Consider the following 239,417-nt stretch of genomic DNA (forward strand, 5'->3'; position numbering starts at 1 on the left):
CTCGGCTCCATCCCTCCCCCTCCTGTCTTCTCCTATCATTTTGCATCTCCCCCTCCCCCTCCAGCTTTCAAATCCCTTACTCACTCTTCCTTCAGTTAGTCCTGATGAAGGGTCTCGGCCTGAAACGTCGACTGCGCCTCTTCCTATAGATGCTGCTTGGCCTGCTGCGTTCACCAGCAACTTTGATGTATGTTGTTATAATTATGTGTTTTTTGTTAGTTTTTCAGTCTTGGTCTGTCCGGTCTTTCTGTGATATCACACCGGGGAAATATCGTATCATTTCTTAATGCATGCATTACTAAATGACAATAAAAGAGGACTGCATGTCCTCATAATCTAATGATAATAATCTAATATCCAGTCAGAATTATACAAGACCTATACCTTGTTATACAAATTGAAGCTAATCCTTTTTTGGTGTGTTGAACATGCACTGTGGCCATTGCAGCCTCCCAAAACAATCGCAAAATTGATTCAAAATACTTTAGATGTAGCATTATGACATATAATACACTGATTTAGCAATTTGAGACCATTATCAAGAGTTCAATGTAATATTCCTGAAGTTCATGAAATACGTTGAAACTTGTTCAGGATCTCGTAGCTCATGTAGCTTGATCGTCACCACGGACAGACTATTCTTCTCTTTTGTGTGATCAGTCATTATTGCAGGCAAGCTCAAAAGTTTCATGGAACTTGAAACATGACTGTGAAAGTACAGTAACTTCTGGCAAGAAACAGCTATTATTAGACCACGAAGGAAGACATGGGTACATTTTATTCAGGTTTTCATAAGTTTTCTAATAAGAACTGACTTTGGTATTTCACTCTCTGAGAAATAGCTATAATGTAGGGCAATCAAATACACTTGAGAGAAGAATATTTTTAAACTGTGGGTGCTAAACATTCGTTGCAACCTTTGAAGTACAAAAACACATTTTCAATCATGAGGCATCTGCAAAAAATAATTTTCCATAAATTTATATTGAATGTTATGAAATGAAATGTGTGGTGACATGGGTTCTCTTGTAGCCAAAAATTTGACATTGACTGGTTGCAGAAACTTTGGCTCCAATTGAGCAAAAAGATAAAAGTTGACAAAGTCAGCAATGAAGACAGTGAAAAGAATGTGAGAATGCTGGTGTGTACACAAATATTGAAGTATTAGCATACTATTTTTTGGCAATGGGAATAGAACTGCTGGGAAACAAAAGAACTGTGGGTACTGGAAATCTGGGGAAAAAACAGTAAATGTTGGAAAAACTCAACTCTATGAAAACTCATTTATTTAATGGTCTTTTCACCTTGGAGCTGGATGGAGGTCATTTCATTGTCTACAGTCTTTTTCTTCATAACTATACTTTCTCACCCTGAAATCATCCTGGTAAATCTAATAATGCAACTTCCATAACTTGGCAGAGTGTTCAAAACAGCAAATCATTATTTAATCAATAGTACAAGGGTTCCCAAACTTTTTGATGCCATGGACCCCTACCATTATCTGAGGGGTTCATGGACCCCCAGGTTGGGAACTCTTCCAGTAGTATTATTAATTCTTTAAACTTGTATTCCATTTTATTACATAATAAACCCTGAATGTTACTTTTTTGCTTGGTTTTATCTATCTTTACAGGAAATTAAGTAAAGAGCAGAAGAGTTGGTGCAGTTTCAACCCTGACCTTTGATGTGAAGTTTGTATGTTCATCTTGAGACCGTGTGGATTTACCTCAGATGCACTGGCTTTCCCTCACATCTCAAAAGATATGGTGATTGTTTAGTGAACTGGCTTTAGCAGGTTACCTGAGAGAACACTGGAGAACAGCTCCGAGAGAACACTGGAGAGCAGCACGAAGTGAAGATGGGAGCTCAGTACTGAGAAAACACTGGAGAGCAGCATGAAAGACGGTGGAGCTTAGTACTGAGAGAACACTGGAGAACAGAACTGATTGGTAAGTGAATCAAAGATGATGGGTGCATGACAGTGAACAGGTTACAGGAAATAAGTAAAGAGATGTGATTGATGAGGTTGCTCTGAGAGTCTAGACAAATATGAGAACACTGATCATCATACCTGAACCTTAAACATCTTCTCGTCACGTCATGAAAAATCCTAGCCCAACCCTTCTCCTTAACAGCCTGATTTCATTGCTCTACTAATCCAAACACTCTTTTCCCCACTTCTGGCCCAATCATCCTTCTCTACTGAGCTTGACCCATAGCCCCTCCCTACTAATCCTGTCCTGACCTGACCTTCTATCTATGATCCTGATACAATCTCTGCAAATATCATTTTGCATAAATACCCCTATTGAACCACACAATCTCCCCCCCCCCACCAAACTAATGATGTATGCACCAGGATGTTTGCAAAGGAAAATTCTTTGTTTGCCATTGATGAACCAATAGACTCTCTCATCTAAGTAAGTTTCTAGTCAAGAGGAGTACCAAAGGTAACGAGAGTATTTGATAACATTCCTAGTGCAAAAGGAATCATTGGAAAGCATGATGAACATTTAATTGTTTGCCATCACAAACCTTGTTTGGACCTAATTATCTTTGAAAAATGATTTGATTTGTTTAGCATGTGTCATAATTAATACATAAGTCAACCAGCACCCATAGCAAGGATTAGATACACCAGGTATTGTGATCAGTTGCAATTTATGGGGCAGTTTGTGTTGCTGTAAATTTGGGGTTGTTAAAACATCACTTAGCCACATAATTTTCAAAAAAGTTGCTGCGTTTTACGTTAATTGCCTATGAAACTTACCACAGATAGCCAAGCCTAGAAATTATTAGCATGTATCCTTTCAATATCATGATAATTGTCAGAGAAATGATCATTCTCTCTTGCCAGAAAATAATTAATTATTAAGTCTCACTCATTCAGGTTATGAATTGTTTCAGGAGACTTTACAAATTCTTACATGGTTTTCCTAACTGTCTTTTTCCACAGTCCTAACTGAATCTTTCTTTCTTTATCCATTTTTCATTTCCGACTAAATTTGGCACTGAATTTATTCGTACGAATAGAAGCTCCTTTCTAAACCAGCCTCTGAGTATTTTTTGGTTACAGAGATGCACTTCATTTCACCAACATTCCAGGGACAATGCAGGTTTCCCTCGCCATCCGAAGGTAGAGTATTCTTGTGAAACGGTTAGTAAGCCGAAATGTCGTAAAACAAAGAAGCAATTACCATTTATTTATATGGGAAAAATTTGTGAGCATTGGCAGACCCAAAAGTAATCTACCAAATCATGCCAAATAACACATAAAACCTAAAATAACAGTAACATATAGTAAAAGCAGGAATAGTATGATAAATACACAGCCTATATAAATTAGAAATGCTTAGAAACCATAGAAACCATAGAAACTACAGCACAGAAACAGGCCTTTTGGCCCTTCTTGGCTGTGCCGAACCATTTTCTGCCTAGTCCCACTGACCTGCACACGGACCATATCCCTCCATACACCTCCCATCCATGTATCTGTCCAATTTATTCTTAAATGTTAAAAAAGAACCTGCATTTATCACCTCGTCTGGCAGCTCATTCCATACTCCCACCACTCTCTGTGTGAAGAAGCCCCCCACCAATGTTCCCTTTAAACTTTTCCCCCCTCACCCTTAACCCACGTTCTCTGGTTTATTTCTCCCCTTGCCTCAGTGGAAAAAGCCTGCTTGGATTCACTCTATCTATACCCATCATAATTTTATATACCTCTATCAAATCTCCTCTCATTCTTCTACGCTCCAGGGAATAAAGTCCTAACCTATTCAACCTTTCTCCATAACTGAGTTTCTCAAGTCCTGGCAACATCCTTGTAAACCTTCTCTGCACTCTTTCAACCTTATTAATATCCTTCCTGTAATTTGGTGACTAAAACTGAACACAATACTCCAGATTCGGTCTCACCAATGCCTTATACAACCTCATCATAATATTCCTGCTCTTATACTCAATACTTTGATTAATAAAGGCCAATGTACCAAAAGTTCTCTTTACGACCCTATCTACCTGTGACGCCACTTTTAGGGAATTTTGTATCTGTATTCCCAGATCCCTCTGTTCCACTGCACTCCTCAGTGCCTTACCATTAACCCTATATGTTCTACCTTGGTTTGTCCTTCCAACGTGCAATACCTCACACTTGTCTGTATTAAACTCCATCTGTCATTTTTCAGCCCATTTTTCCAGCTGGTCCAAGTCCCTCTGCAGGCTCTGAAAACCTTCCTCACTGTCTACTACACCTCCAATCTTTGTATCATCAGCAAATTTGCTGATCCAATTTACCATATTGTCATCCAGATCATTGATATAGATGACAAATAACAATGGACCCAGCACTGATCCCTGTGGCACATCACTAGTCACAGGCCTCCACTTGGAGAAGCAATTCTCTACTACCACTCTTTGGCTTCTTCCATTGAGCCAATGTCTAATCCAATTTACCAGCTCTCCATGTATACCTAGTGACTGAATTTTCCTAACTAACCTCCCATGTGGGACCTTGTCAAAGGCCTTACTGAAGTCCATTTAGACAATATCCACTGCCTTCCCTTCATCCATTTTCCTGGTAACCTCCTCGAAAAACTCCAATAGATTGGTCAAACATGACCTACCACACACAAAGCCATGTTGACTCTCCCTAATAAGTCCCTGTCTATCCAAATGCTTGTAGATTCTGTCTCTTAGTACTCCCTCCAATAACTTACCTACTACCGACGTTAAACTTACTGGCGTATAATTTCCCGGATTACTTTTCGATCCTTTTTTAAACAACGGAACAACATGAGCCACTCTCCAATCCTCCGGCCCCTCACCTGTAGACAGCGAGATTTTAAATATTTCTGCCAGGGACCCTGCAATTTCAACACTAGTCTCCTTCAAGGTCTGAGGAAACACCCTGTCAGGTCCCGGGGATTTATCCACTTTAATTTTCCTCAAGACAGCAAGGACCTCCTCCTTTTCAATCTGTACGGTTTCTATGATCTCACTACTTGTTTCCCTTAATTCCATAGACTTCATGCCAGTTTCCTTAGTAAATACAAACGCAAAAAACCTATTTAAGATCTCCGCCATTTCCTTTGGTTCCGCACATGGCCAACCACTCTGATCTTCAAGAGGACCAATTTTATCCCTTACAATCCTTTTGCTCTTAATATACCTGTAAAAACTCTTTGGATTAGCCTTCACTTTGACTGCCAAGGCAACCTCATGTCTTCTTTTAGCCCTCCTGATTTCTTTCTTAAGTATTTTCTTGCACTTCTTATACTCCTCAAGCACTTTATTTACTCTATACTTCTCTACAACAATTGCCTGCACTGTTCTCCGTAGCAAAAATCTCACACAAGTGCTCTTGGCAAAACACTCTCTCCAGTAACCTTTAAGCTATGAAGCTGCCAAATCATACCAAGTAACACATAAAAATACACAGCCTATATAAAGTAGAAATAATGTATGTACAGTGTAAACAACAGGAATTCTGCAGATGCTGGAAATTCAAGCAACACACATCAAAGTTGCTGGTGAACGCAGCAGGGGGTCTCGGCCTGAAACGTCGACTGCGTCTCTTCCTATAGATGCTGCCTGGCCTGCTGCGTTCACCAGCAACTTTGATATGTACAGTGTAATATCACTTACTGCAGGGGTCCCCAACCTTTCTTGCACTGCGGACTGGTATAATATTGACAATATTCTTGCGGACCGGCCGACCCCGGGGGTGGGGGGGTGGGGGGGTGGGTAAGGTTGCCAACAGACAAGAGTAGCAGTCAGATACGTTGAGCTTCCCCCGAGAAAGACTACCATGACCATGAAGCCTTTCGCGGGCACCAGTGCACATGCGTGACTTGCGCTTGCATGTACGTGCCGATTTTTTCTACATATCATTTTTGGTGATTCTGTCCAGGCGGGGGAGGTGTTAATCACGACCGGAATATAGGTGATAAGTGGCTAATACACTCAATTTCTCAATTTCGTTTCTAAGAGAGATTATCTAATGAATTTAATATTAAACACACAGTGCATATTTTCCTCGCATGAATACAGTGATAAGTCAGTTATCAGGGGAGGACAGGGGAGCTTGAAGTAAGTGTTGAACGAACTTCCAGAAGAAGTGGTAGAGGCAGGTTCGATATTATCATTTAAAGTATAACTGGATAGGTATATGGACAGGAAAGGAATGGAGGGTTATGGGCTGAGTGCAGGTCGGTGGGATTAGGTGAGAGTAGCGTTCAGCATGGACTAGAAGAACCGACATCACCTGTTTCTGTGCTGTAATTGTTATATGGTTATATAAGTCACTTATAAGTCAATAGCATCATAACATTTTAAGTAACGTTTGCATATTAAACACTCAGGACATATTTTCCCTGTATGAACATATAAAATCATTGCAACACACCAATATCGCTGAATCAGTGGGAGCCCTGGGCTTGTTTCCCTGCAACAAGACGGTCCCATCGAGGGGTGATGGGAGACAGCGATACTCGAAAGGGGGTTCCTTATGTCCAGTCTATTCCACAATTTAGTTTTCGTTGCATCATTGCAGAGATATGTTAGAAATGGAAGCAATGTTTTCAGTGCTTTCGTGGCTATCTCAGGATATTTAGCCTTGACTTTGATCCAGAATGCCGGCAGAGATGTTATGCCAAACATACTTTTCAGCCCGTCTCATTTGCAAGCTCAAGGAGTTGATCTCCTTCCCGCACTGACATGGATGATGCACGGGTAATGACCTCACGTGCGTAATGACCTCGCGTGCGTTCAAGTTCAACAGAGCATGACGGAGTGAGGAAAGGTGCAGCTGACTCATGCTGCCAAATCATATTGTTTCCTAGCGGTCCACGGCCCGGTGGTTGGGGACCACTGACTTACTGGAATTAGGAAGTCAGCGTCGAGCACACTGATGATGGTGTGTTAGGCTGAGTCGTCAGAGGTTGGAGTGGTGCAGTGACCCCCACCCTCTGGTCAGCGACCCAATACCCATCCGCAAAGCATCCAGGGGTACAGCGGTAGCCGGGACTCATCCAGCACATCTTTAAGAAAAAAGCTGAAATAAACAAGCTAATTAATTAGATGCCGCCCGGCACGTAAATGTCGGCCCAGATCAGAGGCAATTGCCGATTATATAGAGCAAGTGAAATCGGGCAATTGCTTCTGATCTGGGCCGTCATTTACGTACCAGGCGGCACCTAATTAATTAGCTTGTTTATTTTGGCTTTTTTCTTAAAGATGTGCTGGGTGCTTCCCGGCTACCGCTGCATTCTCCGCGAATCGGTATCTGTCCGGGGCCCGGGGGTTGGGACCACTGGGGTGTCATCTCATCATCGATCAGGGCAGGCAGGTAATCTTCCTCTATGTCTGCCTGCCTCGATGTCGAAGGTCGAGGTTCGGCGTCTGCTGTGGCTGATGTGGAAGGCTGAAAAACGACAGTATGTTTGACTGCTAGCCTCGCGCATTTTCTACCATACAGTTCTTTGTAAACCATCTTGCAAATATGCCTTAAACTGATGTACCCTTTCAAAATTAAAGTCGTACTTTATCATCTATCAGTTCTTGGTCATAGGATGCCAAAACCTCTTCAACATCATCTTCGCCACCTTCCACAAGCCAGACTCACTTTGTCCTTACTTCGTTCACCACGATCGAAATGCTTAATTATGTCTAGTTTTACGCTAAGTGCAACACCCTTACGAGTTCTTTTAGGCTTTTCTGATACCTTAGAACTCATCTTGCAAACGGCTGCTCACAAGCACGTGTTTAAGCAATGCCAGCGAGAATACAGTTCCGAATCCGGGGAGTACGGCTGCTTGGGGCACGTGCTGCCTTTTATTGCGCGCTGCTTTTTTCGTAACAGTGAAAACACCTTCTGTTAGCGAAAACAGGTAACTAGTGTAGGTCTTTCGTAACAGTGAGGTTTCGTAAAGCGAACGTTCGAAAAGCGGGGGGACACCTGCTACCTTTCTGGCATCATTAATTACCATTTCCTGCAAATTTCAGAATCTTAGGCTTAATACCACTGACGTTTATCACGAAATTTGTTGTTTTGCAGCAGCAGTACAGTGCAATACATAGAAAATACTATAAATGACAATATATATAAATAATTAAATTAAATAAGTAGTGAAAAAATAGGGAGATATTGTTCATGGGTTCATTGTCTGTTCAGAAATCTGATGGTGGAGAGGAAGAAGCTGTTCCTAAAATACTGAGTGTGTGTCTTCAACCTCCTGTATCTCCTCTCTGATGATAGTAAGAATTAAAGAGCAAAAACTAAATATCATAAACATAAAACTGACTGAGCAAGCTCCTCTTCCACAAGGTCTAGTCTTGTATTTCATCTGGAGTCATAGAAAGAAAACGACGACCTTGGCTATCTGGGAATGAACGGGTTATCATATAAGGAAGGTTTGATGGTTCTGGGTCTACACTCACTAGAATTTAGATAATGAGGGGGATCTCATTGAAAACTTTCAAATGTTGAAAGGCCTAGACATAAAGTAGATGTGGAAAGAATGTTTCCCATGATGGGGGGATTTAGAACAAGAAGGCACTGCCTCAGAATAGAGGGGCATCCATATAAAACAGAGATGTGGGGAAATTTCTTTAGTCAGAGTGGCGAATTTGTGGAAGTTGTTACCACAGGCAGCTGTGGAGGCCAGGTTATTGGGTGTATTTAAGGCAGAGATTGATAGGTTCTTGATTGGACATGGTATAGAAACATAGAAACATAGAAAATAGGTGCAGGAGTAGGCCATTCGGCCCTTCGAGCCTGCACCGCCATTTATTATGATCATGGCTGATCATCCAACTCAGAACCCTGCCTTCCCTCCATACCCCCTGACCCCTGTAGCCACAAGGGCCATATCTAACTTCCTTTTAAACATAGCTAATGAACTGGCCTCAACAGTTTGCTGTGGCAGAGAATTCCACAGATTCACCACTCTCTGTGTGAAGAAGTTTTTCCTAACCTCGGTCCTAAAAGGCTTCCCCTCTATCCTCAAACTGTGACCCCTCGTTCTAGACCTCCCCAACATCGGGAACAATCTTCCCGCATCTAGCCTGTCCAATCCCTTTAGGATCTTATACGTTTCAATCAGATCCCCCCTCAATCTTCTAAATTCCAACGAGTACAAGCCCAGTTCATCCAGTCTTTCTTCATATGAAAGACCTGCCATCCCAGGAATCAATCTGGTGAACCTTCTTTGTACTCCCTCTATGGCAAGGATGTCTTTCCTCAGATTAGGGGACCAAAACTGCACACAATACTCCAGGTGTGGTCTCACCAAGGCCTTGTACAACTGCAGTAGTACCTCCCTGCTCCTGTATTCGAATCCTCTCGCTATAAATGCCAGCATACCATTCGCCTTTTTCACCGCCTGCTGTACCTGCATGCCCACTTTCAATGACTGGTGTATAATGACACCCAGGTCTCGTTGCACCTCCCCTTTTCCTAATCAGCCACCATTCAGATAATAATCTGTTTTCCTATTTTTGCCACCAAAATGGATAACTTCACATTTATCCACATTAAATTGCATCTGCCATGAGTTTGCCCACTCACCCAACCTATCCAAGTCACCCTGCATCCTCTTAGCATCCTCCTCACTGCTAACACTGCCACCCAGCTTTGTGTCATCCGCAAACTTGGAGATGCTGCATTTAATTCCCTCATCCAAGTCATTAATATATATTGTAAACAACTGGGGTCCCAGCACTGAGCCTTGCGGTACCCCACTAGTCACCGCCTGCCATTCTGAAAAGGTCCCGTTTATTCCCACTCTTTGCTTCCTGTCTGCCAACCAATTCTCTATCCACATCAATACCTTACCCCCAATACCGTGTGCTTTAAGTTTGCACACTAATCTCCTGTGTGGGACCTTGTCAAAAGCCTTTTGAAAATCCAAATATACCACATCCACTGGTTCTCCCCTATCCACTCTACTAGTTACATCCTCAAAAAATTCTATGAGATTCGTCAGACATGATTTTCCTTTCACAAATCCATGCTGACTTTGTCCGATCATTTCACCATATGAAAGGTTACAGGGAGAAGGCCGGGAACTCGGATTGCGGAGGAGGAAAAAAATGATCAGCCATCAATGAATGGCAGAGCAGACTCCTTGGGCCAAATGTTCTAATTCTGCTCCTATGTCTTATGGTTTTACGGTCTAATCTGCTCTGATCATTAACCATTTCTTACCCAAGAAGCTGAAGGAGCTCAGCAAAACACGCAGCACCTGCAGAAGGAAATGAAGTGTTGATGTTTCAGATCAGAACCGTTCATTTGGACAAAGGCATCGACCCAAGTCCTTGGCTGTCCATTTCTCACCACTGATTCACTGAGTACCTCCAGCTTTGTGTGTGTTGCTGCAGTTTTCAGCAAATGCAGTCCCTTGTGTCTCCACTTTATTTAAAACTCATCTCACAGTTAAATGTTAATCAACACCTTAAATGTAACTGAATATTGTCTGCCAACCTATGCAGTATGATTAAATCACAAATGATCACTTAATTAAACCTCCTTGGTACTCAAGAAAAAACAAAGGCATCCTTAAAAAAGCATTTTGGATCAACAGCGACTTCCTTACCCAAAACTGGATGATTGCTGTCATCTTCAATACAATGCATATTATTATAAGAATCTGTAAGGAACAAGCATTTGAACAATTTACTAATGAGAAAGAAGAGAATGCTTTGTAATTATTCTGAATGAAACCTAATGTGGTTAGAGAGAATTGTTTTTAAAAGAAACAAAATGCTTACCATTAATATCTCACAAGTTCCATTCAGAGTATATGATCTGTACAGCCCACACAATTTCAAATTACTTGGCTGAAACATTTTAGAAAATCTCAGGAGATTCTTGTATCTGTCAGTGATTTCAAAAAGGCCAGATTTATGAAGCACCTTTTACACCTCATTTGGGATCTTTCAGAGTGCCTCACAGTAAATTAAGTCATTTTATTAAGTGTGGTAGTATAGGAAATGTGGCAAGCCATCTACTCACAATAACCTCCCACAGTTTCCAAGGTAAACCTTAATTTAGATAAAAGCCTTTAAAATTATGTATCAGGTTTACGATTAAATCTCTCAATTGCATCTTCCATTCAACCATCAAATCTAAACTCTAAGGGCAAGACTGTGGAGAACAAGTGTTGCTGAGCAGCGAGAACTTGGGGTCCAAGGTCATAGCTCCATGAAAGTGGCTACACAGGTTGATAGGGTGGTTATGAAGATTTATGGAATGCTTGGTTTTAATTAGTCAAGGCAATGAGTTTAATAGTCAAGAGAATATGTTGCAACTTTTTAGAACTCTGGTTAGGCCACATCTGGAGCATTGCATAAAATTCTGGAAGGATGTTGTGCTTTGGAAAAGATGCAGAAGAGATTTACCAGGACACTGCCTGGTTTAGAGGGCATGTGCTATCATGAGAGGCCGGCAAACTTCAGTTGTTTTCTTTGGAGTGATGGAGGCTGAGGGGAGATCTGATAGAGGTTTATAAGATTATGAGAGACAGAGATGGAGGAAACAGGATGTATCTTTTTCCCAGGGTAGAAATGTCCAATACCAGAGGGCATACGTTGATGGTGGGGGGGGGGTGGTTAGGTTCAAAGGGGAATGTGACGGGTAAGTTTTTTACTCAGAGACTGGTGGATGCCTGGAATGCGCTGCCTGGTATAGTGGGAGAGGCAAATATATTAGAGGCCTTTAAAAGACATCTGGATAAGCACATGAATATGAGGAGGATGGAGGGGCATAGATGTTGTGCAGGTAGGAGTGACTAGTTTTCATGGGTTTTTTAAACTTACTTTTTAGCTGGTTTGGCACAACATTGTGGGCCAAAGCATCTGTTCCTGTGCTGTACTGCTCTATGTTCAGGCAATCTTCTAGCCAAACAACTGACACACAAAAACACTGACACACAATTCTTATAGCTTCACATCCTCCATTTTACTGACATCTATACAATGATACACTCAGTGGCAGATTTTAGGTTCACCTGTACACCTGCATGATAATGCAAATATCTCATCAGCCAGTCATGTGGCAACAATTCAATGCATCGAAGCATGTAGACATGGTCAAGAGGTTCACTTGTTGCTCAGACCAAACATCAGAATGAGGAAGAAATGTAATCTCAGTGACCTTAACCATGGAATGATTATTGTGCCAGACAGGGTGGTTTGAGTATCTCAGAAACTGCTAATCTACTGGGATTTTCACACACAATAGTTTCTACAGAGAATGGTGCAAAAAAAAACCAAAACATCCAATGTGTGGCAATTCTGTGGGCAAAAATGCCTTCTTAATGGGAGAGGTCAGAGGAGAATGGCCAGACTAGTTCAACCTGACAGGAAAGCAACAGTAACTCAAATAACCACATATTACAACAGCGGTGTACAGAAGAGCACCTCTAGAATGCACAACACTTTGAACCTTGAAATGGATGGGCTACAGCAGCAGACAACTGCGAACATGCACTTGATATAAGTACCTCCTGTACCTAATAAAGTGGCTACTGAGTGCATCGCTTCACCTTCACTCTTAAAATTGTCAGCAGGCAGCTGCACCAGTGTGGCAACTGCAACATGGTCATACACTCGCAATGATGCCTCCAAAAATTGGTCGCTTTAAATTAAAATCAAAAACATCCACAAAGTGTAATTCTGAGATTTACATCTCGTGTCCATGTGCATCAATAATGACATTGTGAAGTGGTAAATGTTGGTCGCCAGGAAATATTGGGGCTATTGTTATAGATTTGCATTAACAACTTGTAATCAGTTTTTTAAGAAAAAGCAGCATCTGGAAAAATTTGTACACATCACAAACTGTTAGGTGAGAAATTTTTTGGAATTGCATCAGCTTTGAGGTAAATTTCATGAGATGAGATACAGAATTGTAGGATTGAAATTTAAATCAGTAAAAAAAAAGCATCCCGTCTGAGGAGAACATACTTTACTTTACTTTATTGTCGCCAAACAATTGATACTATAGCGTACAATCATCACAGCGATATTTGATCCTGCTCTTTGCGCTCCCTGAAGTACAAATCAATAGTAAGTAGTAAAGATTTAAATTATAAATCATAAATAGAAAATAGAAAAGGGAAAGTAAGGTAGTGCAAAAAAAACCGAGAGGCAGCTCTGGATATTTGGAGGGTAAGGCCCAGATCCAGGTTAGGATCCGTTCAGCAGTCTTATCACAGTTGGAAAGAAGCTGTTCCCAAATCTGGCCATACGAGTCTTCAAGCTCCTGAGCCTTCTCCCCGAGGGAAAAGGGACAAAGAAGTGTGTTGGCTGGGTGGGTCATGTCCTTGATTATCCTGGCAGCACTGCTCCGACAGCCTGCTGTGTAAAGTGAGTCCAAGGACAGAAGATTGGTTTGTGTGATGTGCTGGGCTGTGTTCACGATCTTCTGCAGCTTCTTCCGGTCTTGGACAGGACAACTTCCATGTTGTGATGCACCCTAGAAGAATGCTTTCTACAGTGCTCTATAAAAATTAATGAGGGTTTTAGGGGACAGGCCAAATTTCTTTAGCTTTCTCAGGAAGTAAAGGTGCTGGTGGGCCTTCTTGGCAGTGGACTCTGCTTGGTTGGACCAAGTCAGGTCATTTGTGATATTGACCCCGAGGAACTTAAAGCTTTTGACCTGTTCCACTTGCTCACCACCGATGTAAACAGGGCAATGCATTCCGCTACTCCTTCTGAAGTCAACAACAAATTCCTTCGTCTTGCTGATGTTGAGGGATAGGTTATTGTCTTCACACCATGCCACCAGGTTCTTAATTTCCTCTCTGTATTCAAACTCATCATTACCCAAGATACAGCCTACAATTGTGGTATCATCTGCAAACTTATATATTGATATATTGAACATACAAAATACAGAATGTTCTTCTTATATAGAAATAATTACCAAGTGGTAATAAATCAGTTAATCTGTTTTAGTGATATTGGTCAAGCTTAAATAAAGAAATTCAAGATACCACATGGAATCTTTACAATTACTTGAGAGGGCAAGAAGGGCTCTGGTTTAACATGACATCTAAAAGACTCCACCTTCATCGATGGAAAACTCCTCCAGTACCAGATGGAGGCATCATCCCCAGTTCTGTGTGCAAGTTACTGGCGTGTAACTTAGCAAAGCTGATTACGTTGCGAGAAAAGGGGAAATAAATAATAAAACCAAATCTCCAGCCTGAGGTGTAAATTATCATGTCTGATACTAACAAACTCTGCTTTGTCCCTCATTAACACATTTTGCACTATAGCTACTCAGTTAGTGTTGTATGAAATTACATGAATAGTTTGCACCATCTATAAATAATGTGCATTCTACTGGGAGAAAAAGCATTTTTAATTTTTATTGCCCCAAAATTTAGTGATCCACAGCTTTTTGATAAAGCATTATAAACAAGTTCAGTGAGTTTTCAGGCAGGTTAAGGTCCTGTAAAGCCCAAATCATACTTGGAAACTATTGATATCATGGCGTTCACTGGAAAAGTAATACCATTTGCTGGAATTCATATTATTTTAATGTAATTTTTATTTTTTATTTTTATTCAACTATAGATAATAATTATTGTAATATCAGATGTGGTGGTAATGGAATCAATTCAAGTTGATAATCTTCTGCCTCTTCAGTGTATTAATAAATGCCAAGAACTATTTACTTGGTGACACACCCTCATTCAGGTTTAAGATCTGGAAAAAAATATTTTGTACAACCTTCTACCACGCAGAGTCTATCATTCATGCAGGCAAGATTATTCTGGACTGAATTTAATTACGTCCTTTCCTAGACTTGTTTAAACTTAAGCGCCTCAGTTTTCCAAATTTGATGGAAAACAAATGAAATTCAATGAAAGTGTTGTCAAGCCTATCACCCACCATTGACCCCTATCTTTCAATTTGAATTCAAGAATAAGCTTTACTTTCAAAATCACAGATGGAAACAATTCTCATGATGTTTGCATTAAAAACATTGTAATGCTCACAGTCTCACATCTGCGTCTTGTCAAAAAAAATTTGAATGATTTCATATTTGAATGCCAGCTACACATCAGGACATCCCAGTGTGGAAACATAGATTAATCTTTAAACATATCCCAGACAGAGGATAAAACTGGAAACATGATTGATATGAGTTTACCTATGGTACCTTCATTTAAAATAAAATCAATTTAGACTGGAAGATATGTTTTATATCACTTTAGACACAGCACAGTTTCAGGATCACAAAAGAAACATTCCTTCCTTTCGTTTAAACATTTTGAATAATAAAACACATGGTGATCTTTGTATGTTTTTACTCAGTTTTAAAATATCCTTAATTGTTTATCACTTTCTTCTGTGAAGTAGTGAAAAACAACACCGTGGATGATAAGTATTACAATCCATTTGAGCTGGACAAAATGCTGGCTTTGCATGTTGTCCACTGGACATAATGTCCATGGTATAATGAGTATGTTGCAGAAGAAGCTAGGTGTGGCCTCAAGAAGGGAAGAAATAGTGTTTGGTCCCAGTATTTTCTCAAGTAAATGTCTCATGGCATTATTTTAGTGAAAAGTAGGGGATTTCTGTCAGTGTGGTGGCCATCATAAATCCTACTGGATGATGTGAGAAGTTGCTGTATATAAATTACCGTATTGCAATAGTGAATTTACATCCAAAATTCTTAACTGGCTGCAAGCCATTCTGAGACACTGACATTATTAACAGTCTAATTATAATGTGTTTCTTTAATCTATTTGAATATGCTATATGATCATGTGCTACAGTTGTAGATTTTTAGAAACTCTGCCTAACAGCATTTGAAATATTAGCTTTATCAGTCATGTGTACATTGAAACGTACAGTGAAATGTGTCGTTTTACAGACTGTGGATTGTGCTGGGGGCAGCCTGCAAGTGTTGCTCCATTTCCAGTGCCAACATAACATACCGAGAGTACTGCATCCAGGACCTTAGCAGGGAAAAATTGGTGTCCAGCAGTGCCCTGGGAAGATGCAGCCTGCGAGGGGTATGAGCGGAAACTCGTAAGGTACGCTGAGCTGTCCACAGAGGCTAAGCAACGTGGATGGAAGGTGCAGATTTTCTCAGTAGAGGCTGGCTGCAGAGGGTTTGTGGCTATATGCATGGTCAGATTGCTGAAGGGATTGGGAGTCCGAGGCCAGGGCCAGCGGCAAGCAATTAAAGAACTCTCGGAGGCAGACAAGCAAACCAGCCACTTGTCATGAATGAAGAAGAGTGACAGCAGCTGGGCCCTAAAATGACCCTTGAGTGGACAGATGTGGAGTGGGGTGCACCTGGGATGCTGGGTCGCACTGTTGAGCCCTCTGGAGATGTGGTGGGTTTAAAATGACAAAACATCTAAGAAAGGGGGGGTGCCCACCTGATGACCCCGGGAAAAATCTGCCACCCACCAAGCCCCACCTCAAGATCTCTTTGCTATGACCCGAGTTAGGATCGATCTGCTTATCAAAGGGATTCAAACATTTAGTCCTATGAGCTCGAACCTACAACTCACTAAACCTAACCGTACATTTTTTGAATGTGGGAGGAAAACTGGAACATGTGGAGGAAATCCACTTGGAGACTCCTTACAGCCAGTAGTGAGAAATGAATCCTGGTCAGTGATCTCTGATGCTGTGATGTGATTGCACTAACCGTTATACCACTGTGCCACCAGTAGTAATTTCAATAATTTACATTTCTCTCCGTATTGTTATTCTAGCATCCTGTAAATGGTAGATTCCAGCAATAAGCACAGCACATTTGAGGTGTTAGTAGCTGAAGCTGATGTGTTCATGTTTCAGCTCGTCTTCTTTGTTCATTTTCGCTCTGAAGGTCACACGACAGAGTGAGCATTATCAAAAACACCCTAGGTAATTAGTTTCTTCTCTATGTTTTGGAGAAGCAATAGATTCTGCAATGTCTTTAGCCTGTGCAATAGGTCTGAGCATAGAATTAAGAGCGGTATAAACTTTAGGTTAAAAAAAACGGGCCCAGACATGTCTAGAACTTTGGTCATTCAAGATCTAAACTCACACAGAAGATAAACCAAAACATTGCAGTGAAATATTACTGTTCCACTTCCACAATTATTTTTAAATATATGCAGTGTTACATTATGATTAAAATGAATATTTAACTTCAAATGTCATTCCCTGTTCCACCAGTAATGTACTCTGAAGTGATACCAGTGATCTCTGGAGCTAAATTTGAAAGCCCTTGGTTTCTAAAATGAGGCCCTTTGTTGATCAGGGTTGACCATTGATATTGCATCCGAGCCCTCTGCTTGAGACTCAAGCCAGGGCAGTACGATATGGAGAACAAGCTCCCCCACTCCACTCCAAAGGAGTGACAGAGACCAATACAGTTTGGCACCAGTGTGTCACAGGAGTTGCCAGTCAGCATTGAACCCAGTGTTGGACTGCTCAGTGTTTGGCGAATCAAACTCCAGATTTTTCACGGGGTTTACTCCCAAAGCCTTCCCCATGAGTGGATATAGCCGCAAGGCAGTGGAGGTTTGAGATCAGAGCTTTCCTTCTCCTAGATGAGCTGTCAACCACAGCTGGAGAGCCCCATCTGCCTGAAGCGACTGGTTTTAAGGCACCAGTAACCCACCATTGCCCCTTCTCCTGTCTGTAGAAATTGTTCCCTTGGGCTTAATAGCTAAGTCACATGTGAAGGCCAGGAGCTGGACTTAATTGCCAGGAGGCTATTTAAGACACACACTATTGGGAGCATTTAATAGATGGTGGGAGCTTATCCTCATTACCACTTCTGGCTACGACAAACTTAGGAAACTTTTTAATAAGATGGTTCTTACTTGCTTAAAGAAAAAAAAAGACAAAGTTCTTCTTAATAAATCATTACATCATGTGCCAGTTAATAAGCCAGCTCTGTTAAGCAATCAAAAGCATTGGAGCCAATTAACACTGCAGATTTTTAAATTATGTATTACTTAAGGGGGCTGCTGAATTAATAGTTAAATACTGATCAAATGCACTAACCCTGGATCTATTGCAGTCCCTCTAAACAAAACAAAATGGCTTCTATTCTAGTACTCAAATGGAAATAACATAGTTTCTAGAATTTTATTTATCCTCATGTCTAAATATTTCAGCTTTAATTCACTTTGAAAGATACTTGAAAATGGTGGTGATAAATAAAAAAGCAACTGTGTTTTGGAAGTTTATCATTCAATGTGGATAATATAAAATAATAAGGAAAGATTATAAGGGAGTTTGTAAATGTAAGAGACATGCCTAGAAATTCAAATGTACACCATTGCCTTAGCCAAAATGGAAAACAGAAATTGAATATTCATTACAGTCCTGGAAGCTGCATCCTGTTACGTTATCCAATACACATTTCCATAGATGCTGTCCTGGCCTGCTGAGTTCCTCCAGCATTTTGTGTATGTTGCTTGGGTTTCCAGCATCTGCAGATTTTCTCTTGTTTGTGTTGGACTAGTACACTGCACAATAGATGCCGTCTGGCCTGCTGAGTTCCTCCAACATTTGTGTGTGCTTCCTGTTACATTATTATTTATTATATGGTTTTGTTTAATATCAGGGAATGTATGCAGTATACAGCATGAAATTCTTAGGACCAAATGGGATTTATCCCAGGGTGCTGCAGAAAGCAAGGGAGAGATTTTTAAACACTTGCTGGGTGCAAGTGATGTACCAGGAGGGCAGAAAAAAGCAGGGCAGTATAGACAAGACTATAGACCTGTGACCTATAGATCTGTAACTATAGATTTGTGAGCTCATCATCAATGATATTGGGAAAATATTTGAGGGAGAGGATATAGATAAGCTATCATAGAACTGTTAATTTGTGGTTTATTTACAAATTCTGATGCATACAGCAACCTAACCATATAGAGGATATACTGCACATACATACTGATGTGTTCTGTCTGTTACCCTTGCAAACTCAAAATATTATCATAGTTTTAGCTAACTATCAGGGGAGAAGCAGGTGGATAAACCAGACTTTAAGTTAACCAATGGTACATTTTGTCCAGAGAAGTTTGCTACTGGAGGACAAATTACTATGAATTGAATCTTTTTTTTCCTCTTCCTATAATGCCTCTTTTTACTTTAGGTTTTCAATTGTACATTAGTCAGAAATTCTGTTATCGTACGACTTGCAAAAAAAGTGACAGGTATGTACTTTTGAATGCCACATTCATTTTTTTCCCATAAAACCAAGAAGTTGTAGCTAGTGGAAATCGAACATTAACACACAAAATGTGTTTTGTGAAAAATACTAGGAATTTTCCTGGAAACACTCATTAGGTCAGGCAGCATCTATGCTGAAAAAGGGTCACAAACTCAAAACATTGACTGTTCCTCATTCCACAGAATTTGCCTCACCTATTTTTTTCCAGCATTTTCAGATTTTATACTTGTACTCTGCAATATTAATTCTGACTTACTCTGCATTTTGTATTCTATTTTAACATTCTCCAAATCTACATTAAGGTTGTTATAATCTATGACATCTATGATTTATCTTAAGCAAAAGATTTTAAAACAACATATGACCTGCTATTATTTATTTTGTTGAGCTGACTGGTTGAATGGATTCTAGTAGAAATTCTTGATTCTGTCTGCAACTCCCAACCTGCCCAGTGCAGGAGGCAGGGAAGGAAAGAATGACATTACTTTAGATTTAAAGGCAGGTTACCAAAATTAATTAGATTATGAAGACACGTAGTCCCCTTTTATTGTCATTTAGTAATGCATGCATTAAGAAATGATACATTATTTCCTTCGGTGTGATATCACAAAACACAGGACAAACCAAGACTGAAAAAACTGACAAAACCACATAATTATACATATAGTTACAAACAGTGTAACAATACTATATCTTGATGAAGAAGTCCGTGAGCACAGTAAAGTTCAAAGTTTCTCAAAAGTCCCACATCTCACGCAGACGGACAGAAGGAAGAAAAACTCTCCCTGCCATGCCAACCACAATCCGACTCTGAGTCATCCGAAAACTTCGAGCTCCGATCAGCTCTCCGAACACCGAGTACCAAGCAGCAACTCTGCCGAACGATTCGACCTCCTTCTCAATTGCCAAAAGCAGGCAAGGCCGGGGATTTTGAGGCCTACCCTCCGAAAGATTCCCGACCACACAGTAACAACAGCAGAGGACGAGCATTTCAGAAATTTCTCCAGATGTTCCTCTGTGCTTTCACGTCCATTCTCCATCAAATCAGAATTGTCCACGGCCCCTATTTAACAGATACGACATCATTTTTCACCGGAGAGCTGCGCACGCGTGGCACGCTGCCATCTTCTCCTCCTGCCTATAATTACACAATAAGCTCATGAGGAATGACATTTACACTGCTGACTTGCCTGATTACAGGAAGCTGTGCATTTTTCAAGCAACCCTAGGGTGGCATAGTGGCTCAGTTTGGCTGCTCCTGTGACCCAGGGTCAGTCCTGACTTCTAGTGTTGTCTGAGAGCAGTTTGCACATTCTACACAATTTCAAGTGAAGAGGCTTGAAGGACTGTTTTCTAATTCAATCCATATCAGGGCCACAGAGTTACAGCAGGGAAACAAGCTCATCCACATCAACTATGAAGCAAGTGCACAGGTTTCCACCCCTGCTTTCCTGCCACATCCCAACGATAACCGGTCTCTGTGAATTGCACTAGTGTACGAAAGTTGTAAAATCTCAGGAGTTATGGGAATAAAATGGGCTGATGTTGTATCAGTGTAAATGAGTGCTTGATGGTCATAGAATCCTACAGCATAGATTCCATTCCAACCAATGGGTACCCTTACGTATTTACTCCCATCGTGTAACACTCAGTGCCTAGCCCTCGAAGCCTGTGATTCAAATGTTCATCTTCTAGACTCTTCTAAAATGCTGTCAGTGACTCAGCTTCAAATGTACTTTCAAGCAGTGTATTCCAGGTATGTACTTCTCTGGATGAAGAAAGTCCCCCTCATGTTGCCTCTGAATCTTCTCCTACGTCCTCTGATTTTAATTACCTTTTACAGAGGGGAACATTTCCTTCTGTCTACCCTGTCTGCAGTGTATCCCATCATAAATTAATTCAATAATACCCTAACATGGGACAAAGTCATTATAAGCTACTCTGGATAAGTTTCTCATGCATTTTTGCAGTTTCAAAGCGTCCGATCAAAAGAAGATCTTTAAATCTACTGCATCTGTTAGGCCACCAATAGCAATTTTCCATACCTTTAGGAAGAACTTATGCAAGACAACTAACTAAAAATATAATTTCTATCACTCTTAAGGAGCTTGTTTAGGAGTGAGCTATCATTTGTTCAAATTGTAAATTGTAAATGAGCCACATATTTTGAATTTCTGTTTCTGGTTCGAGATTGTTTATTGCCATTCTTCAGTACACAAGTGTAAAGAAGAATGAAATGATTGTTACTCCGGGTCTGATGCAGTATAAACAAAACACAATATGTATAAAGAACATAATTTTAAAAATCCATTAAATCCTCTTAAATCATAGTTCTTTTATTTACATGTGTACTTTGAGCGTTTCTTTAACTAATCTCTCAAACGCTTTGTATGATAAAAATAAAGTCAGCAACTAGGTTGGAACTGTGGGCAGTATGAATAGACTGAGGAAAATCCTGGGCTTTACTTTGAATCTACAAAGGCATAACAATATGAGAAAGATAAACATCAAAATTACAATGGGCCATTCAAATATCATTTTCTGTTTCTACCAGGATGGGCATTCAACACAAACTATCAATACCTGAAGTAAATAATGGCAAAACTAAGAAACGTAAAACAAATTATTAGAATTCGCCTCTGTGGGACTTTGAAAACATGTAATTTGGTGATACCGATCAGACTGAAAATGTTCTAACATTGATATAGTAGCCACTGTAGAGAACTGATAAAAATATCACCTTAACAATATGGTTCTGAAAAAAAAACCTGGCTTTGTGCATAGCTTAAGCTGATTATCTGTGATGGCATTCAATAAAAAAGATACTTACAAGTTTTCATTACAAGGTCTGTGTATCTGTTTATGAGAAGTCAGAGGAAAGCCAAAGCAGGGAAAATGGCAAAAAAGATCAAAAGGAAACCTATCCTCCATTGCGGTATTTACTCCTGGTGGTATGTTATTTATAATGTATGAACAAGCTACTATTAATTTAACAAAATACTTGTTCCATTCTAGCAACATATTACCCCAAGCCCACCACCTGTTTATCCCCATCTTAACGGTCACAAATGTTCATATTACCTGGATTCCTGAAACTGATTAAGGAATAATGGCTCATACATTCAAATGAATAGCCATTCTACTCTGCACCTTTATCAGTGCCAACAATTCACTCTGCATATCTTCCTTATAATGAAGAATCTTCTTCTATTAATTTACAATACATTGGCATTCTCTTGCCCTTGAGAGGAAATTGCAAAGGATCTCTTTGAGCTATTACAGACCTTTCAGTAAAGGTACACCAACAATATCTTTTGGTAAGGAATTCCATGATTGTGATGGAAAGGAAGGTTATTACTAGGGACATTATGAGAGTTCAAGATGTATATCTTAATACGTTGCTCTAAAAAAATCCTTGAGACATATCCTGGGGCTGAGATGATTGGCATTCCACAACATTCTCCTGTTATACATAGTATGAACCTGGTCTCTAGTGATTTTTTCTTTTGATTCCATTTAACTTATATATCCTTCTTCAAGTATCTTTTATCTCCTGAACTCTCTTCCTGAAGGACATTGATGTGCATTTCCATTGTAGTTGGAATTTCTCAGCACTCTACAACAAGCATACTTAATCCTTCATGATATGAGCAGACTACTTGGCTGTGGGTAGTGAGCAGCAAAGGTAAACCTAATGAAGCTCACAAAATTGCCTTTCAAGAGTTGTATGCACAAAATTGTGGGTGGGCGTTTAAGAGTTACGGGAAGGGCTGAGGACTGGGAATGGAATCCGGCATATTACCTCAGGAAGATGGGACAAAGAGTGTATGGGCAAGAAAGGGACTGAAAACAATGAGAGGGAAGGTAGTCAAGGGCTCCTTTTCCTGACCCCACATATGTTTGAATGTGTGTTGGGCATATATACTGCAGAGCCAAGCCTTGGTTTCCTTTAGAGTCTGAGGTTTGGAATGTCACCAAAGGCTTTAGCAAATTTCTATAGATATATCATGATGAGCATTCTGACTGGTTTCATCACCTCCTGGTATGGAGGTCTCAATGCAAGTGATCAGCAAATGCTGCAGAGGGTTGCAGATTTAGCCACCTCCACCATGACACTCGACATTGCTTCAAGAAGTTGGCATCCATCTTAAGGACCCACATTACCCAGATCATGCCCTCTTTTCATTTCTACTATGTACAGGAGCCTGAAGATGCACATTCAAAATTTTAGGGACAGATTCTTCCCCTCCCTGACTTGATTTCAACAAGTCTACATCTCAAATGAAAAATAATAAGGTCTTAAAAGGTACTTCTGCTAAATTTCCAAAATGTATTAATGAAAAACTTCAGTCACAAGTCGACATCTTCATTGCCTACATCTAGGAAGAAAAGATTCTAGGAGACAGAAATACATTAATTGCGACCATATTCAAGAAATTAGACTAGTCCTTACTAGTAACCATATAGGGGTCTTTCTGGTGTTGCAAGGACCCTTCTCAAATGGCTGAAGATCTGTTCACTGAGTAAGGACTCAATCCGTTCAGAGATAGAGTGCATGTGGTTTCCACCATACGAGAACTCCAGGGAAAAATAGAATTCAGCACAAGCAACTATATTTGACCTTATCAACGTCAGCAAATCCTTTCTTTCCATCATTTGGGAAGCACTGTGGAACTGCCTCATGAGCTCTGTGATAACATGTATACCATGAGAATAACCAGTATGTGTATAACAGAACCTTTTGCAGTGAAGACCGGTATCAAACAAGACCGTAACATCATACAAACTCTTTTTTCTTCCAAATCTTTTGCTTCTCACATCCAAAAAATGTGCAAATAGTGTAGAATTAATCTTCGGCATTAGAGCAATATTAGTCAACCTATGGCAACTACACTCCAGAAGCAAGGTTACCCAAATGTCAGAAGTCAAAATGCAGTTTTTAGATGATCTCCAACCCATCACTGGGGTGTTTGGGGTGTCCAGGGAGGCGTTGCACCCCTGGGAAGGGGCTTGTCTTATCCACCCTGGGGCAGCTCACTCATCTTCAATCCCCACCGGATACTCAGCTCCCACCTGTGGCTCCAAGTAGCTGTTTGCATGTCACAGCGGCCACACCTCAGTACACCACTTTGACAGGTGTGCTAAACCAGGTGAGGATAGCTGGTGGCCTCATGCCCCAGTATGATGCTTGTTCATACCACTGGACCCAGACTTCTGAGGTCAAGAGAGTGGACCTGCCCCAGTGCAACTGCCTTTCTGCTTTAAAAACATTCCTGCACGTGTCCTGCCATTATCAGACATGATGGACAACCACCAAGCCATCATAATTTTTATAAAGCATGAGCTTACACTCAACATGCAGAAGGCCCAGCTCTCCGCCAACCTACCCTGCTTCACCACACTGTTCCCCAATATCCATAGGTGGCATCTCAAGGCACTGGAAAATTACCAACAATGCTGTTCCTGCAAAATCTTTAAAATTTGCTGCAAGGATAAGCAAACCAACATCAGTCACCAAGTTGCAGTATCCCATTACTGGTACACCTGTTCACGCTCAAAGGCCAAACTTCATGTGTTCAGTGTATCTTCCTGGGCCTACATCCTCAATACTGAGGTCCAAGTGACACTCCATCAGCAACATTTGGCAGAGCACATCAATCACTTGCCCAACATCAGACAATTGAAATGGACACTAATCTAAGCTGTCATGGGAAGAGACGACTAAACTGTCAGAGGGTAAGATTCAAGGATATGCTCAGATCTTTCTTGAAGAAGCACAACATCCGTAGTGACAGAACATCCCCAATGACACATCACAATCTCTGTTTCAGGGAGAACACCTATCTAACCACCCATGATACAAAAGGTTTGAGTGTTAGGTGGTGGGATCACCAGCCACTGACCTGATCACATTGCTACTGTACTAACATAGCCAGCCCAAATGAGTATTTGGTCAATGCTGATCCCCAGGATAATGATGATGATGGAGCTGCCAATGGTAATACCATTAAATTTCAAGGGAAGGTGTTTGGATTCCCTCTTGCTGAGCAACTCCTTTTTTTTCCTCTGGTGACGAATATATTACCTGCCACTTATCAGTGTATGCAGGGATTGTTGTCTTGGTCTGGATGATTGCTGGCATGAGCTGCAGTATTTTATATATTGTAAATGAAATCATACATCTGGCAGTCATCAGGAAACACATTCGCTGCATGCTTAATGATCAAAGGAAGGATATTTATGAAGAAGCTGAAGATAGTTGGGCCAGGAACAATGTCCTGAGGAACTCTGTAAGACCATAAGGCATGGAGCAGAATTGGGCCATTTAGCCTATTAAGTCTGCTTCACCATTTCATCATGACTAATATATTATCCCAAGAAACATACACAAAAGGCTGGAGGATCTCAGCAGACCAGGCAGCACCAACGGAAAAGAGTGAATAGTCAATGTCTCAGGCCGAGACCCCCCATTGAGGACTATTAAAAAAAGATGCAAAGAAAAAAAGATTTTCTCATGATTGTAACATATTATCCCTCTCAACCCCATTCTCCTACCTTCTTCTTATAATCTTTGATGCACTTATTAACCAAAAACTTCTCAAATTGTGCTTTCGATATACTCATTGATATGACATCCCCAGCCATCTGTGGCGATGAATTCCACAGATACACCACTCTCTGGCTAAAGAAATTCTTCCTCATCTCTGTTCTAAAAGGATGTCCTTCTATTCAGAGGCTGTGCCCTCTGGTTCCAGGTTCCTTCACGAGAGGAAACAACCTTGCTCTGTCCACTCTATCTAGAACTTTAGCTATTTGCTGGGGCTGGGGTGATTAATTTCTAACAATCAGAACCATATTCCTTGTTGTAGGTTTGTCTCCAGCCATTGCTATATTGTCCATTTGGTGTCCATTGACTTAGGTTTTTCCAGAGCTGTTTGATTCCACATTTGTTCAAATACATCCTTAATATCATAGGCAGTCACTCTAACTTCACCTCTAGAATTCAGGTCTTTGGCCTGAACACTAAGGGGTGAGATTTTGAGTGAAGTGTCCTGTTAAAAAAAACAAACTGGATATGAAAAAATAAGCGCCATGTGATGACACCATTGAAAGCAGTTCCCATCTCTTTGCTAATGGTTGAGAGGAGAATGAAATGGGCAATATTTCACAAGGTTAGATGACAGTATTGTAATTATACTGCAACAGTTTGGCTAAACACTTGCAAAGAGTTAGTGGTATTTATAACAAGCACAATAAAACCACATATTACTCAGTAGCAAGTTGTTTTAAATTGACACAGTACTTTCTAATATGCAATCATATCAAGACTTGCTCCTCAAATGGAGTTGAGGGAGAAGATGGAGAATCACAAATAGAATTAGTTTAGGATTCAGTCTTTATACCTGATTTCATATCAACATTGCAACACTGGGCATTTGTGATTGAAAAGTAAAATTGTTATACCCCTATTTACATCTCTACAATATTTACAATATCCTTCAATCTTAATTAAAATATATGAGACGAAAAATCATTTTCCATCATAGTGACAATCCGAATCTATATTCGTGTATTATTTATATGTCACAAATGGTTACCACGAAATTTGCATTTGTCTGCATTATCAACTACCGTTATTTCCTTTGGAGTTTTCAGGCAGATTGTTTCATATGACTATACATCAAACTGCAATATTTTCGTACCTAAAGGACCCGGTAATCAAAATTTAATTATGACCGTTTCACTAACCTAAATAAAGTTTTGATCGACCATTTGTTGATTTACATTTAACTGTCTGTTCACCTGTATCAAATAATAGAGCATGGTCGATAAGGATTTTCTCAAATCGAGTAGTTGCCTTTTTAATAAGGCAGACTTCCCTGACTCTGCTCTGGGAGGCGCCTGTGGACGTCAATTTCGCGTCACTCTCAAACTCTTCAGATGAAGCTGTCCACGGTGCTGAAACTCTCGGCTCGCTTAAACCTTTCGCAGTCAGCCAATTTTTGACTAAGGCTACGGGATCTGGAACCGAGACGGAAAACGCGGGAGATGACAATAATTAATTGAGTATTGTTCAGAGCCAGCAGTCAGTTTCCTTAGCAACATGACTCAAGACAAAGCCGAGAAAGCATCTTAGGTGACGAATATCACCCGCATCAAAAAGAGAGCAAAGCACGAACTGAAAAAAAAACACAGAAGAATGGGGGACAAAATGCTTCCGGCCCAAGAAGCTGCTAAGATCTATCACACTAATTATGTGAGAAATTCCAGAGCAATTGGTGTTCTTTGGGCGATTTTCACCATTTGTTTTGCCATTATAACTGTGGTCATTTTTATCCAACCCTACTGGATTGGGGACAGCATCAATACTCCCCAAGCTGGCTACTTCGGACTATTTCATTACTGCATCGGGAACGGACTGACCAGGGAGCTAATCTGCAAAGGGAGCGCCCTAGATTTCAGCTCTATTCCTTCAGGAGCTTTCAAAACTGCCATGTTCTTCGTTGGCATCTCCATGCTTCTGATTATCGGCTGCCTCGTCTGCTTCAGTCTCTTTTTCTTTTGTAACTCAGCCACTGTCTATAAAGTCTGCGCATGGATGCAACTTGCCTCAGGTAAGTTTCCATCTCTTGCCATGCGGATTGTCGTTCTGTTTTTCCACTATCACTCCCGCGTAATAAGCCTTGTTATAATCCAGGCAGTTATTTCCAATGTTTCGAAGATCCGATCTTGCTTCGGAAATTTCATTTACTTTTGCCACCTCTGCTTGGTTGTTAACAGAGATCTATATAGTTGGCGATTTTATTTACCATCCTGCCCATTCATCGCATCATTGCATGATAGATTTCTGAACCACCGCATATCCATCGCATGTGTGTTCAAAGTTATTTTGTGTTGTAGAGTTATGGATCCATGGCAGAAGATGATTTGCAATAAGAAATTCTTAGAAATGCATCATTTATGTTTGTGAAGGAAATCTTCAAAATCTGCCTACAGTTTTAAAGTCACTGGATAACAGCTGTTTTTCCTACTTTAGTTGATCAACAATTAATGTTACATTACTGGTTTGATATTGACCGGCAGATTGAAGCCTTCAATATATTACCGTTATTATTTTAACAACAGTTGCTCAATGTTGTTACTGACTTTTCCATTAAATATATATTCCAATAGAACTGGTAATAAGAAAACTACCATGAACATTTTCGGCCTGTAGTTGAGGTTAATGCGAACCCCTTCTTCAAAATTTATTACATTATTTGAACTTCAGAAGCTCAGATATGCATTTGAAGATCACAAATGCTTTGAATGCTATTATAGTGACAAGTGATCTGGCTACACCTTCATGCCCCCTATCGCTACCCCTTCCTCAAAGCAAAAGTAGAGCCCAATTATTGGAATAATTTTTCACATTTCCTCCATTGGTTGGTACGTGCATGGGCATACCAGACTTAAGTTCCCATAAAGCAATATTTTTAGTAGTTACAGCAACAGGTCACCACCATATCCAATTGCTAATTATGTGAACACATATCAGTGGGAACAACTAATAGATGACTCATTCACTACCTTACTGAAGGCTTGACAATTTACTAGAAGAATTACATATGATAGTAAAAATGTAGACAGTATTTAGTCTCAGAAGACTAAAATATATAGAAAATTCACTATGTAAAATAATAATAAGAATTGAATGGGTTGGAATAGTGAGTGATCAGTATAATATAATACTTAAAATTAAATAATTTGAAGAAAATCATTTTTCTTGAAATTCTGCCTTTAAAATACACACACACATAATCTGAAATTTTACTACTCCATTTTACTTACTATCAAAATTAAGATTTAGTGTTGCAATTATGAGGAGTTTAGGCAGAACAGACAACAAAGAATAAATCTTTAGTGAAATCACATGGGGCTTTATATGAAGTGCGTACATCCAATCGTTTGGCACGTGAATTGATGAGACAATTGATGAGAGTGATTGATGAGGCAATTGTATCAGAATGCCTCATTTCCCATAATAGTTTTGCAGCACCAATATTTAGTAACATTTGTCAGGGCTCTGCAAGTGATATGTAGGTATCTTGAGACATGCCTCATAAAGCTGAGCTTTCTCATTCGTAGTTTGAGTGTGCCATTGACTGCACAATGATCTGGGCACATCTTCTACCTGATGGTTCCTTCAGCCTACTTCATCTTTCAAAGCTAACCCAGAACGTATCTGAAAAAAGTGCTAGCAAAATGCAGCTGAACAGGCTTCAACTGTACAGGATTCAGCTGTCACCAGAAAAGTCCTCTTTACTGCAAATAATCACACATGGTGTTCAAATGGCTCTCTGAGCTTTTTGTATAAACCTCAAGTTTTTTATATAAAAAGAAAACAACTGTGTTGAGTAGTTAGGTAGTATGATCACAGAAACAGCATTATGCATGTCAGTCATGATGAACTAGCATGAAGTTATGAGATGTCTTTATTACACAATTGTCACAGGTGCTCCTATATTCAAAATACAATGAAAAAACACATAATCAGATGTTAGAGCCATCCATTGCCCCAGAAATAATGCCCGCAATGTACATTCCTTCTTTTAACAGTGGAGGACCATTTCATCATGGCTACCCCACAATCTCTTCATGATACTTATTCCAGTTTCATTGCCTTAAATGTTAACTGTTTTTCTAATCACAAATGCTTCCTGTGCTGCTGAGTAACTCCACTGTTTTCCAGTCTTATCTCTGTTTTTCAACTTCTGTAGTTTAAGTTTCCTTACCAACAAAATCTGACCTTGTAGCTTTGCCAGACATTAATTTATTAAAAATAATGGTTGCGTACAGTGCTCATTTGTGTGAAATATGTCATGAACCCTGTACAAAATGTAAATAAGGTGAACAACATGGTTATTTTTATCACACCACCATAATGTGTCCTTAACCCTAAGCCCAAGAGAGATCTGGAATGGCTTGTAGTCATCTTACAGCAAACTGGACCTGCCTAAAGAGAGGATGGGTCATTTGGTGTATCAGCTCTTCAATTTCAAAATGATCAATCTAATTTCTCCTCTCGGCCGGTGCATAAGACTGTAAGAATTCAGAGCAGTTACAATCCATTTGGTTCTTTGAGCTTGCTCTGTCATTCATCAAGACTGATCTTCTACCTCGGTACCTTTGATTTGCATGGTGCCATCCTTTGAATGCAATCAGTGACCAAGTCTCCACAATCCTTCAGAGCAAAGAATTTCAGGGAGATTTTCCACTTCTGGAGTGAAGAAATGACTTCTCCATCCCTGATGGTGCACAACTTATTCTGAGACTCTGCTACTTGGTTCTAGACTGCTCAGCCAGAGGGAAAATTCTCCCAGCATCCTACCTGTTGAGTTTGAAATAAGTTTGAACACTTCAATGAGATTTCTTCTACATTTTTAAATTCTAGGGAATACAGCCTGGTCTATTGAATTTCCTGTGGGAAATGCACATTCTCAGAACCAGACTAATGAATCTTCCCTGCACCCATTTTGATAAGCATGTCCTTTATTAATGAAGGAGATCAAAAACTGAATACAATGGTCTCGGTGCAAAAGTTCCCATTTAAGTGCAGTAATAGAGAGCATCATCCTGTTTGCTATTCTAATGTTTGCTGTTTCTGCTTGATGTCTTTCAGTGACCTCTGCCCCAGGTCACTTCAAACTTCAGTATTACTCAAACTCTAAATAGTAAAAATACTCTGTTTTTCTATTTTGTACATCAACATTAATAACTTCATATTTCTCATTATATTCCATCTGCCACATTTTCACCCACTTATTCAATCCTCTATGCTCTAATGAAGCCTAGAGTCATAGAGTCAAAGAGACGTACAACACAGGAACAGGCCCTTTGGCCCATCTTGGCCATGCCAAACCTATTTAAACTGTCTACTCCCATTGACCTGCACTGGGACCATAGTCCTCTATATCCCTACTATCCATGTACCTATTCAAACTTGTGCTGCCCACTTGTGCTGGCAGTTCATTCCAAACTCTCATGACCCCCTTGAGTGAATAAGTTTCCCCTCATGTTCCCCTTAAACTTCTTACCTTTCACCCTGAAGCCATAACCTTTAGCTGTAGTCCCACCCAACCTCTGTATATCTGTACAGCCTCTGTACATTTTCCTCCCTACTCAAAGATAAGATTATAAGCCAATATGGTGTTATGGTCTACTCAAATATCATGTAAATCTTAGATCAAGTATGACATTTACATTGGTTAATTTACTGATTAAGTGCTGGAATAGCTGAGACCTGAACAGCAATCCCAGTACTATTCACAGCCTGCCACCCAAAAATACAACATAGAAAGAACACAGAAAACCTACAGCACAATACAGGACCTTCAGCCCACAAAGCTGTACCGAACATATCCATACCATAGAACTACCTAGGCTTACCCATAGCCCTCTATTTTTCTAAGCTCCATGTATCCATCCAGGAGCCTCTTAAAAGACCCTATCATTTCCACCTCCACCACCACTGCTGGCAGCCCATTCCACGCACTCACCACTCTCTGCATAAAATACTTACCCCTGACATCTCCTCTGTACCTTCTTCCAAGCACCTTAAAACTAGGTCCTCTCGTGCTAGCCATTTCAGCCCTGGAAAAAGCCTCTGACTATCCACACAATTTTTTCAATATTTTTATTAGCTTCCACAGAAAGATGCAGAGTAAAAGAAAGTATATATAAAGGTTGAAGAAAAAAATTACCAATTACATTATATCCATTCATAATAACAATCTCATTGCCCCGTATTCATGTAGGTTAGTCAAAGTTATATTGAAATATACTAAATTATTACAAAAAAAAAAGAATCTAACCCCTACCAAGTTCGAAGCTGTTTATTAAGGAGGAAAAAAAACCTTCTCATATAATAAAAATTAATATTAGCCAACATCTAAATTTAAACAACAAATTGAGGGCTTTGAAAGTTTTGAAAATAATTCAGTTTTTATAATATCTGAGGTTATTCTAACATTGTATTTCCAAAAGACTTCCAGATGAGAGCAATTCCAAAGCATATGAAGTGAGTTTCCGTCAGAAGATTTACATCTCTGACAATTAGGAGAGGCATTATGATATATTTTGTGCAGTCTATGTGGAGTGTAGTAGGTCCTGTTAAAAATATTAAACTGTATTTGTCGATGTTTAGTTGAAATTAATACAGTTTGAGATATTTGAAGGATATTACACCAATCAGCATCATTGTAATTGCATTCAAGATCTGATCCCCACTTATTTTTGGTATCACTCTTAGTATAGATTGGCAAGTTACTGTTTAAAATAAAACAAATAAATAAATAAATAAGACCCTTTGTAGTGTACGGGGCTTCACTAAGCAAGTGCTTTTCAAAACGGGATTCTATTGGAATTTGTGGATAGCCTGTATAACTGTTAGGGACCCAGTGTCTAATCTGAAAATATTTAAATAAATTATGATTTGGTAGATTAAATTTACCAGACAATTTTTGAAAACTGGCAAAGTTAACTTGGCTATAACCACAGATATTATAAAAACCGAAATTTCATTTGATTTGGATTTTGGGAGATCTACAAGGTCTTAATGTGAACTACAATAAAAAATACTTTATATTGCTTGTGGCTGGGAAAAGTGTATCCTACAAAACTGGAAATCTGAATTTCCTCCCTCAGTCAGGCAGTGGTTAAATGAGTTAACATCCTGTAGTAAACCTGAAAAGATCTTGTATAGTGTGAGGAGGAAACCAGCAACATATGAAAAGATCTGGTGCTCATTTTTGGCCTTATTACCATCATTACACCCCCTCAGTTACTGAATTAGTATGGATACCCGCCTTCCCGTACTTCTACTATCTGCTTAGTGTAGTAATATATACTTCATTAATACACATTAGGACCTCATACCTTACTTGATTGAATTTTATTTTTGCTATTTTTCAATTGGGAACGAGGAAGAAATTTTTACCATACCAGGGTTATGGGTGGGTGGGGGGGGGGGGGAGGGAGTATTTTGTTTTTTGTTTGTTTTTTTTTTCTTATGTGTATCTGAAAAATAAAGCATTTTTTGTGCTTCAATAAAAAAAATCTATATAAAAAAAAGAAAATAATTCAGAAAGGGTCCCAAAATGTTTGAAAGTCTTGACGAGATTCAGAAATTGAACAACGAATCTTCACTAAATCTAAGCGTGATGTAACATCGCATAACCATTGAGCATGAGTAGGAGGAGAAACATCTTTTCATTTAAACAAAAGCACCCTCCTAGCTATAAGAGAGCTAAAGGCCAAAATGTGTCTTCAACTTGATATCTTGTCCTACAACAATACCGAATAGGGCCGTCAGAGGATTAGGCTTAAAATTGACTTTGAAAAGTAAAGGAAAAGTTTGAAAAACTTCTTCCAATATTTTTCAAGACATGGACAAGTCCAAAACATATGAATTAACAAAGCTTCTCAATTATTGCATCTGTCACAGTAGGGAGATATATCCGAATAAAAGCAAGATAGTTTATCTTTAGTCATATGGACTCTATGTACCACCTTAAATTGTATGAAGGAATGGCGAGCACATAGCGATGATGTATTAACCAGTTTAAAATTTTCATTCCAAGTTTCCTCAGATATTGATGTCTGTAAGTCTTGTTCCCAGAGATTCTTAACTTTGTCTAAAGGAACATTCCTCGTCTTCAGTAAAATACCATAAATATTAGATATTGAACCATTATAAAAAGGTGTCAAATTAAAAATTACATCTAGTAAGTTCTTATCTAAGCTTATAGGAAATGTGCATTATTGAGATCTTAGAAAGTCTCTAATGTGTAGATATCTAAAAAAGTGAGTTTTGGGTAGGTTATATTTAGCTGACAATTGCTCAAATAAAAAAAATTTCCTGCAACAAACTTATCCCTAACATTTCCTCTGGACCTACTTCCAAGCACCTTAGAATTATGCCCATTGTGCCAGCCATTTCAGCCCTGGGGAAAAGCCTCTGACTATCCACATGATCAATGCCTCTCATTATCTTGTACACTTCTATCAGGTCATCTCTCGTCCTCTGTCGTTCCAAGGAGAAAAGGCCGAGTTCACTCAACCTATTCTCATAAGGCATGCTCCTCAATCCAGACAAAATCTTTGCAAATCTCCTCTGCACCCTTTCTATGCTTCCACGCCCTTCCTGTAGTGAGGTGACCAGAATTGAGAACAGTACCCCAAGTGGGGTCTGACTAGGGTCCTATATAGCTGCAATATTACCTCTCGGTTCTTAAACTCAATCCCACAGTTGATGAAGGCCAATGTTCCGTATGCCTTCTTACCCACAGAGTCAACCAGCATGGCAGCTTTGAGTATCCTATGGACTCGTACCCCAAGATCCCTCTGATCCTCTACACTGCCAAGAGTCTTACCGTTAATGCTATATTCTGCCATCATATTTGACCCACCAAAATGAACCATCTCACACTTATCTGGGTTGAACTCCATCCGCCACTTCTCAGCCCAGTTTTGCATCCTATCAATGTCCCATTGTAACCTCTGACAGCCCTCCACACTATCCACAACACACCCAACCTTTGTGTCATCAGCAAATTTACTAACCTATCCCTCTACTTCCTCATCCAGGTCATTTATAAAAATCAGTAAGAGTAGGGGTCCCAAAACAGATCTTTGAGGCACACCACTGGTTACCAAACTCCATGCAGAATATGACCCATCTACAGCCACTCTTTGCCTTCTGTGGGCAAGCCATTTCTGGATCCACAAAGCAATGTCCCCTTGGATCCCATGCCTCCTTACTTTCTCAATAAGCCTTGCATGGGGTATTTTATCAAATGCCTTGCTGAAATCCATATACACTACGTCTACTGCTCTACCCTCATCAATGTGTTTAGTCACATCCTCAAAAATTTCAATCTGGCTCGTAAGGCACGACCTGCCTTTAGCAAAGCCATGCTGACTATTCCTAATCATATATTATGCCTTTCCAAATGTTTATAAATCCTGCCTTTCAGGATCTTCTCCATCAACTTACCAACCACTGAAATAAGACTCACTGGCCTATAATTTCCTGGGCTATCTCTACTCCCTTTCTTAAATAAGGGAACAACATCCGCAACCCTCCAATCCTCTGGAACCTCTCCCATCCTCATTGATGATGCAAAGGTCATCACCAGAGGCTCAGCAATCTTCTCCCTTGCTTTCCACAGTACTCTGAGGTACATCCTGTCCAGTCCTGGTGACTTATCCAACTTGATGTTTTCCAAAACCTGCAGCACATCCTCTTCCTTAATATTTACATGCTCAAGTTTTTTAGTCTGCTGCAAGTCATTCCTATAATCGCCAAGATCCTTTTCTGTAGTGAATACTGAAGCAAGATATTCATTAAGTACTTCTGCTATCTCCTCTGGTTCCACACTCACTTTTCCACTGTCACAGTTGATTGGTCCTATTCTCTCACGTCTTATCCTCTTGTTCTTCACATACTTGTAGAATGCCTTGGGGTCTTCCTTAATCCTGTCCACCAAGGCCTTCTCATGGCCCCTTCCGGCTCTCCTAATTTCATTCTTAAAAATAATTTATTTATTTCCACCATTTGTTTTCTGTTTGATAACCAAATCTCAGTATGTTACTGCCAACAGTATGTCACCAGGTGCTCTAATTTAATGATCTACAGTATCTTCTGTATGAGACCTTATCAAAGACAGTGTCAAAATCCAAAAACAAAACATACGATGGTTCCTTCTAATCTTCACTTGTCACGTGCTCAAAGAACTTCAGCAGAAATATTTTGTCATTACATCCTTCATTTCAGCATATAGCATTTTCTCTATTATTGGTGTTAAATCAACACACCAACAGCTTATTTTTTTTCTTATTGCTCCTTAAATAGTGGGCTCACATTTGCTGTCATCTGATCCACAAAAACTATTCCAGAACCTTTTGACATTTTGAAGACAGTGAAGTGTTCATCGCCTCTTTCCAAAGTCTAGGATGTTAATCATTAGATTCTTGCATTTGATCAACTTTTAGATTGACATTTAGTTAGTAATTTCTTTAACTTCCACTTTTTCATTATGTGTTTGCTCCGTGCAATTCTTGGCAGTTTCTGTGCACCCTCTTCCATGAATACAGACAGAAAGTAGTTGTTTAACTCAGTCAACATGTCCTTATTCTAGATATAAATTCTCTGTTTTCAGTCTGCATTTCATTTGTCACAGCTCGGGCTCTTGGTACAGGTTCTCCTTTAAAAACTACAAACTGACTAATCCAGCATTGTTCTCTTCAGATTTTGAATGTAAGTTACAAGATTTCGTTGCCGCATACCTTACCTTAGCACATCTCTGCCTGTAGTTCATCCTGCATGGTTTCCAATAAAATTTCTGTTGAAGAGTCTCTGACCAGAAATGTCAAGTCTGTTTTTCTTCCCACAGATACAGCAGGCCTGCTGAGTATTTACAGCATTTTCTGTTTTCATCCAAGTCCACATTCACCAGACAGTTTTATCTGTGCCTACTGCCTGTGCAACCAAAAGTGTAGGTCCTGGTAGTTTCAACGTCACCCACCACTGCTCATTTATTATTGCAAATTAACTTACGACCAACTACCATTTTATTTTAATTTGTTCTTTTCAAATATTCCCTTGTCATGCTGTTGCAACTTATACGTAGCAATATATTCTTTATTCCTGTCTTCTATTCTAATTTCCTTCACTCGTCTGCTTACATTCCTAACCATATATCCCCTTGCTATTGGTTCTCCAATTAGTAGTAGTTATTCTTAAATAAATGATTGAATATTTTAAAAGAAATTTTATTTGATTAGCTACAGAGAGACAACCAAATCATCAGACTTTATGATAATGCTATTTAAACATATTTATCGGGTTTTGCTGTATATCGAAAGTTCATGTGTGCAGATTTTATTCCAATAGAATGCAATTTATTATAAATCTGAGCAATCACAATCATAATGGCAATCTCAACATGTACGTATTAATAGTTATTTCTTGCCAAGGCAAATACCCACAATGGCTGTCCAGCTAGTTGCACACACAAGCAATAACATATCATCAGAATTGTTAGCACAATCACATGAATCACATATACGACAGCAGTAAGCAATGTCACCACACTTTACAGGTCACTCACTTGAGAAAGAAAGTTCGTTGCCTTTAATGATTATGATAACAAGAAATAAACTATAAAAATAATTTTGCTGATCCGTTACAATTCTTGACAAGTATCTTCTTCACGACAGTTCTCAGCACTTTAAATCTGATTGCCCTTGAAAGTCTTATGAATTTGTCTAGCAGTATGTTAGCAAATGAACTTCAATTTTGATAAGTGTGAAATAGAACATTTCAGAAGAGAGACAAGTAAGTTCAAGTAATTAAATAAAACTGAAATTTACCAAGTAATGTTTATTTATGAAATGAAAGACATAAAGAATTTTGGCAAAACTCATCTCACCTGTCATGTGCAGCTGGATCCTGGACTTCCTGTCAAATCGCCGGCGGGTGGTAAGAGCGGGCTTCCTCATGTCCACCCCTCTGACCCTCAACATGGGAGCCCCTCATGGCTGTGTACTAAGTCCCCTCCTTTACTCCCTGTATACCCATGACTGTGTCGCCATCCACAGCTCTAATCTTCTGCTAATTAAATTTGCCGACGACACTACCTTGATTGGACTTATCTCAAACAAAAACGAGGTGGCCTGTAGGGAAGAAGTCATCTCTCTGACACAGTGGTGTCAAGAAAACAACCTCTCCCTCAAAGTCGCAAAAACGAAGGAGCTGGTTGTGGATTACAAGAGGAATGGAGATGGGCTAACCCCTATTGACGTCAAAGCATCTGGGGTTGAAAGGGTAAACAGCTTTAAGTTCCTCGGCGTCCACATCACCGAGGACCTCACATGGTCTGTACATACCAGCTGTGTGGTGAAAAAGGCACAACAGTGACTCTTTCACCTCAGACAGTTGAGGAAGTTTGGTATGGGTCCCCAAATCCTAAGAACTTTCTACAGGGGCACAATTGAGAGCACCCTGACTGGCTGCATCACTGCCTGGTATGGGAACTGTACCTCCCTTAATTGCAGGACTCTGCAGAGAGTGGTGCGGACAGCCCAGCGCATCTGTAGTTGTGAACTTCCCATGATTCAGGACATTTACAAAGACAGATGTAAGAAAAGGGCCCAAAGGATCATCGGGGACCTGAGTAACCCCAACCAGAAACTATTCCAGCTGCTATGATCTGGGAAACGTTACTGCAGCATAAAAGCCAGGACCACAGGCTCCGGAACAGCTTCTTCCATCAGGCCATCAGACTGATTAACTCACGCTGATCTGAGTGCATTTCTATGTTGTATTGACTGTTCTATTTATTATAAATTATTATAAATTACTATGGTTGCACATTGCACATTTAGATGGAGACATAATGTAAAGACTCCTCATGTACATGAAGGACGTAAGAAATGAAGTCAATTCAATTCATTTCTAATGTTCTTTTGATCCTTGCTCAAACTGACATATGTATGATTCTACACACACCAAGGTGATTGACTCAATCTCCTCAGTTCAATGGGAAACCAAGTATGGACAATAAGTGCCAGCTTTGTCAGCAACATTCACATCTTGTGAGCAAGTAAATAAAACAATGCATTTCCTTGGAAAAGAATGATTACATTTAATCTACAAGAGCACATACACTGTAGGCTTAAGTATAATATGGAGTGGACAACCCCATCTGTCAGGATCAATTGCTCACTTCCATTTCAATCACAAGTTTAAATTGTTTTTGGAGTTTATTGGTTGAAGCAAGGTGAGAACAAAAAAAAAGACTGAGGAGAACCAGAGGAAAACACTCCAATAATTACTAATGCTTTCTTCCTTCTGCAAACATGTGGTTAGAGTTTAACGAGAAGAGGGAAGGCTTGTACTTAGGGGTGACCTTAGAGAATAATTTGACCAATGATTTTTGCATGTCTAATTTATCTCCTGTTCTGATCTACCAGAACTACAAAGTCTGCATGAATGAAGAGACCCAGAGCGTTGCATCAAATTATGTTAGTCTGGTAGTACAAGTGCCGCTTGAGACTGACAAAGTGAACACCTTCATCACCTGCATTCTCCCTGGTTCCTAAAAAACTTTTCCATAATCATTTACGTGATCTCCAATGCCAGTCAAACACAAATAGATAAGATAGTTGCTGCTGGCTATTTGCCAGAGCAATCCTTCACGGGCACTTTTCTGTTGTTGAGGCCAATCATGAGTGAGCGTTTGATTTTGTGGATTTGCACGTCTTTCCATAAGTGCAGGGTGTCATCAGCTAGACATCCAGGACCACTCATCAATGGCATAGACTCCATTTATTCAATGTGAATTGTAAATAGATGGATGCATAGATGTGTGTAAGATTTTTCGGAAGCCACTGTGATGAATTTTGCTAACAAAGCGACTTTCTGTCTGGCTCCTCCAAGACAATGGGTATCCAGTTTTGATTCGTTTACCCCATATATTTCCTTATGACATAGAAGGTCATTTTGGACTGATGGGCCTTTGCTGGCTTACAGAGCAATCCTATTTCCCGGTAATTTTCCTTGTGATCTATTGTCGCTTATGGGATGAGCTGATGGAAAGGTGGAAGAATAAAATAGGATTGCTGTAAATGGGCGATTGGATGACAAAGACTTCGGGACCAAATGGCTTGTTTCGGTGTTGTATGAATTAATAATTACTCCCATATTCTACCGCTCATCTATACAAAAGAGGCAAATACCATAATCAATTAACCTACCAAAATAAAATGAAATGTGAGTTTTGCTTTACATAGTTGAGGAACTGAACCAGCAAAGAATAGGAGAATTCTAATACGACATAGTCATAGTCATAGTCATACTTTTATTGATCCGGAGGGAAATTGGTTTTCATTACAGTTGCACCATAAATAATTAAATAGTATTAAAACCATAAATAATTAAATAGTAATATGTAAACTATGCCAGTAAATTATGAAATAAGTCTAGGACCAGCCTATTGGCTCAGGGTGTCTGACCCTCCAAGAGAGGAGTTGTAAAGTTTGATGGCCACAGGCAGGAATGACTTCCTATGACGCTTTGTGTTGCATCTCGGTGGAATGAGTCTCTGGCTGAATGTACTCCTGTGCCCACCCAGTACATTATGTAGTGGATGGGAGACATTGTCCAAGATGGCATGCAACTTGGACAGCATCCTCTTTTCAGACACCACCGTCAGAGAGTCCAGTTCCATCCCCACAACATCACTGGCCTTACAAATGAGTTTGTTGATTCTGTTGGTGTCTGCTACCCTCAGCCTGCTGCCCCAGCACACAACAGCAAACATGATAGCACTGGCCACCACAGACTCGTAGAACATCCTCAGCATCGTCCGACAGATGTTAAAGGATCTCAGTCTCCTCAGGAAATAGAGGCGGCTCTGACCCTTCTTAAAGGCCGCCTCAGTGTTCTTTGACTAGTCCAGTTTGTTGTCAATTCATACCCCCAGGTATTTGTAATCCTCCACCATGTCCACACTCACCCCCTGGATGGAAACAGGGGTCATCGGTACCTTAGCTCTCCTCAGGTCTACCACCAGCTCCTTAGTCTTTTTCACATTAAGCTGCAGATAATTCTGCTCACACCATGTGACAAAGTTTCCTACCGTAGCCCTGTACTCAGCCTCATCTCCCTTGCTGATGCATCCAGCTATGACAGAGTCATCAGAAAACTTCTGAAGATGGCAAGACTCTGTACAGTAGTTGAAGTCCGAGGTGTAAATGGTGAAGAGAAAGGGAGACCAGACAGTCCCCTGTGGAGCCCCAATGCTGCTGATCACTCTGATCATAATTGAGCAAGTTAGCAAATCCAGTATCAAATTGGTTATTTTGATTAAAAGATACAAAATGCTGGAGGAACTCAGTAGGTCTGGCAGGCCTGGTAGCATTTAAAGAGGGAAATAACAATTGATGTTTCAATCCCAGATTCTTCTTTGGGACCAAAATGTTGACTGTTTGTTCCCTTCTATAGATGCTGTCCGATTTGCTGAGTTTCTCCAGCAGTTTGTATGTGTTGCTCAAGATCTCCAGCATCTGCAGGATATATTTTGTGGTAATGGATATTTGGAGTGGGGTATTACTTTATTCACTGGAGTTAAAATTGACTCATTCAGGTTCTCATCAGAATCATGGTCATAATTGACCAGGAAGAAAGAAATCATACTGGTAGCACAACAACTGATAGTCACCATACGTCTACTTCTGGATTTTATGTGCTCCACTGGACAGCTAATGGCTTGGCAGATTGAATTTGAGGTCTGAGTCTAACAATGATAAAGGAAGACAGATTTGATAACACTGATATCATGGTAGATTTAATGATTAGTGTAGGCAAGTCAATCCACAGAGAGCAAGCAAAGAACCTAGGTCCATGAGAAAATTAAAAAATAGAGAAATGTTAAACTTGTGTGAACCTTGGTACATTATAATCTGCTGTAGTTTCTATGTTATGTTAAAATGACAAATGACTAGATTTTACCAGAAATGATATGAAAATCAAGAGGTCAAGCTGTCAGAAAAGCTTGGAGTTCTAGAAAGGACTAGTTTGATAGGCTAATCACAAGGAGAATACTTCACTTCCAGTGAAGACTAGAGCTGTGATCTTTAACTAAGATATTAAATGCAATGAGGACTTCAGGAAAAATCTTATTTTCCTTGTGAAAGGTTAGAATGTGTGGCTTGTTTCCACAGGGAATAGCAGAGTTGGGTGGATATCTGGAGAAACACCAGGAGCAGAGAGGAACGGAAGGAAACATTAACGAGGGTAGATGAGGTTAGTTGAGAAATATTCAAGTGGAGCATTAAAAACTGATACTGTTACTTATTACTATGCAATGCTGTAAATATAAAAGTGCTGACCTAGAAGTTCATCCTTGTTTTGTACAACAAGATGTACTAATGTCATTTCTTTTGATTTCATTGCTACATTGCTATTCATTGAATAGTACAAGTAATAGTGGGAGGAAGAGTTCAATGAAAAAGGTGCATTCAGACTCGAGCTGAACATCATGACAGGATGATTGTGCTAGAAATATATGAGTGCTGTGACTTCAGGTATTGTAAGGTCACACGGAGAGTGATGAGTGAAGAGTAAGAAAGAAAAACCTTCTGTCTTTGGTCAGGTCCTAAACGTTTCCTTGCAATGGATTAATATTGTCAATGTGCACATGACTACCAGGTAGCTTGTTGACACAGCATCCTACGTCATGGTGAGAGAAGAATATTCTTCCCCACTTACCACCGTCAACAAGTTCTTAAATTTGCATCCAATGAGTTTTCAGTGAAGCATCTTCCTTTTTCAGAAATTGCCATCCAGTTGCCTGCAATCAAAGTATAGCCCCTCTAAAAAAAAGTAGCTGCCTTTTGATAGCATCCGTATCTCCTATAATTCTACTGGATTACACTTTTCACTGTATGCTTTGATATACATATAATGGATAAAGATAATAATCATCTTTATCTTTACTGTCACTACTAGGAAATCAGAGGCTTGTGTTACCTGCTTAGCAATGATCGAGGCTCCTTGAACATTTTCACTCAAGAGGTACGCATGAAAAATGTGTACGGTCTACATAGAACTGATCATCCATTGAACTTTCTCAATTAGTTACAGGTTGGAGGATGGATGTTCAACACTACATCAAATCAATTCAATTTATCCCTTTCCTTGGCTTGATCCCAGTGGTCCTGCAAATTCTCTCTGTTCAGATACCCAATGAACTCATCTTTGGATCTGCCTGTGTATTCCAGACAATGTACACCTCTATTCTTATGTGCTCTTCTAGCCCTTTTAGAATTATGCCCTCCAGGTAATATCGCTTCTTATCATTCTTCATTCCAAATTTTAAGATTCATTGTCCTCCCATCCTTCCATTCCACCAGATTCTCTGTTCTTCACTCTGCTATTCCTCTCAGTTCACTATACCCCCTAATAACTATTGACAATTGAAACATTGTCAGTAACAGATGAGCTATCATTTTTACCTCCTCATGGATCAAAATATGCTCAAAAATTCAATGATTTAGACAAGGCTAAATGTATGTTTATTTTATATATTAGGAGAATTCCCTTTATCTTTGTTTTTTTTTAAATCAGGAACTAAAAACCTTTATGCAAGTTCATAGATCTTTTTCTATTGATGATATGAAGGACTTAATGGCCTTCCGTGTCATAAACTTCCCAACACAGCCAGAAAACTAGCATTGAGAGTTATATTTATATGTTGAATGTGGCAAGATGTTTTCAACCATGGTGCCTTTATAAAACACTTAAATGTAAATGGTAGCAATTCTAATTATACTTTCCAATAATAATTTTGCAACTGCAATATCAAATTGTAGATAGATTTTAGACTATGTTGTATCTAATTAGATCCCTGGTGAGTAAACTTAGAACTGACTAGTTAAACCTTAATTCAGAATGGAAAATATATGCATATTTGGCAATCTTTTGCTGAGTACATTCACTTTAAAAAAGAACGTTTGTATTTTTAGGTTGTTTCAGTATCATTTTAGCTCAGCGATGCTTCTCTTGCATTTTAATTGGAAGGTTTTACTTAATGTTTTACTTAGGCTACGGTTGATCATCTGGGCTGAAAAACATTATTGCAGTGCAGATGGATCTTTGTGTCTTTAGTGGTAGCATGTTTCTGATAGGATGTTAAGATACCAACCTTCCAGATCCTCTGACACCATTTATAGAAGAGTGTTCGTAATGTCCTGGCTAACAGTGATCCTTCAAAGACCACCAACATAGCAGAGAAGCTGGCCATTTATTTTTGTTCTACATGGATCTGGTTGTTCGAATCGAATGGTACAATTTAATATCAGAGAACAAAATGTTGGTTTCAGTGCCCATTTAAACATTGCACCATACTTGCATACTTTGTGATTTTTCCCACTTTGAAGTGATTGCCTTGAACGTGCGAACTACCCAGTCATTGGTACATTATCCTCAGATTATGATAAATGGGAAAGATCTTATATGAATATGAAATATATTTAATAAGCAACAGCAACTTTCCAAAAAAAGATGTATTTAGTAGGACTATTAGTAGGACCTTAATAGATACATTTTAAACATATTTGTTGCAATTATTTGTTCCTTCATATGTGTGCTGACTATCAATTAGAGGTACGTTTGTGAATCAATTACAATTTTAAACAAATGATTTATTTGAAAACCCCAGTAATAACTGGTTGAAGAAATCAGCATCTGCATGAAGAAATACAGGGATTCAATCACTTATAATTCTTGAAGAAACAACTGAAACACATAAATAAATGTACTGTTACTTCTGTGAACCCCTTACAAATATCTTTATTGTACTGATCAATAGGGAGGAATTAGTGATAAGATAAATTGCCAAAGAATACGCAAGCTAAAGGTAACTTACATACATACACTTTATAGTTAAAACTTATATTATGAAATTGTGCCTCAGAAATTTGAAGACAAAGCAAAAATGTTTCTAGATGCTGTATGATAGGTCAATCAATAGTGTAGCTCTTGAGTTTGTGGAGAGCTTTTAAAAGTATCAAACAAATAAGTTTTTAATCTGAAGGGTAAGAGGTAGAAAAAACTATAGCCTGCTTAATTTGTACATATAGAGTGATGGACAAAAATTAACCTTAAAAACCAAGTTTCCATATTGTGGATTCTGCATGCTTTTAACATGACAGGTAACATGCAGCAGTTTGAGTGTGGTGATAAACATTTAATATTTAGCAGTAAGATCGGAAATCAAATAAGAAAACGCTAAGGGCTAAAGAAAAATCTCTGTCCATCCAATTTTCCTATGCAATAGGAACATTATATTAACTTTAATTTACAGGGCTATAAAAAGAAATTCAATTATTTCATAGCAATTAAACTAGTTTAAAACAGTTTAAGATATGATTGGATTTGTGCATTTCTGGTCATACACTACACCTTATTACTGCACTTCGCTTTCAGTAATATGAAGCAGGACAGGAATGTTCATTCTTTATTAAACCAACATTTTAACCAATACATCTAATGAAACTATATCTGAATTGAGAGTGAGTGAGGCTGACACTGAGGGCCCAGAATGGAAAATGCTTTATGTTACTCTTAATGTCCTTTACCTCATTAAGCAAAAAACTGTAAAAAAAAAATGGATCTGCAGTATGTTCTGACACCATTCTACCTAAATGTTAAACCAATAAAATAAAATCTTAAGGATTTCTTTTATCTCTTTGTTCCTTTTATCTTCCCCCACCCATGGCAATTTTGCCTGATAATTTAGTTCCTAATAACTCAAATGCCGGGATTAAGAGGCTGCTGTATTCCTGCACAGTGCCTTGGGGATATAATTACAGGTATAAATATATCAATACTTGCTTCAAACATGACAGAAGGCAACTCTTTGCTTGCATTCAGCCAAACTGGTACTGCTGTAGTTCAAGCCTCCTCATAGTTGGCCATGCCTGAAATGCACTAAGTGGAAATTGTCTTCCTGTTTTATGCTGTAATGCAGAACATGTTGAAACCTGCTTCTCAAAGTAGATTAGATTAGATTATGAGGACACTCAGTCCTCATTTATTGTCATTTAGTAATGCATGCATTAAGAAATGATACAATGTTCCTCCAGTATGATATCGCAGAAACACAAGACAGACCAAAACTAAAACTGACAAAAACCACATAATTATAACATATAGTTACAACAGTGCAAAGCAATACCGTAATTTGATTAAAAAAACAGACCATAAACACGATAAAAAAAAGTCTCAAAGTCCCGATACCCCTTCATCTCACGCAGACGGTAGAAGGAAGAAAAACTCTCCATCATGAACCTCCAGCACCACAAGCTTGCCGATGCAGCATCTTGGAAGCACCCGTCCGCAGCCGACTCTGAGTCCGTCCGAAAACTTCGAGCCTCCGACCAGCCCTCCGACACCGAGCACCGAGCACCATCCTCTACCAAGCGCTTCGGCCCCCGCCCCAGCCACCGAGCAGCAGGCAAAGCCAAGGATTCGGGACCTTCTCCTCCGGAGATTCTGGATCACACAGTAGCAGCGGCAATGAAACAGGCATTTCAGAAGTTTCTCCAGATGTTCCTCCGTGTTTCTCACGTCCATCTCCATCAAATCAGGATTGCGCACGGCACCCTACTTGACAGATTACAGATATTCATTGCGGAGTGGCCGCTGCAGATGAAATAAACAGTGCAGATGAAATAGAACGAAGTACCAAAAGAAGACAGCAGATCAGACAGCATTATGAACAGAGAAACAGAATTAACACTTCAGGACAATGACCTTTCATCAGCTTCTGAGATTCACCCATTAAGATCAGAGAAGATGAGGCGTATAGGAGGGAAATTAAAAATCTAGTTGAACGGTGCCACGACAACAACCTATCACTTAACATCAGCAAAGCTGAAGAGTTAGAAAGCTAAAAAGATGAAGAGTTGATTATCAGCTGCAGGAGGGAGAAGCCCATGGAATTTCCATAAGACATTCCTCATAGGGGATCAGAGTTAGAGAGGCTCAGTAACTTTAAATTCCTTGGCATAATCATATCAAAGGATATGTCTTTGAACCAGCATGTAAGTGCCATCACAAAGAAGCACATCACTGCCTCTACTTTCATGTGATTCAGCATGTCATCTAAAACTTTGACAAGCTTCTATAAATGCACAGTGGAGAGAATCCTGCCTGGTTGCATCAAGGCCTGGTAACATCAATGCCCAAGAATGGTAAAGCCTACAGAAAGTAGTGGATGTAGCCCAGTTCATGACAGGAAAAACCCTCCCAACCATTGAGCACATTTACATGGAACATTACCACGAGAAAGCAGCATCCATTGTCAAGGACCCCCACCGTCCATGCTGTCTTCTTGCTACTACTATCAGACAGAAGATAAAAGAGCCTTAAGTCCCACAGCACTAGGTTCAAAAACAATTACTACCTTACAACTATCAGAACCAGCATGGATAACTTGGTAATGTATATGCACTTTGATAATAAATTTAATTAGAGTTTGAAACTGGCATGAAAAGTGCTCAGTATAAAATCTGAACATCTCCTCTAGTCAAAACCTATTCTTTCAGAAATATAAAAATTGGTTTAGTAGCGAGACTGTATGATGTAAATAGCAATACCCCAGCATAATCATGATACTACAATCAACCACATCCAGTCTTTATTGTTTTAGACAATTATTATTGTACACCCTGTTAATTCTCACCGGTGGTTAATTCTCACTGAGCCAAACATTAACTGATAAATGGAATAAAATGATGGGAAGGTCAAAGGGCTGCCTTAACAAGAAAACCAGCTTGTGTGACTTGATGACTTTTCTTCATTATCTCCACTACAAAATGTTTCTAATGTTAATTTCCCGATCATAGAGTGAAGCAAACCCATCAGTTTCAAATGTGCATGGTTGTGAATGCAGAAGAAGTTCTCTTTTCTTCCATCTGGATGATTTCATTACATGCTAAATGAGGAAGTTAAGTTGACCTTTTCTTTCCCTTCAGATGTAATTTTGATTGATTTTGGTGGTACTTCCAAAACCTTTCTAATATGAAAGCTTATTTCATGTTTGGCACTGAATCAGCAGATCACATTATGCAGATACAGAAAAGGAGATTCTTGTTTTTTCTGTAGATGTGGCATTTGTTCAGATGGAGATGTTAGAGGAAGAGAAGCAAATGAACTAAGCTCCTTGCTAGCTCTATATTATTAAAATGTAAAGGAGTCATTATTTTTACAGTTACAGTTTTGATATATTGCATAATTTACTTAAAAACAAATAGCATGGCAAATGATTGTTTTATATTGCCACAAGATCCTCAAGTTTCCACATCCCTGCATTAATATCCAATCAAACCTTAGCAGAAATAATCAAATTATATTATAAAATACTGATTTATAGAGAATCAATTACAAGGAAACCTTCAAGAGAAAAAAAACTGAGAAGATGAAATGGACCAACTTTTTTTCTTTCACTTAGCAGACATCAACTGCCACAATGTGTCAATTTGCTTTTGTTTCTAAGCATTACACTGAAAATGTCTTATTGATTAATTACAGCTATATCATGTTTGTGTTTAACATATCTAGAAAAAATATGTAGTAATGCAAGTTACTTCTGTGTAGTTGCCAACTATGGAAGTTTTCAACATTACACAAAAACGGGCCCTATGGTTGTGATAATGCAGCTAAACAAATCTATCTAATCTATTGCATTGAAATTACAACCACATGCTCACACCTGTTATATAATCTGTATAGTCTAGATGTCACAAAGAATTGCCACCATCAGTATTCATTGTGGTGTATTTGCTTGCTGCCATTTTCAAATCATCAGCTATTATTCGCTTATGACAAGCATCCCCATATCTTTCCAAGTAATTTAAAATGAAAACAGAAAATTGTATACATAAGGAAGTCCAAAGCTACACACACCAAATGCTGGAGGAATTCAGCTGGTCAGGCAGCATCTATGGAAATGAATAAACTGTCAACATTTTGGGCTGAGACTCTTCTTCAGGACTGAAAAGGACAGGGAAAGACTCCAGAATAATAAGCTGGGGGGAGGGAAAGGGGGCTAGCTATAGGTAAGAGGTGAAGCCAGGTGGGTAAGAAAGGTAAAGGGCTAGAGATAAAGGAATCTGACAGGAGAGGAGAGTGGACCATAGGAGGAAGAGAAGGAGGAGGGGACCCGGGGGACATGATAAGTGAGAAGAGGTAAGATGTTGGAGAGAAGCTTCTGCTCTTTATAAATTCATATTCGCAGTATCTGCAGTGTTTTTCTTTGAACTAATTTAAGGGTTGCAATTAATAATGTCTAACTCTGTCTTTTTGGTGAGGCATGAAGGCAAATATTATTGCTTGAAGCCTTTAAGTGCAGATCCAAGTTAAAAGAAATCTCACTGGGCAGAGGTTTGATTCTGTGGAATCAATTGCCTACTTCTCCACCTAAAAAAAGTCAACTAAAGATTCAATCTGTCACTGTGAGTGGGATGGAAAATGGTTGCTGGTTTTGCATCAACAGTCAATATTTATGAAAATAATTAACTGCACATGCATCCTGTGTACAGTTTTGCAAAAGAACTGAAAAGTGATGTCAGAAAGCAAATCCTTTTTCCTTTCCCTAGTGGCATGTGTTATCTCATCTGGAATGTATAAATGACTTGGTTGGGTACATTTGTGAAACACCTGCTATAACACAGTACTTCTTTGTTTCTTGTAAGTGCTATATAAGTTGAAGGCAAAATTAATATATTTTTATGAAGGTAGTTCCATCATCCTAGTGGGAAAAAAATTGCAAAAATAACGCAGTGCTAAGTCAGTATGGGCTTTGGTAAGTAGCTTTATTCCCAAACCAAGTAAGTTACTGGGAAAACCTAAGCCATCTTCTGGAATACTGCTTTGATAGGATGTCCCTTTAGAAAAGAGATAAGGAGGAATTTCTTTAGCCAGGGGCTGCTGTACCTTGGGAATTCATTGCCACAGGCAGCAGTGGAGACCAAGTCATCAGGTACACTTAAAGCAGAGGTTGATAGGTTCTTGATTAATAAGGGTGTTAAAGATAATGGGGAGGAGGCAGGAAAATGCGGTCGAGCCATGATAGAACTGCAGAACAGACTTGATGGGCCAAATGGCTTTATTCTGCTTCTATATCATATGGTCACTATTTCTATTGCAAGTTTTCAGTCTAAGTGATTCAAATAGTTACCTGTTCACTTTTGCTAAGGTTGTCAAGTCAGAAATACAGATTACTTTCAAAGCTCCTGTCCTGTCACACCTGATTTTATCAGATTCAAGGTGCTTTATTCAACTTGAATCAATGTTAAAGATGCTGCAGATAAGCTGCTATAAATATCTGTATCTATCATCCATTGCTAGCATGCAACATTCTACACAATATTCAACTTAGCCATGACAAATTACGGGCTGGAGATTGAATCAGTCCACGACATTGAATTGCATACACTGGACCTCTTTGGAGATAAAGTAAAGGAACAATGTACATACGTACAGTATATAAACATACACTAAGTGGCCACTTTATTAGATACACCCTGTGGGTAATAAAGTGGCCACTGAATGTATGTTCATGGTCTTCTGCTACAAGGTTTGATGTGTTATGCATTCAGAGAAACTCTTCTGCACAACGCTGCTGTCTCGCGTATTTACTTGAGTTACTATCACCTTACTATCAATTTGAACCAGTTTGGCCATTTCCCTCTGACTTCTCCCATTAACAAGGCATTTTCGCCCACAGTACTGCCATTCACTAGATGTTTTTTGTTTTATGTGCCATTCTCTGTAGAGACTGTGGTGTGTGAACATCTTAGGAGATCAGTTGTTTCTGAGGTACTCACACCTCCCTATCCAGTACCAACAATCATTCCATGGTCAAAGTCATTTGGATCACATTTCTATCCCCATTCTGTTATTTGGAACGAACAGCAATTGAACTTTTTGATCATATCTGCCTGCGTTTCTGCATTGAGTTGCTGCTACATTATTGGCTGATTAGGTATTTGCATTAATGAGCAGGTGCACAGGTGTACCTAATAAAGTAGCCACTGAGTGTATTTTTATCAATTCTCAAGTTAAAATGATCACCTATTCCTGGAGTCTGCAAAAAATTTTTTATAACTATATGGGAATTATATCTGACATAGAAGGCGCCTAATGATCCTGGATCTCCCTGTCAGTGTCTTAGAAGTTCTGACTGAAGCATATCCGTATGATCTTGAGAGTTGCCGAGCTCTCTTGATACCCTGGTTCAAGACAATCAGGAGATGGAGGGAAGCAGGATAGGTGGCAAGCATTGAGCATTAAAGAATAGCCACCTTTTTTATATATATTTTGCTGTAGATTCAAAGTGGGTGGCAAAATCAAATACTATCCCCTTCATGTGGAAAGTGGATCCATCTTCCAGATCGTTTGGAAAAGTAAACTTATTTGAGGTAATTTTAACTTTCATTGCTAACATAAGAGAAATACTGGATAGACTGGCTACATTTTTATTTCTTCCATTTAACAACCAGCAGGGCTGTAGCTGAGGCAGCAGAGACATGATCAGCATGGGTGTGGACCAAGTATGTCCAGAGGGGCAGGTAGTCAGACAGTGTGTACATCTTTTGCAAACCCTTCAGTAGTTGCATAGACACCTGAAGAGTAGACTATCCGTTGGATGGAAGTGACCAACAACTCTGATAGGAGCAGATGCCAAGTTTTTAAGCTTACCAGTGGGAGGTGGTGCTTTAGCACTACTGGCCCACCACCTCGAGGGAGTCTTGATCGTAAGTGGGCCGAAACTCCTGAAGACAGGTGGCAGATCAACTGATGATCCCACTGGTGATAGCACAGGACGGTTAACAGCTTAGTCCACGTGTATTTTCAATTCTTAATTCTTTTGCATTAACGCTGAGAAGTGTAGAACAGGCAGTGTGTTCAAAGTTGCTCATTTGATAATGAAGTGAAAATTGTCCCTCATATTCTAAGAGAATTTAGATAATTATTTGCTGCTTATTTCATTGGAAGACTTGACACTACATCACTGGAACAAACTAGGTTCCATATGAATCATAATCAGAATCAGGTTTAGTATCTCTGGCATATGACATGAAACTTGTTAACTTTGCAGCAGCAGTATAATGCAATGCATAATAATAGAAAAGAAAAAAGCATGAATTACAGTCAATATATATAATAAATAGTTAAATTAAATAAGTAATGCAAAAAATAGGTAATAAAAAGGTAGTAAAGTCATGAACTCAATGTCCGTTCAGAAATTGGATGGCAGGAAGGGAGAAGCTGTTCCTGAATCATTGAGTGTGTGCCTTCAGGCTTCTGCACCTCTTTCCCGGTGGTAGCAATGAGAAGAGGGCGTGTCCTGGGTGCTGGAGGATCCTAGTGATGGATGCTGCCTTCCTGAGGCACCGCTCTTTGAAGTTGACCTGAATACAACATTTTTGCTGACTAAAGTTATAAAATCTTTTTCTACTCATGTACCATTAAATAGATCATTTCTTATTTATAAATGATCCTACAGATTAATAAAATATGGTTGGAGATTCATGAGCAGAACATTCATGAGAGTTTACCTCTATATCCTACATTTTTCTAATTCATATTTAAGGACCAAGATGTCACTGGCAAGATCAGTATTTATTGCCCACCCCTAAATGACCTGGAGAATGTGATGGTAAAACTCTTTTACAAATCAGTTGAACTTTTCTTGTGAACATTCACAGTGATGTTGGGTAGGGAATTCCAGGATTAAATACAGAGATAATGAAGAACAATGATACTTTTTTTAGATTATAAGCAACTGGGCATGCACTTACAGGTGGTGGCATTGTCACCTGTATGTACATACTGTCCTTGCCCTTCTTGACAGTAAATGCCAAGGATTTTGGAAGATACTCGAGAGTAGCCTTGGCAGGAAGGGCACACCAACAGTGCACCAATGACAGAGGGGATGATTGTTCAGAATGGTAGGGCAGCCAATCACAAAGATCACATTGCCTGAACTATTGTTGAGTTTCTTGAGTACAGTTAAGGTTCACAATCCTCAGGAGCTGCTGATTCAATTCTATTCAGAAATAATCCAGTCTGTTCTCTGTTCCTCCATCACTGTCTGGTTTGGATCAGCTACCAGACAAGACAAGAATAGACTCCAAAGAACCATCAGGGCTGTGGAAAGGATTATTGGTGTGAAGCTGCCCTCGATCCAGGACTTATATGCATCTAGAGTCAGGAAGTGAGCAAGCAGCATCATTGTAGACCCATCACACCCTGGACATCACCTGTTCTAACTCCTTCCTTCTGGTAAGTGCTTTAGATCACTGTATTCCAGGACAAATAGAAACAGTTTCTTTCCGTATACCATCAGTCTTATGAACACTTGAATTTTAGTCTATTATAAACCAAGTCCACCTGTACATACACAGGTATACCTCATTGTATATAGTTCACAATTATTTGCACTATTGTTTTGTTTGCTTTTTGATTCTTTACAGCAAGAGCTCAGGGAAACCAGCATCAAATTCCCTGTATGTGTCCACATATTTGGCGATAATAAAGGATTCTGATTCTAATGAGAAGTGTTACAATCTGCTCCCGACCTGTCTGTCTTTTGGAGATGGGGCTGAGGGTTCAGAATCAGAATCAGTTTAATATCGTTTGCATATGTCATGAAATTTGTTGTTTTTCCACAGCAATGTATTGCAATACATAAAAATAAAAGCTATAGATTACAACAAGAAGTATATATAAAATAATAAATTAAATAAGAAGTGCAAAAAGAGAGGGGAAAATACTGAGATAGTGTTCATAGGTTCATTGTCCAGTCAAAAATCTGATGACTGAAAGGAAGAAGCTGTTCTTGAAACATTGTGTGTGTGTGTCTTCAGGCTCCTATACCTCCTCCTTGATAGTAGCAATGAGAAGAGGACTGTCCTGAGTGATGGGGGTCTTTAACAATGGATGCCGCCTTTTGACGGTGTCCTGGGTGCGGGGGAGGCTAGTGCAAATGATGGAGCTGGCTGGGTTTACAACTTTCTGGAACTTTTTCCGGTCCTATGCAGCAGTCCCTCCATGCCAGAGAGTGAAGCAGCCAGTTAGAATCTGGATCAGAATCAGGTTTATTATCACCGGCATGTGTTGTGAAATGTGTTAACTTAGGTTCAATGCAATACATAATATAGAAGAAGAAGAAAAAAATGCTCTGCGTGATACATCTGTAGTAATTTGCGAGTGTCTTTCGTGACATACCAAGTTTCTTCAAACTCCTAATGAAATATAGCTGCCATTATGCCTTCTTTGTAGTTGCATCAATATGTTGGGCCAAGGATAGATCCTCAAAGATGTTGACACCTTGGAACTTGAAACCGCTCATCCTTTCCACTTCTGATCTCTCGATGAGCACCGGTGTGTGTTCCCTTGACTTACCCTTCCTGAAGTCCACATTCAATTCCTTAGTACTACTGACGTTGAGTGTATGGCTGTTGCTGCGACATCACTCAACCAGCTGATTTAAGTCATTCCTGTATGCCCCCTCGTCACCATCTGAAAGACCATTGGAGAGTCAGGTCTGAGTAATTCACTACAGGCTGCTCATGCTTTGGTCCAGATGATTTTTGACAAATGGAATCCTTAAGATGTCTGTGGTAGGGTATCCAGCACTGATAAATGCCCCTGATTTTGGAGATGGTCTTTGCCTGGCAATTCCACAAGACTTCAATTAATAGTGGAAGATTAATCAGGATGAACCATCATGGATGACTTCATTTACCTCAAGTCTAAACTGATTCTTCAACCTGTGGATAAACCTTCATGGACTCTGCAGCTCACGTTCTCAGTATTATTTATTTGCAGATTGCAATTTTTTGCTTATCGGTTGCTTGTCAGTCTGTACTTGTGTGTAGTTTTCATTCATTCCACTGTATTTCTTTGTTCTATTGTGAATCCCCACAAGAAGAAATGAATCTCAGGGTAGTATATGGTGATAATAAATTTATTGTGAACTTTGTACTTGGAAGTCTAAGTCTTTGCATAAATGGTCCACTGCAGTTTCAGAAAAAGAACATCGAAGTTGCACAATATTCCACAATGAAAGCTGGGGTCTACCTTTTCTTCCTGCTCTTTAAATAAAACGAAATACAGATTTCATTATTCTGATCTATAGATCCTATTTCTCTGCAAGAACTAAGTTGTTTTTAGTCTACGTTGCAATTAGTTCCCAAATACAGCGATGAAGTCCTTCAAGTTAGAATGCTGTTGAATTTAAACTGCCTGAGCATACAGAATCTAGAAGTTTTCATTTATGAGACAGCTCTTGTTTCTTTTATAATGGGCCAAGAACTATCTAATTGTAAAAACATGTCAGTCAATTATTCCTGTCACATTTGTTTTTGATTCTGTTCTTTAAGCACTTGAATAGTTTGATGACTAACCTTGGAGATCAAACTGCATACATTTTCCAAATCAGATTAATGAGTTACTGAGATCTAGGAGAACTAAGGTTATTCATCATATTGATGTGAGAAGATTATTGCTAATCTACATCTTCAATACTCCTTGTCAGTTTCTAGTAAGTAAAATCTATTTTCCTCTAAAATATGTTGGTGCACAAATTAATAAAATTTAACGCACATGCATGGAAACAGCAGAGGGAAGCCATTACAAATTGGGTGCTATCTGGATTGTTTTATCTGCTGAAGAGGATTTTTTTGTATCTTCAGCTTTTGTTAGTTATCTTCTGTTTAGTTAACACACTGAAAATGGAAAAAAAGGCTTATTACTAAATTCCAGCTAAGAGAGATTTAATCTTAATTTTCTCCTGAAATCTAATTATTAAGATCATTTACCTGCTGCTCCAGAACCGATTACTCAGAAACACTCAACACTGCTGAAAGAGGAAGTCATAGTCTCTTACACTATAGCACGTAGCCGTGAAGTACATAACCATAATGCTGCTCCCAGAGCAATGCCATCAATCTTATGCTCCACGTTGTCCCTGTAATTTCCCATTCTGATTAACTCTAGCCCAATTCTCCTACAGTCCACCTATGCCAAAGGAACTTTACAACAACCAACAAATCTAACAGCCAACATATCCTTGAGATGTGAGACACACGAGAGAGGCTGGAAATCTGGAGCAACACACAAAATGCTTGAGGAGCTCAGTGGATCAGGGAGAATCTATGGAGGGAAATGGATATTCGGCATTTTGGGTAGAGACTCCTCATCAGGACTGGAAAGAAAGGAGATAGCCAGTATAAAAAGGTAGGGATATTGCAGTGGAACATGAGCTGATGGGTGAAAAGAGCTGTCACATCTGCCCTGGGTGTGGCACAGCATCCAGACTGGAATCAGTGCTCTCTCCACCCCTCACAGTGTTTGCTTGGCAGAAGACAAGCTCTGTTGTGGTTGTCTGTAGATTTTGGTGGCGTTGGATGGCTTGAGTTTGGACTCTTTTATTGAGTGGCTGTGTTTTCCTATCTTATACATGCTATGTGTGCTTTGTGCTGTGTGTGACCATTGGTACTATGTTTTTTACCTTGACCCTGGAGTAACGCTGTATTCATTTGGCTGTATTCATGAGTATTCATGTATGGTTGAATGACAATTGAATTTGAATTGAATTGAAAGGTTTGTCCAGGTGAGGGGGAAGGAGTGATAGAAAGATGAGGGAGGGGGAGAGTGAAAATGATGTAAGAAGCTGAGAGGTGATTAATGGAAGTGATTGTAGGATGTAAGAGAAACGTATGCAGTAACAGGATGAAGGTAGAACTTCACACTCACAGCAACGTAGTATTTTCAGCTTTTATTTAAGATTTCCAGCAGATTTTTTTCTACCTCACGTGAACCATTAACTGCTTCCCATCCTACAGTTGTTGCCTGACTTGCTTGGTTTTCCACCATTTCCCATTTTCGTTTTTTATTTCAATGTTTATGAAAGCATTGTCAATTAGTCACCACCTTCAGATAGGGGGAAATGACGAGCAAAAGTATTTCCAGGCCATTGAGGGGCACTGCATCTCAGTATTGCTACTAATCAGATCGAGGCAGAAAGCAGTTCCACGTTAATTATTTCTTATAAAAATGGAAGACATCCAACGTACAAGGGTGCTACACTGAACCTCCCTAAAATGTATGTACAGATCTGTAATAAGTCACTTAAAAGCTCCCTTTCCATTCACTATCAGTGTGCAGTATTTAGCATAGCACTCAAATATCAGTATCAGGACAAATCACAGTAGTCAAATAGATCAGCCACTATTAAACCTTACCTTTCATCAAGAAACATCTTATGCTCTGTTCCATATTACTGTATTGACCTCATTACTAACTTGGGGCCAGAAGAATGCTGGTAACAGAGCCACAATATTATTGAACAGTGATGGTGGGGAAATACCCACAGTGAACAAGGTGACACTTTGTTTTTACTGATGGCTCTCGTAGCACAGCCTGAGCAGACTGAGGGCAAGATTTGATAAAAGAACCTCCTCATGAAATTATGGGAATTTTTATGTAAGAAATAAATCACATAGTCAGGACAAGTAGATCCTGTGGCACCACAAGGCATTGCTCAAGATCTAGAAACAGCAACTCTGGAAGCAGTGGGGAGAATATTAGGAGCATACTGTGTAGATAAATTGAACTGACAACACGACAAAGAAGGAACACCTGTACTGGAATAAAAAGGATGTTTCTAAAGATCATTTCTGCCAGTCGTACAGAAGTCATGCAGGCAATGCAGCAAAATACAGTCAGGTGGTTTGCATAAGGATACACTTCACACTTCAACCACTTAATAAGAAGTCAGGAATTTGTATAAAGATAGTTAAGACACCACTCTTTATTTTGTCAGTATCTCAAGGCCATAAGTAAGAGCCAAATAATCTCCTCACTTTGAGGAATGTTTCCTAATTTCTTTTAAGAAACAGTTGGTTACTCTAACAAATTAAATTTATTTCTATTGAATAAATGCATTTTTGGTACAATGGTGCAAAATCTCCACCCCTCACTCATTTCATTCTGGATAAAGTCACCTAATTTAAACCACATGTGAAATATAACTGTGTCTTTTTCTCCAGGATACAAGAAGTAAGAATTTGACTTAAAAAATGTTACAGCAAATGAGGTGACCATTTATTATCAGTGTGTAGAGAATCCAAGGTCAAAGAGTTAATTTGCTGAAGTTCTGCATTGGTCTGGAAACTGTCCTTATCAGGGATGGATCATTAAGTTGCAAATGCTAATACCCTTGTTAAATTATTCAAGTTTTATGGAACAGGTTGAATGAACCAGAATTCTCAAACCATTTCTCCCAAGGTGAATGGCACACATCATTTTGCAGCCAAGTGTTAAGATTCCTTTAGATTCCATCCCTCGTATAATAAAATCATTGACATATGTGTTGTCCTTACTTTCACTCCTATCTGTCTCTTTTGCTGAAGTTGGTGACTGATACAAAGATGGAATTTCCAATGGGCCATAGTAACATGCAAGTAGCAATTACAGTTCGGCTCCATGGAAGAATGATTATAATTAACTGCAACAAAATGAGGATCAGTGAAATTAAACAACTTTTCCCCTTAATTAGTCCAGGAAGACGAACTTCAGCATCTGCTCTACCAACTAGTACAAGATTACCTAACTAGGCAGAAACTTCTGATCAAAACCGGGACCATCTGCCCTGTGCAAAATGGACACCTCTCTTACACAATGTAATCAAACTTTGAAACATGACAAATTACAAAAGCAACAGTTAAAATTTAAAGACTAGGTAAAGGATGGTTTGAAGCAAATATGTCTTCAATTTTAAGGATAAACTTTATTTCACACTGTTACTACGTAGTCCTTTGCATATTACATGCAGATGCTGAAGGGTCAACTATAGAACTACATTTTATTCCTTTCCGATATTTTATAACAAATTTGTTTGAAAATTCATTTGTCTATTTATCATTTAAGATGCTTGAAATACAATTTTCCATGATGTATATTATAAACACTTAAATTAATACAAATACTCTATGAGTATGCGTATTATTAATATTGAGCAATTAAAGCTATTCAGAATGGCAGTTCACCATTATCCTCTTTTTAGAGTGACTTAGCTTGAAAGGTGAGGATACAAACTAGTGGCATCATAAGAGGAATTGGGCTGGAAGGAGTTTGGAAACCAAACAGTATTGTTAAGATCAGTTAATGGTCATATGAAGTCAGTATCTCCATACATTTGAGGCTCCCCTTGCTCACGTCAAGAGTAATTTATCATGGATAATCTATTAGAAAGTATCAAAACATAAATAACTCTCAATATATTTTTAAGAAGCAATTGCTTGTTGAGATACGAAATGAATTAATTTGTGACATTAACATACAGTTTTCCTGTGAGAAAACCCCTTCTTCACTTATTTACAATGCCTCTTTACTTTGTACTGCGATTCTTACTTGGATACATAATGGCTTAGATATTTGAAAGCACTGTTGCCACTTTTCCAGCACAAAATGAGAATCCGTGCATCCACTATAGTGAAGGGGTGTTGATATTGGTTTATTGCTGTAAATGTACCAAGATACAGGGAAAAGCTTCTGTTGCATGTTGTGCATACAGATCAAATCATTAAAATTCAAAGAATATTTAATTATCAAAGTATGTACTATATACAACTTTGAGATTCATCTCCTTACAGGTAGCCATGAAACAAAGAAACCAAATATGACCCATTAAAAAAGATTGTCAAACACCCAAGGTGCAGGGAAAAAATCAAGTCATGCAAACAATAAAAGTAAGCAAACAGCATTCAGAACTGAAGTTCCCAAAAGTGAGTCCACAGCTATGAACCCAGTTCATCACTTTAACAGTACCAAGAGTTTGGCTGCTGCAGGCCACAGCCTCAGTTCAGAGCAAAGACCGACTCTTCTTTCTCCTCCAGCCCCGACTCCCTGATCTTTTCAATCAGGTCCAGCCAAACAACAGGTTGCTGCTCGCTCTCAGATCCAGGCCCTGCTGTTTCGATATGCTCCTGGGCCTGGGCCCCGCCAGCTCAATTTGGTCTATATATGACCTTTCCAATATGGCCTAGCAGTTATCTCTGTCAAGCCTCGGCTTGTTCCATGCTCTCAGGCCCAGGCTCCACTGCCTTGACTCTGCCTTGCCTTGATTCTGTCGCTTCAAATCATCTCCAAGTCCACTCCAGCAATGGCCATACATTGTCTCGATACTCCCTCTTGGGCACACACCACGCCACCTCGATTTGGCTCATGCACACCATGCTGCACATTCGAGGTTTCAGTTCACATGGCAAAATGCCAAGTAGTACTGGCAGTTCAAAAGCACAACTCCAATAAGGAGAGGTGGGAACGTCGACTCAGACCGTGAGAGACCTGCATCGGGCATTTTCATACCTTCCAAAAGGGAAGTTGCAGGCAATTGATTGCAATGATCATTTTTGAGAAAAAGTGTGTTTAATAAATTAGCTCATAGTTTTGTTTGCTTCCAGCAAGTCGTCACTGTGTTTCACCAGACCATCTTAAACCACCTTAAATCAATAGACAGTGCCTTGAGATAGAGTAAGGTAAAAGAAAAACAATGCAGAAGATGTGTAAAAGTTACTGAAAACGTGCAATGCAGGTCAACAATGAAGTGCAAGATCATGAAGGCCAAGGATCCATCTTATCATCCAAGAGGCTTGTTCAAGTGTCTGCGGGCAGTGGGATAGAAGCTATGGTGTATATGTCTTTGGGTTTTTATATCTTTTGCCTGATGAACTGAATTAAACTTGTATTTATTTAAATCTTACATCTATCCCACAATGTGAAGGAGTAAAAATCTTTGCATTATGACTCCATTGCGATATACAGACATGTGAATTTATAACTCTGATGGCTCGTAGAAAGAAGCTGTCCCATAGCCTGTTGGTCCCGGCTTTAATGCTGCGGTACTGTTTGCCAGGCGGAAGCAGCTGAAACAGTTTATGGTTGGGGTGACTGGCGTCCTCGATGATATTCCAGGCCTTCTTTCTGCATCTGCTGCTGTAAGTGTCCTCAGCTGAGGGAAGTCCACATCCACAGATACGCAGGGCTGTCCGTACCACTCTCGGCAGTGCCCAGCGATCAAGGTTGGTGCAGTTCCTGTACCAGGTGCTGATACAGCCAGTCAGGTTGCCCTCAATGACGCCACTGTAGAAGGTCTTGATGAGAGAGGAGAAAAGAGAAGATGTCCATGGTAGATGGGGCCTTTGATAATGCTGACTGCTTTACTGACGCAGCAGGAAGTATGTAGGTTCATCACAAGGTTGATAAGCCATATTGCTAAAATTGGTGCTGGAACCATGCCTGAAAGTGATGTAACCCCTACAGATACAAGGGCAATGACTAATGCCTGTTTCAAACCCCTTTATCATTTGGATTGCATTGGGCCAGCTGAGTTCAGGATCATACTCTCTGTATGCTGCCTGATCAGCAGTTCTTAAAAGAGACTACTGCCAAAAAGGTACGATTCTGTCAAGAAGCTTTGCTGAGTGGAGCCTTGATAAAAAGGTCAAAGGAGGTCTTTAGTAAAAGGAGCAATAGTGCGGACTATTATCTAATTGGGGAGAAGGTTCAAACATCAGAGGTGCAGAGAAACTTAGAAGTCCTCGTGCAAGACTGCCAGAAGGGTAACTTACAGGTTGAGTCTGTGGTAAAGAAGGCAAATGCAATGTTGGCATTTATTTCAAGGGGAATAGATTATAAAAGGAAAGAGATATGCTGAGCCTTTATAAGACACTTGTCAGGGCATTTAGAGTATTGTCAACAGTACTCTGGCAATATCTCAGAAAGGGTGTGGTGTCATTGGAGAAAGTCAGAGGAGGTTCACAAGGATGATTCTGGGAATGAAGGGGTTAACATATGAGGAACATTTGGCAGCTTTGGGTCTGTACTCACTGGAATTTTGAAGATTTCGGCCGGGGGGTGGGGTGGGGTTGTTCTCATTGAAATCTACCGAATGTTGAAAGGACTAGATAGGGTGCCTGCGGAGAGGATGTTTCCTATGGTAGGGGTATCCAGAATTAAAGGGCACAGTCACAAAATTGAGGGGTGACCCTTTAGAACAGAGTTAAGGAAGAATTTTTTTAGCCAGAGAGTAGTAAATCTGCGGAATGTTCTGCCACAGACTGTTGGTGGTGGCCGAGTCCGTGCACATATTTAACGCAGAAGTTGATTATTTCCTGATCAGTCAGGGCATCAAAGGATATGGCGAGAAGGCAGGTATGTAGGGTTGAGTGGGATCCGAGATCAGCCATGATGGAATGATGGAGTAGACTCGATGGGCTGAATAGCCTAATTCTGCTCCTATCTCTTATGGTCTTATGGTCACTTCTGGATTCAAAACATTATCATAGACTCCAATTGCCTGCTCACCCTATCAACTTCCCACTTCAAATTCAAGTTCAAGTTTATTGTCATTCAACCATACACATGTATACAGCTAGAAAAAAGGTGCAAAACACCGTCTATATAGTCACAAACACAAGAGATCCTGGAGACTGAAAAGGTTGGAGTGTTTGGGCCCGAGGCGAGGAATGAGCCAGTGTTCAGCTCACTGTTCCACGAGGTTTACTCATCTTTGCACTGAACTGAGGCTTTGGCCTGCGACTAATAAGTATTTGATGGCCTTTTTTAATGGGTTCATTTTGGTTTCTTTGTTTTTGTGGCTGCCTGTAAGGAGAAAAATGTCAAGGTTGTATATAGGATACATACTTTAATAATAAGTGTACAGGTGACCCCGCTTTTCGAAAGTTCGCTTTACGAAACCTCACTGTTACGAAAGACGTACATTAGTACCCTGTTTTCGCTTTCAGAAGGTGTTTTCACTGTTACGAAGAAAGGCAGCGCACACCCCGAGCAGCCGCTGTTCCCCAGATTCGGAATGGCATTGCTTAAACACGAGCCTGTGAGCAGCCGTTTGCAAGATGAGGTCTAAGGTGTCGGAAAAGCCTGAAAGAGCTCTTAAGGGTGTTACACTTAGCGTAAAACTAGACATAATTAAGCGTTTCGATCGTGGTGAACGAAGCAAGGACAAAGTGAGTTTGGCTTGTGGAAGCTGACGAAGATGATGTTGAAGAGGTTTTGGCATCCCATGACCAAGAACTGATAGATGAAGAGCTGATGCAATTGGAAGAGGAAAGGATAACAATCGAAACCAAATGCAGTAGTGAAAGTGAAGTCGTCCAGGAACTGAACGTATAGCAACTGCGTGAGATTTTCACTGCAATGATAAAGAACCACTTTAATTTTGAAAGGGTACGTAGGTTTAGGGGATATTTGCAGGATGTTTTGAGTCCTTACAAACAACTGTATGATAGAAAAATGCACGAGGCTCAGCAGTCAAGCAAGCCTTCCACATCAGCCACAGCAAATGATGAACCTCAACCTTCGACATCGAGGCGGGCAGTCATAGGAGAAGATGAGCTGCCTGCCCTGATCAACCATGAGATGACACCCCCGTGTCCCACCACCCCAACACCCGGGCCCCGGACAGATACTGTACCGATTTGCGGAGAATGCAGCGGTAGCCGGGAGGCACACAGCACATCGTTAAGAAAAAAGCCGAAATAAACATGCTAATTAATTAGGTGCCGCCTAGCACATAATTGTTGGCCCAGATCAGTGCCAACGCAATCGGCAATCGCCTCTGATCTGCGCTGACATTTACGTGCCAGGCAGCACCTAATTAATTAGCATGTTTATTTCGGCTTTTTTCTTAACGATGTGCTGTGTGCCTCCCGGCTACCCCTGCGTGCTTCGCGGCAATGTATCAGTCGGCGGCCTGGAGGGTGGGGGCCACTGCACCACCCCAGCCTGCGACGACTCAGTCTAACACGCCATCATCAATGTGCTCGATGTTTTCCCGATTCCCGTAAGTGATACTACACTGTACATACATTATTTCTACTTTATATGGGCTGAATATTTTTACGTGTTATCTGGTAGATTTGGTAGCTTCATAATTTTAAGATTACTGGAGAGCACGTTTATGCCAACAGCGCTTGCTTGAGATTTTCTGCTGAGAGCGCTTGTGTGAGATTTTCGCTACGGAGATCTGTGCAGGCAATCGTTGTAGAGAAGTATTTCTACTTTATATAGGCCGTGTATTTATCATATCATTCCTGTTTTTACTATATGTTACTGTTATTTTAGGTTTTATGTGTTATTTGGCTTGATTTGGTAGGCTATTTTTGGGTCTGCGAACGCTCACGGAATTTTCCCATATCAATAAATGGTAATTGCTTCTTCGCTTTACGACATTTCGGCTTACGAACCGTTTCATAGGAACGCTCTACCTTTGGATGGCAGGGGAAACCTGTACTGTATTTTGAACTTTGAGATGCCAGAGTAACACACACAAAATGCTGGAGGAACTCAGCAGATCAGACAGCATCTATAGACATGAATAAACAGTCAACATTTTGGGCTGTAACGTTCATCATGACTGCTACCAAAAGTGGAAACTTCACACGTATTTACAATACAGCACATACAATTATGATAAAGCATAGTACAGTCACCAAAGTAATATTAGCACTAGTGCATGAGTGGCATGGCCTGGAGAGATATTTTCAGACATCCCACCTCTCCCGGAAGTTCCGGGAGTCTCCCGCATATTGACTGTGGCTCCCCAACGTTCGCAAATTATATATAATATCTCAGAAATCGATTTTTTTGAAAGCGAGTGAGCGAGAGAGAGAGAAGGGGAGGGAGGGAGGGAAGGAGAGAGGGAGAGAGGGGAGGAGAGAGAGAGAGCGCGCGAGTGACAGAGAGACAGAAAAAGCGAGTGACAGAGAAAGCATCCTGATTGGTCTCTCTTTGTGCTAAGTAGACCTATCAGTTTTCTCTATGGGCAGGCTTTACAGTCGACTTAAAGGGGAGCAGGGTTTAAATTGGAGCGAAATTCCAAAATTGTCCACAAAGACATCTTTAAAAACGTGCTCGCAGCAAGCAAATTCTTTGGGTTTTTTTTTCCCTGAAACACTTCCACTTACAGGTACATTGAAGCCCGTGATGGGCTGGGGTTAAGCACAGCTGATTTCAGAAGAAAAACCGATTTTAATAAATACCCGGCCACCACCGAGGTCTCGTCATTCGGACAGTGAACTGTTTACCTGTGCTGTGCACTTTATATGCATTTTGAATTACACTTTATTAAATAATGTAGTAATATATTGTTTTATGTGGTGTGCATGATATATGTATTGTGGCTACACCGTGGTAATCCAGACAGAGGTTGTTTCATTTGTGGACAATCAGCCAGATGATGATAAATTTGAACCTGAAGATACAGAACTTCTAAATCACTCATTTAAAATCCCCCATTTCGATGTAAAAAAGTAAGTTCTGATCCCGACTATTGCAGGCAATATGTTTGTGTGTGACTACAAACGTATATGCGATCGGGCGTTAAAAGCAGTGCACATCTGTAATAAGGATACACCTTATGCTTTTATTTCTTTTAGGGACCACAACATATTAGAGAGGTTAAGCGCAGGGAAAGCTGATCAAGCATTTCACAGTTCTTTTCAGCAGAAAACCAAAGTCTGACAGAGAAGGTCACTAGAGCTGAGGTGTACTTTACATCTTTCATCGTTGAGCATAACCTGCCATTCCAGGTGTCTAAGAACACAGGAAAGCTAGTCAGGAAAATGTTTCCTGATTCAAAAATAGCAAAAAACTATGCCTTCTCATCAACCAAGACAGCAGCTATTGTGAACATGGCACATTAAGACAGAATTCAGAGGTCAGCTGTCTCTGTGAATCTGATGTCTTGCAAAATTAACAAATTCATTGACACAGTCTGCTATGAGGTTGAGACCTCCCTGAAATGAGGTTGAGACCTCCCTGAAATGAGTTTTTGCAGGGCGGGATGTCTGTATTTTTGTAAGAAACTTGGGAACACCTCTCCCTTCCCAGTGTTTCTCGTCTTATCCTCACTGAATTACCTTATCATTTTGAAACACTTCTAACGTCCTGCGAGAGATTCTTTCGCTCCAAATTCAAATTGTTCTTGCCAATTTGTGATTTAGGATTACAATGGAGACCTGCAGTCCACTTGTGTAAATGAGTTTTGAGGCCCAATTTAGACAACCATTAAGCTCCTATTCCACAAGTGAGCTGGAAATCTTGCATTTTTTGTATAAATAAAGCAGTTTTCTGATAAATGTTAGTAGTTTGCCTGAGAGGCATTTAATTAGACCCCAGCAACCTTGTGAGCACGCTGTGACAAAGCCCCTATAATGAATGCACACTCATGATCCCTGTTGTAAACCAGATGGCAAGAGGAAAACAAAAGCATGATATCACATCCTTGATTAGGTGCTGGAATCCAATTCATTACTCTAATTGCTTAAGGGAGCAGCAGGCATGCAGGGCAACAGAGCAGTTCATAAAATATTCATTCACGCTTTTGTTGGCGCAGAAAAACAAAGAGGTGTTCCGAGTGAGTGGAACGCTGTTCGGGACAGAAGTAGTTACCCTGTATTAACAGGGCTTTGCCAGTCTTCCCTCAGTGAAGCATTGATGGCATTTAGCAATCATTTAATAGACAGGTCTAAATTAGATCAAACAGCAAAGCATAACTATTCTGATGAAAGATCAGTTGGGAAACTGTTAACAAACAGATAACGTGACTAGATGCATTGCTTGCTTCATGGATCCTGCTTGAGCTAATGGATACTTCCAGTGGTGCTTCTGAAGCAGATGTTTAAATTGAATCTATATGTCAGCTGCATTCTCATTCGAATGGCATTTCACTGAGTATGCTGTATATGTTGATATTGCATGTAAAGATTTTGCATACTAAAGAGATTACGCATTTTTCTCTACATAAGGCGGGAGGAGAAGATGGCGGTGCGACGCAGTGCGCGCAGCTCTCCAGTGAAATGATATTGTATTTGTAAGTAGGATGCCGTGCACAATTCTGATTTGATGGAGACAGACGTGAGAAGCAGAGGAACATCCGGAGAAACTTCTGAAATGCCTGGTTCGCTGCCGCTGCTACTGTACAATCAAGAATCTCCGGAGGGAAGGCCCCAAAATCCCCGGCTTTGCCTGCTGCTGGAGACCGAGGCTGAGGTCGAAGCGTTCGGCAGAGATGGTGCTCAGTACTTGGTGTCGGAAGGCTGATCGGAGCTCGAAGTTTTCGGACGACTCAGAGTCGGACTGTGGTCGGGCATGGCAGGGAGAGTTTTCTTCCTTCTCCCGTCTGCGTGAGATATGGGACATTTGAGAGACTTTGAACTGTTTTATTGTGCTATGGCCTGTACTTCATCAAGTTATGGTATTGTTGCACTGTTGTAACTATTGTTACGTACCCCGTAACTGGGTTGCCAAACCAGCAGAAATGGAGTCTGGATTACTAGGACCTAATAAAGTTTTATTAAAGAAATAAGTAACACAGTACTCTAATCGTAAGGATATAAATGCAACAGGTTAGCAATGATAATACACACATGTACACAGAACTAGGGTAATAGGGATCAACCAAGCTCTATCGCAGTCTAGGGTTAAAATGATCAGTCTTAAGTGACACAGAGTTCAGTTCAGCTTAGAACAGTTCGCAGTAATCTCTGTTGTGCCGTTGGAGAGAGAGAGAGAGAGAGGGAGGGGGATGCAATTTGATTCAGGCAGACCTTTGATGTCTTCGCAGTTGGTTTCGGGCAGACCCTTTTATGTCTTCTATCCCGTTGTGGTCACCGACTGTGACCCCTGCGTTCCAGATACAATCGTTCTTCCGTGGTGAACCCGGCACCCAGGCAAGGGCAGACGCACACACCAAGTTCCCACTGATCGTACCTTTACACCCTGTGAGCCTATGGTCGGTTCCCGTGAACCAGACCTCCAAACTGCCACCAACTTGTGGGGGCACACCACTCTTTCCAGGGTCTCGTTATCTTGTGATCTCGTGGTGTGTCGTGCCTTAGCGAACCTGCTTTTTTTATCCCCCTGCTGGGGTATCACCTGTCCATCAAACTTTAAGCAGTTTAGGTTCAAAGTAACCGGTCTGTCAATATTCTGAATTGTGTTTCTTTTCCATTAATCCCTCCCTCCTCTCTTATTAGCATTTTGAATGTTTCTTCATTGTCTCTCTTATCTCTCCAAATTAGCATCAATCGTCCAATAGCTTGGTTTGGCGTCACACTATATGTTATAATTATGTGGTTTTTGTTAGTTTTTCAGTCTTGATCTGTCCTGTGTTTCTGTGATATCACACTGGAGGAATATTGTATCATTTCTTAATGCATGCATTATTAAATGACAATAAAAAAGGACTGTGTGTCCTCATAATCTAATCATAATCTAATCTAATAAACAACAAATTTGTGTTGGCGCGTGGCCAAGTGGTTAAGGCGTCAGTCTAGTGATCTGAAGGTCGCTAGTTCGAGCCTCAGCTGAGCCAACGTGTTGTGTCCTTGAGCAAGGCACTTAACCACACATTGCTCTGCGACAGCAGCGGTACCAAGCTGTATTGGTGCCCTAGTGCTCTTCCCTTGGACAATATCGGTAGTGTGGAGAGGGAAGACTTGCAACATGGGCAACTGCTGGTCTTCCATACAACCGTGCCCAGGCCTGCGCCCTGGAAACCTTCCAAGGCGCAAATCCATGGTCTCACGAGACTAATGGATGCCTATAAAAAAAACAACAAATTTATGCCCCAGGTGGAATGCACAGTGGAAACCAGCATCGAGGAGCACAGGAGGTGTACCTGTTTGGACTTCCCAGAGAAATCAGTGGCAGCAGGACACTGCATTCGCAATGGCCATAGGATTGACTTCGACGGCACAAGACTACTGCACCACTCCAATAGCTTTTGGGACTGCCTGGTAAAGGAAGCCATTGAAATAAAATTAGAAGAAAAGAATTTTTACAAAGATGAAAGTCTCACTTTAAGAACTGGAATTCGATTATAAACAAGGTGGAAGAGTGGAAACCTGATAGGATGAGGTCTAACCAAACAGGAGGGACGGAATACAGGGTTATAAATACCACTGGACTAGACATGCCCAGGCATCATCCCTGATAAAGATTCTGGAGTTTGTCACTGAAACATTGGTTATAATCGACACCTGTAACCGGCTGGAAGCCCCTGAAGAGTTTATTCATCATATACACCAGGAAAGCACTAGATCCTTTTTAACAAGTTGTTCGTCAAAATATTTCACAAGTTATCAAATGCTTAAAAAGCTTCCCAACATAAAAAGTAAAAGACATATCTGATGTGCTACCAATTACCTAAGGGAGCTTTTGATCATTGTCTGGTAGCATGTACTAATTGTAAGTACTGAAGGATTGCAAGATGGATGAGGACGGTGAACATAGTGCATTTTTTCCAGTCTGAAAAAAGGGAGTTGATTTTATATCCTTCAGAATTTTCTATACCCTGATTATTGTTGCATTTGGAGAGTTAGTCCTCTTTAGTGTTCTATAATTCACATATGCTTGGTTTTCTATCACATTACCATTGGGAGCAAAGTAATGTCAAAAACACAAAGTACTCTGAATCCTTAAATTCTAAGATTAGCAAAACTTGATTTTTTTTTTAAAGACATCTTTGTTCTTCAGCCATTATCTGGAGTCCTGATTTTCTTATATGCTTAAATTGAAATGCAAAGCTGATTTTCAGTTGTTAAAGTGTTAAGATGCTCAGAATTCGCCTTGGACAATCATGTTCACATACCGCAAGCCTCTGCTGGGTATGCAGTGTCATTTTTGTACAACACCTTAATCAGTTACAAATACTTGTGGCAGCATAATATTATTCAACCTGATGTACAAACAGTAAAGTGCCTTGTGCAGTAATTTGATTAAAAATCTAAAGTTGTTGCAATATTTATTAGCTATCAGAATATCTTCAAAACACAGATGGGTAATTACACAGAGTGTAGTACTAGAAAGTAGATTATGCGATAATTTTAATTTACTTTCACAATTACAGCAAAAGCCTAAGTAATCCCTTGCGACCAAAATCTTGATAAACCATTATTTTCCATCTGGCACTTTACACTCTTTTAAGGAATTCTCGGGCACCTGATTAGATCGCATTTTGTTGATTGCAATCCCGCACATCACTCAAAATCATTGAGAATACAACAGCAGACATGTCATGATTTAAGTGATATTAAACCACAGTCCTGATCATTGTAAAAGTTTCAGGAGATACTTGGTAGCTGCCTGAACAACATTTCCTTAGATTTGCTCTGTCAGATGCAGCCCTCCCCATTGAACAACTTCTTATTATCTTCTTGAGTAGTCCTTCTGGACAGGGGCTACCTGCCTCCAGTTCATTGCTGTAGGGTGAGAGGTGGCTGCTGAAGCCTATGTGAAATCCAGACACAGCCATAGGTGGGCTCATGTGGGCCAAATGTGTGGGAGATAGTGCACTTCTTTCACCATTTTCTTTGGGTTTGCAAGTGCCTGTGAAAGAATATTTCTCTATTTCCAAACCTTCTCTGTTTTGGACCTGTATCTCGGAGTCTCTTTGGAGGGGTTGGAGTGGAGATTTATTATCCTCACCTCACATACTTTCCTCTATCTCCAATTAATCTGTAATATAATTCTGACCACCAGGTTCAGGAACAGTTATTACCCCTCGACCATTAGGCTCCTGAATCAGAGGGAATAAGTTCACTCAACTTCACTTGACCCATCACTGAACTGTTCACACAACCTATGGACTCACTTTCAATGACACTTCATCTCATGTTCTCGATATATATTGTTTATTTATTTATTATTATTGCTGTTGTATTTCTATTCTCAAGCTGGTAAAACCAGAGGGATGAGCATAGCCAAGCACACTCAGTACTCAATTGCTAGGAACTTTGGAACTATTCTAATGGTGTTTAGTATTGTGGCTTTCTAGAGATTTACATAAATATTGCTCCGTAAGCCTAATTGTTTAATCCTATTGTGTAGTGCTTTTGGGATAATTCTAGTTGTAGATATTACTATAGGGACAATGCAGACCCTATTCATGTTCTATAGTCTTTCAACTTCCTCTTTTAATTCAGCATATTTCTGGTGATTTTTTTCTTTTGGTGTTTTTTTTTCTGTATGTTACGTGTGTTTGGAATAGCTATATCTATTAATTAAGTCATTCTTGCTTGTTTACCTTGTATTATTATATCCAGATGGTCATTATGGATTGTCCTATCTGTGATAATGGATCCATTGCAATATAATTCATAGGACTCTGGCTCTAAAACTGGATCAGGCTCATATTTATAGTAAGGTATGGGTTCTGTTATGAGTATCTATTTTAAAGCAAGACTTTGGAGATTGATGTTTGCCACTTGATTATGCCTGTGTAAGAAATCATAGAGTCATAGAGGAGTACCGCACAGAAACAGGTCCTTCAGACCATCTAGTCCATGCTGAAGCCATTTAAACTGCCTATTCTCATTGACTTGCATTGGGACCATAGCTCTCCATATCCCTACTACCCATGTACTGTAACTATCCAAACTTCTCTTAGAAGTTGAAATAGAGCTCGCACGGACCTCTTGTACTGGCAGCTCATTCCACACTCTCACAACCCTCTGAGTGAAGAAGTTTTCCCTTAGGTTAGCCTTAGACTTCTCACCTTTCATCCTTAAGCCATGACCTCTGATTGTAGACCCACCCAAACTCAGTGGAAAAAGCCTGACTGCATTTACCCTATCTATACCTCTCATAATTTTGTACACCTCTATCAAATCTCTTCTCAATCATCTATGTTCTAAAGAATATAGTCCTAACCTATTCAAACTTTCCATATAACTCAGGTCCTCCAGACCCAGCAACATTCTTGTAAATTTTCTCTGTACTCTTTCAACTTTATTTATATTTTTCTTTAGGTAGGTGACTAAGACTGCACACAATACTCCAAATAAGACATTACCAGAGTCTTATACAACTTCAACATAACATCTCATCTTCTGTATTCAATACATTGACTTATGAAGGCCAATGTGCCAGAAGTTTTCTTTATGGCCCTATCTACCTGTGACACCACTTTCAATAAATTTTGTACCTTTATTCTACTACACTCCTCAGTGCCCTACCCTTCACTGTGTAAGACCTATCCTGGTTGGTCCTACTGAAGTGCAAAACTTCTCCCTTGTCAGCATTAAATTTCATCCGCCATTTTTCAGCTAATTTTTCCAGCTGATGCAGATCCCTCTGCAAGCCATGATAGCCTTCCTCACTGTCCACTACACCAGAAATCCTGCCAATTTACTGATCCAGTTAACCACACTATCATCCAGATCACTGACATACAGGTAGATGACATACAACAAAGGACCCAGCACCAGTCCCTGTGGCACCAAACCAATAGTTACAGGCTTCCAGTCAGAGAGGCCACCCTCTACCACCACTCTCATGTTTCTCCCACAAAGCCAATGTCTAATCCAATTTACTTCCTCATCCTGAATGCCAAACGACTGAACCTTCTTGACCAGCCTCTCGTGCGGGACCTTGTCAAAGGCCTTACGAAAATCCATGTAGGTAACATCCACTGCCTTGCCTTCATCCACTTTCCTGGTAACTTCCTAAAAAACTCTGTAAGATTGGTAAGACATGACCTACTACACAAAGCCATGCTGACTATTCTTAATTAGACCATGTATATCCAAATACTTATGTATCAGTCCCTTAGAATACCTTCCAATTACTTTCCCATAACTGACCTCAGACTTGCTGGCTTATAATTCCCTGCGATATCTTTAGAGCCTTTCTTAAACAGCGGAACAACATTGGGTTATCCTCCAATCCTCTGGTATGTCTTCTGTCACTAAGGATGTTTCAAATATCTCTGCTAGGGCACCGTCAATTTCTGCACTTGCCTCCTGTAGGGTTCAAGGGAGCACCTTGTCAGACCCTGAGGATTTATCCACCCTGATTTGCCTCAGGGTAGCTAACAATTCCTCTGTAATCTGGACAGGGTCTATGAATTTGATGCCACTTTGTCTCACTTCTATAGACTCTGTATCCACTGCCTGAGTAAATACAGATGTAAAGAAAGTATTTAAGATCTCTCCCATCTGTTTTGGCTCCACAGATGGATTACCATTCTAATTTTCCAGAGGACCAAAAGGATTTTCCCTTAAATCCTTTTGCTCCTAACACACTCTTAGATACTCCTTCGCCTTGTTTGTTAGAGCAACTTCATGCCTTCTTCTAGCCTTTCTGTTTTCTTTCTTAAATGCACTTCTTATGTTCCATAAGCACCTCATTTGGTCCCACTTGCCTATATCTGTTATACACTTCCTTTTTTCTCTTAACCAGGGCATCAATATCTCTTGAAAACCATTCCCTACCCTTGTTATGTTTACCTTTTATTCTGTCAGGCACATACAAGTTTTGTACTCTCAAAAATTTCGTTTTTGCAGGCCTCTCACTTTCCAAGTATACCTTTGCCAGAAAACAGTCTGTCCCAGTCAGGCTTGCCAGATCCTTTATGATACCTTAAAATTGGCCCTTCTCCAATTTAGAATCTCAATCTGCAGACCTGACCTATCTCTTTGCATATTTACTTTGCAACTAATGGCATTGCGGTCATTGGGTGCAAAATATTCCCCTGTATAAACTTCTGTCACCTGCCTGTCTCATTCCCTAACAGCATGTCCACCATTGCACACTCTCTCATTGGGACTTCTACGTACTGATGAAGAAAACTTTCCTGATCACATGTGACAAACTCTATCCCATCTCGTCCTTTCACAGCATGGGATTACCAGTCAAATGTGGAAAGTTAAAATTCCTACTCTAACAATATTATGTTTTTTGCAACAGTCTGCAATCTCTTTATAAATTTGTTCCTCTAAATCTCTAGGAAAGTTGGGTGGTCTGTAATATAGCCCCATTAACATGGTCATATGGGGAAGAGCGATCTGGGGGTCAATGTTCTTGTTGTGTTTCATGTAGGGGGAGGAGGAGTGGGGGTTGATGATTCTGTTGTCATTCTTTTTGTGCGGGGGGGGGTTGCTGCTTCTCTCTGAACTGACTTCCATGGTATTTCATTGTTTCATGGCTATCTGGAGAAGAAGGATCTCTGAGTTGTATACTGCATACATACTTTGATAATAAATGATCCTCTGAACCTTTTTGAACCTTACTCCTACTTCCTCCATTCTCACAAACAGTGAGAGATCATGGAGAAATGCTATTGTGCACATGTTCTGTAAGAGGTCTTTTCTAGGGATTTGTGTAGAACCAAGCATTCAGGTCAGAGGACTTTGCACAAAACTGGTGCACCATGGTGAACGGTCTTCAACCTGAAACATTAATGTAAGTGCTTCCCATTGTTTTCCTGTTTGTTATTTTAGATTTCCATTATCTTCTGGCTTCTTAATTTTTACCCCAGCAGCTGTGTTTTAGTATGCATTTTTATACATGGTACTATTTCTATTCCACAGTTATTTATATGCCATGATAAAGATTGGCAGAAGGGAAATTCCCTTGGAAGAGCCTTAAAATAGTCACTTTGTAGCAAACAGGTTCAAGGAGAATATGGCACAAATGCAAATAAAGTTAATACAAAGGGAATACAAAGGATGTATGCAAAGAAAACTGGTATTCATTGTATTTACTGTTACACTAAAGTTGCTCTTTACTTTTATGGTAACAATGCATGTGGAGAGAATATTTTTCAAACTCAGTTCCACTGAGGAGCAGATTTCATTCCCAGTCGCTGCATCCACATCAGGTGATGTGGATTCTGTTGTATATTAACATTTGAAAGACCAGTTTTATCTTTATGGAAAATAAATTCTGATGCAATGCTATAAACATTTACAGCATTCACAAAGTTCTGTGAACATAAGCCAATATCCAATTAATGACAGAACCTAAGGTGGAGTAAGTGTTGATCAAAAGCATACTTTAACATTATCATCATATTGACTTTCCTCAGCTCATTTTTATACTAGATTATGTACATTGTCAAAGAAAGATATGGGAATTACCTACCCTGGCATCTGGCCCAGTACTTTGACCAACAAAAATAATATTTTCCATTATCATATTGTTATTTACAGGAATTTGCACCGTGCAGCTTGGTTCCAGTGAATCCTAAATCATAACAATGACTCAAAAACCACACCCTCCACGCAAATCAGCAAGTCCATAGAAATGTTAAAAATGAACAGGTGATGGTGAATCCTATTGTTGGACACACTTCTTCATCTTTATATAGACTCTATCTTTCCATTTCTGCCTTAATCAAAACAAATGGCAGTTTGTAGCTCTTCTACCTAGCTGATGACGCTCCTGGGGAGTTGCGTCTTTCTCATTGAATGTAATATTTTAGCAAAGTCCACAAAGTTTATAGTCATCCCTTCGTGAGTTTTCTTTGACCATCTTTTGATGTTCCACAGGATATTGTTATTTGCATTGCTCTCAGTATTTAGTCTTAAAACCCCATTTGCTAAGGGCTGTCTCATTAAGTCTCTTCACGAGGAATTTGGTAAAGAGTCTTAGAAGCATAGGATCAATAGTAATTAACCACCAGTTACTGATACTATTCCAGAACTTTTGATCTTTAGTTTTCAGTGTCTGGGATGGCTCCTAAATTAAAGGTTATGGTAAAGAGTTGTGGGAATGGGATCTTGTTTGGCTTTATCGGGTCCAGGTGCTTCTTTCTAATTGCATCAAGGTCTGCTGAACTTGTCTCAATTTTCATCATTAGTGCCTTCAATTTCCTATAGCACATTTCTTTCGTAAATTTATGCCTATTATCAATGATCACTGTAGCCATCTATCTTGCTTATGTCCGTCTTGTTGTCAGTTTTGACTGAAAGCACAGCTGTAACTTTTTAAGTATGTAGCTGAGGCATACACATTGCTTCCATTCAGTCTGGCACATATTTTCCTCACTTCACATGTGCCAGTTTCTTAATTGTTGCATTTGCTGGCGTGTATGAACTTTTCTTTCTTTTCCTGAAGTGTGGTGTGCTGGCATCAACTGTCAGTGAATTGATCCACATGTTCTTAAAATGGATATTAACTGACATTGTCCCCCAAGCAGAACCTGTGGTGAAGTTCTTCTCATTCCTCAAACTGTAGAGTGGTATCTCTGCCTGTTCCAAATCCTCCACTGGGTTTCTACCTCCCCTTCCAAGAGATGAGACCCACTGCAGTCTCCACATAGTGGGGTTTAACTGTCTTCATTCTTAATGGCCTGGTCTCCAGCTTCCTCAGTCCAGTTCTGTGGTGCCGGGTTCACTGCCACTTTTACCTACCCTTAGCGTAAAAGATAAGACTTTGCTGATCTGTGCAAGTGGCTTTGAATTTTGCCTCATTTCAATGAGAGAGATGTCTCTTTGTCCCTATGACTGACCCTTCTTGGCCTCTTGTCAGGACTTTTGCTGATATTTTCTAATTCCTAAACTCAGCCTCTCTTGTTTTTGTGGCAAAAGTCTCCTTACATATCTCACAGATGAGATTCTTTCCCCCCACCAGTCTGTGTGCCAGCGATCACTGATTAGCTTCAATGCCTGCCGCAGCGTGTAAGGCTTTGATACATTCTCCCTGTGATCACATGAGTTTCATTCGGACACTCCAGTTTCTCCCCACATTTCAAAGATGTATGGTTAGATTTAGTGAGTTATGGCACCAGAAGTATAGGAACACTTGTGGGCAATTCTCTCTGATTTGATTTGACGCATGATGACACACTGCACTATCTGTTTCAATGTTTGGTGTAAACATGACAATAAAGCTAATGTATTTATCCTCTTTCAACTCAGGTAGTGACCCACAATAGTCCTGGACTCTCTGACCATGTATCACAGGGCAAAGTAATTCTCATTTTCTTATGCCAATAAGATTTCTCAAGGGTATTTGGTAAATGATTGTTTCAGGTCAATCCCATTACCTCAAAGCCAAAGAGTAATTCAGAAAGTGGTAGAGGTTTAAATTTAATTCAGTAAATGCTGCAGAGTATTTAGCCATTAACATCTTATCAAAAGTGACAACATCACTTATCTGAATAAATTTTGTAGAAAAAAATGATTCAAACACTAACTTCTGGAGTGACAGATGTACAATGGTACCATACACATTTGAATGAGCTGAGATGTAATAGGAGAGGAGGTATGGATTGATTCTGGGTAATTTACCTAACTGTAACTGATAGTTAGGCCAGCAATGTGGCTAGGAGATTTTTCAAGGCAGTGAGAGACTTGTAGCTTTCCACAAGGCTGTCTGCTGAGCCTAGAGCTATTTCCATCATCTGCAGATTTTCTCTTGTTTGTGGTCAATCTATTAATTACTTGGATGGGATAGGAAACAGTACTTCCAGGATTAGCTGTGCACAAAGAGGAAACATTGTAAGTAATGCAGATAGAAATATTGAATTGAAGGCTATTAACAGATTACAGAACTGCAATCTACGTCCTATAGCTTTGCCCAATGTACGTAAAGATGACCACTACCCACTATCAACTTTAAAGGCAAAAGGACAATTTTAAATAAATAGCGAACTTCAAAGAAACTTGGGGGTCCGTATCTCATTGAAACTTAAAATTCTTAAGGGGCTTGAGGGGATAAATGTGAATTGAATGTTTTCTCTGGCCGCGTAACCTACAGCCAGAAGTCTCATTATTCAAAATAAATTGTCAGCCAATCAGTTCAAATTCAATTCAATTCAATTCAAGTTTGTCATTCAATTAAACAAGAATAGCCATGAATACAGCCAAACGACACAACGTTACTCCGGGGCTATGTTGCAAAACACAGTACTAACCGTCATACACAGTACAAAGCACACAAAGCACGTACCAGATAGCAAGCACATGCAAGATATCAGCGAAATACAGTCATGCAAAATAAATATCTGTACAAAAGGGAATTGTTTGAATAACAAAAGTTAGTTGTAAAGGCTCTGTTTGCTGAGTACATTCAAGACAGACCAATAGTCCCAGTCAGCTGGACTTTGTCGCACAGCCTGCTGTTATGTTTTGAAACTTAAAAATATGAAACTAATTCAGGTGTCCAAAATGTCAGTCTAACTTCAGGTTTACTTTTAAGTGAGGCGTGCATGTATAATGTGGTAGCATGATGAAACTGCAACTTGAATTTTAGCCTTTTCTAATCTCTATGCAGTCCATAATTTTTGTCTACCTGACACACTCTTTGTAGGTGTCCTACTTTGTTGCATTTTCTACAAGTTTTGCCTTTAAATCTGCATTGGTCTGGTGTATGTGAGTCCCTGCCAAAACATTAACACAATTTGTTTGGCCAGGCACGTTTCTGTTTAGACTTTGCAATTTTGTTCATGCTCACTTTCATTCCTGACTGCAACGCAATTTCATCTCTGCCTGCAGTTTCCATTGAAACAGCAATTTCAACTGCTTGCTTGAATGTAAGTTGTGCTTCAGTTAGGAGCCATTTTTGAATGCTTTCTTTTAAGATTCCCCCATTAACCAATCTTTTAGTGTATCATTGTCCATTACTGAACTGACAATACTCAGTCTCTTAAATTCAGCCATGTATGTTGAAATGGACTCCCCTTATTTTTGAGCAACACACATAAAAATTGCTGGTGAACGCAGCAGGCCAGGCAGATACTGCTTATAAAACCTAAAGTGTTCTGCAATCAACAATGCCTTTGGTTTTAAATGTCCTTACATTACTTTTACAATATCTTAGAGAAAGAGGCATCCGTTAGTCTCGTGAGACCATGGGTTTGCGCCTTGGAAGGTTTCCAGGGCACAGGCCTGGGCAAGGTTGTATGGAAGATCAGCAGTTGCCCATGCTGCAAATCTCCCCTCACCATGCCACCGATGTTGTCCAAGGGAAGGGCATTAGGACCCATAAAGCTTGGCACCGGTGTTGTCGCAGAGCAATATGTGGTTAAGTGCCTTGCTCAAGGACACAACACGCTGTCTCAGCCAAGGCTCAAACTAGCAACCTTCAGACAAATGCCTTAACCACTTGGTCACGCGCCAGCGCAATATCAGCAAAGCTCATTTCAGATGGTTTCATTGGAGTAGTTAAACTTCGAAGTAAACCCTACATATTTAAGTAGCACCTCATCTCTGAACTTTTATGTTGGTACAGAATCATATTTATCATTAAACCACAATTTAACAAAAATATTTTAGTGAAATAATCTGTTTTGTCCCTGTGGTGGCTGCATAAATCTTCAGTGCATCCCGCATCATACTCCTGCATCCTGGAATGCGTGAATTGGCAGCATTCCTCTGTGGACATCTCAGTGTGCTGACAGACCAGTAAGTTTTGGGCAGGCCAAAGGGTGTCTTTCACCAAGACGATCATCTTCCAATAGCAATTGACGTCCACCTTTGCCTATGTGCCTCTGGGAACAAGCCTGTAGATCAAAGAAAGTTCTTAACTGTATTAAAGTTGAAGTTAATTATCCCAAACAATTTCAAACAATACTGACAATTATTGAAAAATTCTACCCCTTTTCTTTTTCTTTGGCATTTAAATTCTTAATATTTGAATACATTCAGAATTATCCAGGCTGAGAATTCTAGCTAAATCTCTAGCAGCAAACTAAGCATTAAACTGGGGGGGGTCGGTGGTTAGGGAGGAGTAAAAATAGATCATAACAGTTATATTGCTGTTAATATCCTATTTGCAGTAATTTCACACCTTCAATTGATTCAATCACAGTCATTTATCTGCTGAAAAACCCCAAGCATGATGTGTGTCTCTGGATATTGAATTGAATATCAATGCAAGTAAATTAATCTAATGGGATGATCTGTAAGCAGCGAGCATGCCAGTGCTTGGCAATCGAGTGTCACTCCGTGGACATGAGTGTAAAACCTCTCGTGCAGTACCCTTGAATTGTTAGTGATACTGTCCGTCAAGTGAGTGGATGAACCGAGGCCCTAGCTGCTTTCACAGATAGCAAAAGTTATCCTTGATGACTTGGCCAATATTTATCCTTCACTTCAGCATCACCAAGACTTTTGGATAGCATTGCCCTCTCCTCCACTACCATCTTCCTTTTAAAATAAAAGTGCATATTTGGCCCAACTTTTTATTGCCCCTCTTACTAAACTCTTTTGGCAGAGTGACTACCTTCCATGACTTGTATTGGGAACTCTTCTTTTTAAAAGGGCTTTGGGTGATGATATCATATACAAGTATATCTTGCACAAGTGAAAGCTGGGAACACATCCTTTTCTCTAAACAATGTGAAACCACCAGGACCACCTCCAGGGCAAGAAGAGTTGCGGTTCCCAAACTTCCTTCCAGAAGAACATAAGAAAAAGGAGCAGGAATAAGTCATCTGGCCCCTTGAGCCTGCTCCGTCACTCAATAACCTCATGGCCAACCAGGCCAAGCAGGTCATGGACTCATCTCTACCTACGTGACTTTCCCCCATTACCCCTAATTTCTGCACGATGCGAAAATCTGTCCAAGTTGCTTAAATATATTAGTGGGGCACGTCTCATGCTTTCCTGGGCAGAGAATTCCATGGAAAAGCAGTTTCTCCTCATCTCCATTCTAAGTCAACTCTCCCGAATTCTGAGGGTATGTCTCCTTGTTCTAGACTCACCTACCCGTGGAAACAACGTTTTTGTTAAAAAATATATACGTTTGAAAAGATTACCTTCATTTGTCACTTGCACGTCTTCTATATTTAACTTGTCAGTGTTTTGAAAATAAAACTGTTAAGTTTTCACTGTGTAAGAGTTTAACAAAGGGTCATCTAAATCTATAAGCACACATTACCAATTTTTTTTTAATGAGATGAACTTAGTAATCAGTAGTCACAGCAATACTTTGCTATGAGGTAATACTACATCCATTTTGGAAGACAAATATTTTGTTAACTGTATCATAGAATTCACATACATCAAAATGAGTTAGCATCATCAATATTCAGCTTTTGTGCCAAGTGAATCTGCAGACAACACTCAGGTAAAGGATTTTGAAGCTAGTAACCTGGTTACCAATGTCACGTATCATTGGAAAATGCAGTGAAATCGGAATGCATTTCTGAACATTTCTATGTGTTTCCAATAAGTTTTATAAAAGTGGAAGATTAGCAAGATGAGTTATTTCATGCACATGGAGTCAGATAGATTAACTAGCAAATACACTCAGTGGCCACTTTAATAAGTATGTCCTATACCTAATGAAATGGCCACTGAGACCATGTTCATGGTCTTCTGCTGCTGTAGCCCATCCACTTCAAGGTTCAATGTGTTGTGCTTTCAGAAATGCTCTTCTGCACACCACTGTTGTAATGCTTGGTTATTTGAGTTACTGTCACCTTCCTGTCAATTTGAACTAGTCTGGCCGTTCTCTTCTGACCTCTCTCATCAACAAGCCCACAGAACTGCCACTTACTGGATGTTGTTTTGTTTTTTGCACCATTCTCTGTAACCTCTGAGAATGGTTTGTTGTCCATGAAGATCCCGGGTAATCAGCAGTTTTTGAGATACTCAAACCATCCCATCTGGCACCAGCAATCATTTCCAGGTCAAAGTCCCTTAGATCACATTTCTTCCCCCTTGTGATGTTTGGGCTAAACAACAACTGAACCTCTTGACCATGTTTTCGTCACACACAGGAACTCAACAGGCCAGGCAGCATCTATGGAAAAGAGTAAACAGCTGACTTCTCAGGCCAAGACACTTCACCAGGACTGATTTCCTGATAGTCCATGGATGCTGCCGGGCCTGCTGAGTACCTCCAGCATTTTGTGTGTGCTGCTTGGATTTCCAGCACCTGCAGATTTTCTCCTGACCATGTTTGCATGCTTTTATGCATTGTGATGCTGCCACATAGTTGGCGGATTAGATATTTGTATTAACGAGTAGGTGTATAGGTGTACCTAATACAGTGTCCACTGAGTGTATATTCCATCTTTAACTTTACCATCTGAGTCCATTGCATTTTTAACTTTTTTCACAACCTGCAGAAAAAGTCTTGATTGCATTTGTGGAATCAGGACCATCAATCCTTCCAAAATAGGACATGGGATCTTTAATTACCGTCCTCCTACAAGTGAACAGGATGGGTTACAGTAATTAGCAGAGAAGCTAGTTAAAGTTTCTTCATCATTTCATAGTTTAAAGGGCGATTCACTGCGTGAAGCAGTGTAACATGACATCTTTGAAAACCAATACTGCTCTGCCACTTTGCATGTTGCTGGCCTTCAGAATACATAATATGACTGGGGAACCATGCCTGTCCATTATGTACATCAGGAACACATTCAATGCACTATACTCTGCTTGTCAAACAGTTCAAAAATGCAGAACCAACTACGACCATTTCTCTTGATGACTTCCTCCGGTTATAGTTAATCATTTTTATTGCACCTTGCGGTACAGGAATCAAATGTAATTATTATTTGAAAAGAATGACTGTAGGCATAATTAGCCAAGAAATAATGATTAATCTATTACAACGTTATTGACTTTGAGCAGACCTCATTCCAGTGTTGCTTGATGTTTGGAAGGGAAGTTATCTTACAGTTTTTTAAAGAATGCACTTCAAAGCCAATTACCTCAGCCAGAAATTAAGCGGTTTCAAGCATTAACCCGAACGTTAATTTTCTTCCTTGTGTCCACTTCCATTTAGAGCGAGGGCTACCTTGACAGGGGAGAGATAGCCTGTTCACATTCAAGCTCCTCTCTCGAGATTTGATCTCACAACCCAGTTCAGTGCTTCAGTGCATTGTTGAAAGAATGCGAGCAATGGAGCACTGATTAATGAAATACAGATCAATATACTGTAATAATGTTTATTAACTTATCACGTAATAGATCACTATTTCTGTGATAATCCAAATAGGTGATGATCGAACTTTCTCAGGTTACTGCCACCTTTCCCAGACCACTTCCCCATTGCCCCCCACATCTTCTAGCCATTACATAAAAACTGTAAAGAATTTTGATTTATGATGGATAGAGAAAGAAAATAGCAACTGCAAATTCAAAGCAGTGAAAAATAATTGTAAAAATTACTCAGATCTATTTAGAGCTACAAATAAAAATATTTTTTTATTTAATTACAATAAAAACAATTTTCATGAAGATTAGAGTGTACATTAGTAGTCCAAGTATTCACTACTTCATTACTTTTTCGCCTTTCGATGAGTTGGATGGGCTTGGTGCAGTGATATCAGCTTCTCAGCATCAGGCTGAATGCCACTCAAGAGTCTCGGATCCCCACGTTCAGTAATTTGCATTCTGTTTTGTTGCTTCAAAGGAAGATGGGCAACTGCACTGAAATCATGTTTTGCTAAATGTGATGTTGGAAAGGCAATCAAGAATAACTTAACCTTTTTCCACAGTGCAGGATAGCATTCACGGATCTCCTTCTGCAACCAAAAGTCTTGATATGATTTTTTGAACCTCAGTTTCAGCTCAAAGTCATTTTGTAGTGAGATCAGTTGTTCATCCATCCTTCCTGTTAATTCCTCCTTCAGAACTGAATGTATTACCTAATATGGAAATTGGATCAAGAGAAGATCCCAAAATCTCTCTGACATGTCTTTATGCAGCTCACCCAAGTGGGCACAGTATTCCTGAAGATCAACATCTGGCATTCTCTCTTTCTTGTCCAACTCATGAAGGCTTCGAAAATGGAAAAGATCACAATGGTCAATGAAGCATTTAAGTAAGGTTAACTTGAACAAAAATGTGGGGATGATTTTGATAAGATTCAAATTATTTCCTTGTAATAGATGATTGAGTTCATTAACCTTTGTGAATAATTCTGACAAATAAGCAATATCATGCCTAATATTCTTGAGTTGATCAGTGAGTAAAGCATTTGCGTCTTCAAAGGACTTAATCACAGTTTCACAAAGCGCATAAAAGTATCCCAGGCAGTTTCCTTTTGAGAGGCACCTGACTCCTATGTGCAACAGCAAGTGCTCAAGTTGTTCATCATTCTCAATACGAAGCTCTAAAAATGTGGGACTTTATTTCATTTAACGCTGCAATAACAGTACTTAGTGATTTGTGCAGCCGGTCACATTTTTTTTTTACGACAAGATGTTATATGTGAATTTCACAATGAATGGTAAATAAGAACATAAGACATAGGAACAGAATTAGCCCATTCAGCCCATCAAGTCTGTTCCACTATTTAATCATGCCTGATCTATTTTCCTTCTCAAACCCTTTCTCCTGTCTTCTCCCATGATCTTTCATGCCCTGACGGATCAAGAACATATCAACCACCACCCTAAGTGCACCCAATAACCTGGCCTCCACTGTCACCTGTAGCAATGAATTCCACAGATTCACTGCCTTCCAGCTAAAGAGATTCCTCTTCATCTCAATTCTAAATTGATGTCCCTTGATTCGGAGGCTGTACCCTTGGGTCCTAAACTCCTCACTATAGGAAACAGTCTCTCCACATCCACACTATCTAGGCCTTTCAACATTCAGTAGGTTTCAATGAGATTCCCCCTCATTCTTCTAAATTCCAGCAAGTACAGGCCCAGACCCATCAAGTGTTTCTTATATGATAACCCTTACATTCCCAGAATTATTCTCGATAAACTCCTCTCTATCTTCTGCAATGTCAGCACATATTTTCTTAGAAAAAGGACCTACAAATGCTCACAATACTCCAAGTGAGGCCTCACCAGTGCCTTATAAAGCCTCGGTATTGCATCCTTGTTTTTATTTTCTACTCCTCTCAAAACCATTGCTCACTTTGCATTTGCCTTTCTCACCAGCAACTCAACCTGCAAGTTAACCTTTAGGGAATTCTGCACAGGATTCCCAAGCCCTTTTGCACTTCAGGATTTTGAAATTTCTCTTCGTTTAGAAAATAGTTTACACTTTTGTTCCTTCTACCAAAGTGATTGACCATACACTTTCTGACAGTGTATTCCATCTGTCACTTCTTTGCCCATTCTCCTCAGTCATTCTTCTACGTCTTTCCGTCGCCATCCTTCCTCCTCAACACTACTTGCTCCTCCGCCTTTCTCTGTACCTTGCACATACATGGCCACAAAGCCATCAATTCTGTCATCCAAATCATTGGCGTATAACGTAAAACATCAGTCCAAAACTGACCCGTGGTGAACACCACTAGTCACTGGCAGCCAACCAGAAAAGGCTCCCTTTATTCCCACTCTTTTCCTCCTGCCAGTCAGCCAATGCTCTGTTCATGCTCGTATCTTTCCTGTAAATACCATGGATTCGTACCTTGTTAAGCAGCCTCAAATGCAGCAGCTTGTCAAAGGCCTTCTGAAAAGCCAAGTACACAACACCCACTGATTATTCTTTGTCTAACCTGCTTGTTATTTCTTAAAAGAGTTCCAAAAGATTTGTCTGGCAAGTTTTTCCCTTAAGAAAACCATGCTGACTTTGGCCAATTTTATTGTGTGCCTCCTAGTACCTTGAGACCTCATACTTAACAATCTACTCCAGCATTTTCCCTAACCGGCCTACAATTTCCTTTCTTTGTCTCCCTCAGTTCTTGAAGAGTGGAGTGACACTTGCAGTTTTCCAATCCTCCAGAAGCATGCAGTGTCTAGCTGCATGTCCTTTCGGACAGTCTCAACACACGCAGCACCTGCTTGTATACCAACTGCCCCGTCCTCAGCCCTACCACTCTAGTTCCCATCTCCCTGTCAAATTAGTTTAAACCCTCCCAACAGCTCTAACAAACTTGCCCACGAGGATATTGAATCCCCTCTTTTATCCCATCCCTTTCATATAGGTCATGAGATGAGATCCCAGTGATTCAGAAATCTGAATCCTTGACCCCTGTATCAGTTCCTCAGCTACTATTAACTAGTCAACTCATCCTATTCTTGCCTTCAAAGTTGCTGGTGAATGCAGCAGGCCAGGCAGCATCTCTAGGAAGAGGTATAGTCAATGTTTCGGGCCGAGACCCTTCGCCAGTCCTGATGAAGGGTCTCGGCCCGAAACGTCGACTGTACCCCTTCCTAGAGATGCTGCCTGGCCTGCTGCGTTCACCAGCAACTTTGATGTGTGTTGCTTGAATTTCCAGCATCTGCAGAATTCCTCGTGTTTGCTATTCTTGCCTTTACTGGCGCGTGGCACAGGCATCAATCCAGACATTACTCCCTGGAGGTCCTGCTTTTAGCTTTCTACCTAACTCCCTAATTTTTCTCTTCAGGATCTCCAGCCTTTTCCTACCTATGTCATTAACGCCAATGTGTACCACCTGTCCCCTTTAATAAGCCATGGGACCTGATCTGAGACATCCCTCTTCCTGGCACCTGGGAGGTAACATATGATCCGGGTATCTCTTTCATATCCACAGAATCTTGTGTCTACTCCCTCAACTGTGGAATCTCCTCCCACTCTTCTCCCCCTTCCCTTCTGAGCCACAGCGTCTGATTAAGTGCCAGTGATCCATTCCCTCTGGCTTCCCCCTGTAAGGTCACCCCCTCAATAGTATCTAAAGCAGAATACTTATTATTGAGAGGAACAGCCACTGGGATATGCTGCACTGACTGCTCATTTCCTTTCCCTCTCCTGACAGTCACCCCAGGTACCTGCCTCCTGCAACTTAGGGGTGGCTACCTTCCTGTAGCTCCTACCTATTACCTTTCATCAGCACCTACCCACATCATCATTCTCCTGTATGACCTGAAGGTCATTGAGTAGCATCTCCACTTCCTTAACACTTTCTCTGAGGAGCTGCAGCTTGGTGCATTTCATGCAGATGTAGTTATCCTGGAGGATGTATTAGAGGTGTATAAGATGATGAGAGGCATTGATCATGTGGAGAGTCGGAGGCTTTTTCCCAGGGCTGAAATGGTTGCCACAAGAGGACACAGGTTTAAGGTGCTGGGGTTCAGGGACAGAGGAGATGCCAGGGGTAAGTTTTTTTATGCAGAGAGTGGTGAGTGCATGGAATGGGCTGCCGGCAACGGTGGTGGAGGTGGATATGATAGGGTCTTTTAAGAGAATTTTGGATAGGTATATTGAGCTAAGAAAAATAGAGGGCTATGGGTAAGCCTAGTAATTTCTAAGGTAGGGACATGATTGGCACAACTTTGTGGGCTGAAGGGCCTGTATTGTGCCATAGGTTTTCTATGTTTCTATGATGTCTCCTAGAATTCCCATATGTCATGCAAAGGAAACACCACAGGCCCAGGAGCCTATCTCACTGCATTAACTGACGAAGAATGAACAAGGAAGTTGCCATAAACCTACCTTTGCACAAGCCTGGTGAGCCAAAGCCTCTCCACTCCATCATCAGTCCGCTCCAACAATGGCCGCTCCACTTGCCCCTACCTTATGTTTATTTGCCTATGCTAATGAATTGCGATTTGATTGGGCCACCAGAAAAAGCTGAAAGCCCACAAACACTGCTTTTTAAATCACTTGCCCTTAGCTGTGTGGAGCCACTTCTGTCAATTCAATTGAGCCATCGGAAAAAAAGCCGAAAGCCTGCGATCGCCACTTTTTAAATCCCTTGCCCCTATGAGGACCTGCCTCTCTTGATTAGATTGGGCTGCTGAAAAAAATTTTTGTACAGTTTTATCAGGAAATTAATAACCCTACCGTGGTGTCCTATCATTGATAGTGCCTTGTCTGTTGCACAAGCAAGAATGACGCTGAACAGAATGTCCTTCTCTTTGAAAAATTGCTCAACAACCCAAAATATTGACTCCTCCTTACTAATGTTTCTAGTCCCTTTGCATATAATTACTCTTGAGCTATGCTATTATCTTTTATAAAGCAAACAGAACCAAGATGCACAGATTTGTTGCCTGGCATAGTTAATTATGTAGTCCTAATTATGTTGTACAATGTGTCCTCTACGTTCTCAGACATTTCATCTATTCATCTTTGAACAGAGTTGTTGCTGAGCAGAATCACTTTAGTTTCTTGGTCTGGTGACGTTTGCAAAACTGTACTCAGAGCCTCCCTTACTGCTGGCAGATTCAGTTCTGCAATTCTATAGGGCCTTCCAGATTTATCAATGAATAATGAAATGTTGTATGAAGCATGCAAACCATCACTGTTTTGTTGTGAAGTGCTGCCAAACATGCTTTGAAGTGTTTTCTGTTTCTGGAAGTTTTCACTTAGTGACTGTAAACAAGCTATGTCCCTGTTTGCTTCGTTAGGGTGCATTCCCTTCTAATGGTTAAGGAGCCTTCAAGTGCAGTCAAGGCCATTCGAACTACGGGTCTAGATAATACTTAAACAATGATCAACTCAAGAAGAAAGTGAAGGTGGCAATTCAAGAACCTATCCATACACTTCTTAAATATACAATATTTCTAAGTAGATGAATGAGTTTTTGAACAGCCAAGGCACAGAAGGCATGGACCAAGTGCTTGTAAATGGGATTACTACAGATGGATAGTTGATAGCCAGCATTAATATAGCATGTACCTGTTCTTAAAGACTATGACAACCAAACAGAATAAGTAATTGCCTCACTGCCATTTTGTTGGACTTTATTAGCTATTATATTCCTCCTAATTACAACGCCACTAAGAATATTTTATTTTAGTATGGGACATTTTTCACTAGCCTGAAGATATTAACGGCTGCTGGTATTATTACTGAAGATTAGACTGGAAATGTTCCTAGCTGTGTCGTGCAAAAATGCCCAAAAACGGCTTGCCTCAGCACGGTGGTGCCTCTTTTGGAGCTTAGAAAAATAGAGGGCTATGGGTAAGCCTAGTAATTTCTAAGGTAGGGAATGTTCAGCACAACTTTGAGGGCCGAAGGGCCTGTTTTGTGCTGTAGGTTTTCTATGTTCTATGTTTCTATGTTCTAAAACCCAAAGAACAGCCAAATTTACATTTTTTATTGATGGGTATAATACAAAGCTTAAAGGTTGACCATCTTGAGATCTAAAACTATACCTGAAGTATTCTGAAGTAGTAATCAGCTTGTGTTGCCTGCTTCTCGCTGAAAGTATATGCCTCTAGTATTATGGCATTGTGATGAGAGGCCAAGGTTAGACCCAAGTGCTGGAGTATCTGAGATGGCAATCGAGACATAATTTCACGACTGAGATGAGAACAAGGATCTTGACTATATGCTAGATGAAAACCTGACGAGACTAGATCAGAATCCAAACGAGACAGAAATCTTAAACACAATCGCAGGCTGAAGCAAGGATGAGCTGATGATTGAGTATCGAAACTGAGTTCAGGTGCTCTTTAAAAATCCATATCCTGTCACCAAAACATGGGCACCAATCAGTGGAGCAGGCCAGAATCTTTAACGAGACCATATGCCAGTTATCCATACTCTGGAGAATCAGAGCACCTGAACCCCGGAGACTGGCGTGGTCGGGTGCATACTATAACAGACATATCTCTATTTCATCATGTTAGCTCTTGACTAGTCTAGAAATGGTTTAAGGTCTTTCATACTGATCACAAAAGTATTAAATTATTGTTCCCAAAACAACTGACAATGAGTTAGCTTGTTTCCTAGACTTTCTGGTGTACATATCACAGTTGGCATTACCAACAAGACAGCATTTACTGAAATGAAAGCACACTTAGATTTACAGAACACTTAGATTTACAGAAATATGCTCTTTGGTCCATTGAGGCGGTACCAACTATCAACCACCCGTGCAATTTTACAATAATCCCATTCCCCTTCCATTCTATCAACTCACCTCAGATGTTACCATTCACTTACCCAGTAGGAGCAATTTGCAGTGGCCAGTTAACCTACTGACTAGCCCAGCTTTGGGATATGGGAGGAAATTGTAGTACTTGGAAGAAGCCCATATGGTCACAAGGAGAAAGTGTGGTTCCACATTGAGAGTGCCCATGGTCAGGGTAGGCACAGTGACTATTCATTGAATCACTGTGCCACCCAACAGAGTGAAAAAATAATAATATTCAGTATTACAGGGGGAGGAGAAGTATCACTCTTACAGGTGTAATTAGCAGAAGACTGATGCTCTCATTTTCACCATGGGGAAAGTCCCCAAAATGCATACTAAAGCATTCTGACCTAGAATCCCATAAATACCTTGGCTAAAAGCAATCAATCGTCAAAGGCCACTATATTGCCACTATATTTATAACGTTGCAAGAAGCAAAAATCTAATTAAAATGGTCAACATGGGTCCATTAGTTATGTGCTAGAAGTCTATTGGCTCCAATTTGCTGAATATTTTGTTAATAGTGCTCAACTTTGTTTATTGTCGACAATTAAAGCACACTTTTAGGAATGTGATACCTTCCACTGCTAAATGATTTATTGTGAAACCGAAGCAGTACTGCACACAACGGGATAAGGATTTCTCTTGAATGACAAAATAAGAGGGAAAAAGGCAAACAACGTCTGGTTTCTACTCCATGTAAATTCAAGTTCTGAATCACTGCATCCATCTGAGTGAGTGTAGGTTAGTGCTAAACTGTTTCGTCCAAGCCCTTGATTGTTTTAGTGAAAACATACAATTGTTTTGCAATACTGAAGTTGATAGTAAGATTTTTTATGTCATTATGTATTAGTTTACTGAATATTCCCACAGTACCAAAGTCGATAGCAATAATTTTTTAAAATGTCATCATGTATTAGTTACATGAATATTCCCACAGTTTTGTTTTAGCCTGTAACTGGACATATATGAGAGCACTGATTAACTGTAGCTCTTAAATGGTGGTGATCTTGTTAATATCACCTACAATACTGCAACAGAACAGATGTGCAACACATGTAACTGGCTGTGTAAAATCATTTGCCTCCTGTGCCATATTTTAGTAGATAACTGCAATCAGAGTAAATCGCCATGGATGCCTGGGGCTGAAAATGAGCCCATGTACTCAGCATGTTCCAGCACGGCAAATGCTAGATGTGCAAAATGTTCACTCGCTTCTGCAAAGTTTTTAAATCAGAAGAGATTCCCACAGCAGCAAGGGAGGTGCTGAGGAAATGGGAGTTCAAGTTTCGTTAGCATCTGTCTTTACCTCTGATATTCCACTGCTAATTTCCAGCCAATTTGCATGGAAACCTAACCACAACCATTGCGGTAACATTTACATTTTTGTGATATTGTCCCCTGCTCTTCCACAGAACTATCATCAATCGTGCAACCCCAGCAAAGTGAACAGATGTGACCTAGATTATTTCCGACCTTGAGTGTACTCTGCACAAGTGAGAATTTCCTCCCACATTCCAAAGACATGCTGGTAGGCTAATTGGCTGTTGTAAATTATTCCTGAGTGTAAGAGGCATGCATACACACACCTCCTGGAGCCGACTTGGAGACAAAGGATTCTTTTTGTTGTTTTATGTAGACAACAGGGATGTGAATAACTGTCAGCTTGCCAGTAATGCAAACCCCCCATGAGGAAAATGTGAATAACTTTTGCTTTCTACAAGTTAATAGGAAAGACTCAAACCAAAAAGGCAGCAGGAAGATGCCCTGCAGGTGAAAAAAAGGCCCCATGTCAAGTCAGTGGTGACAGTGCTAAATTGTGAAAGCTTCCTGCTAAGAATTGGTCCTCTGAAGTCATTTCAGAAGGTTGTACTTGCAAACATAAGCTGAAAGCTCTAAAACTAAAATAAAAAGGGTGCGGGATGGAACTTCTGCAACATGTAATCATGAAGAGTATCAGGTCAGGAGGGAGTAAATGTGTTCACTTGTTCTCTTTTACAGAGAAGATCCTCCATTCAAATTGCTTTCCATGCAGTTTATGGGCAATCTTTACCAGTAGTATGTCTCATCTGAAGTTTCATTTAAATTGATGAAATGAAAAATGATGCCCATTTGTGCAGATGTGTTCATTTCCCTGTAATGAAACCCTCCATCTACAGAGACTATTTATATAATGGAGACCAAGAACAATTTCTAATTTGATACTTAATTTATCCAACCATGCAGGTAGCTAATAAAAGCAAGAATAATTACGTTTGTATCTGGTCACCACAAAAATAACTCAACTATCATAAGTGGGTGGAAGGTTCTGAAATATCCCTAATGCACTGGCGCATGAAAGTCACTAGAAAACTTAAATATTCATGGAGTTACATATAAATGAACAAGTGGCAGTTTTAGGATGCAACAGATGATAATATTCTTCACCAAATGCACTGCTAAATATCAAAAGATTTTCAACCAGTATTCCAAATCTGCATCGCACTACAATCTCATGTCAAAACATTACTTTAATGATTGTTGCACCTTGTTAAAACATATTTTCTAAAAAAGGGTGATTCAGGTTTGTTAAAAGCAGAAAACAATTTCTGCTGTATTCTGTAAGTGTTGAGGATGAGCCAGGGATTTTCAAACAGATGGTTTCTGCGAAGAATTATTCTCAATTGGATTCAAGGTGTGACTGTCAATTAATCTCCAGTTTGCCCTTGGATGGATTCACTTCCAATAATTAGATGTTGGTCTTTGCAGCCTTTTGCAGAACTTCTTCAGCTCAGCCGCAGAAGAGTCAGCGTTACTTGGTCTAACGCACACACATTTGAATGTTAAAAAAATGTTAATGGAATAAATAAACAGAAGGGATTCTGAAGGTGCTGGAAATCCAGGAGGAACTCAGCAGGCCAGGCAGCATCTATGGAGAAGTATAGGCAATGCTGAACTAGTCTGGAATAAAGTGGGAAAAGAAAGGCTTCATAGGGTATTTTTCACAGTGTCTGCTAATCCAAAAGTACAACCCTTCAAGTGTACAATATTGTGTAAAAAGTAATGTAGGAAACTCCAAAGCCATCTGTGTACAACCAACTTCCCAGAAACAGGAATGTGATAATGGACAGATTCCTGAGGTTGACCTAGGAATGAACATAGCTCATGAAGTCAGGGACAACTTTCTGATTCTTTCCCATAGTAATAGTGTGAATTTTATTTTTGAATGTAAACACACCTATCTAAGAAAGCAGATAGAACTTGGTTTGTCTTCTCATTGAAAAGACCCAGTCCTCTAACACTGTTACCCTTCTCCAATACAGTCCTGAAAGCAATGGACTTGATGTTTGTTTTCTGGATGAAATATCTGAATCATGGGCATGAACATTATTCACTAAGCCAGAGTTGACAAAAGGTATGGTTACAGACACCAAGCAACAGGAAGAATAAGAGAACAGGTACAGCAAGATTGATTGGACAATACAAACCACCAATTAATTTATCATTTTAGCAAGGGCACTAAGTAATGTTGTCTTGGCTAACATGCCCATGAAGCTTTGTGACACACTATATCTAGGGAACAGATCACTGATTTATTCTCTTGTTCAAAACTCTTGTCTTCAAATCAGTGAATCCATTTCGGTATTCTGACTCTGGAGAAAATACCTTCAGATCGATCTGGTGATCTGATAATATTCCAGCATATTTACAATAGAGAGGGAATGTTTTCTTGTTGTGTGTGGAAAAAAGTGTACTTACCCTTTCATCTTGCTCTGAATCCAAAACAGCAAATCAAAACTCTTAATCATTCAAAGTAATACTGGAGGAACTCAGCAGGTCAGGCAGTATCTATAGAAAGGAATAAACAGTTGATTCTTCAGGCTGAGAGCATTCATCAGGAAGAGGGAAGAAATCAGAATAAAAATGTTGGGGGAGGAGAAGGAGTACAAGCTGGAAAGTGACAGGTGAAGCCAGGTGAGGGGGAAGGGGAATGGTGAGAAGCTGGGAAGTGATAGCTGGAAAAGGTAAAGAGCTGAACAAGAAGGAACCTGATACGAGAGAAGAGTGGACCAATGGGAGAAAGGGAAAGTGGAGGGCACCAGGGGGAGACGTTAGGCGGATGAGAAGAAGAGAAGAAGGAAGAGTGGAGCCAGGATGGTAAATGGAGACAGAGGGAAGGGGGACAGGGAAAAATTACATGAAGTTTGAAAAACTGATGTTCATGCCATCAGTTAGGAGGCTACCCAGACAGAATATGAGGTGTTGCTCCAACCGGAGTACGGCATCATTGTGGCAGCAGAGGAGACCATGCACCATGTTGGGATAGGAATAGGGACTGGAATTAAAATGGTTGGCCACAGGGAATTCCTGCTTGTTGTGGACAAAGTGAGTGTGTTGAACAAAGCAGTCCCTCCATGTACGTTGTGTCTCACCGATGTAGAGGGGCCCACATTGGATACAGTAGCTGACCACAAGACACTTGCAAGTGGAGTGCAGCCTCATCTAGAAGGATTGTTTCCTTAACCTAGTTAAATTATGTCATATGTTGTTTTGCAAACTAAGTTTTGTATCAGGAACTGTTAGCCCTGCCCTTCATTAAAGCAGAGTACAGCTAGTCTTGGCATAAAATGTTATATGCCAACAGATGGCTGTAAGCCAGTACTTCAATTACTAAAAGTCATGCTAAATATAGGACATTTTGTTTTTCTACAGAAACTATATTTAAGGGGTAGCAATTTCAAACCTTTCATGTGCTAGGATTTAATTGCTGCAGGTTTACAAATTGACTTAGGCATCAAACAGCGAAAATGGAATTTTACAGATATTTTTAAACAGTATCAATATACATCTGTTTTGAGGTACATGTGACAAATAAAACTTTTCTTTATAACATGCTATTAAATAAAGTTTATGAAAGATACAAGCACTTAACCAAGTGCTAAATGCACATTGTTCAGTTTAATATTAATATTTTAAACCTATAGATGGAATGTATGAAGAGGAGATTAAGGAGAGGCTGAAGAAAATGACTTTGCATAAGCTATCAGAAGTACAAAGTACAAAGTAAATTTATTAACAAAGTACAGATATGTCACCATATACAACCCTGAGATTCATTTTCTTGTGGGCAATCACAGTAGATACAAGAAACAAAATAGAATCAGTGAAAGCCTGCACCCAACAGGATGGACAAACAATTGGTGTGCAAAAGACACAGGCTGTGCAAATACAAAAGAAAAATAATTGAATAAATAAGCAATAAATATAAACAATTTGAGACGAAGTGTCTTTGAAAGTGAGTCCATAGGTTGTGGGAACAATTTAGTGATGGGGCAAGGGAAGCTGAGTGAAGTTATCCCCCCTGGTACAAGAGCCTGATGGTTGAGGAGTAAACTGTTCCTGAACCTGGTGGTGTGGGTCCTGAGGCTCTTGTATCTTCTTCGTGATGTCAGTAGCGAGAAAAGAGCACAGCCTGAGCGGTGGGATTCCTTGAAGATGGATGCTGCTTTCCTGCAACAGTATTCCCTGTAGATGGGCTCAATGATGGGGAGAGCTTTACCTGTGATAGACTGGACCATATCCACTAATTTTTGTAAGCTCTTTCATTCAAGGGAATTTGTGCTTCCATACCAGGCCATGATGCAGCCAATCAAAATGTTCTCCACCACACATCTATAGATATTTGTCAATGTTTTGGATGTCGTGCCGAATCTTCGCAAACTTCTAAGGCTGTAGAAGCAACGCCGTGCCTCATCTAATGGCACTTATATACTGGGCCCGGGACAGATCCTCTGTAATGATAACACTGAGGAACTTAAAGTTGCTGACCCTCTCCACCTCTGATCCCCAAACGAGGACTAGCTCATGGACCTCTGGTTTCCTCCTCCTAAAGCCAACATTGCTGACATTGAGTGACACGTTGTTGCTGTGGTGCCACTTAGCCAGATATTCAGTCTCCTTCCTATATTCTGATTTGTCACCACCTTTGATTAGTGGTGTCATCAGCAAACTTAAATATAGCATTAGTGCTGTGCCAACCAAAACCGGAACATTATTTCTTCAAAAGAGCTGTCATAAATATTTTCTTAGGTCGTACAATGAATTTTAATGACAAGCTTCACAACAGAATATCAAATGAATACACATTTTCATTGGAATAATGGAATTCCAAATATATAACTAGTCAATTACCTCTTCATAAAATGTTCTTGAACCAAGGAGCTGATTTGGCTATAGCATTTCTCAACCCTCAGCTAAGTACACATACCCTTAATGTACAACTTAGATCAGAACTTAACCTAACAATCTCCTATTAAAAGGAAAGAGTGCCAAAAAATAAACCAAGCTGACACCGCAACTAATGAAGTTATATTTATTTACATCTCTTATCCTTGCAATGCTATTCCTTTGCTCAAAATGGTCAGGAACAAGTGAGCCAAGTACTGAAATAATTGAATTTCAAAATGGCTCACACCCCTCAGATCATCAATAACAGTGTTCTGAATTAATAGTTTTAAGTTTAATGTGAAATTTAACACAGAAGTCGATTCCTCTTTGGATTCTCCATAAAATTAATGTTTCACTCAAGTCAGAAGTAAAATGACCCAGTATAAAGGTTGAACATGTGCTGAGGACTAGTTTCAGTAATATGAATTAGTTTACCTTTGAAGAAGGAAAGATAAAGTGTGATCTGTAAATGCTGGCAGCTTTCAGAAAGCACAGAGCACCTGTGTTCACAAAACAGTTGATAAAGATGAAATCACGTGACTTTTCTAATAGAGCCCACAGGTGCTAGAAGCATTGTATTCATACTGAGTAAACCAGAGATTACTTACAGAAATTGGCATGTTGGTTGACAGATCTCATGAAATTGATTGCGAATTTTTGTTATTAAACTAAATTAATTCTGTATAGTCAGAGACTCCAGACCATTGGACAATAGTTTTATACAGTAGAATCAATAGGAGATGGCTAAAAGTGCTGAAAGCTTAAAGAAGTAACTATTTTTTCCCTATGAATTTATATACATTAACCATTGGAACAAGGAGAAGACTGCATTTGTATTTTGATGTTTTGTTAGTATAGACAAATAGAAACAGTTCCCGTGTAGGCATACAGGGCAGGAATTTTCTACACAGCTGGATCTTACAAACATCTTTTTCCAGAAATTCAGCGTGGTAACAGTCCTTCTGACCCAACAAGCCTGTGCTGCCCAGTTACCCCCACGTGACCTACTAACCCACCCGTATACTTTTGGAATGTGGGGGGGGGGGAAACCAAAGCACATAGAGAAACCCCATGCAGTCACCGGGAGAACTTACAGCCAGTGGTAGAATTGAACCCAGTTCGCAAGCACTGTAATAGTGTTATGCTAACCAATATGTTACTGTCCGCCTGAGTAACAAATAACAATTTTCTCCCTTGATGATATTTTTTAAGGGAAAACCATAGTGTTTCATTGTCTTTGAGGGAAGCAGTGCATTTATCAAATGACCTATCATACCTGTAATGTTGGATTTATTTTTGTTTCCTAGGCTAACACATTTTTGATTACCTGTAGTATTCATAATCACAGGCAAGCATGATAATTTATCGTTTTTAGCTGGACTTTTAATATAGTGTAAATAGGTTATGTAAAATCCATTTCATAAATTGTCATGAAGAGTTTTATCTGTACACTAACATTGACAAAAGCAATCAAAGTATTTTTAAGCAACATACATCAAAGTTGCTGGTGAACGCAGCAGGCCAGGCAGCATCTGTAGGAAGAGGTACAGTCGACGTTTCAGGCCGAGACCCTTCGTCAGGACTAACTCAAAGTACTTTTACGTGTTTGGAGTCCGATCTCTAAATTTTGTAATTCCATCCTTTATTGGCTTTTTAAAACTGAGTTAATCAAATGATCTGCTAATGAAAATCTTAATATTTGATGAATTTTACATGAACATTATAATAGTTGTTCAATCTTCATGAATAAAAAATGATAGTGAAGCTGATTTTTTTTTATCAAATCAGAAATTCTAAATGTCTAAATCGGTTAGAATAATACATTCAGTGGACATGTTATTAGATGCCTCCTGTGCCTAATAAGATGTTCACTGACTGCATGTTCATGATCTTCTGCTACTCTAGCCCATCTACTTCAAGGTTCAGTTTATTGTCCATTCAGAGATGCTCTTTTGCCCACCACTGTTGTAGCACCTGGTTATCTGAGTTACTGTCATCTTCGTGTCAGTTTGAACCATTCTCCTTTAACCACTCTCGTTAACCGAGCATTCTCCTTTGACCTTTCTCATTAACAAGGCATCAGAACAGTTGCTCACCGGATGTTTTCTTTTTTGGCTTTTGGCCCCTTTCTTCGTAAACTCTAGAGACTAGTGTACATGGAAATCCTGGGAGATCAGCAGTTTCTGAGATACTCAAACCGCCCCGTCTGGCACCAATAACCATTTCACTTTCAAAGTCACTTACATCACATTCCTTTCCCATTCTGATGTTTGATCTGAGCCTTTGACCATGCCTGCATGCTTTTATGCATGGAGTTCATTTCACATGATTGACTGATTAAGCATTTGGATTAACGGACAGGTGTACAGTTGTATCTAATAAGGTGGCCAATGAGTGTATTTTCTACACAGCATCACATAATGCCAGTGCTGTTTGACAGTTGTAGTAGAGCTGCAGTTGGTATTGATCTTATTTAATGCATGTAGTGAAGGCATAAGGACTTAAATATTTGGTTATTTTATTAATAAATATAAATAAATGACTTGCATTCCAACAAATATATTAGCAATTTTGAAAACTGCTGTAGACAAACTATTCCCAATCTAATTTATAGTGTCTGGAGTCAATATTTCTGCTTCAGGTTAATCATTACATGGTTGCTACCTAAGGCACAGTTAATAATAACTGTCAATAATGAAACACAAACATGAAACATGGAGATGTTGAATAGTTACAGCTTAGTGAAAATTGACATGATTGCACACTCACAAAATTAACTGGAATATTGCCTGTAAATGCCTCATATATTTCATACAAGCCATACATTAGTTTGACAAAATATGTAAAGAAGTAACTTTTGTTGTAAAGAAACTGAGGCATGTTGATATGTGAAACTCATCATGTTACTCGCTAATATAAAATAAATTTGTGCTAATTTTTGTAAATTTTGCCATTGTGTTCATAAATATCCAAACAGTTTGTTTAATCAACTGAGTATGTAGCAGATTTCAAAGTTGCTGGTGAACGCAGCAGGCCAGGCAGCATCTCTAAGAAGAGGTACAGTCGACGTTTCAGGCCGAGACCCTTCGTCAGGACTAACTGAAGGAAGAGATAGCAAAAGATTTGAAAGTGGGAGGGGGAGGGGGAGATCCAAAATGATAGGAGAAGACAGGAGGGGGAGGGATGGAGCCGAGAGCTGGACAGGTGATTGGCAAAAGGGATATGAAAGGATCATGGGACAGGAGGCCCAGAGAGAAGGAAAAGGGGAAGGGGGGGGAAAGCCCAGAGGATGGGCAAGGGGTATAGTGAGATGGACACAGGGAGAAAAAGGAGAGAGAGAAAAAGAATGTGTGTATAAAAATAAATAACGGATGGGGTACGAGGGGGAGGTGGGGTATTAGCGGAACTTTGAGAACTCAATGTTCACGCCATCAGGTTGGAGGCTACCCAGACGGAATATAAGGTGTTGTTCCTCCAACCTGAGTGTGGCTTCATCTTTACAGTAGAGAGGCCTCCCCCTCCTACCCCATCTGTTATTTATTTATATACACACATTCTTTTTCGCTCTCTCCTTTTTCTCCCTCTGTCCCTCTGACTATACCCCTTGCCGATCCTCTGGGTTTTTCCCCCCTCCTCCCTTTCCTTCTCCCTGGGCCTCCTGTCCCATGATCCTCTCATATCCCCTTTGCCTGTCACCTGTCCAGCTCTTGGCTCCATCCCTCCCCCTCCTGTCTTCTCCTATCATTTTGGATCTCCCCCTCCCCCTCCCACCTTCAAATCTCTTACTAGCTCTTCTTTCAGTTAGTCCTGACAAAGGATCTCGGCCCGAAGCGTCAACCGTACCTCTTCCTAGAGATGCTGCCTGGCCTGCTGCGTTCACCAGCAATTTTGATGTGTGTTGCCTGAATTTCCAGCATCTGCAGAATTCCTCATGTAGCAGATTTCTCTATTTCTCTAACTTCCGGTAACTACTCCCTTATGTTTACTCCCCCTACCGTTTGTTTTCCCTTATTCCTCTGGCCCTTTTACTCCATCTCTTTCCACCCTCACAAGACTTGCCCGTCTCCTTCACCTTCCTCTGGTTCCCTACCTCCTTCCCTTTATTGCGTGGTTTGCCCACTGCTCCTTTCAGATGCCTTCTTTTTCACCCTTTTGCCTCTTCCACCTGCCAGCTCTCAGTTTCTCGGATCACTCCCTTTTCCTACCTTCCCCCATCACCTGGATTCACCCATAACAATTTTGACTTAGGTTTAACCATATGCCACATTGCAGGCAATGGACTTTTCAATTCAGGGTGGCAGGGTGGAGATACATCTCTACCAAAGTCAGGTCAAGTCAGGTTTATTATCATTTAACTATACATGTGTATATAACATGTATAACAGTATAAAGTATATAGAATCTATACAACATTTCTCTGAACCAGGGGCAAAGCGCAGTAGTACACATAATACACGGTAACTTATGCAGGTAAGGATAAAATCTACAGATGAATCACGCATAAGTAACAAACTAAAGTGCATTCATATTAAATATTGTACTGGAGCAGATTAACCAGTAACACTTCGAAAACAATGCGGCAGGGAGTTCAGAAGCCTGGGCTTGGGGGAAGAAACTGTTTCTGATCCTGAACATTCTTGTTTTTATGCATCAGAGTCTCCTGCCTGATGCTAGAAAGTCAAAGAGGATGCTGGATGGATGGGTAGGATCCTTAAAAATAATAAGGGCGCTGCTGTGCCTTCTTGTTCAGGGAGTTGATATTAAGGGAGGTGATTTCATTTGTGATGTGAGCTCCCAGGAACTTGGTGCATTTAACTCTCTCTACAGAGGAGCCATGTATTCGCAGAGGGGATGATCCATCTGCACCTTCTTGAAGTTCACAATGATTTCCTTTGTCTTCTCCACATTCAGACTTAGGTTGTTCTTCCGACACCAATCCAACAGCTGCACAACTTCCTTTCTACATTCCGTTTCGTCATTGTTCTTGATGAGGCCAGCCACCGTTGTGTCATCCGCTAACAGTGTGAACAGCAGCCGGATGAACACACAGCCTTGGGGAGCGCCAGTGCTCCATGTAATGGGACCAGAGACGTTGCTGCCCACACAGACTGACTGTGACCATATTGTTCAGAAGTCCAGTATCCTGTTGCAGGGGGAGGTGCTGAGTCCCAGCGAGGATAACTTCCACATCAGTTTCTGGGGTATGATGGCGTTGAATGCCAAACTGAAGTCTATAAACAGCAGTCTGGCATATGAGACCCCATTTTCCAGATGGGATTGGACAAAGATGTAAGGCACTCCTTCCCTCTGCGAGCCTGCAGGTCACCCTTGGGTGAGCAGTAGCACCTACTTAGCACCCTAAGCAGGGTCACACTAAGCTGTGGGAGCAGGTGATGGATGGTTCTATGAGCAGTCGGTGCATATCACACGTCCTGGTTATGTGACGACCGACACCAGGCAGACAATCTCTGAAAACTATTGATATTGGCTGGGGACACACATCTGGTAAAGTCACGGCCCAGAAGAAGGAAACGGCAAACCACTTCTGAAGAATAATTTGCCATTCAAAAATAGAGAAGACCAAATTGAATCATTCCCAAAGACGCATGACAATTGTGATAGATAACCATTCTTTAACAGTTCACGTTACTGAGGGTAGCATGCCACAATCCTGTCGCCCACTTATAACAGAGAGCACTAACTATGCTGGCCTTAGGCTTTCAAATCAGTAAGTGGTCCAATAATGAAGACAACTATTAGTTTGCATTGTTTAAAGTTAACATGAACCCCTTAATATGAATTTGCACTGTGCAGATTCTGGAGGTGGACATCATTCCGAATATTGCTAAGAAAAAACAATATGTAATCATAGGAGAGAGCATGCACTAACATTGTGCTGCCGGGGGTTGGAGGTCAGGTGGTGCAAAGGAAGAGAAATCATGTATCCACAGGAAGCAGGGGCCCCTCCTCCTGACCACTCCCCTCTTCATCAACATAGGATAAGAAGCCTGTTCTACGTGGTCACGAACGCAAGACATTCTGCAGATGCTGGAAATCCAGAGCAATGCGGACAAAATGCTGAAGGAACTTAGCAGGTTAGGCAGCAGCTATAAAGAGGAATAAACATTCATTGTTTCAGGCCAAGATCCTTCATCAGGCCTCGAAACGCTGACTGTCTATTCTGCTCTGTCGTTGCTTCTGACCGGCTGATTTCTATGTAGTCGCAAAGCGAAACTTTATAGTATGTATTTGGAACTATAACAGTAAGTAATTAGTATCACATATTTTAACTTATTACTAATATTGGAATTCACCTCCAAAATACCTTGGAAAATTCTTAAACTTTTCTAGATTATGAGGTTTGTCGAGATGCATTTTAATCTCGTTCAAAGATCCTTACCCTGAAGGGATTTACCAGTGAGTGTAGAAATGCCCCTAACCAGTGTTACTTCTGATAGGTTTTCAGGAATGACTGCTTTATTAAAGTCCACCATAAAATCATACATGAGCCTGTCTGATTTCCAAAGCTGAAATCATACATGTTCATCTCTTGCTGAGAAAACTGGATTCCAGTGTAATGTCAACCCATTTCTTATCATAATTCACTGCCTTGACTAGAAAACATACTTGTTTAAATATTTAGAGTTCTCCCTAAAAAAAAATCACTAAATTGGCAAAGACAACTTAAAAGTAGAATCTTGATATTTTGCAAACCAATTCATGCGCCAAAATGGAGCCTGTAGGTAGGATTCACAGCTGCCATACCCGTGCCTTGGTAGTCACAAGGAAGCCTGACTTCATGGGAAGGACTCTTCCACATCGCAGCCTGTTACATTCTTAGGAAAGGAGGCCATGGAGGTGAGGAGAAGATCAGTGGAGAGGAGAAGTGCAACAAGGCACTCTCCAGAGTGTCTGGTCAGTTGCCATGAAATGAACTGGGTCAATCAGCTCTTATGCTGCAAGCAGTCACAAGTTACTGCGTGGCTTGGTCACAAGTCATTTGACTGAAAGGACTGCAATCAGTGAATAGAACTCCAGTGAATTACAACATAAAACCAGACAATAAAGCAGGGAGATGCTGCGTGTGAGAAATTCATTTGACTGTGAGATTTTAAATTGCAGTTTCACTCCCAATCTCTACGTGATTAGAATTAGAATTTTATTTCTTACATCCATGTAAGAAAAAAATGCACTGCCACTGGAGAGGGTTCAGAGGAGGTTCCCACGGATGATTCCAGGAATGAAAGGGTTATCATATGAGGAGTGTTTGATGCCTCTGGGCCTCTACTCGCTGGAATTTAGAAGGATGAAGAGGCAATCTCATTGAAACCTCTTGAATGGTAAATGGCTTAGACAGAGTTGATGTGTGAAAGATGTTTCCCATGCTGGGTGAGTCTAGGACAAGAGGGCACAGCATCAGGATAGAGGGGCATCCATTTAAAACAGAGACGTGGAGAAATTTCTTCAGCCAGAAGGTGGTGAATTTGTGGAATTTGTTACAGCAGGCAGCTGCGGAGGCCAGGTCATTGCGTGTATTTAAGATGGAGATCGTTAGGTTCTTGATTGGCCATACCATCAAAGTTACAGGGAATGAGGCTGAGGAGGGTAAAAAAAAGATCAGCCATGATTGAAAGGTGGAGCAGACTCGATGGGGCGAGTGGCCTAATTCAGCTCCTCCGTCTCATGGTCTTATGGTCTAAGAAGTAAAATAATGCATCACAGAGATATTAATATGAAGTGAAGTACTTCATTAAGTTTGGGTAATTGCCAAGAAAATGTTAGATTATAAAGTCTAGACTAGCAAGGAATAGAACACAGTGTTCGATGCCGTAAATGCTAAATGAGCCAGTTTGTTCCTGCATAAAACAAAATTAGATTCAAACTCACATGGAACGTGACAGAAATAAAATTGATACCAGATTTCAGCAGTTGTGCCTTCAATTTCCCATGGACATCAGCAACTAATTTTTTAGTACTTATTTCTAGTGGATCATCACCATTTTGCATAAGTTGGTGGTTACAAAATCATTATTATTCAAATAAATTTCATGTTAAGAAAATATTGTACATTCAGAATGATTTTGTCTTGGGAGGAAAGATCACCTATTGAAGTATATTATTCTAAGAAGACAGAATTCAATCAAAATTTCAGAAAGAAATTGAAAGGTATTTAACAATAGCCTGATGTTTCTTGTCACAACTTCTTGTTCAAGTATGCATTGTGAAAGGAAAATATAAGTAATGATCTGTAATGCCACAGAATTTCATATCATTTAAGGGTTTTGCATTTAAACTTGTACTTTGAGCATTTTTACTTGTCATACCAAGATATTTACCAAGATCTTACCACAATATTTCATCTGGAGAATGAAAAACTGTTATTGCGGTGGAGTAAATCATTACTTATTGTCTTGCATCATTTAAGAAAAGTAGAAAATAGAACCAGGACATATTGTCCCTGTGGCTCACCCATTCATTATGGTCAATGGAATATTTTCTGTCTGAGCTCCACTTCCCTGCCCTATCTTCATCTTGATTCCTTGCAGTCTTGGATTCCTTAAAAATACACAAAGTAAAAGGAAGAACCAAATTATCTTTTCAGACAGTTCTGCTGAACGTTCATTAGAACTGGAAAAAAGTAACTATGCTTCTCTCTCTCCGGATTCTGTGTAATCAGCTGAGTATTTCTAGCAATTTTTTTTTCTTTTATATTAAGTTCTCACCACTTGCAGTTCTTTGGTTATAGATCATTTCAATGTCTTCTCCTTCACTCTTTTCAATCTTGCTACAAGATTCTGCCTTTCACCTGCATTAATAAAATTATTTCAAATGTAATAACAATGTTGGCAAACATTCTGGCTGTCTCATTAACCATTGTTATTTTACTGTCTCCTAACATTCTATAAGCCTTCCCATTTTAGAAAATTATAGGGTTTGAGCCATTTAATCAATTTTGACACTTAGGTGGCATAACCACATGCTCTAAGATTTCATATTCAGGTTTGTTGACAACATCACTGTCATAGGCTGAATCAAAGATGGTGATGAATCAGCATATAGGAGGGAGATTGAAAATCAGACCGAGTGGTGCCACAATAATAACTTCTTACTCAATGTTAGCAAGAACAAGGAGCTGATTATTGCCTTCAGGAGGAAAGTAGAGGTCCATGAGCCAACCCTCATTGGAGGACCAGAGGTGGAGAGTGTCAGCAACTTTAAATTCTTCAGTGTTACCATTTCGGAGGACCTCTCCCCCAGCACATTAATGCAATTACAAAGAAAGCATATCAGCACCTCTACTTCCTTAGGAGTTTGCACATCTAAAACTCTGACAAATGTCTATAGATGTGTGAGGGAGAGTACATCGACTGGCTGCATCACAGCTTGGTATGGAAACACCAGTGCCCTTGAATGGATACGGCCCGGCCCATCATAGGTAAAAGCCTCCGCACCATTGAGCACATCTATACGAAGCAGTGTCCGTCGTCAGAGACCTCCACGACCCAGATCATGCTCTATTCTCACCGTTGCCATCAGGAAGACGATACAGGAGCCTCAGGATTCGCACCATCAGGTTTAGGAACAGTTATTATCCCTCAACCAAATGGGATAACTTCACTCATCTTCACTTGCCCTACCACCTAAATCTTCCCACAACCTATGGACTCACTTTTAAGCACTCTTCATCTCAAGTTTTCTATAGTTATTATTTATTTATCATTATTTCTTTCTTTTTGTGTTTGCACAGTTTGTTGTTTTTTTGCACACTGTTTAAACGCCTATTTGGTATGGTGTTTCATTGAATCTATTATGGTTATTACTCTATTATGGATTTATTGAGTATGCCTGCAAGAAACTGAATCTCAGGTTCGTAAATGGTGACATATATGTACTTTGATAAAAAAATTACTTTGAACATTATACTGTATTTTTACTTAAGTGTAAAAATATTCCTTTTATGACACCTGGAATAAACTTACATCCTTTTTAGAGAAGGATAAATATTCTTAAAGCCAATAGAATATGCAGAACAGCCTGAATTTTGAAGTCAGTGACAGCTGCCAAGGTTGTTAATAGAGTCGTGGAGTCATAGAAAAGTACAGCACAGAAAGAGGCCCTTCAGCCCATCTAGTCCGTGATGTTCCTGAAGAAAACCACCCATTCAGGTCTGGCAAAATCTACAGTTCAGGCACCTCCTTTTCAAATTCAGTAAGTGTCAGTTGTCAGATCTGGGCGGATCGTGGTGCCTTCAAAAGAATGTCATCAAGCAGGCTGAGCAGCTGATGACATTGAAGGATTCCTGTAGTGAACAAAGAAAGAACTAAATTGCACAGTTTTTAAACTAACAATTTAAGTATCCTGCAAAACTTGAGTTATAGATTGGAACATGTACACTGTACAAGTTGAAAGCTGGAATATTATGATTTTTTTAAAATAATTGATTTTTTAAATTTGAATTATTCATCTGATGGATTTACAGCATACATAAACTAAGTTAGTGCTTTAGTGTCAAAGAAATTACTTTCCAATAATTACTGCTTTATGCCACTAGAAATTCATTTATATATTGTCCAAAAATATGTAGCATGTGTGAAAGTATTTTGCATTGGGAATATGGTATTGTATAACCTGTCAACTGTGTAATTTCTGACTATCATTGGAGAAGATAGCAAATTGAATGGGGAATCACAAATAGCACTTTATGGATTTCCAGTGATGTTGCTGTCACTTTCATGTTGTAATAATTCCAAACACTGACAATTTCAATGTCATTACATTAAAATACAGGCTATTGCCAGGATAATGATATTGAGCCAGATCTTGTTCATTATTTCTAGTGGCTTCATGTTCAAACCATTAGCATTTAGCTCATGTACAGTAAAAGGCAGAATATCTGAACCTCATATGTAGCCCAGGAGTGAAGCCCAATCTTCCTATGATCCCCTAGCACTTCTGCTGTGAAAGTACCACTCGTACTAAGCTAGACCTTGGGCAGGAGCTGAAACCTCACTGATTTCAATAGGAAATGTAGGACACTTTTAAAATTATTTTCCCCATTTTATTTATTTATGTTTTTGAAACTTCTGATTTATTTTTAATATTTACCTCAACTTTAAAAGCTATTAAGTACGTATGAACATAATATAAAAACTTTTAAAAGAGAGTCTTGCAGAGTCATCAGCTAGATCTGAAGGCATTTGGTACGTTCAAAACAGACAAAGAGCTTGGTGTGCCACACGATGAAAGCAGTATCCCAAGTCTAAAGGAATCTGCTGCATATCTTACCTTACGGTTGGAAAGTAAATGAATATTGGTTGAATAAATTCATTTGAATTTGGTGACTAAAGTTGGATTGATGAATTGCCACACGTGCACAATTGATGGTAAGCCATTCACAAGAGAAGCCAGGAAAAGCACAAATTTGCAAAAGTACACACACTGGCTAATGTTCAAAGCTCAAAGTATATTATCAAAGTGCATATACAATATGTCACCATATACAACCAAGACTCATTCTTTCGTGGGCAGTTTCAGTAGAATAAAGTAATACAATGGAATCAATGAAAATCCACATACAAAGACTGACAAACAACCGATGTGCAAATGAAGACAATCTGTGCAAGTGCAACAATTGCAATCATAATAAATAAATAATATTATCACTGCCCAAGAAGACATAATAGTTATCATTAATATTCACCACTTGGCTTCAGCACATTTATAAAACCCATTCCAAGATCCTGTCTCTAGTAGAATCTAGAAACAATTACAATGCTGTAAGCCACATTGGTTGTCTCTGGTTAGTTTTCACATTGTAAATCTCAAACTACTCAGTCCTGTGTCACACTCATCATTATCAGATTTTTCATCAACAATGTGTAGACTAATGCTGTTTTTGAAACTGCAGCTAGACTTTTTATCTTTTTCTCTTCCCTGTACAGTCCATTTATTTTTGTCTGTCCATCATGTTCTTTCTACTTGTCCCACTTTGTTGCACTTTCTGCAAGTTTCACCTTTAAAATCTGCATTGGCCTGATGTATGTCAGCCCCTGCCACAATGGTAACAAAATTTGTTCCACCAGGATGGTTACAATTTTGTTCACGCTCACTTTCATACCTGACTGCATCTCAATTGAGTCTCTGCTGTTTCCACTGACACAGCGACTTCAACTGCTCTTTCAAATGTAAGTTGTGCCATTTTTGAATGCTATCTTGTAAGATTTAACAAACTAAATGATCGCTCAGTGCATTATTAAACTCATTACTGAACTGATAATGCTCAAACAACTTCTTCAATTCAGCCACGTGTGCTGAAATGGACACCCTTGCTGTAGATTCCATTTATGAAACCTAAAGTATTCTGTAATCAACAATGGTTCAGTTCTAAGTGTTCCTGCAATACATTCACTGTATCAGCAAAGCTCATTTTGGCTGGTTTGTTCAAAAGTGTAAAAGTTTAAAGTACATTTATTATACAATCTTGAGGTTCATCTCCTTAGCAGTAGCCACAAAATGAAAAACCCAGAAGCAACCATTTAAAGAAAAGACCAATTCCCAATGGGCAGAGAGAGAGAAAAAAATACAAATCATGCAAACAAGAAAAGCAAGCACCAGCATTCAGAATGAAAGTGAGTCCATAGACACGAAGCCCAGGGCAGCCCAAGAAGGCCCACAGCCTCAGCTTCTGTCAGTGAAAAGTGGAGTAAACGTCATGAAGCAACGAGCAGAACCAGACCAACCCTTACCTCCGGTCCCAACACCGTGCCTTTGCAGTCCATCTGGATTGGTGTTTAAATCATCCAAACATTGGTTCATTCCTCACTCTAAGAACTGGGCCCTGCTGGTTTGATACGCTCTGGGCCTGGACCCAGCTGCCACTTTCCAGCCCATGGCCAACCTTTCCAAATCAGCTCGTCAATTAGATCAATCAGACCTCGCCCTCAGTTTAGGTGGATGGGGTCCAAAACTACTCTGCTCCAATTTTTCTCCACTTTGCACACCCCAACTCTATCTCAACCTTGCTCCGACCACTTCTACGCTAACCTCAACCTTGTTGCAACTTTGCATCACACCTGCACACCCCAACCCTCGAGTCAACCTTGCCTTCGCTCACCTCTTCATTGTTTGCTGTGACAGTTTACCACAATTGTTTGCAGTAAAAGTGTTACTAATAAAGTACTTAGTTGTACTCCGTGCTTTGGGAACCACCAGTAAGTTGTCACCGATCCTCAGTAGCGCCATCTTAAACCGGAGCACTTAAACTGTGTACATTTAAACCCAATGCATTTAGCAAAACTGATTCATTTCTCATCGGCTATTTCATTTGCAATTAACTACTATTCAATCCATTCCAGATACATATTCCAGTTATCACTTGTGTAATCAAATGCGTCAATCTTTCCAATGCAGTCAGCCATTTCTGTCCCTTTTTTTTATGATTTTTATCACTGGGTATTCACTCTTTACGAACCCATTAACTTGACGGCCTTTCCTTTGGTGAAGAAAAGACGCTGCTTCAAAGAAAAGAAAGTGCTGTGCTTTTTAAAAACTTGAACATCTCACTGCACTTCGACAGGAAGGTAGTTGTCTTGGGTTCATTTGAAACTTTCTTGCCACCACTGTTATGTTTCATAATTCCAAAACAAAAGAACTAATTTAAAGGAAAAGATGGGAGTCCAGAAGAATGCTTGTTAGTTCGTTTTTACTTTAAATAAGGTGTGTACGTATCATGTGGTGGTGTGATGGTGTATGTCTTTCACATACTTTTAAATACGGTATAACCCATAATGAATTAGTTAAACAAATAAAGAATGTTTAAGCAACAACATATTCACAATATTACTCAAAATATTACTGAAGTATTAGATACAGTACACAACAATTTTTTTTGCACACTGGTTGCTTATCCATCCTATTGAGTGCAGTCGTTCATTGACCCTATTATGTTTATTGGATTTATTGAGCATGCCTGCAAGAAAATAAATCTCAAAATAGTATATGGCAATCAACACATTTACTTTGAACTTTGAACTTTGATGGCGGAGGGGAAGAAGCAGCTCCTAAAACAATGAGTGTGTGTTTTCTGGCTCCTGTACCACCTCCTTGATAGTAGCAATGAGAAGTGTGTATGCCCCAAGTAATTAGGATTCTTAAAGACGGATATAGACTTTTTGAGGCCTCACCCTTTTGAAAATGTCCTCCGATGCTTGGAAGGATAGTGTTCATGATGGAACTGTCTGGGTTTTCAACTTTATGCAGCTTTTTCCTATCCTGCGCAGTGGCCCCTCCATACCAAATGGTGATGCAGCCAGTTAGAGTGCTCTCCACGGTAATCAGTAGAAATTTGCTAAAGTCTTTGGTGACATATCAAGCTGAAACTCCTAATGAACTATAGCCGCTGTCATACATTCCTTGTATGATGAGCCCAGGATAGATTCAAACGTGCTGACACCTAGGAATTTGAAACACTTCACCCCTTTCCATTGCTGATCCCTCGATGAGGACTGGTGTGTATTCCCTCGATTTACCCTACCTGAGATCCATAACCAATTCCTTGGTCTTACTGATCTTGAGTGCAAGGTTGTTGTTGCGACACCACTCAACCAGCTGATCTACCTCACTGCTGTATGCCTCCACGTCACCATCTGAAATTCTGCCTACAATAGTTGTGTCACCGGTAAATTTATAGATGGCGTTTGAGCTGTGCCTAGCCACACGGTCATGGGTGTGGTCAGAGCAGAGCAGGGCCAAGCACACACCCCTGAGGTGCAGGAAAGTTGATTGTCAGTGAGGATATCGAGGAACTTAGATCTCCTTTCTGCAGGCAATACCCTCTAGCTTTACAGAATCAGTGCCAAAGACTTCAAAAATCCAAAAGTAAACCACTTGAAGCAAAAGCTTCAATGATTTTTTTTGCTAAGTAGCAATTCAGCAGAGATCACTGAGAATTTATTGATGCCCACAACCCTGCCTTTTAATTAGCCCCATGGATTCTGTATGATCTTCCAGCATTCCTTCTGATGATGATTTCTAAGAATCCTGCAAAACCTCTGCAACTCCAATTAAATTTAAAAACTGCTGAGAATTGACTAGAAATGGAATAATTTATATAATATCTGGAGGAGTTTGACTTATGGATCCACACACATTCAAGTTAAATCTGGAAGTTAGTGTGTAGGACAGTTGAGTTTTCATATTCAACAGATTTAACATTGCTGCTTACCAACTCTAAGATTATTGGCCATTGTAGTTCCCCAAAGAGAGATCATTCTTGCTGTTTTGGAATATTGAAAGGCAATTTAATTCCATTACAGCTGAGTCCAATTTTTTTCTCATGTAAAGGCATCCGTTAGTCTTGCGAGACCATGGATCTGCACCTGAAAAGTCTTCACTCTCCAGGACGCAGGCCTGGGCAAGGTTGTATGGAAGACCGGCAGTTGCCCATGCTGCAAGTCTCCCCTCTCCACGACACCAATGTTGTCCAAGGGAAGGGCATTAGGACCCATACAGTTTGGCACCGGTGTCGTTGCAGAGTACTGTGTGATTAAGTGCCTTGCTCAAGGACACAACACGTTGCCTCGGCTGGGGCTCAAACTCACGACCTTCAGGTCACTAGTCCAATGCCTTAGCCATTTGGCCACATTCTCATTTTCTTATTTACTGTCTAGAAAAATGATGAAGGATGCAAATGTTGGATGACTTTTCCTTCCAAAGACTATAAGGCTTATGAGTACTAATCCCAGTGCAAATCAGCTATCTTGAATCAAATCAATGGTGAACCTGCGAAGTTTGCCAAATAACTTACTAATCAGAATTTTAAAACATTTTCTCTCACATGAAGTGGCATCTTGACAACAATGTTTCATGCTTTATGATGATAAAAATAAAACTACTTTGATCCTTGATTAATAATTTTAATTCATTCCTATCACAATTGGTGCCATACTACAGTGCTTGAAAAAAATCTTATTTATCAAACATGAATTAATTATCAGTTTATTATATGCTTCCATAAGACCATACGACTTAAAAGCAGAATTTGACCTTTCGAATCTTCTCCACATTTGATCAAGACTGATTTATTTTCCCTCTCAAACACATTCTCCTGCCTTCTCCCTATAACCTTTGATGTCTTTTCTAATTAAGTATCTATCAAGCTCCACATTAAACATACCTAGTGACTTGCACTCCACAGCTGTCTGTGGCAATGAATTCCACAGGTTCACCACCCGCAAGCTGAGGAATTCATCTCATATCTGCTTTAAAGGGGTGTCCTTTTGAGACTATACTCTCTGATCCTAGACTACCCCAGTTTAGGAAATATCCTCTCCATGTCCACTCTATCTAGGTCTTTCAATATTCAGTATGTTTCCGTAAAATCCCCCTCATCGTTCTAAACGCCAGCAAGTATAGTTCAGTTATCAAGAGAGATGTCTTTTCAAACTTGAATCAGATTGATGGGTAGCAAAGTGGAGATACATCTCTACCAAAGGAGATGTAAGGCACTCCGTTCCTTTGCTAACTTGCAGGTCACCTTTGGGAAAGCCCCCTGATCGGGGTCATGTGAAGCCCCCTGATCAGGGTCATGTGAAGCCAGAGGAGCAGGTGGTGGATGGTTGTATGAACTGCTGGTGTATCTCACAAGTCCTGGTTATGTGACCACTGATGCCAGGCAAATGATCTCTGAAGAGTATTGATAAAGGCTAGGGTCACCTGTCTTGTAAAGACACTGCCCAAAAGGAGCCACTGACAAACCACTTCTGTAAAAAATATTTCCCAAGAACAATAATGATCATGAATAAACCATGATTATCTGTGTCATAGGACATGACACATAATGAATGATTAAATTGGAGAGGTTCTCCTTTGCACAGATTATAAGTAGACTAGTTTTTTTTTTGACGGATGGCTGACCTGCTCTGGCCTGAAGCATGCCCTTGTTGAAATTTAATTCCAATCCCATACTTTCAGTGATGGGACTCAAACTATGGAGTCAAATCAGGCTAAGTCCATGGCAACCATCAACCAGACTTACTAATTCTATCCTAACCTATTTCATTCTTTCCACTTTTGCATTGACTCCTTCCTATATTAATTTTCTCAGCCACGCGCTAGAGCCAATTTACCAACCAATTCAACAAGGATTGAACACTAGTCATTGGCAACAGATCTACTAGTAGCATTACTGTGCTCTCCTTCAATATATGTATTTTTATTCTATTAATTATTAACTAAAATATAAAATTTCAGCTTCAATTGCTTTAATAAAGCATTTCAAAATCTGATACAGCAGTTGTAAAAATGTGGTTTTAAAAAACTGTAAGAAACTCCTAGGATGAGGTTTACTGCCCTAAAAGGCCTTTTTAAACTTGCAAAAGAAATCATAGTTATGTATAAATTAGGATGGTGCACTGTAGCTCTTATCTCTGCTCTTTGTAAGACTTTACTGAAAGCTAATTAGAGTGCCTACCTAAGAAGAGTGAGAATACTTCAAAGTCTTCCGATGGCTGTAAAGTGCTGTGTTTCATCTTGAGAACATGATTAGGCCCCCATACAACAACCTTCATTTATGCGGGAAAATGTACTCGGCCAAAGCAGGAGTCTATGATGACAGATTCTCAAAAGTAATCTTTCTTTCTGTTGTAACTTGCGCCTTGACTGAGTGCGATTTTGACAATTCTTTTCGCAGTAAAAGATTCAAAAGTCTAGCATAGAAATTATATCTGTAAGATAATGAATCAAGGGATTTATTCATCTGCAAACCATTTCAATGTCGGTTGGAACATTTACCTCCAATAGATTGCTTAACTGTAAGTCTTGGTCTTTAAGAGCTGTTACATTTCTGTGTGTGACATCACCCCTTACTCCACTATCTAACACGGGCTAGGTACTACAGATGCCGGTAATCTAAATACTGGAAATACTTAGCAGGTCAAACAGTATCTACGGGGAGAAAAACCTTTCATCAGAACTGCGCAGACTATACCGCAGCATAAAAGCCAGGACCAACAAGCTCCAGGACAGCTTCTTCCACCAGGCCATCAGACTGATTACTTCATGCTGATACAATTGTACTTCTATGTTATATTGACTGTCCTGTTGTACATACTATTTATTATAAATTACTATAAATTGCACATTGAACATTTAGAAACCATAGAACCATAGAAAAACTACAGCACAGAAACAGGCCTTTTGGCCCTTCTTGGCTGTGCCGAACCATTTTCTGCCTAGTCCCACTGACCTGCACACGAACCATATCCCTCCATACACCTCCCATCCATGTATCTGTCCAATTTATTCTTAAATGTTAAAAAAGAACCCGCACTTACCACCTCGTCTGGCAGCTCATTCCATACTCCCACCACTCTCTGTGTGAAGAAGCCCCCCACCAATGTTCCCTTTAAACTTTTCCCCCCTCACCCTTAACCCATGTCCTCTGGTTTTTTTCTCCCCTTGCCTCAGTGGAAAAAGCCTGCTTGCATTCACTCTAGCTATACCCATCATAATTTTATATACCTCTATCAAATCTCCCCTCATTCTTCTACGCTCCAGGGAATAAAGTCCTAACCTATTCAACCATTCTCTGTAACTGAGTTTCTCAAATCCCGGCAACATCCTTGTAAACCTTCTCTGCACTCTTTCAACCTTATTTATATCTTTCCTGTAATTTGGTGACCAAAACTGAACCCAATACTCCAGATTCGGCCTCACCAATGCCTTATACAATCTCATCATAACATTCCAGCTCTTATACTCAATACTTTGATTAATAAAGGCCAATATACCAAAAGTTCTCTTTATGACCCTATCTACCTGTGACGCCACTTTTAGGGAATTTTGTATCTGTATTCCCAGATCCCTCTGACCTACTGCACTCCTCAGTGCCTTACCATTAACCTTGTATGTTCTACCTTGGTTTGTCCTTCCAACGTGCAATACCTCACATTTGTCTGTATTAAACTCCATCTGCCATTTTTCAGCCCATTTTTCCAGCTGGTCCAAGTCCCTCTGCAAACACTGAAAACCTTCCTCACTGTCTACTACACCTCCAATCTTTGTATCATCAGCAAATTTGCTGATCCAATTTACCACATTATCATCCAGATCATTGATATAGATGACAAGTAACAATGGACCCAGCACTGATCCCTGTGGCACACCACTAGTCACAGGCCTCCACCCAGAGAAGCAATTCTCTACTACCACTCTTTGGCTTCTTCCATTGAGCCAATGTCTATTCCAATTTACCACCTAGCGACTGAATTTTCCTGACTAACCTCCCATGTGGGACCTTGTCAAAGGCCTTACTGAAGTCCATGTAGACAATATCCACTGCCTTCCCTTCATCCACTTTCCTGGTAACCTCCTCGAAAAACTCCAATAGATTGGTCAAACATGACCTACCACGCACAAAGCCATGTTGACTCTCTCTGATAAGTTCCTGTCTATCCAAATGCTTATAGGTTCTGTCTCTTAGTACTCCCTCCAATAACTTACCTACTACCGACGTTAAACTTACCGGCCTATAATTTCCCGGATTACTTTTTGATCCTTTTTTAAACAATGGAACAACATGAGCCACTCTCCAATCCTCCAGCACCTCACCTGTATACAGTGACATTTTAAATATTTCAGCCAGGGCCCCTGCAATTTCAACACTAGTCTCCTTCAAGGTCCGAGGGAACACCCTGTCAGGTCCTGGGGATTTATCCACTTTAATTTTCCTCAAGGCAGCAAGCACCTCCTCCTTTTCAATCTGTAGAGTTTCCATGATCTCACTACTTGTTTCCCTTAATTCCATAGACTTCATGCCAGTTTCCTTAGTAAATACAGATGCAAAAAACCCATTTAAGATCTCCCCCATTTCATTTGGTTCCGCACATAGCCGACCACTCTGATCTTCAAGAGGACCAATTTTATCCCTTACAATCCTTTTTGCTCTTAATATACTTGTAAAAACTCTTTGGATTATCCTTGTTTAACGTAAAGATTTTTACTCCCCATGTATATGAAGGATGTAAGAAATAAAGTCAATTCAATTCATCTGGTGGTGCGAATCCTGAGGTACTTGTACCTTCTACCTCATGGCAGCAGTGAGAAAAGAGCATGGCCTGGATGGTGAGGATCTTTGATGATGGATGCTGCATTTCTTTGACAATGTTTCATGTAGATGTGCTCAATGGCTGGGGGAGGGTTTTACCCATGAAGTACGAGGCTGAATCCACAGTCTGTTTTAGGATGTTCCGCTCAAAAGTATTGGTGTTCCTATACCCGCCCACAATGCAGCCAGTCAGCACACTTTCCACAACACATCTATAGATTCCTGATGACATGCAAAACCTCCTCAGACTCCCGAGGAAGTAGAGGCACTGTCGTACTTTCTTCACAATAACATTTATATGATGAGTCCAGGACAGGTCCTCTGAGATGTGGCACCTAGGAATTTAAATTTTATGACCCTCTCCACCTCTATTCCTCCATTGATTACTGGCTCATGGGCCTCTAGTTTCCTTCTCCTGAGCTCTCCAATCAGTTCCTTGGTCTTCCTGGTATTGAGTGATCCCCGATGATGGATGCTGCTTTTCTTGGGACTGTTTCTCGTCAATGCCCTTGTGGAAGGTTGTAGAATGGAATATAAGGTGAGAAAATGGAAAGTTATATACTTTGTTCAGAAGAATTAAAAGAACACAGAATCGGTAGTGTTGTGTGCAGTTTTGGTCACTATATCTAGACTACGGAGTACTAAACTCAGAATCAATGCAGTGTGGGACTTTGTTGCTATCTAGGAGAAACCACAATATGTGACTATAAGAGGGGTGGTGATGTGCGTGTTCATGAGCCACAAGAGGTAAACATGTCAATTAAACAAGACGGAAAACAGGCTAAGCATCCTAGTGGACGACAATTGGAGTAAGATATCTAAGACTGTTTAGGTCACAGGACTCTATTCACAGCACACTTCGATGGAGCCGAAGGCCCAAGCTGAACAGACATTGCACATTTTCTTTATAGAAAGTGTACCATTCAATCTTAAATACCAAAGCTGCCTCAAGAGAGTGGAAATAGTCATTACTTGTTGGCCTGATTGAATTGGGTGCGGGAAGGAGGAAGCACCATAACCTACATTGTATGTGGGTGGGGGAGGGGGAGGGAGGGAAAGTGCATTAAAGAATGAAGCAGAGAGGTCACTTTGGGCCTTAAGTTCAAAACCAACCTGAACCCAAGCAGACAATAACCATTCCAAATCCAACCACTGAGCACGGACCTAGAACTGATTTGCCACTGTTCCAGAGCCTTGTCACATCTCAACTCAATCTGGTCTGAACCTTTGTTGTTGTTCAGTCATTAAGTCGAGTCTGATTCTTTATGACCTCATTGGACTCCTGCACACCAAGTCTACTTGTTGGAAACTGCCTCAAGGTCATACGCATTGTCTGAGTAACATTATCTATCCATCGTAGCCTCTGTCGTCCTCTCCTTCTTTTACCTCTGTTTTACCTAACCTGAGATTCTCCAAGGAATCATGATGTGGTCAAAATATTTGAGCTTTTGTCTCATAATCAAGCCTCCTAGTGAGCAGTCTGTCTGTATTTCTTCAAGTATTGTCTTGTTGGATCTTCTAGCTGTCCAACGAACTTCTAACACTTCCCTCCAGCATCCAAGTTCAAAGGCGTCAATTGTTTTGTGTTCAGCCTTACTAATATTCCAGCTCTCACATCACAACTGGAAGTACCAGAGGCTTGACTATATGGATCTTTATAGGCAATGTTCTGTTTCTTCTCTTCAGTATTTTGCTGCCCTTCACAGAAGTAAGCGATGTTTAATTTCGTGGCTGCAATTACCTTCTAAAGAAATCTTTGAACTGAGGAAGACAAAATCTGTCACTGCTTCCACTTCCTTTCCATTTATTACCACGGAGTTAATAGGGGCTGGTCAACATAATCCTTATTTTCTTAATATTGATCAAGAAGCCAGCTTTCGCACTTTCTTCCCTCATTAGAAATTTCCTCAGATCCTCCTCACCTTCAGCCATTAGAGTAGTATCATCTGCATTTCTGAGGTTGTTAATATTTCATCCGGCAATTTTGATTCCAACATTTGAGTCCTCTAGACCAGCGTTCCTCATGATGTGTTCAGCACAGAGATTAAATAAGTAGGGTGACAGTACACAGCCTTGTTGTACTCCTTTCCCAATCTTGAACCAGTTTGTTGTTCCGTGTTCAGTTCTACCTGTTGTGTCTTGCTCTTCGTATGTTTCTCATAAGGCAGATCAGAAGTCCAGGTATCCCCAATTCTTTAAGGATTTGCATTAGTTTATTATGGTCCACACTGTTGAAGGCTTTAGAGTAGTCAATAAAACTTATAAATACTTCTCTGGAATTCCCTCGATTTGTTTTCTAGTGCCTCTGCCTCTTCTAAAACCATCTTGTACATCTGGCAGGTCTCATTCCATATATTGCTGGAGTCTTGCTTGCATGATCTTTAGCATTGCCTTGCTAGCAAGTGAAATTAGTGAAACTGTACAATAATTTGAACATTCCTTTACATTTCCTTCTTGGGAATTGGGATATAATCTGATTTTTTTCCAGTCTAAAGGCCATTGTTGGGTTTTCCAGATCTGCTGGCAAATTTTAATGCAGCACTTTTACACCATCACCTTTTAAGTTTCTAAACAATTCAACTGAACTCCTGTCACATCCTGCAGCCTTATTGTTGCCAATGTTTTCTATCGTCCATTCGACTTCACTTTCCAGAATATCCGGTTCTAGGTCAATAAGGGAGTCATTGCAGGTGACTTCGCTGTTGGGATCTTTCTTTATATTCTTGCCATCTCTTTTTGATGTCTTCCTCATGGACCATTGTCGTGGTGAGAGGGCTTGTGTATCTTAGAGAAACTATGAGCTATACCATGTAGAGCTACTCAAGATGGACAGGTCGTGGCAGAGGGGTCAGACTAAATATGGTCCACTGGAGAAGGAAATGGCAACCCAATTCAGTAATTTGCCAAGAAAACCTTTTGGATAAAATTTACAAATACCTCCAACTGAACACAAAGTTCAAGAAGATAGCAAGGAAAGATAAGGAAATTTAAAGGAGTGATGCAAAGAAGCTGAAGAAGCCAAGAGAATTGGAAAAACAAGAGGTCTGGACCTAAGGACCTGGAAGTGCTTTTGAAGTCACCCTGACCTACACATGTAGTCAAGCTTGAGTTGGGTAGCCAGGCTGTAATTTGCATCTGAACTTCAGGAGAAACGTGACATTATTGGAGGAGTGAGCAGTTAAGGCTTGCGTTGGTGGTGCTGTTGAGACAACAGTCAAGGTTTTCTCAGCTTGCTTACCTTCTCTCCTAACCAACGCGGCTGAGACTTAAGCACTCTGTTACAACAAAATCTGGGCTCTGTAAGTGCATTATTGTGTTTCGTTAAGATTTATCAAGTTAACATTCTTCCGAACCAAAGTGCAAACACAGCACATATAATTCACACACAACACATAAGATGTTATGACCACAAATAAATTAACAACTAATAAGGTGTACTTAACGTTGCAAGTTAAAAAGTAAACAGTAAACGCTACTGGCGCTTCATACATGGTGAGACCTGAGTGGTGGCAGAGAGTTCAGTAGTCTCACGGCCTGGGGGAAGAAGCTATTTCCCATCCTAACAGTCCTTGTCCTAATGTTATGGTACTTCCTGCCTGATGGTGGGGGGTCAAAGAGATCATTGGATGGATGGGAGGGTTCATTCAAAGGCCCTTGGGTGGGTGGAAGAGAGATCCTGATGTGTGATTTAGAATCAACTCTAAGGGGATAATCTCACTTTATACCAAAAGGGTAGAAGATGGGGGGTGGGTGGGAGGTGTTAAAAAAGCTGAGGAACCTTTATCTGAATGCACACACTATTCAAGACAGGTGGATTAAAGGCAGAAAGAACAATAAATAGGTACAATGTAGAACCTATTACAGAACCATAGCTGCTAAGTGGCAATGACTAGGAAGTAAATATTCCAGGATACCCAATGTTTAGAAGAAATGGGCAAAATAGAAGAGGAAGAGGGGTAGCTCCATTTGTCAAAGAATTGGAATAAAGTTGGAGAAGAATGTTAGCTCTGGAAAGTGGTCAGAAAGTGCCTGCCTTCAGAGAAACAGACGTGGAAATCTTCCCAAAAGTAGAGGAAAATTATTGTAGAATGTATGATGAATTGAAAAAATATGTCAGCATTTATATAAAAAAATATTGGCTGAGTCACTTAAATCAAGTGTCATAGTCTCAAAATAGGGTCTGGTCACTGATGAATAGGCTTTTCTTTACCCTGGGGGTTACAGATCATTGAAGTTCTCTACCCAGAAGAGCTATGAGTATATTCAATTCAGAGACAGATAGGGTTTTAAACATTTAAAGAAACAAGCGACCTGCTGTTAGAGCAGGCAAACTGCCGAAGATCAGCTACGTATGTTCTTGTTGAATGGCCTAATACTGCTTCTATGTCTTTTATCCTTGTGTTCTGACCAGAGATTAAATAAAACAAGTTGGAAATTAACAAATAACAAAAACACAAATATAATTCCAAGATAAATTACATATTCTGTATAAGTATAGAATAATGTTAAATTAGTCCTTAAAAAGTCTGATCCTACAGTTTCCATCCATATCATTAATGAATCTAATCCACCAAGATTTACATTTATAATTACCATCACCATTAAATTTTAACAGGAGTGGCTTTATATATATTTTATGATGCTGCCAGCAATTTCACCAGAAGAAATTCTTCACTGGAAGCAATGATGTCATAGATCTCAAGAGATCAATTGATTACACATCCAGCAGTTTCATCAAATGACTTGCAAGGATATGAAATGTTCAAAATTAATCAGGTCCAGGAAGATGTCTTTCTGAAGGCTCTTATCTACATTTTACTGTCTCATATCTCTGTCACATCATTAGCTGGAGAAATAGGATTTAATTGAATCATGTAATATTTTTTGACATTTTGAATGCAGCTGCTGTCTCTGAAGCAGTTAATAAATGCTCTGGTACTCTTGTGAAAACCAGGTTGGTGTCTCTTCCTAATTACACACTGCTTTCACTCATGCCAGAGAATATTTGAATGCCTTTTCCTTCAATATTACTAATTACTTTTCTCCCATGGCAGTTAAATAAAGATAGAAAGTGGGTATATGTCAAACATAACAGTAGCTCAAAGAATACAGGATGACTCCTTAAAACGCAAATCTCTGTTGAAAAAGTTAAACCACTTTGAGTTACCACAACAAACAAATCTGTTGGTCTAATTCTTGGTGATGATAATGTGGGAAAATATTCCATGATGTGTGTGAATCAGAGAGCTTGAGATTGTGGCTCCATAATGTATGGATCCACAATTTGCTAGAGAGGCAAAATATCAGTGGTGTAGGACACCAATCTTTCAAAGGTCAGTGCAGGGAAGTTAAAGGTTTGTTTGATGGAAAACTTATCCATCAAGACTTAAAGAATTGTTGAACACACTCAGAATGTTGGAGGAACTCAGCAGATCAGGCAGCATCTATGGTGGAAAATAATCAGTTGATGTCTTAGGCCGAGACCCTTCATCAGAACAGGAGAGGAAGGGAACAGAAGCCGGAATAAGAAGGTGCAGAGAGGGAAGAAGTACAAGCTGGCAGGTGATAGGTGAGAGCAGGTGCGGGGAAAAGTGGGTGGGTGGGGGAGAGAAGCAAAGAAGCAGGAGTAATTACTGGATGTTAGAAAAATCAGTGTTCATGGAGGCTACCCAGACAGAATATGAGGTGTTGCTCTTTCAACTTCAGTAAGGCCTCATCATGACAGAAGGGGAAACCATTACTTACCCTCTTCCCCCTTCTTTCTTTTTTCCATTCCCCATTCTAGCTACTCTCTCACCTTTCTTGTCTTCTTACTTGCCCATCACCACCTCTGGTTCTCCTCCTCCTTCCCTTTCTTCCATCCCCTCTCCTATTAAATTCTTCCTTCTTCAGCCCTTTGCCTCTTCCACCTATCACGTCCCAGCTTCCTGCTTCATTTCCCCTTCCCCATCCACCCACGTTTCCTGTCACCTGGTCTCACCTATCACCTACCAGTTTGTACCCCTGTCCTTCCCTCATCTTCTGCCTCCTTCCTTTCCATCCGGCTGACGGATCTCGTCACGTAGCTGTTATTCCCCCTCTATTGATGCTGCCTGACCTGCATTGTTTACTTGTTGTTGTAAATCTAAACTGCATAGATTGGGTTTGTATTCCTAGGAGTGGAGAAGACTACGGATGACCTAAAGATGTAAACAAAATTATGAGTAAGTTACACATAAATTGCTGGAGGAAATCAACAAGGCAGGAAGGGTCCATGGAGAGAAATAAACAATCAATGTTTTACTCCTTCATCGGAACTGAAAAGGAAGGCGGGGGATAAGAAACCAGAATAAGAAGGTGGGAGGGGAGTAAGGAGTACAGGGTGGCAGGCGGTAGATGAGACCAGATGGAGGAAAGGTGGGATGAAGTAAGAAGCTGGGAGGTGATTGGTGGAAAAGGTAAAGGGCTGAAGAAGAAGGAAGCTGATAGGAGAGGGAAATGGAGTATGGGAGAAAGCGAAGGGGGAAGGTCATCTGAGAGAGGTGATAAGCAGGGGAGGATAAGAGAAGGGGTAAGAGGGGAGCCAGAACAGAGAATAGAAAAAAAGAGAGAAGGCTTAGGGGAGAAATTACCAGAAGTAAATCAATGTTTGTGCCATCTGATTGGAGGCTCTTCAGATAGAATATGAGGTGTTGCCCCTCCAGCCTGGGAGTGGCATCTTTGTGACTTCAGAGGAGGCCGTGGACCAACATGTCAGAACGGGAATGGGAAATAGAATTAAAATGGGTGGCCACCGGGAAATCTTGCCTTTTGTGACTGATGGAGCAAAGGTGCTCGATGAAGTGGCTCCCCCAGTCTACATCGGGTCTCACTGATGTAGTGGAGGCTGCACTGGATGCAGTAGATGACCCTGACAGGCTCACAGATGAAGTGTTGCCTCACCTGGAAGAACTGTTTGGAGTTCGAAATGGTGACAAGGGAGGAGGTGTAGGGGCAGGGACATGTGAACAAGGGAGTCACTGAGAGAAGAATTCCTATAGACGGCAGAGAGTGGAGTGGGAAAATATGTGTTCAGTGGTATGATCCAGTTGAAATTGGCAGAAGTTGTGGAGAACAACACGCTGGATGCAGAGGCTCGCAGAGTGGTAGGTCAGGGCAAGGGGAACCCTTTCCCCGTTATGGTGATGTGAGGATCAGGGAAGGTGGACATCTGGGAAATGGAGGAGATGCAGGTGTAGGTGTATCTAAACAAGCACTCAAGGGCTATGGAGTAGATGTTAGTGAATGGAATTAGTACACAGAGGTACTTGATGACCTGAAGGTCTTGTTTCTGTGTTTATGATTCTATCACTCTATTTGGACTGTTGCTTTGTTGAATATTTAGCAAAAGGTATCTATTTAACTATCTGGCACTATGCTTTTAAATGAAGTGATTAAAATTAATTGCCTGCAGTTGCAGTATATTGGGGCCAGTTAGCGATATCGGTTAGAGGCAAGCAGCATGAAAATTAAATTAATTCGGCAAATGAATGGGAAGTGGTTGCCTGCTCCTTTCATCTTTGGACCAATCAAATCAGAAGTACATAAAATGCTAAATGTGGAATTGAGGGAATTTATGACCCAACTTTAACTCTACCAAATGCAACACACAAAATGCTGGAGGAACTCAGTTGGTCAGGCAGCCTCTGTGGAGGGAAATGCCGTTAGTTCAGTCCTACATTACTTTTCTTAAGTATTGCTTTCATTTGTTGAAAGTGAAATTTGCAAGAATATTTTGTTTGTAAAAGTTTAATGTATACTAAAATGGTCCCATATAACCATTTAAAACAAGGATTGAAATAAATAGTATGAAACAACTTTTATTTTGTGAAATCACAGTTCAAGTTAATTGAATTTTCATGAAATCCCAATATGTTAATAACTGTTTATTGCATATTTCTGAAATAACAGAAGTTATTTTCCCTTTAGCTACTGGCCTCATAATGGGATGCATGATTTACCCTGATGGCTGGGATTCAGACGCAGTCAAACAAATGTGTGGGAACAAAACTGACAAGTACACTTTGGGAGCATGCTCTGTTCGCTGGGCCTACATCTTAGCCATCATTGGGATCCTGGATGCTCTCATCCTGTCCTTCTTGGCTTTTGTGCTTGGCAACAGGCAGGACAGCCTTCTTCCTGAAGACTTTAAGGTGGAAAATAAAGGTAAGTGATTTTGTGCATCTTGTGTTGTATTCATCTGCGTTTGAATAAAGTTTAGTTCTGTCACGGAGAGTTCTTTTGTCTTGAGATTAATGCAAAGATTCAATTGGATTGAATCTCCTGAGACAGACCATTAGCATCATAAATATACTTTATTGTATAAGATCAATGATCTTAAGACCGACTCAACAGCAGGAATGAACTTGCACTTCAGCAGCATGATAAGAGAATCAATTTGTTGTAGCCAGATATTACTAGTTCTTCACTGCAGTTTTGCCTAACCATAAAAGAGGCCCAGAGATCTGTGGTAGTTCTGACATTTACTTGCCTCTATCAATGTCTGCGTTTTGGTTCCATGCTTCCACCCAACAAATTTGTTGCTAAGGGTGCTTCAGTATTAGTGAGTCCTTCAGACTTGAGCATGTCATCAGGCCAACTTGTGTTGCTCTGAATGTTATCTAATAAAACTAAAATGCACTAAAGAACTGAGGGACCAAATGATGTAATGAGAAGCAACAATATTTTTACAGAAGAAAGTGAGTTAACTGCCAGCATTCAGCACTGCAGTAAAAGAAATGCTTTTTATATCCTTAGCCCGATAGAAAAACCTCTACTTCTCATTCTATCTCAAACATTCTCTTTATATTTAATAAACACACAATCAGAGTTTGTAAAATGATACCTTCACAATGGATCTCTGGTATAAAATTGACAGCTTTACTACCCAAGTGAAGTGCCACATTTAAACTAGTTGTTAATGTTCCTCCACGCGACCTGAGCCAAACTATGCAAGGCAAGCTAGATATGGTATGCAAATATCTTCTGCCTTCTGCTAGCATGTGCAAAACACATTCATCTAGAAAACATGGAAGAGAAATATCTCCCTAATAATTCCAGAGAACGATTCACGTTTTGGGAAGAGGAACTGGAATGATGGAGAATTTAAATGAATAATTAATCAAATTAGTTGTAAGTAGCAATTCAGTAAGTGTTCTTCTCCAGGCTTCAATGACACCTCATCACTGATGTGCACAGAAGACAACCTAGGGAAGAAGAAATAATGAAAATTTATCCAAAGGATGATTACTTTAACAGTGTGAAATATTGAGAATACAAATAAGATTAAATGGGTAGATAGATCTAACTGTGTGTAGAGAATGTTCCGGGTTTAAGAGTGAAACATAATTGGTTAGAGTTTGGTATCACTATATGTGTATCTCTGGGTTGAAGATAGGCTGTTCTTATTCATAGGGTGCTCAGGAGCTTATCGCTGTGCAATACGAATATCAATCAGATGCTGGTATGACTTCAGACAGAAATAATTCCACACTGATATGTTTATTTCGTAGCTACAGTTTATTTTGAAGCAATAGATAAATAATTGAATTTGTTTCAGCTTTGAAAGCTCAGCTAAAATCACAATTTATATTTACTCCAGAAAGGATACCTCCTGTGTCTAATAAAGTAGCCTCTGAGTGTTTGTTCGTGGCCTTCTGCTGCTCTAGCCCATCTACTTCAAGGTTTGATGTGTTGTGCATTCAGACATGCTCTTCTGCACACCACTGTTGTAATGTGTGGTTACTTGAGTTACTGTTGCCTTCCTGTCAGCTTGATCCAGTCTAGCCATTCTCTTCTGACCTCTCTCATCAAATTATTTTCACCCACAGAACTGGCGCTTACATGATTTTTTTTCTTTTTTGGTTCTTTGCACCACTCTGTATAATAACTGAGAATGGTTTGTTGTGCTTGAAAATTCTAGATCAGTGGTTTCTGCAATACTCAAACCATCCTGTTGGGCGCCAACAACCATTCCACGGTCAAAGCACTTATTCCCCATTCTGTTATTTGGTCTGAACAATAAATAAACTTTTGACCATGTCTGCATAGTTTTATGCATTGAGTTGCTGCCACCTGAATGGCTGATTATATTTACATTAACAAGCAGGTGTCCCTAATAAAGTGACCATTGAGTATATGATCTTAACAATAAACTACATGTAAAACTGTTTTAAATTATTTTAAATGATCCACTATTCTAGAATGAATGAGATTTCATTCCAGAAATAATCCGCATCAGGAAAATCAGATATGTGACGAAATGCATTCAACTGGGCTTGTTGCATTGTATGAGTATGTAGTAAAAAAAAAGTTTTGCCCTTTGACTGAAAAATATCATCTAGTACATTGTAACTTTCTTTCTCTGGAACATAATAAACTTCGAAGTTTTGTACATTATATTAATACAATCAATTTTCCACTCTGACAGATGAAATTAAAGATAATATTAAAGCCAGAAAAGAAAATTGCTCTTTAGATTAAAAAATGAAGTAATAGATTACATTGAGGCTTCGTTGGTCAAGGCCTCTAACTGTTCACTTTCTTTGCAGATATGAACTTATATAGAATGTAAAACAGTGCAGTACAGGTGCAGGCCCTTTGGTCACCATGTCTGTGCTGACCACGTTCGCAATCTAAACTAACTCCATCTTCCTGCTCATCGTCAATATCCCTTTATTCCCTGCTGGTTCACATGCCATCCAAATGCCCCCTAAACATTGCTAGTTTCTCTGCTTTTACCAGCTCTCCTAAGCAGCCCATCTGTCCTTTAGTCTCAAACTATAGTCAACTCATTGATTATAACAGAAGACCTATTCTCCACTCACATCAACTGGCGGAAGATTAAAACAAAAGTGCCTATTATTAGATTGTCAAAGCTGCAACTTTGGGGTAGATTTTAATTCTGTGCTAGTTTTTGAATCCACTCCAACAAATTATTTTGCTGCCTTGAAGTAATGGCATGCCATCAAGTTTTAAATCGCCAAACACCACAGAAATGCTATTAGATCATTCCTAACATAGATCAGGTGAGAAGACAATTCAAAGTAGCTCTCAGAGGAAGGCCTGTTTTCCAGGTTAAAAGCCTTAGGGAAGTTCTGGAAGGGTCCTACAGAAGGGGGAAGAGTCCAAACCAGCAGTGCTACGACATCATGGCACGCGGACAAGGAATTTAGCCCCTTTCTCATCCTCCTTCCTTGCAACTGTTGACCTTCTTCAGTGTGACAATACTCTGGCCTACTCAAACCAGTTCAGTTGCCTACTGACACAACAGAGCAATGCACAGGTGTTTAGGATCAAGGAGCAAATTTATTTGCTATATACATTCACATGTATTAGGAACTTGCTGTGGTGTGAGTAATGTATTTAATATTTCAGTAATATTTAAGTAATATACATAAATATATTGTTTAAGCATTCTTTGTTGTTAAAATAATTCATTACAGGTTATATGTAAAAGTATGTGAATGCCACCATCATGTCACCACATCATCTGTATAACAACAAACTTTACATGCATCTCTCGGGTTCCCTTGTTTCTCTTGCACTCTTTCTTCGCATTAGAAAACATAACAGTGTGTTGGTCAGGGTACAACATGCAATAACATTCAAAAATTATTAAGAATAAAGAACATAGAAAAACATATTTTAAAAACTAATAAAGTTAGAGAATACTTTACTTCTCTGTCGCCAAACAATTGATACTAGGGCGTACAATCATCACAGCGATATTTGATTCTGCGCTTCGCGCTCCCTGGAGTACAAATTGATAGTAAATGGTAAAAATTTAAATTATAAATCATAAATAGAAAATAGAAAAGGGAAAGCAAGGTAGTGCAAAAAAAAAACAAGAGATTAAAGGACAGATATGGAAAAAAATGTGTATAAATAAATACCGGCATGTATTTACAATATAAGCAGCATTATAAAAAGTGGTTTAAAGTGTCTACTGTGCAGTGAAAGGAGTAATAGATAAGGGGGGTGAGAGGGCTAACTAGAACAGTTGATCAGATTAACTGCCTGGTGGGGGAAAGAAACTTATAAGATGGCATGAAGTTTTTTTGTTTTAATATCCCTACAAAGCTTTCCAGAAGGCAGCTTTTGGAAAAGAGAGTTTGCATGCTGAAGGAGTAGTGTCTGCAATCATTTTTCCTACCTGCTTCTTTGTCCTGGGCAATACCAGCGATGGCGATGGCAGATTCCACCAAGACCTTTTCTGCTGACCTGATAGTTCTCTGTAGTTTTTGTATATTGTGAGAGAATGCTGCTCCTAACCAGACAGAAGAGGCTGATGTGAGGATGCTCTCAATGATGGCAGTGTAGAATTGCATCCGTATGTTCTGGGGAAGACTGAAATTTACCATCTGCTGCAAGAAGCACTTCCTCTGCCAAGCCTATTTGTTAAGGAAAGAGACAGGGTTCTCCCCTCTGGGGTCTGGTGAAATAATGATGTACATGAATCTGAATTTGAAACGATGCCAATCGTAGAGTTGTTGAGAATAAGTGAGCGGAGGTCAATTGCTCGCTGCAGATTAAAGTCAGAGATGCAGGTGAAGGATGCAAAGTGGATTAGTAACCTGCAAGCTTTTAAGAATGGACTATCCATATTCCCTTCACGTAGGGAGAGACTTTGGGCCAGGCACAGCCTGTGTGTTGCAGTCAGACACGTCATTGTTGCCATATGGCTGCAAAAGGTCAAGTAACTTAGGTTTATTACCGGTACAAAACAGCTTAATCCACTCTATTACTGATGCACCACTCCAATTCACATGACTCCCAACTAATTTAAGACACTTCCTCCATGGCTATTCCATGCAGCAGAGCAGGAGTGAACAACGCCTAGGCTTCCAGCAGTTTAAACCATAGGCCTTTGATTGCTTATGCTGTCTGAAAGCCTTTCCAAGGATTCTAATATCTGATAATATGGAAACTTGATAAAATAAAGTATAAAATAATCTATCATCAAAGATCTCCGCCGTCTGGACAATGCCATTTTCTTACAGCTCCCACCAAGCAGGAGATACAGAACACTTAAGTTCCATACCACCAGCTTCAGGAACAGCTACTCCCCTTCAGCCATCCAGTTTGTGAACCAACCCGCACAGCACTAATCACTACCCCAATATAGCAACACCAGGGCCACCTTGCACTACAATGAACTTTTCATTTTTTAAAATTTGCCTTTTCCTGTATAACTTGTTTTTCTTATGAATGTTGTGTATCTGATGCTATTGTCTGTAATGCTGCTGAAAATGTTTCTCATTGCACTTGTGCATCCGGTTGCTTGTGTCGATGACAGCAAACTTAGCTCTGATTTTAAAATGAAGTGTACAAAAGGGAGAGCATGCATATGATGAGATCATTTCGTTAAAACCATAAATTCACTTAAAGCAATGAAGTATAAATTAAAACAGTACATTTAATTAAAGTAATATTTTCAATGATGGATTTGGTGGAGTCCAGGACCAGGACAGGAGGTCAGATGTGCAACATCAAGCCTCCCGTGTGATCCATCCTTTTAAGTGGTAGGAAGTCTGGAACACCTGATGTGCAAACAGTTCCTTGGAAGCAGTTTTCCTCTCGTGAATTGTCTGTCCTTGGTGCAATGCAGTCCATTAACTAAATGGGACCTCCTTCAAAACAGTAATTCATAAGAGATTTTGATGAATTAAACTTCTTTCTCATATAACGTCAAAATTCTACGAGAATTTAACGGGAAAGGAAAAATAAGCAACATTTCAGAAGGTTTTGTGGATTTCCTTTTGTATTGGGAAAGAGTATCAACTCCTAAGTGAAGGTTACAGAGTTCCATCCATTTCAAACTCACATCTTTTCCTTGTGAAATGCATTTTTAAGTGAAGACACAGTATGGCAAAATGAATTCACTAGCTGTGCAAAGGAATCCTGAATTCTTAATAGATAAACCACAGAACAGAAATACAGTCAATATTCTTTTAACATAAGGAGATTGATGTTGTGATTGGGAATGAAGTCACCAGAAGCTAGTGGATGTAGAAGTCTTTATACAGCCAAACAAGCAGGAATCATACTGGAGACACTCTTGAAAGAAGAGGCCTCCCTGACCCAATATTACATGATATTTTTATCTGCTAAAAATCAGAGGTAACAGCAGGATAATTCTTTTGTTACAGTGTATCCATAATGCTTCCTTTGAATTATGTATAGTTTTCATACACCTTGATCTTCACCACAAGACATCTAGACACCTAAAAATGAATGTTAATCTCCACTGATTCTTGGTTGCATTCATGCATATGCAGATGTCGCAGGTCAGTAGGTGCTTCATAGTATGCAATCAACCCCAGTCTGCATTTTAAACCCAATCCACATACAGATCTGAAGATTGGTTGCTGTTGAAATTAATATTTGCTCCACACCATAATTCCAGAATACACCTTCTTGGCCCTACTGGACAAAAATAATTTTGATCCAGGAAAGGCCAAACTATAAGGGGGGGCGGAATCTAATCAAGTAGGGCAGCAAAAATGCCCCGTACTTCGGACCCCTTTCCCCAGTTACCTATCGTATCCCTATTTGCATCTACATCCCTAATGGCTACCTACAAGTCTCAGCAAAGCTTGTTCCAGAAATTTGACTGTCTTTAAAATGCAGCTTTGTCATTTGTATGTCCGTTGCCTCCTTCCCTGGGGGCCAATTGCAGGTTAATCACATTCTTTATCTTCACCCTTTCATTCTCTGATAGCTAAAACTGAGCCGTAGCTACCAGTGGTTACTCTCTGGTTAGGGGTACCATCAAGGTAAGTGTATCAGGCTCACAAGCAACAGTTCACACTCCATGCTCCATGCCATGACAAAGGATTATCAGAATGTTCATACCCCTTCATCGTTGAAGGACGGGTTGGAGTGGTCTCTATTTGAATGGCTGCATGAACCTCACCCCGGCGGCACACCCTCCCAGAATGGCTATTCATAGTCATAGTCATACTTTATTGATCTCGGGGGAAATTGGTTTCCGTTACAGTTGCACCATAAATAATAAATAGTAATAAAACCATAAATAGTTAAATAGTAATATGTAAATTATGCAAGGAAATAAGTCCAGGACCAGCCTATTGGCTCAGGGTGTCTGACCCTCCAAGGGAGGAGTTGTAAAGTTTGATGGCCACAGGCAGGAATGACTTCCTATGACGCTCTGTGTTGCATCTCGGTGGAATGAGTCTCTGGCTGAAAGTACCCCTGTGCCCAACCAGTACATTATGTAGTGGATGGGAGACATTATCCAAGATGGCATGCAACTTGGACAGCATCCTCTTTTCAGACACCACCGTCAGAGAGTCCAGTTCCATCCCCACAACATCACCGGCCTTACGAATGAGTTTGTTGATTCTGTTGGTGTCTGCTACTCTCAGCCTGCTGCCCCGGCACACAACAGCAAACATGACAGCACTGGCCACCACAGACTCGTAGAATATCCTTAGCATCATCCAGCAGATGTTAAAGGACTTCAGTCTCCTCAGGAAATAGAGACGGCTCTGACCCTTCTTGTAGACAGCCTCAGTGTTCTTTGACCAGTCCAGTTTATTGTCAATTCGTATCCCCAGGTATTTGTATTCCTCCACCATGACCCCCTGGATGGAAACAGGGGTCACTGATACCTTAGCTCTCCTCAGGTCTACCACCAGCTCCTTAGTCTTTTTCACATTAAGCTGCAGATAATTCTGCTCACACCATGTGACAAAGTTTCATACCGTAGCCCTGTACTCAGCCTCATCTCCCTTGCTGATGCATCCAACTATGGCAGACTCATCAGAAAGCTTCTGAAGATGACAAGACTCTGTGCAGTAGTTGAAGTCCAAGGTGTAAATGGTGAAGAGAAAGGGAGACAAGACAGTCCCCTGTGGAGCCCCAGTGCTGCTGATCACTGTGTCGGACACACAGTGTTGCAAGCACACGTACTGTGGTCTGCCAGTCAGGTAATCAAGAATCCATGACACCAGGGAAGCATCCACCAGCATCGCTGTCAACTTCTCCTCCAGCAGAGCAGGGCGGATGGTGTTGAATGCACAGGAGAAGTCAAAAAACATGACCCTCACAGTGCTCGCTGGCTTGTCCAGGTGGGCGTAGACAAGGTTCAGCAGGTCACTGGCCCAACCACTGAAAGGGCCCAGCTTATTTGTATTCACTCCCCATTCAGGCTGGAGTGACTGCCTTCAGATGCTGTGTGTAATTTCTTCTCTTTCTCAGTCTGTCATACCATTGAAGATATGAAACCTGATGTCTCTGCTGTAACTCGAATCCTTTCCTATTTATTTTCCCCAATATTTTTTCCATTCTGAGCTATGCAACTAATCATCTACCTTCAGCAACTAGCCTTCATTACAGGGTACAGTTACTTTAGCATGCTGTTCATGGCCACTCTCTCTCTCAGCATCTTCTGCTTTTGCATTTGCTGTGGGTCAGGTGTGGTCAGAACTGATGCAGCAGGCTGGCGTTCAACAGTTCTCTGCCATGACCCTGTAATGGGGTACAACTGATCTCTCGCTCTACCTGCGAGGGTGACAAGCAGAGTCAATGGTTGAACCTGAGTCCAGTGTTTCCACTGGCTGCCTCACCACGACTGTACGCAGGTGTCATTAGTCCGGAGAACCACCTGTGGTCCTATCCACCTGGAAGCAAAATCTGACTTTTCAGGCGTCTCCCTTGCCATGACTTGGTCACCTGGGAGAGGACTATTTTCTCTCCCTTGGGCTCTCTCTGATCTGAGATATTTTGTTGCTGCTTTGTTTGATCCCTCAACGTGTTATCCTGGTTGCAGTGGACCATCACATTTCCATGTAATTTTACGAAACTGGCATTTGTAGTTTCTATTTCTGTTGTTTCTTGTTCTCCTGCTGCCCTCCATTTCTGCTCCTTACTATCCCGTTTCTGGTGAGCCTTTACCGTAATCACCTTTGGCAGCGGCACTACGTCTAACAACCCCTGACTGTACTTGGTCCTAACCCTTGGGACCTCCTGACAGGATTCCCACACATATAACCATATAACAATTACAGCACGGAAACAGGCCATCTTGGCCCTTCTCGTCCATGTCGAACGCTTACTCTCACCTAGTCTCACCGACTTGCACTCAGCCCATAACCCTCCATTCCTTTCCTGTCCATATAGCTGTCCAATTTAACTTTAAACGACAACGTCGAACCTGCCTCAACCACTTCTGCTGGAAGCTCATTCCACACAGCTACCACTCTCTGAGTAAAGAAGTTCCACCTCATGTTACCCCTAAACTTTTGCCCTTTAACTCTCAACTCATGTCCTCTTGTTTGAATCTCCCTCACTCTCAATGGAAAAAGCCTATTCATGTCAACTCCATCCAATTTTATCCCTCACTATCCTTTTGCTATTAATATAACGGTAGAAACCCTTGGGATTTATTTTCACCTTATATGCCAAAGCAACCTCATATCTTCTTTTAGCTTTTCTAATTTCTTTCTTAAGATTCTTTTTACATTTTTTATATTCCTTGAGCACGTCATATTCTCCACACTGCCTATATTTATTGTAGATATCTCTCTTTTTCCAAACCAAGTTTCCAATATCCCTTGCAAACCATGGCTCTCTCAAACTTTTAACCTTTCCTTTCATCCTAACAGGAACATAAAGAATAAACAAGTGAAATTTGTCATCTACTATATTTCATTAGGAGTTTGAGGAGAATTGGTACCAAAGATACTAGCAAATTTCTACCGATGCTCCCGGAAGAACATTCTAGCTTGTTGCATGGAGGGGCCACTGCACAGGATCAGAAAAAGCTGCAGAAAGTTTTAAACTCAGCCAGCTCCATCACGAGCACTAGCCGCCCCAGCATCCAGGACGCCTTCAAAAGGCGGTGACTCAAAAGAAAGTGGCGTCCACCTTTAAGGACCCCCATCATGCAGGGCATGCCCTCTTCTCATTGCTACCATCAAGGAGCCTAAAGTTACACAGGCAATGATTCAGGAACAGCTTCTTCTCCTCTGCCGTCAGGTTTCTGAATGGACATTGAACCCATGAACCTCAGTATTTTGTTTTCTCTTTTTGCACTGCTTACTTTAATTTTATATATGAAAATAAATAAATTATATTCAACTGTAATTTATAGTTTTTATTATTAGGTAGTGCATTGTGCCACTGCAAAACAACAAATTTCTTGACAAATTCCAGTGATGTTAAACCTGATTCTGAATTCTGAAATTCTGAGCAACCAACCCAACCCAAGGATGTGCCGGAGGCAGCCCACAGGTTTTGTCAGACATTCCCACAGTGCTCAGCAGAACAATCAGTGTTCGTCCATCGTCGACGTCGATGAGGACCTCAACACCAGATAGTGTCGAGACTAGCGCGTGATTTGGATTTAAGTGAGGGAGAGTTGCGCAGCGTCAGCCTCACTCTCTCTTCCCAATTCCCATCTGGATCCAGTGGCAAGACAGAGTCGAGATGGCTGGAGATGGGACTAGGCACAGTGGATGACCAGGACGTCTTCTGTGTCTTGTCCTGCTCTACAAGTTCCACGACGCTTGCAGAAACCGCCTTCTTGACCGTTGGACCTTCCATTGGTCTCGTCCGCTCAATCCACCGGAGTCTGTCTTCACATGCAGGGATAGACAACTCCCTATCTCACTGAGGGTTTGAGACCCATCGGCTACCCTCACCTGGTTTAGCCGGCTCGTCGAAGCCGTTGCCCAGCGTGTGGCTGCTGTCACATACAAACAGCTACGGGGAGCCACAGGTGAGAACTCTCCTCCCTGCTCGGGATTGCTGTCTCTCTTGGCCTTCTTAGCTACTCTGTGCTTGCATATGATTGCTGTCCCTGTCCTGTCCATGTTATTTCTCCCTTTTCCTGAGTCTATGATAGCACCTGCCTTACTTGGTGTGTCTATTCCCAGGATGTTTCCCCTTCATTGTCTGGACACACCCAAAAATCTACAGGAAGCTGCACTCCCTCAATCTCAATTACATGGGGCCAACTTCTCTCCGCCCTCATTGTTTCACCTCCTGCACTGGTAATGTAAATCACCTCTCCAGTCGTGGGCAAGGGTAGGTCAGTTATTGATACTGACAATCCTGCGTCCACAAGCATTTTACATTACCAGCCCCCTAATAAACCTCTTGTGTACTTCTGTGGATACCCACTACTGGCAACCGAGGCTGCTGCCAACCTGTTTGACTGATCTCTCCAGCTCTATAATCTACTCGGCAGTCAAATCCAAAAGATGGGGTGCTGCTATGGATTCTGCCTGCTTCGGTGAGTAATTCTCACACCTTCCTGTCTTTCGATCCTGATCGATGTTACAGAACCTGGACCTCAGCACTTCTCTCTGCAATTGGATTCTTGACTTCTTAACTGGAAGACCACAATCTGTGCAGATTGGTGATAATATCTTCTCCTTGTTGATGATACAACCGTTGTTGGTAGAATCTCAGATGAAGATGAGAGGGCATACAGGAGCAAGATATACCAGCTTGTTGAGTGGTTTCACAGCAACAACCTTGCATTCAATGTCAGTAAGACGAAAGAGTTGATTGTGAACTGTAGGAATGGTAAGACGAGTGAAAACAAGCCAATCCTCATAGAGGGATCAGAAGTGGAGAGAGTGAGCAATTGTAAGTTGCTGGGTGTCAAGATCTCTGAGAATCTAACCTGGTCCCAACATATCGCGGCAGCTATAAAGAAGGCAAGACAGCAGCTATATTTCATTAGGAGTTTAAAGAGATTTGATTTATCAAATAAAACACTTGAAAATTTCAATAGATGTACTGTGGAGAGCATTATGACAGGTTGCATCACTGTCTGGTACGGAGGGCTATTCCACAGGACCAAAAGAAGCCACAGAGTGTCGTAAAATTAATCAGCTCCATCTTGGGTACTAGCCTTGTAGTATCCAAGATATCCTCAAGGAGCAGTGCCTCAAAAAGGTGACCCCCATCACCTAGGACATGCCCTCTTCTCATTGTTACCATCAGAAAGGAGGTACAGAAGCCTGAAAGCACATACTCAGTGATTCAGGAACAGCTTCTTCCCCTTTGCCATACGATTCCTAAATGGACATTGAACCCATGAACACCACCTCACATTTTTTTAATATATATTATTTCTGTATTGCACAATTTTTAATCTATTCTATATAACTGTAATTGATTTACTTATTTCTGTTCTTTCTTTCTATATTATCATGTATTGCATTGAACTGCTGCTGCTAAGTTAACAAATTTTACGATACATGTCAGTGATAATAAGCCTGATTTTGATTCTGATCCTTTTCAGGACACTTCCTCCACCCATAGCCTGAGAGGCCACGGCTCTAAAAAACCCCTTCCCTTACCCTTTCACATCTATTCCAGCAGTTCCTTATTAGGTGCCCTGTTTGTTGGCTAGTCCTCTGTGATGTCACAAATTCTCCATGATGTCACAGCAGCTACATCATGACAGCTACTTTATGACTTCTCTTCCCCCTCCTTAGTCCATCTCACCAGCCCATGATACTATCACAGAACAGGTCAATCCCACTGCTATACCCAAATCTAAAACTTCCTGCTGAGCTGTGCTCAGGCATTCCTTCAGCATTTTTAGACTGGGCCATTCCTCACTGGATTATCTAACCCTGAATACTCCTCAAACGATTGATAGGTACATTCTGCATAATCCATGGTTGGCTCATCAGCTCGCTGAAGCACTGACATTATCGTTCCCCAATTACTCTCGCCTCCCTCCAAGTCACTGCTTCATATCCCCTTGAAAGAAGTGATACCTCTTTTCATTGCTGTCATTCCCAGTAGTTGCCCATGTACCACCCTGCACTCCTTGGGTGATACTATCCCACATATTCCTCAGGCACTTTGTTTTTACCAACACATATACACATACATACATATACATGCACATATACATACATACACACATACATATGTACATACATACATGTATACATACATACATATACATACATACATATACATACGTATACATACACGTGTATACATACATGTATACACACATACCCATACATACACACATACACATACACACACACACATATACACACACACATATACACACATACACACACACACACACACACATATACATATATACACACATTCACACATACACACATATACATATATATTTTTTGGGGGGGTTCGCATCTGGTGAACTTCAATCATTTCCTCAAGCTTGCACCAGAATTCTGAATTCCCACAAGTGATTTTAAGTGAGAGCAGCTCTGACAAATGCTCCGCTTCTTCCTAGAAGTGAAATACTTATGGATGGTCATAATCAAGTCCAGGGCTGGCTCAGATTGTCACGGTTCTCGACCTGATGTTGCCTGACTGCAATAGCTGCCAATCCAATGGATATATCTGGGTATAACCTCTCTATCAAATATCTCCACACTAATTCCCACACTACAGAAAATATAAATGATGGATAAAGATTAACCAGTATATATTTAAAACAACAGTGTCTACTCTGCAATTTGCCATCTATGTATGTCTGAACTCATAATGCCTCTTGTACGCCTTTGTATTTAAAACAGTTAAAGCAAAGTTACAGACTTATTCTTAAGACACACAAACACACTTGCAAATGTGAATGCTACAGTACAGTTCCCCGAACACATATACACACACCCTACTGGTGTCCCAAATGGTCAATAACCACTCTTCGCAACTAGTGGCCTTATCTCATCAAATTACCTGAAAATGTCTGGTCTCTTACATAAACACACATGCGCGCGCACACACACACACACACACACACACACACACACACACACACACACACAACGCTACTTTTATACCTACCAGTTCAGCTGTCTGCCATGTTCATGATACTTCATGATCCCATTGTCACCAACCTGAACAGATCCAAGTCTGTGTGCTAATCTTAAAGATACTCACCCATTTACACTGCTGAAATTGCTGGCCACACGATGGGTCATGAGTGAATCCTGGATGAGCCCCCAAATGTTGTGACTGTGAACGAAGTGTCCGGAGAGACACTGAAGCTGGTGGATATAGAAGTGTTTGTTCACTCAAACAAGTAGAAATCACACTGGAGACACTCTTGGAAGATAAGGCCTGCCTGGCCCAATATTACATGACATTTTTTATATGCTAGAGATCAAAAGTAGCAGCAGGACAATTCTATAGTTACAATGTATCCACAGTGCTTCTTCCTTTGAATTACATATAATTTTCAAACATCTCAATCTTCACAGCAAAGCTTCAGGCACCCAAAATGAATGTTAATACCCACTGACTCTAGCTTGCATTCATGCATATGCAAACATCTCTGATCAGTGAGCATTTCTTGGTTTGGAATCGATCCCAATCTGCAGCTCCAAGAACACCATCGTTCTGAGCTGCATTTTAAAATCAATCTACAATCCACGTTCGGATCTGAAGACTGACTGCTGTTGAAATTAATACTTGCTACACACCATAACTGCAGAATATGCCATAACTGCAGAATACGCCATAACAATTTAGATCTGTGTTGCAATATAATGATTTTGATTTTCAGTGATAGATGATAACTCTCCATGGTGATAAATCCTTTCCCTAGTGAGAATTATTGTGCCTTTAATTTGAAATTTGATACCAGCAGCCATTTAAGAGGGAAACAAACATGTAATGCCTCAGCTGCATGCCTCATGCTTCAAGATCAGAATCGGAATCAGTATCAGTATCAGATTTAATATAACTGGCATATGTCATGTGATTTGTTGTTATGCAGCAGTACATTGCAATACATAATATAAACATTATTATTGTAAATTACAGTATTGTGTAATCAAACAGTTAAATTAAATAAGTAGTGCAAGAGGAGAAAAAAGGTGACAAGGTAATGTTCATGGGTTCAATGTCCATTCAGAAATCTGATGACAGAGGGAAGAAACTATTCCTGAATCATTGAATGAGTGCCTTCAAGTTGCAGTACCTCCTCCCTGATGGTAGCAATAAGAGGGCTGTCCTGGGTGATGGGGGTTCCAAATGATTGCACACTGCCTTTTTGAGGCATTGCTTCTTGGAGATGTCAATCAAATTAGTTATTCAGATCTGATGAAGAGAAAAATGTAAAAATCAAAATTCTATAGACTCAACTGTGCTTTTTTAACCTGTGTGATCAGTTTGGTTTCTTTACCATTGTGAATTTTGTTCATAAGGGTAGCCGCCTTTGAATATTCAGTAAAATACAATCATGTGATGACTAAATTAGTGAAGAAACAATTTAACTGATGATAGCATCACCACACGTGCACAAAAAAATTGTCAATTATACTTAAAGATCCTATCAAGTCAAAAAAGAAAATAATAAATTGGACGGCAAGATCATGAGACTTTGATTTAAGGTGTAAGATCCATTTACTTTTGGTGTAAAGCCATTAGATTTAATGCAGTTTCAGTTATAGCCAGTTCTTTACTGATGGCTATCCATGTACTGTTTAAGATGGTTGCATTTCAGTTTGAACATTGTGACTGTGAAAAATTTGATTTTGAATTACTAATGGGAAATAGAAATATATTTTGGATTGGTCTTCACAAGCAAAGACACTAAATTTATCCCAATAATAATAGACAAGCAAGATGATATAAGGAGGCAGGAACTGAATATCCTAGGCAGCAGTGACGATGTGTCTTGCAAGTGAAATTGTAGTTCGCAATTTTTGAGGAGGAGAACAAGAGTCTGCAAAAGGGTAGAGATAGGCTGAGTGGCATGGAACTACTTTGGAAGGCAAAAGGGCTTACTGTTATTTAAATGAAGTGTATCTATAAAATCTTGCAGTTGAAAGGCATCTGGGCTCCAGTCTATGAAATTCTTCCAAGGGCCATGGATCTCAAAAAAAAGAGGCATTGAATATATTATTGGCAGAGATTGAATTCTAAGGTAATGAAATGTGTGTGTAATATATAAAAGGGAGGGAGGGGGAGGGGAGAGAGGTGAGGGAGAAAGGGAGAGGGGGAGAGGGAGGGGGAGAGGGAGGGGGAGAGGGAGGGGAGAGGGGGAGGGGGAGGGGGAGGGGGAGGGGAGGGGGAAGGGGGAGGGGGAAGGGGGAGGGGGAGGGGGAAGGGGGAGGGGGAAGGGGGAGGGGGAAGGGGGAGGGGGAAGGGGGAGGGGGAAGGGGGAGGGGGAGGGGGAAGGGGGAAGGGGAAGGGGAGGACGAGGGGGCGAATGAGAGAGAGAGGGGAGGGAGAGGGGGAGGGGGAGAATGGAGGGAGAGAGAGAGGGGAAGAGTGGAGAGGGGGAGAGGGTAGACACACTCTCATCCAAACATCTCCAACGATACCAGTTTCTCAAGACTACATGTTAATAGGTTTGCAAAATCAATTCAGATTTAATAAATACATACACACAAGCACAGGTATCTTTCACTTCAAGTCAAGGCATCCTCCACCCAGAGGGAGTGTCTAAGACATCACTTGGCTGAACACTGCTGAAAAGTTCCATCTGTAAGAGGCCCAGCAACGTCTCACCCATGCTCCTTTAACAGCGCTTACAGCCAACGTTTACCAGATAGAAGGGCAAGGGCAGAAGATAAAATATTCTCCTCTTGAACCACAGACTTGGTTCAACCTTGCTTGTCACAGTGCTTGGTTCTGGAACTATCCATCCAGCAGCACTGCAGGTGCATCCCATTCACAGTAGTCATTCATGCTATCAACTCAATATTCAAAGTGGTAATAAGAATGACCAAAAGTAAAATAGACATCCCAAGAAATAACTATCTGAAATAAACACTCCATTAATACTGACAACCTTGTAGAGTCATACAGCAATACAGTGCAGGCACAGTATTTAAGTCCGTGCTGACAATGGTGCCTCTGTTCCATTATACTCACTCATGCCCGATCATGTATAGTAGGTCTTAGGTTGGCCTAACTTTCAAATATGCACCACCTTACACTTATCTGTATTGAAATCTATTTGCCACTCTTCGGACCACATGCCTAATAGAGGTTATCCACAAACTTACTGATTAAGCCTCTTGAATCCATATCCAAATCATTTATATAAATGAAAAACAAAGGTCCCAACACCAACTCCTGTGGCACATTATTAGCCACTGACCTCCATTCTAAGAAACAACTTTCATCCATCACTCTGTGCTTTCTACCTTCAAGCCAATTTTGAATCTACCTAAGTCTCGCTGGATTCTGTGGGTTCTAAACTTCCAGACCAACCTACCATGCAGGACCTTGTTGAAGTCCAAATAGGCAACATCCATTGCCCTACCCTCATCTAACCCTTTGGTTACTACAAAAAAAAACTCTAAACAAGTTTGCCAAACATGACTTCTCACACACAAAGCCATGCTATCTCTTCCTCATCAGACACTGTCTATCCAAATACGAGTAGATCCTGTTCCTCAGAATTCCCTTTCTTAATTTTCCCACTTCTTATGTCATGATAACCAGTCTGTATTTTCTTGGCTTCTCTTTGCTACACTTTTTAATAACTAAGCAAAAGTAGCCACCTTTCAGGTTTTTGGAACTTAGCCAGTAGCTCACAAAGAACTAACTATCTCTACATGATCCCTCAGAAAGTCCAAGGATGTACTCAATCAGGCCCTCAGGATTTATCCACTTTAATGTGCTGTAAGCTGCAAATATCTCCTCCCTAATAATATGAATGTCCTGCAAAACGTTTCTAAGTTTCCCTTATCTCTTGAACTGCCATAATTTTCTGCTCAGTAAACACCAAGCAGAAATGTTTGTTAAAACCCCCAGCCATCTCCTGCAGCTCAAGCCCTGCAGATCCCTAAGAAGCCTGCTCTCTCCCCAGCCACCCTCTTTCCTCTGAATATAGCCATAAAAACTCTTGGGGTTTTCCTCAATCTTACTTTCCAGATCCAACTCATACCCTCTCTTTGCAACCCTTATTTCCCTCTTATGTACTGTATTCTTAATCTTTTTATAGTCATCAAGGAACTCACTCATCACTAATCTCCTAATACCCAATTTCTGCTTCTTTCTTTTTCTGGGTCTAGATATCTCTCATCAGTCAAGGTTCCCTAAATTTGCAATGTTTACCCTTCACTCAAACAGGAACATGCTGCTCTTGGTGACTTGCCTTCACACTCTTAAATTTACCATTCATTTCTTTCCATTTAAACAGGCTCACCCAATCAACCTTTGCCAGAACCTATCTAATTCCCCCCAAATTAGCCCTGGTCCATTTTAGGACTCTATCCTATCCCTTTCCCTCACTATTTTAAAACTATGTGCATGCTAAATAAATTGTTCCAAACAGCAAATTTCAAAATGATATTTTCCAATCTACTCCAACAAGTAGCATAGAAATGGGGTTTAGTGTCAATGCTCTGACAGCATCAGGCAACAGAAGTGCAGTATTGTAACTCCATCTACAGTACATCTCTGTAAAAGCAGGTTGTATACCTTCTATTTGTCAGAAAACCAAGTATAATATTTCTGAAACCCAAGTATAATAGTTTTTTTTCCAATAACATTTAAGGCTGAAACCACTATGAAGGCTGCAGGCATTTTATATGCTACAGTAGATTTTAAATGATGCTGTGATTGATTGATTGATTGATTATGGAACTATGAGGAAGGTGCAATTATTTAATGTTTCTAGTTGATAAATAGAACTTAATCTAAAATGAGAATAGACATTGTACATTAATATTTGCTGACAGTACCACTTATGTATTATCGACCCAGTTCATTGATTGGCATCTTATAAATAAGGTTTTCAATGTATTAATTATATTCTTTGAGATTGGTATATATTTGCTCCAAATCCTGGAAGCTTATTATTGTTAAACTTAGAGGGGTCTAAACCTTGAGCCCCTTATTAACCCCCTAAAGACTAAACATAAGATCTGAACTTTGATTAGTATCTTATTTAAGTGAAGGATTTCTAAATGTGTGCTCATTGTTACTGCTGAAGTGTATCAACTTGAAAAAAGGATGAAAGTTGATGCAAATGTGAGTGAATCAAAAAGAAAATCAACTGAAGAGGTTATGTCCATGTTTTGTAAATACAACCACCGTATTAGGATGCCCCAGAGGGGAACATAAAAGGAAGTACGCTACGAAGTTTTACTTGGTAGTACTTCGAGACTTTAGAAAAATCTCTTATACCGTTAAGCTGATTAAGAAAAACTGGAATGTGGGGACTCCATATGCTTTAAAGATGTTCAAATAAATGCTGTTCTGATCAGAATTTATTTCATTTACTTTCAAAAGTAAATATCAATTTGCTTTGGCAGAAGCAGATGAACTGTCTGCAAAAATAACGTGTTAACTTTACAGAATTTTTTAAAAATTATATAAATGGGACATACTCAGAAGGCTTGCATGTAGCCTTCCTTCTTCCAGACCCAGGATCCAACAATATTAGCACAATGGACACGAGGTCTGCAGAGCGGACTTTGCATTCAGCTTCTAAAGAGTCTAAAATGTCTTAACTCACCCCCTTTTATCCCCTCAAAATTCAAGGCATACGGAAGATTAGAGGGAGTAGAGGGGGGTGAGAGCAGACTGCATTGTACAGCACAGTTCCAAGATGCTTTCCATCTGCTGCTGCCAGAGAAGTGCCAAATTCAGCACATGATGGAACAATGGGCCTTAATCAAATGTCACCAGAGCAACTTGGCATTTCAGATTTCACATTTCCTATTGCACTTCATATCAATCCAAATTTGCCATGATGGTGGAGGGAAGTGGTGTGTAGTTGCAACAGCAAATGATGGTTAAACAGAGAGACCAGTCCATCTACCTACGATGATGGCTGGAGAATAGTTAGAGAAGATCAAGTTAAAGGAAAAAAGTTGAAGGGGGAAATCAGCTGTTAGAGAACACATTGGAGCTGATCGTCCTGATCAAACCTGCTACCTGAACCCTTCTGCTCAATAACTGAACACTCTAAGCCAATCTCAATGAGGACAGTATGGCCCTCCATACCCAAGTCATTCCACTGCTTAAGGTGAGGTGAGCAGCAATTTGGCTTCAAGATTTATTTCTCATGCCCTCATAATCATTTAAATACAGCTTAAACTGATTAAAAAAAATTAGCAGCCAATCAAATAAAAGCAGTTGTGTATTTTACTCTTGCTATTCCTACTGTAAAGCTGAAGATCCAAATGCACTTTACACCTGGCCCCTCCTTCAATTTTTTGCACTCCATTGCAAGTCCAGTGCTAAAGCAAAGCAAGTGGGCAGATGCAGTGACATGAAAATCAGATACACTGAAAATGGAGATAAGGATAGCCAGAGATTCCCTACTGAACTGCAAACTAAAAGTATGATCTGGCCAAATAAGCTTAACAAGGCAATGAGTGGATAAAACTGACTTAGGCTTAAGCATTTACTGACAAATGCGGAATGCTACACTATTAACGCTCAACACTACTTACAGCATTCAATGGTAAAACATTACACTGCAACAGTTTATTTGAAATGACAGGCAAAGGCTGCTTGTGGAAACCATTTGTAAGTTTTTATCAAGGTTATAGTTCAAACATCAAAACTCAATACTTGAATTAGTTATGCTATCAATTTCTTTCTAAAATAAACTCTTCTCAGGCTGTAAGTTGGGTAAAGATATCAATTATAACTGAAATTCTGATAACAAACCCTGCCATCTTCTTTAAGGATGATGCCTGGGCAAGTCCAGTCTAGTGGTATTTACATCCCTGTATTCTGTCCCTCCTGATTGGTCAGTCCTCATCTAATCAGGTTTCTGCACTCCCACCTTGTTTACAATCGAATTCCAGTTATTACTTAGAACAAGACTTTTGCTTTTGTTAAAATTATTTTCTTCTAAGAACTGGAGTTTAGAGTGATTTAGAGTTCAATTAAGTGCCATGTCAAAGTTGTTGCATTAATTTACTACACTGACTTTATTTCTTAATTACTTAATTATAACACTCCAGCATGTGTTGCATCTTAATATTTATTCTATACAGAGTGCATCAAACTTCGCAAATATTTATCCATGCTTATTGAAAATTACACAAGTCAAAATGAAACAAAATTTTGTTTTACATTTCATTATGTGAAACTAACAAATGATGACTGAACTGGCTCATAACTAATAGAGCTATTGTCTCTCTATGTCTAATGATTGAATCCAGTTTGTTCCCATCTACATACATCCAGACTGTAAACCAGGGCATAAATCATATCTTTTGCAATCTATCTAGTATTCAATCTATACAATTAATTTCTGAAGAAATAAAAAATACTTTTTCATTGCCAGAGTATGCTCGGTGATATTATCGTTTCTTAAAAAAAATACTTAAATGGAAAACCTCCAACCATGTAGGCATGTTTTGTGACTATTTAACACTCAGATATTTTGGGGAGCTATCTATACGATGTAGCTTTCTTCAGGAGCATGGTAAATTTGCCACTGACCCAAGTTGTTCTTGTGTGCTATTACATTTGAGTCCTACGTACTAATTACATGATTGTTACTTATACTGGAAAATATAGCCCATCTGACCTACATATTGAAGAGTACATGTGGAGTTTTGGGTGGGAGATGAGCTTGAGATGGTATGTACTGCAATATATACATTCGGAGGCCATTTTATTAGGTACAGGCGTGGTCTTCTGCTGCTGTAGCTATCTACCTCAAGTTTGATGTGTTTGTGTTCAGAGAAGCTCTTCTGCACACCACTGTTGTAATGTGGGGTTATAGGAGTTACTGTTAGCTTTAACTAGTCTGGTCATTCTCCTCTGACCTCTCATTAACAAGGCGTTTTCACCCACCTAATAAAAGGTCACCAAGTGCAATTTCAAATGTTATTTGAACTGGATTTAAGATTGTAATGGCAACTCAGTTTATAAAGAAGCGAAAACGCCAACATATTTTCATGTCAGAACTCTTACTAAGGTTAAGCTTCATTAAATCCTATTATGCATGCCAGTTCATGCTTTCAGCTAAAAACGTATTTATATGCTAATTAGTTCCAAATCCTTATCTGTATTTCCTATATTGCAGAGGTGGACAATGCCTAAGGAAGGCATCAGCATTATCAGTTATGGTAAGTAGTTATTTTAAGGTTATAATGAATAAACATTAACAATGTTGGCAAGTTAGCATCAATATATGCTAGAAGCAAAGTGTAAAATTCCTCTCTATGTAAAGGTAAAGCTTTTCAACTCCTTTCTAACTCCCCGCCAATTTTGTTCAAACCCTTTTTACAGTAGTGACATAGATACTGCAATAATGGAGGCATAAAGAATTAACCCAGATCTGCACCATCTCGCTTGTTGACTAAGTTTCCTGTTTCATGAAAGCGTTGCATCTCTGACAAAAAGGGTGTTGCCCAAAGCAACCTTGATGATGTTTTTCTATTTATTGTGGTAATCTCTCAATATAAAATAGCTACATTCTACATCTCTCAGGATCAAAGACAGCTGATGGAAGTCTATAAAATTACGAGAGGCAGACAGCATCTTGCCCCCGCTTGGGGGAATGAAATTTCTAATTTTAAAAGACATGCATTTAAGATGGGGGGGGGTGGGGGGAGAGTGCAGAGGTTCAATAGAGGTGTGAGGCCAGGGTTTAATAGTGGTAGGTACCTGAAATGCAATGCCAGGGGTTGAGACAAATATGATAGAGCTTTTTAAGTGCTTCTTAGATTAGCATGTTAATGTGGAGATAGAAGGGATTAGGTGTCACAAATTTAGCACATCCTGTTCCTGTGATGTAGTTATGTACTTTTCTATATTCCAACTGAACATAGGCATTGGTAATCATCCAAAACAGCACCTGAGAATTCTGGATGTGGAACTTACTATTCCATTGCTGCCTAAGATCCAAGTGGCTAACTTTAGGGTTACCCTTTCTTGCATCAGTTTAAATGTTGAGCAATTGAGCAACCTACCAAGACTGACAAAAACTACAGTATTGGGGAAAGAAAACGTTCTTGATGTTTTTCAGCCCATGCAAAGTACTAACTAGCTCAGATTTCACTGCAACAAAGCATCGCAGCACATTGGTTGGTATCCACACTATTGAGCTAAGCATATGCCATTATTGCAAGCTTGTAATAGTGCCACAAAGGAAAGAATAGAACGAAGGACTAAAACTGAGAAAGCTCCATTAAAATAACATTTTATATGAATTTGAATGTAGCCAGTGCAAAAGATTGAACATGATAATCCATAAACACTGAAAATTGTTTATTTGAAAACTTTCAAATGGCTCTGAAAATTGTAACCAAGTTTTCCAAAGGAAGGAAAAACTCTGATGGCAAGTCTTAGATGTCCAATATTTCCTTGATTTAAGTGGCTCCACTAGGAAATAATGGGTGTCATGGCTTGTCATTATTTTCATAAACGTTTGAGGTATCATTAATACTTGATCTGTTAATAATGCAAAGATAAGCAATTGAACAAGTGAGTTCTTTTATTGAATATAACCTACTCCTAACTCTATATCTACTAGGAAATGAATTAGCAACAATTTGACAAAAATCAGTCAATTGCATGTTATTAGATCAATATGCTTGTGGTTGGTAACATTGAGGCCTACTTCAGTGTTCCGGTTTTGACGAATTATCTCCCTTTCAGATAGTTAAGTCTGGACTTAAAACAAAAGAAGTTTAAATATAGTAAAAGTCACTCCTTATTGGAATTAAGTGTAGATCAAAATCACCCAGTACCATTCTCTAGGATCTCCTTATTTAACCAAGCTCGATTTTTATAAAATATGCCCCCAAATAATGAATGGAGCCAAATGTAAATAATAGACTGGAATGTTAAGTAAAGATTCTGCAAAGTACAGCTGGGAATATTTGAAGGTCAATGATGAGGTATTAGAATAAAAAACAAGAGGCAGATATTAATGCTGCGAAGTAATATTTATCAGGTTGTGTTCTTTTATTTCTAGAGCTGTTCCATATGGTAATAGTATTACAGAAATTCCACCAAACATGGAACCAAGGAATCTTCAGTATTTTCCTCAGCATCTGGAATGAATTGTGTTGCAGGTTCACAAAAGGATCACTAAATACTGTAGTTTGTCCTGTAGAAGCGCATTCAAGTTAGAATAGTTGAAATGTTTTATTCCATTAGAAGTTCAATGTATGTACTTCAAACTAGTTCCAGTAATTGATAAATTCTAACCTTGATAAAAAAAATCTTAGTACAGTCTGATTGTTTCAATGTGTATGTGATGTTTCAAATGTGAAGAATTAATCATGTTTTGAATTCCCCTATTAGACTGTTCTTGAATAGTACAAACACATTATCAACAGGAATAAGGCTAGCTTTTTTTCAAATTAGTGCACAGCTGCTGTGACAAGCAATTGGTCAATCTATGCTTTTCTCCACCACAATAATTAGAAGCAGAAAATCAATAAAATTACAGTTCAAATAAGCTTGTTACTGCAGGAGCAAGTAATTACAATAAAACTTTAACTTGCTATTCAACTATTTGGAAATCACAGCATGTCAGCGTCTGCATCACCTTTGTACTGTTCCCCTTAAACTTACCTCACTGGAAAAAAAAATTAATTTACATCTTTTAAAAGGTTTTTAAAGGGTATTAATAGGAATAACATTTGGGAGTCTGGAAAAACTGCCAGTCTACCAAACACGCTGGAATAACTGTGCTTACCCAAACCTCCAGTGGCTCCTGTGCCATCTAACACTACTTTCACAGTTTTTATCAAAATTCACAAGATAAAAATATAATGTGCTTTAAGTTGCATCCAGACACAGTTTTGGAGAATAAGTATAAGCATTCACAAAAATAATGCAACATTAAAATTAGTACATAATTCTTTGCTCTAAAAGCACAATCATGGAAGCCTTCTCTAGTTTGGAAATCAAATGTTCTAATTGCATGTGTGCTGTGATACTCAACGAGTTTTACATTTATTGCCAATAAGAACAGTACTGCCAAAATAATATGGAATAATACTGCTGGTACTCATGATTTTATTTGTGGATTTGTCTTCTTTGTTGCCATTGACATCCTGCTGGCAAAACAAAAAAAAAATCTTGAATTTATTTGTTGATACAAAGTTATAAATTTATTGCATACATTGGTTTATGTCTTAATTCTGACAAAGTGTTTGCTTTCACAATTTTGCCATCTCATCACAATGCCTCAAAAGATTGTTAACCCAAATATCAGGTTTGAGTTACTGTACTGTTACCAGAATACAATGGATACCGAAAACAATATAGAATAAATTGTCCTAAACCAAGCTCTTTGGAAAGGACTCCATTCCCATCACAGCAGAAAGGCAAGCCACAAATCAAACTTAGTTGCAGTGCTGGATTCAGTGTTATGCACTGATGGATTCTTTAAGTTTTTGGAACTTTAGGTACTCTCCAATTTAGCTCAAAACAACTCAGGTTCTCTCACATGCTGACAGCATCTACATGCTTTTCTAATTATACCAGATTGTTTTATTCTTTAAAAACAGAAGTCTAAGCAACTGGTCAACGTATCCTACATCACCTTTAATGCTTGTTTTTATTTTAGGAAAAAAAAACACATCTTTAAAAGCTGAAGGAAATAAAAAGTTAAAATTAAATAATACATTTCAAATCTGGCAGAGTGTTAAGAGAATATGTAAAGCAGTTTTTAAAAGTTTTTTTTTGGAAAGACCTTTGAAACATTTGTGCCACTATGGAAATATGTTAAACTATTGTGGCCTGCAACGTGTTAAAGTATGACAGCAGAATTTAGACTCAGATAAACCTCAAAACTTGGGTGCAACTTAATAATTAATAACCTAAATTTGCCTATTGCACCAACAGATCGTGATGACAGTGAATCAGCCTCACGACAGTAGCAAAGTGTATAATTACATGCTAGTATTTATTAATTTAAAACTTGTGAATTAAAATGCATTTGAAATTAAATTCTACTTTGCCCATTAAAGCTTCACCAACTTGTATATTATGAAATAATGAATAAAACTCACTATGTTCAGTCCGAGCTAAGGAGGAGGATCATTGACTATTTTCACAATTGCATAAACTACATCTGTAGGAATTTCCAAGCACAAAGAATTCAAATCCCCACACAATTGTTCATGGCTACAAAGGATTGTTAGTTTTTAAGCAGATCTGCATTATTAAAGAATATACTAAATACCAAGAAATGCCTATATCAAGTATTATACCTGAAGTCCCATTTCTATATGCAGCTCCAATTCATTTCAAAATTAACTTGACATAAACATAAGAATATGCTTTTGCAAAGCTGGGGTTAAAGTAATAATGCAAAACAAAAATATTCTATGGGGGTTCAGTAAATGTACAAAATTTCACTGGTAGAAGTAAATGTTGCAGTATGTAAAATCACAGGGGGTAATAGAAAAACCCATAAGCCAATTTTGCACAAGGTTTCACAAAAATGGCAAGGATGTCAAGAATTGCTGAGTAACTTGCCACTGCATTCTCACTCTTCCCTTAAGTCATTCCTATTGGTCAATAAAGCTTACAAATCACAGTGTGCCTTAGTTTTGCAGCCAGATTCACCATCATGACAACTAGAAAGTTCAAAATATCTGTGGCAACATGCCGTCAAATTGAGCAGAACTGAGAGATCACCAGCGCATTATGCCAACGAATTCAGGTCTTTTGCATTCTAATAACTTATATTTGCTGGTAATTACAAGACTAAATGATAGCAGTTCTGTGTGACACTTCTGCCAATACTATTGGCATCCCAATAGATTTTAAGCATTAAATAGTTGATAAAGACATCAAGAAAAAATGTCTGAATGGAGCATGAGAAGCTCATTGGTATCACTAAGAGCCTTTGATTCCAGCACATTCAAAAGGCTGGTACTCACATCATTGCAGATGGTGGAGTACTGTAGTACTGTACCAACCCAGATTGTTTAAATCTAGATGAGAGCCTGAATCAAAAAAATTTCAGCCTCAAGCGAAATACAAAGATGAGTCATCATGCTCACAAATGGCTTTTGAAATGTGGACAAAAGAAGTCTCAGACTTTCATTTTTGGGCAAGAATACCAATATTACACATCAATGGTTCTCAAACTTTTTCTGCTCCATGCCCATTTGTGTCTTTCATTTAATTCTGTGACCCCCACACTCCAGTCTCCATCAGTTGTTTAAGCTTTTTTTGGTCAAATGTACTAATTATTCTAATATACAGTAAATATTTATATTTTAATAGGTTATTGGTATTTTTGTTAATGTGTTACAGGTGTATATGAAAAGTAAAACTACTTCAAAGCTCTGAATAGGATAATTTAATATACTGTGTATAATATTCTTTCCACGAGCAATTAAAAACACTTAATATTGTTACTTTATTTTGTGAATGCTTCGCAACTAATCTAAACTAGCGAGTTTCTGAATATCTGGTTGCAATTTGGTTAAAGATAATTGAAGATCACCTATTTTCACAACATCAAGACTGTTACAGGTTCTTGAAGCAGGAAAACTATATTAAGATAAAAACGGGAAATCCAATTAAAAACAACTTTGCTTTCTTGGAGTTGTGGAAACTTATTTTGAATATCACTAGTTATCCAGAAATTTTGCTTGTTGGGTTTGAATTTTGCTTGAGCTGTTATATCCCTCTGCAACTCAATAAGGCATTCTTGCAATATGGTGGCAACATCATCCACATTCACCCCAAATGGATTCACCACCCAATCTGGAATATGCATCTCCAGCAGGTTTCAAAACTGAAATTCCATATTGGTATGCAGTTGTTTGAAATGATCAAGCTATACAATCAGATTATCTTCTTGCAATTCTGTTTTAAGAATGACCAGCGAAGGAAATTGCATAAACCCGATGTCGAATATTGCTGTTGAAAAGTTTTCCAAGAAAAGTGAGAATAACCTCTTTGCATGATATGAGATTGCAGTCCCCCCCCCATAACTAGTTTAATAAATTCAATTTTTTTTTAGACATATATCTGACCGGTAAAATGTCAGACGTAGCAGTGACAATTTGTTCTCCAAGCTGCTTTAACACTTAGAAATGCATAATACTATCCCAAAATGCAACAAAGAGAATTACCTTTTGATAACCAGCGGACCTCCACATGTATTAGCAGCCATTCATAAATCTTCATTTTCCTCAAAGTTGTCAAAAAGGAGAATTTTAAAGTGCATTTGATTTGATGAAGTTGACAGCCATTATTACAGCAGCAAGGGTGTCGTGCAAACATCGTCCAAAATTTTTTGCAACCAAATGCTGACAGTAGATGACAGTATGCAAAAAAATGTCAGGCACAGCATTTTTAATGAGCATGGCCCATATTGTAGTAATCTGTACCATTTTCCTACCATCAAAGCAGCACCATCAGTTGCACAAGCCATTATACTTTCCAGCAGAGTATTGTTTTTCAAAAAAAAGCTCTTGCTTTTTGCCCAAAAGCTCAAGACAGATAACATATGTGAAACTTTGTGCAGAAGCCTGATCATCAAAAACCTAACACGTTATCAGAAAGGCTTCATTATTACGTAAAATGCTTTCATCGATTTGCAGGGCAAACCCCTTAACTGCAGCCTTCATGTCATGTTTTATAACTGTAACATGAACAGGTCAGTGGAATATAAACAGGACCAGCCTCTTTGTGCATACTTGCTGGTTGGTCTTGCCAACACCACCCAATTTTCAGTTTGTTCGTGATACTCACAACCATTTTAGTTTAGATGACTACAACATAGCCCATGCCAGGCTTTGCATATAATCTTTCTGATAGGGTTTTGATCTGAAAATCCTGCTAACCTCTGACATATTTCAGTTGAAATTAGATTCTGATCGTTCCCTATTAACATGTACTTAGCTATAACCAATCTCTAGCTGGTGGAGCACAGAATCATGCTGGGTCATACCCGCCTGCTCACTGTATAATCAGTGATTTATGGGTGAATGTGGAGCAGGGCTCAGCTGGCCACAATGCAGGGTGTGAACAATGATTTGTACATGATCAAGGAGGAACAGAGGTAACAACTGATGTGCCATACCCCACCCCCCACATACAGGTGAAGCTGTTTTGCTGCCTCTTTTGCATTAGGTAGCATATTTTCCCCATTCATTTCATTCAGGGTTCCAACTAAATTACGTATATTCATTTTTTATTTATATATTTTAGTAATATTCCATCAAAACAGTAAACTTGTGGCCCATTCATAAACTCCTGTGACCCCAGTTTCTTGTTTTTTTTAAAAACTTGTGGTCCCTACGAAATCTGACATGGCCCCCTAGGATGCAGTATGGCCCAAAATGAGAACCACTAATACATGATTTTAAAAACAGGCAGTTATCAACAGGAAGTCAGTGCTGTTGTCAGCTATTAAAACTGAATTTTACAGATTAAAAACAAGCTCTGAAACAAATACCTGTAACAGATGTGAAAAAGCAATGAAATAACAAAAATATTAGCACGCGACTTGTGAACAGAAGTGCAAGTAGCTAAGGATAAAGAACAGATATCAGAATATAATAAAGGGTTTAAATGCCTTCAGTTTTCAACATGCAGCTTTTCAATCTTGGCAGTATGAAAGTCAATGACAAAATTAATCTACCTGGTTTAATTCCCATCTTTCTTTCTTGCAAATTGTAGTTTTTTTTCCATTAAATATTTAAACTGGGCTATCTGGATGAACAATCCCTTAATCTTTCTGCTCTATAAATATCTACATTTTTGTTTGCAACTGATTTAAAAAAAATGACAAACATGACAGCAAAATTCTATTTTTAGAACTCCACACCATTTATGTGGGCATTAAAAATTTAAAAAGCCCAGGTGATCTATTTTAAATATCTTTAAGGTAAACATGGCTGCCACTTGACTATATTTAAAAAAAATAACACTATTAAAGGGGACCATCCGTAAAATTTAAGGTGCATGTATCAAACATGCAGAGCAATTGCTTGGAACAGTAGCAGCACTAACAATTCTTGGAGTCTATGGAAGTGCATTCTTAATTCTCAATGCAATGAATTTTTGAAAGACAAAAACATGGATGCATCTAATCTGCTTTATTTTCAAACTTTGCACAATTACTCTTTTATAAGCAAGAAATTCCTTTGAAAGCTACCAAATGCCACTGCTGCACATTTTATATTTAGATTGATTTTTGTGGTGCTTTACATCAAGTGAATTTCAGGATAGGAATCAGATCACCGCACTTTACAAATACTGGGAAAGTAGATAGAAAGAGTAATCTATAAAGCAAATAGTTGGGCCATTCTGAACAACGTTAGTTGATACAACCTGACCTGATGTGCCATTTTAAGGTTCAACTCAATGGTACTAAAATCATATGCAATTGCCCAGTAATAGAACTTAATAAGGTACTGAAAGGTACTTATCTATGATTGAGTTACTTTACATGAAACACACACAACCTGGCCCAATGTTACCAAAAGCAAATAAAAGCCCACCTTAGTTTACTCAGCTGTTTTGGTCAATAGTGATGAATTGAAATGCACCAGTATACTTTATACCTGGAAATAAATCAGCGCATCTTCTGTAGACTGAGAACACATCATAAGCTAAAAACAGACACCATGTTATCTTACATTATGGCCCAAATGCTTTAAGCTTGTATAAAAAAAAATCACTGGAAATGTTTCACTCCATGTCAGGCAGTGGTCAAGAATTTCCTTTAAAAAAAAGAACTTTACAAACTCAACTTTGTCATGTACAATATTAACGAATATCATATGCAAAAGTTTTTTTTTAATTTTTGAAATAGTTTGGTTAGGCAAACAAGCCACACTCCAATGTAGCAGAACATGATCAATTAATGATCAAACCCAGTAGCATTCCTGGATATTTCACTAAAGCAGTTTTAAAAAAAAATTTTCTAGACAGATGACATACAAAACAAATTCGGGAGCCTTCATTAGAAAACAGTAATATTTAAATAGCATGTTAACATTTCTAAGACCTGCAGTAAATACAAACACAAAAGGAATTGTTTCCTACTATATCTTACTTCTTCAAATAATAACGCCAGAGATTTCAAGTAAGGATAAGTACTTTGGAACTGACAGAATGCCTATTTCTAAAGTGCTGTTCCAGGAATGGCAGTTGGTAAGCTGGTAAATGAATAAATGTTAAAAATGGATTATTTGAGTTATTCAGCTATCAACCTACCTATAGAAAACATGGTCAAAATACCAAGTGCACAGCCTAGGTCTTAAGCAGGCTAATTTGAAAGCATGCAGACTGGCCAAAAGTCATTCCAAAGCAAAAAAAGCCATAATTTACTAGATACTTCACTCTCCAATTCCATGGTCAAAATACTATTGGGCAAAACATAGCTAACTCTTTGGTACGAGTATAATATTCCATATGGTCTCTTCTACGCGGCAACCTTGTAGCTTTTATCGTCTCCTGGCAAAAAATTTATTTTTAAATTTTAGACGAATGTATACTCGCACTCAACATATACATGAACAGTACAATTGTTGAATGTAGACTAAATGATCTTCCATTAGTAACTAACAAATGGCAGCTATGACTATGCAAATTTCTGTAATCCAAACCCTTGTATCACCCCTTTCTCCATTTGCTTCAACTGAATGTGTAAAATCTTCCTAAAGATTGAAGGAGCCTGTATTTGTACCTGTTTAAGACAATAAACCAGGTCTTGTACTACGGACAAAAAATAAATGTTGTAATTAATTTGGTTGCTACGAGTTTAGCCAAGGGTGTCTGAGGCATTCAGCTGCTGTGGCTCGCTTTTCCGGTATCAGTTCCAGCATTGGCAAGAGGAATTCTGTAAATGAAGCAGCTTCCTCCTGTGGCCATTCATACTTTTCCACCAGCACTTCAAAAAGTCCCCAGGGTTTCAGCTTTGTGATATGCCTCAGCTCACCTAAAGGGACAAATACCACAATTAGCATATTAAATCTTATAGAACAATCAGCTAAACTACTTTATCTCCCCTGGCCTACTGACATATCTGACAGCTTTGCTTTCAACTTCTTTGCCTGTGATATTCTCCACTGAACCGATTTAATTGAATGACCGCCAAAATTCATCCGTAGCACAAACCTGGCCTCTCCTCCCCCAACTACATTCCCTGCAACCAAAAACTACCTTTAATTTTTTTTATATATAATTCTGACTTTTTAAATCTGAAGCATTGACCATTTCTTTCAACAGATACTGCTTAACTGGAGAATGTTTCCAGCATTTTCTGGTTTTAGTTCAGATTTCTGTCAACTGCAGTTCTTGAGCTTTAGTGAACTTCAAAGCCTCTGTATACTAATACTAACACACAAAATGCTGGAAAAACTCAGCTGGGCTAGGCAGCATCTATGAAGAGGAATAAACAGTTGATGGAATCCTGATGAAGGGTTTCAGTCCGAAAGGTCAATTAATTCCTCTCCATAGATGCTGCCTGACATTCTGAGTTCCTCCAGCATTGTATGGTGTTACTCTGGATTTCCAGTATCTGCAGCATCTTTCGTGTTTTGTGTTCACTTCCTACTTTGCTTGCATGATCTTCATTTTTATTGTAGCACAAAACAAGACAGTTTGCTTTCTGCCACTGGAGATTAAATCTTTGTCATCTCCATGGCAGACAGACAGACAAAGAAAGGTTCAGCTTCTCTCATGTCCATTCAGTTCCACACCCTACTTGGCTGGAAGGGAGAACTGTTTCTCAAATCCTTTTGTGCCATCTTGAGGTGCAGCTTACATTAATGGAAAAGTCATCCTAATTTCAGTTCAAAACCCATATTGTTGGTTGAGTCAGGATTTCTTCGTCAGAATTTTGTAATTTAAATAGCCAACATTAATACTACTTCAATTCTGACACGACCAATTTCTGTCATGCTTTACAGTTCCTACTTATTGCTGTTTCCTCAGCCACTTTGCATTAGAGATTACATCTAATCCTCTGCAATGCTCCAGTACACAAATATTAGCTTCCAGCTTGGAAGCCACTGACAGACAATAAAATTGATAATCTGACACCCTCAGGTAATTTTGAACTAGCAGATTTTGGAATGGATGTTACTCCCAATAATAACAAAACCACTTATTTTTATTACATTTTAACTTAATAATTTTTCCTGAACTTGATGATCTAACAAGTGGAAACAAGGCTCCAAAACCTGGCTCACACTCCAGATGACTAAGCCAGATGCTAAACTATTGGAATTTGTGAATAATCAGTTACTGTATTATCAACATTTATTGGAGTGGCCCAAAGTAGATAATTCATAAACAAGTATGCCATTAATAACCTGCTCTTATTGAATGCCACTTTCATTTGCTGGAGCATTTGGAACTAATAAGGTAATAAAACCTCAAGCTAATTCAATGTTCAAACTCCACTTCTAAGATACAGCACCCCACTCCTCTCAACATTTAAGTTTACCAATTAGCACAATGAAAGGTACAGAAAAATTAAGTTATTTTGATTTTCACAGTATCCCCAAAATAATGTAAACTTGTGAATAAATTAACACCACTCTAGAAAACAAAAACTAAGATATGATGTCAGGATTATCAAATGTTTGAAAAAGATGGTGGCAAAAATAGGAAAACAGATTATTATCTGAATGGTGGCCGATTAGGAAAAGGGGAGGTGAAACGAGACCTGGGTGTCATTATACACCAGTCATTGAAAGTGGGCATGCAGGTACAGCAGGCGGTGAAAAAGGTGAATGGTATGCTTGCATTTATAGCGAGAGGATTCGAGTACAGGAGCAGGGAGGTACTACTGCAGTTGTACAAGGCCTTGGTGAGACCGCACCTGGAGTATTGTGTGCAGTTTTGGTCCCCTAATCTGAGGAAAGACATCCTTGCCATAGAGGGAGTACAAAGAAGGTTCACCAGATTGATTCCTGGGATGGCAGGACTTTCATATGAAGAAAGACTGGATGAACTGGGCTTGTACTCGTTGGAATTTAGAAGATTGAGGGGGGATCTGATTGAAACGTATAAGATCCTAAAGGGATTGGACAGGCTAGATGCGGGAAGATTGTTCCCGATGTTGGGGAAGTCCAAAACGAGGGGCCACAGTTTGAGGATAGAGGGGAAGCCTTTTAGGACCGAGATCAGGAAAAACTTCTTCACACAGAGAGTGGTGAATCTGTGGAATTCTCTGCCACAGGAAACAGTTGAGGCCAGTTCATTAGCTATATTTAAGAGGGAGTTAGATATGGCCCTTGTGGCTACAGGGGTCAGGGGGTATGGAGGGAAGGCTGGGGCAGGGTTCTGAGTTGGATGATCAGCCATGATCATAATAAATGGCGGTGCAGGCTCGAAGGGCCGAATGGCCTACTCCTGCACCTATTTTCTATGTTTCTATGACGACAAAAGCATTTCCAGCCGCAGGGAGTCCAGAACCAGAGGGCACAGCTTCAGAAATGAGCGACACTCTTTTGGAACAGAGATGAGGAGGTATTTCTCTAGCCAGAGGGTAGTGAATCTGAGGAATTCATTGCCACACACTGCTGTGCAGACCAGGTTACTGGGTATATTTACAAGAGATCGATAGATTTTTGCTCAGTCAGGGCATCAAAGGCTATTGGGAGAAGGCAGAAGAATGGGGTTGAGGGATAATAAATGATAATAAATAAATGATAGAATGGTGGAGCAAACCCGATAGGCCAAATAGCTGAATTCTGCCCCTATCTCTTATAGTCTTATGTTGGCAAATGAGATTGGTATAGATAGGTACTTGATGGTCATAAAAGGAAAATATAACCAATATCACTCAGCTGTTTAAAACTTCTGCCCTGGTATTCAATATTATTGTTATCTGCATCTGGCCCCATCTCCTGTTCCAGATCCGCATAGCCCTCAATTTCCTAAAACTCAAATGATCATGGACATGGTGGATAAAAGGATCAGTTTTGTGATGTATGATTCCAAATCCACAAATGGCCTTTTTCTTTGGTGATCTCAATGATGCTTTCTATGTTGTTCCATCTGCCTTACGCCATCACATGGAAGTGTGGCCAATTTCCAGAGTCCTTAAAAATGCACGTTATACACACAAAAGAAACATTTTTCTTGAAACAAGTTTTAAGTCACCTTGCTTCACTTTTGAAACCATATAGTTTGAGTCTCAAGTTTGAAGACCATTTTTAGAAGGTCAATTTTAAATGTGCTTTGAAATCTAGGTAGAAAAAGTAAGATTTTTCACTCTACATGGTTATTATTTTCATAAAGGTGAATTTCGTCAGGCAGAATGCTTTAAGCTGAATGCTCTTTAACTAGATTCTTTTACTTGAATTCAATTGTAGGCTGGGAAAGTCCAAAAGTGTACAGCAGTGATTGCTACATCTCAAAGAAAAAAGGTAGTTGCAACATTTCTAATCCAATGATCAATCACTCATGTCCAATGAAATCACTATTTCTATTCCATTGACTTTTGAGAAAATATTCTATTTGCTTTTGAGCCTTTTGAATGATCTAAAACTTCACACTGATAGGTACTAAATTAATTTTATTTAGTTTAAAATCCAAGTTGGGGGAAATAACCTACTTTTGTTTTACTTTAGAATTTCCTAAACTGAGAAAATAATGTGCACATTGTCAAATCCAAGCAGCTTCAAATCTACAGTTAATCTTTTCATGCAACTAGCTTACAAATGCAGTACAAGAATGAGTCTAGGATTTCACTTTCACCTTTCATTTATGTTCATACAGTAGCATGCAAAAGTTTAGGCACCCCAGTCAAAATTTCTGTTATTGTGAATAGCTAAGCGAGTAAAAGATGAACTGATTTCCAAAAGGCATAAAGTTAAAGATGACACATTTCTTTAATATTTTAAAAACTTTTTTTTCCATCTTTTACAGTTTCAAAATAACAAAAAAGGAAAAGGGCCCAAAGCAAAAGTTTGGGCACCCTGCATGGCAGTACTTAGTAACAACCCCTTTGGCAAGTATCACAGCTTGTAAACGCTTTTTGTAGCCACCTAAGAGTCTTTCATTTCTTGTTTGGGGGATTTTCGCCCATTCTTCCTTGCAAAAGGCTTCTAGTTCTGTGAGATTCTTGGGCCATCTTGCATACACTGCTCTTTTGAGGTCTATCCACAGATTCTCGATGATGTTTAGGTTAAGGGACTGTGAGGGCCAAGGCAAAACCTTCAGCTTGCGCCTCTGAGGCAGTCCATTGTGGATTTTGAGGTGTGTTTAGGTTCATTATCCTGTTGTAAAAGCCATCCTCTTTTCATCTTCAGCTTGCTTTTTTTTTTAAACAGACGGTGTGGTTTGTTTCCAGAATTTGCTGGTATTTAATTGTATTCATTCTTCCCTCTACTGTGTACATACATCTATTGATGCTTCTGGACACATCTTCAGTGATGTTCCTGGAATCATCGGGTGTTTCTGGTCCCCGTGCCACTGGCTGCAACACAAGCCCAAAGCATGATCGATCCACCCCCGTGTTTAGCAGTTGGAGAGGGGTTCTTTTCATGAAATTCTGCACCCTTTTTTCTCCAAACATACCTTTGCTCATTGAGGCCAAAATGTGCTATTCAAAAGGATCAAAGGAACATCTAAACAAGCCTGATGCATTTTGGAAACAAGTCCTGTGGACTGATGAAGTTAAAATAGAACTTTTGGATAACCTGTGGATAACCTCAAAAGAGCAGTGCATGCAAGACGGCCCAAGAATCTCACAGAACTAGAAGCCTTTTGCAAGGAAGAATGGGCGAAAATCCCCCAAACAAGAATTGAAAGACTCTTAACTGGCTACAAAAAGCATTTACAAGCTGTGATACTTGCCAAAGGGGTTGTTACTAAGACCTGCCATGCAGGGTGCCCAAGCTTTTGCTTCGGGCCCTTTTCCATTTTGTTATTTTGAAACCGTAAAAGATGGAAATAAAGTTTTCTTACTTAAAATATTAAAGAAGTGTGTCATCTTTAACTTCATGCCTTTTGGAAATCAGTTCATCTTTTACTCGCTTATTCACAGTAACAGAAATTTTGGCCAGGAGTGCCCAAAACTTGTGCATGCCACTGTAGATTTATCCAGTGAATTGACTTCACTGGGACTTTGATCAAAGAAACTCAATCATCTCCACAAATTCTAAAAAGTTAGTTCCTCCTTTGCAGTTGCTACTTGAAAAGCATAAGCAGTGATTAACATGGGTTAAGTATTTCTCACACGTAATCTTAAAATAATGCTTAATTTTTAATTATGGAAAATAATTTAGAAGGCAAAGCCCATTTTCTAATAACTTGCTAAAGTAACATTGCAGTTTAATTTTGTAAAATGCATAACTCTTATTTTATATACTTAAAATTGTGTCAGCTGTCTACTCACTTTACCTTTTTTGGTGAAAAACTCCTTGGAATATTTTCCGGCTAGAATAAGCTTTCGAGGCATTTTTCCCAGTAGCTCAATAATCAAAGCAATGTGATCTAAATGCAAAAAAATTTACAGAAAAAAAAACAATTGTATCAATATACCATATATCCATTCTACCACAAAATGGCCCACAGAAAATAGTCGGTCATCAGTGTCTCAAGTCTGCCTTACTGTTTAATATGACTGATGTATGGCTCCTTTGTGCCATTTTCACTATCCCTCTAATGCTCAATTTATCATATATTTATTAACCCCAACGTTAAATACTTATGATTCTTTTCTACCACCTGCTAAGGTGGAGCATTCACCGCTCTGCAAAAATGTCAATTTTAAATGAACAGTCCTTGCCCTATAGGTACTGTATGTCTCCTACTGAAAAGAAGCCAGCATCTACCCTGTTAATCTCCCTTAAGATCTTATTTTCGTTATTCTTCTAAACTCCAAAGAATACAGGCTTAAACTATTTAGTCCCTCCTGGTAGAACATCCCTCCTTACCCCAGGAATATGCCAGGTCATCCTCCTTTGTATTGCTTCAAATTGTACATGGTATTCCAGCTGATGTCTCATCAACACCCAAAGCAATTGCAACCAAACCTCACGTTTAAACTCCAAAAGCAGTGCAATGATGGCCAAAATGCCATCTGCCTTCTTAACCACTTGTTAGATGTTCACATTAGCTCTTTTTTTTTTGAGATTCAGGCACCAAAACACCTAGAGCAATCTAGGGGAGGATTTAGTGAGGTGACTCACTTGACAGCTCGGGCAAATATAGCAATTTCCTATTGTTCAAAGGTGAAGTCATTTGCACGCATAGGCATATATTTAAAAATATATATTTTAGTGCCATATTTATACCAACAACATAACCAACACAAAGCTGAAGGTCAAGAATTAGGAACTGCATTTTACATGGTATATTATTGCAACGGAAAACAAATTTAGAAATTTTGTAAGTGTGCAGGTTAGAGTTGGAGGGAGCAGCACAAAACTGAAAACTTAAAATCCTGCATTCACACAGAAAAATCAAATTAATCTGACTCTTGAAGTGGAGAAGCAGAGTACAAAATAACACAAATTATTCTTCATGGACTTCACTAGGCTAAGTAGTGTGAAAAAAATATTTACTGGTCATGTTTATAGCCAAATATTTAAAAAATGCAAATACATCTGTGGTGGTAGATTTGATGTTACTTTTTTATAAGAAAAAATAAATGTTATCTTTTACTTGCTGATAATTTTAAAATGAACATTAGCCACTTTGAAGTAATGAGAGTATGAACCTAGTCTTGTGTGTGCACACATGTGAGACTTTCACTTGTGTCAAAAAAAAGTGGATCAGCTATTGTGGGAATAGGCCAGTGCTGGATTTTGAGATCTGAGGAGAAGAAGGTATAGTTGAGTAGCAGGTTAAGAATGGGTAAAGGTCTTTAAAAAATATATAATAGTTCATTTAAAGGATAACAAATTACAACTAATCAAATACAGATACAAGATCTGGTGATGTGCTGTAGTTGACTGATGTGGGAGCTGGTAGACCTCATTGTGGCTCCTGATGACTTAACCTGCAGTAAGTGTCTCATGACCTGAAATTTGAGTTTCAAACACAGCCATGCATCAAGGGATAGTTACCTGGACACTGTCAGGAGTAGTCACATCCATCAGATTAACTACTTCAAATTTGGTCTACGGCTAGGAATAAGAGGGTCATGACTGTACATGATCCAAGGACACGAGGAGCCTCAGCCCTTGAGCTTGTCCAACAGGTTTGAGATTGTTGTTCCCTGTGAGGATGAGTTTGGGGGCTGTGGGAAAGATGAGCAACAGAAACATGGCACTGTGTTTCAGAGAAGCATTCAAAAGGGGAACTGAGAAATGCAGTTTTAATTGAAGATAGTAGCCATAGTCAGGGAAATAGACACAATTCTCTGTTATAAGGATTGAAAGTCCTGGAGGTGTTTGAACCCAGGTATGAGGCAGAAATCTCTTATAAAGTGCAGAGGAATTTAGAGTGGAAAGGGAAAGATGCAGCTGACATGGGAAGAACAAGAGGTACTGTTGAGGGAATTCGAGCAGCTAGGGACTAAATTAGAACTCAGAACTAAGATGATAATAGCCTCTCAATTGTTACCAGAGGCACATGCAAATTGGCACAGGATTTAAAAAGATCAGGGCACTAAATGTGTGGCTCAAAGATTGGTGTGGAAGAAGTGGGTTTGAATTTGAGCGACTTTGCACCAGTACTGGGGAATAAGGGAACTGTGCTGATGGGACAGTTCTGCCTGAATCTGCTAAGACCAGGGTCTGGGCGAATCGCATAACTAGGGCTTTTGACAGGGCTTTGAACTAAATAGATGGGGGTGAGTATACATGAAGTCTATGAGAAGCAAACTGCAGGAGAGGTTACAGAAGTCTCCAGAATAAAGACGACAAAAGTTTAGAAAGGAAAAAGAATTTAATTTCAGGCAACATGGAGAAAAAATGAAAAAGATGGTGAATGAAAGTAAATACATGCCATATACAAAATACAGTAGATGAGCCTGCAGTAGTTAGAAGTGTGCAGGTTTGACATTGAGTATCAGAGTTGTTGCTGGAAGATCACAGCTGGAAGCTGAACATACAAGGATATATATTGTATCAAAAGGACAGGCAGGTAGGTACAGAAGATGGGGTGGCTTTGCTGGTTAAAAAATAGGAACTCAAACCCTTAGAACAAAGTGACATAGGATCAGATGTAGAACCTCTGTGGGAAGAGTTAAGAAGCTGCAAGGATAAAAAGACCATTTTTATACAGGCCTCCAAACAGCAGCAAGAAAGTGGGGTACAAATTACAGTGAGAGTTAGAAAAAGTATGTAAATAGGGTAATGTGATGATGGTCATAAGGTTGGGGGAGGAATTTCAATATTCAGGAGATTGGGGTGATCAGGCTGGTGCTGTATCCCAAAGACTTCATAGAATATCTCCCAGGTGGCTTTTCAGAGCAGCTTAGGGAAAATGCAATTCTGGTTTGGGTACTGTGTAATGAACCAGATTTGATTAGGGAGCTCAAGGTAAAGCCATCCTTAGGAGACAGATCATATGATAAAATTCACCCTGCAATTTGAGAGGGATAAGCTAAAATTAGATATACCAGTATTAGTTGAGTAAAGGCAACTAGAGGCATGAGAGAAGAGCTGGCCAAAGTTGATTGGAAGAGCACCTAGCAGGGAATAACGTAGAGCAGCAATGGCTGGGAGTAAATCAAAGATGCCGCAACGGTTCATCCCAAAGAAACAGCATTCTAACGGGAGGTTAAGTCTGCAGAAGGACTTTAAGACAGATTACGAGAATGAGCAAGTGCCAGAGGGAATAGTGCAAGAAATTGCATGGACATACATTTTGATAGAAGGAATAAAGGCACAGATTATTTTCTAAATTTGGGAGCAAATTCAGAAACCATGCAAAGATGCAAAGGATCTTGAGTCCTCATGCCAGACACCCTGAAAGTTAAGTCAGTGGTAAGGAATGCAAATGAAATGTTACCATTCATTCCAAGAGGACATAGAAACATAGAAAATAGGTGCAGAAGTAGACCATTCGGCCCTTCGAGCCTGCACCGCCATTTATTATGATCATGGCTGATCATCCAACTCAGAACCCCGCCCCAGCCTTCCCTCCATACCCCCTGATCCCCATAGCCACAAGGGCCATATCTAACTCCCTCTTAAATATAGCCAATGAACTGGCCTCAACTGTTTCCTGTGGCAGAGAATTCCACAGATTCACCACTCTCTGTGTGAAGAAGTTTTTCCTAATTTCGGTCCTAAAAGGCTTCCCCTTTATCCTCAAACTGTGACCCCTCGTTCTGGACTTCCCCAACATCGGGAACAATCTTCCTGCATCTAGCCTGTCCAATCCCTTTAGGATTTTATACGTTTCAATCAGATCCCCCCTCAATCTTCTAAATTCCAACGAGTATAAGCCCAGTTCAGCCAGTCTTTCTTCATATGAAAGTCCTGCCATCCCAGGAATCAATCTGGTGAACCTTCTTTGTACTCCCTCTATGGCAAGGATGTCTTTCCTCGGATTAGGGGACTAAAACTGCACACAATACTCCAGGTGTGGTCTCACCAAGGCCTTGTACAACTGCAGTAGTACCTCCCTGCTCCTGTACTCGAATCCTCTCGCTATAAATGCCAGCATACCATTTGCCTTTTTCACCGCCTGCTGTACCTGCATGCCCACTTTCAATGACTGGTGTATAATGACACCCAGGTCTCGTTGCACCTCCCCTTTTCCTAATCGGCCACCATTCAGATAATAATCTGTTTTCCTATTTTTGCCACCAAAGTGGATAACTTCACAGTTATCCACATTAAATTGCATCTGCCATGAATTTGCCCACTCACCCAACCTATCCAAGTCACTCTGCATCCTCTTCTGCATCCTCCTCACAGCTAACACTGCCACCCAGCTTCGTGTCATCCGCAAACTTGGAGATGCTGCATTTAATTCCCGCATCCAAGTCATTAATATATATTGTAAACAATTGGGGTCCCAGCACTGAGCCTTGCGGTACCTCACTAGTCACCGCCTGCCATTCTGAAAAGGTCCCGTTTATTCCCACTCTTTGCTTCCTGTCTGCTAACCAATTCTCCATCCACATCAATACCTTACCCCCGATACTGTGTGCTTTAAGTTTGCACACTAATCTCCTGTGTGGGACCTTGTCAAAAGCCTTTTGAAAATCCAAATATACCACATCCACTGGTTCTCCCCTATCCACTCTACTAGTTACATCCTCAAAAAATTCTATGAGATTCGTCAGACATGATTTTCCTTTCACAAATCCATGCTGACTTTGTCCGATGATTTCACCGCTTTCCAAATGTGTTGTTATCACATTTTTGATAACTGACTCCAGCAGTTTCCCCACCACCGACGTTAGGCTAACCGGTCTATAATTCCCCGGTTTCTCTCTCCCTCCTTTTTTAAAAAGTGGGGTTACATTAGCCACCCTTCAATCCTCAGGAACTAGTCCAGAATCTAACGAGTTTTGAAAAATTATCACTAATGCATCCACTATTTCTTGGGCTACTTCCTTAAGCACTCTGGGATGCAGACCATCTGGCCCTGGGGATTTATCTGCCTTCAATCTCTTCAATTTACCTAACACCACTTCCCTACTAACATGTATTTCGCTCAGTTCCTCCATCTCACTGGACCCTCTGTCCCCTACTATTTCTGGAAGATTATTTATGTCCTCCTTAGTGAAGACAGAACCAAAGTAATTATTCAATTGGTCTGCCATGTCCTTGCTCCCCATAATCAATTCACCTGTTTCTGTCTGTAGGGGACCTACATTTGTCTTTACCAGTCTTTTCCTTTTTACATATCTATAAAAGCTTTTACAGTCAGTTTTTATGTTCCCTGCCAGTTTTCTCTCATAATCTTTTTTCCCCTTCCTAATTAAGCCCTTTGTCCTCCTCTGCTGAACTCTGAATTTCTCCCAGTCCTCAGGTGAGCCACTTTCTCTGGCTAATTTGTATGCTTCTTCTTTGGAATTGATACTATCCCTAATTTCTCTTGTCAGCCACGGGTGCACTACCTTCCTTGATCTATTCTTTTGCCAAACTGGGATGAACAATTGTTGTAGTTCATCCATGCAACCTTTAAATGCTTGCCATTGCATATCCACCGTCAATCCTTTAAGTGTCATTTGCCAGTCTATCTTAGCTAATTCACGTCTCATACCTTCAAAGTTACCCCTCTAAGTTCAGAACCTCTGTTTCTGAATTAACTATGTCACTCTCCATCTTAATGAAGAATTCCACCATATTATGGTCACTCTTCCCCAAGGGGCCTCTCACGACAAGATTGCTAATTAACCCTTCCTCATTGCTCAAAACCCAGTCCAGAATAGCCTGCTCTCTAGTTGGTTCCTCGACATGTTGGTTCAAAAAACCATCCCGCATACATTCCAAGAAATCCTCTTCCTCAGCACCTTTACCAATTTGGTTCACCCAATCTACATGTAGATTGAAGTCACCCATTATAACTGCTGTTCCTTTATTGCACACATTTCTAATTTCCTGTTTAATACCATATCCGACCTCACTACTACTGTTAGGTGGCCTGTACACAACTCCCACCAGCGTTTTCTGCCCCTTAGTGTTACGCAGCTCTACCCATATTGATTCCACATCTTCCCGGCTTATGTCCTTCCTTTCTATTGCGTTAATCTCCTCTTTAACCAGCAACGCCACATAAAAGCAACAAATACATAAAAGCACTGAGGTTTTGTAAGCACTGGTGAGGCCTCACTCTGAGTACTGTGAGCAGTTTTGAACCCCTTATCTAAGAAAAGATGTGCCAGCATTGCAGAGGGCCGAGAGACGGCTCAAGAATTATTCTGGAAATTAAAGGGTTAATGTTTGAGAGCATTTGATGGCTTGGGCCCATACATGTTGAAGTTTAGCAGAATGGAGGTGGGCATCTCATTGAAAGGCCTCAATAGAGTGGATGTAGAGAGGATGTTTTCTAGAGTGGAGGAATCTAGGACCAGAGGGCACAGCCTCAAAATAGAAGGGTGTCCCTTAAGAACAGATGAGGAAGAATTTCTTTTGCCTGAGGATGGTGAATCTGTGGAATTCATTGACAGCCTGCTGTGGAAGCCAAGTTATTGGGTATATTTAAAGCAGAGGTTAATAGGTTCTTGTTTAGTCATGGAATCAAGGGTTACAGGAAGCAGGCAGGAGGCAGGAGGAAAAGGTTGAGAGGGCAAATTAAATCAGCCATGATGGAATAGCAGAGCAGACCCAATGGGCCAAATAGCCTAATTCTGCTCCTATGTCTTATTAGGTAAATGTGGAATGAAATGCTACATTTAAGAATATCACCCATTTCATGAATTTTTCTGGTAGGACAATGTGACCCAAAATAGGAACAGCAGCAATGGTTAATTTTGCAAAAAATCAAATTACTTCAAACTGGTTCTAATAGGAAAAGTAGTTATGTAGGTTAACTGGGGAAACTACAAAGGAATTATATAGGTAGCAGTCAAAGAAATATTACAATTCTGTAAGTCAATGCAAAACCCATGGCAGTTGAATCACAGATTGGCTATTTACTGTAAAGCTGTTTACAATTTCCTGCTATACTTCCCACATTATAAATCAGATTTTTATCTTAAGAGCATTCATGACAGTGAATATCTTTTTGGCTTCAGAATGCTTTTGAGAAGCTATGAAAAATACATCTTACTTTTGCTTCGGGCATTTCCCATAGAGAGGGTGAAGCAACGAGGGGAAGAGAAAGCTACTGATTTAAGCACAGAGCCAAACCAATGATGCAAAGAAAAAGGAAAACTCGAGGACCAGTATCCTTGTGGGCAGATTTCTGAGACAGTGACCACAACTCCCTAGCCTTTACCATAGCCTTGGACAGGGGTGGGAGCAGACAGAATGGAAAAGTATTTAATTGTTGAGGGAGAATATGATGCTATTAGGCAAGAAGCGCAAATTGTGAACTGATGTACTCAAAGGCACAACAGAAATGTGGAGATGTTTAAGGAGCACTTGCTGAGGATTCTGGGCTAGTTTGTCCCTTTCAAGCAGTGAATGGATGGTATGGTGAAGGAACCATGATTGACAAGAGATGTTTAACATCTAGTCAAAAGAAAGGAGGCAGCATACTTAAAGATCTAGGAAACAAGGATCAGACAGGGCTCTGGAGAGTTACAAGGTAGCCAGGAAGGAACTTAAGAAGGGACTTATGAGAATTAAAAGGCCTTGGCGAGCAGGATCAAGGAAAACCCTATGCTGTGAAGAACAGGAGGATGATTAGAGTGAGGGTAGAACCAGCTAACATCTGCCTGGAGTCAGAGAAAGCAAGGAAGGCCCTTAATAAATACTTTCATTCGGCATTCACCTTGATGAATCTGAGGACAGTGTAGAATAAGTCAATGTGCTGGAACATCTTGAGGTTAAGAAAGAGGCAATGCTAGAACTTTTGAAAAACATTGGAATAGACAAACACATCAGCCCAGATGTGATTTACCCCAGGTTACTACAGGATGGCAGAGAAGAAATTGCTACTCTTTGGTGATGATCTTTGCATCCTCACTGGCCACAGGAGTAGTACCAGAAGATTGGAGGGTGGCAAATGGCATTCCTCTGTTCAAGATACCAGATATAATCCTGGGATTTACTAACCACTGTCTTATATCAATGATGGGTAAAATACTGGAGAGGATTCTTAGAGACACAATATACATTGTAGAAGCATAGTCTGATTAGGGATAGTCAGCGTAACTGAATGGCAGTTCATGCCTCAACAGCCTGACTGAATTCTTTGAAGTGACAGAACAAAATGATCAAGGTGGAGCAATAGATATTGGTATATGAATTTTATTAAGACATTCAACAATGTTTCTCACAGTAGGCTCATTCAGAAAATCAGGAGGCACGAGATCCAGGGAAACTTGGCTACATGGATTCAGAATTGGCTTGCTCACCAAAGGCAGAGGACAGTAGTAGATGGAGTGCATTTTGGAAGTCAGAGACCAATCGTGTTCTACAAAGATCCGTTCTGAGACCCCAGTTCTGTGATTTTTATAAATTAATTTGATAAGGCAGTGCAAGGATGGGTTCGTAAGTTTGCAGATGACAGAATTTGGTGTTGTGGATAGTGTAGGTTGCCTTAGGACAACAGGACATTCATAGGATGCAGAACTGGGCTGAGAAGCAGGTAGAGTTCAATTTGGACAAGCGCTAACTGATACACTTTGGAAGGTAGAGCTTTAAGGCAGAGTGCAAAGTTAACGGCAGAATTCTTAAGTGTGGAGGAACAGAGTGATTTTGGGTTTTGCAGGCACAGATCCTTCAAATTTGCTGCACAAGTTCATATGGTGCTCAAGAAGACATCATTAATCAGGAGATTGAGTTCAGGAGTTATATATATAATAAAACTCTGCATAGAACGCACTTGAATAGTATGTTCAGTTTTGGTTACCTCATTAGAGGAAGGATGTGGAAACTTCAGAGCGTTGAGGAGAATTAAAAAGCACGTTTATGAGGAATGGTTGAGCGAGCTAGGGTATTTTTCTTTGGAGTGAAGGAGAATGAGGAGACTTGATAGTAGTGTAAATGATAAGAGGCATTGATAGAGTGGACAGCCAGCGCCTTTTTCCCCCAGGGCAGAAATGGTATCGGTTGAAGGTTACTGGAGGAAAGTATTGGGGGAGGGGGAAGTCAGGTGGGTGCATGGAACAGGTTGCTAAGGGTGGTGCTAGAGGCAGATACATCAGGGATATTCAAGATACTTTTAGATGAAAGCAAAATGGATGGCGAGGTGAGAGGGAAGCAATAGATTGATTTTGAAGTAGATTGAAAAGTGAGCACAAGACTTTGGATAAAGGGCCTGCATTGTTCTATGTTCTATGAGTGTGGCTTTTAACAGTTATTTCAAGAGCACAAAAGACAGCAAAAAGAGAAAGCATTTGTCTGCAACTTGCTTTAAACCATAGGACAATTTAGACAATGAATTAGGCTGTGTCAACATGAATCTTAGGTATATTCTAAGGAAAAGACAGACAACACCTCGGTTTACGCTAATAGAAGGAAGTGAACACCGAGACTGCTTTCATTGGCAAAGGTGGAGTCTTAAAATGTTTAGAATGTTTACAAAGCAGATTATGCAATTTTTAAATGTTGATTTTTTAGATAATAGGGAAAAATAATTCCTTCCTTTGGGCTTCAGTGAAAACCTAACCTCAAAGAAAGACTTACTGAAGCATTTAACTGACTTTCAGCATTAACTATGAGAATCACACGCTCAAACTGTAAATGCTAAAACAACTAAATATTTAAAATAAAACTGGCCCTGCACTTGAAAACAATGAATAAGAATCACCTTCATCTCTGGAATAATCTTCACCAGAATGAGGTTCAAACAAATAATCCCCAGTTGCAAGTTCAAATGCCTTGTCAAAAGAAAAAAAAGTGTTCATTAAAGACAGTCCATATTCAGTTGAAAACATACAAATTTCTTTTGTTCCCAATTTAGTATTTGTTAGGCAAACAACAGGAATTCTGCAGATGCTGGAAATTCAAGCAACACACAAAATTGCTGGTGAACGCAGCAGGCCAGGCAGCATCTCTAGGAAGAGGTACAGTCGACGTATCAGGCCGGGTCTCGGCCTGAAACGTCGACTGTACCTCTTCCGAGAGATGCTGCCTGGCCTGCTGCGTTCACCAGCAACTTTGATGTGTGTTGTTAGTATTTGTTAGGATCATATTGTAGACTAGTTATACACTTGAATGAGATGAAGCAAAACAGACAGTTCGAGAAAGTCTGACTACTATTGATCATGATTAAACAATGTTAACAAATGCAGAGGACTAGGCAGGTAAATATTTCAAGAGGAATTTGGAAAAATCTGCATGGAACATTAAAGTAGGTTTGAAAAATATTTGATGTTTGAACATAAGATTTTGTCTTTCATACCATGCAAGCAGTGCTCCAAATATCTGCAGGCGTTCCATATCCAGCACCAATTAGAACTTCTAAAGACCGATACTGTCTAGTTTGAATGTCTTCTGTAAAGTGTTTATGCTACAGCAAGGAAAATAAACATTTGCATTAATGGCAACATTTCTCTGCATTGTTGTTAATCCACAAAATTGCCCAAAGATATTTTCTACAATGATTTAAAGAAATGCACCACAATATATAAAATTGATGCATCTTAAGAATAAAATTATACACTTACAACCCAGCAAGCATTTCCAAGATCAGCAATCTTAACGTGAATATCATCTGCATTCATTGGGTCGAGGGGATTGATAAGTAAACTAGCAGCATCAGATCTTGCTGTGGAAGAAACACTAATTAATAACCCAAGTAAATTCTTTGAAACATGCATAAAGTACAAAACTTACTCTAAATAGCAATTCAATTACAGTGAATTTCTTCTGCTATTTACAATAGGAATTAGCAGGCCCTTAAGCTCCTGGCATCTATTTCTGCCAATGTGATCACCTTCAAGTAAACCACTTTTCCCTACATATCCTTGAAGATATTTGGTTATTAAATTCATCAAGTTGAGAACTGATGCAACACCCGTTGCCAGTTATAGAAGTTCTAGATGTCTAAAACTCAAAGCAAAGGATAGCAAAGCAATGCAGTAGCTCCAATGACCTGGCTCTCACCTCATCTCACTCTGTAACTGGCACATTCTCACTGAATGTTGTTGATTTTTCCCCAGGTACTCCTGTTTACATGGTCATCCCAAAGATATGCTGGTTGGAAATTAGATTACTGTAAATTACCCTTTACTTGGGGAGTGGGAGTATGAGAATGCGGATGAAGTTGAAAGGTACAGGAAAGAACTGGTCACAGGGAAGTGGGAAAATATGACTAACAGTATTCTGTTGAGAACCAGCATGCACTTGGTGTATGTCATAAGAATGAATTGTACAAGTAATATTTATCATCAGTCCTTAAAATTAAAAAATTGGAATTGGACATACGATCTTCCTGTTGCAGCACAGGATGCAGCCATTTGCCCCTTCAGTCCATGATAAGTCACTAAAAAAAAATGTTTGGTCCTGTTCTCCACTCAATTTGTCATATGCCATCCAATTCCCTTTTGAAAGCATAGACTATATGCTCGTGTTCAACGTAATCTTCATTGTGCATAAAAGGCCATCCTACATTCCCCTGTACCTTCTGTTCTTCACTTTAAATGTATCCTATAGCCCTTCAACCATATGCTTTAACAAATTCAAACTAGTCATCTTTTCCAGACCCTCCCCTAACCCTTTTTGTGTTCTAGGAGAAAGGTTCCTTCCCTCGAACCTCCTCTTAGGTCTCGTCTGCGCCCTCTAGAACTTTGATAATTGGATTTTAGAAACCAGCTGTACATTCAGCCATGTCTTATTTAACTTCACACAAGCTTCCTACTTTTGTTCCTTTAAATACATGCCATGAAGCTAATATGGCACATCTTCCAAAATTAATGCTTTCAGCTATACTATTTACATACCCTTCCTAACTACAGTGTATAGTATAGCTTATTAGAAGCACACCAACAGCACGATGAACAAGACCGCAAAGATAGGGTGGAAAAGATGGACTTTTCAATGAAGTAGATAATCGAGATAGCCAATTATTGTTTTAAAAGATTTAAACAAACATCAAAAGATTCTTTACAGTATAGATCAGCAAAATAATTATTCACCATTCTAATTATGCTATGCAATCAGACACAACTCGAAATACAACTTAAATTTCAAGGCACATCCATGTCAAAAATCTCAGTTATAACAGCTTAGTGCACGTTGCCATAAATGGGAACTAACCATGGTCTCCGGAACTGGATACAGAACCTTCCCTACTTCCATTTTGCTTGGTTGAATTTGCATCCAGTAGATTTCGATCATCTGGGTTCAAATTACAGGTTACAGATTCAAACATTCCAGTTATTAAAGGTTTACAGGTTTCTGAGTAGTTATTCTGATTGCTTTCTTTTTGTCCATTTTCCAAAAGTCCATTCAACATGTCATAAGCACAAGGGAAGAAGTTGCCATCTTTACAAGACTCGTTTTGTTTACATTCATTTGTATTTTGATTAATATCTTCTGTATTTTCTTCTGTTCCATTCACTTGATCTGAAAGTGGTCCAACTTCTACATGTCCATTACAATTTATTGATTCAATCCTGATTTTCTCAGTATTTACATCTTCTACAGGTTCTTTTGCTTTTTTTGGTGGCTCATTTCCATCTAGAAATTCATGAACAGAAATGTTTAAATATTTTCTGGTTTTCTGGTTTCTAAGTAATTCTGCAACAAGATAAAGAGAATATTAATTTTTAGCCATAAGGTGATTAAAACAAATCAGTCCTTGGTATTCTGGCCTATAATCAGTTATAAAGACAGCCATTTAAAATGAAAAGTTGAATAGGTATTATACCTTTTCAGCTAAGTGGAGAGAAAAGAATGGACCATAAATCAGTGAAATGGATAAATACTAGTGATCTAACATAAAATGAACTTCAACACAATTCAAATTACTGTATTAACTTTAAAGGCACAACAACCAAGTCAAGGTCAAAGAGTCATTTGCTCATAAGTGAAATCTATGACAATACGGACGATGCCCACAAATCTCAAATCAGGTGACAATAAGCCATATATAAATAAGCTGATTATCTCAGAATATTCCAAACTACCTTGTTCTTCACAAGCTTTATTATCCACTTTTTCCAAATGTTCTGTAACTGGTTCAGAAGCCTCATTTTCTTGTACTGCATCATCCTCATCCTCATCCAATTGCTGTTCTTTATCTGCATTTCCTGCAACCCGTTCCAACTCTTCAATTTCTTGCATTCTTTTCTCCAATAACTCTGCCTGACGCTTCTGTTTCTTCTTCAGCTTCTTTTTTTTGTTTCTGGACATTTTTCCAATCTACATAAACACAATATTCCAATTAGCATGAAATGCACGAGCCCTTAATTCAAGAACAATAATATGGCATCATTTGCAGGAGCATTATAATACACAATTTAAATCTATAAAGTGACATCTTCCAAATTCAAAGCTCTCTTTCAATTGCTGTATACTGAAACTTTCTAAACCTACTGTTACAATTATATTACAACCAGCACTCCAGTCAAAAATAGAATTAACTAAGATTTCTCAACGATCATTTATTTACAGTATGGGTAGTTTGTCTCTTACGTCCAGTGAACTATTAAAGACTAGTCAACCAAAGCTGTCCGAGGGGTTTGAAGAAAACCTCATCTTTTAAGAGCTAGGAAACTGTAAATCACTGATGCTGAGCATAGAATCAGTAAAAGATCATTTCAATTGTAATGTGCATTAGAGAGCAGTCTAAACTGTTTTTAAATCGTTGAAAGAGGCATCTTGTCATCAAGATTTATATTTTTTTGTACTATGTGGAGATACCCTCAAATTTAGCATCAATGCATGCTTCAAGATTTGGCTGAGTTTTCTTTGGAAGTCAGTGTCAAGTCAATATTATCGTGATGCTGCATGATCAAAAAGTTACAAACAAGTCAAACAAACTTTTCAATTCAGGTCATGTTTCAACTTGTGCTTGCTTTTCTTTATGAAAAAAAATCTGCTGACATCTCAGAAGCTCTATTTTGTACATTATTTCAAAATTGGGGAATTTAACACTCATAATGATGAACTAAGAAACAAATCACGATACTTTTTCTCAAAATCCCCATGTCATCATTTAACAGGATTTCAATAAAGTTTAAATACTTACAGGTTTTGGTTGTGGTGCAGTACTCACTACGAAAAAAAAAACAACAGTCATATATACAAAGAATGATATTGTGAACTGCAAATTAACAAGTCAAATTCTGAATTAACATCCTACCAACAGTACAGGAATGAAGTCAAACACTTCCCTGAAGTTAAATTGTGGTCTGATCCATGAGCTTTTCTCTTCCCACATCAAAACTAAAGCCAATTTCCCTTGGCCAGTGTGGTTTTATCAGAAGGGATAAGCCATGAACATAGCATGGACAGAATTGCATGCCGTATTAGTCTGGAGACATGCTCAGGCTAGATGCAGAGAGCTAAAACAGATGATCCTCCAGACTCAAAGCCTAGAAGTGCAGTGCCACTGTAGCAATTGGATCTCATTCAGCACATTGCCGCGGATCTCCAAATAATGCCAGAACAGAGACTGAAACTTACATAACTGAGAGCAGACAAATGTCAGTGGTTCTGAAGCTTGCTCAATTCAGTCTTACTTCCATAGAAGGATCAGAGGGCAGGGTTTTGTATTTTAAAGTTATTGTCATGAACCTTGTAACTATTCTATATTGTTAAATTTGTACATTAGTCATGCAATCAATGCTGGTCACCAGAAAATAGAAAAGCATATTCAGGAGAAAAATTATAGAATAAAGTAGTTTTATACGTCTCAATTTATAAAATTAGAAATACAAAGGGGAAAAGTACTGCAGGGATGTATGTACAGGAAAGAACAAAACCTAGTTAGACCCCTCCAGCATAAAGCAAAAGCAGATTTGACGGGTCATTGGGCCCCTTTCCATGCAGTTATCGTTATGATACTTGATCAACCTGATGATCACAGTACAATTTTCCAAAAAAAAAACACCAGGAAAATGAAAGAATCAAAATCTCTAATGATTACCACAAGCAGCTTAGTGTCTTCATTTAGTATCAAAATTTCTATGACTACCACATTGGTATTCACCTGCAGATCCAGATGGTGGAGGGGCACCAGCTTTTTGCCATTCTGTTGCTTCTGCAGCTAGGCGTCGCACATAAACATCATTTACACACAACAGGATATTCTCTGGTTTTATATCTGTGTGGATAATCTTGCACTTGGAATGTAAATAATCAAGTCCCTGAAGAACCTATTTGAAATAGAGGGCATTAAAGCTTGCATATTAGCAACACAATTTCACAAGTAAATGCTGTGTCCATATTTGAAGTATGGAATTTTGATAGTTACAAAGCATAGCATTTTTGGTGGTTACATCTTAGCTTAAGTCTACATTTTTATTTTAAGATGTGGATTTCTAACAAATACCCGTTCCTAAAGTTTACAGCTCATTAAATTCATAAATTTAGATTACCTGCACAAGGTAACAATAGGTAAAAGCCATTTTCATGACAGGAATAGGATTCTTCATTTGAAGTTGACTAAATTTTCTATCTCATATTATTGTGCATTCACCCATCTTAACTTTATCAATTATAAAACTGGCCCATTTTCCTCCCTCAATAGAATTTGTAGAAATATAACATGCACACCAGAAGATTCTATTAGACAAGCACCCATGTATAAATAGCATTAAAGAAAACACGTGAAATCAATGTTTCAGCATCTAAATTAGAACCATCTTAACTAAGTTCATGTGTGGATTTTTTAGTGTGCAAAACACAGTAGCCAGGATTAGTCACACTTTCAGAACAAAACACAGCCAGGTCCAATGGGCTTCATTTAAAAATACAGTACGAGTAGCTAATTCTATATAGCTCTATGCGGTAATCAGAAAACACAAAAAATGACCAGCTTACACATTTCCTACAAAGAAATGTACACTCAGTTACTGTTTCACTTTACTTAATATTAACTTAATTACAGTAGATTTCCCAAATATTAAGATATGGCATCAGGATTTGTAGTTTCTGTTTTATTCACTTGCTTATAATTTCCACTTCCCAAAAAACAAATAAAAATTATAATACTTACTTGCCGAATTATGCTTTTGACACAACTAATTGGAATTCCCTGGTAATTTGATTTGATGATCCACTTCAACAGATGATGTCCCAATACTTCGAATACCATGCAAACATCTTGAACAAAGTCAAGGCTTTATTTTCTCTGTTCAGTTCACATCCATCTCCTAATCATATTTTCTCCAGTCAGATCAGTTAATAAGCCTTCATCATCCTGTCTCAGCCAACGCCACCACGGCATGCAGACTGACTTCCACCCATTACAGAAATTCTTTTTCCTTTCTTTACATTAAGTTTGATTTTCAACTTCCTTATTTTATGATGCCATTAACCTGAAATATTAATGTATATCCACAGATGCTGCCCAACCTGAGTGTTTCCAGCATTGTCTTTCAGATTTCCAACATTCTCTTTCTTGCTTTTGTATCTTCTCATGCAAGCTACAAGCATTAAGCAATGTGCAATTTCTAACACAGTAAATCTATAGTAGTACAATTAATAGGCACCTAAAGATCACAATGCATTGTTATTTCCAACAGATTGTTTTTCTTACCCTTCTTGATTTTGAGCCATGTAGTTGCCTGATAAGAGTTCTTTGAGGTGGTAACCAGGCATATAGGTGAGGGTAGTGCAGTGTATTTTATCTATATGGATTTTAGTAAGGCATTTGACAAGGTTCCACATGGTAGGCTTATTCAGAAAGTCAGAAGGCATGGGATCCAGGGAAGTTTGGCTAGGTGGATTCAGAATTGGCTTGCCTACAGAAAGCAGAGGGTTGTGGTGGAGGGAGTACATTCGGATTGGAGGGTTGTGAATAGTGGTGTCCCACAAGGATCGGTTCTGGGACCTCTACTTTTCATGATTCTTATTAACGACCTGGATGTGGGGGTAGAAGGGTGCGTTGGCAAGTTTGCAGATGTCACAAAGGTTGGTGGTGTTGTGGATAGTGTAGGGGATTGTCAAAGATTGCAGAGAGACATTTATAGGATGCAGAACTGGGCCAAGTGGCAGATGGAGTTCAACGCGGAGAAGTGTGAGGTGGTACATTTTGGAAGGACAAACTCCAAGGCAGAGTACAAAGTAAATGGCAGGATACTTGGAAGTGTGGAGGAGCAGAGGGACCTGGGGGTACATGTCCACAGATCCCTGAAAGTTGCCTCACAGGTAGATAGGGTAGTTAAGAAAGCTTATGGAGTGTTAAGATTTCATGAGTCGAGGGATAGAGTTTAAGAGTCACTGGGTAATGATGCAGTTCTATAAAACTCTGGTTAGGCCACACTTGGGAGTACTGTGTCCAGATCTGGTCGCCTCACTATAGGAAGGATGTGAAAGCATTGGAAAGGGTACAGAGTAGATTTACCAGGATGCTGCCTGGTTTAGAGAGTATGCATTATGATCAGAGATTAACATAGAAACATAGAAAATAGGTGCAGGAGTAGGCCATTCGGCCCTTCGAGCCTGCACCGCCATTTATTATGATCATGGCTGATCATCCAACTCAGAACCCTGCCCCAGCCTTCCCTCCATACCCCCTGATCCCCGTAGCCACAAGGGCCATATCTAACTCCCTCTTAAATATAGCCAATGAACTGGCCTCAACTGTTTCCTGTGGCAGAGAATTCCACAGATTCACCACTCTCTGTGCAAAGAAGTTTTTCCTAATCTCGGTCCTAAAAGGCTTCCCCTTTATCCTCAAACTGCGACCCCTCGTTCTGGACTTCTCCAAAATCGGGAACAATCTTCCTGCATCTAGCCTGTCCAATCCCTTTAGGATTTTATACATTTCAATCAGATCCCCCCTCAATCTTCTAAATTCCAACGAGTACAAGCCCAGTTCATCCAGTCTTTCTTCATATGAAAGTCTTGCCATCCCAGGAATCAATCTGGTGAACCTTCTTTGTACTCCCTCTATGGCAAGGATGTCTTTCCTCAGATTAGGGGACCAAAACTGCACACAATACTCCAGGTGTGGTCTCACCATGGCCTTGTACAACTGCAGTAGTACCTCCCTGCTCCTGTACTCGAATCCTCTCGCTATAAATGCCAGCATACCATTCGCCTTTTTCACCGCCTGCTGTACCTACATGCCCACTTTCAATGACTGGTGTATAATGACACCCAGGTCTCGTTGCACCTCCCCTTTTCCTAATCGGCCACCATTCAGATAATCTGTTTTCCTATTTTTGCCACCAAAGTGGATAACTTCACATTTATCCACATTAAATTGCATCTGCCATGAATTTGCCCACTCACCCAACCTATCCAAGTCACTCTGCATCCTCCTCACAGCTAACACTGCCACCCAGCTTCGTGTCATCCGCAAACTTGGAGATGCTGCATTTAATTCCCTCATCCAAGTCATTAATATATATTGTAAACAACTGGGGTCCCAGCACTGAGCCTTGCGGTACCCCACTAGTCACCGCCTGCCATTCTGAAAAGGTCCCGTTTATTCCCACTCTTTGCTTCCTGTCTGCTAACCAATTCTCCATCCACATCAATAACTTACCTCCAATACCATGTGCTTTAAGTTTGCACGTTAATCTCCTGTGTGGGACCTTGTCAAAAGCCTTTTGAAAATCCAAATATACATCCACTGGTTCTCCCCTATCCACTCTACTAGTTACATCCTCAAAAAATTCTATGAGATTCGTCAGACATGATTTTCCTTTCACAAATCTATGTTGACTTTGTCCGATGATTTCACCGCTTTCCAAATGTGCTGTTATCACATCTTTGATAACTGACTCCAGCAGCTTCCCCACCACCGATGTTAGGCTAACCGGTCTATAATTCCCCGGTTTCTCTCTCCCTCCTTTTTTAAAAAGTGGGGTTACATTAGCCACCCTCCAATCCTCAGAAACTAGACCAGAATCTAACGAGTTTTGAAAAATTATCACTAATGTATCCACTATTTCTTGGGCTACTTCCTTAAGCACTCTAGGATGCAGACCATCTGGCCCTGGGGATTTATCTGCCTTCAATCCCCTTCAATACCTAACACCACTTCCCTACTAACAAGTATTTCGCTTAGTTCCTGCATCTCACTGGACCCTCTGTCCCCTACTATTTCTGGAAGATTATTTATGTCCTCCTTAGTGAAGACAGAATGAAAGTAATTATTCAATTGGTCTGCCATGTCCTTGCTCCCCATAATTAATTCACCTGTTTCTGTCTGTAGGGGACCTACATTTGTCTTTACCAGTCTTTTCCTTTTTACATATCTATAAAAGCTTTTACAGTCAGTTTTTATGTTCCCTGCCAGTTTTCTCTCATAATCTTTTTTCCCCTTCCTAATTAAGCCCTTTGTCCTCCTCTGCTGAACTCTGAATTTCTCCCAGTCCTCAGGTGAGCCACTTTCTCTGGCTAATTTGTATGCTTCTTCTTTGGAATTGATACTATCCCTAATTTCTCTTGTCAGCCACGGGTGCACTACCTTCCTTGATTTATTCTTTTGCCAAACTGGGATGAACAATTGTTGTAGTTCATCCATGCAACCTTTAAATGCTTGCCATTGCATATCCACCGTCAATCCTTTAAGTGTCATTTGCCAGTCTATCTTAGCTAATTCACGTCTCATACCTTCAAAGTTACCCCTCTAAGTTCAGAACCTTTGTTTCTGAATTAACTATGTCACTCTCCATCTTAATGAAGAATTCCACCATATTATGGTCACTCTTCCCCAAGGGGCCTCTCACGACAAGATTGCTAATTAACCCTTCCTCATTGCTCAAAACCCAGTCCAGAATAGCCTGCTCTCTAGTTGGTTCCTTGACATGTTGGTTCAAAAAACCATCCCGCATACATTCCAAGAAATCCTCTTCCTCAGCACCTTTACCAATTTGGTTCACCCAATCTACATGTCGATTGAAGTCACCCATTATAACTGCCGTTCCTTTATTGCACACATTTCTAATTTCCTGTTTAATACCATCTCCGACCTCACTACTACTGTTAGGTGGCCTGTACACAACTCCCACCAGCGTCTTCTGCCCCTTAGTGTTACGCAGCTCTACCCATATCGATTCCACATCTTCCCAACTTATGTCCTTCCTTTCTATTGCATTAATCTCTTCTTTAACCAGCAACGCCACCCCACCTCCCCTTCCTTCATGTCTATGCCTCCTGAATATTGAATATCCCTGAACATTGAGCTCCCATCCTTGGTCACCCTGGAGCCACGTCTCTGTGATCCCAATTATATCATAATCATTAATAACAATCTGCACTTTCAATTCATCCACCTTATTACGAATGCTCCTTGCATTGACACACAAAGCCTTCAGGCGCTCTTTTACAACTCTCTTAGCCCTTATACAATTATGCTGAAAAGTGGCCTTTTTTAATGCTTGCCCTGGACTTGTCGGCCTGCCACTTTTACTCTTCTCCTTAGTACTTTTTGCTTCTACCCTCACTTTACACCCCTCTGTCTCTCTGCACTGGTTCCCATCCCCCTGTTGTGAACTAACCTCCTCACGCCTAGCCTCTAATTTGATTCCCACCCCCCAACCATTCTAGTTTAAAGTCACCTCAGTCGCCCTCGCTAATCTCCCTGCCAGGATATTGGTCCCCCTAGGATTCAGGGAGCTAGGGCTTTACTGTCTGGAGAGGGGAGGAGGATGAGAAGAGACCTGACAGAGGTACACAAGATATTAAGAGGAACAGATAGAGTGGACAGCCAGCACCTCTTCCCCAGGGCACCACTGCTCAATACAAGAGGTCATGGTTTTAAGGTAAGGGGTGGGAAGTTCGGGGGGGGGATATTAGAGGAAAGTTTTTTACCCAGAGAGTGGTTGGTGCATGGAATACACTGCCAGAGGCAGTGGTGGAAGCAGATACATTAGTGAAATTTAAGAGACTACTGAACAGGTATATGGAGGAATTTAAGGTTGGGATTATATGGGAGGCAGGGTTTGAGGGTCAGCACAACATTGTGGGTGAAGGGCCTGTACTATGCTATGTTCTAGTTGCCTTCCACTCATTGATTGATGATGTCTGGATCTACAGCCCACATTAAGTATTGCAACATCCAATTAAAATGTGCTCTCAGCTCCAGTTTATTTGAACATTGGGCCTAATGAAAAGATTGAAGCCTGATGAAGGTTAGTTAAACAATTAAAACTAAGTACAGGTATTATATTAGGAAAGATAGAGCCAGACGGCAGATGATGTAATCTGGAGCAATCAACTACTGGGGGTCTTGACAGGTCAGGCCAGGCCATGTTAGGCAATGTTTCTGTTTGAGACTCAACATTCTGTAATGCCTATTTAACCTTTTGCCTCCTAAGATGCTGCCTGACCTGCTGCATTCCTCAAGTTTGTTTTTAATTAAAGCTATTAACTTAAAGCTTTATTCTGGGAAAAATAACATCCTAAACATTAAGACGTTTGGAGCTTTGATCTGGCATTGATCCATTAATCAAGAGCAAAAAACCAAAAAAGCTGATCAGTTATGGGGAGTAACCAGACTCAACATTCAATGAATAATTAGTCAAAAAGCTGTGGTTTTAAATGCAGTTTTAGATTACGAGTTTACATTTCCACTTTACAGTGAGGCATACTATAAACAGTATGCTCCACCCAGAAGCAACTACTTACCAACTAATTGTATCACTGTTCTTTTTTTCAACCATTTACCTGCCTGATAGACCTAGAAGATACAACCTTCAAATGTTCTGCATGGTGTGCATTAATCAGTATTATTCCATCTCAGAATAATTTTCAATATTCATTATACTAACAGCTAAATTGATAATACAACAAAAAGCAAACCAAAGGATACGTGATCCATTCACTCCTGAAGTTTTGAAGTCATCTAACAACTGAACTACTTTCTCTTTATTTGGATCATTTGGATCACTGTTACGAACCTGAAAAAGATAACATTTTTTCCTCATGGAATACCTGTCAGCAAATGCACTGAGATTTTAACCAAGAAAAATATTTGTTATTTGTTAACCTTGTATACTCAATGACTTGTGTATTTAAATTAAAACAAATCAGGAATAGAAAAAAGTTGATGTTTCAGTTTAGAAACTTGTTTCATTCAACATTTTCAGGGAAAGGCTGCAGATTTCACCAATATTGCTTATCTTGACAATTCAACTAGGTTTAATTGCAAGATTGTTTTGGACAGCCTCACTTGAAGAAATACCCTCCTAACCCTACTAATTCTGATTTTAAAGTCACCATTTTAAACTCAAGCCATCCAGTTGGTAATTTGTTTCTCAATTTAAGTCTAAATGCCGCATCACCTGGTGTCTGGTCATAGCCTAGTACAAAAGCTATATAACATTGTATATTTTCAGAGACCATAATTTAATAAAACATTAAGCATTGTTGAATTTCATAAGAATGCCCAAGTAAAGCATTGTAAAAGCTAATGTCTCTTTTAAAAAGGTTTTAACTTGGCAATATAAATTGTTTTCAATTGCCAATTCATAAATCCATGAGTATATTTTTCTAACATTTCAAGCAAAACTGATGAGTTATTAAGAATTGTTTGAAAGCCACAGGTACTCTACATGTGGCATTACGTTCTATCAAGCCACATTTGCCTCGTGCAATTATACACATATTGAAGTGGACGGGTGGGGGAAGAATATAGATATCTTTATATTCCTAAAGTTTTAAAATCAGTATCATTTAGAAATTTCACTTGAGATGATGGAAAACAGAGCCAGTTGCTACAAAAGTGAATTGAACAATTTTGCAATTACCATATATTCCACTGATCTTACCTGCATCATAATAATTTAAATCATTTCTAGCAATTAATGTTATCACTTTACTTGTATGCAGACAGGAATACATTTTTTCTGTCATGAAACAAACCTGAATCTCAATCCTCCTTACCCTTTCAGTGCCTTTGGGGGAAACAAAATAATTGAGAGATAGAATTGACTGGAAAATTACTTCAAGAAAATCAGACACTGAAAAAATAATACTTAATATGTAAATCAAGTATAACTATTGATGGGTCTGGGCTACAACCATAACATCTGTTAAAAAAGCACCATGAAGCTACTTACTGCTTTCAGTAGTTTGATTTCATCCAGGGCCGTTTCTGTATAATGTTCAGCACTTTTGACAACCTTCATGGCAACAAATCTTTTTCCCCTAAATTAAATAATATAATACCTTTCAAAGCAAGCACAATATAGAAATACCTTTTTGTAAAAATCAGACATCTGTATAATGTCACAACCTGTTTTGCACATGGAAACTCAAATTCACACAACATATGCAAAACTAAGGTACATAAAAATTGCTTCTTTCAATTACACATACAAATATGGTGCCAGAATACAATTTATTTCTAATCAAGTTTAATTGACCCAAACACACGAAACAACTTATTTATCTTGCCAAATTGCACAGACATCATTGAATATCAAATGTTTCAACACGATACAGTTAAGGGACAACTGCAGGAAGAAATAATTTTCTGATACGAACAAATTACAGGTTTCAGGATAATGGGTTTAAGTGGTCGCCCAACACAATACAAGGTGTTAAATTCATCCATATGACAGATCAGCTACTAAAATACATGGTTGCTTCAGAATGCTTTATTAAAAAAATCCTTCCCTCAGTCATAAGTGGTCTTGTATCATTTCAGCTTTAAATATTAAAACACAGTAGTTGTGCCACACAGAAGCCATGAGAACATGCTTGGTTGAATTTAGTTAAAATTGACTTACTGAATATCCCAACACAGCCACACTGTAGAAAAGTGGCCCCATCCTAACTTTCGAATCACATGGTATCGTCCATTAAAAAGGTCGCCAATCTTGACATGATGATATCCACCTAAAATAAACAAAAGTCTTTCGATGGTAACAGCTACAACTTCCAGGAAAAAAATTACTTTTGAGCCACTGACAATAATGAACTGAACAAAACAGCTCTTACAAAATGAAGTTAAAGATTGGCAGATCATTCATCATACTTTTGAAAACATGTTTCTACATGTATCTTGCAATTAAAGCTTCAATTGAGGTGTTATGGAACAATTAGCCCCTTGTTCAGTTTAGGCGAATTTCATTCAATTGCTTTTTAGTGATGCAGAATCACAAACACAAAACTGACCTTGCAATCTCCTATCAATCATAGACAGCCACTTATTTCAACCACTATTCTCAATCTACTTTTTCTTTCCCTTTCTGAAAATACTTTTATCTTTGCCTTTGGGAATTACAAATTTGTTATTAGTTCTGCTGAACAGCAATTTAGGTCCAATAGAATATCAACATTAAAAAAAATCAAAATATACAGAGATGCACAAAACACAGATCAAGTATAATTAACTGCAAGTCAAATATTCCTCGTGGGGAGGGGTGGAGAGAAACAAACTCACCTTTACAATAGTCACTAGGATCCTCTTGCTCTTCATCATCAGATCCCAAAATTTCATCCTCTGGTTCTTGTGCCTCAGATTCTGTTATAATGGGATGAGATCTATGTTGAGGCTCTGGCCTGAAAGTAATAGCAAAAGCTTACTTACACATTGGAGGTAAAAGACTGCAGATGTTGGAATGTGGAGCAAAAGACAAGCTGCTGGATGAACTCAATGGATCAAGCAGCATCTGTAGAGTGAAATGGACTGTTGATATTTGGGTCTTGATTTAAAACATCAACTGTTTATTCCCTTCTATGAATAGTGAATGAACTATCACTAGTTCATTCTACTGAGTTTCTCCAGCAACTTTTTGCTTACTTACAAACTGATTCCATGGGTAAATTCAATAGTAATGAAGCTGCTTCTGAACTATTAATAATAGCTCGTTCTCAACTACAGATGAGGCCACTGGACTGAAGCATATGCATTCTTAAGGGTAAATATGGAAGATGCTGAGCAATTTGTGTCTTGTGGTTAGTGCTAACCCAGGCAAATTGCTTTCAGGTTAAAGTTTGACTATTGAGAAGCCAAAGAGAGACTTCAAGGGTGCTTAGTCACCACTAAGGCTATGTCCACACTACGCCGGAGAATTTTGAAAACGAAGCTTTTTCTCTTCATTTTGACCCTCCATCCACATTGAAACAGCATTTTCATCCCCCAGAAACGGAGCTTTTCTAAAACACTCTCCAGAGTGTATAAATTTGAAAACGATTGTTGCGCGTTGTAGTGTGGACGGGGTAAACAGAGATATATAAAAACGCTGTCATGACAACACAACAATGCTTTTTCTGCTTCTGCTTGGTACTACGCAAGCACTGCCGGACGGCTGTTATAACGCGCAGTCGGTGTGAATGGCATGAGAGTTAAATTGTAAAGTGAGCTTTTTTGAATGTTTAAAATCGCTGTCATGACGTGCCGGAACAGATGGTGGCAGTGTGGCATTTCATTGTTTTCTTGAACGTAACATCCCACGCAACCTAACAATTTCAGAACAGACGGCAATGAGACTGAAGCCAGAAGAGTTAGAAATGTACTCAAATACTTTGACCAATAGCTTACTGAATAAACAAGTATACTCACTTTGCCCTGTTTTCTGTCCTTGCTTGTATGAAGGTGGTTTACCTATTTATACAAGTACTTCTCTGACAATAGATGTGTAACAGCCTAATGTAACGTTGTCTGGAAATACAAGATAACACTGATGCAGACATCAGGAATTCTGCAGATGCTGGAAATTCAAGCAACATACATCAAAGTTGCTGGTGAACGCAGCAGGCCAAGCAGCATCTATAGGAAGAGGCGCAGTCAACGTTTCAGGCCGAGACCCTTCGTCAGGACTAACTGAAGGAAGAGTGAGTAAGGGATTTGAAAGCTGGAGGGGGAGGGGGAGATGCAAAATGATAGGAGAAGACAGGAGGGGGAGGGATAGAGCCGAGAGCTGGACAGGTGATAGGCAAAAGGGGATACGAGAGGATCATGGGACAGGAGGTCCGGGAAGAAATGTTGATGCAGACATGTTGTATACATTTAACAAGGTGCTTTATTAATGAAACAGAGTCAGTCAGTTTTTCAATGTTCGTCGTCAGCCGGGTCATACTGTCTGTGAACTCCTTGTCGGTTGCCTCCATATGCTCCAGAATTTGTTGTTTTTAGTTTTCAGTCCTCCTGCGCCAGAGCCAACAGCAATTTCTTTAAAGTTTTTCGAGTCTGTAACTGGACAAACACGCACCAAGTATACCATTTCCTCTTCGCTTGTTTTCTGTGTCCTGCACATGCCCAGTAGGAGATTCGCCCAAATATCCGTTCTAATGTGGACGGAGATATTTTGAAAAACGCTTGGTGTGGACACCTGTAGTTTTTACTCTAAACCGGCGTTTTCAAAATTATCCAGCCTACTGTAGACAAAGCCTAAGTGCAGTGTGATGGAATATAAGGTCTGGGTAGCCTCCAACCTGATGGCATGAATATTGACTTCTCTAACTTCCGTTAATGCCCCACCTCCCCTTCGTACACCATCCGTTATTTATTATTAATTTTTTTCTCTCTCTTTTTCTCCCTCTGTCCCTCTCACTATACTCTTTGCCCATCCTCTGGGCTTCCCCCCTCTCCCTTTCTTTCTCCCTAGCCCTCCCGTCCCATGATCCTCTCATATCCCCTTTTGCCAATCAACTTTCCAGCTCTTAGCTCCATCCCTCCCCCTCCTGTCTTCTCCTATCATTTCAGATCTCCCCCTCCCACCTTCAAATCTCTTACTAGTTCTTCTTTCAGTTAGTCCTGATGAAAGGTCTCGGCCCGAAACGTCGACTATACCACTTCCTATAGATGCTGCCTGGCCTGCTGCGTTCACCGGCACTTTTATGTTGATTACAATCATTCTGCTCTTGTCAGTTTATTTTGTTAAATAACCAATGTGGCTTTGCATCAGAAGCGGCAAGTACAAGAGCCATGCCAAAAAAAAAACTCATTAGACTCTTGAGGGAGAGTTTCACAGTTCGAGGTGTTAACTTTAAAGTTTAAATATTAAAAGGATTTGGGTAACAGAATTCTGCGAATGCAGCAGTTTCACCTGTAGCTCTGTTATGTTCCAGTTAATAGTTATCAACATCACTAAATATCATCTGTCCAGGGCACATTCCACAGCTTTACAATTAACAATTTAAGGAGAAGTTGAGTAAATGAGGGCTGTTTCTCTGGAGTGGATGAGGAAAGAGCTGATAAAAGATTTAAGATTATGAGAGGCATAGATAGGATATGCAGTCAGCATCTTTTTCCCAGGATCAAAGGTGAGGGAGGGGCTGGGTATGCTCAGAACATTTTTTTAAATATAATCAGAGTGGTAGGTGCAGAAAATGTGACAGAGACATTTACAAGGCTCTTACTTAGATAGACACATTAATGTGGTATTGTGTAGGCAGAAGGGTTTACTTTAGTTACGTGTTTAATTATGAGCTTAATTAGCTCAGCACAATATCGTGGGCCGAGTGCTGTGATGTTCCATGTTCTATTTGAAATGCTAACATCACAACCTACAAGAATACAACAGAACACAGATGCAGTTCATGTACAAGTACAGCCACAGACTTCTGAATAATGAATAATGCCGCTGGCTTGATTAGCCTTAAGACTTGTACAAATGTTGGCCATTGATAAAGTCAACATGTGCTTTTCAAGCAAACAAAATCCAATCTATTACTAAATTCTCTGCTATATGAGAATTGTGGTAGTGAAGCAATGGCATCAAACACAGGAGAACTTGTGTCAAATCAATCACAAGTTTTAGGTTCAAATACATGTGCTCACAAACTAGGCACCCTCATTTGAATGCACCCAAACAAACAGAAGGGCGCATTTTCATATTATAGTGAACTTGGTTTATTTTCCAAGACAATTAAAGTAAAGGAAGAATACATTTTAAACAAGTTGCATTTCCATGTATACAGCAACTCTAGAGTAAACTACAAGCACTTGATAAACTAATGCTACAATCATTTAGAACTGAGCTAAATCTGCATCAAGTATATTTATTTTTCAAATAATGTGCCCATTTCTTTCAAAGAAATAGACTAGTGTAAAACAAATGAATGTTAACTAAAGATGTTTCTACTCTACCCAGTTTTCATATCCTATTGTTCTAACTTTCCACAAACCGTCTTATATAAAATTAAATAACCATGCCCCAAACCTCTGACTGATCAGCATCTTTTGAAGCTATTCAAACCCTACTTCTTAGGCCATACTTAGTCATACATCTCAGAATTTGATGCAAAATTGTGTTTAGCAAACTGTTACTTTATCACAAAAAAGAGCACTATTTAAATTCGTTGTTGAAACGACATGGAAATTATATAGAAATTTTAGATTATTTTAACTTAAATAACAGGAGAAATTATACCAGAGAATAAAGTGACAGAAATTGAACAAAGTTATAAGGGTCTTGGTACAAATCTATTAAGGAAGAGGCAACAGGGCACTTAGAAAATAATGATAGAACTGAGCAGAATTAACATGGACTTATGAAAGGAAAAGAATCACATGAACTAATCCATTGAATTAAAATCTGACAAAATGTTCAAAGAATACATAAACCAAGACCACTTGTTTTCCTCATTTCTGTATGACATGATATGCCACAATGTGACAGTAAACTGTAGTTCTAGAGTGCTCAATACTTCAATCCTAAGTATTTCAAATTTATAGATTTGCTTAGAAATTAAAGCTAGCAAGTTTGCCTTTTCTACTGAAAGTTGTAATTATGAAATTTCTGGTAATGGAAAAATGTAGTAAGAGATGAAATCAGCCAAAGGAAGTCAGTTGCATTGCATCTTAAAGCTGACTCTCTCAAGCAATTCAAGATCCCAAACCTGAACACTTGCAGTTTATGGTGCAATGGTAACAATACACAAGGGAATACAATCATCCATAATTAAAACCATTTCAAATGCACAGCTTAAAAATTCCACATCTGTTCACAGTTCATTAATTGGAACATTAATATTCAGAATAATATTGTCCCTTTTTGTGAAAAGCAATCTTTGAAAATTCTATCACGAGACTGCTACCAGTGTCTACTGACAACTAACCACGGTCCACAGACTGAAAGATGCCAGCCCCTTTGTAATCTGAACTTCACGGATCCTATAGAACACCTGCAATTTTGTGTTACCTCTAATATGCAAAAATCAGCACTTTAAGAAAAAGAAACTCATTATGACATTTGACTAAAAAACTGTGTGCCACTAAAGGATTCCTTCAAGTTAACAGAGGCACAGCCACAGACTATTTGTCATAAGGCACAGGCTTGCAGTAGACAGGACTCTAACAAAGGTAAAATACTTACAAAAGTGAAGGTTTCCAGTGGAGAAAATGGGGCTTTAGCCAGAAAAATGGAGCAAACATGTCACAAGATAACAAGTATTGATGAATTGAGCTAGGGAAAAAGCCAATGATGTAACAGATGGAGATGGGATGTCATAGTTACAGAGGACATGTCAAACTTAGCTGTGTCAATGAAATCAAGATTTTGAACAGTCTGGCTCAGTATCAGAAATTTCATGAGATGGAAATGTTTGCCTGGGAACTAAATTTATACAAGATATTAGCTTCAATCCTCCAAATTTTTTTCTGCTTATCTAATTTGGATTCCAGAGAAAATTAAATTGAAAATGAAAATAGTAAAAAAATAGCAGAATGTCCAGATATCTGCAGCCATAATTTTTGTTTAATTATACCAAATCAAAGTAGTTTGCAGGATTCGGTCAGGTTCATCACATGCAAATCCAAACACCAACTAATACTCCGTTCAAAGTAAAACAAACAAAGTAATTACCTTCCAAGGATCAGAAGACAATGATCATGAACAGGAATCCTGGCAAAACTACCTGGCAAGCACGCTTTGACTACTCAATCTACTTGAATACTAGATAAAATTGCATGACTAGTTTACTCCATGCCACACTGCAAAATTATTTTACAAGGGATTCTATACAAAGACTACATTGGCCCTTTTGAATGACTTTCAAACACAAGAAAAATAGTGCATGTCAAAGATTAAGCCAAGTTGTCCATTTTAAAACTGATATTGTCAAATCATGTTTCAGGAGTGAAGGAGCCACTATCAAATCAATTCTGTTATGGACATTTTTTTTGAAAAAAACAAGTCAAGTTCCCCACCATGTAAACCTTTAGTCATATCTTAAAAATTTGATCTTTATTTCATATTCATAAGTCATCATGAAGATTGGGAATTATAAAGCAATTATTACAAAACAGTAATTGCGCAAATTAAGATTTGAATGGACAATTAGCTACTGCCTCAGATACATTCGATCTGTCAGATTGATGACGGTGGTGGCTTAGGGTCATTATATCAAACTTCCCTCCTCCCCACAGCAATCTGCTTTGCTTCCTTAATCCCCATATAGAGACCAACAAGTCTCACCTGCCATTTTCTCTCACAGCACTTGTGCAGTTAAATAAAATCCAATACAATCTTTCAGTATTAGCATGGAGTGGGTATCTGCTGCAAAGATCTTTATTTCTATTTGACGCATATTTTTCTGGATATGGAATGATACTACTGCTGCAGAGAAGCTGGAGGTCTTGATGTTTGCAGATTTAAGACACTATGATTCAGCAGCTGTTGCTCAAAGGATCAATTCTCTTTTTGTGAGTATTGCTCCCAGTGTGCCAACCTATTTTAAAACTATAGACTTTCAATTTTAAATAGGTACTCTTGTAAATGTATTCATCCAATTTCAGACTACAACATTTCAAGTTAAAACTTCTACACTGCAAATTATATTTGAAGCCTCCTATGTGGAGGCCAGGTCTTTGGGTGTATTTAAGGGAGAGATTGATAGGTTCTGTATTGGCCACAGGATCAAAGGTTATGGGACAAGTGCCGGGGAGTGGGGCTGAGGATAGGGAAGAAAAGGATCATCCATGATTGAATGGCAGAGCAGACTCGATGGGCCATATGGCCTAATTCAGCTCCTATGTCTTATGGTCTTACTACATCAAATAATTTAATGTTCACTGTCCTAATTATAGTTAAACAAATGATGTACTTGAACTCAGATTCCAAATTAGCCAGACTACAATATTCTGAAGCAAACATCAGCATACCCCCACCCACCTCCTTACACAGTGACGGAAGTTTTATATCTAGGCCATAACAGACATTTTATATTTTAGTTCAAGGTTGACTGTTCCAACTTTTATCAGGCTAAATGGAGACAAATCAATCTGATTTATAAATTTCCTAACAGCAATGAAGCTTTCACATACCGCTATGCAAGCCCCACCACACCCCTACTTCCCTCCCACATCAATGCATGAAACCAATGACAAGTCCACAAAACAGGTTACATATATACAAACGTTTGTACATACAAACATATATACATACATACACACACACATATATATACATACACACACACATATACTGAATCAGCCAAACAATAGCCAGTAAACTGGAGCAAATAAGCGAATGTTGTATAACTGACTCGTAAAAATGGAGCATTTCCTTGTCAAGACTGCATTCTAGAGGACAAATGCAATAAAAGAAAGCTCACAGCTTTTCTTCAAAATGGGTAAAGGATGAGAAATTCTGGTTACTAAGGTCAGTGCTTACATGGAAATGCAAGTACTTCGTAAAAACACTGCTTTCTCTGCAATGTACATGATTTGAATATCAATTCACTAGCCATGGCAAAAATAAAAGCCAAAAAGACTATTATAACAAGATACACCTGTAAATACTTTTACAACCTGACAGTGGTCATTTTTCATAAAAATCACTCCGTTTACCAGGTAAAACAAAAGCATAATTACACACACAAGTATTCTGTCATATTTAATACTATTATTTGAAAACTAGCTGCACAAGCCAAGGAAAAGCTTGCCATCAAAAGCATTTTTGAAACATAACAAAAGATCCACAATACCTGTTTGAAGCTCTGTTACCCATTGGCAATGGCAGCCCTGAAGTCAAATCAGAGATTTTCTGTAAAGCCATCGACAAAAAATTTCAGCTGCCTTTGCCAGAATACACTGCAGGCAGCGATCAGCCTCCTAGCTGATTGAGAGTCTTCTTACATCACACGCAGGAAATGGTCTACCAGTCTACCACCTAGCTGCAGAAAGACTACACTGCATTGCAGGTGAGCACCTTCCAGTTTAAAAAACATTGTCTTTATGTTCCAGACGCAAATATTGTATGGTTCAATATCATATTAAGGATACTTGATTTACTCTTACTTTGATATTACGAGTGATGTGCAGACCTAAATTCTGCTTCCCACTCCTACCCTTTTTGCAAAAAGGATGGGAGTGGGAAGCAGAGGAACGGTTGGGTGCTTATGTCTTCCAGGTACTCAAAGTCATGCAGTGTAAAGATGACAAGTATGCTAATCGTCAAAGATGGGGATGGGTTGTGAATCTTTAAAGGGTATTATTACTTGTGCTTTTGGGACATTCCTGAACAGGCTGAAATGACAAGGTGCCATTCCAAGGAGGGTCAAGCCAACAACAGCCAATTCACTTCAAGTGGAGAGAGGAAATGAGAATGCAAATATCTAATCAGCCAATCATGAGGCAGCAACTCAATGCACAAAAACAGACATGGCTAAGGAGGTTCCATTGTTGTTCAGAACAAACATCAGAAAGGGGAAAAAATGCAATCTAAGTGACTGACTGTAGAATGATTTTTGGTGCCAGATAGGGTGGTTTGAGTATCTCAAAAACAGCTGATCTAGGATTTTCACAAATAGTATCTGAAGTTTACAGAGAATGATGCAAAAAGCACATCCAGTGAGCAGCAGTTCTATGGATGCAAGTGCCTTGTTAATGAGAGAGATCAGAGGAGAATAGCTAGATCGGTTCAAGCTGACAAGATGCCAATAGTAACTCAAATACTACATCCTACAATAGTGGTGGGCAGAAGAGCATCTCGGAATGCACATCATGTCAAACCTTGAATTGGATGGGCTACAGCAGCAGAAGACTGCACTGGGTTCCACTCTGTCCCATTGAGTGTCATTGATATGCCATGTTTATGCAACAATCTTGATCGCCATTTTTTGCTATTGGGTCCAAGAACTCCTTCAGTCAAGACAATAGCAGTTCTGCAATGATAGTTGTCCAATGATGACAGGGAACTTATGCAGGAGTTTTCTTTTTAAGTGGAAAAGCAATACTCCCAAATTAATGTGTATGGGTACCTTCTACATTTCATAAAGTCATCCTTTATGAGAAACTGCTACAGAGAAAATTAAGTCCACCAAAATGCTTTTTTGGTAAAAAAAATAGTTCTCCATGGAGTTCTAATGCCTTTTGTGACCTTTCTTCAACTGCATGGATAGTCATCATCTGGATAGATAGTACAAGATTTTGGGCTAATGGATTTTCTAAGGAACTACAACACTGCCAATTCACTATTACATATTCTCATACCTCCAGACATACACATCTCCTGACGCTTGCTTCTCAAAATCCATAATCCAAAAGATGACATATTATTCCAATTACCTTAAAATAGCCTTCTGATAAACTGAGACCAAACGTTTCTGAGATTATCCTGTGCTTTTGCAAGTGCGTGAAGGTAACTATTTGCAGTGCTTGAACCCAACTCACCTTGGAAGGCACTGTCTATTTCGCTGGTTTCTTAGACAAGGAATTGAAAACTCAAAACTGAATCAGAATTTATTTAGAACTAAACCTTCAGTTTCAGAACTTAAGTTAATATAAAATGTAACATCAAGGTTTTTTGACAGCTTTGATTCTTGAGCTAATATATAATCTGACCTTCTTTCTACAGAACTGAATCTGAGTTGCTATTGAAGCAAAGTTAACAATTTATATTTTAAGCCATTTGCTACAAGGCATCCCTAGCTAAATATTGATTACTTCTTGCACACCACTTAAGCTTATGGTTCATCAACAATTCTCATTTCGGTCTAATCAATTGATACAGCTAAAGTTGAAAAGTACCAGATTTGCACATTTAATAGATACTGAAAACGGTCAGGACACAAGCTCTAATTGTTAGTGAGGAAGCAAATTCAAATTAGAGGAAAAGATTGCTTCCAAGAGAACCTAAAAAGAATACTTACCTTGGTCTTGTTTTCCAATATTTACCATATTGCAACTCTATCAATCTGTGTCATTAATCTCAAACTCGAAATATAAAGAGTAAAGCATATAAACATGTGAACTAAATACATAAATTTAATTCCGTTTTATATGCACCTCAGAAACATTCACAGGCAAAATAATTTCAAACCACAACAATATAGTCAAAAACCTTTTATAGCAATGGAGCTTACTATGTTATACTAGAATTGATGGATAAAAGTTGTTGGAATACATTTCCTTTATCCCTTACCTGTTGAGAATGAATCTGTACAAGATGAGTTGCAGTCTTAAAAGTACATATTATTTAGTGATACAGTGCAACAAGCCCATGCCACTCAATTATAGCCACGTGGCAAATTAACCTACAAACCCGTAGGTGACACCAGAGCCTCAGAAGAAATCTGCATGGTGACAGGGAGAACTTACAAACTCCTTACTGACAGCAGTAAATTGAACCTCAGCCACTGGCTTCACTACCATATCAGTGCATACATTTTCCACTCACTAATGCATTGATGGGTCATCTTTTGGAGGTTCTAAAGTCCTCAAATACTTCAAGTCAAGTCGCTTTTATTGTCATTTCAACCATAATTGCTGGTACAGTACACAGTAAAAGCAAAACAACGATCCTCCAGGACCATGGTGCTACATGAAACAGCACAAAACTACACCAGACTACGTGAAACAACACAAAACTACATTAGACTTCAGGCCTACATGGGACTACATAAGTGCACAAAACAGTGCAAGACAGTACAATAATTAATAAAGACAATAGGCACAGTAAAGGACAAATTACAACATGATAATAAATGATATAAATGTAAACAATATTTTAGCAGGAATCGAGAAAGAAATGAGCAAAAATTGCAAAGGGAGGGGTGTGTGTGTGTGTGTGTGTGTGTGTGTGTGTGTGTGTGTGTGTGTGTGTGTGTGTGCGTCTCGACTCTGGGAATTGAGGAGTCTAATGGCTTGAGGGAAGAAACTGTTACACAGTCTGGTCCTGACAGCCTGAATGCTTTGGTACCTTTTGCCAGATAGCAGGAGGGAGAAGAGTTTGTATGAGGGGTGCATGGGGTCCTTCACAATACTGTCAGCTTTGCGGATGCAGCATATGGTGTAAATGTCTGTAATGGCGGGAAGAGAGACCCTGATGATTCATTCAGCTGACCTCACTTGGGACCCAATAGCACTTTGAAGATCAGGATATTCTCCTGACCAATATACTCCCTCAGCTAACACTTCAGATTATCTGGTTATTTATCTGTTTGGGTAGGTTGCCAAATTGGCTGATGTTTCCTATAAAATAAAATTCAAAATGCTAAATTACTTGAAGACCACCTTGATTCAAATAAGTGTTTTATTAACAAAAACAATTTTTTCACTAGCAGCCTCAGATGAGCCCAGTTTAAAAATACCCAAGCGAATTTCTGAAAAACACCCAGATGGTTAAGCACACAGCACCAAAACAATCTACAAGTTATTTTAACAAAACAGTGATTTTCAAATTTGTAATGCAAGTCTTCATAGAAAAGCACAAAACAGAGCAACCATTTTTAGCTCACTATGTTTTTGTTGACACTATTACAAGTATCAAATTAATCCCATGATCAAGACCTTTTCTGTATGGCTTTCCTTTAGCTTATTATACAATTTCATTTTCACTATTACAAGTGTCTTGCCATCCTTTCAGGCAGTTTACTTTCAATTATAAATGTAAAAAAATAACTTTATCATGTCACTTTAGGTTCTTTGCCAGTCATTAATCTGCCTCCTCTTATCAGTACTATCATTAAAAAGAGTTTAACAGTTTATTCACTCTATTTATTCTCTTCACTCCACACAACTGAAAGTCATCACCTCTGCCCCTACTTCAATAAACCAATTTCAAGACCCTAAATGACGTACTTATTACAGCACAGGCAGCAGACATTATGATCATACCAGCTTACCTGTCCAAATATTACATTATATTTCTAGAGACCCACAACTTAAGTCTCTTTCACATATCCAACTTTCCTTTTTAGTTCTTTTGCATACACTTCAAAGTAAATTATCAAAGTACATGCATGTCACCATATACAAACGTGAGATGATTGTCTTGCAGGCAAACACAGTAAAGAAATAATAGAATCAATGAAAGAACACACCCAACAGGACAGACAACAATCAAAGTTAAAAAAAAAACCTGTGCAAATACAAACAGAACATGAAATGAAAAAATGAAATAATAATAAATAGGCAATAGAGAACAGAAGTTTTAGACAAGCGGGAAGAAATTAGGGTATCAGTAATAACCCCACACAACCAACACATGTAACTTCAAAACATCAAAACCTGGGTACTGGAGTTAAAGCACCACCATGTTGCACCTACTTAGAGTGTGCTGGCCAGATCTGAACAAGAGACTGCAACTGTGCCTATTCCAGTGATATAAATAAAGTTAACTCTTTGGTTTTGTCCATTATTAAAGCAAGAAAGGTGAATGTATTTTAAAATAATTTAAAATATTATTCTATGTTCTTCAAATATTTGTGTATATTAGGTCTTCTGATCCTACAACCTCTCCAGTTTGCCTACTCCCACAAAAATTCAACAGCAGATGTCACTTCATTGGCTCTTCAGTCAACCCTGGAACATCTGGACAGTGAAGTTGCATACTTCAGGAAGTTCCTCAATTACTACAGCTCAGCATTAAGTACCACCATCCCCTCAAAACTAAGCAAGCTTCAAGGCCTAGGCCTCAATACCTCCTTGTGCAATATTTCCTCACTTGCAGACCCCAGTCAGTTCAGATTGGCATCACGCAACGGTTGGCACAATGCTTTACAGTACAGGTTACCTGGGTTCAACTCCTGCTGCTGCAAGGAATTTGTATGTTCTTCCCGTGGGTTTCATCCCAGAGACCAAACATGTTCCAGTTCGTAGGTTAATTAGTCATTTTAAATTGTTCTGTGGTCAGGCTATGATTAAATTGGGGGTTGCTGGGCAGCATAGCATGAAGGGTAGAAAAGACATTTCAGTGTCTCAATAAATAAGACTTTAAAAAGCATCTCCTCCATAATCACCATCAGCACAGATACATCACAAGGAAGTGTTCTTGGCTCCTAACTCTACTTGCTTTATATTTATGACTGAGAGGCTAAGCATAGCTCCAAAGCCATTTTCAAGTTACTGATAACGCGATTTGTTATTGGCAGAATTAAAGGTGGTGACAAATCAACATAGGAGGGAGATTGAAAATCTGGCTGAGTGGTGCCACAACCACCTCTCACTCAATGTCAGCAAGACCAAGGAGCTGATTATTGACTTCAGGAGGAAGCCAGAGGTCCATAAGCAAACCCTCATCTGAGGATCAGAGGTGGAAAGGGTCAGCAATTTAAAATTTCCCTATGTTATCATTTCAGAAGATCTGTCCTGGGTCCAGCATGCAAGTGCCATTACAAGCAAAGCATGACAGTGTCTCTACTTTCTTGGAAGTTTGAGAAGATTAGGCATTCATCTAAAATCTTGACAAACTTCTACAGATCTGCAATGGAGTGTATATTGGCAGGTCGTATCATGGACTGTTATGGAAACATCAATTCCCTTTTACAGAAAAGCCTAAAATAGTGGATACGGACCAGCACATCACAGGTAAAGCCTGTCCCATCTTTGAGGACATCTACATGGATGCTACTGCAGGAAAGCAGCATCCATCAAGGACCCCAACATCCAGGAACATCCTCTTTTCTCACTGCTGTCATCAGGTACAACAGCCTCAGGATCCACACCAACTGGTTCAGAACAGTTATTACCCTCAACCATCAAGGTCTTGAACCAGAATTTCACTCACCCCATCAATGAACTGTTCCCACAACCTATGGACTCACTTTCAACGACTCTTCATCCCATGTTCTTGATATTTATTGGTTATTTATTTTTATTTCTTTTTGTATTTGCACAGATTGTTGACTTTTGCACATTGAGAGATAATTGAGACATTGAGGCATTGTATGCAGGCAATACTCTTTATCTGTCCTATTGGGTGTGATCTTTCCTTGATTCTATTGTGTTTCTTGTATTTACTGTGAATGCCTGTGAGAAAATGAATCTCAGTTGTATATGGTGACATTTATGTACTTTGATTATCTACATTTTATCTACTTGATAGGTGTCTGTTCTATTCTTCTGACAAAAAAGATCACTTCATAATCTTCAGCACTAAGACTACCTTCTGTCTTCTCAGCTTATTTGCTGATGTGCGTATTAGTTATCCAAGCAAACCTCTGTGCTGAAAACTCATTTATACAAATTAGGGATTTTAACCTGGTCAGTATCACCAGTATTCTCTAGTGCAGATGTTTGAGGGATGAACAACAGAGATCCAAGTAATTCATGATGAATATCTGAATTAGGAAAATTAAAAGATTTAGAAACAGATCTTGGGTTCTCCAAAAAATTATTCAACATTCATTTGAGTCAATCTTTGCACAGCTGCCTGTATTGTTCCACATATTGTTGACTACAGTGTAGCCGTTATCATGATGCTATTACAGCTCAGAGTGGAATTAGTAATTCAATACCAGCATCCTCAGGGTTTCCTCCAGGTGCTCTGGTTTCCTCCCGAAGTCCAAAGTAGTGCAGTTAGTAGGTTAATTAGTCATTGTAAATTGTCCTGTGATTCGGCTAGGGTTAAATTGTGGGTTGCTGGCAGTGCCACTTGAAAGGACCAAAAGGGCCAATTCCACGCAGTATATCAATAAATAAGTCCTCTGTAGACTTGTTACAACAAAACTCACAAGAGAAGCATCCAAATATAACATCAAAATAAATCAAGATTGCACAAGTATTGATGAAATGCTTAGGAAATGTCTTAAAAATGTGGGTTCGTTTTCCAGAAGAAATTTCCCTTAATATACTAGTGATCTAGACCGATAATGGAACAAGTATCAAAATTTAGGGTGTTAAGTGACTCAAGGAAGAAAAAGACAAATGAATGAGGGCAAAAGTGACATGAAAATTAATATGGAGAAATGAAAGTTATACATCAAGTTGGAGGAAATACAAAGATATTGTTTTGAAAGTGAATGGGTTGGTGCTTTTAATAATTGCAAACCAGTTGCAAAAGAAAATCATGAACTTGTAAACAGGCACACATTGCACAAGATATTCAACTTTGTGAATTGAATGCCAATGCTGTGTCCAGTTTATGTTGATAAAGGGTCATAAAGGTTGAGCACGATTTATAAGTAATCTACCAGGCAATATTGAAGATGTAGGCATTTATTATATCAGATACTGAACTCAAAAGACATAATAGAAATACGTAATGTTGATTTAAGAAGCATAATTACAGATTTTACCGAGTTAGTAACTGTACAAATTTCATTTTCTTCAACTACTTGAACAAATAAACGTTAGGTTTTATTTGTGGAATGAAGTATTAGAGCATCAAATACAAAACAAAAAGCTGTACAAGTTCCACGCACTTCCATGTCTGCTAAGTAAAATCAAAATGGTGGTGGTGGTGGGGTGAGGCAAAGCAAAACTGGAGTGCTGCACTGATTTCCATATCATAATGTCCAAGCACCTTTGAACTCAGTCATTCATGCTCAATTTGCAACTGTGTGCGTATGCGCACTCAAAAAAAAAACACCTTCCCATCTCAGTTCTGTGACTGCTCCAATACGAGGGGTGATTGATAAGTTTCTGGCTGAAGGTAGGAGTCAATTTTAGAAAACCTGGCACATTTATTTTTCAAAATAGTCCCCTCTTACATTTACACACTTAGTCCAGTGGTCGTGGAGCATACGGATCCCTTCTTTGTAGAAGTTGGTGTCTTGGACCTCCAGAAAGTGGTCCACAGCAGGGGTGATTGATAAGTTCATGGCCTAAGGTCGAAGGAGATTCAGACCTTGAACATTTTGAACACCTGCCCTGTCATTCCCTCTCAGAACCCAGCACCAACTTCTTCTAAACTCCAGAGAGCTTCTGCCAATCTTAACTATTTGACTATTCCAAACATAACTGGCAAGCTTAAACACAATGAAGTACTGAAATTATGAACCACAGCAATAAGTTTACGATAAACACATTTTACATTCAATTTTATTGCACAATTTTAAATACAGCAAGTGTAAAATTCAATGAAGCTTCACCATTTAAAAAATATTCTTGTTTTACTCACAGAGGAGATTCTGCAGATGCTGGAAAACCAGAGTAACAAACACAAAACATTGGAGGAACACAGCAAGTAGCATCTACAGAAAGGAATGAAGAGTCTGCGATTTGGGCTGAGACCCTTCATTGGGTCAGAAAAGGAAGTGGGAATAAGGTGGGGAGAGGGAAAGGAATACAAGCTAGGTGATAGGTAAAGCCTGGTGAGGAGGAATGTAGGTAGATAGGGGAGAGGAGATGTGGTGAGCAGCTGGGAGGCAATAGGCGGACACATGGATGTGGTCGTGAGTTTCCTCACCCCACCGTCTTATTCTGGCTTCTTCCCCCTTCCTTTCCAGTCCTGGTGGTGGGTCTTTGCCCAAAACATTGACTCTTTATTCCTTTCCATTGATGCTGCCTGACCTGCTGAGTTCCTTCAGCATTCTGTGTGTTGCTCTGGATTTCCAACATTTGCAGTTGGAACTTCAAAGGTCCCCACAAACAACCCCCATCCCCAACAGGGAAGTTAATGTCAGCAAATATTAAAAATGGAGTTCTTGAAAATGTCAAAATAGAAAGCAAATTTCCAAGGTTTATTTTTTACAAATATGATGTATTAAACACAAATTAAAATTAGCAAAACAAGAATTAAATTGCATTTAATATTAACTCTGCTTTTTAGTAAGATTGAACCTCCAATCCAAAGCCAAAGTGGGGCAAGATAAGTACTCAAGTTATATTTAGAAACCTACAAGCTGAATGTGTAATGAGAAGTCCTGAATCTTTGATTGTACCACTTACCACATGCTAAGAGCAATTTACAGTGACCTATTAAGCTGAAAAGTTCAGGCACATATGTTAAGGACATCATTTGGCAGACAAAAATTGAAGAATCCCCTTTATTTGTTATTAGCTTATAAATAACATTTTCTTGATGGCATCCGAGTATTTTCTCAAATAAAGTTTAAAACAGTGGAAAGTAGCATCTTTATTTCAATTAAAATACCAAATAGGACATTACTGAACTAGATTTCATCAACAGCACAACAAATCTCAAGATTGCTGGAGGGTGGCTATTTTCAGAATTCTATAGATTAACAAGTTGACACTGAAATGCACAAACATGAGGTCAAAATTAATTTGATTAATAGAACTTGACTTGGACTTTACATGTACTGAATATGCATCAATACCAATCTCTCCCTCAGGTCAATTCCCATCTGGAAACAAGCAATTCAAAAAAGATGACAATGGCACAGCAAGCAGAGCTGCTGCCTCACAGCATCAGAATTCCAGTTTCAAACCCGCCTATGGGTAGCCTGTTCGTTCTCCTAGTGAACTGCATGGATTTCCTCTGGGTGCTCCGGTTTCCTCTTGTGTCAGAGACATCTGGATTGGTGTATTAACTGGATGCTGTAAATTGCTCCTAGAGTACAGGTGGTTGATAGCTGGTGCAATCTTGGGGGCCTGCTTTCATACCATCTTTCAATAAGATTTTTTATTATGTCTATATCTGTAAAACTGTATCAAAGTAGCAACTATTTAACAGAGTCTGACAGGATATTCCAAGACTGAAAGAATGTTCATGATCATGAAAGAAAGCCAGTGACAAAAGAGAGGGGCTAACTAAAAGACAAAACATATCAGCCCAATCTCACTCAAAGGCAGTTGGGGAGGGGGAGGGAAAGAAAGATGCAGAGGAAATAAATTAATATTGCCAAAAGCAAACAGAAAGGTCAAGTCATCAAGTGAAAGGAAGTAGGCCTCAAACCTCAGAACTATCGTCTGAAAGTTAATGTATGTTAAGGTAGCATAGCAGTTAGTGCAGCACATTACATCACCAGATGCAAGATCAAGGTTCAATTCCCACTACTGTCATAAGAAGTGTGCATGTTTTCCCTGTGATTGCATGGATTTCCTCCAAGTGTTCAGATTTCTTCCCACGTTCTCAAGATGTACAGTTAGGGTGAGTTGTGGGTATGCAATGTTGGCAGCAGAAGCGTGGAGACATTTGCAGACATCCCCATAATCCTGGCAAATGATGCATTTCACAATGTTTCAGTGTACATGTGACAAATAAAGCTAATAAAGGATCTAGTGCTCTCCCAGCATATATGAAGAATACACTCTTCTCAGGCTTCCAGCCAGGTACAGGTATCAATTATGACTGACATTTTGACTATAGTCTCTGCCATCTTCATCAGGAATTATGTCTGAGCATGTCTAGTCCAGTGGTATTTATAGTCCTGTACTCTGTCTCTCCTGATTGGTTAGTCCTCATCCAATCAGGTTTCCTTTCTCCCACCTTGTTTACCATCGAATTCCAGTTCTAAAAGAAAGACTCGTCTGTTAAAATTTTTTTCATCCAGTTTTATTTCAATGGCTTCCTTTACCAGGCGGTCCCAAAAGCCATTGGCAGAAACCCGATTGGATGAGGACTAAACAATCAGGAAGCACGGACTTTGGGGGTACAAATACCACTGGACGAGACATGCTCAGCCATCATCCCTGATGGCGGCGTTTGTTAGCAAAATGTCGGTTATAATCAATACCTGTACCTGGCTGAAAGCCCAAGAGGGTTTATTTGAAATCTTTGCATTTAAAACTAACCGATTATAAAATTGAAAAGTGACATAAGGTGAGCTTGAGATATTAAAACAAAACTTAAGGATTATGAACTTCAAAATATTCTAAGAGAATAGTTCATGTATATTTAAATATTTTGACAAATTGCAAAGCAATGTGATTTCAGGAAGGTTGTTTGGTAACTAATCAAAAACTTTCCACAATTCATTGGCCCTTAAATGGCTCAGCTTTGACTTCTGCTGATCACAAAATTATCACTTTATTAATTCTATTGTTTTGGATCTTGGTGTCAAAGGAAAGGCTTTGTCTTCTTCAGTTTACGAAGACCAGATTTATGTGCAGTTTTTAGATACAAAGCAGCATTTGAGAGAGAGCGCAATGGATTTGACAGCTAGAGAGGTATCTTCTACCGTGTGGCAACTTGGTTCATTGCCACCTTTATGACTTGTGAAATGTTCTCAGGAACTGAACCCAATATAACCTGATAGAAATACTGCCCGAGACAGGAGATGAGCCATATCCTTACACCTGCTATGAAGGATCTTCAATATTGTCTGGACGTAACTTGGATGGGAAGCATGTACCTTTTTCACTTATTAGAAGTACATTTGTTCAGCCAAGTCAGGAGTATTCCATAATGTTCCTTACTTGTGCTTTAGAGATGGATACACAATGGATGTCAGAATGAGCCACTAATTATAATACCCAGCTTCTAGACCATTCACGTGGGTTTCTTGTGCACGAGTACAACATAACATTGGATAGCCTGATGGAACAGCTGTTCATTTTCTGCCTGATGTTCTCCAGAGAATGAGTTGTCAGCTCAACACAAAAGATCAAGTCTCAAACACAAGTGTACACGTCTTTTGACCTGGATGAGTTTTTCTTCCTCTTCTCCTGTGATAAACAAACTTAAACTTCAGTGGTTCAATGGGTAGTGAACACAGACAGAAAAATTGAGAAATATCTGGGCTAGTTCACAGAAATGGCTGTAAGAGAATTTGTAGCAAAAATTCTTTGCAGTTGAGCTGAAGGATTCAACTCCTTGAGTTTAATGCTCAAGTTCATCTAACTGCCTTTTGAGTGGCATTTTCTTTATTTTTCTTTCCTTTTTTGTGCATACATTCTACTTGTCATTAAGACCATAAGACATAGGAGCAGAATTAGGCCATTTGGCCCATCAAGTCACTTCTGCCATTCAATCATGGCTGATCCTTTTTTCCCCTCCTCAGCCTTCTCCCCATAAACCATGATATTGTGTCTAATCAAAAAACTGTCAAGCTCTGCCTTAAATATACTCAATGACCTGGCCTCCACAGCTCCCTGTGGTAATAAATTCCACAAACTCGTCACCCTCTGGCTAAAGAAATGGACACCCCTTATCCTGAGGTGTGCCCTCTTGTCCTAGACTCACCCACCACGGGCAACATCTCTTCCATATCCACTCTATCCAGCCTTTCAACATTCAATAGTTTTCAGTGAGTTCCTCCCCACCCCATCCTAAATTCCACAACTACCAAACATGATAACCCTTTCATTCCTGGAATCACTGTGAAGCTCATCTGAACCCTCTCCAATGCCAGCACATCTTTGATGAGGAGTCCAAAACTGTTCACAATACTCAAGGTGAGGCCTCAGCAGTGCCTTATGAAGACTCAGCATCATATCCCTACTCTTGTATTCTAGACCTCTTGAAATGAATGCTAACATTGCATTTGCTTTCCTCAACAGCAACTGAACTTGCAAGTTAATTTTTAGGGTATTCTGCACAAGGACTCCGAAGTCCCTTTGCATCTCAGATTCTTGGATTTTCTCCCCATTTAGAAAGTAGTCTGCACATTTATTTCTACTACCAACGTGCATGACCAAGCATATTTTCAACGTTGCATTTCATTTGCCACTCTCTTCCCATTCTCCTAATCTATCCAAGTCCCTCTGCAGCCTATCCATTTCCTCAACACTACCTGCCCCTCCACCAATCTTCATATCATCTGCAAACTTGGCAGCAAAGATATCTATTCCATCATCTAAATCATTGATATACAGCATAAAAAGTGGTCCCAACACCAAACCCCCACGGAACACCATGAGTCACTGCTAGCCAACCAGAAAAGAATCCTTTTATTCCCACTCACTGCCTCCTACCATTTAGACAATGCTCTAACCATGCTAGTAACTTGGTAAGCAGCCTCATGTGTGGCACCTTGTCAAAGGCCTTCTGAAAGCAAATACACAACATCCACTACATCCCCTTTATCTATCCTAAAGATCTCCTCAAAGAATTCCAACAGGTTTGTCATGCAAGAATTCCCCTTAAGGAAAGCATACTGACTTTGTCCCATCTTTTCCTGTGTCACCAAGTACTCCATAACCTCATCCTTAACAACTGACCCCAACATCTTCCCAACCACTGAAGTCAAGCTAACAGGTCTATAATTTCCTTTCTGCTGCCTCCCTCCTTTCTTAGAGTGGAATGACATTTGCAATTTTCCAGTCCTCTGGCACTATGCCAGAGTCCAATGATTTTTGAAAGATCATTACTAATGCCTCTACAATCTCTAGTGCTCTTTCAGAACCCTAGGGGGCAATTCATCTGGTCTGGGTGACTTGCGTCCTTCAGCTTTTTGCACACCTTCTCCCTTGTAATAGTAACTGCACTCACCTCTCTCCCCTCATACCTTCCAACAGCTGGTTTAATATTGATTTTATAAAAAAGTGATAGTTCACCACTCCAAACGATCCAAATGACAATAGTTAGAAGTTTATTATTAATCAACCAGAGATCATCTAAAGCCTTGACAGGAGAGATCCATCCGTAACCACAGCTCATTGGCAGCAGAGCCCTCCATATCTCTAGCCAGACCACTGCAGCAAATCTCAGGTAATTAATACAACCCACCAGAAGCCCTGGGTGAAATTAATCAACCCCAAGTAATAATGCACACTACTTCATTACAACTTTGCCTATCAGGCGAGAGAAAGAGGATTCAATTTCATGAAGATGAGTTTTTAATAAGTTCTATCAATAATGCAAGGCAACCACAGCTTAATGAGGTGCAAACAGCTGCTAAACAGCCAAAAATAGCCAGCCCACTTAAAACCGCCTAAGCTGCAACCTTTAATTCATGTAGACAGTAATGTAACAAGGCTAGCACTTCTTCACACACAAGCAGCTGTCTGAGTTTAGCAGGTCAATACAAAGTAATGAGGATTGTATCAATTAGTTGGCAGACCAGACTGAAGTTCACTGCTAAAACTGTTGCAATAAAAGGTCGTGGGAAGGATAGGGTTAGCTCAACTTACTTGTGTTTTTGCCCTTCCCTTTATTTTATGAAAATTTCAGAATTATACCTTTTGGCTTTGTGCACTATAACAATTTGAAGAGCAAAGGAGGAGTTTTCTCTGGAGTCTTAGCTAATTATTTATCTTTCAACTAATATCACACTAAATTGTCTCGTCTCATTGCTGTATGTAGGACAATTTAAATGAAAATTACCAGTGCCAGGAACGACGGCTTAACAATCAGCAAAAAAAAAACAAATGGGAAGGAGTAAGGTTTTCAATGTATATTGATTAATTATGGTGCAAAATTTCCTACTGAGGCAAAGACCTCGTTGAAAGAAATAAAGCTGCTTGCTAAGTCAGAAGTGAGGAGTAACAGGAAAGATTTTTCAGTAAAGGGCTAAACAAACATTGGACCCAGGAAGAGAATGGAGATGGTGGGGGGGGGGGGGGAAGAGACGACTTCAAGTGGAAAGCAGTTCAAGCTAACTTATAGCATCTCATTTTGATGACTTGGGGCTTAGGTTAAGAACTGGGATCGCAATTTAGATAGATACTTTATTGATTCCAAAGGAAATCAGTGTCACAGTAGCATTAGAAGTGCACAGATATCAGCATTAGGAGAGAAGTAGAAAGAAAAAAAAAGTTATTACAAGCAGTCTAACGGAGGGGTTATCACTTCCCCGGCTATAGGTTGACTTATTATCGAGCCGAGAGGAAGAATGATCTCGCACAGCACTCTTTGGAGCAACGCAGTTGTCTTAGTCTATTACTAAAAGTGCTCCTCTGCCCAGCCAAGGTGGTATTGTCCAGAATTGCCAGGATTTTCTGTAGGGTCCTTTGTTCTACCACAGCCTCCAGTATGTCCAGTTTGACTCCTATACAGAACCAGCCTTTCTAATCAGTTTACTAAGCCTGTTGGCATCACCCTTGATGTCATTAGCCCAGTACAGTGAAGATTGTACTGCTGACAACCAACTGGTAGAACATGTAAAGGAGAGGGCTGCATTCTCCAAAGGACCTCAGTCTCTTCAGGAAGTAGAAGTGACTCTGTTCCTTCTTGTACACAGCCTCTGTGCTGGTGTTCCACTCAAGTCTGTCATCCAGGTGCACCCCCAAGTACTTGTAGATCCTCACCACATTCACACACTCACCATTAATAGTACCAGGGAGCAATGCAAGCTTAGTCTTCCCTTTCTCATACTGATGTTGAGCTGCACATGATTCAGCTTGCACCATTTGACGAAGTCCTCCATGAAGGCCCTGTATTCATCCTCCCGTATAGAACCAACTATTGTTGAGTCAGAGAATTTCTACAGATGAAATGACTTAGTGTTGTATCTAAAGTCTGAGGCATACATGGTAAATGGGAAGGAAGCCAATACGGTCCCATGAGGCCCCAGTACGCTTACAGCCAAGTCTGATACACACCTCTGAAGCACCATAGTGCTGGTCAGAAAGACCATTATCCAGGATACAATTCACAGCGATGGTCAATTGTTCTGGTGCAATCTACATTTCTTCCATTGAGGCTAAAGGAGGGTTCTGTGCATAATTCTGGGAACTATATTTTAGGGAAGATGTCGAGGTTTAAAAAGATGCAGAAGGAATTGATTAGAAACTTCAGTTATCTGGATGGACTGTAGAGCTGGACCTGTCCTCCTTGGAACAGGAAGTTGTCAGAGAACCCAACAGGGTTTCCAGACAGAAAGCATTCACATCAGAAAAGTCAAGATCCTCACAAACTGACTTCTCATGGGTCAGGATAAAGCACGGATAATCAAGAATTTATACAATAACGAACTACACAAAAAATATTACGAAGTGCTGAAAATACTCAGGTCAAGCAACAAGTATGGAGAAACCAAATTTTCTAGGTCATGGCTTTCAAAGAACTACTAAGTTGTTCCAGTATCTTGCTTAAATATCATTTTTCCATTATTTTAAATTTCTTTTGCTTTTTGAAAATAACGATTGAAGTTCTTAATTTGACAGCAAGATATTAAAAAAAGCTCAAAATTCAACATGGCCTTTGAATAATATTATGAGTAATTAAACTTCCTGCCAGTATTCATTGTTATACTGTAGCAGTTTAATAACAGTAATTGATTAACACAGGCACCTCTAATATACAAAGGGCACTGAGATTTAGGGGACACCAAAAAAAGATTACAGAAGTGCAATTTCTCTGGCTTGAGTGCTTTTTTTTAAAAAAAAACAGTGAGTCTTACTTCAGTGGTTGGTAAGTTGATGGAGAAGATCCTGAGAGGCAGGATTTATGACCATTTGGAGAGCATAATATGATTAAGAATAGTCAGCATGGCTTTGTGAAAGGCGGGTCCATATCTCGGGTAATGATGAGTTTGAGTACAGAGAAGGTATCACAAATGACCTGACTTGGTCAAACCAAGCAGCGTCCACTACCAAGAAGGCCCACCAGCATCTGTACTTCCTGAGAAAGCTAAAGAAATTTGGCTTGTCCCCTAAAACCCTCACTAATTTTTATAGATGCACCGTAGAAAGCATTCTTCTAGGGTGCATCACAACCTGGTATGGAAGTTGTCCTGTCCAAAACCAGAAGCTGCAGAAGATCGTGAACACAGCCCAGCACATCACACAAACCAATCTTGTGTCCTTGGACTCACTACACTGCACGCTGTCAGAGCAGTGCTGCCAGGATAATCAAGGACACGACCCACCCAGCCAACACACTTTTCGTCCCTCTTCCCTCCGGGAGAAGGTTCAGGAGCTTGAAGACTCGTACGGCCAGATTTGGGAACAGCTTCTTTCCAACTGTGATAAGACTGCTGAACGGATCCTGACCCGGATCTGGGCCATACCCTCCAAATATCCGGACCTACCTCTCAGTTTTATTTTTGCACTACCCTACTTTCCCTTTTCTATTTTCTATTTATGATTTATAATTTAAATTTTTAATATTTACTATCAATTTGTAATCCAGGGAGTGTGAAGCGCAGAATCAAATATCACTATGATTGTACGCTCCAGTATCAATGGTCTGGTGACAGTAAAGGTCATGCCTTACGAACCTGGTTCAATTTTTTGAGGATGTGACTAAACACATTGATGATGGTAGAGCAGCAGATGTAGTGTATATGGATTTCAGCAAGGCATATGACAAGGTACCCCATGCAAGGCTTATTGAAAAAGTAAGGAGGTATGGGATCCAAAGGGAAATTGCTTTGTGGATCCAGAACTGGCTTGCCCACAGAAGGCAAAGAGTGGTTGTAGACGAGTCACATTCTGCATGGAGGCCGGTGACCAGTGGAGTGCCTCAGGGATCTGTTCTGGGACCCCTACTCTTCGTGATTTTTATAAATGACCTGGATGAGGAAGTGGAGGGATGGGTTAATAAAGTTGCTGATGACACAAAGGTTGGGGGTGTTGTGGATAGAGTGGAGGGCTGTCAGAGGTTACAGCGGGACATTGATAGAATGCGAAACTGGGCTCAGGAGTGGCAGATGGAGTTCAACCCAGGTAAGTGTGAGGTGGTTCATTTTGGTAGGTCAAATATGATGGCAGAATACAGTGGCAGGCAAAAGTTTTGGCAACCCTGGTCAAAATTTCTGTTACTGTGAATAGTTGAGTAGAAGATGAACTGATTTCCAAAAGTCAAAGTTAAAGATGAAACATTCTTTTCAACATTTCAAGCAAGATTAGTGTATTATTTTTGTTTTGTACAATTTTAGAGTGGAAAAAAAGGAAAGGAGCACCATGCAAAAGTTTGGGCACCCCAAGAGATGTGAGCTCTCAGATAACTTTTACCAAGATCTCAGACCTTAAATAGCTTGTTAGGGTTGTGGCTTGTTCACAATCATCGTTAGTAAAGGCCAGGTGATGCAAATTTCAAAGCTTTATAAATATCCTCACTCCTCAAACCTTGTCCCAACAATCAGCAGCTATGGGCTCTTCTAAGCAGCTGCCTACCACTCTGAAAATTAAAATAAATGATGCCCACAAAGCAGCAGAAGGCTCTAAGAAGATAGCAAAGCATTTTCAGGTAGCCGTTCCCTCAGTTCGTAATGTAATTAAGAAATGGCAGTTAACAGGAACGGTGGAGGTCAAGTTGAGGTCTGGAAGATCAAGAAAACTTTCTGAGAGAACTGCTCGTAGGATTGTTAGAAAGGCAAATCAAAACCCCCATTTGACTGCAAAATACCTTCAGGAAGATTTAGCAGACTCTGGAGTGGTGGCACACTGTTCTACTGTGCAGAGACACCTGCACAAACATGACCTTCATGGAAGAGTCATCAGAAGAAAACCTTTTCTGCGTCCTCACCACAAAATTCAGCATCAGAAGTTTGCAAAGGAGCATCTAAACAAGCCTGATGCATTTTGGAAACAAGTCCTGTGGACTGATGAAGTTAAAATAGAACTTTTTGGCCACAATGAGCAAAGGTATGTTTGGAGAAAAAAAGGGTGCAGAATTTCATGAGAAGAACACCTCTCCAACTGTTAAGCACAGGGGTGGATCAATCATGCTTTGGGCTTGTGTTGCAGCCAGTGGCACGGGGAACATTTCACTGGTAGAGGGAAGAATGAATTCAATTAAATACCAGCAAATTCTGAAAGCAAACATCACACCATCTGTAAAAAAGCTGAAGATGAAAAGAGGATGGCTTCTACAACAGGATAATGATCCTAAACACACCTCAAAATCCACAATGGACTACCTCAAGAGGTGCAAGCTGAAGGTTTTGCCATGGCTCTCACAGTCCCCCGACCTAAACATCATCGAGAATCCATGGATAGACCTCAGAAGAGCAGTGCATGCAAGACAGCCCCAGAATCTCAGAACTAGAAGCCTTTTGCAAGGAAGAATGGGTGAAAATCCCCCAAACAAGAATTGAAAGACTCTTAGCTGACTACAGAGAGTGTTTACAAGCTGTGATACTTGCCAAAGGGGGTGTTACTAAGTACTGATCATGCAGAGTGCCCAAACTTTTGCATCAGGCCCTTTTCCTTTTTATTTTGAAACTAAAAGATGGAAATAAAAAAGTAACCTTGCTTAAAATATTAAAGAAGTGTGTCATTTTTAACTTTATGCCTTTTGGAAATCAGGTCATCTTTTACTCGCTTTGCTATTTACAGTAACAGAAATTTTGACGAGGGGTGCCCAAACTTACATGCCACTGTATAGCATTAATGGCAAGACTCTTGGCAGTATGGAGAATCAGAAGGATCTTAGGGTCCGAGTCCATAGAACACTCAAAGCTGTTACACAGATTGACTCTGTGCTTAAGGCGGCATACGGAGCATTGGCCTTCATCAATCGTGGGATTGAGTTTAAGAGCTGAGAAGTAATGTTGCGGCTATATAGGACCCTCTTAGCGTACTGTGCTTAATTCTGGTTGCCTTACTACAGGAAAGATGTGGAAACCACAGAAAGGGTGCAGAGGAAGAGATTTACAAGGATGTTGCCTGGATCGGGGAGCATGCCTTATGAGAATAGGTTGAGTGAACTCTGCCTTTTCTCCTTGGAGCGATGGTGGATGAGAGGTGACCTGATAGAGATGTATAAGATTATGAGAGGCATTGATCATGTGGATAGTCAGGCTTTTTCCCAGGGCTAAAATGGCTAGCATGAGAGGGCATAGTTTTAAGGTGCTTGGAAGTAGGTACAGAGGAAATGTCGAGGTAAGTTGTTTTTATTTGCATAAACGCAGAGCGCGGTGAGTGCGTGGAATGGGCTGCTGGCGGAGGCGGAAATGATAGGGTATTTTAAGAGACTCCTGGATGGATACATGGAGCTTAGAAAAATAGAGGGCTATGGGTAAGCCTAGGTAGTTTGAAGGTAAGGGCATGTTCAGCACAGCTTTGTCGGCTGAAGGGCCTGTATTGTGTTGTAGGTTTTCTATGTTTTTAAAAACAAATCGGTTCAACATTTTCAAAATACTTCAACTATTAAATATTAGGGAACATATATTATTCAATAATCATACAATACTTCTTCAAAAGAATTCAATGATCAACTTATCATGACAATTCTAAAACCACAATTTTATTAATATCATAGTTACACAGCATAGATCAACTCACCCATGCCAACCATGAACTAATCCCATTTGCACTATATTCTTCCAAACCTTCCGCATTGATGTGTACTGCTTCCAAACGAGTACATATTATTTTTAGTAATATCCCATTACAGTCCAAAGAGAAATCACATTTTGTTTCGATTTTAATCATAAAAAAGACAAGATCCATCTACTTCAGTGGAATCAGGAGGATCTTTACATCTCAAATTAAAATAAGTTTAAAATTTTCAAAATCCACAAGTATTGATTGTATTCACGTACTGACAATAATATACACCTTGTTGCAACTTAGAATTCAAGTTCAATTATACTCTGCCACTTTGCCTCATTAATGAGTTTTGAACAGAAATATACAGTTGGCTCTCCTTATCTGCGAGGGATTGGTTCCAGGACTCCTCGCGGATACTAAAAAACGCGGATGCTCAAGTCCCTTATTCAACCTGTCTCAATATGGTGGACCTTAGGACCCAGTGGAACCCCGGACCTTATTTAACCTTTCTCAGTGCGGTGGACATTAGGACCCTGCGGCGAAGCTCTGAATCCGCAGTGTTTCTGTTCACGAAAATAATCACGATTTAAAATAAAGTGGAAATAATAAAGCCATCAGAAAGAGGTGAAACGCCATTGGTCACTGGAAAAGCATTAGGCTACAGTCGGTCAACGATCAGAACAATTTTAAAGGATGAAATGAGAAAGGCCCTGCCCGATTAAAGCAACAATTATTACGCAGCAATGCATTGGTTTAATTATCCGGTTTTGGGTTTTTGATTCTCCACATCAACCCGGCAGGGATGGACAGCGTGCTCGGGAGCGATCTGTCACTGGATCAAACTCGGGAAGTTCCATTCCCGAGCCCGGCGCTGAAACACATGTTTCTTAAGTATTTTATATGCATAGAAAGGTAAAATATATACTAAGACAAATGTTTGACTAACTGACACTAAATAATATCAGATGTACCTGTTCCGACTTACTTAGTAAGAGAACTTCCGGTTTTTTTTCCAATCCCGATCCACGATAACCTACGCACATCCTCCCATATACTTTAAATCATCTCTAGATTACTTATAATACCTAATACAATGTAAATGCTATGTAAAATAGTTGTAATACTGCATTGTTTAGGGAATAATGACAAGAAAAAAAGTCTGTACATGTTCAAACAACAAGTGCTGGAAGAGCACTTCCGGGTTTTCTCGATTCGCGGTTGGTTGAATTCGCGCACACAGAACTCGCGGATAAGGAGGGCCAACTGTACGTTGCTAAAATGCAGATAGATATTTGGAAGTAATGACTTAGTTGCATTCTGAACCCAGTCAGACAGTGGGTTCAAATCCCACTTGGTGGAGGTGCACCAAATGTTGACTGGGATATAGTAGCAAGAGAGAAGAAATTTAGTAATCAGTACAGCCAGGGGCACAGAGCAGTGAGAGGAAGGAATATTCAGTTGCATCTATCTGGCATGGGAGCAGTCAAGCATCGCACCGGAAGTCCCTACAAAGGACCGAGAAAATAGCTGAGAGGATCATAGGGGTCTCCCTACCATCCATTGGGGACATTTATCAGGAGTGCTGCATATGCTGGGCCCTTAGTATTAAGAGTCCCACCCATCTAGCATCCTTTCTGACATTCAGCCATCAGGCAGGAGACTATGATCTACAAACACAAAAATAGTCAGGATGAGAAAGTTCCTTCACCGAGGCCATTAGGCTTCTGAACTTCCAACTTCATATTCGAAGTATTTAATATTAATGCTTAATATTATTTATGTTATTTATGTGTGATTCATCTGTTGATTTTACCCTTACTTTCATAAGTTATTGTATTTTATGTGTTATGAGTACGACTGCGCTTCACACCCTAGTTCGGAGAATCGCCTCATATCCATACAAGTTTATATGGTTAAATACATTATATACATGTATATAGTTAAATGACAATAAACATAGTCATAGTCATACTTTATTGATCCCGGAGGAAATTAGTTTTCATTACAGTTGCACCATAATAATAAATAGTAATAGAACCATAAATAGTTAAATAGTAATATGTAAATTATGCCAGTAAATTATGAAGTCAGTCCAGGACCAGCGTATCGGCTCAGGGTGTCTGACCCTCCAAGGGAGGAGTTGTAAAGTTTGATGGCCACAGGCAGGAATGACTTCCTATGACGCTCTGTGTTGCATCTCGGAGGAATGAGTCTCTGGCTGAATGTACTCCTGTGCCCACCCAGTACATTATGTAGTGGATGGGAGACATTGACCAAGATGGCATGCAACTTAGACAGCATCCTCTTTTCAGACACCACCGTCAGAGAGTCCAGTTCCATCCCCACAACATCACTGGCCTTACGAATGAGTTTGTTGATTCTGTTGGTGTCTGCTACCCTCAGCCTGCTGCCCCAGCACACAACAGCAAACATGATCACACTGGCCACCACAGAATTGTAGAACATCCTCAGCATCGTCCGGCAGATGTTAAAGGACCTCAGTCTTCTCAGGAAATAGAGACGGCTCTGACCCTTCTTGTAGACAGCCTCAGTGTTCTTTGACCAGTCCAGTTTATTGTCAATTCGTATCCCCAGGTATCTGTAATCCTCCACCATGTCCACACTGACCCCCTGGATGGAAACAGGGGTCACCGGTACCTTAGCTCTCCTCAGGTCTACCACCAGCTCCTTAGTCTTTTTCACATTAAGCTGCAGATAATTCTGCTCACACCATGTGACAAAGTTTCCTACCGTAGCCCTGTACTCAACCTCATCTCCCTTGCGGATGCATCGAACTATGGCAGAGTCAGCAGAAAACTTCTGAAGATGACAAGACTCTGTGCAGTAGTTGAAGTCCAAGGTGCAAATGGTGAAGAGAAAGGGAGACAAGACAGTCCCCTGTGGAGCCCCAGTGCTGCTGATCACTCTGTCGGACACACAGTGTTGCAAGCACACGTACTGTGGTCTGCCATTTGACTTGATTTGAAACTTGACTTACCCTGCATTTATTTCAATTTTACAAGGCTTAACAGGTCAGACAGATGAACTTGGGGGAATAACCCAGTGAGACCATATGGGCAAAACTTAGAAATGCTACTTACAAACTTACATGGAGCAGTAATACAAACATTCACCCCACCACCCCCTCACCCATCCCAGTAGTCAATGGGATAATGGGAACAGGAGGAGCAAGTGTGTAGGGAAATCACTCATAGCTGTAAGAATAATGTGTTTGTATTAGTGGGAGATTTTAATTTTCCCAGTAATGACTGCCCCACCCACATTGTTAATTTCAGGTGAAATTTATAAGGCAGATCCAAGACAGTTTTCCTGAATCAATATACAAGACAACCCTAAATAGGATTGTGTAATATTACGACTCTTCTGAGAGAACAAGGTAGGGCAAGCAATGTAAGTGGCAACCGGGGAGCACTTTGACTCCAGTGACCATAATTCTGTAAGACAGTGATGGAAAAGGATAGGATAGGTCAACAGGTTAAGGCCTGAAATTGGAACTGAGCTAATTTTGGAGGAGTTAGGCAGAATCTAGCATACGTCAATTATGTGAGCTTGTTTGAAGGGAAAGGAACAAATGGCAATTGGGAGGCTTCTGAAAGTGGGATATCAAGAGTCAAGAAGCAACATGTTCCTGTTAGGGTGAAGAGGGAACCTGGTAAGATTAGGAAATTCTGGCTGACAAGAGATCAGCTCACCCTGAAATGGAGACACCTCTTTCTCCCTTATTTGGGGGGAGGGGGGAGGGGGGAGGGGGGAGGGAGGGAGAACAAACGCGCGCACGCGCGCCCCTGTGGTATGTCGAATACCATATGAACGAGTAGTCTTTGGAGTACTGCAAGTCTGTGTCTTTGCTGTTGCTTTGCTGCACGCTTGAGTGCTCGGTGTTGGGTGCTGATGCTTTTTTTTTTGATGGTGGGGAGGGGGATCATTGCTTTGCTGCTGCTTACGCGTGGGGGGGAGCTGTGGGGTTCTAACATTTAACTGTCATTCATTCTTTGGGGGCATTCCTCTGATTTCATGGATGGTTGCAAAGGAAAAGCATTTCAGGATATATATTGTATACATTTCTCTGACATTAAATGTACCTTTGAAACCTACTCTTCTTGAACACTAGTATGATCATTGCCCTGTTGATGCAGGTGGGAATCTCCAATTGCAGTAGTGAGAGACTGAAGATGTCCTTGAACAATCCCACCTGGTGGTTGGCACAGGTTTTCAGTGTCCTACCTGATATACTATCGGGGCCCAACACCATGTGCCCTGCACTCCAAGTCAGTAAAACCAAGGAATTGATTGTGAACCTCAGGTAGGGGGGGAAAATGAGGGATCACGCACCAGTCCCCTTAGTGGGATCAGTAGTGGAAAGGGTGAGCAGTTTCAAGCTCCTGGGTGTCAACATGTGAGGATCTATCCTGGGCCCAACATAATGACGCAATTACAAAGAAGGCATGACGACAGCTCATTAGGAATTTGAGAACTGATACCTCACCAAAGACAATCAAATTTCTACAGATGGGACCGTTCAGAGAATTCTCACTGGTTGCATCATTATCTGGTATAGAAAGGCCGCTGTACAGGGTGAGCATTTTCAAATTCTGGGGTGAAAACACCTCTGAACATCTATCCTGGGCCCAACCAAGACGGCACAACAGTGGTTATATTTTATTAGGAGTTTGAGACTCGACATGTCACCAAAGACTAGCAAACTTCTACTCACTTTACACTATGACTGTATGGCTAAGCACAGCTCCAATTTCATATTCAAGTTTGCCAATGACAACACTGTGGTAGGCCAAATCAAAAGATGGTGATGTATCAGCATATCAAACAGCGATTGAAAATCTGGTTGAATGGTGCCATAACTACAACTCTAACTTGCTTACTCAATGTCAGAAAGACCAAGGAGCTGATTATTGACTTCAGGAGAAGGAAGCCAGAGGTCTATGAGCCAGTCCTTATCAGGGGATCACAGGCAGGGAGGATCAGCAACCTTACATTCCTCAATGTTATCATTTCAGAGGAACTGTCCTGGGCCCAGCATGTGACAGCAATTACAAAAAAAGCACAACAGTATCTCTACTTCGTAAGGAGTCTGCAGAGATTCGGCATGACATTGAAAACTTTCACAAACTTCTACAGATGTGTAGTGGACAGTATATTGACTGGCTGCATTACTGGCTGTTTCCTGCAATGGAAACACCAATATCTTTGAACGGAAAATCCTACAAAAAGTAGTGGATATGGCACAATCCCTCACATGAAACCCTCCCCACCGCTGAGCCCATCTACACAAAGTGTTATCACAGGAAAGCAGCATCTATCATCGAGGGCCCACACCACCCAGGTCATGCTCTTCTCACTGCTACCATCAGGAAGAAAGTACAGAAACCTCAGGATTCACACCACCAAGTTCAGGAATAGTTACTATCCCTCAACCATCAGGCTCTTGAACAAAGGGGATAAATTTACATTTCCTATCATTGAAATGTTCTCACAACCCATGGACTCACTTGCAAGGACTCCATTTATTTTTGTACTTGCAGTTTGTCTTCTGCACACTGGTTGAATGCTGAAGTTGGTACAATCTCATTGTTTCTGTTACGGATTTATTAAGTATATGCCTGCAAGAAAATCAATCTCAGCTGTATATAGTGACATACATGTACTTTGATAATAAATTTAGTTTGAAAGCATTCTAACTGGTTGCATCACTGCCTGGTATAGAGAAGCCACGGCAAAGGATCAGAAAAAAAAACGCAGAAAGTTGCAAACTCAGCCAGCTCCATCATGGGCACCGGACGGACGGACGGGTGCAGCCATCGTTAAGGAACCCCATCATCCAGGACATGACCTCTTCTCGTTGCTATCATCATGGAGTCAGCACAAGAACCTTAATAAGCACTCGTCTTAGGAATAGCTTCTTCCCCTCTGCCAGATTCGTGAACAGACAATGAATCCATGCAGACTACCTCACGATTTTTGGGGCTCTTTTTGAACTATTTATTTTATACACATGCATTTTTATTTATTTATATATTTGTTACATGTATACACACATACATACACTAATTGTAATTTAATTCATTTTTATGTATTGCACTGTTCTACCGCAAAAACAAATGTCACAACTTATGCTAGTGATATTAAACCCAATTCTGATTCTGTTCTATTGACACCCTATCAAAAAGGGAGCTTATTCATATCTGTTTAGGTCAGGGATAAGTGAACCCCTTAATGACTATAAAGATTAACAATATTGTACACACAAGAGGGAAACCAGGAAGGCAGAGAGTTTAGGAGAAGGAACTGGCAGGTCAATTCAAGGAAAATTCCAAGAGGTACTATAGCTACATTAAGAGTAAAGAGTGGTTAGGGAGAGAGCAGTTCCCTTTAGATATCAGCAAGGCCACCTAGCACTCGAGCCACAGGAGATGGGTGGGATTAATAAACAAACATTTCTCCTGTGTTTACGCTGAGGGAAAAAAAACATAGTTACTAAAGATAAGAGAAGCAAGAGAAGATGATTCAGAGGACATCCATATTACCAGGGAGGAGATATCTGCAGCTTTACAGCACATTAAGGTGGATAAATTCCCAGGGAATGACCGAGTATATCTTCTATTTACTTCATTGTTAGCTACTGGTGAAGTTTCTGAAGACTGGAAAGTGGCTCATGTCATTCTGTTATTGAAGGATAGCAAGATGTCAAGGAGTCACCGGCCAGTCAGCTTGACGTCAGTACTGGGGAACTATGTTGCCTCTAAGCTGTGCGCGCGCACACACGTTTTTCAACCAGCGCACAAAGGAAATTAATGTGCGCACAAAAGGTTAGTTACCTAAAGTAATGTAGTAATTAATTATACTTATTGAAAATAATCTTTTAGCCAAACGTTCCTGTTAACTAGTTAGTCGGTTTTTCAAATACAACAATGCACGTCACTAATTTACGTCACCTCACCTTTCCTGTTCCGGTTTGTACAGCTGCATCACAGTGGCAGCCATCTTTGGCAAACAGTGTTCATATCGTAAAGTTTACAAAGATCTGTTTCCAATCCTGTAAATAGCTTACTAAGTTTTTATTGAAGAAAATATTGATTCACTATGTCAAATTCAAAAGAAGCGAAGGGCGTGAAGCACAAAAGAACTGCAAATTTGTTTAAAGTTGAATGGCTTAACAAAATAGTAGAGACTGCTACACCGAAAGCTCATGAAGTCATGAACGTTCAGCTACAAGAAATATTTATGTATGATTCAGACACTGGAGTTATGTTTGTATTGTCATGATGTGAAAGTTGCTGGAGAATTTGCTAGTGGAAAGAAGTGGGATAATATTTGGAAAATTGACTTTTTGAAGTGTCATTTGGCAAGTAAATTGCATTTGGATGGTGTACAAAAGCTTAGGCAACAGAACCCGTCATTACCTGTTACAGGAGTGCTACGCATGTCACGGTTGAGTGCAGATGAGCAAGAGCAAAAACGATCAAACCCAGAGGAGATCAAAGTTCTTATCGACAGTGTGTTGTTAGCTGTTAAAATGAATAACTCTTTACATTCAGTTCAACACATTAATGAACATATGGAAAAGTATGTTCAACTCCCAGACAGCTGGCGAAGCAAAAATGCGTTCGAATTTCTGAAGACCATCATCTATATTGTTCAGAAAGACATGTTTGAAGAAGTAGCATCAGCAGATTTTCACACGTTAGCAGTTGATGAAACCACAGACATATCTGTCAACAAATGTCTCATTCTATACTTCAAATTCAGATCTAAAGATTGAACTGTTTATAAAACGTTTTTTGGCGGAATAGATCAGCTGCAGGCGTGTGATGCTTCTTCTACTGTTTCAGCAATCAAGCAGTTTTATGAAGAGAAGAAACTTGACCTCCATAAAATGGTGATGCTTACGTCTGATGGAGCGTCAGTACTGTTGGGCAGAGTTAATGGTGTTGCAGCAAGAATTAAACAGGACATTCCACACGTAGTTCAGCAACAGTGTAGCACACCGTGAAGATCTGGGAATTTGTGATGCACGGAAAGAAGTCAAGTTAATCAGAGACACTGAAACTTTGATGAGAACAATCTATACAATGTTTTCTCGATCTGCAGTTAAAAGATGCAAATTTAAAGAAATTGCAGAGGCCTCTGAAAATGAAGCTATTGCTCTCAGACCACTTAATGAAGTCAGATGGTTATCTAGACACTTTGCATTGCAGGCAATAATAAAAAATTATGAGGCACTGATCACATACTTTGAAGATCATCAGTCAAATGATCCTGTGGCTAAATACTGTCGCAAGAAATTGATAAACATCACATACAAAGTAGCTTTACAGGTTTTAAGTGATGTCTTTAATGAACTGGTTGCATTGTGCAAGATTCTGCGAAGGAGTGGCCTGACACTGATTGATTCACGTCATTTTGCACGAGGCAAAATTAACAAGATAAGAAAGCAATATTTGGGAGACAATGTTTCATGGAGTTTTGTTAAGCCAACGTGAAGAAAACGTCACAGTAGATACAAGTTCGCTGTTGACTTTTCTAAATAGTCTTTGTGTTCATTTAGAAGAAAGGTTTCCTGAAGATGAGGTACAAGAATGGTCAGCTTTTGATTTCTCCGCATTTGCAGATTGTGACTTCACATTTGGCGATGAACAAGTTAATGCCTTATGTCTAAAATATCATGATTTTCTAGCTGAAAATACTGTAATAGATAGTTTAATGATTTCAAATTTTCCATGCAAGAAAAAAAATTAAATCCAAACTGATTTCAGACTTGGCTCAAATGGTGGCATTTGTACTTCAAAATGAACAGTTTTGCAACCTCGCAGTTGATGGACATTGGGGGAACCTTTCTTGGGACTGTAAGCGAGGTTTTAGCCTCATGAATCCACTCAAAAACAAGCTGAGAAACCATTTAGGTGAATGTCATTTGGATACGTTAATGAGAATCAAAAGCTATCAATTGGATGGAAGTTCTATTAGTCTAGATAGAGTTTACAAAGAATGGGTAAATGCCAAAGACAGGAGAGACAAAAACAACTGAGTGAGTTAAATATGTATGTTATTTTGTTATTCTGTGCAGTTTTATGTCAAATATTTTGTAAAACTACATAAACTGTGCCATGTGTGCATTCAGTGCACACATACCTTTGTCACAGGAAAAAAAATTGCACAACATAAGATTTTTGCGCACACTGACTACTAAAAATTAGAGGGAACATTGCTGGGGAATATCCTGACAGGAATTCTGAGGACATTCTAACAGCATTTGAATAGGCAGTCTGATCAGGAGTCAGTATGGCTTTGTGCATGCAAAGTCGTGCTTTACAATATTTTATGCGGCTTTTGAAGAGGAGATGAGAAGAATAGACGATGTTAGGACAGTGGATGTGCTCTACTGGATTTTAGCAGGACTTTTGACAAGTTCCTGCATGGGAGGCTGGTTTGGAAGGTTAGGTCCTTTGGAATCCAGCAAGAGCTACTTCGGTGGCTTCAAAATTAGCTCAGAGGTAGGAAGCAAAGGGTGGTAGTTGAGGACTGTTTCTAGGAATGGGGGCCAGTAACTATTGATGTGCCTCAGGGGTCAATGATGGAACCATTTTCTTTGTTTTTATATAAATGATTGGGATGTGAATACACAAGGTTTGATCAGCACATTTGTTATTGATTAAATGTTATTGATAGTGAAGCTCATCATAGATTACAGGAGAATCTTGATCAGTTAGGAAAGCGGGCCAACAAGTGGCAAATAGATTTCAATAGAAATTAGAGTGAGAGGATACATTTTGGAAAGAGAGCACAAGGCATACTGTGAATGGTAGGCCACTAGGGATCGTAATAGAAAAGAGAACTGGTAGCATAAATGCAGTTATTAAAAGTGGCATCACACATAGAAAGGGCAGTGAAGGTGTTTTAACACACAACGGCCTTTTGTCAGGATAATGAGTTTAGGAGATGGAACATGCTGCAGTTGGTTATGTTGTTAGTAAGGCCGAACTTGTACTACGTACATTTTTGGTCATCCTATTATTGGAAAAACATTGTCAAGTTGGAAAGACTGCAGAAAAGATTTATGAGAACTTTGTCAGGACTAGAAGGCCTGAGTAACAGGGTGAGTTGGCTAGGCTAGATCTTTATTACTTGGAACATAGGAAACTCAGGGACAACCTTACAGAAGTGTTGAAAATTATGAAAGACATTGATGAGGAGGATGGTAACCGTCTTTTCCTCCGGGTAGGGGAGTCCCAAAAATAGGAGGCATGGATTTAAGGTGAGGGGAAATATTTAAAAGGGATAACTTTATCCACGCAGATGGTGGTGAGTATATGGGATCAGCTGCCAGAGTAAGTGGTTGAGACAGGAACAATGGGATTATTTAGCAAGCACTTGGATCGGCATGTGGAGGAACAGGGCTTAGATATGGGCCAAACACAGGAAACTGTAACTAACAGGGTGGACAGCATGTTCAACATGGACTGGCTGGGCCAAAGGGCTAGTATCCTATTGCCCCATGGCCATAATTCTTAATAGAACTCATTCCCCTTCAGATATTCTGGGCATCAGTACTGACCAGACAATGGGAAAAGCCATTTATAGGTACTGTGGTAGCAAGAAACAGTCTGAGGCTAGGTATTCTGTAACACATGTTTACCTTAACGCAATCCCACAAACTACTACAAATTTTTAATGATATAGGCCAGATGAATTTAATTAACTTTTTTAAACAAAGACCAATCAGCACTTAAGTTTTCTTTCTCCATTGACGTAGTATTTATAGCAATTAGTTTTCTCTCCATATTTCTATCTACCACATTTTACTTTCAAATCCCAGGAATTTATAATGTCTTTAACATTGGCATGATCCATCTACAATTTTTTCATGTATTTATTCACATTTCTTCAAAGTACATATATGTCACCAGTTACAACCCTAAAATTTGCTTTCTTGCAGGCATACCCAATAAATCCAAGGAACATAACCAAATCATGAAAGACTGTATCAAACAGGATGGACAAACAACCAATGCACAAAAGACAAAATGTGCAAATACAAAACAAAAAAAGCGATAAACATCAAAAACACAAGATGAAGAGTCCTTGAAAGCGAGACCAGAGGTTGTGCAAACATTTCAATGACAGGGCAAGTGATGTTGAGTGAAGTTATCCCTTCTAGTGGTGGTCCCGAGGCACCTGTACCTCCTTCCTAATGGCAGCAGTGAGAAGGGAGCATGGGCTGAGTGGTGGTGGGGGTGGGGGGTTCCTGGACAGATGCTGCTTTCCTGCGTTAGTAACTCTATGTGGATGTGCTCAGTGATGGGGAGGTTTTTACCTGTGATGGATTGACCCATATCTACTACTTTTTGTGGGTTTTTCCATTCAAGGAATTGGTGTTTCCATACTAGGCTGTGATGCAACCAGTCAATATACCCTCCACCACACTTCTACAGAAGTTTGCCAAAGTTTTAGATTTCTTGTCAAATCTTCGCAAACTTCTAACTGCTGTGCTTTCTTCATAATTGCAATTGTGTGGCCCAGGACAGATCCTTGAATATTATAATGCAAAGGAATTTTAAGTTGTGACCCTCTCCACATCTGATTCCCCCACTGAGGACCGGCTCATGGACCTCAGGTTTCCTCAAATCAATAACCAGCTCCCTGGTCTTGATGACAGAGTGAGAGGTTGTGTTGTATAGCACCAGTCAGCCAGATTTTCAATCTGCCTCCTGTATGCTAATTTGTCATCACCTTTGATTCACCAACAGTGGTTTCATCAGCAAGCTTAAATATGGCATTGGAGCTGTGCTTAGCCTCACAGCCATAAATATGACAGGAGTAGAGCAGGAGACTAAGCACACAGCTTTGTGGTGCCCCTCTGTTGATGGAGATTGTAGAATTGCTGCTAATCCAAACCGTCTGCAAGTGAGGGAATCAAGAAACCAATTGCACAAGGTACTAAGGCCAAGATATTGGAGCTTATTGACTAGTCTGAAGGAATAATATTGAATGTCGAGCTGTACATGATAAAGAACATCCTGATATATGCACCTCTGCTGTCCAATGTTCCAGGTTGAATGAAGCGCCAATGAGATGGCATCTCCTGTGGACCTGTTGCCCTATTAGGCAATTTGGAGTAGATTCTCAGGCAGAAGTTGATGTCTCATTGCCAATCTCTCAAAGCACTTCACAGTGGATGTAAATGTTACTGGATGATAGAGGCAGGTTATCACATTCTTCTTAGGCCGTGGTTATCATTGAAGCCTGCTTGAAGAAGGTGGGCTCCTCAAACTAGCAAAGTGAGAGGTTAACGTTATCAGTGAACACTCCAGCCAATTCATCAGCATGGATTTTAGTACTCGGTCAGGTACCCCATCTGGGTCGGTGCTTTCTGTGGGTTCACCCTCCTGAGGATGCTCTCAAGTCAGCCTCAGAGACTGAAATCACAGGGTCATCAGGGCTGGAGTTCATGAAACTTCCTCCATGTTTTGATGGTCAAAGCAAGCACAGAAGGTATTAAGGTAATCTGGAAGCGAAGCCCTGTCGTCACCCATGTCACTTGGTTTCACTTTGTAAGAGGTAATAGCCACAGCAGTCAAACAATCTTCATTAATTTAAGTTTAGTCTAGAATTGCCATTTCACCCATATGATAGCTTCCCAGAGATCATATCCAAACCTCTTGTACCTTACTTGGTGACCAGACCTGAATGACATTGATCTGGCCCTTAGCAGATTGCAGATCTCATGGTTCATCCAGAGCTTCTAGTTGGGGAAGACTGATTTTGCTTCTTTAATTATAGGCTGCAGTAGTGTTAAGCTAACTGGATAACAATTCCCTTGATTTTCCCCAGTTCATTTGATGCTCTACCAATTAGAGATGCAATAGCAAAGCAAAGTAGGTTAGAATGTTTCAAAACAGAACAGAGGTATACACAAATGGAAAGGCTGAGAGGGAATATTCTGGGGTAAAGGGTCATGGCATTTGAAGGAGATGGCAACAGTGGAGCATCTACATTTATTGCCAGAAATGAAACACAAATACATGGTTGGAAGCAGTTATCCTGCAAAAAGTAATGGATACGGCCCAGTCCATCACGTGTAAAGCCCCCCCTCCCCCACAAACCACCGAGCACATTTACATGAAACGTTGTTGCAGGAAAGCAGCATCCATCATCCTGGATCACTATCATCCAGAACATGCTACTGCCATCAGGAAAAAGATACAAGAGCCCTAGGACTTGCACCTCCTGGTTCAGGAACAGTTACTACCACTAAACCAGCAGGCATTTGAACCAAAGGGGATAACTTCACTTGCCTCATCATTGAAATGTTCCCACAACCAATGGACTTATTTAAGGACTCAACATCTCATTCTCAATAATTATTGCATATTTATTATGATTTCTATATTTTGCATTTGCAGTTCATTGTCTTCTGCACTCTGGTTGAATGCCTTAGTTGGGCAGTCTTTCATTGATTCTGTTTATAGCTATTAATCTTTAGATTTGTTGAGTATGTCCACAAGAAAATTCATCTCAGGATTGTATATGGTAATATGTACTTTGATGATATTTACTTTAAACTTCTGAGCTCAGTGAAGACAACAGTTGTGGAAGGATCAGAAAAGGCTGAGAATTTTCAAAAACAGTACGTACTCAACCAGAAATTATCATGAGGCAGCATGCACAGAAATAATGGATGAACATTAGACCAAAAAACAAAGGAGCAGAATTAGGCCATTCGGCCTATCGAGTCTGCTCCACCATTTCACCATGGCTGATTTATTATCCCTCTCCATGCCAATGATGCCCTTACTAATCAAGAACCTATCAAGCTCTTAAAAATACTCAACATCACCTTCACACCCAGCTATGGCAAAGAATTCAAGATTCACTACCTACCCTCTGGATAAAGAAATTCCTCCATCTCTAAAGGGATATCCCTCTACTGAAGCTGTGCCCTCTGGTCCTAGACTCCCCAACTATTTGAACATCCTTTCCACATGCACTCTATCTAGGCCTTTCAATATTCGATAGGTTTCAATGAGATCCCCATTCCCCCTTCAGTCATCTAAACTCCAGCGAGTACAGGTCCAGAACCATCAAACACTCATTATCCATTTCATTCCCAGAGTAATTCTTGTGAATCTCCTCTGGGCTTTCTAATGCCAGCACATGCTTTTTAGATAAGGTGTCCAAAACTCTCAATACAGCAAGTATGGTCTGACCAATAAAGCTTCATTACATCCTTGCTTTTATAGTCCTGTCCTCTCAAAATGAATGCTAACGTTGCATTTGCCTTCCTTACCATCTACTCAAACTGCATGTTGACCTTTAGGGAATGCTGCAAGATTCCAAGTCCCTTGGCATCTCTGGTTTTTGAATTTTCACTCCATTTAGAAAATAGTCCACTCTTTTATTCCTTCTACCAAGGTGCATGACCATACACTTCCCGACACAATATTCCATCTGCCACTTCTTTGCCCATTCTCCTAACCTGTTTAAGTCTTTCTGCAAGACTCCCCACTTTCTCTACACTACCTGCCCCTCAACCTATCTTTGTATTATCTGCAAACTTGGCAATCAATTTAATCACCAAAATTATTGACATATAACATAAGTATTCCCAAAAGAGACCCCTTTGGAAGACTGCTAGCCATCGGCAGCCAACCAGAAAAGGCCCCTTTATTCCCATTCTTTGCCTCCTGCTAGTCAGCCAATCTTCTATCCAAGCAAGTATCTTTATTATACCATGGGCTTTGATCTTACTTAGTACCATCTTCAGCACCTTGTCAAAGGTCTTCAGAAAATCCAAGCAAAACAACATCCACAAACTCTCCTTTATCTATCCTACCTGTTATTTCCTCAAAGAATTCCAACATAGTCGTCAAGTAAAATTTCCCCTGAAGGAAACCATGCTGACTTTGGCCTATTTTATCATATGCATCCAAGTACCTCAAAACCTCATCCTTAACAATTGACTGCAGCATCTTCCCAACCACTGAAGTCAAACTAACATGCCTATAATTTCTTTTCTCTATCTCCATCCCTTTTTAAAGGGTGGAGAGCTAGAAAACTGGAAATGTCACTCCAGAACCTAGTGATTTTTGAAAGATCACTACTAATGCCTCCACAATCTCTTCAGCTACTTCTCTCAGAACTCTGGGGTGTACTCCATCTGGTCCAGGTGACTGATCTACCTTTAGCTTCCCACACACCTTCTTAGTATTACCAACTACACTCACTTCTGCCCAACACTTTCTGGCATTACTGTTATGTCTTGCAGTGAAGACAGACAAAATACGTATTCAGCTCATCCACTATTTCTTTATCCCCCATTACTAACTTTGGTTTTTAAAAGCTTACCAATCCCCTTACTTCTCACTTATTTGCGATATTAACCATATAACCATATAACAATTACAGCACGGAAACAGGCCATCTCGGCCCTTCTAGTCCGTGCCGAACTCTTACCCTATCGTATTCCCACCGACCTGCACTCAGCCCATAACCCTCCATTCCTTTCCTGTCCATATATCTATCCAATTTAACTTTAAATGACAACATAGAACCTGCCTCAACCACTTCTGCTGGAAGCTCATTCCACACAGCTACCACTCTGAGTAAAGCAGTTCCCCCTCATATTATCCCTAAACTTTTGTCCTCTAATTCTCAACCCATGCTCTCTTGTTTGAATCTTCCCCACTCTCAATGGAAAAAGTCTAACCATGTCAACTCTATCAATCCCCCTCATAATTTTAAACACCTCTATCAAGTCTCCCCTCAATCTTCTACGCTCCAAAGAATAAAGACCTAACTTGTTCAACCTTTCTCTGTAACTTAGGAGATGAAACCCAGGCAACATTTTAGTAAACCTCCTCTGTACTCTCTCAATTTTATTGACATCCATCCTATAATTCGGTGACCAGAAATGTACACAATACTCCAGATTTGGCCTTACCAATGCCTTATACAAATTCAACATTACATCCCAACTCCTATACTCAATGCTCTGATTAATAAAGGCCAGCAAACCAAAAGCTTTCTTCGCCACCCTATCCACATGAGATTCCATCTTCAGAGAACTATGCACCATTATTCCTAGATCCCTCTGTACTAAAGCATTCTTTAATGCCCTATCATTTACCATGTATGTCCTATTTTGATAAATCTCACTGCAAGTTTTGAAAACCTACCTCATCATCCACAACACCACCCATCTTAGTATCATCTGCATTCTTACTAATCCAATTTACCACCCCATCATCTAGATCACTAATATATATTACAAACAACACTGGACCCAGTACAGATCCTTGAGGTACACCGCTACACACCGTCCTCCAATCTGACACACAGTTATCCACCACTACTCTCTGGTGTTTCCCATTTTACTGCTGAACCCATTTTACTACTTCCATATTAATGCCTAATGATCCAACCTTCCTAACTAACCTCCTGTGTGGAACTTTGTCAAAGGCCTTACTGAAGTCCATATAGACAACATCCACCGTTTTACCCTCGTCAACTTAGTAACTTTATCAAAAAATTCAATAAGATTTGTCAAACATGACTTTCCACGCATAATTCCAGGTTGACTGTTTCTAATCAGACCCTGTCTATCCAGATAATTACATATACCATCTCTAAGAATACTTTCCATCAGTTTACCCACTACTGACATCAAACTCACAGGCCGATAATTGCCAGGTTACTCTTAGAACCCTTTTTAAACAATGGAACCACATGAGCAATACTCCAATCCTCCGGCACCATTCCCGTTTATAATGACATTTGAAATATTTCTGTCAGAGCCCGTTATTTCTACGCTAACTTCCCTCAAAGTCCTAGGGAATATCTTGTCCAGACCCGAAGACTTATCCACTTTTATATTCCTTAAAAGTGTCAGTACTTCCTCTTCTTTAATTGTCATACTTTCCATAACTACCCTACATTTTTCCTTTACCTTACACAATTCAATATCCGTCTCCTTAGTGAATACCGAAGATATGCCCTCTTTTCCTTTTATGCTGTCTGAATTTCCTTGTCAGCCATTACTGCATTATCCTCCCTTTGGAATACTGCTACTTCTTTGGGATCATCTATCCTGCACCCTGCAAATTGCTCTCAGAAACTCCAGCTACTGCTGTTCTGCCATCATCCCTGCTAGTGCTCCCTTCCAATCAACTTTGCCCAGCTCCCCTCTCATCCCTCTGTTATTCCCTTTACACCACAGTAATAATAACACTTCTGACTTTAGCTTGCCCTCTCAAATTGCACAGTGAGTTCTATCAAATTATAATCAATGCGTCCTAAGGGTTCTGTTAAGCTCCCAAATCAAATCAGATCATTGCACAATACCCAATCCAGAACTGCCTTTTCCCAAGTGGGCTCAACCACAAGCTGCCCAAAAATGTCATCTTGTAGGCATTCCATAAATTCCCTCTAATGGGGCACAGCACCAACCTGACTTCCCCAATCTACTTGAACATTAAAATCTCTCATGACAATCGTAACATTGCCCTTTTTACATGCTTCTCCATCTCCTATTGTAATTTGTAGCCCATCTCCTGGCTACTGTTCAGAGGTCCGTATATAACTCCCATCAGGGTCTTTTTACCCTTGCAGTTCCTATACTCTACCCACAGAATTCTACATCCTCTGATCCTGTCATCTCTTTCTAAGGATTTGATTTCTTTTTTTTTTAAAACCAGCAGAGCCACCCCATTCCGTTTGCCTATTTGCCAACCCTTTTGCTACATAATACAAGGTTTCCCAAAGACCTCCTTATATAACCATCAGTAGCCACTTGCTTGCTACATTGAAAATGCTGCCTGGAATTACAGATGTGGATGAAAGGTGCAGTGTCAAATTATATGGCAAAAGTGAAAAATAAGACATTATAGCCTGCTTTACTCAACACTGAATGATAGTAAATAAATTGAATATACAAAGGATGAGTATGTGACATTCTGCACCCAGATCATGGCCAAAAAAACAATTTAATGGTTGAGTGGAGTCCACGGTAAGTAGCCTCACTGTGCTTGGGGAAATTGGGTCTACTTTACTCTCCTGCAACTGAAGTGTACAATCTTCCCACCCACCATTCTGCTCCTTTTGAAACTCACTAGCCAGCAGACATATCACAAGAAAGGCAGTAGTACAAACATCAAATAACTACCACCAGCTTCATTGTTGAGCAGCCTCACCACTTCATCTATTAACAAAGCAAAAACTTTGCCGCATGTGCTGAGGCAGTCAAGATGGAAATAGCTTCATGAAGTAATTAGTACTGATAAGAATACACATCAATGTAACATTAACTTCACATTCAACTGGATATATAATTGTGGTCTTCCCAGTCAGATATTAGCTGAAAAATAATGGTCAAATATGCCAAAAGATTGATAACAAGATGGCTATCACTCATCATATGGTACAAGACCTTCAAGATATTTAATAACCAGTTTGATAATGGAGATAAAATGGGTAATATGGAAAAGCTTGCAATGGATTAAGGAGCTTCCTTGAAGGATGATAGCAGACTTGAAGGAGAGATGCACATTATGTGGAACAAAGGAATATTAGCAATGCCAGTTAGCATGGGGGCTAGGAAGTTAAATCATGGGATCAAGGGAGCAGATGGAAGGTTTCATGGAAAGGTGAGCTCAATTGGAATGAGGAAGATAAGAAACTTCAGAAAGATTGAGTGACGTAGAAAAACAGGTTATAAACGGAAATGTACATATTAAAAATAATTAAAATAGCCTCCATTGTTTGAAATTTTTATGACATCATTGACATTATGATCTCATACCCGAGGAACAGGCTATTTTCTGTTACCATGCAACTGAAATTTACAATCAAAAACAAAATCTTCAAATACCAATCTGGCAGCATTAAATAACAGAATAGAACAGATTAATCCAATAAAACAGACACATGGGTCTGAGTCCACTGGTGTTTCAGGTTTTATTAAAGACTACGTATTGTGAGTCTGCACCATTAATGACCTGCATAATCTTATTCAACCTCTTAAACAAGTTGATCAGCTCAAGTTGTGGCCAAAAAAAAAACAACAAACCACAGATGCAGGAAATCTGAAAGAGAAAATGTTTGGAAGCTGTCACCACTTGCCATGTTTTGGTAGCATCTGTGATAAGAACATTAACAATGCAGGTCAAAGATCCTTCATCAAACATGAGGAAGTTTACTTTCCTACTTCTGAAGAAGGGTCTAGGACCTGAAATATTTCTCTTTTTACACTTCCAACAATTTCTGCTTGACATTACAGCATTGTCATTTATTTTATTTTCAATTACCCGACCCTGGACATTGCCCAGTTTATTCCTCTCTATAGATGCTGCCAGACCTGCTGAGTTCCTACACCATTTTTGTGTTTGTTGCGACTGCAGAATCTCAAGTTTAACTCATTTATCCCTTTTTGACACATCAAATATACAAAACTATACAATCCAACAACAGAGGGGAAAACAAATCATAAACACAAGAGATTCTGCAGACGCTGGAAGAACTCAGCAAATCAGGCACCATCAACAGAGGGGAACAAACAGTCAATGGTTCAGGCTGAGACCCTTCATCAGGGCTGGAAAGGAAGAGAGGCCAGCTCTCCATCACTTTAAATGACTTTCAGGGCACTGGAGCAGATTGCCTCATTTTCATCATGAGCATCCAGTCCCTGGGGAATAGAAATATATATGCACTGGTTATCCACAGTGAAGGTAAGACCATCCAATTCAGGGAAATGAAAATTACTGAAGAGCATAGAGCATACACCCCTCCTCTCCAGTCTTGATGAAGGCCTCACTCAAAAACGTCAACAGTTTATTCCCCATCGACAGATGCTGCCTGACCTGCTCAGTTCCTCCAGCATTTTGTGTGCATTGCTGGGAGGGAAACAGGTTAGCCAGGGAAGAACTTTATTCCTTAAGATACCTACATTGGCCAGCATTTTCCCCAACTGTACATTTCACACTACAAGAACCTTCTTGCTATTCAGAGGAAGGTTTAAAAGGTACACAATAAAAGCACTTAACGTCTTAGCAGCAGCTCCATTTACTGAAAAAATGTTCTAATAGAAGTGAATTAAACTTTAGAAGCAAAAGTTATACACCACCTTGCCACGATTGAAAATTTTGCATATCTTACTACACTTATATTAAGTATCCTCTTTCTTCATTAACTGGTTGCACCGCCCCCCCCCCCATCCCCGACAAGTTCGAACCCACCCCATTTTCTCCATCCGGCCACTACACAAAACACGGGAGACCACGCCAGAAGCAGCAACAGAAACAGCCGACCATGCCTCCTCAGTCCAGCTGCAATGCGCTCAAATGCAGGGCGGGGGATGGAAGGGAAGAAGCCAAAAGGTCTCGGCCTTGCTTTCCCAAGCGCCGAGGCTGTTAGTGCGGCCTCGAGGGGGAGAAGAAGAACGCAGAGCCCTGGCCTGGTCTCCAATAAATCCACCACTCACTTTTTTGGAATCTTCTCCTTCTTGATCCGGCTTCTCTTTTTGCGCGCTTGGAGAGCCAGAACTGAGAAAACAAAAAAGAAAAGGAGAAGGTGGCGTTAGGGTAAATTAAGGAGGTCTATGTCAAGGGCGACGCCGGGCACCGGTGGAAGAGGAAAAACTGCTCACCTTTTCGGGAGCTCATGTTGAGCCCGGTCCTCTCAGGCTTGCCGCAGCACGCAGGCGCAAACGGACAACTTTTGCTGATGTCCACTAATAGCACACACCACGCGTCTACCGCCAGCTGACGGCCGGCAAGGCCGCACTGCGCAAGCGTAACGCCGTCACTTTTAGCCCCCCCCCCCCCACCTCCTATTTGCAGAAGGGGGCGGGTGCAGTGCACATCTTTTACCTCACAGCACTGCGCAAGCGCAAAATCACAATCGCGCTCACAGAGTCCCACCCCTTTTGAGGGCCTCCCGCCGCCAGGGGAGCGCCCAAGCTGGAAAGTGAGCCCCTAATGACGTAATCTGCATTGATGACATGTCTTTTTTGAAAACATCTGTCATCATTCTCTTGCTTAAAAAGCTTTGAAGAGATCTGTAAAATTAACTTACAAAATTGCTTTAATATAGCTATCATCCTTTGGTTTCCCATCAGTTTTATCCAGAGGTACCAGAACCTGGTACCAGCATTAGGAATGCTGTCTAACAGCACTTCACTCTACCAAAGGGTAAATAGTCACATAAGAATTATGTATGCTGCTGTTTGAATTGATGTTGCGTTCACAAGATAGCGCTCTTTCAAGCATTTAAACTGGGCCTCTTTCTCATCCAGGTGAGAAATGGTCCTGATGTACAAACATGATCCTTATAAGTGCAGAGGAGATGTCGGGGTAAGTTTTTTACACAGAGAATGGTGAGTGCATGGAATGGGCTGTTGGCAGCGACGGTGGAGGTGGAAACGATAGGGTATTTTAAGAGACTCCTGGATAGGTAAATGGAGCTTAGAAAAACAGAGGGCTATGGGTAAAGCCTAGGTAGTTGTAAGATAGGGACATGTTACGCACAGCTTTGTGGGCCGAAGGGCCTGTATTGTGCTGTATGTTTTCTCTTTTTCTATGTTTCTATTATTCTCCAATGACATTCAAAAATATAAACGCGATCCCTTGTGAAGCAATATTTTAATACATATTTTCAATAAGTAAATATGCATTTTCAGGCTATATTTTTAAATTGTTTCATTAGTTAATTGATGTATTACTATTGACATATTTATCAAGATAGGGTACAAAGTTTGTCTTGCATTCTGTTAATACAGGTCAAATCATTACTCAGTGCATTGAGTAAAACATGATAAAACAGTAATGGACAAAGAATGTTATTACATTTATTGTGTGAACAGCAAAACAATTTCAACTTTTGATTTCATTATTAATGAAAAATTAATTGTTTGGCGATCTTAACCTGCACTGCAGCGATCTCTCTGGGTAGCAGTTTGTCTCTGAGGAAATTCCCAGGGAACCAGCAAGATGCTTAATGTGAGAACCTATGTCACAGGAATACAGCCCATTTCAATTTGCTAAAGTTCATTGCATAATGGAAAATGGTCAATCTGTGCCTTCCTGAAGTCCACAACCATCTCTTTTTGTCTTGTCAAAAAGTTCAAAGTTCAAAGTAAAATTTGTTATCAGGGTACATAGATGTTGCCATTTACAACCCTGAGATTCTTTTTCCTGCAGGCATACTTAATAAATCTAGAGAACAGTAACAGTAAACAGGATCACTGAACAACAAACTATGGCAATGCAAATATAAATAATTAGCAATAAATAATGAGAGCATGAAATGACAAGATAAATAGTCCTTAAAGTGAGACCCTTGTTTTAGGAACACCAGAAATAGAACAGGAACATTACCTTTTAAATCTACTCCTCAGCTTTTTTTCTTCCAGTCCTGCTGAAAGGTTTTAGCCTGAAATGTTGACTGTGCTGTTTTTCTAGATGCTGCCTAGCCTGCTGAGTTCCTCCAGCAATTTTGTGTGTGTTGCTTGGATTTCCAGCATCTGCAGATTTTCTCTGGTTTGTGAGTGTAGTTATCCCCTTTTCTTCAAGACCCTTTTGGTTGAGGGGTAGTAACTGTTCTTGAAGCTGGTGCAAGTCCTGAGGCACCTGTACCTTCTACCTGATGGCAGCAGTAAGAAAAGAGCATGGCCTGGATGGTGAGGATCTTTGATGATGAATGCTGCTTTTCAACAGCTCAATGATGGGGATGGCTTTCTCCGTGATGAACTGGGCTGAATCTCTATCTTTTGTTGGATTTTCACCTCAAAGGCATTGGTGTTCCCATACCAGGCCATAATGCAGCCAGTCAGCACACTTCCACCACACATTTAGAGAAGACTGCCAAGGTTTTGATGACATGCTAAATCTCTGCAGACTCCTGAGGAAGTAGAGACACTGTCGTGCTTTTTTTGCAATAATATTTATATGATGGGTACAGGACAGAACCTCTGAGATAGTGACTGCCAGGAATTTAAAGTTATTAATCCTCTCCACCTCCGGTACTCCAGTGAGTATTAGCTCATGGAGCTTTGGTTTCCCTCTCCTGGAGTCTACATGCAGTTTCTTGGTCTTATTGACAATGAGTGAGAGGTTGTGGTTATGACACCACTCAGGCAAATTTTTAATCTCCCTCCTGTATGCTGATTTATCACCAACTTTGATATGGCCCACAACTGTGGGGTCATCAGCAAACTTGTTTATGCTACTGGAGCTGTACTTAGCCACACAGTCAAAGACGTAAAGCAAGTAGAGCAGGGGACTAAACACACATCCCTGTGGTGCTTCTGTGCTAGTAGAGATTGTAGAGACATTTATGCCGATCCAAACTGACTGGGGTCTGCAAGTGAGGAAATCCAGGATCCAATTGCACAAGGAGGTATTGAAGCCCAGGTGTTGGAGTTTACTGATTAGTTTTGAGAGGATGATGGTATTAAATGCTGAGCTGTAATCGATAAAGAACATCCTGATGTTCACATCGTTGCTGTCTAGATGTTCCAGGGTTGTGCGAAGAGCTAACGAGATGGCACCTGTATAGACCTGTAGCTTTAGTAGGCAAATGGGAGCAGATCCAGGTCGCCACTCAGACAGGAGCTAATATGCTTCAAAACTAGCCTTTCAAAACACTTCATTACTGTGGATGGAAGTGATAAGGAGCGATATTCTGAGGCAGGTTACCACGCTCTTCTTGGGAACCATTATGATTGAAGCCTGGTTGAAGATATCCGCCAACACCCCAGCCAGTTGGTCAGCACAAGTCTTCAGTATTCAGCCAGGTGCTCTGTCCGGACTGTATACTTTCCCTGGATTCACTCTCTTGATGGCAGCCCACACATCATCTTCAAATACTGAGAACAAAGGATCATCGGGAGACACGGGGATGTGTGATGGCTCCTCCCTGTACTAGTGATCAAAGCAAGCATAGAAGGCATTGAGATAATCTGGAAGCGATGCTCCAATGTTCCCAATATCGCAAGATTTAACTTTGTAGGAGGTTATGGCATTCAAATACCACCACAGCTGTTGAGCATCCCTCGTTGATTCCTGTCTGGTCTAGAACCTCCACTTCACCCGTGAGATGGCTTTCCTGAGATCATACCTGCACCTCCTGTAGCATTCTTGATCTCCAGACTTGATCTGGCTCTCAGCAAGTTCCACCGTGAGACTCAGATTATTGTTCTCGCACTATTTGACAGGCATCTCTACCTCCTCTCTGTATGCTGAGTCATCATTGTTGCCAATGGGACCAGCCACTGCAGTATCAACAGTGAACTTGATGATGTGGGTTGAGCTGGATCTGGCAGTTCAGTTGAGAATCAGCAGTGTGAACAGCAGCGGAATGAGCACACAACCCTGGGGACACCGTGAAGGGGTTTCAGATATTGCTGCTAACTTGACTAACTGGGGTCTTTCTGTCAAGAAGACCAGTTACAGAGAGGGGTGTTGAATTCCAGCAGGACTGTTTACCCACCAGCCTCTAAGGGATGATTGTATTAAATGAACAACATCCTAGGAATGTTGTTGATCAAGCTGATCAATGTGAGAAGCTATGGTAAGAAAGTCAAAGGAACATATCCTATTGCAGTTTACTAAAGTTCATGATATACTAACAATGAAGCCTTCATTAAGGATTGTATATAAATCTTCCCCTATATGTCATCAATATATAGGCATTCTCTGTAACTCCTGCCTAATAGAACCTGGCTGATGAGAACATGGGGAGATGTCTGTAAAAAAATTGAATTAGTGTAGATAGGTGACTCTATGACTTCAGTTTAACATGCCTGTGGCCAGCTTCCCATGTTCTACTTCCCTAAATTTTCTGATACCTAATATTCATACAAAAGCCCTGCTCACCCAAGACCTCTGGGTGCACACTAATTCTTGCTTAAGCAATGCTTCAGTTTTAAATTTGAGTCTTGTTTTCAAATCTTAGCAAGATAATACTTTTCCCTGTTCAAAAGGTCCCTCTGGTACTCCAGATGTGCAATATATCTGCAATTCTCCCACTTGGATAACTTGAGCACACTTAAATTTAATTGCTCTATTAATGAGACTACTTAAACAGCAAATCAGGAGAGCAAAGAGAAGATAAGAGATGGATCTGACAGGTAAGATTAAGAAAATCCCAAAACGTTGTAGTCCTATATTAAGAGCAAAGGGATGGCTAGGGAGCAGATCCCCTTTGATGTCACCAGCATTGCCCATGTCCATATCTGCAAAACTACAAATGGAAAAACACCTTAATCTGCAGCAGAGCTGTCTTACGTAGGTTGTCCCAAAACAGTTGATCAAGCTATCAGGACAAGTAAATTAAAATTAGTATTATATTATGTATAAGTATGATCACCATAGCAGTATATAATGTCTAATAAACCCAAATCGTGATTACATAAATATGAAGTTTCACAGATTTTAATGGCAGGGCTACTTCTTTCTATATAGTTGTTTTACTTAAACATATATTTTCGGATGGATGGACTCAGTGTCGGCTGTGGTCGGCTGCTTCCAAGGCATCGGCAAGTTGATGGTGCCTGGAGGTTTATGGCAGGGAGTTTCTCCCTTTTGCCGCCTGCTATCGGGGACTCGGGAGTTGATTGACTCAGGGACTTTTGAGACTTTATTTACCATGCCCATGGTTTGTTCTTCATCAAATTATGGTATTGCTTTGCACTGCTGTAACTATAGGTTATAATTATGTGGTTCTGTCAGTGTTAGTCTTTGGTTTGTCCTGTTTTCTGTGATATTCAAAGATTCAAGATTCAAGATTCAAAAAACTTTATTGTCATTCTAACCGTACATCAGCTCTGCAGGGCAGAATGAGACAGCGTTTCTCAGGAGCAGTGCAATCATAACATAACAAACGCAACACTAAATAATAAACATAACAATAAATAGTAAAACACAACAGCCGCATGTCAGTTAAAATCAGCTATAAGTGTCCAGTGCAAGTTAAAAATGTCCAAAGCAGAGTCAGGTAGAGCAGCTATTTAGCAGTCTGACTGCCTGTGGGAGGAAGCTGTTTAGTAGCCTTGT

The 239,417-nt window shown here is 39.8% G+C and overlaps 2 protein-coding genes across 3 annotated transcripts; one reads left to right on the plus strand and one right to left on the minus strand.

Annotated features, from left to right (window-relative positions):
* Window positions 1-27,157: 27,157 nt before the first annotated feature.
* Window positions 27,158-153,547, plus strand: LOC134355506 (LHFPL tetraspan subfamily member 5 protein-like). The gene is made up of 4 exons (XM_063065480.1): window positions 27,158-27,822; window positions 123,643-123,879; window positions 145,703-145,745; window positions 147,599-153,547. Exons 1-3 carry the CDS (start codon window positions 27,408-27,410, stop codon window positions 145,717-145,719), a joined length of 669 nt encoding a protein of 222 aa, XP_062921550.1. The 5' UTR covers window positions 27,158-27,407; the 3' UTR covers window positions 145,720-145,745; window positions 147,599-153,547.
* A 137-nt stretch (window positions 153,548-153,684) lies between these two features.
* On the minus strand, window positions 153,685-234,176 carry LOC134355505 (SRSF protein kinase 1-like). Of its 2 annotated transcripts, XM_063065478.1 has the most exons (16): window positions 234,011-234,176; window positions 233,846-233,906; window positions 185,605-185,723; window positions 184,949-185,057; window positions 184,277-184,364; window positions 183,028-183,115; window positions 177,256-177,362; window positions 176,248-176,413; window positions 175,285-175,310; window positions 174,221-174,455; window positions 173,349-173,771; window positions 171,758-171,858; window positions 171,493-171,600; window positions 170,899-170,968; window positions 160,969-161,061; window positions 153,685-155,548 (listed from the first exon to the last, which is right to left on the minus strand). In XM_063065478.1, the coding sequence occupies exons 1-16, from the start codon at window positions 234,024-234,026 to the stop codon at window positions 155,364-155,366; spliced, it is 1,995 nt and encodes a 664-aa protein (XP_062921548.1). In that variant the 5' UTR covers window positions 234,027-234,176; the 3' UTR covers window positions 153,685-155,363. The 2 variants fall into 2 exon arrangements, with proteins under 2 accessions (XP_062921548.1, XP_062921549.1); XM_063065479.1 differs by lacking the exons at window positions 233,846-233,906; window positions 234,011-234,176 and adding an exon at window positions 193,095-193,253.
* Window positions 234,177-239,417: the final 5,241 nt, after the last annotated feature.

This window comes from Mobula hypostoma, chromosome 13, assembly GCF_963921235.1.
Source record: "Mobula hypostoma chromosome 13, sMobHyp1.1, whole genome shotgun sequence".
Lineage (NCBI taxonomy): Eukaryota > Metazoa > Chordata > Chondrichthyes > Myliobatiformes > Myliobatidae > Mobula > Mobula hypostoma.

Coding starts and splice junctions, on each gene's coding strand:
- LOC134355505 (XM_063065478.1), bottom strand. Junction 177,363..183,027: donor TTCAGGAGTGAATGGATCAC/GTATCCTTTGGT, acceptor ACTTTGTTCAAG/ATGTTTGCATGGTATTCGAA. Junction 171,859..173,348: donor ATCCAGTTCCGGAGACCATG/GTTAGTTCCCAT, acceptor TTTCTTCCACAG/CAAGATCTGATGCTGCTAGT.
- LOC134355506 (XM_063065480.1), top strand. CDS start 27,408: ATGGGGGACAAAATGCTTCCGGCCCAAGAAGCTGCTAAGATCTATCAC. Junction 27,823..123,642: donor ATGGATGCAACTTGCCTCAG/GTAAGTTTCCAT, acceptor TTTTCCCTTTAG/CTACTGGCCTCATAATGGGA.